This window comes from Mesoplodon mirus, assembly GCF_964341445.2.
Source record: "Mesoplodon mirus genome assembly, chromosome: 5".
Taxonomy (NCBI): Eukaryota; Metazoa; Chordata; class Mammalia; order Artiodactyla; family Ziphiidae; genus Mesoplodon; species Mesoplodon mirus.
Window position 1 is genome coordinate 34302686 of NC_138980.1, and position 271941 is coordinate 34574626.

Consider the following 271941-nt stretch of genomic DNA (forward strand, 5'->3'; position numbering starts at 1 on the left):
AAAGTAAGAACTGAAAGTTCCCCCTCCACCCTGCACGCAGAGGAACCGCGGAACCCTTGGGGCATTTCCTCCGCCTGTATTTCTTCAATACACACTTTTTTGCGTCGCAAAAACTTTACTCTCAAAATGGCATCATGGGTCTCGAACTTGTATTTTGTCTGAACAGTCCACCTCGGATGTCCTTCTGGCTCAGGACAGGTGTGCAAACCCCCTCTACTGTCAGGCAGGATGGTTTTCCTTGTTCAGTCACGTTGGAATTTTCTCACGCATCCCCGGTGGCCGGCATGGGTTGTTTCTGAGTGTTAGCTGCCACAAAACTTGTTCTAATGAACACTCTCATTTTTATTAGATTCCTGAGTGTTAGGGCTGGAATTGGAAGGGGGGGGAGTTCAAACGGATTCAGGGCTTCTGTTTTTTGTTTTTTGTGGGGTTTTTTTGTGGTATGCAGGCCTCTCACTGTTGTGGCCTCTCCTGTTGCAGAGCACAGGCTCCGGACGCGCAGGCTCAGCGGCCATGGCTCACAGGCCCAGCCGCTCCGCGGCATGTGGGATCTTCCCAGACCGTGGCACAAACCCGTGTCCCCTACATCGGCAGGCGGACTCTCAACCACTGCGCCACCAGGGAAGCCCAAGGTGGTTTCTTATTTGCGTATTTGTTTACACTTTTTTCAGTCATGAGTGACTAAGCTTCTTTTTCCTCTGTCTCTCCAGTGGCCATTTGTGTGTCTTCATGTGTGAATGAATTGTTCCTTTCTTTGCCCAGTTTTCTGTTTGGTTGTTTTCTTATTGATTTGTAGGAACTCTTTGTGTATGAAGGACCCAAATCCTTATTCTGTTTCCATGTGGAAAATATTTTCTCCCTAGATGTCCCACCTCATCTAACCTCATCTGTCAGTTTGTTACAACTCAGAAGCATATTTATGGAGTCACATTTGAAGATGTTTGTCCCTTTTTAGCTCTGGCTTTTGTGCCTTTTCCACCCCCAAAGAAGGCAAGGAGGTGGGGGGAGATGGGAGGACAAACTTTTCAGAGTTTCCTCCAATCCTGGGAGCACAGGGAGCTCAGCTGAGTCAACAGATCCCACCCCACACATGCTCCCTGCTGGCTGCACAGGACAAGTAGAGGCCAGGCGGAAAGATTGCAGGAGATGCTGGGCAGAAAAACTGCATCATGTTGATGGGTGACCCCATTGACTTGCCCCTTGTAAGCACCTACCCAGGGACCCTGCCCTCAGATGGTCCTGATCATGGAGCCCTGCTGAGTTCACCGCCAGGTCAGGTGGCTTTGGTCATGTGGCTGCATTCCTCTGGGCCTCAGTTTTACAACACGGGCGCTGTATGGTCACTGCCTCACAGGGCTGACGTGAGATTCAGTGAGATGATACCTGCAGGGAAAGTGCCACTGAGCAGTTCCCGGGGCCCGGAGATGACCCAGTCCAGCCCTGCCCAGGGTCATCCAGCCAAGACTGGGGGTGGGGTTGGGGGTGGGATTTGAACTTGAACCTGTTAGAGAGCAGGGCTGAGGGGCTGGGAGGAGTCCTCACGCTCTGGGTCCTCCCCTGGACACCCACCTGTCTGGCCCCAAACCTGTCCCTAGGAACCAGGAGCCCTGCTGGACCTCGGCTGCCTCACTGCCACCCTCCAGGCCTCCACAGCACCTGCGATGCCCCATGCCTCGTGGCGTGACACTGAGCAAGGAAGCTTGGGCCCCCACCCGGGGACCCTTAATCTGGCACAAGTGACGGGGTAACATAAATGGCAAAAAGATGGACGAATGGTGACAGGAGTTATAAGACAGGCAGGGGGCCTGGCCTGCCCTGTGGGCTGGGGAGGCTTCCTGGAGGAGGTGGCACCCAAGCTGAGGGCCGAAGGATAAGGAGGAGAGAGCCAGGCACAGCAAGAGGAAGGGTGACCCGGGAGGAGGGCACAGCCGGGACAAAGGCCTGGAAACTCACGGGGGGCTGGGGAGGGGCAGGCAAGGGGTCCGAGCTCCAGACAGGGTGGCCAGTACCGGGGTCGGTGCCAGGGCTCTCCAGGGCCCTCAGTGCACACCAGGGAAGAGCTTTGACCCCCCCAGGCCACACCCGGCCCTGGCCCCAGCTGTGCCCTCTTCCTGATCACCCTCCCTCAGCCTTTCAGGCTCAGCTCCCGTGTCCCCAAGGAAACCACGTTGCCCTCCTGGCTTTTCCCAGCACCCTTGAGTAAAACCCACACTCCTTAGCGTGGCAAGGTGCTGGCAGCCAGGACACCCCCCTGTTCCTGGAAGGCACCAGGGAAGAGGTGAAGGAGCTTGGACAGACAGGTGAACCATGTATAGGAGGCTGGCCTGCTTTAGGCGGGGGCCAAAGCCTTAGTTTGCCCATCTGAACAATGGGTGGTTCCCACCGCATGAAGCTCAGGGGAGCTGCGGGGCACTGGGGAGAAGGGTGTCGCCCCAGTGTGCCCTGGGGAGCCAGGAGCACCCCCATATCGCTGCAGGCAGAAGTCAGTGGGGCCACCCTGTGGATGGGCACGTGGGCAGCAGAAATCAGGCCGGGCCTCCCGGTCCCCTGCCCTTCCCCCCTCGCCCCCCCACCCCCACCCCAGAACTGGGCCAAAGAATGCCTGGGGGCCAGTCCAGGGGGAGGTGCCCAGTGTTGACACAGGCTGCCCCGGAATGTGGTGGGACAGGCCCCCAGGGCCCCTGAGTCAGGAGCTGTGGGCACCGGGCCAGGAGGAGGAAGGGCAGCCCTCGACAGGTGGCACCAGCCCCCTGGGGCGGATGGGCACAGGGCAGGGGGAGGGGACAGGTGGGGGGCCCGGGTGGGAGGGGCTCAGTGTGGTCGGACTTGGGCCAGGGCCAGGGGCTCAGCTTGGTCTCAGGGTTTGGTCCAGGGTAGGGGCTCAGAGCAGAATTGGGGCTCAGCTTGGGGCGGCGCTCATTCATTCATTCACGCAGCCCCTCGTGGCCAAGCCCTGGCTCTGTCCCCTGGGGCTGTGTCCCCTGGGGCCTTGGCAGAGCTGGGACATGGGCTTCCTGTGCCCCATTCATCCCTGTCACTGGCCCTGAGACGGCCCTGCTCGGAGGAGGGCACCACTACTAAGGCACTGAGGTCCCAGGCCTCACACCCAGCGCCCATAGGTGGCTGCCTCCTCACTCCCACCCCAGGCAAGCCTTCTGTTACCCCTCAAATGTACCCCGAGCCCACCCAGCTCACCACCCCACGGCCAGCCCCTCTCTCCCCTAACGATCATCCCTCCTCCTCCCCTTTGAACCTGCAGCCTCCAAATGGCACCACTGGGACCACTTCTCTCTCCTTCTCAGATCCCCAAGTGGCTCCATAGTGACCCCACCATGGCGACCCAGCGCCCTTGACCTTCGCTCATCTTCCCTCCAATTGTCTGGGCTCCAGCCTCCTGGGTTCCTGAAGTAACCTGTGCAGTCCCCCCACCCCCAGTGCTCCCTGTTCTTCACCCGCTGATATCATTCATCCTTCTGGTCACATCCAAGTGTTGCTGCCCCAGGGAACCCACCGCAGAGAAGGGCAAGTTTAGAGCCCCTCCTCATGCCCCGGCAATAGGGAGGACGAGGCTGGGGCTCCAGGCACCCACCCTACCCAGCCCTCCTGGCCCTCTGGCTCCCTAGGACAAGCTCAGGTGGAAGGATGGGGTCCCCTCCTATGCCCACGGCTGTGAGCGCCAGGGAAGGCAGGCTTGGGGAGTGGCCAGTGGTGCTGCTTCATCGTCCACTTTATGCCCACCACGGCCAGCACCTCCTCCCGCCTCTGCAGAGAGTAAGGAGCCCCCCACCCTGTATCCAGCGAGAGCCCTTGGCCCCAGACCCGAGCAGCAGGCCCTGCAGAGACCTCTCTCCCAGAAGCCAGGGAGAATGAATGAATGAATGAATGAATGAGCCCCGATGATGTCTGGGGTGGGGGTCATGGTGAGCGTGGACAAATCGGGGCTAGGTCCCTCCACGGGGGTGGCCCACTAAGCCCCCAGCTCCAGAGGCAGTGCCGCCCCCTGCTTCCCTCGAGACCATGAACCTAGGTTTGTATGTGGGGTCTGGCTTGACTGATAAGGGCCCCTCCCTTCCTCCCGGGCTTCAGAAAAGCAGGGAGGGGCTGGGTGGGGGTGGGAGAGTGTTGGGGGTGGGCTTGTTCACAGCCCAGGAGAAGGTACCCACTCTGGAGACAAATAAGCACAATGTCAGCAGGGTGGCCCCCAAGTCCTAAGTCCAACTGCTTTCTCTCCATGGTCAACCGTGGCTTGCACAACTACTGTCTTCTGGAAGTTTCCACCACCATCCCCATGTTCTGTCCCCAGCTGCCCCACTCACTGGTGGGAATCTGTCCTTGGCATGAGTTTGCTCAACCAGGAATGGGGTCCTCCTCCTCCTCTGGGTCCCCAACCCGGGGCAGCACACAGTAGGTTTGGCTTGGGGGGAGGGAAGGCAGCCCCAGGTGGGGAGGCAGGTCCCTGGCTCCAGCCTGCCTGCCCAGCTGGCACCCAAAGGAGAACAAAGGCCGCAGTCGGGGGGGGGCGGGCTGTGGCTGGCCTCGAGGGGCCCCTGGCACCAGCTGCTGGCTGCCTGTCCCCATGCCAGGGCCCCGTAGGGCGCACCCAGGCCTCGGGGCTGGGCAGAGCTTGTGGCCGAGTGGGGCCCCCATGGGCTGCTCCTCCCGGTGACTCAGCCCCAAGCCGGGTCTCCCCAGGGAAGACAACAATGGCCTGTGGGTGCCGGGAGGGACTTCTGGCAGGTGTGAGCCCCAGGGTGGACTGGGCCCCAGGGAGGAGATCTCTGAACCTCATTTTCCTCATCTGTACAATGGGTTTAATCACTCAGGCGTGAGGACCTGACAGCCAAACATATGGATGGAAAGAGCACATTTGGGACTAAAGGGGGAAGCCTTTTAAAATATTAATTAATTAATTAATTAATTTTTGGCTGTGCTAGGAATTTGTTGCTGCGCACGGGCTTTCTCTAATTGCGGGGAGCGGGGGCTACTCTTTGTTGCAGTGCATGGGCTCTAGGCACGTGGGCTTCAGTAGTTGTGGCACGTGGGCTCAGTAGTTGTGGCTCTTGGGGTCTAGAGTGCAGGCTCAGTAGTTGTGGCTCATGGGCTTAGTTGCTCCATGGCATGTGGGATCTTCCTGGCCCAGGGATCGAACCTGTGTCCCCTGCATTGGCAGGCGGATTCTTAACCACTGCACCACCAGGGAAGCCCTGGGTGGGGAAGCCCTGGGTGGGGAAGCCCTGGGGAGGATGCCCTGGGGGGGATGCCCTGGGGGGGAAGCCTTTGATGGCTCTTCTTGCCTTGGAGGATAGGGACTGGACAGGTCACAGTCACCAATGTGCACCAATGTCCAGCACCAAGCCTGGCACACCATCGGTGCTCAGTATTTGCATGGCCTATGAATGGATCATTCCCCTGCTTCAGTGGGTGTGTCAACTCCAGGAACACGGGCCCCATGCGGGTTAGAACCTTAGCATCATCGGAGGAGAGGGTGCTGGCCCGACCTGAGTGAGGCTGGGGTCCTGGAGGGGCCTCAGCCCCAGCCTGGTCCTTGAGAAACCCCTCAGGCTAGGAGGAAGCCAGAGCAGACCATGGACTTGTGCGGTCATGGTTGGTCGGTCCAGGGAAAGGCTGTGGGCTGAGGGGACCCTCACTTCGGAGACCTAGGTCTTAACAGTGGGGAGAGGCCGCAGGATGAAGGCACATGTCCTCAGCACCTACTCTGTGCCCATCAGTACACCCTTCCATTTTCCTGATGGGGAAACTGAGGCCCAGAGAGTGGCAAGAACTTGGCCGAGGTCACAGTGATGCTGGGAGGGATGAGGGATTTGAACCCTGTCCCCAAGACTCTCTCAGTCCCCTCCCCAGACCTGTGGCACATGGCGGCGCTCTGGCCCAGAAGGGGTCAAGGTGAAGGTCAGCCCAGTTCGGATGTAGCAGGAAGAGGCTTTATTAGGAGCCCCCTGAGCTCCCCACCTGCCCCTGGGGTCTTCTCCACCCCCCTCCCCCCAGGACCCCTACTTTTCTTCCTTCCTTTCAGCCCTTCTCCCTGGACCGAGGGCTGCCCTGAACTGTGGGAACTCAGGGCTCCAGATGGGGTGGAAAAGCCTTCCAGGCAGAGGGCACAGCCAGGGCAACGGCCCAGAGATGAGAATGAGCGTGGCAGGTTCTGAAATAGTGAGGAGGAGGAGGCCGCTGAGGCTGGAGCCCAGTGGGCCAGGGGTACCGTGGCCTCTTCCCAGCCTGGAAGGGAGTGTAGCTCTCTCTCTGCGGACACAGGGGGCCATGAAAGATTATGTTATTTTCATTTATACGAATTATTATTTTTATTCTGTAGGGTCTATGGTTCCCAAAAGCTGAAGAGCCCCTGGCTGTGTGTGTGGGGGCCTTGGGATCTAAGTGGACTCTCAGACCACTGAGAGTCAGAAGGCCTGGTCCGGCCTTAGTACAGCCCAAACTCAGGTCCAAATCCCATTTTACAGATGAGTAAACTGAGTCTCAGGCAGGCAAAGGCAACCAGCAAGTCAGAAGCACAGAGCGGGTTACACGCGGGGCTCTCTGACCCTAAAACAGAGCTGGCATCGGTGGCCCTGCAGGTAAGATTAGTCTGATTCGTTCCCGGGGGGTCTGGAACGCTCGAGACACCCAGCACCGGGGTCCAGCATTAGGAACTCAGATACGACCGAGCCTAAACGGCCGTGCGGGCGGCCACGCAAACCTGAGAATAAAACTGCAAGCCCCACCCCTTACCGCTTCTCGCAGCCTCTAGCTCAGAGGGGCGGGGTGGAGGCGGGGCCTAGTTACGAAAGGCCGAGGGCCCCGCCAATCAGGCTTTCGCACTCTCCGATTGGCCCCGGTCGCTCTGCCTTATCTTTCCATCTCACGGCCCTACCCGCTTGCGTCAGGCTGTGCACTGAAACCACGTGCGCCTCCGCGCTGGAAGATAATCCCTGCCCTCGACCCCCGCCGTTGGCCGACGGACCCCCGGCGCGCCCGCTCCAGGCTCCGGACTCCGCGGGACCTCAGCCGCGTTCAGTGGAAGCGTGGGGCGGGCGGCGGCGGCCGGGCGAGCGGGCAAAGGCGGAGGGATCCGCGGACGGCGGCGGGGCGGGGCGCGCGCGGGGCGGGGCCTGGCAGGGGCGGGAGGCGGGGCGCGGCGCGGGGTGGGGGCGGAACATGTCTCCCGCCGCAGGAAGATGAGGCAGCGGCGGCGGCCGCGGGCGTAGCGGGCCGGACCGAGCCCAACGACGCGGCCGGCGGGCACCGCGGGCTCCTCGCACGCCGCCTCCGCCAGCGCCCCGGCCGCGTAGGGCCCGCGGGGCGGACACGCGGGGAGCCGGGCCACGCGCCGCCGCCCACGCGCGCCCTTCGGGGCCGCGACGCCCCTTTGTCCGGGGGGGCCGTTCATGCCGCCGCCCCCCGCGCGCTGCGGGCCGGGCCACGCCGAGCAGGTGAGCGCGCCGGTACCGTCCGCCGCTTGGTGCCCGGCGGGCCGGGCCTCCCCGCGCGGCTCCGGGACGCGGGGACCCGGGGACGCGGGGCGGGGGCGGGCCGGGCGGGGGCGGCGCGGCCGGAGTCATTGTTCTCCAACTTTGCGCGCTGGAGGGGGCCGGCGACGTGGAGGGCGCGCTCGGGCCCGCGCGCCCCCGCCGGCCGGCACTTCGGGAAAGTTTGCGGAGCCGGGCGGGGGCGCGGGGGGCGCCGCGGGGCCGCCCAACTTCGCGGCGGGGCAGCGGCGTGGAGGCCGCGAGTGCCCCTTTTCCCGGGGCCCGGCCGGCGGCGGAGTTTGGAGGGGAGCGAGTGAGGGAGAGGGAGCGTCCTTTTGTCTGCGGGGAAGGTGCGCCGCGCGCCTACGGGCTCGGGCCGGGGGCCACATCTGTTCCGCGCTCCGCGGGCACGGGCGGCGGCTTCGGGGCGAGCAGCACGGTGGCGGCGGCTGCGCCCCGAGCTTCAAAGGGTTCCCGGGCCGCGCCGCCCGCACCGGCTGCGGGGGGTGGGGTGGGGATTGGTTTCCCGGGCCTCCTCCCACCCCTCCCCCCCCAGAGGAAGACGTTTCTGCTTCTCTGCTCCCAGAGTGGCTTCACACATCCTTCGAGTCCCCTTCAAGCCCCCAAAAGTTCTCGTGACACCCCAGAAGTGTTTTAGCTCTCCTAGAGAAGCCTGTTTAGCCCCCCGAGGTCTGCCTTAAAATCGGTTTCAGCCACCCCACAAAAAAGTGCGGTTTCGTGCTCTTCAAAAAAAGTCAGTTTCACACGCTTTCCAAAAAAGAAAAAGCTTCGCGGGGGAGGGGGTGCGCTGGGGCATCCGTTTCACACTCGTCTTCAGTTGGCAAACAAAGCGGGGGTTTCTCCGCTTCTGAGGTCGGGTCTCCCTCGATCTTGGAACCCCTTTTCCCTCGCGACCCCCCCCCCCGCACCTGGGGTCCGAGGAAGAGACGCTGAAGGGACTTAACTGTCTGACTGTGGGACGGAGACCCTTCCTTCCTCTCTTTTCTGGGTGTGGGATGGGGCCCGGCAGGTGGATCCCCCCCATGCTAGAATGGAGCCCCTAGGGACCATGCGGAGTGGGGGGAAACCCTGGTCTTGGGACCCCCCCCTCCCCCCAGGGCAAGGGATGTTTTCAAAGTTGCTTAAGAATAATTCCCGGATACATCGTGACAATAAAACAATCTAGGGTATTTTTTTTTTTTCCCCCAGAATTTGGTTGTTTTTTATGGGGTGGGGGAGGAGGTTAAGTGTAGTGGGAAGCTTTGCGGGTAGGTCCGTGCGCGGGGCGTCCCCCCTGTTTAGTTGTGGAGCAGGAAGGGGGGTTCGCCGTCTTGTGGATTTCTTTTGCTTTGAATTTGGGGGTGATCGGGCCTTCAACGTGCTCTGACAGCTGCTGGAGGGGGTCACCAAATTTCCCTTGGGGCGGGACCGGGTCGCCCCTCCCCCTTCCCGGGGGTGGGGCCAGTGGAAAGCCTGAGAGTGGGTGGAAATGGGAGAGGTGGCGGGGAGAGGGGTGGGTTCTGGCCAAGCTGGGAAGGGACCACTCCACTCCGCATTCAGTTTAAAATTTGCAACTTGATTCCTTGGTGGTCGCAGAGGGAGTTCAGGGAATGTACTTTGCGCTTCTCCCCGCCATTATTCAAACTCCCTGAGGGCTCTGGGGAGGGGTCTCTAGGGGCCCCAGTCCCTGAATTCTGGCTGCCCCACCCCCATGCCTCAGGGTCTGGAAGGGACGCAGCCTGGGAAGACCCAGATCCAGAGCAGTTAGAGGGGCCTTAAAGAGCTCTCCCCCATCTGCTCATCTCGGCCACTGTCACTCATACCTCTTCTCCACCCCTCACCTCTCCTTGCACCCGTTGTGGGCACCCTGCAGGGCTGTCTCTAGGCCTGAGGAGCCCACCCCGGCCCCTGGCCCCCCGTTGCTGCTGGAGAATGAACCAGCCACAGAGGATGGCGCCCGTGGGCACGGACAAGGAGCTCAGTGACCTCCTGGACTTCAGCATGGTGAGCGGCCCTCCCCGTCCCCCCGTCGTCCCCCTGCCGCCCCCCGCATGCCCAGCTGTCCACACTCCTGCGCCCCCCAGACGGTGGGAAAGAAGCTTGTGCCAAAAACACTGCCAGCATCTGGACCTCAAGTTTCTATGGCTTAAAGAGCCCCAGGTGGGGCTAGGGGAATTGGGGCGCCCTAGGATGGATGGGTTGACGCCCCCGCGGCAGGGTGCAGCTTTGGGGCCCTTGTGGGCTTCCAGAGGCACCCGTCGTCACCCAGCTGTTTGCCCAGGCACGGAGTGGGTCCAACCCACCACTTTGCAGTTGGGGAAACTGAGGTCCAGAGCGAGGGAGGGACTGCCCAGGGCCTTCAGCTTTTCCTTGGGGAGGCTCGGCCGTGAGGCCCCAGCTTGGCTCTGGGCATGCAGTGACCTTGCTTTGGCACCTGTAAAACTGTGATCGGGGTTATTCATAAAACTGTGATCGGGGTTATTCATGACATCGTGGGTGCAAAAGACGTGGGGTGCCCAAAGTCTAGGTGTCTTCTGTGGGGACCTTCCCTGAATGAGGAGAGGCCTCAGGCAGTGGACGTGTGATTCCTCAGTTGTTTACTGACACGAGAGTCAGTGCTGTGGGTCTACGGGGTGGGGGGACAGGGGGATGTCCTCACACTTCCCAGGTGGTGTGCTCTATCTGACACAGCCCGTTCCCCAGCCAGGCCAATGGAGGTTCAGAGAGGGTACTGCTTTCCAGAGGTCACACAGCTCAGACGGGCCCAGGGAGGCTGGGAGCTGGACCGTCCCTTGGAGGACTGGGGGCCTTGGTTTGCCCGTCTGTGCAATGGGCCACCTGTGTCGGGGGGAGGGGGGTGGTCTGCGTTTCCTCACAACCCAGGAGCTGTGTGTGGACTCCCCAAATCCTGCCCCCACCCCTCCCCCAGCGAGCACTATTTTGGTTTGAAATGGGTTCAGGGAGGATGCTTTCGGTCTGAATTTAATCCTCTGCCGGTATGAGGCCCAGGCCACTGAGGTCTGTCGAAACAAAAGTCCCCAAACTGAAACGACATCAGCCGCCCTGTGGAAAAACACAGCCCACGGGACGGAGCGGCCGCGGCTCCGGAAGGGCCATGCCGGTATTTTTAAGCCCCGTTTTATTTTTGCGTCTCAGCTGAGGAATCAGGGGTGCTGCTCAGTTGTTTTTTTGTTAAACTGACAAGTCACAGACCAGTGGGCCGGAACAGACTGGCTTGGGGGTCAGGGGAGGGGGTGGCACAGGTTCTGATTTTGCCCCCGCCCCCCCCCCACAGTCTCAACCACTTGCTCACCCCCTCCTGCTGTCCAGGGGGTCCAGACTCCCCCGCCCCCCAGCTCAGACCCATTTCACAGATGAGGAAAGCGAAGCTGAGTGTGCAAGGTGCCCAGTGTGTGTCCTCTGGGAAAACCCAGAACTGGATTTTTGTTCGACCTCCTTGTTCCCACGAGGAGAGAGGCCCTGAGGCAGCCCCCCATTTGCAGGAGGCTCACACCCTTTCCTTCCCACCTGCTCCAGAGACACTGAGTTAATTTGTTTTTTTGAAACAAGTTTTCGACTGGAAAGATTTTGAAGGGAAAGCGCTTCCTTGGGGCAGGTCCGTGTAAAGTAAACGAGGCAACTACCAGTTCAATACCAGGAAAAATGGCTCCTCCTAGCTGTTAAAATTGCACCTCTGCCCCCGCCCTGAGCTTCACCTGTTAGGCTGGTGGCTCTGAGGGTGTGTGGGCCTGAGGTGGTCCCTGGGTCTGACGACAGCCTTGAAGGGCGAGGGGCCAGGGGAGGGTGCTGTGGGCTTGCCTGGTGGCCCGACCGTGCTCCTTTGAGCTCTGCGCGTGCAGAGGCCCCTACATGCCCACGATGCCCATGAGCGTTTGGGTTTCACAACAGCCCACACGGTGTGAGCCCTGTGTCTTCTGCATCCGTTTCACAGAAGGGAATACTGAGGCTCCGAGGGGGGGGTGCGGGAGCCTGGCTGGGCTGATCATAGACCTTCAGTGCCTGCAGGACACAGCCCAGTTCCCTCCCCCCGCCCTTGCCCCCCCCCCCCGTGGCAAGTGCCACGTCAGCGGCCCCTGGCACCCTGGAGGGCGAAACAGAAACAGAATTGAGCACCACCCCCCTCAGGCTCCTGATCCCCAGGCCTGCCCCTCCCCCAGCGCAAGCCTCAGTGTCCCCAGCAGGAAAGGGGCCCCGCCTTGAGGCCAAGGCCCTGGGTGCAGTGAGCACAGCCCCGCCCCCGGAGGGGACAACAGACCCCGTGGGAGCCCGAGTCCTGGGTGTGCTGGGTGCACACGTGCCCCGAGTCTGCACTTGCCCTGCCAGCTCAGCCTGTGGCCTCAGTGTCCCCTTCTGGAGAACAGGGTGTGGGGGCAGGACCCCCTTTCCTGGGTTGCTCCCAGGGCTTGTGATGCTGCCCCGAGTCATGCCCGAAGAACGCACACCCCCATGTCCTGCTTGTCAGCCCTGAGCCGCTCCCCACAGAGCCTTAATGCTGATTGCGGCCACTCTGAATTTCTTGGTCCCCAAAAGAACCTCTGAAACTCAGACCGTTGGGGCAGGGCAGGGCCACGGTTTGTTTCTTCTGCGGCACGAGGGTTTGTTGATGTTGGGTTTTCCCAGTTAATGCTGCTAAGCTGTTTAATCTTGAGGGACTTAACACTGTGGGTTTGGGTGAACGAGTGGGGGGGGCGTGGCGATGCACCCACACTCGGTGCCCGCCCACCCGGGAGAACTGCCCTGTCGTTGGCCGGGAAGGATGCAGCTCTGAGCACGGAGCCTGGCTCGTGGGGGCCCCCCGCTCCCCATCCCGGTGGCGGGGTCTGGCTGTCTTCCCTGCACTCCCACCGCTCGGGGTCAGGGGCCCATGGGGAGGTGGATGCCGGGCTCCTAGGGTGAAGGTCGGGGTCCGCGGCTGGGACACGGGTGGGACACGCGATCCATCTGGGAGTGTAAATGATCTCATTTTTTTAAAGCTGTAACTTGAAGAAAACTTTGTATCACTTCTAAGTGGGTATATTGTATCAAGTGCCTTCGTGTTATTTCATCCCCAGTAAAACAAATATAGAGGTAAACTGGGGAGTTTTCCCTGCCCCCGGCTGTGCTCCGGAGGGGCACCGGGGAGCCTCTTCCGGCCAGGGCCCTCAGGGCGCCTCGGGCCTCCTGGGGGACAGGACCCCAGCAGAGCTGTGGCCCTGGGCTGTGCCCCCCACTCACCCCTCTTTCTCCCCACAGATGTTCCCCCTGCCGGTGGCCAATGGGAAGAGCCGGCCCACCTCCCTGGCCGGGGCCCAGTTTGGAAGCTCAGGTAGGACCCCGCTGGCTGCCTGGGGGCTTCTTGTTTGCTTGAGGAGATCACCACGTGTGAAGGGTGGGCCCATGGAGGGTGAGGGGGGGCGACCGCGGGGTGGGGCTGGCGGCCGGGCACAGCCTCGTGGACTATGCACTAACAGGAGAGGTTTTCGGGGGCAGCGCTCAGGCCCGCCAGGCAGAGTCGGGGTGAGGGGCCCGGGACAGAGGTCCAGGCGCCCATGTGAGCGTGCGGTGGGGGGAGGGTGAGCCTAAGGGAACCCCAGGAAGCGGCTGCCGCTGTGGTTGTGTGACTTGCCTTGGGGCTAAGGGAGGAGCCCCGTGGTCAGCATGGTGTTACCGTCCACCCTGCCCCGAGAGCCTGGCCCCTGGTCCGGGTGTGGGGGACTCTGTGTGACTCACGAGGGCCTGGGTGAGCTGGGCACTTGAGCCTCCAGGGTCTCCTTGGCCCCAGTGGAGGGAACCTGAGGCCCAGGAGGGGTGTGACATGGAAGCCCAGCTTTCTCCAAATCCTGCCCTGCTCCTGGCTGTTCTCATTCAAGTACGTATTAGGTGCTGGTCGTTGACGAGACCCAGTACTAGCGTGATCACTTGGTCTGGTTTGTTCGAGGTCTGGGGTGGGTTCCTGGGATCTGGGACTTTGAACGTTCCAACTGGGGTCATCCCAGGCACACCTGGGTGAGCTGGTCACCCTGCCTGGTACTGAGTGCAGAGGACATGGCCCAGGGAGGACAGATGGCATGGCCTCAAGGAGCATAGAGCAGGGGTCAGGCTGCAGAGTGGTGGGGAGGGCAGTAGGGGCTGTCTCCACCGAGATGTTTGGTTGTTTGAGCGGAGGCCCGGGGGCGCAAAGGCCCTGGGGCAGCACCATGCCCAGTGAGTTGGAGGAACAGTTAGGAGGCCTGTGTGGACGGAGCAGAGTGAGGGAGGGGGAGGGGGAGGGCAGGCTGTGCAGGGCCTTGTGGACTTGGGCTTTTGAGAGGAGCCACGTGCATGGGGGGGAGCCCACTCTGGCTGTCGGGAGGACATGGGGGACCCCTTGGGAAGGCCAAGCTCTGCATGGACTTCAGTATCTTTTTGGGGTCTTGGGATGGGGGCCGTGTCCCCCCACGTTTCTGGGGTCCAAGACAGAAGGGTCTCTCTTCTCCAGATTCCATCAGGGTGACCAGTGGGCTCTGGCTGGAGGAGGAGGGGGTTTAAAGGGTGGTTTGTACTCCCCCCACCCCCCCTGCAAAAGGAAGGGCATCGTGCTGCTGACCCCACTGCCCCACGCTGGCCTTCCTCTCCGCCTGAGGAAGTGGCCTCAGGGCTGGCCAGAGTCCTCCCTGAAGTGTGGAAATCCCCACAGGCCACCCTGCCTCCCCATTCCCAAAACAGCCCTGGGGAGCAGGGGGTGCTGCTGCTCCCCTGCCTCAGGCAGAGGGTCAGGCCCCGGCAGGCTTCCTGGAGGTGGTGGCACAGTTCCTCCCTCATCTTCCCCCAGCTTCTCCCCTGCTCTCTTCTGTTGTCCAGTGTCCACTTGGGGCCAGTAGCCCCCAAGGAAGGGGCCCCTCCAGGACACCCCATGCCTGGCCCAGCCTGAGTGGGATCCCTGTGAATTTTGCAGGTTGATTTTGTGTGGTTTCTGCAGCCGTAGCCCACTCAAGGGCCCTACCTTGGCCACTTCAGGTGGGGAGGGTCTGGCCTTGTCCCACCGCACACCGGGCTGAGTTTTCTTCTTCCCCACGAGGGTTGTGTGGTTAGTCCAGCCCAGGAGGTCTCCAGTTCTGGACACACAGCTGGGGACCCCTTTCCCCAATTCAGTTGAGCAGTTAGTGCTGTCTGGGGCGGGGGAGGGGGTACGGGACCCGGAGCCCTAAGACCTGGGCTTAGGGGTTCCCTCCTTGCTGCCACTTCAGGCACAAGGCAGGCCGTGTCACCTGACACAGGTGGTGTGACTGCAAGCTTCAGTTTCCTAGTCTGTAAAATGGGAGTGTCCCCATCGGCAGAGGGTTCAGCGAGTCCTTGGGCGTGAAAGTGCCTTAAAATGAGGCGTGGGGCCCATCTCGGTGTCTGCCTTGAGGGTGTGCAGGGGGTCGCAGCTCCAGACCCGGGAGCCACAGGAACGGAGACTGGTCCCTTTGGGGGGCTCTCCCAGCTCTGAGCTCATTTCCCTACTCCCTCGTTGGTGGAGTTGGAGACTCCAGGAGAAGGTGGGGGGGTGGAAAGGTTGGTGGTCCAACAGCGGGATAGGGCTTGGGAAGTCACCCCCTTTCTGAGCCTTGGCTTTTTTCACCCGTGAGATGGGTCGCCGCCCTCCGGACGGGCAGTGTCGCTTTAAGGGGACAAGAGTTTCCGAATGCTAGCGGGTCGCGCCAGCCACACTCTCCCCTTCGCCCTCCGTGAGTGTCGTGGCCTAGTGTGTCTCTACTTAAAACTCCTTTGAGTCAACTTGCTTCGTTTAGATTCACTTCAAAAGGGCACTTCGTGTTAGAAGAGGAGCAGCCCAGGCTAGCGGGGACGGGTCTCTGAAGGTCTCGGGAAGAGGAGCTGAGCATGTGGGGTGTGCGGGCTGCTTGCGCCATCTCTGTTTAAAGATTCTGTTTTAAAGACTTGGTGTCAGGGAGGCACCGAGGCCAGAGGATTTCTCCTCGTCATCTAGAGCAGAAGACTGCAGAACGGGGATAATTTTTCCACTCCCTCCCTTTTGGGAAACCCCAAGGCACAGATCTCTCAGTGGCAGCACGTCCTCTGCCACAACCTATAGGGTCTGAGGCCCCACGAGATATGGGGAAATGGCCTGCTGACACCGGAGGAGACATCTTCCCTGTTTTCCTGTCTCGCAGCTTTCCTGGTCTGTGTGACTCTAAAGGTAACGTGCCCTTGGGTACAAACCTAATAGGTAGGCAAGGCGACATCTACCCTGGCTCAGCACAGGTGTGCGGTTACGGCCTCAGAGTAAGTTCCGGGCTAGAACTGCCAGCCGTGGACGTGCGTCCACGGTAAGAATGTCCCTCTGGTATCCCAGTTCTGGCTCTTTCCAACCTCCTCCAAATGTGCCGTTTCAATGGGCATTTACACGTTAATCACGGGCGATTATCTTTCCAAAATCAGATTGGCCAGGTGAGTTATTTTTTGATGAATTTCCGATCACTACCCCCTTTTTTTTCTTGGATTTAGTGAACTTTTTGCTTTGAAATAGTGATATATTCACAGGAAGTTGCCAACAAATGTGCGGGGCGGCCCCGCACACCCCTCCCCAGCTGTCAGTCCTGCAAATTCCTCACATGACACCAAATCGGGAAGCTGACCTTGGTATGATCTACAAGAGTTTATTTGGGTATTGTACTTTATTCACAAGATCTGCGTGCACACATTTGTTTGCGTGTAGTTCTGCTTGGTTTTATCCCGTGTTTGTTTGCGTGTAGTTCTGCTTGGTTTTATCCCGTGTGTAGTGCCATGAAGCCACCACCATGGTCTGTTCAGAACTGTTCTATCGCCCCATGACCTCCCACTTGCTGCCACTCACCACCCACCACCCCTCACCCTGGCGACCCCTGATTTACTCTTTTCCATCTTCCCAACTTTGTCGTGTCGAGAATGTTACATACATGGAATCATACAGCATGGAACCTTCTGAGATTGGCTTTTTCTACTGAGCACAGTTCCTTGGCTACATCAATAGTTTGTTCCTTTTTATTGCTGGCTGGTGAACTTTTTAACAACAGCAACACTTATCAATGACAACTTATGTCGACAATTGTTGAGTGCTGTATGCCAGGCACTGAGCCTGGATTGTTTATTCTGAGTCCTCAGTCCTCACAGGTTGGTGAAATAAGTGCGATTGTCATTCCCATTTTACTTACGATGAAGCTGAAATTCAGAGTTTATTAACCATCTCAGTTAGCCACCCAGTGTTGTCTCCCTATAGTGTCTTGTACTCCTGCACTATGCTGCACTTACTGATTTGTAAGAGCTTTTTATAGAGGAAGGATGTTAGTCTTGTGATCTGCAGCCTTTTCCCTAAGTTTTCATCTATAACCGTTGTTGATGGAGACTTTTTTTTTTTTTTTTTTTGGCGGTACGCGGGCCTCTCACTGCCGTGGCCTCTCCCGCTGCGGAGCACAGGCTCCGGACGCTGGGCTCACGGGCCCAGCCGCTCCGCGGCATGTGGGATCTTCCCGGACCGGGGCACGAACCTGTGTCCCCTGCATCGGCAGGCGGACTCTCAACCACTGCGCCACCAGGGAAGCCCTGATGGAGACTTTTAATTTGTCTCAGTGCTTTACAGGTTTCAGTTTTTTGTTGTCAAGTCTTCTATGTTGTTCTAGCTTTGGTGCCATTTCTGCAAAATCCTTGAGAATTAGATGACATAGTCCATTCTGCATTGCAGATGTGACAGTCATGAATGTGCCTGTTCCTCATTCCATCAAGTTGAGGAATATATGGGAAAAGATGCTGGAGGGCAGAAAAGCATGCCTTTGCAGTTCTTGGCAGAGCAAAAAAGTGAAAAATAAGTGGGAGGTAGAGAACCTCAACAGTGAAGTGATCAAGGTTGAGCTTCTGCAGCAGTTCCTGGCCAAGGGCATACATCCAGCTCACCTGTGGGACTGCTCAGAACACACACCCCTGGGCTCTAGACCCAGAGACACTGATAAAAAGCCTGGGATGGGGCCTGTAAGAGCTTCCAGGCAATTCTGAGGGGCACCTCCAGTTAGAAGCACTTACCTTTAAAGGCCATGCCTTGTAAAAGAGATCATACCGTTCTTATAAAAATTGATCACATACTGTGCACAAAAAAACCCTGTAACATAAAAAAAGTGACCAAAGTATAAACCATATTCTTTGAGAACAATGTGGTAAAACTGGAAATGAAAGACCAAAAAATGTAGGAATAAGTAAAAAGCTTAATGACTTGGAAATAACAAAATTCCTTTTTGTTTACCTTTGGGTTAAAGAGGAAATTAAAACAGGCTAGACAGAAATCAGCAATAATCTAAACACACTGAAACTACAAGGTGCAGCTAAATCTGTATTTAGGGAAGAATCATAGCCTTTGACAGTGTTCAGATACAATGAAAAGAAATGGAGTAAGCATTTAATTTAGGAAGTTCTAGGACGACGGTATAAACTCAAGAAAACCTTTCTTGGTGGTTCGAAATGCCTTAAAGCATTTCCTAAATTGCCATTTACCCATGAATTTTTGTCTCATCTTTTTACGCTCCTGTTACTTTAGTACTACCCGGTGTCAGTTACTGTGGCTTTTTAGAATTACTATTAAATTTTTCTTTTTTTCTTTTATTTATTTGGCTGCGCGGGGTCTTAGTTGCAGCGTGTGGGATCTTCATTGCCACATGTGGGATCTTTAGTTGTGGCATGCAGAATCTTCCGTTGTGGCATGTGGGGTCTTTAGTTGCAGCATGCAGAGTCTTTAGTTGTGGCATGTGGGGTCTTTAGTTGTGGCATGTGGGATATAGTCCCCTCACCAGGGATCAAACACCCCAGGCTCCCTGAATTGGGAGTGTGGAGTCTTAGCCACTGGACCACCAGGGAAGTCCCCTAGTTACTTTAGCTTTGTGGTGTTTTTATAGTCTTCAATTGTTATTTTTCAGGTCCCCCCTCCACCCCATATTCAGATATGCTGATTCTTTTTCATGATCTTTAGAATAACTGTTATGTCTCCTCCCACATCCCTCCAAAACAAACCTACCTGTTGGGATTTTGATGTTACGTTAACTTCATGGGTAAATTTCGGAAGAACTGTTTGTGTTTACAGTACTGCATTTTCATGTTGTAAGAACTTGGTGTCTTCTCCCTTAAGTTTTGACCCTTAATATTAAGTTTTTAAGATAAACTTTGAAAATGAAAGCATAAGGCACTTAGCCATTTTATAGTTTTCTTTCTTTCTTAATTTGCTCACATACTTTTGCAGTGAGGGTTGTTTCTAGGTGTTTTAGGATTTTCCATGCTGTGGTTTGGGGATCTTTTTTACCATATTTTCTACCTGGTTGCCTCCTGACATCCCCTGATTATTTGCATTCTTCCCTTGACTTGGTTTTCCAGGTAAATCATCCTCAGGCCTCTTCCATCCTGGTGTGGAGGCCATGTGCCTTTTCACATCAGCAAGTGTTTCTAGAACCACATTGGGTGTGTGCTGTTTGGCTTCTTGTCAGCAGGACCGGGCCTGATCCTGGCTGTCAATTCAAGATAGATCTCTCTGACTGTCTGTGTTTATCATGTTCAGGGCGTTTCCTTCTGGTCCTATGTTTCCATCCACACAAGTGATTGGCATCACTGTGGTGTGTTGGGTGTCTCAGGACAGCCCCTGGTTTCCTCCTTCCCCACGTCCTGACGCTGTTCATTAATGGTTTTTCTCACCCCGACGCTCCCTGAATTTTGGGTTTGGTCCATATCCTTGTTTAGCTGCCAGACCAGATCTGCCAGCATCCGTTTTGCATTTTGCCTGTGTTCCCATGTCGTGTGGCACTGAGGCTTCTTGTGGCTCCCTGCCATGTTTCTGCACCAGTTTCTCTGGTACAGTCTCCAGCAAGTGGGGGCCCCCCATTCTCTGGGCACTGGGGAGCAGACCGCCACCCTGTTTGCATGTGACACTTTCCCCAACTGCTTTATTTCTGCTGTGGCGATTGGCCTGTTGTGATTTTGTCCACTCCTCTTGTCAATTCTAGCATTTTGTTAGGGGGGAAAAAATATCATCCGTTTCAGGCACATTTAAAAATGGTTCATGTTGCATTCTTTTCTTTTTTTTTTTTTGCGGTACGCGGGCCTCTCACTGTCGTGGCCTCTCCCGTTGTGGAGCACAGGCTCTGGACGTGCAGGCTCAGCGGCCATGGCCCATGGGCCCAGCTGCTCCGTGGCATGTGGGATCCTCCCAGACCGGGGCATGAACCCGTGTCCCCTGCATTGGCAGGTGGACTCTCAACCACTGCACCACCAGGGAAGCCCTCGTGTCTGTATTATTGACTTTTTCCCCAAGGAATCTGCTTCATTGACGAATCGATGTGTATCAATTAACTGCTTTTCTCTTCACTACTTCTATTTAATTTAATTAATTTATATCCATTTTTTTGCTGTGCTGTGTGGCTTGTGGTATCCTAGTTCTCCAACCAGGGATCGAACCCGGGCCCTGGCATTGAAAGCGTGGAGTCCTAACCACTGGACCACCAGGGAATTCCCCACTAGTTCTGTTTTAATTCCTCCCGTTTTTTTAGTTTTTCTTTTCTTTTTTCTCTTTTGACTTTTGAATAGAAGGCCCTTTTGTTTATCACTGTTCTCTTGCTCAGTAATCATGTTGAGGGTTATAAATTTCCCTCCGAGGACCACATTGGCCATATCCCGTTGGTTTCAATAATGCGTATTTTCATTATTTTTTTTAATAGATTCTTGGTAATAATTTTTAAAACACGTTTCTCTTTGAGTCAGGTTCTTCAGAGATTTCCAATTTCCAGGTTGGCCGTGGAGTGTTTATTCCTCGATTGGCTAATTTCTAGGTCACCGATGCAAACGTCACCGTGGCTTGGGCTGTGCTGCTGTTGGGTAGATGCAGGGCGTTTCTACTCTCCTGAAATGGGGGCCGCGTTGATCCTTATTCCTGAGGGCTTGAGGGATACTTGGACACGGAGCTGTGAGGTCTTCATCTCCTGCCCATCACGTTTAGACTTCTAATTTGTTCAGTGTCAAGGACCCAGGGCGGTGGGATGTTCTCTGTGGGTCCAGCCCACTGTTGACAAAAACCCACCCTCTATTCCACGTGAGAGCTTGCGCCTTGAATTCAGACTTTTCTGTGAACGTGATGGCCCCTCCTTTTCACGTGCGTTGCTTGGTATATCTATGTGCATCGGATTGTTTTCCTGAGTCACTCGTTCCAGAACTGTTTTCTGTAGGTGCCGTGTTCTCAGCTTTCAAAAACATTGCGTCTGCATCTGTCTCATACTTTCCATGCTCTTGTATGTTTTCACGTCTGTATACTTCTTCCTTGCAGTTGTGCCTGGTGTCTTTTCTCGGGTTGGGTTTGGAAGGCTGTGCTGCTGGTGGTTCTGATGGTTTTAGGGAATGTGCTGAAGCCTCCCACGTCTGGCTCCTTCTGCCTCAGAACTGACGTCACATCTTGTCCTGCAGGAAAGGGTTCTTCCCCACCCCTCCTGTGTGGTATAAATACGTTGTCCTTATCGTGTTCATTCTGCCACTTACGAGGCTTCAGTCTCCTCACCTGGGAAGTGAGGTTGATGGCGGCCATTTAAGGGTTCAGTGGGATAAACCACAGGAAGTGCCTGGAGCAGCGCGGCACCTGCGGGCTCTGGTGCCTGTTCTTGGGATGGTGTCGAAATTCCACTTAGTTTAACTTAACGCATGGCCCAGATGGGCTCAGCCTCCCTGCACCATCACGTCCTCCAGACTCGCAGGGTCTGTGCTGGGACTCCCCCGCCTTGGGGATGTTCTCCAGGGAGGGGTGCGGCTCTGGATGTGCACCTGGCGCCTGCCTTTTGTGAGGGGCAGTGGGTTGGGGGTGGAATTCCCGGGCCCTCGCCTTCCTTATCTCAGCTCCAGCCCCGTGGGTTGTGTCATCGTGCGCACACAGCCTCCAGGGAGTGCGCGCGTGTTTTTCCGGGTTTTTCTCTAACTCCAGGTTTGGGTGTTTTTCCTGTTCCTCCCAGGATGCCGGCTTCGGTGTCTGGGCTCGTGTTAGGCCCTCGTGTCCGTGGTCTCAGAATCCCCCCTTCCCCGGTGTTTGGGGGCATCTCCAGAACCCACCCTTCTGTTTGATCACCTCTTCTGCATTGTCACTTCTGCCTTGCTGCCTCTGATGCTGCTTTTAAAATCTCTTGTGAATTGGCAGCAAAAACTTACTAGTTTTTCCTGCTTTCGCTCTTCCTCTCTCCCTGAAGCCTTATCTTCCTTCTATTTTACGGCACCCACAAGCTCTGTAGTTTCCTTGACGGCGCATGGTGGTGGTCTTAGATATGCTTCCGTTTCCTGGGATAAATCCTAAATCTGTGAATGTCCATCTTAAGTGTTCCACGTTTGTTTCGCCCTGGGCCTGTTTCTTGCAGGGAGGTCCCAGCTGGGATTCTGAGCTCATATTTGGCTGAGCGGTGGGGTGGGCGAGATCCTCCCATCCTCGCCGTTGGGTAGAGGGGTCCCCCTTGAGGCTGAAGCAGGATGGGGTCTTTCTGCTGTTGCTTTGGTCTCGAATCTGAAATTCACAGGAAGGAGGGGGCAGGGCAGTTTCTGCAGCTGGGGGACCCCGTTCCTCTGAATTACCACGCATCTGTGGGCCACCCACCTGAGGACCAGCTCTGCCCATTGGGGAAGCCTCTGGGGTTGGGGGGTTGCTGCTCCGGGGGTTCAGGAGAGGTTGGGTTGGAGCCAAGCCCTGGTTTGGGGGACCATCTGCTCTTGGAAATAGTGGGCTGTGCCCTCCACTCACTTCCTCTCCAGCCTCAGGTCCGCTTGCTTGGGCGCAGCTCCAGGTCCCCTGTCTCCCCACCCCCAGTTTCAGGGGCAGGAACAGCAAGGGCTGTGAGCCGCTCCGGCACTTTCCTCCAGCCACTTGGAACCTGCTCCCTCTGGCGGGAGCTCCCTGGCGCCCTGGAATTCCTACCAACTTTTGAAACTCTGAAGGCCAGAAACAAGCGTAGCAGCTTGTGAACACGGAGGGGCAAATGAAAAAGGGGGCGCATATAAGCGATGAGAGGGTCTGGGTTTAGGGCACATCGTGCATCTCCCCGCAGCTTTCCTTCAAGTCTGAAGTGATGTAAGAGTGCAGAAGTTGCCCCAAACATCACAGGAAGAGAGGCGAGGACCCCACTGGCCCGTGCAGGGAGGCCCCGGCCCACTTGAGGAAGGACTTTCTCCTGACTCACACCTGTGTTGGTCTTGCCCCTCGTGAGACCCCATGTGCTGGTGAACAGGCCAACATCCCGTTTCTTGGGGATTTTAATTCTAAGGGGAAAAAGCCAGAGGGGGAGCTGATAGTGGCAGGAAGGAAACACTAACGTGAGGACAGGCAGACGGCTGCCCTTAAGGGCTGTTAATTTTTTCTCAGATGTGATCATGGTGCACGGTGGTTATTTTTATTGTTGTTGCTACTTTAGTCTTTACTTGGGGGGGCCACACGTCCAGCACAGCAGCCGCTTAGCCACACAGGGTCATCTAATCGTGCGTTAATTAACATCTCGTCGAGTGGGGAGGTCTTTCCGCCAGTCCCGTAGCAGCTGCTTGTGACTGCAGGAGGATGGCACCGCAGGAGGATGGCACCGCAGGAGGACATTGTGATTGGTTAGATAGTTATCAGAGCAATGAAGAAGCCAAAAACAGATATTTGTCGAGGTTTTTGGGGGGCCAACCCTGTTCAGGCAACGCTGGGGACAGGGGGCCAGCGAGGCGACCTCCCTGACAGGGGATGAAGGATTAGCAGGTGTGGGGACTGCTGGGGCAGAGCTTGGGTCAGGGTTGGGGATCTGCTCAATTGTTGGGCAGGGAGGAGTGAGCTGGGGGCGAAGGGCGGTGAGGGAGGGGTCTGGTCTTTACCCTGAGAGCAGTGGGGAGCCATGGGAGAGGCTAGGAGGAGGGAGGAGAGGCAGGTTTGGCTTCCGGAAGCTCCATCAGGCTGCTCGGGGTGGAGTGTGGGCAGGGGTGGGGGGGACACTGCTGTACGGATGGGGCTTGACCCAGGGGACACAGGGCCGAGCCAGGCTCTGATCCGAGGCCACGGGTGGGGGGCAGTGGGGTGAGGGAAGGGGAGGGGACGGCTCCCGGGATTTAGCCCGGGCACCCGGGGGAGGGGGTGCTGACAGAGCTGGGGCTGCAGGACGAAGCCCCTGACGACCGTGGCTATGCGACAGGTTTGTGGTGGGGATGGAGCAGGGCCATGCCTAGGCCCTGTGACTACGTCTTCCCCACACTCCAGGTACCGAAGTCTGCTAGTCTGGCTACTTTCTACGGAGGGACTGGCTCCTGGAATCTTCTCCGTGCCTGAGTCAGCAGACCTTCCCTGTAAAGGGCCAGACAGTTTGTATCGCAGCTGATCTCTGCGTTGTAACCAGCACCGCCGTATACAGGGAACAAACGTCCGTGGCCATGCGCCAATAAAACTTTACTGACAAAAGCAGGCAAGGGCAAGACTTGGTCCAGTCACAGTTGGCACACCTGCCCTGGAGGAATCAGTCGGGACGGAGGCCACTCCGAGGGGCCCCCCCCCCCATGTCATCCAGCCAAGGGGGCGTCCGGCTGGGGCCCGGGCTGGGCGGGTCCAGCTGTGCCACACTGGTCATCCTGGCGGCAGCAGTTCTGTCACCTGGGGTGACTTGGGATCAGATCTGAAACTCGGAGGGGCGGTCGGCGCCCCTGGGCACACCCAGCCCTCTGCTCGATTGATCGATCTCCCACCTCTTCCTGGGGGCAGGGCCCAGTCTGAGCAGAGAGGTGACCTTTCCGGGGGCTGCCCTGCCACCACTTCACCTCCAGCACTTTAAAAAGAAAAAATTATACTGCATCAGCAACGTCTTATTCTATTAGTACATTTTAATTAGAACGTGAACAAGAGATGTTACGAATATTCATGATCGGTTATTTAAAATGCATAATTAACCAGCGGGGGGTTAATATCTATTAATGGCAGCGGTGGGGGAGGGCCCCTCCCTCGTTCTGTCGTCTGGTCTCCAGCATCTGGGAGGCTGGGGCTGGGTTGGGGGGTTTTACCAGAAAGGGCAGAGCAGGGCCTGGGTTCTTCTGCCCGAAGCTTGTGGGGCCCAAGTTGGAGGGGTCCCTGGGTGTCGGGCCCAGGAGCGCCCATCACCCTGCCAGCCCTCGGGGGGTGGGAAGGCCTTGCTTTGGCCTTGGACCTGGCCTCCTGCTCTTGCTCAAGGGTCCTGGCGACTCTGGGGCCCGTGGTGGATGCCCTGGGGGTGGGGGACCCAGAGTGGAACGAGCTCGTGGGTGGGCACCGGAGAGCGAGGGGATGACAAGTAAGTGGCCGTGGAGGGAAACTGGGGCTCGGGTGCTGGCCCTTCGCCCAGGGTCACCCCCCCTTCACCAGTTGCTCTCGTCGTCAGAGCCCAAGTGGGGACTCAGGACCTTGGGATGCAGACATCCCAAACCTGGTGCCAAATGTTAGATGGATTTGTGGAGACCATGGGAGCTCTTTCTGACCCCCTGCCCGCCAAGGCGGCCTCCAGCTCCTCATTGTAATCACATTGGAAATTTTTGATTAGGAAACAGAATCTAACCGAGGTATATGAATATTTATCAGACTGGGAGATTAATATGCATATTATGCAAATCAGACAGCAATTAAACACCAACTCTCCAGGGGAATGATTAACTCAAAAGGCACCAAAAGAGAAGGATGCAATTTGAAAGAAGTTTCTGGTACAGATGCGCAGAGGAGGGCAGGGTGAAGGATTCTGGCTGGGGTGTTCGGGATGTCCACCACGTGGGGTCGGGGGTGGGGTGGGGCACATCCCCTGGCACAGATGGCAGGGCTGGGCACGGGGTTGACTCAGACTTGTACGTGGATACCCCCAGCCCTGCAAAGTAGGGCGTGTTTGTGACCCCATCTGAAGAGGAGGGAAACTGAGGCACAGCTGGGAGGGGCCCGGGGACTGCTCCCGTTCTGCTTGTCCAGGCCCTGAGCCCCGTGGCCCCTGATGCACGGTGTTGGAGCCCACCCGCCCAGGAAGGGTGCAGGCCTGTGTGCCTGCCTGCTGGGAAGATCCGGGTCCTGGGCTGGGCCCCTGGGCAAGTGTTCAGGGAGATAAGGGCCCTGCCCTGCCCACCCTCCATCCAAGGTCCTTGTCCCCACGGTGGCTAACCCTGCCACACCTGGGCCTCAGGGCCCCGCCTATCTTATGGGATTGGATTTCTCCTTCCCTGCCCGCCAGCCTGGCGGGTAGTTGGGTAGTCGGGTAGTCGATAGTTGGCGGCAGCTGTTGCTTCAACAAAGGGTCGGCCCCGCCTCTTGAATTGGCAGAGATGGGAAGGGGGAGGCTCCCACTCTGGAGATGAGAGATCCTCCCTCATCCCCATTCCCTGACGCCTTCATGAGCCTGGGCCAGAGGGAGGGACTTGGGCCTGGAGAGGGAAGCCCAGAGTGCGAGTGAGGGCTCCGTCCAGGGTGGGCTGGGGGCTGGACGGGAGGGTAGAAGTGTGCCAGCAGCAATGGCAAGTTCGCCAGCAGCTGGTGGTGGAATTGTTTCTTGGGCCGTGGACCCGGAGGTCTGCTTAGTGCCGGCGTGTCCGGGGTGCTTGCCGCTGGCAGTGGTGTCACCATGGGTAGTGCTAGGGTGGGTGCATCTGGACGGGCTTCAGCACCAGGCTGGGTCAGGAGGGGCCTGGAAAGCTTCCCAGGTCGAGTGAGGGCTCCCCGAGGCAATGCGGCTGGTGTGGAGCGGCCGGCTGGTGTGGAGCGGCCGGGGGCCGGGCCCCTAACCCTGCCTTCCTGACCTGCAGGTCTCGAGGACCGGCCCAGTTCGGGCTCGTGGGGCGCCGGCGAGCAGAACAGTTCCTCCTTCGACCCCAGCCGGGTGAGGAGCCCGTGGAGGCCTGAGACCCTGGGGTGGGGGTGGGGGTGGGTGGGTGTGAGGAGAACCCTGGCCTGGCCTGCAGGGGCTCTGTGGCGCGCGGTTGCATCCTGAGCCGGAGGTGTCCCCGAGCCTCCCTCATCCCTGCCCGTGCCCCCCACAGACCTACAGTGATGGCGCCCACTTCAGTGAGTCCCACAGCACCCTCACTTCATCCACATTCCTGGGACCTGGGCTCGGAGGTGAGTGTCCACGTGGTCCCTGCCCCCACCCCCGTGCCCACTCGGTCCTTGAGCACCGGGGCTTCCGGGATGGCCACCCAGAGCAGAGGACACAGGTGGGGACCAGCCAGGTGCCTGCCGGGAAGTGGACTCCGGATTCCCGACAACCTGGGGAGGCCGAGTCTGAGGCCGGCCCCCTCTCCTGCTCTCCCCAGAGCACTGGCATCCTGACCGTGAGAATCAGGATCGGGACCTGGACGAGGGTCCCCTCTCTAGCCCCAGTTTCCCGACCTGCAGGGATGGGGATTCTCACAGAGCTTTCTGTGTAGCCAGTGGTAAGGACTCACCTGGCTCCCCAGGGCCCGAAGGCCCACCCCCATCTTGCAGATGAGCAGACTGAGGCTCAGCGAGAAGGGACCCAGCCTCTGGGACCCTCAGGCCCTGGTTGGATGTCTGAGCACTGGCCCTGCTGAGCCTGGGCCCTCCCTGTTCAGAGGGAGTGTCGGGGTGACTGCAAAGCTGGCATCTCGGGGGGTTGAAAGGGGCCAGGGGGTGGGTCAGCTCCCACCTCAGGGCCTGGGCTGCGCACTCCTGGTGCTCCTGAGACACGAGGTCCTTTGCACATGATAGCCGGGTGAGGTAGGCTCCTTTGGTGCCATCCCCAGCGGTTCCCAGGCCGAGGTGCATGGCGGCGGGGTTGGTGGCTGCTGGGGGAGGTGGGTGAAGTCTGGTTGCCAGGCCCAGCCAACCAGTGGGGCAGCCAAGGCCGGAGGGCCTGGGGTCCAGCCCTTGTGGGCTGGCGCATGGAAGGAGCCGGATGGGCGAGCGTGGCCTGGGCGCAGTCCCAGGCGGGGAGGGGGAGCACTGTGTCGGCGGGAGTCTGTGTGCATCTCCCAGACCGGGAGGTGAGGGCTGGCCGGGTGGCCTCTGCACCTGCTGCGACACCGCTTCCCCCTGCTGTTCCTTCCTCCGCTTCTTCCTGGCACAGGCGGTTGCCACGGCCGGGCCTGGTCAGCAGGGCCCCGAGACCAGCTGTGTCACACACCCACCACATGCCCCAGTGGCTGAGGAGCTCAGAGAGTGCAGCAGGGAGCCCAGGCCAGGCCCAGGGAGACAGTGGGGAGGTGGGTGCAGTTTCGGCCTCCCTGGGCCCTGGTTTTCTTGCCTGTGGACTGGGGCTGGTGATAGCCATGGTGGGGCAGCAGGCGGTGAGTGCCAGGCCCAGGGGGCGAAGGTCACTCTGTTCCCGTGCGGCCCCCAACCTGGTCCAGCTCCTCGATGAGACCTGGTGGTTCTGCTCTTGGTGTCTGTCCTCCTTCTCCCTCTCATACCCTGATGCCCGGGCCCGGTGCATGGCTTGGGTACCTGCTGTATACCCACAGGGCTCGTGGTCCTCGCAGGTCCCCTCCCAGAACCTCTGCTTTCTCTCCTTGCCTCCCTCAGCCTTCCTTTCAGGATGCCCCTGCTTGGTGCCTGCTGTACGCAGGGTCAAACCACAGCAGCCCCACCCTGCAGTGGGGAGCCCAGAGCCCTGGTTGGGCCGGCCAGCTTTGCTTCCCACGGCCACCCTGGGAAGGGAGGGAGGAGTGCACCCTCTGGACTGGGGGCGAGTCCCCTCTGGCCTCCAGGCTGTGGTTTGTTCATCCCTAAATGGGCCCTGTGTCGCCTACCCTGAGCTTGAGCTGGTGGGCGTGGCCTGTGGGGCATCTGCTGTGTTGGTAGGAGCGTGGTTCTTCTCCCTGCCCCCTAAATGGCATTTGCTCCAAGAGTCCACTTGAAATTGTCCTTTTAAAATCAAGGGGAGAGGGAATTCCCTGGTGGTCCAGTGGTTAGGACTCGGCACTTTCACGGCCGAGGGCACAGGTTTGATCCCTGGTCGAGGAACTGAGGTCCCACAAGCTGCGCAGCATGACCAAAAAATAAGTAAAAATATTCAAGAAATAAATGGATAAAGGGGAGAATTCCCGCCCCCCGCACCCAGTTTGAGAATAAACCAAATTAGTCAAGCATTCTGATTCCTTGCTTACGGTAAGGCTGGTTAAGGTCCACCCTCAGTCAGGATAGGTGCCCAGCTGAAGCCAGAAACAAACTGAAATTGTTCAGGTACTGATGGGTCCAGGGACCTGCTTCAGGCCAGGCTGGATCCAGGTGTTTGTGTAGCTGCAGGAGTCTGTTCACACCAGCTGCTCTCTCGGGCAGGCTGTCCCCCCACAGCTCGGTCTTCCCCACCCACACAGAGGAAGGGCTCCTTCGCACTGAGTGGCTTGAATCAGCGTCCCCAGGGATGTCACATGCTTGTTCGTGAGCTGACCCTGTCCAGGAGCCCAGGGCCTGGGTGCTGAAACTTGCAAGATACCAGGGACCTCGACCTGTCCCCTGGGAACCCAGCACCCTGGGGAGTTGACACCTCATGACCTTGAACAGAGGAAACCAAAGCTTGAGAAGGGCGGGGGTGGGGAGCTAAGTCGGTGCTGTCCCGCTTTGGGGATGGGGCACGTGGGGGCCCTGGCGGGTTTGCAGAATCCTCTGCGGGTCATCCGGGGATAGCGTCTGGCTGGAACCCCACTTGTCCCTCGGCCCCTTGCCACTTGATGGGGAGACCAGTGTCCCACCACGGTTTTCAGTGTTGTGCACTTGTGGAGCGCCTGCTGTATGCGGGCATGTGCCGGCCTCTGGGTCAGCTCTGGGTGATCCTCCTTCCTTTTCCCCAGGCAAGGGCGGCGAGCGGGGCGCATACACCCCCTTTGGGAGAGACGCAGGGGTCGGCAGCCTGACTCAGGTGAGGCTGCGTCTGCAGGGTGGGCAGGGGAGGGCGTGGGTCCCATCAGCCCCCAGCGGCCCTTGGAGCCTGGAGAGCCCCTGTCTCCAGACTAGGGGGCAGCGCAGGTGGTTAGGGACGGGGGGTATCCAGTGGGGGCCACAGTCACCTCTTGATTTTTCACCCCAACTTGTATTCCCTAGTTTTAATTTGAAACAAATTCGTCCCAATTGTCTCCTGATCTGTGAAGGCTTAGCCAAGTGCTGGTCACTCTCCAGCAGACGCTGAAACAGGCCCAGGCCCTGGGCCAGGCTGGGTGGGTTGTTGATGGGGAAAGGGGAGGCTGGGGTCCAGCCTGTGGGGCCCTGTGCACAGCTGAAGGGGTTCCAGGAGACACCTGCCCGCCCACCGGCCCCCAAGTGGCAGGGAAACCGAGGCCAGCCAGGCAGACGAGGCCTGACCCTTGCCCATGCCCCCAGCCTTGTGGTCCAGCCTTGGCACAGTCCCCGGCCTGGGCGAGATTGTCACCCGTGGCCACCCCACTGGGATGCTGACGGGCCAGTTGCCTGGCACAGTGGTCCCTTGTGGCCTCCTGTCCTGGTCTCTGCCTGGGTCTCTCTCCCGCCCCACGCCCGAGGGCTTTATTCCCTGCCCCTGCCTGCAGTTCTGGAACCTCAGGGTGCAGCTAGGCCCTGCTGCAGGCAGTGCCGCCTGTGTGCACACTGGGCCTCAGCCAGGTCACAGCCACTGAGTGCCTGTGGGGCCCCAGGTCGTCGGCCAGGGGCAGAACTTGCATGGCCCCATCTGTCCCCATGATGCCCCTGAGCCGTGGAATGTCTGACATGCTCATTTCACAGACAGGAAAGCCGAGGCTTTCCACTGCACCTCGAACCCCACTCACTGTTGCTTTCCTGGGAAGAGAGTCTATTTCAAACTTATGTCTGCGAGATTAAACCGTTTACCTTAAAAAAAAGGTGGGGGGGTATACGTACAAAGTACGTAGATTCCCTTGACACCTGAAGCATAGTTGTGCCCGTTTAGTGCCCAGACAGCGATACATCTTCAGGCTTGAAGGTGTTTCTCTCCCCGTCTTTTTCCTTCATGAAAATGAATCGGTAGGTCTTAGATAAGAGAAACGCCACCGGTGTCAGCAGGGAGGAACCTACGCCCCCAGGTCACTGTCACCCCAGGACCCTGCAATTGGCCTGGGCCCTCACTCTTGCCTTTGTTGTTTTAAACCAGAATGGCCTGGGGGCTGGGCAGGGGACCAGCTGCTAACCCTCCCCCTCCCTCAGGCCAGCTTCCTGCCCAGCGAGCTGGCCCTCAGCAGCCCAGGGCCGCTGTCCCCCTCAGGCATCAAAGGCGGGCCCCACTATTACTCCTACTCTGGTCACCCTCGGCGGAGAGCGGCGGATGGCAGCCTGGGTGAGTGGGGTGGTGGCGGGGCAGTGGGGACGGCGGTCCCCGTGGGTCCTGGCGGTCGTGTCCTGTGAGGTTGGGCAGCGCTGAATTGGCGCGGCGAGGGTCCCACAGTCCTTGGTTGCTTCCCCGGCCATACACACCCTGCGCACCTTGCGGTTCTATCGAAAGACGCTTCGTTTAGCGAGGTTGCTTTGATTCAGTGATGCTAAAGTCACCCACCCAGAAGTACACAGGTGCCAACGCGGGCCCACAGTGAGCGGGACCGGGACCGGGACCCCGGCTTCCCGTCTGGGCCGCACTGGAGCCAGAAGGTCAGCGGCATCTGGCCACCATGGAGGCGCCCAAGCCAGGGTTGGGGCTTAGCAGTTTCGGCGAGGGGGGGAGCTTGCAGGTCTGGGACTCGGCGACCGGGCGGCTGCCAGGAGCTGGGGCTCACGGAGCAGGCACCGGCTCCCATGTCCATGAACCCTGCGACCCGGCTCCCGGCACACACCCGCCCTCTGAGTTCGCCACATGGGCCCGAGGCTGGTTTAAGTCATTCTCTTAGTAGGGGAGCTTGGGGGTCTCTTCTCCGAGCTGCAGGGTGGGGCTGTCTCCCACCCCCTAATGACAGGAGTGTCCAAGCGGGAAGGGCCCCCTGCACCCCTCCCAGTGGTGAGGGCGGGAGCCTGGCCGGGGGTGCTCACTCCTCTTGTCCCAACAGACACGCAGCCCAAGAAAGTCCGGAAGGTGCCTCCGGGTCTCCCGTCCTCGGTGAGTTGTGGGACAAACGGGCCCCACAGGCCGAGCGCCTCTCGTGACCCCCTCCCGAGGGTGGGCTGGTCCTGCGTGGGGTCTGACGAAAGCCCCATGGGCTCAGCTGGACTTCTTCCCTGAGGCCCCAGCCCTGAGGTAGCCAGGAAGTCCTTCCTTGGGTCTAGCCTGGGTCCCTCCTGCTTTAAGAGAAGGTGGTTTCCTCTGGCCGAGGCACCTCAGAACGGGCGTGAACGGGGTCCTGGAAGTGGGAGCAGGCAGGCCTCCTGGCGGCCAGTTAGAGGGTTTCCCGCCCCGTCCGCCCTGCTTGGGGCTGCCCTCTGTCCTCACCCCGATGCCTGGTGGCTGGCGGGCTGCCAGGCCCAACAGATAGTGCCGAGCCGTCAGCGGCTCCCAGCACCGTGCTCCCGAGACTTAATCACGTTGGGAAAAAAGGCAATTTGCTGGCCTCCCCGGCTCGGCCACCACCCTCTCTGCTTGCCTTCTGTGCTGAGCCCTGGAGGCTGATCTGGCCCGTACCAGGCCGCAGGCCCAGAGGCTGTTTTAAGACTCAGCTCGTGATGTCACATCCTGGAACGTCAGAGCTGAGAGGCCCCTGAGCCCACTTTGTCCCACCATCTCTCGGCACTTGCACCCCGCTTTCTGCTCCAGTGCCGGGGCAGACGTGGCCAGTTGACCCCCCAGCACTTTCCTGCAGTGCCCAGCTGATCAGGGTCGGCGCCGATCCTTGAAAGCGTTTGCTGTCTCACTGCTCTGGGGCAGCTGGGGCAGAATATTCACCCGGGGCCCTGCCTCTGAGGCCCCCAGGTCTTGTGTGATCAGGGCTGGGGTTAAGGCAGGTTCCAGTGCTGGGGGTGGCACAGCTGGGCTCTGCTGGATCAATAGGAGTTTACTGGATTAAGGAGGGAAAAGGCAGTCTGGGCTGGGGGTCCAGTCTACAGAGGCCTCAGGCGTAAGGCTGGGACTGTGGGGAGGGCAGCAGGTGGGGGTGAAGGAGGAACAGCAGAGAGAGGTGGTAACATGAGCAAAGCCTCAGACGCGGGGCCGAGGTGCGGTTTTAGAGGGAAGGTTTGGAGAAGCACAGGGAAGTGGGCGGTGGGGTGGACAGTCCTCCAGGTGGAGGGGGAGACCAAGGAGGGGGAGCTGCGGGGCGGGGGCTGGCCGGTCCCCACCCGGCCCGGCCCCTCCTGCCTCACCATGCCCGCTGGCCCAGCACAGGTGTACCCACCCAGCTCAGGTGATGACTACAGCAGGGACACTGCCGCCTACCCACCCACCAAGACCTCCAGCGGCACCTACCCTGCTTCCTTCTACGTGGCAGGTACTTGAGGGCTCGCCTGGGTTGCCTGGGGTGGGGCCCGGGCTCCCTCTGCCCGCCCACCTCACCATTTCCCTTTCCGCAGACGGCAGCCTGCACCCCTCGGCCGAGCTATGGAGCTCCCCAGGCCAGGTGGGCTTCGGGCCCATGCTGGGTGGGGGCTCATCCCCCCTGCCCCTCCCGGCAGGTGGCGGCAGCTCCGTGGGCAGCAGTGGCAGCGGTGGGTTTGGCGGCCTGCACCAGCACGAGCGCATGGTAGGCCCCACGGGGTGGCCGTGGCCGGGGTGGGGGAGGTGTGTGGGCAGTGCTGCATCTGACCCCTCCTACCCTGTCCCCCGCACACAGGGCTACCAGCTGCACGGAGCAGAGGTGAATGGCGGGCTCCCGGCTGTGTCCACCTTTTCCTCGGCCCCCACGGGCGCCTACAGCAGTGTCTCCAGTCACACACCCCCCGTCAGCGGGGCCGACAGCCTCCTGGGTATGGCCCCCTCACCCCACACCCCCTGTGGGCTCAGGATCCAGCCCTGGGTATCATCATTAACCGCATCCCCCTCGCCTGGCTAGGGCTCCCTCAGATGTTTCAAAGTGGCTCCTCGATGCGTAGGTCCCACTGTTCATTTGGGGAAACTGAGGTGCAGCGAGGGGGCTGCTCACCCCGAGCCCCGCAGCCTGCCTGTCCCCAGAGCACTGTGGAAGCACGTGGCGAGGCGTCAGGAGACGCCCGACTGAGACCGGGGCTGCCCAGGGCCAGGCTGCGGCATCCGTGCAAGCAGCTGCATGCAGAAGGGAGCTCCCCGTCAGCCAGGGCGAGTAAGCCCGGCCCAGGTGCTGGGGCTGCTGCATCCCAGAGGCTGGGCCTCACCTCTCTCCACCCACAGGCTCCCGTGGAACCACGGCCGGCAGCTCTGGGGACGCCCTTGGGAAGGCGCTGGCCTCGGTGAGACTTGGCACGTGGTGGGTGGCTGGGTTGGTGACCCAGGAGGCTGACTCCTGACCAGCCACGTGGTGGCCCTTTCTCTCTCCCTGTCCCCGTCACAGATCTACTCCCCAGACCAGTCAAGCAATAACTTCTCATCCAGCCCCTCCACCCCCGTGGGCTCCCCACAGGGCCTGGCAGGTCTGTGCACCATGCTGGGGGAGGGGAATGGGTCTGCTGACTGTAGCCCCGGCTGGGTGGGGAGCTGGACAGACCACATGCCTCAGAGCTCACGTTCCCATGGCTGTCAAGGAGGGCTCCCTAGAGGATGGGGGGCTTCCAAGCCAATGCTCCTAGGTCACAGCAGAGGCAAAGGTCAGGAGGTGCGACACAGCAGGCCACGCGTTGTGAGCGTAAGGGGCACGTGGGATCCAGCGGGGGGGCCTGGGATGCCCAAGAGGCAGAACAGCCGGCCCGAGGCTCCCGCCTGGACTCCAGGGTGTGGGCATGTTGGCATTTATTCACCCCAAAAGCTGTTAGGCACCTACTGGATGCCTCATGTTCAGCTTTGCCAAGGGGGCCGGATCCCCTGTCCCTAAGAGGGTGCACCTGGGGCTCAGCCAGGGGCCGCGGAGAAGTGAGGGCCACGGTCTCCGGAGGGCGCACAGGCCTGCACGGTGCCTGTGGGGCGGGACTGGGAGGGGCCGCCTGCCCCGTGGGTTTTGCAGTTGGAGAAACTGAGGCTCAAAGTCGTGACCTGTCCACTGGGTTCACACCCCAGCCTGGCTGAGATTCAGACCAGGGGTCCTTAGACCGCCCTGTGGGCGTGGGAGCCCCTGTGTGGCCAGTCTGGGCATCACAGCCGCAGACTCCCAGCCCAGCCTTTCTCCTTCCCTGGGCCAGGCTGCGCAGACACCCCACCCTCACACTCCCCCGTCACTCACGTGCATCTGCCCCTTCCAGGGACGTCACAGTGGCCTCGAGCAGGAGCCCCTGGTGCCTTATCGCCCAGCTACGATGGGGGTCTCCACGGCCTGGTGAGTGTCCTGGGGGCCCGGGAGGGTGCACCCTCATGGGAGCGCGGGGAGCAGAGGTGCTCGTGAACACATAGGGACACCCGTTTGGGGTGGGGGGTGACTTCGCATGTCTGCCATGGCCACAAAGCCACATCCTGTAAGGTATCAGGTGTTGTGGAAACAGCAGAACGTGCGACAGGATAGGTGCCCCTTGACCAGGTTAAACTTCTCAGCTAATTTGTTGGGAATAGGGTCCAAAGCTGGTGGGTGGCCAAAGCTGTGGCTGTGGCCCATGGCCCATGTCCCACGACGGGCAGCTAGGCTGTTGGCAGCTGTATGGGGTCCCGGCAGCCCAGGCCCCTCACCCCTGTCCACCCCACAGCAGAGCAAGATGGAGGACCACCTGGACGAGGCCATCCACGTCCTCCGCAGCCATGCTGTGGGCACAGCGGGGGACGTGCACGGACTGCTGCCCGGCCACGGGGCGCTGGCCTCGGGCTTTGCTGGCGCTGTCATGCCACTGGGCGGGCGGCACGCTGGCCTGGTGAGTGCTGGGCGAGGGCAGGCTGGGGGGTCAGCCGGGGCTAGGCCAGCACTGATAACCCCCCTTGTCCACAGGTGGGCAGCAGCCACTCGGAGGACGGCCTCTCCAGCAGCGGCGGCCTCGTGCACAACCACGTGGCCCTCCCCGACCTCTCCCGGCCGCCTGACTCCTACAGCGGTAAGTCCCTGTGACGTCCCCTGCGTAGGGGTGGCTGCACCCCAGGGTGGCCCGTGCCGTGGGCCCGCCAGTGGGCGTCACTACTCCTTGGAGCCACATTCCTCCTCTGGAAAATGGGGACTGAGAGCCACCCGCCAACCTTCCAGGCGGCCTGTGGGCTCTGGACTGTCCACCCCCATCTCCAGTTGAGGAAACTGAGGTCCAGGGTAACTAACTGGGCACTGGTGTGGAGGGTGGGGGGAGATGCCCCCTGCCACATCACCGAAGCCCTACCTGGCCTGGTGCCAGGATCCCACAGGGGTTGGGAGGGGCCCTGCTGCTTCTGGGGTGGGTTGCTACCTCTCTCTCTGTTCACCCGGTCAATTGGGAGAGTCCCAAAAGGCATATGTTGAGCGTCCACTGCACATCTGGCACTTTTCTCGGCACCAGGGAACAAAACAGATCAGGCAGAGAAAGGGGGTGACTTGTGCAGAAACTGGAAGGTGAAGGAAGTGTGTCAGGATGAGTGCTGGGGAGAAAGTTGCGTGGGGGGGGTGGTGTACACGTGCAAAGGCACTGGGGCAGAGCCGTGCCTTGTGTGTTGGAGGAACAGCAAGGAGGTCCGTGTGTCTGGAGCAGAGTGAGCGAGGGGGAGAGAGGGAGGAGGGCAGGGACGGGGGAGGGGACGGGGCAGGTCATGCAGGGCCTTGGGGAGGACTTGGGCTTTTACCCCAGGGAGGTGAGGGCCCTGGAGGGCTGTGGGTAGAAGAGGGGCGGGGCCTTGCTCAGGTGCTCATAGACGCCCTCTGGTGGCTGCTGCTGGAAGGACAGACGGGGGGGGGGCTTGGGTTGGAAGTGGGAAACGGGGCAGAGGGGACTGCTGGTCCAGGAGGAATGGTGTGGGTGGATGCTATGGACTAGCCTGCGAGGGGCCGAAGAGGGGCAGTGGTGGGCGATTTCCAGGTGCTTTGAAGGATTTGCAGATGTGGAGGAGGAGGTACGGTTCCAGTCTGTAGGTGGGGTCTCGGGGTCCTTGGCACACGGTGGAGTTGATGGTGGGGAGCCTGGGCAAGTCCCAGGTGGGGCAAGGTCTCAGGCGGGGGCCAGGGTCCCGGGCAGATTGGGGGGGCGGGCGCTGAGGGGCCTGGAGGAGGGTGCACGACGTTGGATGCTGAGTTGAGGGGCCCCGTCAGGGTAAGTGGGGCAGCGTTAGTGGAGTTCTGGGTTGTTAACTGCCCAGGGAAGGTAGCGAGAGGGGGCGAAGTCACTGGGCACGAGGTTATCCACAGAAGGGGCTAACGGTGGCAGGCTTGCGCTTGCCCACTGGGGTTTGGGGCCCTGGGTGTCAACAGGGACCCATCCCAGGGTCAGTTAATGCTGACCCTGCAACAGCTGGTGAGACCAAGGCCTGGAGAGGATCCAGGACTCCACCCACCCTGCCCCCATCGACCTGGTGAAAAATACGCTGTGCCACATGCTGCGCGCATTTGACAGCAAGGCCCCCCTGAACCCACCACACAACCCTCATGCCCACCTGAGGACCCTGCAGCCCCAGAACCAGCCTGACCCCAGAACCAGCCTGACTCTTGACTCGTGCTTCCTGGGTGTCTAGATTTTGTCACTCCACACCTGGGCAGCGTCTGGGGACATCTTTGGCTGTTACAGGGGCAGGGATGCCGCTCAGCCCCCACAGGGCCCAGGACGCCCCAGCCTGGTGGCAGCAGTGCTGAGGGAGCCCCCGAGCTGGCCTCTTAAGCACTGTCCCCGTCCTGCGGTTCAGCTGCGGGGGAGCCCAGGCCAGTCCCGCGGCCACGTGGCAGTTTCAAGCAGCTGTTTCAAGCAGCTGTGTGTGCTCGGCCGTGGGTCTCTTTATGTGGCATGGGGGTTTTGTGTGTCGTTGTCCTACTGGGTGGCTTTCCCAGCCGACTGCTCGCTCAGCTGCCATGGAAGGACCGGCCCTGGCCTCACGGGACACTAGGTCCCGCCCCACCCTGGGCCCACGCGTGGGCGCTTTACCGAACCTTCCGAGCGTGTCTCCTGGTGGCGGGTGTGATTCTGGGTTGGAGGGTTGCTGGGCACACACGTGCCCGCCTTTTCCAGATAAGGTGGAAAAAGTGTTTTCCAGAGCGGTCACACCCATAAGCGATACTCAGACCCGCAGCATTTTCGCATTTCCTGAAGCGTTGACGCAGATTGCAGGCTCCTGGGGGCCCTCCCTGCTCCCCTCGGGCTTCTTCATCACGTCTGCACTGACTTGTAGCAGTTCTTTGGGATCGTGGGGACCTGCCCTTTACTGGCTTGTACGTGACGGCGTCTTCTGTCCAGTGGCGCAGCCGCTTATTTTCTCGGTGATGAGAAGTTCTCAATTCGATATATTCAAGTTTATCGATTTCTGTTTGTTTTGAGGACAGCTCCTTAGCGTTTTAGGAAACAATTTTCCGCCCCTGAGTGGCCACGACATTTCGGCGCACTTTCTTCTGAAGGCCTTTCAGTCCGTGGGGTCTGGAACGGGTGCCCGCATGTGGCGTGAGGCCGGTGTCCCGCTCTCGGTGGGCTTCTGGGTGGCTTGCCGTTGCGCACGGAGGCCCCTGACTCCGAGCCCGTTGCAGATCTCGGGCGCGGCGCTGCCCCGGGGCCCGGCGACATCAAGCGGGAGGAGCAGGAGGACGGAGAGAACGTGGCGGCCGACACCGCCGAGGACGAGAAGAAGGACCTCAAGGCCCCACGCGCCCGGACCAGGTGCCGCCTCCCCCACCCCCCCGGACGGCTGCGCACGCACACGGGGGCCCCCTCAGGGCGCCGGCTGCGCATGCGCACGGGGCCTTTCAGGGCGCCCGTGCACACGCACGGGGCGCCGGCTCCCGAGGTCGCGGCAGGCCCTTGCCCGGCACCGCCTCACTGTCTCCCTCTGGCCCCTGGCCCCGTAGCCCGGACGAGGACGAGGACGACCTTCTCCCCCCAGAGCAGAAGGCTGAGCGGGAGAAGGAGCGCCGGGTGGCCAATAACGCGCGGGAGCGGCTGCGGGTCCGAGACATCAATGAGGCTTTTAAGGAGCTGGGGCGCATGTGCCAGCTGCACCTCAACAGTGAGAAGCCCCAGACCAAACTGCTCATCCTGCACCAGGCCGTGTCGGTCATCCTGAACCTGGAGCAGCAGGTGCGAGGTCAGTGGGGGCGCCGCTCCCCTCCCCCACTGCTGCCCTCGCTCTCCCCTGCTCCCTTCCTGGAGCCCACCTCCCCTGCGTGACATCCCCCGCTGTGACCTTCCTCCCTCCCCCTGTGACCTTTTCCCTGCAGTGACTTCCCCCTGCTGACTTTCCGCTTCCTACAGTGACCAGTCCCCCTTCAGTGACCGTTTCCCATCTCCCTGCTGTGACTATCCCCCCAGTGACCATCCTCCTCTGCAGTGACCATCTCCCTCCTGACCGTGGGCCCTCTGCCTGGCCAGGCCCCATTGCCGCCTCTAGTGGTTTTTTTTGGCCGTGCTGCGTTGGCAGGCGGGATCCTAGTTCCCCAACCAGGGATTGAACCTGTACCTCCTGCAACAGAAGCAGGGGAAGTCTTAACCACTGGACCGCCAGGGAAGTCCCATCCCATTGTTCTCTCTGAAGTGAGAGGAACAGACACTGGACTCCAGCCCTGTAGCCCTGGGCACTTTGGCACAGAACTGTGTCTTGAGACCCCAAAGACCCCACCTGCCCAGCCCTTCCTTCTGAGGAAGCCCAGAGCCCGGCTGGGAGGGACTCGTGTCCCCTGGCTCCCAGAGACTGTCACTGTCGCTCTTGCTCTGAGCAGACACTTCGTGGGGCGCCTGAGCCCATCGGTCCCCACCTGCAGGTGGGGTTCACCCCCCATCCCCAAGGCTGAGTGAGGGTCAGGGAGGCTGTGTGACTCCCTCCAGCTGATTCCTTAACGCCCCCCACCCCACCCCCGCTGCCCCGTTAACCCTTTCTCTCCTGCAGCGCTGTCGCTTGGACCGGAGCTAGGGCCCTGGTCTGCCGCCCACTGTCCCCTGAGCTCTGGGGTTTCCGCGTCCCCATGGCGGCGTGGGCATCACGCCGCATCCGCCTCTCTGCTCTCTGCCCCCCGTGCTCCCCCACCCTGGCCGCCCACCTCCCTCACTCCCACCGGCTGCCCTCCTTACCTCGCACTTGCGCCGGAGCGCTGAAACGGCAGGGCTGCGACCCGGGCCTTTCCTCCCCCACAGCCCCCGTCGGGACTTGAGGGAAGAAAGGGGCCCCGAGGCCTGACTGTCAGTTTGGTCTGCACGCTTGTCCTGAGCTCCGGCCGCCGCCGCCGCCCGCGGGGGTCGCTCAGGCCCGAGGGCAGGGTGGGCGGGCAGGACGGGCTCCCAGGGAAACAGGCAGACGGAGAGGTTGCTTGTGCAGAGCCCCACGCTCCCAGGGCTTGAGCTGGGGTGTGGACCCCGTGGTCAGCTCTCTGAGCCCCTGTTCCAGATTCGTTGGGGGGACTCAACACTGTGCCCGCTGCCCAGCGGTTACAGCACAAGTGCCAGGCCTCAGGGGCCTGCGGGCAGGGCTCAGAGCGGCCACTCAGGCCCAGCTCTCAGGCAGCCAGGGTCCAACGTGGGGCAGGTGCAGTCCTGTGGCGCCCAGGCATGAGGGGTCTCTAGGCTATGAGCTGGTTTGCTTCTGTGGACTCAGTGTCCTGAGCTCTGGGAGCCCCAGGCCCAGCTCTCCTTCGCCCAGCAAGCAGCTGCTCTGAACGGGGAAGGTCGTCATCCCGGGGGGGGGGGGGGGGCGGAGCATGGGGCCTCCCTGTTTCCTGGCCAGTCCTGGGCACGGCGAGCGGGCGGGGGCAAGGGCTGTGCCCAGCTCCCTGCAGACGCGCGTGTTGGGGTCAAGGCCCCGCCTCCTGCCAGGCACACGGCATGCGCACTCGCAGCCAGCGGGTGCCCTCCCCACGACCCCCGCTCGGGACTAACGGGGCCCCGGTGCTGTGACCCAGCAGTACGGAGGAGGTGCTGTCCCTGGAGGAGAAAGACCTGAGGGACCGGGAGAGGCGCATGGCCAATAACGCGCGGGAGCGGGTGCGCGTGCGGGACATTAACGAGGCCTTCCGGGAGCTGGGGCGCATGTGCCAGCTGCACCTCAAGTCGGACAAGGCGCAGACCAAGCTGCTCATCCTGCAGCAGGCCGTGCAGGTCATCCTGGGCCTGGAGCAGCAGGTGCGAGGTAGGCGCCCGGGCCGGCCCCGCCCCGCCCTCCCGCCCACCGGGGACCTGAGCCGCCGGCGCCCCCCAACGCTCATCCTGCTGTTTAGACCCCCGGCCTGCATGGCCTTCTCGGGGACGGGGACAGGTCGAGAGATGGAGCAGCCGTGCGGCCCCCCCCCCATGTCCTTCCTCCCCTGGGGACCCTCTCCCACAGTGCTCTCCGCCTCCCCCCAGAGCGTAACCTGAACCCCAAAGCGGCCTGCTTGAAGCGCCGAGAAGAGGAGAAGGTGTCCGGCGTGGTCGGAGACGCCCAGATGGTGCTGTCGGCCGCCCACCCTGGCCTGGGCGAGGCCCACAACCCTGCCGGGCACATGTGACAGGAACGCCGCCCAGACGAGTGACCCCACCTTGATCTAACCTGGGACAGTCACGCCAGGCACCTGGTCCCCACCCCACGCAGCCCGTGGTCAGCCTTGAGCCAACACCGCCCTGGGGGCTCCGAAGGCAACACCACCGCCAGGTCTCTGGCCTGATCCTGAAACTGTGTCTCGGCCCTGCTGCCCAGGCCTGGGTGGCAAGGAGCATTGTTTTTGTTTTTGGTATATACACGTTGTCAGACGAGAAAATGAATGCCTTAAGTATAAAACGTGAAGACTCAAACATACCGTTCACAGAAGGGAAATGCTGTGCGGAGCCAGCTTGGTCGGCAGCCACCAACCAGCAACTTGTGCCTACGCCTGAGAGTTTTGTTTTTTTTTTTTAAGGAAAATAAAAGGAACCTTAGTTATGAGAGTTTTTTTTTTTTTTTTTAATTAGAAGAAAATTAGTAAGAATGATGCCTTTGGTTTTTTTTAGCTTTTTTTGCATATGTTTTCTAAGCAACAAATTTTGTATAAAAGTCTCATGTCTTGCTATTTTTGCTGCTGTTTCTAGAAATGAGCATTGCATTTCATGATCAACAAGGTTATTGAAAGTTGTATTAAAAAGACCCCAGGACTTCCCTGGTGGTCCAGTGGTTAAGACTCTGCGCTCCCAATGCAGGGGGCACGGGTTCAGTCCCTAGTCGGGGAGCTAAGATCCCGTGTGCCACGTGGTGTGGCCAAAAAACTTAAAAGACCCCGTGTAAACTTGAGGTTCCCCACCCCCTGCCCCGGGAGCCACTGGACCAGGGGTGGCAGGTGCCGTTCAGTTCGGGTTCTAGTGTGGGGGGCTTTCTCTTGTGGTTTTGCTTCCTGTGAAGTAATGAGTGGGCCCTTGCTTGGTGGGGGCCTCCCCTGCCCGATCTCCCCTCAGGAAGGGGGACACCCTGCTGGGGCACCTCCAAGGAGGCAGGGACGCTCCCCTGTCACACAGGCGAAGTTCCTCCCCGCAAACAGCTCTGGTCCCCCAGGCCCCTGCCTGCGGCCTGCCAGCCCCACATCCCTCCAAGTCCTGGGACCTCTCTCAGATGGGACTTTGTGAGGACCAGCATTCCTTTGGGCCCGGGGCCTGCGTTGCTGAGTATGGTACTGGGGGGCCTCCCTAAACACCCCATCCTTCATTCTCTGAACTCTGGCACAGAAACCCCCTGCTCCCCAAGTGGCCGTCCTGGTGTGGACTGGGGAAGTTACAGGATCCCCCTGCCCAGAAAGGCCCCCAGGCTGTGTGTCTGTCAGGGTTGACGCCCCACTGCAAACCAGGAGGGTGAGCTGCCCTCAGGCCCTAGGCGCCAACTCCCAGGCCTCCCCAAGTAGCCCTCTCTCCTGTGTGTTCAGGGGAACCCACTTGGCTTGGGCTGTCCCAGGTTTAAACAAAGTCCAGGGCAGTTGGTCACCTTACGTGTCACCTGGGCGTGGGGTCAGGCCTGCTGGGGTCTCACCTGCCCTCCCTTTACCCCTTGCAGAGAGGCCTTACGTACCCCCAGGCTGGCTGCGCACACCCCACCCTACCAGCATCCCAGGTGTCTCCCCCAGAACCCCACCCTCACTCCCCGAGTACGGGGGTGGCCTGACTCCTCAAGACTGGAACTCCCCACAGCTGGGGGCCGGGTGCCCCACGGGAAGCTTGAGGGAACCCCAAGGCCAGCACGAGCGGGACATCCCAGCTTGGGGCCGGGGCTACCTCCAGGTCCCTGGGATCCCCTGGGGTCTGCCCCTGAGACCGATCAGGGGACTCTCCTTGGTGACTCCCCTGGTCTGTGGGTCTTGTCTCTCTTTGGGGAACCTGCCTCAGTTTCCCTCTGCCTTGGGCCTAACCCACAGACCCAGATGGGCAGGGGCGGAGGAGCCTCTGCGGCCCCCCGAGGCCCACAAACTTTTGAACTGTGTATTACATATATAATTTAAGTTTTATATATTTTATATATATATAATGAGATTAACCCAGCACGGGGAAAAAGTAGCCTTGGGGGAGGGGAAGAACCACAATTACGGGGAAAATTGTGCTCTGAGTGCCTCAGGATAACTGATTTTTTTAAAAACAACAAAAAAAAGTTTTTTAAGTAGAATAATTTTATATAAGTGTCAACACAGCTGGCTGAATTCTTTGGGATTTTTAATAACGATCCTCTTTAAAGTCGATTTGGAGACCTGTACATAACAGCACTGTAGCAATAAATGTGACATTTTATGACAATACTCTGCTGTCCCTGGATCTTTCAGCTGCTGTGTGCTTACAGATGAAAAGAGGGGTTGGGAAGGTGGTGCCTCCGGTGTCGGTGTCGGTGTAGGCGCTCACTAGGTGGCCTGAGTACATCCCACCAAGGATGGCCCGGGGGGTTGTGGGCTCATCCGCACTGCACATCTCCTGGACAGCTAAAACAGCTCGGCGGGTGGGTGGGCGGGGGGGCTTGGAAACCACAGGAATCTGTTCTCACACATTCTGGAGGCCAGATGTCCCAGGTCCAGGTGTGGTAGGGCCACATTCCCTCCTGACCACCCCCACCCCAGGAGAGTCCTTCCTGCCTCTTCCAGCTTCTGGGGGCCCCAGGTGTGCCTCGGTTTGCAGCCGCATCACCCTGATCTCCACCTCCATCTTCAGGTGGCCTCTCTCTGTGTGTTTTGTGTCCAGGTGTCCCTCCTACACACACACCTGTCATTGCCTTAGGGCCGCAAAATCTCTAGCATGACCTCATCTTAACCAATCACATCTGCAAAAACCTTATTTCCAAATAAGGTCCCGTTCACAGGCTGTAGCAGGGGTGGGGGGCGGTCAAGACTTGAACATGTCCTCTTGGGAGGACACAGTTTAGCCCTCAACTGGGGTTTGATGGGGTGGTGGGGAGCAAGGCCGCAGACACTGGGAAAGGTGGCCACGGTGATTCCTTGTTCTAGAAGCAAAGTTCCTCGGGCAAAGCCAGGGACCTGCACTTGGAATAAGGGCTCCCGGGATGTGGAAGCTGACTGGCTCCTGGCGGAAGGCCACTCCCTGAGTTAGTATGTATGTACGTATGTATTTTAACATCTTTATTGGATCCCAATGCAGGGGGCCCAGGTTCTATCCCTGGTTAGGGAACTAGATCCCACATGCCGCAACTAAGACCTGGCGCGGCCAAATAAATAAATATTAAGAAAAATAATAATAAATATTAAAAAATAAATAATGTAATACACCAAAACCCACTGAATGATGCACATTGAATGGGTGAATTGTATGGTGTGTGGATTATATCTCAATAAAGCTGTCTAAAAATATCTTAAAGGTGCCAAAATTCTTATCCGGGGAGGCGTCACCTCTCTGTCCCAGCAGGGGTCGGCTCCAGGGAAGTTTCTGGAAGGAGCATCTGCTTGACTCAGGTCAGAGAAGTCTGGTGGCAGGGGGTTGGGCACAGGGAAACGGGGGCGGTGGGTGTGTGTGTGGCCTGACAGCGCCAGTGGTGTCGCAGGTGTGTTCCTGAGTCCAAGCCTTTCAAAGCCTGCGGCTCCCCATCTGCTGGATGCCCACCGGGCCCTCCAGGGCTGATGGAGAACCCGCAGAGCCCGGTCCTGGAGCAGCCCTGACACCCGCAGGCCAGGGAGGGAAGGGACATGCCTGACTGAGACAGACGGTGCCAGGCTGCAGCAGGGTGATGGGAGCCACAAAAGAAAGGCCCACGTCCTGGCCTGTGAAGGGCACCCTATTTTGAAAAAGGGCCTTTGCAGATGTAATCGAGTTAAGGATCTCAAGATCACCCTGGTTTAGGGTGACCCCCAAATCAATGAGTGTCCTTATAAGAGGCAGAAGACAAGAGACACAGAGGAGAAACCACGTGACAACAGGCTGGAGGGATGCAGCCACAAGCCAAGGGACGCCGGGGGTGGGGGGCGGTGCGGCGGGGTGGCACGGCCCAGAAGCTGGAAGAGGCAAAAAGGACCCTTGGAGCCTCCAGAGGGACCACAGCCCTGTGACACCTTGATCTCAGACATATGGCCTCCAGAACTGGAAGAGGATAAACCCCTGTTGCTTTAAGCCACCCAGCTTGTGGTCATTTGTCACGCAGCATGGGAAATTAATAGCATCTGTGCCCTTTTTTAAAACGGCAAAACATCCAAATGCAACAGGGACTCTTCATACCTCGCTGGTGGGGACACAAACTGATACAAGGACTTTGGAAAAGACTTTGGTGGTGCACCTGAAACTAACATGTTACACCTCAATTACACCTCAACAATAATAAAAGTGTTTGGTAGTTTCTTCTACAGTTAAACATAAGCCTCCCCTACAAGTCAGCCAGCAGCCAGTCCACCCCAGTCATCCACCCAAGAGACACAAAGACACACATCCACACAAAGACCTGGATGCAACTGCTCACTGCAGATTCCTTTCCCATCGCCAAAACGTGGAAACAACCCAAATGTCCTTCAACAGGTCAGTGGGGAAACACAAGGGTCCACCCACTCCATGGACCACGACTCAGGAGAAGGAATGAACCACTGACAGAAACAATGGCTTGGATGATTCAAAATAGCTACGCTGCGTGGACAAAGCCAGACACAAAAGAGAACACACTCTATGATTCTCGGTAGAAAAGTCTAGAAAATGCAGACTAATTCACAGTAGCGTGGTTGTAGGGGCTGGAGGGGGGAGTGGGTGGGGTCCCAAAGGGGCAGGAGGAAACTTCCAGGGGACATGGGGGAGGTGTTCATTATCTCCACAGTGTGATGGCTTCATGGGTGTGCACATATGTCGAAATACCAAGTTGTATGTTTTAAATACGTGCATTTTTGTAGGTCAAGTATACATCGGTAAAGTTGTAAAAATTGTAAAAGAAAAGAATCCAACAGATGAACGGATAAACACCATGTGGTCCCTCCACACATGGGAGCATCACTCAGCCATGAAAAGGGGTGAAGCACTGACACTCGCTACAACGTGGATGGACCCTGAGAACACGATGCTCAGTGAGAGAAGCCAGACACAGAAGGACACACAGTGTGTGATTCCATTGATGGGAAACGTCCAGAACAAGCAGATGCATAGACAGAGAGTGAATTCCTGGTTGTCAAGGGCTGGGAAGGGGGTGGGGGGTGGGATGACTGCTGATGAGGACAGGGCTTCTATTGGGGTGATGGAATGTTCTGGAATTAGATGGAGGTGGTGGTCACACAACCTTGTGAATGTACTAAAGACCACTGAATTCTACACTTTACAATGGTTAATTGTATGTTATGTGAATTTCACATTGATGAAAACAAGAAAAGTCGTTCCGTTTCCTGAGGGCCAGATAGGGATCCTGCATGGAACCCAGGAGGCCAGGGCAGAGGGCCAGCAGGGTGCGAGGGGGGCCAACCGTTCTTGCTTATCCACCATCTCTTCTGGTCACAGAATCCTGGTATTCTCTTTTGGGGATCCTCCTCCAATTTCAGCCCACATCCTCAAATGAGAGGGGCCAACTCTGCCCTGTTTCCACAGCACGTGAATGAGAACCAGCTTAGGGGCATTTTCTGTGATTATTGGGAAAGAGGTGCCATCTTCCTGCAAGGGTTGCTGGAATGTCAGCCAAGAGTTTCTGGGTGCCTCTGCTCAGAGTTCACCACAGAGTAAGGGCAACACAGAGGAAAGAAGAGCTGAGAGATAGAGAGAAGATTCATAATGATATTGCTAGACTCCTGGATGCAGCTGTGCCTGAAGCCACCTAACATGCCGCAGAACTTCCTTCTGTTCTTTTAAGCCAGTTTTTGTTCTTTGCTTATCACTTGAAACAAAAAGCATTCTGCCTCGTGAGCTGAAGTGCATTAAGCAGAAGGAACAATGAGGCAGAGCTTCAGAAACTGCTGGATCCAGGACCTGCAGCCCCAAGGCCTCTATGCCCACCTCTGCTCATCTTTTCACGCAGGTCTATTCTCTGTCTCATGATTTCTAATCTGTCTCAGATTCTACAATCTCCAGGGTGGCCCCTACATCCCATTTTCTAAGTTTCCATCGAGGACAGAGACTTAATTCAGGTCCTCTCTGATCCCAAGCTCAAAAATCCCAGGGCAACTGGAAAGGCGGAGAAACAATGTCCAACTCAATAGCAACGAGCACCCCTCCTGCCCAGACCGTGGTCTCCAGCCAACCCCCTGGTCGGAGGCCAGGGCTAGGTGAGAACCTGCAGCCCTCTGGGAACCGCAGTCTTGGAGGGTGCCTAGGGGCTGATCCCAGCAGGATGGGCTGGGCTGGGCAGACAAACCCCACGGTGTCCAGTCCGCATCTCCAAGCCTGCATTCGACGCTGGGACCCCGGAGGCGGTGAAAGGAGAAGGCGAGCCCGAGCGAGCCTGGGGCGGCGGAAAGCAGAGGGAGGAGGACCCACCTGTCCTGGGTCCATCAGCTAACATGTGGCATCCTGAATGTTGACAGCGCGAGGAACCAGGCCTCCCTCTGCTGCCGGAATGAGGAATCACTCCCAATCGAAACGTGCAAACAATTTCCCACCGAGCCTCCGAGCAACAGACAACAAAATGCCGGCAAACCGAGGCTCGGGCAAGCGCTGTCATCTGGCCAAGGTCCCACACACAGCGAGTCCAGTGACAACGCCTAATTCCTTCAAAAGGGAGTTCAAATCCCACCCTTCCCCTCTGTGCGACTCCGGGCTTAACCCTTCCCCGTTTGGCCTGTTTCTTTAACTGTAAATAAAGTTCTGGCACGTAATAAGGACACAAACTCACCAGTCAAATGTCGCGGGCCACACTTAGTCGCTGGACGTTGCGCAGCTTGGGGCCACTCTGACCGCCAGAGCGGAGAGGAAAACCCGCGTCCCCACGTCACGTGGTCAGAAAGCCCAGCCTCCCGAGCCCACCCACTCTAGTCTGCGTTCTTCAGACCCTCCCCGGAAGTGAGTGCAAATATTTTCCGAGTCTGCGCGCGCAGCGGCGGCGGTCCCCGGATCTCGCGCGGTCAGCCCGCCTGGGCTGGGCTGGGCTGGGCCGGGCAGGGCGGGGCGGGGCCTCCCTGCGGGCCTGCGCGCAGCGGCTGCCGCGCCTGCGCAGTGCATCCGAGCCGGCGGGGCCAGGGTCACCCTGAGGTGGGACGGCGCCGCTATGTTGGAAAGGTTCGTGGCCCCGCGCTACCGCCAGCTGGCCAGAAACTGGTGAGGATGCGGCTACCGCCCCCGGACCCCTTGTCCTCCCAGGTCCCAAATGGGGAAACTGAGTCACAGAGCGGCGGCACGGTCTGCCCCGCGCGTGGCTGGCCCCCGACCCTGAGGCGCTTTGCCTGGGGGCCGCGATGGTGCCCACCCAGTCCGCGCCCAGCACCCCCGGCTCAGCTCCTGGGGCTGGAAACTGACCCTGTGCGCTCCTGGCTTTGCTTTTGTTTGACGTTGTTGTGAAGCCGAGGGCTGCGCCTGTCCTTGACTGACCCCCGTGGGAGGCGGGTGGGATGGGGGTGACCCCACGTGGCAGCCGGGATTGGGGAGCCCACGACGTGAGGCGCTGAGAAACAGGGGGCCTGTACTCCGCAGTCGTGTCCCTGAGCCCCGGCAGGGAGAGTGATGGGTGGGGGCTGTCCCTGGACAGTGGCGCCGGCAGAGACCTTCTAGTGGACAGTGACAGTGGCGCTTTACAGCTGGAGCGACCGAGGCTCAGGACGAAAGGTCGTCGCTGGCGTCGGGTGGGACCGCCAGCGGCCCCTGCAGCCCCTACCGCGGGCGGCTCGAGCCTCCGGGCACTGTCGGTCCGTCCCCATCTGCGCATGGTCAGAGCAGCGACCCCCTCATCCAGGGTTTCGTTCAGTCGGCAGCAGCACCCACTGAGCACCTGGTGTGTGCTCGCACCTACCACTGAGTCGGGTGCCAGAGACACAGCGATAAACGGAACCTTCCTGGCTGACGCTCTAGGTCGTGGACCAGAAAAAATTAAAGCGATGTGATCCATGGCATGAGGTTGATGTAAAGTAATAAAGGGGGTGGGTGCAGCCCTGTCCCACCCACACTGGCTTCCGGAGGCCAGGAAGCGGGACTCACCCCCAGGAGACACTGTGGAGTTGTGGGGTCTCAGGCTCGGAGCATCCGCGCTCACCAGCTGGGTAATCTGCACTCAGCTCCTCCCCGAGCCCTGGGCGTCTTCCTGTGAGGAGGGGGAGGAGAGGTGGTGAGGGTGTAACGAAATCCCACGAGGGACTGTCAGCAGCATCATCACCTTCGGTGCCCCGTGGAGGTCAGGTGTGTGGCCACCTCCCTCTCTGTGAGCTTCACAGTGCCCCAAGGGGAGTGGCCAGGATGATTGCGGGAGTGGGGGGGGGGCGGGCGGTGGAGGCCTCCCTGAGGGCAGGCTCCTCTGACATCAACACCCCTCAAAGCTGTTGGGCTGTGAGAGGAAAGATTCCCTCTCTGTTCGTGACACCTGCCCCAGAGCCTGTTCCAAAAGCAGCAGTAACCCGGGACCCCATCAAGGCGCAAAGTTGAGTTGTACGGGCCTCTCCCCAGGGAGCAGGGGGTGTCGTTGGTGAGGCAGGTTGGGGAGGGGGTGTTGCTGCTTCCATCTCTCTACCCCAACACCCCAGGCCCATGGGCTATGGTGATCCGGTGAAGTGGGCACCCATGCACAAATTCTGCCCCTGCACAGACCAGCGATGGAGCCTGTGACAGTTCTCTGTCGCTGCATAACAAAGAGCCCACCAAACGCAGCAGCTTTGCAGACATTCATTATCAGTTACTGTGGGTCAGGAATCGGAACACAGCTGAGTCCCCTGCTCAGTGTCTCATCTGAAGGCTTTACTGGAGGATGTGTTTCCAGGTCACACCTGTGGTTGCAGCAGGGGGCCACCCTCAGTCCTCTGACACAGGGGCCCCTCTACAGGGCAGCTCACAAACTAGCAGCTGGCTCCCCGCAGAGAGGTAAGAGCAAATGAGCACGCCCTGACAGAGCCAGTCTCTAAAAGCCCATCTCAGAAGTGACATTCCCTCGCGGTCCAGTGGTTAGGACTCGGCGCCTTCGCTGCCGGGGCCTGGGTTCAATCCCTGGTCGGGTAACTAAGATCCCGCAAGCCGTGTGGCACGGCCAAAGAAAACCAAACCAAAACGAAAGAAGTGACAGCCCATCACCTCTCGTATTTGATTCATCAGAGGCGAGTGACTGGATCCTGCCGACCTCAAGGGGAGGGGCTGTACAGGGGTGTGAACACCAGGAGGTGGGACTATTGGGGCCATCCTGGACCCTGCCCATCACTGGACGCACATGTGGAGTGTGGTGGTCTTGTAGTCCCTGCCTCGGCTCTGCACCCGGTGGGCTGTGTGTCCCGGGGGCGTGGCTTGCCCTCTGTGCCTTGGTCTCATCTGTGAGACAGGGACCCTGATAACTCACACCTCCCTCAGTCCATTGGCTGTCTCAGGGAACTAGCTGCCGCAAACCACGTTAACGTGCCTACCTGCAAAGTTAAGATATCCTTATGCTTTACAAGCTTGGGCTTTTTCTTTTTTTAGTGGAATTCCTCAAATAAAACCTTAAGCAGGGACTTCCCTGGCGGCGCAGTGGTTAAGAGTCTGCCTGCCAGTCGGGTTCGAGCCCTGGTCCAGGAAGATCCCACATGCCACGGAGCAACGAAGCCTGTGCGCCACAACTACTGAGGCTGCGCTCTAGAGCCTGCGAGCCACAACTACTGAGCCCACGTGCCTGGAGCCCGTGCTCCGCAACGAGAGAAGCCACTGCAATGAGAAGTCTGTGCACCGCAACTAGAGAAAGCCCGCATGCAGCAACGAAGACCCAGTGCAGCCAAAAATAAATAAATTTACTAAAAAAACAAAAGAATAAAACCTCATGCATATCCTAATATGAAGGCAGCTGGGAATGGAGTTGACTTAGGGTCACCTGCCTGGTGCCTGCCCTCGGGGTCATCAGCATGATGTGTCCACATGCTGGGCAGGGCCAGGTGCATGGGGGGTGGGGTGTGGGCACCTGATAAACGGCAGCTTGGGATGGGGGGATCCGGCCACGCTACCAGGTGAGGCCTGACCCCCGTTCTTGCAGGTTACCCACAGTGGGCACGTGGGGCACCGTGGGAGCCATGGGGCTGGTGTGGGCCACTGACTGGCGGCTGATTCTGGACTGGGTGCCCTACATCAACGGCAAGTTCAAGAAGGACGATTAATTAAACCCATCCCCCTCGGACCCCTCCGGTAAGTTTCAGCAGCTGTCGGCTGGTGTAGCCCGGGATTCCTGAGCAGCAGAGGAGCAGTGTTCCCCGCAGGTCCAGGGCTGGGCCGGCAGGTGTTGGGGGCTCACCTGGAGAACCCTGCCTGAGGGCGGAGCCCTGCACTAGCCTCCTGCCTGGTGGCGCAGAGCTGCCAGCCAGCAGCCTCGGTTTGTGGGGCTGGGGAGTGGGCGCTGCCCCTTGGGGCTCAGTTCTGGAGGCTGAGCCTGCACCCTGGGTGGGACGGAGGGATGCCCCGTTTTACAGACAGGAAAGTGGAGGCTGGCCTCCCTGGGCGGGCTGCTATGAGCACTGACGAGCCCGGCGCTGTGCTGCCCACCTGACAGCCCAGAGTGCACGTGCATCCCCATTTCACAGACTCCTAAGTGGCACAGCCAGATCTGGTGTTAGAGCCTGTCTGTGGCGTCTGTGCTCTTACTGGGCGCTCAGCATCTGCTGCTCACCCTGCTTCGTTCCCCCTCCAGGTGTCTGGTGGTGCTGCCCCCTTCCATCTGCATCTGGAACGGCCCAGGATCTTGGGATTGACCTCGAGGAAATACACGGCGCGAGTTAGGTTTCCTGCGTTGGTGGAAATAGCTTTGGTGTGTGAACACACACGGCATTAAACCTCACTCTGAAACCTGCTGGCCTGCACGTGCTCATGCTGGGGCTTGGTTGGTTATGTTGACTGCAGGCCCAGGGGCCCAGATGACCCGGGGAGGCTTTCAACTCCAAAACTGCAAATCTGCAGTTTCCCAGTGGCTGGCAGACATGGTTTGATTACTTCAGATGTTTAGTGGATAATACCTGCACGGGGTTTTTATCGATCGCTGCCTTAACAAGTTATCCTTGACCTAATGGCTCAAGACAAACATTATCTCTCAGTGAGAATTTGGGAGTGATCTGTCTGGGGGGTTCTTGGCTGAGGGTCCCTCATCAGGTTGCAGTAGAGGCATCGGCTGCATGATGAAGGGTGGCACCGGGGTGGGGTGGGGAGTCAGGGCTTCCAGGAGGCCCCCTCACTTGGCTCCTCCCCACATGGGCCTCCCAGACGCTGCTTTTGAGCCTCTCTACTACACAGCAGCCCGAGAGCAGGCAGGGAAGAGCCTCTGTGCTTTTTATGACCTACTCAGGACTCTCAGGCCATCCCCTGCTCCACACCTTATTCGGGAGGAGCATCAGAACCTGTAGACGTGTTAAACCATCACCAGGGATACAAAAATGAGCGGGTACACGAGGATATACTGCATACAGGCAGTTCCCTCCAACTCCTGCCAAGTTCTGGAAAATTCTAGAAACGTTCTATTTGTGAAGAAGAGCTGTTTTATTAGTCTGTCTGGGCTGCCACAACAAAGCACAGGCCAGGCAGCTTAAGCTACACAATGAACGTCTCACAGTTCTGGAGGCTGGAAGTCTGAGCTCAGTTCTGGCAGGGTTGGTTCCTGGCGAGGGCCCGCCTCCTGGCCTGCAGACAGCCCCCTTCTCACTGCATCCTCACGTGGCCTCTCCTTGACGTGAGCAAGTGAGCTCTCCAGGGACTCTTAGGACATGCTAATTCTAGGGGACCAGGGCCACACCCTTCTGACCTCATTTAACCTTAATTGTTTCTGGGAGGCCATCTCCACATGCAGCCACACTGGGGGTTAGGGTGTCAGCATATACATTTCAGGGAGACGCTTTCAGTCCACAGCAGCTTTGTATATTTTAACACAAGTAGTGGCATGTTTTACACACTTTTCTGCACAAACATTTTCCACCTATGGCTTATTTCCTGGAAGCCATGCCACTTTGGAAAGCACAAAGCATCATGAAAAAGTCTACAAATAAGGGATTTCCCTGGTGGTCCAGTGGTTAAGAATCCACCTTCCAGTGCAGGGGTTGCAGGTTCGATCTTAGTTCAGGGAACTAAGATCCCACATGCTGTGGGACAACTAAGCCTGTGTGCCCCAACCAGAAGCCTGCAACGAAAGATCCTGCGTGCCACAACTAAGACCCAAAGCAGCCAAATAAATAAAAATTTTTTTTAATAAATATTTTTTAAAAGTCTGCAAACAAATGCTGTAGAGGGTGTGGAGAAAAGGGAACCCTCCTACACTGTTGGTGGGAATGTAAACTGGAGCAGCCACTATGGAGAACAGTTTGGAGGTTCCTTTAAAAACTAAAAATAGAATTACCATATGATACAGTGATTCCACTCTTAGGCATATATCTGGAAAAGATGAAAACACTAATTCAAAAAGATACATGGAAGGCTTCCCTGGTGGTGCAGTGGTTGAGAGTCCGCCTGCTGATGCAGGGGACGCGGGTTCGTGCCCCAGTCCGGGAGGATCCCACATGCCGCGGAGCGGCTGGGCCCGTGAGCCATGGCTGCTGGGCCTGCGCGTCCGGACCCTGTGCTCCGCAACGGTAGAGGCCACAACAGTGAGAGGCCCGCATACCACAAAAAAAAAAAAAAGAATCTGCCTGCCAATGCAGGGGACACAGGTTTGAGCCCTGGTCCGGGAAGATCCCACCTGTCGCAAAGCAACTAAGCCTGTGCGCCACGACTACTGAGCCTGCGCTCTAGAGCCCGCGAGCCACAACTACTGAAGCCCGTGTGCCTAGAGCCCGTGCTCCGCAACAAGAGAAGCCACCACAGTGAGAAGCCCGTGCACCGCGACACAGAGTAGCCCCCACTTCCCACAACTAGAGAAAGCCTGCGCACAGCAACAAAGACCCAATGCAGCCAAAAATAAATAAATACATTTATTAAAAGAAAAAAAAAAGATACATGGACCCCAATGTTCATAGCAACACTAGTTACAACAGCCAAGACATGGAAGCAGCCTAAGTGTCCACGGACAGAGGAATGGATAGTGTGGTACATATACACAATGGACTATTGCTCAGCCATAAAAAAAGGATGAAGTATTGCCATCTGCAGCCACATGGATGGATCTAGAGATGATCATACTAAGTGAAGTAAGCCAAAAAAAGACAAACATCATATGATATCACTTATATGTGGAATCTAAAAAGATGATACAAATGAACTTACTTACAAAACAAATAGGCTCACAGAAAATAAATTTATGGTTACCAAAGGGGAAAGGGGGGAAGGGAGGGATAAATTAGGAGTTTGGGATTAACATACACACACTGCTATAAATGAAATAGATAAACAAGAACATACTCTATAGCACAGGGAACTATAGTCAATATCTTATAATAAACCATAATGAAAAAATATGAAAAAATATACATACATGTGTATAACTGAATCACTTTGCTGTACACCTGAAACTAACACGTTATAAATCTACAACTCAATTAAATAAAAAAACCCACAGCATCCTCAGTTTTTAAACGGCTGCCTGGTACCAACATTTACTAACCAGTCTATTAGCAAAGGACATTCATTTCCTGTCATTTGCCATTATAACAGTATCTGTGGAGTGATGTTATTTCAGACATAAATGGATGCCACTTAAATACCTATAAGTGATGGATTCTGAGATAAGTTACTCAATTTTAAAAAAATTTCTAACTCATGCAGATGTGGACAGTCCCACAGCCCCCCATCAAAGCCTGAAACAAAAGGAAATGTGAGCCCCTATACAAGAGTTTTTATGTATTTTTGTAATGGCTAATGGTTTTAATGAAAATATCTGAGTTTGCTTCTGTGAAAGCCAAAAAAGTAAAATTCTAATAACTTCAGGTTCGGATTAAGTACAGTATTTAGGCTTAAACTTCTGTGAGTTTTCATACAACTCCTTTTCAACATTTCAATACTTTTTCAACCACTTCAGTGTTCAGGGAGGGGAAAGTTAACCATCAAAAACCACATAAAGGACTTCCCTGGTGGCGCAGTGGTTAAGAATCCACTTGCCAATGCAGGGGACACGGGTTCAAGCCCTGGTCCGGTACGATCCCACATGCTGCAGAGCAACTAAGCCCGTGCGCCACAACTACCGAGGCTGTGCTCTAGAGCCCACGAGCCACAACTACTGAAGCCTGTGTGTCTAGAGCCCGTGCTCTGCAACAAGAGAAGCCACCGCAATGAGAAGCCCATGCACTGCAACAAAGAGTAGCCCCCGCTCGCCGCAACTAGAGAAAGCCCGCACGAAGCAACAAAGACCCAACGCAGCCAAAAATATATAAATAAACTTATTAAAAAAAAACTACATAAAAACATATTGTATAAAGGGGGACTTCCCTGGCAGTCCAGTGGTTAAGACTCTGTGCTTCCAATGCAGGGGGTGTGGGTTCCCCTGGTCGGGGAACTAAGATCCCACATGCTGCGCTGAGTGGCCAAAAAATAAATTAAAATTAAATTAAATTTAAAAATAACTAAATAAAATAAAAATACCTTCCTATAATGTCTTGTACTAAGTTGGTGTTCAGTAAATATTGCCTTAAAAAATGTATAAAGGGCGTATCTTCCTCATTTTGTCTCACTTTAAAATGGCACAGTACTGTTCAATCTGTATTTAAATTTTTTACATTTTATATACAAATAGCTCCTACAATTCAATAACAAAAAAAAACAATCCAATCGAAAAATGGGCAGAAGACCTAAATAGATATTTCTCCAAAGATGGCCAATAGGCACACAAAAAGATGCTTAACATCGCTAATTATTAGAGAAATGAAAATCAAAACCACAGTGAGTTACCACCTCACACCAGTCAGAATGGCCATCATTAAAAAGTCTACAAATAATAAATGCTGGAGAGGGTGTGGAGAAAAGGGAACCCTCCTACACTGTTGGTGGGAATGTAAATTGGTGCAGCCACTATGGAGAACAGTATGGAGGTTCCTTAGAAAACTAAAAATAGGGACCTTCCTGGCAGTCCAGTGGTTAGCACTCCGTGCTTTTACTGCTGAGGGCCCCGGTTCAATCCCTGGTCGGGGACCTAAAATCCCACAAGCCACATGGTGTGGCCAAACAAAAACAAAAAATAGAATTGTCATATGATCCAGCAATCCCACTCCTGGGCATATACCAGACAAAACTATAATTTGAAAAGTTACAGGCACCCCAATGTTCATAGCAGCATTATGTACAATTGCCAAGACATGGAAGCAACATAAATGTCCATCGACAGATGAATGGATAAAGAAGTTGTGGTACATATACAATGGAATACTACTCAGCCATCAAAAAGAATAATGCCATTTGCAGCCAACAGGGATGCAACTAGAGATTGTCATACCAAGTAAGTCAGAAAGAGAAAAGACAAATACTATATGATACCACTTATATGTGGAATCTAAAATACAACACAAATGAACATATCTACAAAACAAAAACAGACACAGAGGAAAAAACTTGTGATTGCCAAGGGTGGGGAGGGATCGAGTGGGAGTTTGGGATTAGCAGATACAAACTATTATATATAGGATGGATAAATAGCAAGTTCCTACTATATAGCACAGGGAAATACATTCAATATCCTGTGATAAACCATAATGGAAAAGAATATGAAAAATATATATATGTATGACTGAATCACTTTGCTGTATAGCGGAAATTAAACACAACATTGTAAATCAACTATACTTCAATAAAATTTAAAAATTTTTTGACATTTTGTTCATCATGGATTTTTTGCATTCATTTCGGATTGTTAAAATATTGCATTAACTGCCATTAATCTTGAAGTTTTTGGCGCCCACTAAATTTTCTGCCCAAGGTAAGTGCCATGAATGCCTCATATTAGCTTGCAGGAATGCTTGGCTGGGGACATCTGTGGTTGTCACGACTCAGGGGGGTCTCCTGGCATGAGTGGGCGGGGCCAGGGATGCTGCTCCACACCCTGCAGTGCCCAGGATGACCCCACAGAGAATGCACTGGCCCCAATGGCAGCAGTTGCAGGGCAAAGAGACCCTGCCTCCGAAAGTCTTTTCAAGGTCCTCACATGGCACCTCCTGGTTTAATTTCTATCTTTCACCTTGTGGAGACGGGCAGAAGGCATCTGCTTGGGGACTGGGCCAGCAGGCCTGGGCAAAGAGTTTATTTCAAAGAGCAGCGCCCAGCCCAACGGGAGAGGAGCTGGGCAGCCCCCATCCCTCCCATCCAGGCCTCCTGGCCTCTCGTCTCTGCATCTGCCGCCAGCACCCTGGGTCACGGCCACCCTCCCGGCCAGGCCTCTGGACCAGTCCCTTGAGGATAGTCCTTGGCTCGGGCCAAGTAACACCCAGAGACCCACTGTCTATGCTCTGGGGTCAGCCTGGGCCTGTGGGGGTCAGATTCCCTGAGAAGCAAGTGAGACCAGCGGGGCTGGTTTTTGAGGTGGAGGCGTTGCATTTCCATCATCCAACCATGAGGTCAAATCCAACATCACGTGTCCATGGGTACACGACTGTCAAAACCCAGAAAATAACAAAGGAGGATGTGGAGAAATCAGAGCCTTTGTTCACTGCTAGTGGGAATGGGAAATGGAGCAGCCACAGTGGACAACAGTCTGGCAGTTCCTCAAAAAATTAAACATAGGGAAACAGGCACATGAAAAGATGCTCAGCATCACTAATCATCAGAAAAATGCCAATCAAAATCACAATAAGGTATCACCTCACACCTGTCAGAATGACTATTATCTAAAAGTCTACAAATAAAAAATGTTAGTGAGAATGTTGTGGAGAAAAGGGAATCCTACACTGTTGGTGGGACTGTAAATTGGTGCAGCCACTATGGAGAACAATAAGGACGTTTCTGCAAAAACTAAAAACAGAAGTACCATATGACCCAGGAATTCCACTCCTGGGTATATATTCAAAAGAAACAAAAACACTAATTCAAAAAGATACATGCACCCCAGTGTTCAGAGCAGCACTATTTACAATAGCAAAGACACGGAAACAACCTAAGTGTCCAGCAACAGATGAATGGATAAAGATGTGGTACATATATATAATAGAATATTACTCACCTATAAAAAAGGAAATTTTGCCATTTGCATCAACATGGATGGATCTGGAAGGTATTACACTCAGTGAAATAAGTCAGACAAAGATAAATACTTTATGATACTGGTCATCTATGGAATCTAAAAAATACAGCAAACTAGTGAATAAAACAAAAAAGAAGCAGACTCACAGATACAGAGAACAAACTAGTGGTTACCAGTGGAGGGAGAGAGGGGCAACATAGGGGTTGGGGGTGGGAGGTACAAACAGTTGGGTGTAAGACTGGCTCAGGGATGTACTGTAGGACATGAGCAATATTGCCAATATTTAGTAATAACTGTAAATGGAAAGCACACTTTGAAAACTGTATAAAAGTTACAAAAAATATATTAATGTTTTGCCCTTCTCAAAAAATGAACAAAAACAAAACAAAAAATTAAAATGTAGGATCGCCACGTGATCCAGTAATTCCAGCTCTGGGTGTGCACCCAAGAGAAGTAAAAGCAGGGCTGGGGTCTCCTGTCACAGGAAGGCTGAGAACTTTTTCCTTTAAGCGTCTTCACGTGGTTTCACTGATTACAATGCACGCGTCTATCTTTGCAACTTTGATTTTTAAATTAAAACGAAGTCGCACACGCTGGGAGAAAACACAACAGCGACCAGCACTGCCCTCTGTGGAAGGCCAGGTCCGGGAGCCCTGGGTTTGGGCCTGACCTGCACACAGGCATACAGTGCCCCGAACCAGCTTTGTAACGAGGTGACCGTTCGCCGATCAGGGTGCCTCCCGGCCACTATGCCCTTTGTCTGTGGGAGAGCAGCCCAGCTACCCCTTGGGGAACCCAGGAGGGAAAGGGACGTTAAGGAATTGAGAAGTTGCACTTACCCGGGGACTTAATATAAATAAACAAGTGACACCTGCGGGCCATGGTCTTCGGTGTCCCGCCCAAGCCCCGCCTCCAACTAGAGCAGGGACCTGGGGGGCCCCAAGGCTGCGAAGACACCTGCAGGGAGCTCCAGGTGCGCGGCCCAGGCCTGTTGCCCTCGGGGGAGCCCAGGGCCTTCCCACCCGCAGCCTCCCCCTCCCCCAGGGACCCGACGCCAGGACAGGCCCGTCGGGAGGCCCGAACCGCTCCTGGCACTGCCCACAGCTCCGGCCACTCACTCAGCAGTCTTTTCTTAAGTACTTGCCCTGGGCCGGCCAGGCTCTGCCCTGGGGGAGCAGGGCAGGCAGGAGAGGGCCTGGGGGAGGGGGAGGGGACACAAGGGGGAGCGGGAGATTCCCAAGTAAGGGCCTGAAGCCCCAGGAGACAGAAAGCGGCTGGACTAAGGAGGCAGGAAGAGGAGGCCGGATTCTGATATGTCATTAAAGCGTCGGGTGGGCCTTGGGGTGTGGAGGTGGGTGGTCACCGACAATGACCCTAAACGCGGATGCCAGTGACGAGACCAGGGAGGCGGCCGGGATGGCGGTCCGGCACTGGACGGGCATCCCGGGACACAGACGGAGCCTCGGAGGAGACGCGGGAGAGAGACCAAGGCTGACAGCTCAGCTGCAAGCAGGGACCACGAGCCACTTGCGGGCGGGCCAGGGCGCAGGCGCGGAGCGGACGAGCCGCGCGCCGCCGCAGGCCCCACCTTCAGGCCGCGCGCTGATTGGCGCCGCCGCCGAGGGGCGGGGCCGGAGGCCACGGGCGGGGCGGGACCTGTGCGGCGCCTGCGCAGCACGGGGCCCCGCGCGCGGGCGGGTGGGCGGAGCGGGCCCCCCGAGCGGGGGCTGGCGAGCGCGGGGAGGGGGCCGAAAGGGCGGCAAAGCCGGCGCGCGCCCGGCTGGGGGCGGAGGGCGGAGGCCCACGGGCCGGAACAGCCGCGGCAAGTGGCGGCGGCAGCGGCGGAGGCAGCTGAGGCGGCGGCGGCGAGCGGGGGTCCGGGCGGCAGCGGCGGCGGCGGGCCGAGGAGCCGGGCGCGATGGAGCGGAAGAGGTGGGAGTGCCCGGCGCTCCCGCAGGGCTGGGAGAGGGAAGAAGTGCCCAGAAGGTCGGGGCTGTCGGCCGGCCACAGGGATGTCTTTTACTATAGGTGAATGAACGTGCCGGCCGGGCAGGGCCCCAGCGGGCGCCTCCCAGCGGCCTCTGCGGCGGCCTGGGCGCCCCGACCCGGGCCGCGGACTGGGCCCCGCGCGTGCGTTGTGCGTGCATGCGTGCGTGCGTGCCGGCGCGCGGCGGGCGCTTGGCCCAGTGCGCGTGCGTGCCCGGCGGGCCCGGTCCCAGTGCGCGTGCGTGCCCGGCGAAGCCTTCGCTCAGCGTGCTTGCGCTCCCCCCTCAGCCGCATGGTCCTGGGACCGGCCCCGGGCTGGCGGCGGCCTTTGTTCCGCGGCCGCGGCGAAGCGGCCGGCTGGGCAAGGGGCACCCCGGCGCGGGCCAGACGCCGCTGGGAGGCGGGGGTGGGGGCTGGGCTGTCCCTTTGGTCCTCGTGGGGCGCTCTTGGGGCCGCGCGCAGCCTCGGTCGGGTGGGGATCCCGGGTTTCAGGGAGCAGGGTTTGCTCTGGGGGACCAGGGCGGGCTGCCTAGGGATGCAGGTTCCTAGGCCCTTAACAGGATGGCCTGGTCCTGGAGCTGCGTGTCTTTTAAGAGCCGCCCTTCCCCCATCCTTGGGCACCGTGGGTAGTGGCCTCTCCAGTCGCCAGACCGGGGACGCGGCCTTTGTGAGCTTCCCTCACCCAGACTGGGGGGAGGGCTGCCCTTGGCCTGAGAGAGGTGGCAGGGACCCCCCCACCCCCAGTGAAACAGAGTCAGTAGGCGGCTGGAAGCCCAGCCCCAGACCGTCAACCACCTGCTGTTTGCCTTTTCCTTCCTTTTTTTTTTTCTCCTGATTGGTGGAAGATGCTTTTGTTTCTGAGCCAGGCTTGATGGCTTCCTCCCCTTTGCTTTAGGACCCTGACAAAAGAAAGGCAGGCGGGACACCTGCCACGTGTTGAATGCCTGCCAGGTGTTGGGGTGGGGGTGCAGCAGGTCCTGGGCCTTTGCTGTCCCCGTTTTGGGAGGAGTGAAGGAAATGAGCAGGGTAAGGATGGCAGCTCATCCAGGACAAGCTCAGGTTCTAGTGTTCAAAGAGTGCTGGTGGCCCTCCAGTGTGTACTGTAATTGGCTGCCCCTCCCGTAATGTCAAGCGTGAAATAGTGGGGTTACGATCATCATCTTTTAGGGAAACGTGTGTATTCCCCCTCACTGCGGCTGTCTGTGACGTCACTCCCTCGCTGGCTATTTAGAAAAGCTTCCTTCTGGGTGCGTAAAGAGGCCTCTCACCACCTCCCCTCATTTAATTCTGAGCCCACTTGTGTTCTCACTTCTTCCTTTTAGGTCTGAAGACTGAGGCAGGTCTCTGTTCCTCTAGTCCTTTGTTAATTTAACAGACGCCTCTGCAGCACATGCTGGGTGTCTGTCCTGGCCATTCACATGGGAGTGAGACCTGGGCCCTCCCCTCCTGGGTGACAGCTGGTACCCCAGCCATCATCCCTTTGCTTTCATAGTTAACAGGTGATGACATATGCAGAGAGATGTGGGGATCTGTGAGGGGCAGATGATGGGAGTGCCTGGTCGAGCTGGGGGCGGGTCAGTGAGGGGTTGTCTGGGGAGGCAGCACAGAGGTGAGCCCTGGCAGTGGAGCCAGGAGGAGGGTCCAGGCAGCACCAGCAGCCTGTGAGGAGGCTCAGGAGCTGAACCAGGGCCAGCGTGGCTAGAGGGCCGCAGCCCGTCATTGCCTCACCTCTTGTCCCCACCTGCCTGGGAACCTCTCCGGGCTTCCGTCAAGTGGGACCCCGCTCCATGGCCCCACCCCCGAGCATAGGGGTCTGGTGGTAGGGAAGGGCTCCAAACTGGGGCTGGACAGGTGGAATTTCAGGTTTCCCACGGCTCCAATGAGAGGTGAGGGCCTGAGACAGGATGCGGGGTGCGTGGTCCAGTGCCACTCCCAGGTCTCTGGTGTGGGTGACCTACCCTGTCCCAGCAGGTCGGAGATCTGGGGGGGATGTGATATGTTTTCTGGAATGTGGGCCCTTGGCCTTCTCACCACCTGATGCCGAGCCAGGTGACTAGGCAGGGAGCACAGATGGATTTCCCTGTTTTTTTTTTTTTTTTTTAAATATTTATTTATTTGGCTGCGCCAGGTCTCAGTTGCGGCACATGGAATCTTCGTTGCCGCTTGCGGGATCTGTAGTTGTGGCATGTGGGATCTTTTAGTTGTGGGATAAGTATCTAGTTCCCTGACCAGGGATTGAACCTGCACCCCCTGCATTGGGAGCGCGGAGTCTTAACCGCTGGACCACCAGGGAAGTCCCTTCCTGGTTCCTTAATGCAGAGGGAAAGCAGATCTCCGGTGCTGTTGAGTCGGACAGACCTGTCCTTGGATCTTAGCCCTGCCCCTAGGGATGTGGAACCTTGGTTTGCTAGTCCAGAGAGTGGGAGAGAGCCAGTGTGTTCTTTGCAGGAGAGGTGGAGCGACCTCACAGACCGTTCTGTAGGACTCACCCACACACCCCTCCAGCTTGGCGACCTGGCCCTGAGGACTGGGAGATGGGGGTGGAGCATCTGGTTACAGCCGAGCATTTTCTTTGGAAAAATCATCTCCCTGCCTGACATTTACAATCCAGGCAAGAAGTTGAGGACTTGGAAGTTAGCGTCATTCTTTGGGGTGTGTGGAATAGAGGGGACTTTCCAGAGCTTTTTTTTTTTTTTTTTATTGGCTGCACCATTGCAGCATGCAGGATCCTAGTTCCCTGACAAGGGATAGAACTCACGCCTCCTGCCTTGGGAGTGTGGAGGCTTAAACCACTGGACCACCAGGGAAGTCCCAGAGCTCTTTTTTTTTTTTTTTTTTTTAAATAAATAAATTTATTTATTTTATTTATTTTTCGCTGGATTGGGTCTTTGTTGCTGCACGCGGGCTTTCTTTAGTTGCGTCGAGTGGGGCTACTCTTTGTTGCTGTGTGTGGGCTTCTCATTGCGTTGGCTTTTCTTCTTGTGGAGCATGGGCTCTAGGTGCGTGGGCTTCAGTAGTTATGGCACGCGGGCCCAGTAGCTGTGGCTCGTGGGCTCTACAGCACAGGCTCTGTGTAGTTGTGGCACATGGGCTTAGTTGCTCCGCGGCATGTGGGGTCTTCCCGGACCAGGGCTCGAGCTGCTTGGTAGGTGGATTCTTAATTGCTGCGCCACCAGGGAAGACCCCAGAGGTCATTTTAAAGGTGCAAATACTCAGGAAAGCAGGAGGTGCTCGGCAGGTTGACCCCCCTTCCTTGGGCAGCGGGCTCAGCGTAGCCAGAACCAGCTTCATCTTGCTGTTTGGGCCTCACTGGGCATCTCAGGTTACAAGCCTCCTTATAGGCCTGGGGTCAACACCCACTCATCACCCCTGTACAGCCCTGCATCCGGCCCAGGCCCTGGGCTCTGCGCTTGGTGCTGGCTCCATCCCCATGATGGCCCCAATGCTTCAGGGTCCCACCGACTCAGCCCAGGGCTGCTCTCTGCCCGGCTTCTGGCTACCTGTCTACCCACCGGGTAGGCCTGTTTCCGGAGAAAGACCGCAGTGCTCATTTTTGTTCTACACCTGTGGTTTTACTACAGAAGTTTTTTTCTTTCATTGGATAAAACAGCTCAGACATTTTTCTGTCCCAATACAGATCTGCAAAACCTGTTTTTAAAATTGAGATATAGTTCACATTCCATACGATTCAGTCTTTAAAAGTGTCCAATTCAGCAGTTTTCATGCACCTATCACCACTCTCTAGTTCCGGAACGTTCTCGTAACCCCAAAATGAGCCCTGTGTCATTAGCTCCCCAGCTCCTCGTAGCCCCCATCCACTCTCTGTCTTGCGTTCACTTTTGTGACAGCTTTATCGAGGTAGGAGTCACATGCAATACTGTTCACCCGTGTTAAAGCGTACAATTCACAGGTAGCTGCAGCCACCACCACGATCAAAGTTAGAGCCTTTTCCTCCCCTCAGAAAAGCCCTAGACCTTTAACTATCTCTGCCCTTAGCCCTGCTCCCCAGCCCCTAATCTACAGTTCTGCGTTTCTGTTTCCCTGTCCTCATGCATTTTTTAAAGCAGAACAGCAGCAGGTGGGGTGACTGGAGGCCAAGAAGTGCTGGCGAGTGCTTGTCAGGGTCCTGGCCCTCTTTGTGGCCATAGTTGGAGCCAGAGTCGGGACTCAGGGTCCTTTCCGCTGCTCCAGGCACGTGGACTCTGTTCACGTCAGCCAGCACAGAGCATAATGGAAAAATGGATCTTCCAGAAGAGTCCACGGGAGTCTCAGAACCCAAGGTGGTGGGGCTGGCCCTGACCCAGGTGAGGCCCTGGTGGGGCTGGAACGGGTTCCACTCTTCCCACTTTTGCCACTTGTCCTCAGTGCCCAGGGACACCTGGAGGGGGCGGACGTGTGCTGGCTTGAATTCAGGCTCAGCCTAGAGGCTCTCAGGGGAGGTCAGCAAAGTGCAGGCTCTCGTTAGCCTCAGATGGAGAGTGACAGGGACGTCCTAGACGGGTGCCAGGCCTGCTGGAGGCTTCATGTGTGCCATTCACTGGTTTCTAGTACATTCAGGGCTGTGCAACCATCACCACTAATTCCAGAACATTCTATAACCCCAGAGAGAAGCCCCAGTCCCTGACAGCCAGGAACCCACTCTCTGTGTCTGTGGATTTGCCTGTTCTGGATGTTTCCCATCAATGGAATCACACACTGTGTGTGCTTCTGTGTCTGGCTTCTCTCACTGAGCATGATGTTCTCAAGGTCCATCCATGTGGTAGCAAGTGTCAGGGCTTCTTTCCTTTTCATGGCTGAGTGATGCTCCCATGTGTGGAGGGACATCTGGGCTGTTTTCACTCTGCCCAGTGAGTCATGCTGCTGTGAGTAATTAGGTGTAAGTTATTATGTCGACATGTGTTTTGATTTCTCTTGGATACTTAGGGGTAGAATTGCTGTTTAACCATTAGAGGAACTACCAGACTGTTTCCCAAAGTGGCTGCAGGAGTCCCCGTGCCCAGGGACGTGTCATTATTAATGCTCACTGGGTCCCGTTCTGGTCACCTGTAGCATGAACTCTTGAGTCTGCACTGCAGCTAGAGGTTGGCGTTAGCTTTTTCTAGAAAGGCGAGTCCCCTGCGCTGGTCCATGGGGTGAGCAGGATGGCAGAGCTTCACAGCCAGGTTTCAGGCTTTCCCAGCAGGTCCTGCCTGGACAGCTCTTTGGTGTCCTGGCCCCAAAACTGAGGTTTTACAGCCCAGCCCCACCCCAGGACAGGTCCATAATGCTGTAATGGACCTGCTGTCCTTGGGTCTTTTCTCGAGAACATGGCCAGATTCTGCTTCTGGAATGTTCCAGAAACTCCAGCCAGGCTCCCAGGGCTGGACCCCATCCTTCCGAAGGTCGGGGCGTCCATCCCTGCTCTCGGCCTCGGCATCTGCTGCGCTGGGGAGAGGGTGGACCGGCCTGGCCTGGGCCCCCCCGGCCCCCCCCCTCCACTGACCGCGCTGTGTCCGCAGCCCGAGCGGGAAGAAGTTCCGGAGCAAGCCCCAGCTGGCGCGCTACCTGGGCGGCTCCATGGACCTGAGTACCTTCGACTTCCGCACGGGCAAGATGCTGATGGGCAAGATGAACAAGAGCCGGCAGCGGGTGCGCTATGACTCCCCGAGCCAGGTCAAGGTGAGCCCACACCGACCACTGCTGGGTAGGGCTCACCCACCGTCCTGGAGTTAGAGACCTAGCTACTCACTGGGGGAAGCTCAGCAGCTGTGGGAAAGAAGACAGGAAACCGCCCATCATCTGTCCCCAGGAGAGGCTCGGGCACGGGGCCTGGGAGGCGGCTCAGCTCTGGTCCACACTTGGGTGCCTGGTGACCAGTGTGTCTGTGGGTCTCTGATGGACGCGTGTTCAGGGGACTTTGTTCCCTGCCCCAGCTGCAAAACAGAGGTGGCCAGGGCGCCCCCAGGCCCATGCTCTGCGGAGAACGAGGCGCGGGAGGTGAGAGGGGCGGGAGGTGAGGGGCGGGGGTGGGTGGCTGTGAGAGAGGGCAGGTGTGTGTCCAGAGCCCCCGCTGCGGCCACACTGAGGGCAGCGAAGCGGCTGGGCCTGGGCTTGGCATTGCCTCTGGATCCGTGGGTGCCACGGGGTGTGCTGGTGACCGGGGCCTGTTCCCCGAAGCCCCTTGCGGGGCACGGCTTTCTCGCTGACGGGGAAAGCCCGCTGAGGACCCTGCCCGACCCTGCAGGGCAAGCCCGACCTGAACACGGCCCTCCCGGTCAGGCAGACGGCGTCCATCTTCAAGCAGCCAGTGACCAAGATCACCAACCACCCCAGCAACAAGGTGAAGAGCGACCCCCAGAAGGCCGTGGAGCAGCCCCGGCAGGTGAGCTCCGGCGCTTGGTCTACTCTTCAGAGCTGAGTCCGCGGGCCCAGGGCCCCAGCGCCGCGGTCAGGAGCCGTCACCCCGGGGCACAGTCCTGTGGGCACCAGTGCCCAACACGCGTATGCGGGGCCTCCTCGGGCCGGCCGCTGTCTTGAACAGATTGATAAGATCCCACAAATGCAGTTTAGTGATCTGTTTTCCAAAAACTGAGCCTTAGCCGTGTTTTCACGCATCTTTACAAACGCCTGGTAGATAGCGGGGTGTGGAGGTGCTAGGCCAGAGCAGGGGGCCGTGGCCGTCAGAGGGGGAGACGCTCAGGGACCCTGCAGGGCATGGGCCCCGCCATGGGCAGCCACCCTGGGTGCTGTGCCATTTGGGTTGGAGCCCTCTAGGTAACAGGTCAGAAACCTGTGGGGCTGCCTGTCGCCCCCCTCCCCAGAGTCTGGAGGTGCGGTCGAGGGTGTGAGCTTGTTACCCGTCCGGGGGCTCCTGGGTCCCCTGTCTGCACCAGGCAGTGCCCATGGACAGCGCTTGCTCGGGCTGTGGCAGGGGTTGGCTGGGGCTGTTGCCCTCGGCCCGGGGTAGAGGTTGGACCTCCCAACCCCCAACTCCAGGGTGAAGGGGAGCCACAGACGGTCCGATGGCACAGCTGACGTCCTGGGTCTTCGTCCTGCCGGAAACGGGGCTTGGGTTTCTCTGCCCTGCGAGGACCCTGGGGTGCGAGCAGCCCCAGCAAGTGTGGGGGTCAGAGGTCACACTGAGACACCCATCCTGGCCGCCTAGGGTCGCCTGCTCTGGGAGCAGGTGGCCTAGCCATCCCGTTGGCCTGACGTCTATCTGTGTGGCGGCAGCTCTTCTGGGAGAAGAAGCTGAGCGGCCTGAATGCCTTTGACATCGCGGAGGAGCTCGTGAAGACCATGGACCTCCCCAAGGGCTTGCAAGGTGACCCCCTGCGGGGGGCAGCGGGGAGATGGAGGAGGGATGAGGCCCGTGCTCCCCCAGCCTGGGGCCAGCCCGGCTGCACCTGACGCTGGGGCCGCGTCTGGTCACGGGGTCCTGAAAACACTCGGGGGTCTGATTTCCCTGCCGTGCCATAAAAGCATCCCTGCTGTCCCTGAGAGGGTAGTTGTCTGCCTGTATGTCGTGGGAGTGACTGCCCCCTTCCAGTGTCCAGGTGTGACATGGAAATGGCCGGGGAGGGCTCGATTCAGACAGGGAGACGCCTGGGGGGCAGGGCTCCTGGTCCTGCGACGGCTCCCCTGAGCGGGGCTGCCCGTGGGCTGTGAGGCCCTGGCACACGCAGGACCGGGCAGGGCTGGCTGTAAAGGGAGGTTCAGGATGAAATCGGGGCTGAGGGGGCAAGGCTGGTGCCCGCAGCGACCACCCTCCCTTGCCCGGCAGGCGTGGGTCCCGGCTGCACAGATGAGACGCTGCTCTCGGCCATCGCCAGCGCCCTGCACACCAGCACCATGCCCATCACCGGGCAGCTCTCAGCTGCCGTGGAAAAGAACCCCGGGGTGTGGCTCAACACAGCCCAGCCACTCTGCAAGGCCTTCATGGTGACCGACGAGGACATCAGGTAGCTCCCCCCGCCAGTGTCCAGGTGTGATGTGGAAGTGGCCGGGGGAGGGCTCGGTTCAGACAGGCGGGCGCCTGGGGGGTGGGGCAGCCTGTGGGGGCGGGAGAGGACGGGGCTCTTGGCCCTGCGATGGCTCCCCTGAGCAGGGATGCACGTGGGCTGTGAGGCCCTGGGTCAGAGGGCGCTGGCACATGCAGGACCGGGTAGGGTGGGCTGAGGGGAAGCTGGATGCGTCCCGGGCCCTGAATGCTGGGCCTGTGCTTGGCCAGGACCCCGTGGGTGGTGTCCAGGTGCGGGTAGAGCTGTCAGGGAGGGCCTCCTGGAAGGTGGTTGGAAGTGGGTCCTGGTCAGGAAACATCTAGAGGTGCTGAGAGGGTAGAACATGCTTCGTGTTCAGCTTTGAAACATCAGTTCACAGCTGAGGTTGGGAGAAGGCGGGGGGGGGGGGGTTGCTTAGGAACCCACAAGAGGGTCTAGAAGGCAGAGCAACTGCACCTGGAGCGCTGTGGGGGGCAGTCTCGGGACTGCAGGTAAAAGCCAGGTGGGTGCGAGAGGGCAGCTCTGTGCCCCGAGAGAGGCGAGGACACGGCGGTGAGACCACATACATGTGTACACACATATGCACACACAGGTACACACGTGTACATACAAATGCATGCACTGCACATGCATGTACACGTACACAAACATATACACGTGTGCATGTTCACATATGTGTATGCACAGGGCTCATCCCTAGGAAAAGGGCAGGAAAAGAGCACGACTGTCTGAAAAGTCCAGGCAGATCTTTAAAGCACAACTTGCAGAAATAGAAAGTGAGGTAGGAACCGCAGGTGTCAGGTCCAGCAGTGGCCGTGGCTGTGGTCCTGCCGGGAGGAGGGACTCGTGGCCGGTGGAGGGGAGCGACAGGCACAGAGTCAGGTCCACGTGCTGAGGGGGGCACCGTAGAGGCGGCAGGGAGGGGACGGGGGTCCCTGGCCTGGGCCGGCAGCCACCCTCTCAGCAGCGCTGATTTGGGGAGGGCCTGCGGGCTGTGCTGGGGATGGGGGTGTCTGTCTGGACAGGGCGCTCGCAGCACCCCCATCTCCCCAGAGATGGACATGCCCTGGCCAGCAGGTCTTCCTGTGTCCCCAGGAGGCAGGAGGAACTGGTGCAGCAGGTCCGCAAGCGGCTGGAGGAGGCGCTGATGGCCGACATGCTGGCGCACGTGGAGGAGCTGGCCCGGGACGGCGAGGCGCCGCTGGACAGGGCGGGCACCGACGGGGATGAGGATGACGGGGACCAGGAGGAGGGGCCCGACCAGGACCAGGAGATGGAGCACGTGTAGAGCGGGCACTAGCCGGGTCCCAGGCCCCAGCTCGCGTGAGCAGCGACCACGGGTGAGGGGTGGTCCGGGTCCCTGGGACCTGCCTTGTGCCAGTGGCAGCAGTGCTGGGCCGGGCGCCTCCCGAGAGCACCTGTCTTAAAGGAGGACGGCCTGCCAGGCACGGATGGCGCCCTCTCTGTCCCTGCACGGGCCCCACCCGCCTGCCCTCCTACACGGGGCCACCTGCAGACTCGGCTCTCACCCTGCCCAGGCGTGTCCCCTCCCCTGGGCCACGGGGACATGGCTGAAGCATGGCCTCTTGCCCGATGGACCCCCCCCACGTCTGCCCCTCCTCGGGGTCATATGGCTCCGCACTGAACTCAGGCCAGCCTGGTCTCCGTGGCTGCTGCCCTGGACCTCTCGCACAGGACAGCTGCCACTGGGCCGCCTGCGAGGCTCCCCGCGGGGCTGGAGAAACATTTGTGGAACAGTCTCCCCTCCTGACCTGCACACGTGAGGGACGGTATCCCGGACCGCCCGTCAGCCCTTCCAGAAGGGGATGCAGCATGGCTCCCCGGGGCCCACCTGGCGGGCACAGTGCTCCCAAGAGCAAATGGCACAACCCGGACATTTTCCTTCAGTAAAACTCATGGTAGAGGCGAGGCCGATGTCCACGTAGCTGCTTAACCTGCTGTCTGTTGCACACAGACAGGAACTCAGGCCTCAGCGCCTGAAGACCTCGCTGTCTGCAGCCCGGCCCAGCCTGATGGTCAGCGCCGCGGACAGAGAACTAACTGCTCACGGCCGGACTCGGCCCAGGCTCCAGGCCAGCGCCGCCATCGGCTGACCTCCAGGCCTCGGTCTCGCCTCATAGAACAGGGACAGTGGCACTGATCTGGCAGGTGTGGGGCCTCCCACCACCGGGGGCCTCTGCATCCCTATCCCAGGCACATTTCCTGGCCGGGCCTGGGCAGTGGCCTCCGTGGAGCATGGGGTTTGGAGGCAGTCAGAGTCGTGCTGTCCCTCCCTGCAGCGAGTGCCCCGGGCCAGGGGAGCTTCTGCTACCCTGAGTGGACCCCGGGCCAGGCCCCTTCCCTCAGCCCCAGGAATGCCCTTGGGGTGGCCCCCAGCCCCTCCATCAGCCTGGAGACACAAACCCGGGGCCGCTACGGCCCCAGGGCCCACCAGCCCTGCCACACGCGCGGCCGTGACTGTCGGGGGGGGGGGCGGGGCCTGGGTCGCTGCCTCATCGGGCCAGACACCCTGGGGTGCTGTGGCCTGCCCGGCGGGGCAACAGTGGCAGTGGGAGTCCCTCGGGGGTGGGACTCGCTGCCCACTCCCTCCAAGGACTCTGGCCCAGGAGGTTGGGCTGACTGCATCCTTCCTAGTCCAGTCAAAGCACAAAGCCCTGAGGACCGCGGCCGCTGCACTGTGGTGGCAGCAGTGACACTGCCGGGGTCCAGGCCATCACGGGCCCCAGGACCGCCCCTCCACAGGCCGCGGGCCCGAGGGAGGCTCCTGTGGGCGGTGTTGAATAAAGTGTGTTGGGCGAACGTGGTCTGGGGCCTTGGTTTATCAGAATCCCAGGTTTTGTGTCGCAGCACTGGGAGCCTGCCTGTCCTGAAGTTCATCCTCCTGCCCTGGGTTGGGGGATGGGAGGGGATGGCAGACCCCTGGCCTCTCCCAGACAGGTGGGCTTCCCATGGCCCCAAGTGGGGCCTCCTGACACTCAGGCCCCAGCAGTGTTGGCGTGAGCTGGGTGTGGAGGTTTCCAGAAAGCTGGCACACTTGGGTGCCTTCTGCACAGTCCCCGCAGCTCCCTCGGAGGCCCCTGCCCAATCTGCGGGTGGGGGCGGGGCTGATGCCAGGTGCACCCACGTCCTTCCTGGGAGAGAAGAGGACCTGTCAGTGGGGTCCACGCCGGGAGTTCAGCAGGGGCTCCTCGCAGCCCAGCGCAGGGGCAGGGGCGAGGGTGCAGCTGAGCTGACCCTGCAGGCCTGGGCCAGTGCTGACAGGTGGCTGGGGAGGGCGGTGCTGGGACATCAGCCACACCGGCCCCCTTTTCAGCTGCCCCACCACCCCTGGTCAGGTGGTCATTGCTGGCTTTTCTCCCGACCCAAAGCCAGGGCGCGGGAGCTGGGAGAACCCTGGCCCCTCACCTGCCCAGGCACCCCAGATTGTTTTTTTGCGGGCAGCAGAGGGTCTGCCTTGCCCAGGGCGAGCAGGGTCCCTCCCCAGCTGCCTGGACACCCTCCTCACCCTTACTGTGTGGGTCCCACAGGTGTGGGCAGGGCGGGTCCTTCCGGAGGCTCCAGGGCAGCATCAGTTCCCGCCTTCAACTTCTAGAGGCGCCGCATCCCTGGCTCGCGGCCCCTCCTGCATCCTCACAGCCGGCAGCGCAGCATCTCCCCTCTCTCCCTGCCTCTGACCCTCCCGCCTCCCTCTTACAAGGACCCTGTGATGACACTGGGTCCCTCGGGGAATCCAGGGTCCTCCTCATCTCAGGGGCCTTAACTTAATCCCTCCTGCAAAGTCTCTGTCCCGTGAGGTGACACGTCCACAGGTCCCAGGGTGACTTTGGGGTACATTAGCCTCGACAAGTTTTCCTGTCTTGTCGAGGCCGCCCCTGGCCACATGGCCTCAGCTTCCACCATCTCTTCTTTCATCCCCAGCTCATTCCAGCCTCTTGGGCTTTGTCCCCCACTGTCCCCTCAAGGGGAATGAACAGCTGCTACAGAAGCCCTAGAACTGGCCAAGCTCAGGATGCATCAGGGTTTGCAGAGCAAGGGAGCTGGAGGTGACCAGAGGCAACGATCCCTGGTGACAAGTTGGGAGTTTCCCAGTCAGAGAAGAGGCAGCAAGACCGGCTGGAGCAGAGGGGCCAGCTCGGATTTCTGGAACAGTCCACTGGGGCCCCCCGCCAGCCACGTGGCTGGAAAGTTCAAACTGGTGACAACAAATTACATGTTGCGCTCCTCAGCTGTCCTGGCCACATGGGGCTGGGGGCCATGACTGCACAGAGCAACAGGTAACATGTCCATCCACACCATCTAGAACACGGGTTCTGAGCCTTGGCGGGGGGCGGGGTGGGCGACACCTGTAAGATCAGGTCTTGTCAAAAATTGACCACACATGGGCTTCCCTGGTGGCGCAGTGGTTGAGAGTCCGCCTGCCGATGCAGGGGACACGGGTTCGTGCCCTGGTCCGGGAAGATCCCACATGCCACGGAGCAGCTGGGCCCGTAAGCTATGGCCGCTGAGCCTGCGCATCCGGGGCCTGTGCTCCACAACGGGAGAGGCCACAACAGTGAGAGGCCCACGTACCACAAAACAAAAACAAAAACAAAAACCCACACAGGGCTTCCCTGGTGGCGCAGTAGTTAAGAATTCGCCTGCCAATGAATGCAGGGGACACGGGTGCTGTCAGGCCCATGACTTCTTGTTGAAACCGTTTGGGAAAAGAAATTGTTTCCCCCGGGACTTGGAACTGAGAGAGTACGAGCCGCTGGGCAAACGGATCTGCTCAGAAGAGTAAGGCCGCTCAGCACAGAGGAACCCGGGCCGCGAGGGGGGCCTCCCCAGGACCCTGTCCTCGCCCACACTTTGCACTTTGAGCCAGTGGATTCCCTCTTCTGCTTAAGTCAGTTGGAACAGACATTTGTCACCTGCAGCCCAGTCTGTCCTTGACCACGTCCCTGCCGACCCCACCTGAGATGCGCCACAGCCGAGGCCAGACTCGGTGGAAAACACCGCCCCCTGGGAGCCTCCAAGGACCGTCCTGGGGTCCCACCTGCTCGGATGGGGGTGTGTGGTCCTGCTCACGAAGGCATCATGACTGGCCTTCCCGGGGCTGAGCTGCACTCCAGGTTGGGGGGAGGGGGGAGCTGGCAAGGAATGGGATGTCACTGCTGCCTGGGGCTGGCCCAGTGCCCACATGAGAGGGCATCTCCTTATGGGATGGGGCAGCCAGGGTCAGGACAGGAGAGTGCCGTGAGGCAGGGTCGGGGGCAGCACCCCACTCGTTCCAGGCTCTGTCCAGGAAGTTTCCACAGGTACCAGGACATTCCAGCAATTTCACTTCTAGGTCCTCACACCCAGATCGCCTGCCCACTGGGGCTCTCAGCTGGCCTGCTCACCTCCAACCTCAGGTGGCACCTCACGCATGAACCCGATGGCCTGTGTGCTGTCTACACTGCAGCAGCCAGGCCAACCACCCATCCAATCATCTGTCCACCCATCCAACTTACGATGAGGACACGACTGAACAAAGCAGAGAAATCTCTGCCCTAGTGGAGCTGCCACTCCAGTGGGAGAGAGACAGGAACCATGATTTTAAAAATAAGTAAAACATGAAACACCTGCTGGTGATGAGTGCTTGGGAGAAAAATAAAACCAGGAAGGGCGATCAGGAATGTGTGGCAGGGTTGCAACTTAATAGGGTAGTCAGGGGAGGCGTCAAAGAGAAGGCAACATCAGAGCAAAGGCCTGGAGGTGAAAGAGGGAGCCTTGAGAACATCCGGGGGAAGAGAGGTGCAGGCAGAGGGCCCAGGGGCAGCACCATGCCTGGCACGTTGGATGAACAGTGAGGCCCATGGCCATTACAACTTCTGTTTTTACCGAGAGCCATGGGGAACCATGGGAGGGTCGGGGCGATCCGCCTGCTCAGAACAGGCCACCAGCAAGGGCAGGTGTGGGGTAATCCGCCTGGCAGAGTCCTCCTAAGAGGATAAGGGCCCTCATTTTCCTGGGATCACACAGAATTAGCCTCGGGGACCCTGCCCTGCCCGACCCGTCCAGCTCTCGAGGAGCCTGGAGGGCAAGAGGGCCCTGGTCCAGCCCCCCAAGCAGTGTGGTCCTGGCACTGTGTGTGTCCTCCAGCTTCCTTCAATCTGGTAGGCACCAGTGGGGGTGGATGGACAGGAGAATGAGTAGGCCCAGGTCCCTCGGCTCAAGTGACTGGCCAATGAAGATAACCCGTGACCCTGGCAGAAAGGAATGAGAAGTCCCTTCCTTCTGGCTGGGCTTGCTGAACTGGATAGGGGGTGTCAGCTAGAAGCCCTGGAGCCACCCCTGCCCGAGGGAACTACCCACTGGAGTTAAAAGGACCCAGAGACGGAGAGCCACATAGCTAAATACTGAAGCACCTGGATCCAGCCGTGCCTGAAGTCAGACCGTACCCCTGGACATTTCAGTTCCTGAAGCTCACAGACTCTCGTCTGCTCGGGATGACTTGATTCAGGTGTGAGTCCAGTGCACCCCAGAGCGGCTTGGCTAGGAAACCCTCCCCCTCGAGGATGGAGGTTGGGGCCTCTTGGGCAACGCTAGGAATTCCAGGAATGAGGGTGAGCAGCTCAGTGAGGCCGGGAGGGGGAAGATGGATGGACCTGCAGACGCCCAGCAATCATTGAGGGTGGAGGCTGGGCCACGGGACCACTGGGTCTGAAGTGCCCACCTCCCCACTGCCTGCCCCTGACATGCGACAACACCCAGAGGCATCTGGAGCCTGCCAACAATTGCCCCAAGAAGTCTTTATTGGCCCCCAGGGCCCTGACTCAGCCTCAATGTAGGGGCCACCCACTAACCCCAGTGAGGGGGGTAGTCTCCTCTGTTCTCGGAGAAGTCTGTTTTTCCAGAAAATAAAAAGTCCAGGGGGGCTTCCCTGGTGGCGCAGTGGTTGAGAGTCCGCCTGCTGATGCAGGGGACACGGGTTCGTGCCCCGGTCCGGGAAGATCCTACATGCCGCAGAGCGGCTGGGCCCGTGAGCCATGGCCGCTGAGCCTGCGCGTCCGGAGCCTGTGCTCCGCAACGGGAGAGGCCACAACAGTGAGGCCCGCGTACCGCAAAAAAAAAAAAAAAAAAAAAAAAGTCCAGGGGGTGGGCTCGGGGAGCATCTCCAGGTCACTGGAGGGTCAGGGTGCTCTGGTCCCTCCCCCTAGAACTTCTGGTTCTTGCTCAGCCGGTTGTGGCGCCAGATGTTGTGTTTCCGCAGCAGCCGCCAGTACTCCCGGGTCTCGGGGTCCAGCTCCTCCAGATTCTTGGGGGGACCCACGTTCATCTGGAACAGCCTGACGGGGAGTGGGCGGAGTCGGGGTTGCAGAGCAGCCCCCTTCCCCGCGACTCCCCCACCCCAGACCCCCTGACCTCAGGGCAGTCCCTCCCCACCCTGAGGACATGGAACAAGGGGGTGCCGGGTTGTGGAACAAGGGAGCGCCCCCATCCCAAGGGTGCTGGGATCTGAGGTGGGCGCACGCCAAACCTTCTGCCTCCTGGCCTTTGTCCGTGCCGCCTGCCCACCTGTAAGGCCTCCCCACCCACTCACTCAACCTTTCTAAACCTTCCCCAGCTCGAAGGATTGGCAGGTGGCAACGGCTTCTGCATCCTGCCAGTGCTCTCAGGGCCAAGAGCAAAATTCCCCCTGCAGCCCCCTGAAAGCTGGGCTCCATCAAGTTCCTGCCCTGTCTCCCCCTACTCTCCACCTTGCCTCCCGGGGTCCACTAATAAACCAGGTGCAGTTCTGCCTGGGGACTTTGCACTGGCTGTTCCCGCCCACCTCTAAAGCTCTGTCCACCCACTCAGGTCGACTCACACACCACCTCCCAGATCCTCAGATTTGGTTAGCCAGGCCCTCCGTACCCAGTCTTGGCCCACTCACCACTCAGGGTACTCGGAATCCGGCTTCAGGACCACATCCTGGCCCTCCTTGTAGATGTTGACACCCATGGCGTGCGTGGTGAGCCGGATGGGGTCTGTACACACCTCTGGGTCCTTCAGGGCCTCACCGACCACAGCGCCCTTGCCCCCCTTAATGACTACGGTGGGGGAGAATCATTTCAGCCCAGCTCCACCCTCGGGAGGCCAGCCGTCCCTTTCCGCCCTGGCTGGACCCTGTCTGCTGCATTCAAAATGATTTTAACTGGGACACGGATACTGCATTAAATGACACTGATATTCAGAGTAACCAAGTCATTCCTCTTTCCCATTTTCATTCCTTCTGTTTATCTCACGAAAAAAGAGCCTCCGCTGGCTGCTCTGCCTTTAAAACCTCACGTCTGCCAAATCCCTCCTTTCAACAAAGGAGATTGGGCAAGGCTGTAACCAGAGAAAATTTAAATAACCTTGTTTTGGTTTTAATACTTAGATGGGTCCCAATTTCTGGTGATAACCTGCCAAAGGTGACTGATTTGGAGGCAGAAACGTCATAGGGACCCAAGTCCATGACCTACTCCTACCCCCGCCCCCACATAAAACAAACAAACAAACAAAAAACCCTTGGGCCTGCGCGCTGAGTCCAATGGCGCCCTAGGTACCTCAAACTGCGCCTGCGCATACAGCTTAGCCTCTACGCTTGCGCGCTGACTCTAGGACGTGCCTCCCCAACCAGCGCTTGCGCACTACCAACTCCCCAATGTCCCTACCATTCCCAACTTGGTCCCTCCTAACCCAGCTCACCCGGTCTCTTGGCATAATCTCGTACATGGAGTCTTACAGAAGCGGCGGGATCCGGGAACTCCCAAACCCGCCAGCCGGCCGAGCTCCACATAGCACCGAAGAGGCGCCTGGCCGCCATGACGTGTCCCGGCCGCCTGCACGTGCACGTTTCCGGAGGACGTCTGCGGCCGAGGGGTGCTTGGGAGTTGTAGGCTCCTAGAGATTTATGGGAAATGTAGTATTCCGGCCGTAAGCATACGTTAATTGTGATTTCTTTAAACTTTTGTAGCTATCCCCAGGTGCTGCACGAGGCGACTTCCAAAGGATGTCCGACTTCTTGCCCTTCAGTTACTTATCACTTACTTTAAGTATCACAACTTATACATCCTTGATTCTAGTCAATGAGCAATTACTGAAAACCTAGAACTAATAAAAGTTAACACTATTATTAGGCTCATTATTTTCTAAACCTATTGCTAAATCTGTAACTAGCTCGATTTCGTTTAATTAGGAGGTAGGTACTATTATTATCCTTACAATCGAGGAAGCCTGAAGTTTAGGGAGGTAAAGTTAAGCCAGGCGAGCCATTCGGCCGCCCTACTGAGTGCCACACCGGAAGTCTGTTTATAATATGGTCCCCGCGTCGCTTCCGGTGTCCCTGGAGTCGAAAGAGTCCGCCTCTCACGCTCCTTTAGTATTTTCCAGTCCCATTTCTTCCCATCTGCCATTCCTTGGAATAATGAACAAAGCCGTAGCAGTCAAGCAGTGGCTTTAAACCGCACTTTGCGGTTCAGGAAACAGGCTCAGAAGCCAGTCCGAGCTTTCACTGTGCGTAAATGAAGGTTCGGGATTCGAACTCACTGTCCCAACATCTAGCGCCCCCGCGCGGCCAGGCTGGCTGAGAGAACTACATTTCCCAGCAAGCCCCGCGGGCGTGCGCATGCCCAGTGGTCCAGGAACGCTGTGCGGACAGATCTGCCAGCGCCCAGTCCGGGAACTGGTGAGCGGCGGCGACGGGCAGGACCGGACGAGCCAGGGAGCGGGGTCCTAGGGGCCTCGCGGGTTGAGGCCATCTCGTTTTGGGAAGTGAGTGTGCCGGCGGAGCAGAGCGAGGTCTGGAGCCAGCGCCTGAGGTCACGGGTCTGAAGTCTTGAGTCGGGTCTGCTAGAGGACTGGGGTCTTAACTCAGCTTTAGGCTCGAGTTGCGTCTTCAGGCTGGGTCTGAGTTCCAGGTCTGAGTCTGGGGTCGATCCTGAGGTTGGCATTGGAGGTTTTGAGATGAGAGTCCGCTTTCTGGCATCTTGGAACTCTAGAATTAAGTCTGAAATTATGGGTCTAAGGTCTTGGACTGAGGTCTTGAGTCCTGGGTCTCGGCGACCTACACCGGTCGGGTCTATATAGTCAGAGTATGTCTGCAGCCTCCACATCCCCGGGGAGGAAGACTTGGAAGAACCAGGGCCGGGGTGAACAGGGTCCACGGATGGGGAGTGGTCTGGAGCAACGGGTACAGGGGAATCCCCCGGGGTTTGGAGCCTGGGAAGCCACAGCCTTACAGTTGCTCATTCTGCACCTCAGTTTCCTTGTCTGTAAAATGAGGATCATAGCAGAACCTTCCTTGCGGGGTATGATGGGGATTAAATTATGTGTCCTGTATGAATACATACCAGGTGAGAGCCTGGTACCAAATTGGCAACCAGGAAATCTCATCTTTGATTCTCTCTTTCAGATGCTGGCCTGAGCCCAGGGTCCAGGCATGGAATTCCTGACAACCTCCCAACCCCCTCCAGGACCTCCAGCCATGGACTTGGAGGAGCCCAGGGACACACTTTCACCCTCTCAGGACCTCACCCCTGATTGCCAGTGGGACCCAGCACCAGGAGGCCCCGGCAGCCTGAGTCAGATGGAACTTGACGGGCTAAATATTCAGGACCTGCTGCAACAGTTTGAAGCTCTGCCAGGTGATCTGGTGGGCCTGTCCCCAGACGGACCCCCATGCCCCTTGCACATTGCCACTGGCCACGGCCTGGCCTCTCAGGACATCACTGATGCCCATGGACTCTTGTCCGCCGAGGCTGGCCGGGAAGACTTGCTGAGCCTCTTGCAGCAAGACGAACGCCCTCCTTCCCAGTCAGGTCCCCAGGAACCTCCAGACCCTGCTCCTCGCCTCTTGCAGCCCCCTGATGACCCAGAGGGGGATATGGGCCCCCAGGAGTGGGCAGAAGGAGCCTCTGTCGAGCAGGACGAGGGCAGGAGCTCAAGCAGCTCCCCAGAACCCTGGCTGGAGACAGTACCTCTAGTCACTTCTGAAGAGCCACCTGCCAGTGCCCAGGTAGAGCCCGCCCCGCCCCCCCAGACCGCTCCACTGCTGGGAGCCAAGCAGGAGGACTCAGGCCTACCCCTCTTCTGTCTTCTTCCAGAGCCCCGAGACCCTGGCTTCCTACCCTGCCCTCCAGGAGGGTGAGTGTTCCGCCCACACTGGCCCCAGGGACTTCGGGGTTTCAGAACAGCCCGACTCAAGCTCCCAAAACCTGGCACAAAGTTGCTTCTAGAGAGGTTCTGAGGTTGGTTTTGAATAGATTCCAGACAACTGAAAGAAGAGAGACAGTCCTGAGAATGTTCTAGAATGAATAGGGAGCGTTAGGGCAGACTTGGCAAATTGTAGCACTTGACTTGATTCTAGAGCAAGGGTTGGTAAATTACCATCCATGGACTTTCTGGTATGTTTTGTGAGCTAAGACAGCTTCTGCATTTTTATTTATTTATTTAATTTTATTTTTTTTGGCCACGCCACGCAGCATGTGGGATCTTAGTTCCCCGACCAGGGATTGAACCTGCACCCCCTTGCAGTGGAAGCGTGAGTCCTAACCACTGGACCACCAGGGAAGTCCCATGCATTTTTTTTTTTTTTTTTTTTTTTTGCTGTACGCGGGCCTCTCACTGTTGTGGCCTCTCCCGTTGCGGAGCACAGGCTCCGGATGCGCAGGCTCAGTGGCCATGGCTCACGGGCCTAGCCGCCCCACAGCATGTGGGATCTTCCTGGACCGGGGCACGAACCCGCGTCCCCTGCGTCGGCAAGCGGACTCTCGACCACTGCGCCACCAGGGAAGCCCATGCATTTTTATTTTTATTTTATTATTATTTTTTAATTTATTTTTGGTTGTGTTGGGTGTTCATTGCTGCTCATGGGCTTTCTCTAGTTGCGGCGAGCAGGGGCTGCTCTTCGTTGCGGTGCGCAGGCTTCTCATTGCGGTGGCTTCTCTTGTTGCAGAGCACAGGCTCTAGGTGCACAGGCTTCAGTAGTTGTGGCACGCGGGCTCAGTAGTTGTGGCTTGCGGGCTCTAGAGCCAGGCTCAGTAGTTGTGGTGCATGCGCTTAGTTGCTCCATGGCATGTGGGATCTTCCCAGACCAGGGCTCGAACCCGTGTCCCCTGCATTGCCAGGCAGATTCTTAACCACTGGGCCACCAGGGAAGCCCCCATACATTTTTAAATGGTTGAAAAAACTTGAAAGAACATTTTTTGACAGGTGAAAATGATAGGCAATTCAAATTTCAGCATCCACAAATAAAGTTTTATCGGGACAGACTCATGACCATTCATTAGCATGTTGTCTGTGGCAGTTTTCATGTTACAACAGCCAGACTGAGTAGTTACAATGGAGACCATCTGGCCCACAAAATAAAAAATATTTACTCTTTGGGCCTTTGCAGAAAAGCTTGCCAATCTGCTCTCAAGGCATGAGAAGTACCTGTTCTGGCCACCTGGAATGTTCTAGAACATTCTCCCCCACACTATCTGAGGCTCTAGATCAAAGAACAAGTTCTGTGGTTGTGGGAAAGGAAGCTGGTTTGAACTTGTAGTTCCAAGAAGGTTCTAGAGTCATGGGTGGAGCTGTGATTCACCTAGAGAGTTCCAGAACCTAGCATTTTGCCTGTGGTTCTAGATTAAAGTGACCTCAGCTGATGAGGGTGTTCTGGAATGATGAACAGAGCTGTCAGGTTCTACTCAGACTGGGGAGTTCTAGAACCATGGAGTGAATAGAATTTATCTCTGGTTCTAGACCTTTAGGAGCTGTACTAGAACTGGGCAGAACTGTCCAATTCTAGAAAGTTCTACAGCTATACAACAGAAATAGAATTTGAGCCACATGTCACTTGAAATTTTTTAGTTATCCACATTAAAAAAGCAAACACTAAAAATTAACTTTAATAACATTTAAATTAAGCTCATATATTTAAAATGTTATTTAAACATACAGTCAACATTTTATAATTTTACATTTTTTTTATGAGAGCTTCTAAATCCGGCGTGCATTTTACACTTACAGCACGTCTAAGTCCAGACCAGCCACATTTCAAGTGCACAATACCCGCATGTGCCTGGTGGCTACCATATTGGATGGTGCAGTTCTAGAACCCAGAGCAGAGTTATCTGTTGTTCTGGAATGCTTAGATCATGAAGGACAGTGGGCAGAACTGGCTATCCTTTAAGTTCACGGGAATGTGGTTTCATTCCCTGTGGCCTGTGTTTCTCCAAAAAGCAATAGCTATTGGTTAGAATATTCTAGAATCACTGGCGCTGCTGTCTGGCTCTAGGTTGCTCAGGGAATTCTAGAGCCACGGGGGCAAAGCTTTTTGTGGTTCTGAGCTGGGTTGGGGGGATTCTAGAACCACGAGCAGAGTTGTTCGTTTCTGGATTGTTCAGATAATTCTTAGAATTGCCCAGTGCATCTGCAGTTGTGAGTTATTGAGGGGATTCTAGAACCACAGGAGGAGTTTCCCAATGCTATCTTGATCAAGACGTTCTGGAATCACATAGTGGAAAAGTGTGATTCTGGAGCAGTGTAGGTTTCTAAAATCCCAGGCAGAATTCTGTGGTTTGAGACGTGTCAGGGAGTTCTAGAATCACAGATCAGGAACCACCTGGGTTTCTGGACAGTATGAGAGTCTGAGGTATATGGACAGTTTCCTCTTTCTACTCTGTTTGGGCAGTTCTATGACCATGGAGTAGAGTTGTCTGTGGTCCTGGGCCGATAGAGAATTCTAGAGCAGTGGGCAGAGCTGACTGGCTGTAGATTGATTGGGATTCATCCAGCAGAGTTGACTATGGTTCTGTAATGTCAAGGGTTTTAGAAATAGGAGTGGGACTGTCTGGTTCTAGCCTGATTCCTGGAATTCTAGCAACACAGGGCGGTGCTATCTATGGGCACTAGAGCTGTTTCTGGCCGTGGTTCTGGATGCAGAGCCTGCTTCTGAAACCGCGTCCTCTGCCTGGGAGTCCTTGAGCTGTGGACGGAGCTGGCTCTAGACTGACGGAGGGCTCTACATCCATGAGGGCCGAGCCACTGATCTGTGGCTCCGGCTGATGGGGTGGCTCTGGGACCGTGGGCAGACGTGTGTGGCTCCAAGTGCCAAGCCGTGGGGCAGAACTCTCTGTGCTTCCAGACCATTCAGGGCTCTGGGCAGAGCCCGCAGGGGTAGGCGAGCCTGGCAGAGGTTCTAGGGGGCTGACCCGTCTCTGCTGTCACCCTCAGCGTCCGGCCCCTGTGACCACGAAGACCTCCTAGATGGTGTCATATTCGGGGCCAAATACCTGGGCTCCACCCAGCTGGTGTCCGAGCGAAACCCGCCCCCCAGCACGCGCATGGCGCAGGCCCAGGAGGCCATGGATCGCGTCAAGGTGAAGCCAGGGGCCGGCAGGTGGGTGGGGGGCAGGTGGGCTGCAGGCCGGGTCCCCCGAGACCCTCTGAGCCTGGCGGGTCAGAGTCTGGGTCTTTGGGGGCCTCCACGTCCCACCCCGCCCCCCGCAGGCCCCCGATGGGGAGACCCAGCCGATGACAGAGGTAGACCTCTTCGTCTCCACCAAGAGGGTCAAGGTTCTGACGGCTGACTCCCAGGTACGGGGCCCAGGCCTGGCCTCTGGGGCGTGGGCGCCTCTGCTGAGGGTGAGGCCGAGTGAGGCCCCCGCAGCCCACCCAGCCCAGTCTCCCCGCCCCCTCCAGGAGGCCCTGATGGACCATGCCCTGCAGACCATCTCCTACATCGCCGACATCGGCAGCGTCCTGGTGCTCATGGCCCGGCGGCGGCTGGCCCGGCGGCCGGCACCCCAGCCCCACAGCCGCCGGCTCTACAAGATGATCTGCCACGTTTTCCACTCAGAGGACGTGAGCAGCGGGCTCCGGGTGTCCTGAGGGCGAGGGGGACCTCACAGCGGCCCCTGCTCTCCACCAAAGCCCCACCTGGTCGCACTGTCACCCCAGCGTCCTTCCGTCCTCACCCTCCTGAAGGCCCTGAGCCATATGTTCCAGGCCTTCCTGTAAGAGCCTGAGACTGGCAGCCATCTCCCCAAACCCTCCCTGCCCCAGGCCTGTCTCCCTTCCCCTCCCCCTAGATGCTTGGCCAGCGGCTGGCAGGCCAGTCCCACTTGGGGGTGGATGGGCTGGTAGTAGGGATGTCAGTGGCTGGGGGAGGACCTGAAGGAGGTGGGTGGGACCCCCAGAGAGGTGCTGCCCACCCCACAGGCCCAGCTCATCGCCCAGGCCATCGGCCAGGCCTTTGCCGTGGCCTACAGCCAGTTCCTGCGGGAAAGCGGGATCAACCCCAGCCAGGTGGGCTCCCAGCAGAGCCAGGGGGCCACGGGCCCCGGCCACCTCCACAACGGGGACCTCGACCACTTCTCCAACAGTGAGAACTGCAGGGAGGTGAGCAAGCAGGTCCCCCCATCCCGGCCCACCAAATGGCCCTGAAGCCCTCCCGCGCCCCCCACCCACCTCCTCCAAGCAGCCCTGAAGCGCCACCTGTGACCCCCCAGGTGTGCATCGAGAAACGCCGGGGTGAGGGTCTGGGCGTAGCCCTGGTGGAGTCGGGCTGGGGTTCCTTGTTGCCCACGGCCGTCATCGCCAACCTGCTGCACGGGGGCCCCGCCGAGCGCTCAGGGGCCCTCAGCATCGGAGACCGCATCACTGCCATCAACGGGACCAGCCTGGTGGGGCTGCCCCTGGCCGCCTGCCAGGCTGCCGTCCGCGTGAGTCCTCTGGGGTGGCCGGGGCAGAGGGCCTGCGAGGGCCCCCCAGATGGCAGGCCCCCCCTCCCCACGTGGCCAGGGAGGTGAGCCCGAGGCCAGGTCTCTGTGTCTCAGTCCAGAACGGGCAAGTAGAGCTTCAAGTCCTACCCGCTCCCGTGCACTCTGGGAAACCGAGGCTCAGAGAGGGTAAGTCCAGGGACACCGCTCTGGTGCGGGAGCAGGATTGGAACACAAGGCCTGTCCTCTCTGCCATGAGGCAGCAAGTGTATTCTTGAGCTGCCCGGACTGGGAGACTGAGGTTCAGAGATGGGGAGGGGCCTGGCCAGGCCAGAAGGGCAAGTCTGACACGGTTCACGCAGTGTGTTACTGAGTGCTTGTAACCGAGCCTTGCGGGCACTGCTAGAACCTTGCTTTTGACCATGAGGAAACTGAGGCCCAGGGAGGTGAGAGGTGGCACAGCTCTGACTCCAAGGCCGCCAGCTCTGGTCTGCATTCTTAACCACTTCTCAAGGGGCCTTGTAGAATCTATAGGTTCCATTTTATGAGTGGGTAAACAGGCCCAGGAGGGGCTGCAGCCCAACAGGAAGTCTGGCAGCCCCCCCCGGAGGCCCAGCCAGGCCAACAGCCCCCATCCTGCACAGGAAGTGAAGTCTCAGACGCTGGTGACCCTCAGCATCGTCCACTGCCCGCCGGTCACCACGGCCATCATCCGCCGGCCCCACGTCCGCGAGCAGCTGGGCTTCTGCGTGGAGGACGGCATAGTGAGTCCCCAGTCCAGGGACCCGGTGGGGGGTGGGCGGCCCCAGGCGTGGCCCCCTGAGCAGCGTGGCCCTTCCTGTCCCCCCAGATCTGCAGCCTCCTCCGGGGTGGCATTGCCGAGCGCGGGGGCGTCCGCGTGGGGCACCGCATCATTGAGATCAATGGGCAGAGTGTGGTGGCCACGCCCCACGCCCGCATCATTGAGCTGCTCACGGAGGCCCACATTGAGGTGCGCTGCGCGGGGGTGGTGGGCGGGGCCTGAGTGGGAGGAGGCCACCTCCAGCTGCCGCCTCCTCTCCGCCCCTAGGTCCACATCAAGACGATGCCTGCTGCCACCTACCGCCTGCTCACAGGCCAGGAGCAGCCGGTGTACCTGTGACCGGCCACCTTCCCCCAACCACTGTGCCTTAGCCCCGGCCGGCCCTGGAACTCTGTCCGCGGACCCTCCTCGCCTGGCCAGGGCCCCAAAAGTTTCTTGGTTCTACATTATTTTCTTATGTAAAAAATTAAAAGCTTATTGAATGGGCAAAGTCTCAGATCTGGGTCTGTGGGGTTGAGGGAGGAAAGACAGCACCCTACTCTGGCCCCTTGTCCCTGGAAGTCACTAGAAGCCAGTGCTGTGAAAATACTCCATTTATTAAAGATCGGGCAGAGGGAGGCAGGTTTCCAGGTTCTGTGTGGGAAGCTGAGTCTCAGCTCCAGGGAGAAAAAGGGAGGACAGGCCAGCTGGCCACCTGGGAGGGGTCACAGGTCAGTGGCTGGTCCCCAGTCAGAGCCATCTTCGTCAGAGGACTCCACATCTCGGGCTCGTGTAAACTTTTTCCTCAGAGCATCCCGCTCATATGTCCTGCGGATCAGAAAATAGAACAGAGGCTGTGGGTGGGGTGGACTTACCTACCATTATCTGAGTTGACTCTGGGCTAGGCACAGTGGGTGCAGTCAGAGATGAGCAAGACTGACAAACTCCTACACATCCTTCAAAGCCCACTCCAAATTCCCCTCCTTCAGGGAGCCCTCCCAATCCTCCCAGGAAGAGGATTCCTACTCCCATGGCCCTAACTACATGGGGCTTGGAGTGGCTCTGTCTGGCTCTGTCTCAGTAGGCTCCCAACACCACAAAGGCATAGCTTGGTTCTAGGCCTCTTCTCCACCCGACACCCTGAGACCCAGGGGGAGGGTTGAGGCCCCCCAACGTGGAGTACAGGAGCCCTTACCGCATGCTGTCCTGTCGCCATTGACCCTGTGGGTGGTGGCCATCCACCTTGCAGAGGGAGAAAGGAGGTTAACACTTATCCCCCAAGTATGATAAGCTGGGATGAGTAACCACCCCATCCCACCTCCCCACCTTTGCCCCCGGCAGTGCTACCCACAGGCTTTCTCCTTGCCCCCACAGAAGTCTGGAGCTCATCCCCAATTTTAAATGAGAAAACAGCCTGGGACAGGGGAAGGCCTTGGCTGTGATCTCCCAGCCTGTCAGCAAAGGGGGAGTGGGGTTTCCCATCTGTGACTTTCCTCAGAGGGCTGTTGTCAGGAGTTCATAAATGAGTTCGTATATGTCAAGTGCTTAGAGGAGAGCCTACCCCATAATCAGGATGCCATGGACAGTTGAGCAGGTCGGGTACTGCACAACCCCACGGAGCACCATTCAACCAGAGACATCATAGATTTGTGCAGTTTTACATTTCTCTAGAGAGGGTCTGGAGGAATTTGTCAAATTCACAGAAAGGCACCTTGGAGGCTGTGGCAGCCGCACAGAGAATAAGTGCTAAGTCAATATTTGTTAAACACCCGACTCCCGTGGGCCGGGACTTGGACTAAGTGTATTCTGTTTAAACAACAAGCTTGTGGGAATTCCCTGGTGGTCCAGTGGTTAGGACTCTGAGCTTCCACCGCAGGGGGCCCAGGTTTGATCCCCGGTCAGGGAACTAAGATCCCACAAGCTGCGTGGCCAAACAACAACAACAACAAAATAGCGTTAACCTCCTTTCTCCCTCTGCAAGATGGATGGCCGCCACCCACAAGGTCAAGCTCATGACGTCAAGACTTTACCATCAATCCCTGTATCTCAGATAAGGAAACTCATGCAGAGGTTGAATATTTGCTTTAAGTGACTCAGTGGTTCAAATACCCTAGATCCAGGTCCCAGCTACTGATCTGGTCGGGGGAGTATCTGTTCCTCGACATCCTGGCAGAAAATAGACTCCCCAGGTGTCTCAGCCCCGTCCCGAGACCCTTGCTGGGGCCAGCCTGGTGCTCAGCTCACCTGGGTCCCCCGGTGACCCGAGGATCTCCCGTGATCGTGCAGGATCCGAGGCTCATCCTCCAGCACGGGCTCCGAGGATCGGGCCAGGGCTGGCGCCAGGGGCCCCTCGTCCACGTCCATGTGGGGCCCACCCTCGCCATCCGTGTAGCCCTCGCCGTCCGTGTAGACGCCGCCCTCGCCGTCTGTCTCATAGTCGCTGTTGAGCCGGCTGTCACAGCTCAGATCCGCGGAGCTGTCAGCCAGGCTGCGATGAGGGAGGTCCAGGTTGTCCTCTGAGGAGCTGTCCAGCTGCGGGTGCACATGGCCTGGCTGAGCCGAGCCCCGGCCCTCCCTGATCTTAGAGAAAACCCCAGACCCGGGACACCACCTTTCAAACTCCAGTCCTCAACCTCAAAGTGAGCCTTAACCCTTGACCCCAAGGTGAGTCCTGAACATTGACCTTGGTCCAGACTGAGCCGCCACATCTGAGCTGAGCCCCAACCCTGACTCCAGCGTCAGGAGAAGACCCCAATCCCATCTCACCCCAGGAACCAGGTCCAGACCCTAGCCTCAGGTCAAATCTGGGCCTTGGCCATGGCCCCTAACCCAGCCCTAACTGCGACTGATCCCAAACCCTCGCAGGTACCTGGTCCTCGGCCGTCCAGATGGGCCGCGTCTGCTGTTCACGGATGATAGCCTTGAGCTCTTGGTACCAGGAGTCGCTTGTGCCCTGCAGGGGGATGGTGGCTGCGGGCAGGGGGGAGGGGCATCAGCATGGCTGGGAGACTCAGGCCAGGACCCACCGCCCACCCCAGACCCTCAGCTCCCGCCCCACCTGTGAAGAGGTGGTCACTGTGCTTCCTCAGCTTCTGGGCCTGAGCATAGAGGCGGCGGGAGCTGCGGCGCGAGGTGGGGGCCAGCCATTGGCGCAGTGCCTTGAGGGCTGTCCGGCTCTCGGGGACACAGAAGACCACGATTGGGTAGTACTGCACGTAGTTAAGGCGCTCAATGGCTGAGGGTGTCACGTCCAGGAGTGCGTGTTTGTCCTGGGCCGGGCCAATGTTGGGGGCCGTCAGGGAGGGAGACAGAGAGACAGTGGAGGGAAAAACACCCAGAGACAGAGTATCAGAGACAGGTGAAGAATCAGAGAGACAGAGATGAAGAGTCTGAGGTCAGAGTGGACCTCAGCCTCTCACATCTGCAGGCCAGCATGTTGGGGTGGGGCTTGGTGATAGACCAGGCCACCGTGTCTTGAGCACCAGAGCCCCAGTTTGAGTCTCTGCCTCTTCCCAGGACCTGCTGCTGTGTGACTCTGGGCAGGCTCTGTCTCCCTCAAGTCCCCCACATCACAAAGCCTCCAAGAGGGGGAAAACCACACTTGCGGGGTGTGGGGCCAGAACAGGTTGGAGTCCTGGGCCTCGGTTTCCCCATCCGTGAAATGGGACCCACAGCAGAGCCTTGCTTACTTTCTCTGCAATCACCCGCACGGTGTCCAGCTTGATGATCTTGGAGGGGCTGTCGGTCCTTGACATGCTCTCTGTGGAGGGGAGAGGCGACTGGCAGCTTCGGGAGGGCAGTCCACTGGCCCTTCAAATTCATGTCTCCCTGCCCCTCCCCTGCTCAAGAACCCACCATGGCTCCCCATGGCCCTTGAGAGAAATCCTAACGCCAGCAGCAGCAGCTCCTGCTGGCCCCACTCCTGACACCACACTGGGTCCCCTCCTGACCACGACCCGCACCTCCTCCTCCTGAACAGGAGTGGCTGTTACTGGCAGATGGGGAAACTGAGCCAGGGACATACGGTCACCAGCTCAGAGTCACTGAGCCAACGACTGGCATGATGGGGAGACAGATGCAGTCTGTGCTCCACACACTCACTTTCCCAGGCTCGATCCCGACTCTGGACCTTTGCTTGGGCTGTGACCCGAAAAAAAGCTACTCTCCCATCCCGTATCTGTCCTCTAGGACATGAGATGGAGTACTGGTTCCTCTAGAAAGCCCTCCTAGATAGCATGGCAGCTGAGGGAGAAGGCACGCTGGGGCCTAAAAGGAGGGGGACGCATACTTGCCTTTTTTCTCTTTGTTGTGGTAAAATGTGTGTAACATAACACATACCACCTTAACCATTTTTAAGTGCACAGATCAGTAGCATTAAGTGCATTCACACTGTGGTGCAACCATCCCCACCATCATCTCCAGAACTTTCTCATCTTCCCAAACTGAAACTGTCCCCATGAAACACTGACTCCTCATCCCCCTCCCCCAGCCCCTGGCCCCCACCATCTACTTCCTGTCTCTGTGGATGTGACTCCTCCAGGGACCTCCTGTGAGTGGAATCAGACAGTGTTTGTCTTTTTGTATCTGACTTATTTCACTGAGCATGATGTCTTCAGTGTTCATCCATGCTGTAGTGAGTGTCAGAACTTCCTTCCTTTTTTAAGGCTGAGTAATATTCCATGGTGTGCATGGAGCACGTTTTATTTATCCATCACCTGTCGATGGACACTTGGGTTGTGTCCATCTTTTGGCTGCTGTGAATCATGATGAATCTTCATGTACAAGTATCTGTTCAAGTTGCAGCTTTCAGCTCTTTTCACATGTCACAAAAAAATTGTTTTAACTTCTTTTTAACCATTTAAAATATATCAATACCATTCTTGGGCTTCCCTGGTGGTGCAGTGGTTAAGAATCTGCCTGCCAATGCAGGAGACACAGGTTCGAGCCCTGGTCCAGGAAGATCCCACATGCCACGGAGCAACTAAGCCCGTGTGCCATAACTACTGAAGCCCGTGTGCCACAACTACTAAAGCCCGTGCGCCTAGAGCCCATGCTCCACAACAAGGGAAGCCACTGGACTGAGAAGCCCACGCACCTCAACAGAGTAGCCCCCACTCGCCGCAACTAGAGAAAAGCCCACGTGCAGCAACGAAGACCCAATGCAGCCAAAAATAAATAAATAAATAAAAGAGCCACACCTATTTCAAAAATAAAATAAAATTAAAAAATATATCAATGCCATTCTTTTCTTTAAAATTTATTTATTGTTGGCTGCCATTGGGTCTTCATTGTGGCACGCGGGCTTTCTCTAGTTGCAGTGAGCGGGGGCTACTCTCCGTTGCGGTGCATGTGCTTCTCACATTGTGGTGGCTTCTCTTGTTGTGGAGCACAGGCTCTAGGTGCACGGGCTCAGTAGTTGTGGCTCGCGGGCACTGGAGCTCAGGCTCAGTAGTTGTGGCGCATGGGCTTAGTTGCTCTGCGGCATGTGGGACTTCCCAGACCAGGGCTCGAAACCATGTTCCCTGCATTGGCAGGAGGATTCTTAACCACTGCACCACCAGGGAAGTCTCTGAAAACCATTCTTAATTAGCAGGCTGAATAAAAACAGCCATATTTGGCCCAGGAGCTGTAATTTGTTGATTCTCTACTCTAGCTTAATTGTTCCTAGGTTGTTCATTTTTGGTCTCCTCGGGAGACCCTGTGTATTCATTCGATGCTGTGTCTATAGCTCAATAGACAAATTTCTTGAACAAACAGACAACTGGCAATTGTCCAACTGGCTCCATTGGCAATGGCTGCTTGGTGAACTGTGTTAAAGAAGGATTCTGAGGCTCTATCCAGGTAAAGGATGGCAAGATTGTTTGAGGGTGTCTGGCCCAGGGGTTGGAGGGGGTGCTGGCGGCTGGTCTGCCTCACGTTTGGCATGGTTGTTCTAACTCTTTCCCCCAAACAGCATCATTAGCAGCCCCCTTATCAAGCTGCCTCAACCTAGGAAAGGGTTATGAAATGATTCACCAATGAGGTTGCTATGGGACCTGGTTTCTCACCTGCAATTTCAAACTCATCAGGCATCTCAGCAGTCAACTTCTGCATAGCAATGTCAGCCACGGGTCCCAGGATCACCACCGGGCGCTTGAAACTGGCTGTGGGGCAGAGAATCAATGACAAGAATCAGGATCCCATGCGGGGCAAAGTCTGCTAGCTTCTTGTGCAACTGCCTCTCCACTTTCTCCATAGTAGATCTAGCCAGGCCCATAGCTGCCCAGCTAAAGACTACAACTCCCAGTCTCCCTTGAAGCTAAGGATGGCCATGTGACTACATCCTGGCCAATGGGATGCAAGCAGAATGATGTGTGAAATCTGGGTTGTATCCTTCAAGGGAAGGTGTGAGACCTCTTGGCCTTCTTATACTGAGACTGTTACTTAAAAAGGAAACTTCTTGTTTATACAGTTTGGGGTCTGTCAGAGCAGCTGAACCCAGCTAACTCAGTGATTGGCAACCACCATTACAACCCTCAGGCCACATCCAATCCACTGCCTGTTTTTGTAAATAAAGTTTTATTGGCACAAAGCCACATCCAGCATGTCCCCTCTCTCCTGCCTTCCTGCAGAGTTGAGTCATTTGGACAGAAACCATCTAGCCTGTAAAGCCTAAAATACTGTCTGGCCCTTTGCAGGAAGAGCTTGTTTGACCCCTGGCCTCACCAATACTCCCTTCTACCAGTGAGGAAGTGGGTGCAGAAGGCATCTTGGCCAGAGAAAAGTGAGTAAGCAGACCGCTCTTTACACCTGACCCTTCTCTCTTTTTCTCCTCTCCTTCCAGGCCTCTCTCTTGCTCTTAAAAACTCGATACGTTCAGATTTCTAAACTTTCGTTGGCTGGGGGTAGAAATTAAGTAGCCTTTTTTTTTTTTTTTTTTTTTTTTTGCGGTACTCGGGCCTCTCACTATTGCGGCCTCTCCCGTTGCGGAGCACAGGCTCCGCTGCCATGGCTCACCATGGCTCACGGGCCCAGCCGCTCCGCGGCATGCGGAATCCTCCCAGACCGGGGCATGAACCCGTGTCCCCTGCATCGGCAGGCAAACTCTCAACCACTGCGCCACCAGGGAAACCCAAGTACATAGCCTTTTATGTTTGAGCCTTTTTCTTCTGGACGACGGAGCAGCAGCTGGAAAGCAGCTCAGCCCTTTCCTGTCCTGGGTCACCTGCTATTCCCACCCTCCCGCCGTTTTCTTTAAAAAGCCTCAGCACCTGGTTTTAATCCTTCTGCCCTGAGGCTGTGGGCAAGAGCTTAATCTCTTCCCTTCCTGAAATCTGAATGAGGTGTATTTTTATCCCTGGTTCTCAGGTAGGGAAAGGATCTATGTGCTGGTTTTGTGCGTGTGTATTTTCATCCTAAAGTAACCAAAAGGGGATATTTTGGGTGGAAGGACAGAAGTAAGGATTGTGGCTTCTGAACACTCTTACTTGAGGCCCCCCCCGGCCCCTCCCACCCTGGCCCACCTTCTCGCAGCACCACGCGTTCATATGGCGGGTAATGACCCTGTCTGGTCAGAGCTGACAGATCCTCACGGCTCCGATGGGTGGTCTTCTTGGCTCCCCGACGAAGACCCCGCAGCCGCCAGAACTCGGCCCGTGTGCTGGAGCCCGCTGAGGCTCCAGGCCCGACCCCCACGGCCCGCTGGGCAGCCTCCAGACTGGCCAGCTGCTCCGCCCTGGAGAGAAGAGAGGAGATGAGTGAGCACTGGGATCCAGGATCACAGGCCCAAAGATGTCCAAGGCCTAATCCCGGGACCTGTGAATATGTCACCTCTCACGGCAAAGGGGACTTTGCAGGTGGGGTTAAGGCCCCTGAGATGCGGATGACCCTGGATTCCCCGGGGGTCCTAGTGTCATCACAGGGTCCTTATAAGAGGGAGGCGAGAGGGTCAGAGGCAGAGAGAGACGGGAGATGCTGCGCTGCTGGCTGTGAGGATGCAGAAGGGGACGCAAGCCAGGGATGCGGCACCTCTAGAAGCTGGAAAAGGCAGGAACGGATGTTCCCCTGGAGCCTCCAGAAGGACCAGCCCTGCCCACACCTGATTTAGCCCCATCACACTCATTTCTGAGCTCCAGAACATGAGAGGATAAAAGTGTGTTGTTCAAAGCCCCTAGGTTTGTGGTAATTTGTTACAGCACCTGCAGGAAACTCATACAAGCACTGACTGGTCAGCCCTGAGCCTTCTGCATGGCTCCCCGGAGTGAATCACCAAGGATGCTAAGTAGTAATGCTGTGCCCTGTTCCAGTGGGCAGTCCGCACCTGCTCTGGTTGGGGATGATGCCCCGCTCTTTCTCCCGGAGGTCACGCCCCATGCGCACCGCCAGCCAGTGGCCTCCGCGGGCATGGCTCTGCCCAGGGCCGGGGTACAGCGTGTCCAGCACGTGGAAGACGTCTCCGCGGGTGAAGCCCAGGCCAGACGGCGGGCTGGGCTCCATCTCAAAGTGCATGCGGATGTAGAAGGAGTCGCCCACACAGGACTGCACCATCTTCCGGAAGACTGTGGACAGGGAGGCTCCGTGAGCTAGCAGGGCCACAGCCCAGACCCGACCCCTCCCCAGGGCCTGGCCGTGGATCCCAGCTGCACTCTCACATACACACACGGTCTCACACACTCACTGTCCTGCTTCCTCTGCGTCACCAGCTCCACCTCCTCGCCCGGGGGCAGCTCCAGCAGGAACTGCACAGCCTCCTCCCGGGTCAGGTTCTGGAAGGGAGTACCATTCACCTGCCGGGAAGTGGGTGCAGGGGTGGGACCAGGGCACAAGATCCCAGCTCTTCCTCCAGACAAAGCCCTCCACCCAACTCCTTCCAGAGCTGCTGTCAAGAGCCCCAGAGATTGGGGGACGGCTTTCCGAAAGGGGCACTGCCCTGTGGCAGCCTGGGCATCTCACACACACACACACACACACACACACACACACACACACACACACGTGAAGGTCTGGCCCAGAAACCAGGATACAGGGAATGCAATCAGTACAGGCATAACCGAGGCTCTGTAGGTTGTCAACATCAAGACATGGGAACGGTGGGTCACAGCTGTGACAGGACCAGGACACCGGTGAGAATTTTGTGATACTTGAAAGAGTCAAGACAGACATGCGGTCGTGACAGGGACACAATATACAGACCCGGACGGCAGGTCACAGACACTGATTATCATGGAGGTAAAGACACACCACGAAGGCGCGACCTGGATAGGGCCACGACCCGGACACGGCAGACTGGAGGTGGCACAGAAAGGGACTGTGGATGGACGCAGGGATCAAGGGTGCGGCCCAGGCAACATGGTCACGGTCAACTCAGTGACACAAACAAGGAGACTGACATCGATAACGAGGCAGTGACCTGGGAAAGGTCATGAGCTGGACATCGATGTCATGACATTGACAAGGATGTGACATGCACAAGGTCATGACCCAATCATCAAGGTCATGCCCCAGGCTGGGAAACCTTAAAATGTTTGAATGTCTCTGGGGGTCTTGCCAGTCCCCAGGGGGTCCCCGGGGGAGGACACACAAGCAGTAACAGACTCGGGTACCACCCAGCAGGCCCACCACCAGCCTCCCCCGCTTACCTGCAGAATCTCATCTCCCTCCTGGATGCCCTGCCCGTCTGCCGGGCTGCCCGCCTGCACCCCGGACACGAAGATGCCCACGTCATTGCCTCCGGCCAGCCGCAGCCCAATGTTTGCGCCCTTGAGGAAGCGGACCACCCGCGAGGCGGGGCTGTACCTGAGCAGTGAAGCAGTGACAGACGGCGTCAGGCCCGTGGATGGTAGAGCCCCACCCCCATGCTGGTGCGAGAAGGCAGGTGACGGGAACCAGGAGGCAGCCGGGGTGTGCGGGTCCTCAGCTGTGGGGCTCTGTTCTGGGGCACATACCCGTGGTCTTCCACGCTCTGACCGCTAGGCACGCTGTGCATGTCACAGCTCCTTTGCCTCGGGGAGTCTGAAAGGGAACAGCCAGTTTTCCCCAAGCACACTGACTGGTCCAGCCGCCAAACCTTTGCTGGGGGGTGTCCCTGCCCCTTGGAATGCAGCCCCCAGCCCCCCACTTCTTCCCAGGGAACTGTCCCTGGCCTCTTAGGTCCATGTCAGCCTTCCCCGCTCTGCTCGGTACAGCCTCATTGGCTGCGATCAGAAAAATCAGAGGAGGGGTGCTCAGAGTCACCACCCTCTGCTCACCTGGTTCTGACGCAGTCCTAGAATCCACTGAACTTTCCTGCCGAAGCTGGGGGCTCTCCCTGGTGGGGAACAGATTTGGGGTGAGGTGGGGGTGGGGGGATGTTGAGTAGCAATTTTTAGAAGAATTTTAATTTATCGGCACTCAGGTTCTAATCCTGGTCCTGCCCCTCTGCAGCTGTATGACCTCCGGCCCTCTGCTTCCCCTCTCTGAGCCCCAGTTTCCTCCTCCGAGCCCTGGGATGGCTGAGTCGAGTCAAGGCCTCAAAATGAGGTGAGCCTGTGACAAACAGTCATGTTTATTGTTTTAATATTAGTGAAAAGTTATAGAAGGTGCTCTTGACCCAATGTCTGTGTCCCCCCAAATTCATATGCTGAAGTCCTAACCCCCAGTAGGATGGTCTTAGGAGGCGGGCCTTTGGAGGTGACCAGGTTTAAATGAGTTCATGAGGGTGGGGGCCCCATGATGGGATTAGTGTCCTTATAAAAGACACCAGAGATCACCCTCTCCACCGTGGGAACACACAGCAGGAAGGTGGCTGTCCATGGGCCAGGAAGAAGCCTTCACCAGGAACCGGCCATGCCAGCACCCTGGCCATGGACTTCCGGCCTCCTGCCTATGGTATTTTGTTAACAGCCTGAGCAGACTAACACAGAGTTAAACCACAGGACGGAAAGAAAGTTCCCTGCAAAATCAACCCACTGTTAGCACAGAAGAGTTACTTTCCAGATCTTTCAGATGCTTTCAAAGAAACGGTGAGGAAATATATACTTCTGAAAGAAAATCAAGATCAAGCCATATGTTAGCATTTCCGACATACAGCCTGTGAACACCCCGTGCTGAGTGACTGGGGGTGGGGAAAGACACTTGAGAATGATGTACCCGCAGCCCAGGTCTCACAGGGCAGGTTCAAAGAGTACAGGGTCTGCATCGGAGAAACACATCAAGCTACTTGGAGCCATCTGTCCACAGATCCTTCTGTGTGCCCATGGAATCCCTGGGAAGATCACACAAGAGTCCCCCAAACCCTTTGAGATGCTGCCCTGTGTCATTCTGCAATCCGGTTCATTCACCATACACAATGCCAAGTGCATTTTCCCAAGGCCTTTTCAATATACTCTTGGAGACATCCTGTTTCATGGCTGTCTAATATTCCCAAGCAAGGATTATATTTTAACAATCGTAATAAAGAGCATTCACTATGGGCCAAGCACACACACACCATCTCCTTGTGTCACCGCTAGTTAGTGCCCTAATTAGTGTGGAGTAAGATCTGGGGCCTTGGCGTGGGCCCTCCTCTGGCCTCTAAAATGGACCGCAATGACCCCCACCTCCTGGTCCTCCCGCCAACAGCCATGCGAGGGAGCTTAGAAGGGGATCATCCACTCCCAAAAGCCCACAGCCCTAGACCATGTCTTGACTGTAACCTCATGAGACCATGAACCAGAACCACCCAGCTAAGCCATCCCCAATTCCTGACTCTCAGCAACAGTGAGGTAATACCTGTTTACCATTGTTTCAAGCGGCCAGGTTTGGGGGTCATTTGTTATACGGCTGTAGATAACAGACACAACCCCCTACTTCACAGGAGACTGCATGCTTAAATGAGGTGCCTGTTACCTAATCCCCAAGTGTTGTGCAGTCATGTTTTTTAAGGCACTTAATTGTGTACCCTCAAAATTCATCTGCTGTGGTCCTAACCCCCAGGATCTCAGATTGGGACCAGGATCATCATGATGTGATTAGTGAACTTGAGGTCATACTGGGGTGGGGGGGGTGGCTAATCCAGTTTGACTGGTGTCCTTATAAAAAGGGGACATCTGGACACAGAGACACATACACGGGGGAAGATGACATGAAGACACACAGCGGGGAGACGGCCACCTGGAAGCCAAGGAATTCCGGAGGCTACCAGAAGCTAGGAGAAAGGCCTGGAACAGATTTTCCCCTAAGAGCCTTGAGAGGCAGCGTGGCCCTGACAGCGTGACTTGGGTCTTCAGTCTCCAGGACTTTGAGACCATAAATTTCTGTGGTTCTAAGTTGACCAGTTTGTGGCACTTTGTTACTGCAGCCCCAGGAGGCTAACAAAATAACTGCCACTCTGTCCCTTTTATAAACATCATCATAACGAATAAGCATCCTCTAATCCCTGCACACAGCTGTGGCTATTTCGTCCCCAAGAGAACTCTCTAAAAGCCTTGCTCAGTGACAGGGCTTATGCATTTTGAAGTCTTCTAGGGCTTCTTGTAAAATTCTGTTGTCCCTTCTGCTTTAAGTCCGCCTATATCTGGTTCTCCCAGGACCAAGAACCCTGAGCCACAATAAGGAGGCAAGAAGGACTGTGTGTGAAAGGAGAGGCCTCTTCCAGGCAGGCAGCCATGACTGCACCCTCAAGGCTACCCCATGTTGGAAAAGATAGGCCCACGTTCCCATCCCACTTGGCCATTCTAGCCGATGAGGTTACATACATGGGGGAGCTGGTTCGGCTGGCGTCTGGACTCCGCTGCCCATGCTGGGGTGGCGGTGGTACATGGGATGGTGGCGCCTGAGACAGTTCTGACCCGAGGTCTGAGATGTCTGTGGGGGAAAGCGTGTCTCAGCCACGGGCACGCCTTCCAGGCTACCATTTCACAGAGGGGCACATCAGGCCCCTCTAAGCAAAGGGGCCCAGACCAGAGTCAGGCTCAGCTGAGGGCCTCCAGCCCTAACTTGCTGTGTGGACTTGGGCAAGTTTCTGTCCCTCTCTGAGCCTCTCAGGGCCAGGCTTCCCAACTCCTGCTTGGCCCTGCCTGGCACAGCCTGCCTCCCTGGCCCTCCATTTGAACCTCCCAGGGCCGGCCTCTTGGCCCCTCACCCTCCAGAAGGGAGCTGTCGCTGTCACTGACGGCCGGAGGGATATTCACCAGGAACTGGCCTCGGTCCCTGAGCACCAGCAGAGTCAGTTTCCCTTCCGACTTCTCGATCAGTTGCCGTGTGTCACTCAGTGACAGATTCTCACTGGACACCCCGTTGATCTAAAAGGGATCAGGAAGGAGGAAGCAAGTTCATGAGAGATAGGGGATACTAGAAACAGATACCTTGGTGAGGGGGACTAGAAACACACAACCCTCAGGGGTTACTAAAAACAGACATTCTCAACAGAAAATGATAGAATTGCATTCCTGCTGTGACAGGAGACTATGCCAATAACTGACCTCGAGAAGAATTCTAGAAACAGACAATTTTCTAAGAGGGGTGGGGGGGCGCTAGGGAAAAATTAAAAATGGATTGACTCTCATTTCCCCAGAGGGGGAAATTTCTCAGGAGACACTGGGAACAGATATTAAAAACAACTCTAATTGGGGGAGAGGGAGTAAATACGTAGATGCTAGAAACAGACAATCTCTGGGAGGTACTGGAAACAGACATCTAGAAGTGGATTAGAAACATACAATTCCTAGGAGGGGTTTAGTGTCATCTCCGCTCACCAGGAATCCATTGCTAACATTTTCTCTTGGGAATGTCTGTTTTCAGTAACCCTTCTAGCCCCCAGCCCCACCTCCAAGCTCTGTTTCAAGTGTCAGCCCCAAACTACTAGAAACAGACAATTCTTCAGGGTCACTAGAAACAGATAACTCTGAGGAAACTCTAGAAACAATCAACCAGAAATGATTTGGATATCAAACACTAGGAATCCCTAGAAACAGATTTTCAGGGGAGGAGTCTAGAAGGAAACCAAGCTCTTAAGGCAGAGCTGCTCCTCAAAGCCTGGTCTCTGGACCATTAGCATCCAGGCACCAAAGGCAGGCCCATGAATCAGTGCTGTAGCCAGCAGGGCATGTGATTCTGGGGATACTAGAAACAGACAACCCAAAGGGGGTGCTAGAAACCGACATTTGGCAATGGATTTGCAGCAGATGGGGGAAGGGGGGAAAATCCTGCATAGCCATCTCCAACCTTTGTGAAACAGGCCACAGTGCAGGAGGCAAGTGGTTCAGAACCAGCTTTGCTGACTGTGTCATATGCCTCGGTAACACTGTTACCCTCTGGCCCCAGTCTCCCTGCCCCCTGACAGGAAGCCTGGACTCACCTGTAGGATGAGGTCTCCTTCCTGGAGGCTGCTGTTCCGGGCAGCCAGGCCCGATTCTGTGATGTGCTTGATGAAGATCTGACTGCCCAGTTTGACCCCAAAATCTGTGGGGGGAAGAGGAGGGAAACTGAGGCCGGGCCTGGGTTCTGGGCTGCCAGGGGCTCTCAGACCTCAGCCTTCTCACCTGCCCTCAACCATCCCACCTTCCAGGCTGCTGTCGTGCAGGGAGGGGGCAGGCTTCAGCCTGCTGCCCCATTCCAGCGGGCACTCTCCCCCCTGCAGGTGCCTGTCGGTGGGTGACAAAGTAGACCTGGTCCCCTGTAGTTGGGGGAGGTGGAACACACAAGCACCCGGTGATGCTGAGCGCTGGGAAGAGAGAAAGCTGGGCCACTTCCCTGGTGGCACAGTGGTTAAGAATCCACCTGCCAATGCAGGGAACACAGGTTCGAACCCTGGTCCGTGAAGATCCCACATGCCGCGGGGCAACTAAGCCCGTGTGCCACACTACTGAAGCCCACGTGCCTAGAGCCTTTGCTCTGCAACAAGAGAAGCCACCGCAATGAGACGCCCGCGCACCGCACTGAAGAGTAGCCCCCGCTTACCACAACTAGAGAAAGTCCGCATGCAGCAACGAAGACCCAACGCAGCCAAAAATAAATAAATTCTCAAAATAAATAAATAAATAAATAAATAAATAGTATTAAAAGAATAAAAGAGAGAGAGTAAGCCAGGTGGTGGAGAGAGTGGCCGCGGAGGGGCAGTTTGGGGACAGGTGGTTGGGGGATGGCCTCTCTCAGGGGGTGATGTCTGAGCTGGGTCTTGGATGAAGCAAGGGAGCAAACCCTGCAGGGGTCTTGGGAAGGTCATTTCAGGTGGTGGGAACAGCCCGTGCAAAGGCCCTGGGGCAGGGATTCTGATATCATTGCACAGCCGTCAGCAGCAGGCACCTGAGAAGGAGCAGAGCCCAGGTTGTCCCTCCCCAACACCCTGATGACATCACCAAAGCGACTTAGGGGTCACAACCCCAATACTCAGTGACATCACGATGAGCATTTCCAGGATTATTAAAATTACAACGTGGGGTAGATATCCCAGAGTCATTTGTCACATCATGACCAGAATTCCAAGGTCACAATACTGCCATTGACTCAAGACAGGAATGAGAGATCACGTCCCTACTAGTCTATACCTACTAATCCCTCGACAGTCTACTGATGTCATGATGTGTGAGTTTCCTGTTGCTGTACCAAACTGCCACAAACGTAATGGCTATAATACAACACAAATTTATCGAATAGTCTGAAATGGGCCTCATGGGGCTAAAATCCAGGTGTGGGCAGGGCTGATCCTTCCGGAGGCTCCAGGGCAGCATTGGTTCCGCCTTTTCCAGCCCCTAGAGGCGCCGCATCCCTGGCTCGCGGCCCCTCCTGCATCCTCACAGCCAGCAGCGCAGCATCTCCCATCTCTCTCTGCCTCTGACCCTCCCGCCTCCCTCTTATAAGGACCCTGTGATGACACTAGGAGCCCCTGGGGAATCCAGGGTCATCCCCATCTCAGGGGCCTTAACTTAACCCTACCTGCAAAGTCCCCTCTGCCCTATGAGGTGACACGTCCACAGGTCCTGGGACCAGGATGTGGGTATCTTTGGAGGCCGTTATTCTGCTGACCACACACCATATGTGATCAGATTTTGGAGCAGCAGTGCTGCCTGTTTCCGGGGATGCCAAGCCCCACTGCCGACAACGTGGCCCCCATGCTCACCGTCGCTTTCTCTCCTCCGCACCAGCACAGACTTCAAGGGCCGCATGTGCACGTCCTGCCGCGGCAGCCGCTTGAAGCCAGACACTAGGGCTAGCCCGTTGGCCTCGGAGCCGCCACCCGGGCTCCTGCGCCCATGGCTGCTGGCCTGGCTCCGGCGACCTGTCCTTGGCCGGCGGGAGCGCTCGTCCCAGGAGTGGCCAGAGCCACTGGACGTGTCACCCTCGTAGCCCTGGCCGTGGTCAGCCTCGTCCAGCCGCCGCGGCCCATCTTCCTCATCCGAGTCCTGGTGTCCCAGGCCAGAGGTGGTCTTGGTGGCGGGCAGCTGGACTTTCCGGGGACGCTTGACTGTCTGTTAGGGCAGGCAGAGATGGTCGGGGTGGCAGGGGACAGCTCAAGTCTTTGCCCCATCCCATGGCGGACCCTGGGGAACCCTGGGGGACTCTGGTCCCTTTGGGCCTTAACATCCAAGCTGTGAATGGCAACAAGATTCCACTTGCTTGGGGAAGCTTATACTCACACTGCCCATGGGCAGCAGGACCAGGAGAAGTGGGGTTCAGCCAGGGGCAGAAGTGCCACCTGAGCCAGGGGCTGCCTCTCCCACTGAGCCCCCACTCACAATGTTGGCCACTTTTGTGCAGGTCTTGAGTATCTGAATGGCGAAGGTGGAGGTGACACTCTCCATGGAGACCCCGTTCACCATGACGATGTGGTCCCCTGTCCTGAAGGAGGAGGCCAGGTCTCAGGGAGGAGACATCACCCACGAGCCCCTCTCCCCTGGCAGGTACCCCCATGTGTACAAAGCCTGGTTTTGATTCACTGGTGTCCCCAGACTCATGAAGACATTTATCCTTCTGGGCCTCAGTTTCCTCATCTGTAAAATGGGGCTGATTGCAGAACCCACATAATAGTGAAATGAAATCATAGAACATAAGCTGCAATTACACCTGGTGTCCCTGTACCCCCTCACTTCTTTCTCTCGGGCCCCCTCTTCCTGCTTTTCTCCCCTTCTCTCCCTGTCCGTTTCATACTCTCTCTCTCTGAAGGTGGTCGCTGATTCTGAGCTGAGCCATATCACCCGTCAGCCTCTTGGGTCCCAGAACCATTTTCCCAGCATAACTCCCAGGAGCCTCCTACCCCCAAGGGCTTAGGACACTGGGTCTCTCTCCCTCCAGCCAAAAAGAGGTTTCCAGGATATTTGCTCCGGGAGCATCCTGGGGCCACTATGGCCCCCAGAACTCATCAGAGGACCAGTGCCTTGAGGAGAGTGGGGGCTGGTCACTGTCTGTCCTTCTGCCAGCCCCAAGCCCTGTACTGACAGAGCTGGAAGGCACCAGGCGCTTTCCAGCCTCCTGGTTTTGGCCCACACAATTCCCTCCTCTTGATGTGTCCCCCACCCCCACTCCCTCTGGAACCCAGCTGCCTTGACACTTACTGTAGCCGGCCCTCAGCTGGTCCTCCGGGCACCACATCGGACACAACCACTGATCCACCGGGCCTGTCTCGGCCACCAGATATTGCAATGCCGAAGCCTCGGCGGGGGTCCTGAGGGGGGATGAGAGACAGAACGTGATTTTGCTTCTCACTGGGACAAAGCCTGTCCTGCAGGAACCAACCCACCATTCCCGTCAGCACCCACACAGAGGGAGGGAGGCCCCACCTTGCTGATCGTGGTTGTGTGCTGTTCCCAGATGGTCAGCTCTTCCATGTCCAGCACCTGGTGGGAGGTGACAGGGAAGGTGGACATGAGGTCTATCAGAGCAATCAGGGCTCCCCATACCTGGGTGGGTGTGGAGCCTGGCTCTGACACTCCCATGGCCCAAGTCTGTGAGTTACTTGCTACCTCTCTTGAGATCTCAGTTTTCTCATCTGCAAAATGGACTTAAATCAGTGGTTCTCAAGCCAGAACCATTCTACCCCCTCTCCCAGAGGGCACTGGGTGGTACCTGGGGACATCTGTGGTTGTCATGACTGGGGGGTGCTCCTGGCATCGAGGGGGTGGGGGCCAGGGGTGCTGCTCAAACCCCTATGCAGTGCACAGCCAGACCCCACCACAAACAATGATCCATCTCCAAATGTTAATAGTGCCATACTGTCGTGGGAGCAGAGGAAATGTTAGTCCTTGTCACTGTCCCTCTGGAAGGTCTGGCTCAGTCCCTGTGGTGGTGGTGGGGCCTGCAGACACAAGGGTCTCACTCTGCTCCAGACACTCAGGGCTCCTCGATGTTCCTCCCTCACACCAAGCCCGATCCTGCCCCAGGACCTTTGCACGAGCCATCTCCTATGCCTGGATCTCTCTTCCCCCAGATCTGCACCTGGCTGGCTCCCTCACCTCCTTCTCCCAACCACCCTTCTGGAACTGGAACGCTTGCCATCCCACAACAGACCAGCTTATCCTCCTTTCCCTGATTCCTCGTTCACAGAACTTGTGATCCCTTGACACTCTCTAGATTTTTTAAATCTGGTCACTGCCCTTCTCCCTCTAGAATATTGGCTTCAGAGGTCAGAGATTTTTATCTGCCTCATTCAAAGTTGAGCCTGAGTGCCTGGATCATAGGAGAAATTCTAACTATCTAAGGAATGAATGAAGGAATGAAGTACTTCTTTTGCGCTAAGCACTTCACAGGTAAGATCTCATTTAATCTGCTCACTAAGGGGCATTCTATTATCCCCCGTCACAGAAGAGGAAAGCCAGGCACAGAGAGGGGAAGTCACTTGCCAAGACAACAGAGCAGTTGGAGGGTGGGGCTGGAGGGTGGGGCTGCAGGGCGTGGATTCTGTTATTTTCAAGCCCAGGGTATAGATGAGATCACAGGCTCTGGGAGTAGAGGTCACTCAGCCGGGAGATGCTGGCAGAAGGGGGGGATGTGAAGCCCTCCGGGAAGCCAGCCCCCACCCATCCCTTACCTTCTGCAGGGCTGTCCCACTACCCTGGGGGCCTTGTAGAAATGACGCTTCCTCCCCAGCCTGGTTGCGCAGCTCAGCACTGTAAGGGCGGGGGATTCCCTGTGAGCCCTCCGTTGGTGTGATGTGTTCTGGTGCCTTTTCTTAGAGGTTCCTGGGAGAGCAGCATTCCAGGCTCCCCCCAACCCCGAGGTAGGAAGGGGGCAGAGAAGAGGGAAACAAAGCCAAGAGCAGGGCCTTACGGACACTCCTGGGAGCCAGGTCTGCTCCCTCAACTGAGCCTCAAATCCTGCAGTCTGCCCTTTGCTGGCTGTGGTGGTGCCTCTCCCAGCCTCATCTTCCCCATCTGTGAAATGGGTACCTCCCTCACCCCCGCCGCCCCATCTTTCAGCACTGAGGTGTGGGAAGCGGGCATGGAGTCATGCACGAATAGCAGAAGGAGCCTCTAGGAGAGAGGACAGTGTTGTTGTGAGAAGTAATAATAATGACCTTCTTCCTCTGCATAATATCACTAAGCAACACTATTCCGTGCGCTGCCAGAGAGCGCATTACACGTACCCATTCATTTACTCCTGAGTGACCTCAGAAAGTGGCACTTCTCCTATTCCTGCCTTCCTGCCTTCCAGGGGAAGAAAAGGAAGCCCATAGATGTTCGGTGACTTGCTGGAGCTCACACAGCGCTCCGCAAACCTTGGCAGCCCATCCCATACCTTTAATCTTAACCACCAGGCTACAGTATCCTTCTGCTTTTTTTTTTTCTTTCTGAACTTATTTTTCAGAACAGAATCTTTTCACTTGCTTTGATTTTATGCTTAGTGTCATTAAACAGCCTCCCAGAATTTTGATTTCCTGGCCTTATTTTAAGAAACAGCCCACAGGGAGTCAGGGCCCCTAAGGGGGCAGGCACAGGTGGCTGGGGCTTGTCCCAGCTTGTGTAGGTTTGCCTCCAGGGATACTGAAGGACTCTCCGTGACCCATGGGGTCATGCCTAACGCCACATCCCACCTCAACTTAGTTCACCTCCAAACATTTCCCTGGCAGTCCCCTGTGCCTGGTTACCCTCCCAGGATGCACACAGCTGCCCCGGACACTCAGGTCTCAGCTCAAACGCAACCTCCCCAGGGGACCCTACTAGACTAGCCAATCTTCCCTGGCACCCTACCACCCCTCCCTACTTAATTTATGAGGTTTTATTCATGACATCCAAAACCATCTTAAATTATCCTGTTTAATCATCAATTAGTGAGTTTCTGGTCTTTCCTCTTGGGATGTGAAAGCTGGGCGGGGCTGTCTCTCTGGGTACATTGGTGACGGGCCCTCCAATCAGTTCCTTTCCAGGCTTTTGCACATGCTGCGCTCCCTGGCAAACTCTTATTCATCCTTCACAGCCCCAGTGCCACTGTCTCTTCCTCCAGGAAATGAGTCCTCAAGGCCCCCCGCCCTCCACCCACACACATTTTACGTCTCTGATTACTGGGGCCTGGGTTGTCCCAGTCCACCTGTCTCCCCTACATCCTTCTAGTCAGGGAGATTCCTAGTGGGCAGGGCTGGGGGCCCTGGGACCCCAGCATTGTCCCCACAAGACCAGGCATGCGGGAGTTTGAGGAACGCGTGAATGGTGGAATAAAAGGCTGATTCCGCCAGGAACTCAACCAGGTACGTCCTGAGTTCCTAGCCTCCTCAGCCCCGCCCCCGTCAAGGTGCGCTCCGAGGGGGCGGGGCCCGGGCCTTCGTCCTCGCCCCCTGTCATGCGCGGGACAGAAACACCGGAGAGGAGACGTCTCCAGAGGGACAGGTCTTACCAAGTCACACCGCCCCGGACACTTGGCTACCAGGCTGCTGTCCGCCCTCCCCCTCCCCACTCCAATCTCTGGGAACAACGCGGGGGTGGGGAGGGGGAGGGGAAGGGGGGTCACAAATACTCGAGCTGGGGACTGGATTCTGGGAGCGGTTCCTTGCTGCTGGGAAGGAGGCGGCGGGAACCAGAACTGCCCGGCCCTAGAGCCTCGGGCCGTCCGGCCTGGGGCGAGCCAAGTAAACAGCCTAGGCCAGTTTACCCCTCTGGGGCCCGCCCGACCTGAGACCCAGTGGGGTGGGTGTGACAAAGTCGATTCAAGCTTCAGCCCTGGAGAGTGAAGTCCCCCCAGACAGAGCCACAGGGATTCCCTCTCGCAACCCCGGTCGGCTTGCTCGGTGCAAAACGGGGCTCTCGACGCCCATGTCTACCAGGTCGCCCAAGTGAACGGCTCTGTATACAGTAGGCACCCAATAAATGGGGATCCCCTCGTCCGCAGCCTCGCCGCATTCGCCAAAGCCTCTCCCGCCCACAAATGAAGTCCCTGCCCACGGTTCCGCCCTTAGTGCTCAAGCCTAACTCCGCTGATCTCCCGGGAAACCGGGCACCTACTACGTGCCAGGCGCTTTACAACACACTTTTGTCCTGGAATCCTTCCTACGCCCTTCTATAAAGTGACCATCGTCCGCTTTATAGATGAGGTTCGGAGACGCATGGATTCACCGGCCCAAAGTTACGCAGAAAAAATGGGATTTGAACCCAGGTCTACCTGCGAAGGCAGACCCAGGACAGAGGAAGCCCCGGAGGCCGCTTTGGAGGCCAGTGGGCGCGGACGCCTCTGCCCGTGCAGCCTCGGGCTAGCCACCACATTCCTCTGCGCCTCAGTTTCCCCATCTGTTACCTAGGCAGAGGGTGATCTGGGGTCCTGGATCCAGGTCCCAGCCCTGACCCCAGCTCGGTCCCCTCCCCCTCCCGCCCTCGGCGGGGTACTCGCCTGGAATCTCACCGCCATAGTCCACCCGGGGGCCGTCCAGTGCCTCTGCCCCAGGGGGGCCTAGAAACAATTGGCCCCCACCCTGGCGTGAGGGAGGAGGCTGGAGGGTCGCCAAGAAGCAGGTGCCCGGCTCTCGCCCTCCTCCAGCCCGCTCCGCCGCCGCGGCTGCACCTGCACCTCTTCCTCCTCCTTGGCCCCTACCGGCCCCGCCCCCGCCCCGACACGCCTTCGGGACGCCGCCGAGGCAGCCTTCGTCCCCCCTTCCCCTCCCAACACAGGATCCAGGCCCAGGGATGGGAATTCCAGGCCCGGTTTTCCACCCAGCTGAGCACTAGCCAGCGGCAGGGCTGGAGACCAGCCAGGCAAGGCTGCAAGGAAGACCCGGCAGGGATTACAGCCGCGTTCGGAACGGAGCCTGCGCTTCGGAAAGTTTAACATCCGCGAAAAACTCTACATGTTGAAATTCAGTAGGGAGACCTCTTGGATTAGGAGCTAGTCAAGGGTCAGAGATCTCAGGAGCATAGGGCTTGTCTTTCTCGGGTCACCCCCATCTTCGGGAGGTTTATCCTATTTTAGAGAGAGAAAACGGAGGCCCAGGGAGGCCAGGGGCATGGACTCTCTGAAGGTGCACAGCGGCCGCCTCTGGGCCTGCCCCGAATCCAGTGGTACCCGCCTGTCTTCACACCTGGCACCTGGCTGGGTCCCCCGCTGGGGAGGGCGGGGCGGCGAGGGCGGAGGAAATTCTTTAGGCTCCTCTGAGTTAAGGTCAGGCTTCCTTCTCCTCACCCAGCCTCACCCTCAGGAGCCCGGTCTAGGAACTACAGGAGGAGAGCAAGAAACACTCTGCCTGGGGGTGAGGGAGGGAGGAAGTCACCTGGATGGGTGGAGCCACCATCGGCCCCACCCACACATTCCTTTGTGCTTAAAAAAAATAGACCCTGAGGCCCAGCTATTCCTGTGCCCCATCTCAGGCCAAGGTTGAAGGGGCAAATGTGGGCATAGACACCCCTTCCCAGCCTCATCCAGTCAAGACTGGGCAGAGAGGAACACCAGACTGTGGTAAGGGGGAGGCAGAGGGGAAAATGGGGGATCAGGGAAGTGTTCCTGGAGGAGGGGGTATTGCCACTAGGGTTTTTAGGGTTGGATAAGAGTTTGCCAAGTGTACAAGGCAGAGAATATAATCAAAATCTTTGAGGCCCCCAAAGTTGATTTCTCACCACTCCCCACTGCAGTTATCCCCCAAAACTTAGTCTGGAGACCCCAGTTAGCCAGAATCAACACCTCAAGGGTCCCCAAAGGCCCCCAAGGCAATAAACATTTGCAGAAGCCCCCTTCTAAGGACCTGCTTGGAACCTCATGGCTAAAGGGGAAAGCTCAGCCTTTCCCGACATGACCTTGGGTCACCGGCAGGTGGCACACAGCATGATTTTAGGTAGGAGAAAGTCAAATATTTTCTAAATAGATGTGTATTTGCTTTAATGACTCAGGACAAAACATAAATAAGTTCCCCACTGCCACGTGCATGCAGGGGTTCGTGGCTGCGATTACTGGGGAGGACTGGGCAGGAGTTACTGATTGGATGTAGGTCTGGCAAAATCAGACAAATAAGCTGGCTCATGTTTATTGAGTGTTTGCTTTGCTCCAGCCACTGTTACACAGATATCCACGTGACCATTTTGCAGCTGAGAAAACTGAGGCCAGATGGGTCGAGTGGCAAGCCCAATTAGAAGAGCTGGATTTGGCCCTGGATTTGGCTCTGTTTGACCCCACACCGCTCAGTCTATACCAGTGCTTCTCACTGTAGGGTAATTTGCCCCCCATCCCCCAGCCTGACACCCCAGGGAACGGTTGGGCCCCAAAAGCCAATAGTGCTGAGATAGAGAAACCCCACTTTAAACCCCTCTAAGAAGGGGGGCAACCACCACATGATACATGGTCTTCCTTCAGCCACCTCACATATTCATGCCCTGCTCAAGAACACTCACTGGGACCTCCCTGGTGGCGCAGTGGTTAAGAATCCTCCTGCTAATGCAGGGGACATGGGTTTGATCCCTGGACCAGGAAGATCCCACATGCCTCCGAGCAACTAAGCCCGAGTGCCACAACTACTGAGCTTGCACTCTAGAGCCAGGGAGCCACAACTACTGAAGCCTGCGTGCTTCAACTACTGAAGCCTGCACGCCTAGAGCGCGTGCTCCACAGCAAGAGAAGCCCCCGCTCACCGTAACTAGAGAAAGCCCGCGGGCAGCAGCGAAGACCCAACGCAGCCAAAAATAAATAAATAAATAAATTTCAAAAAAAGAACACTCAGTGTCTTCCTAGTACCCGTCGGATGACGCTGTGCTCAAATGCAGGGCTTTGGAGAAGGGTGCATCCAGTGCTGCCTCACAGGCCAGAGGCGGTGTCATTCATGCATTGATTTTCCCACCTATTCAGTCATTCACTCAACAAAAATATTGCAAGCCCCTGCTGTGCGCCAAGTACAGAAAGTAGAAGTGATGGGGGACGGAATTCCCGTCTGAAATTGCAGTGCCAACTACAACCAGGAGGGGGCAGCGTGCGCATGGCCGGAAGGTGTGGGGGAAGGGAAGATTCAGAGAAACCTGTGGGATGATCCTCCTCTGCCCCCTCTGAGCGCCTACAGGGAAACTGAGGCCCAAAGAGGGTAGGGAATGGGTTGAGGTCTCCCAGTGGGTCGTGGCCGCCAGGAGGGGTGGGAGCCTGGGGGGTTCGTTCACGCTGGGAGCTTGGGGTCTCCCTGGCGTAGGCTGCTTTGTGGGGCTGCAGGAGGCTGAGGTCTTATCTGTGGCCTAACAGGTCTGACCAGAGCCCAAGAATGAAGCAGCTCTGCAGCCTGGCTGGGAGCTGGCTCATTCACTCGAGGTTTACTGATCGCCCACTGTGTATACCCAGCACTGACGCAGACCCAGTCCCTGCCCTAAAGGAAGCCAAGGGTCCTCAGGGGAGACAGACAATAATCAGATCATCACGTAACAGAAATAACAAGTCCGACCTAGACTTCTGAGAGCATAGGTACAGAGGCACAACCTGGGCTGGGGGCTCTGGGAGGGCTTCTCTGAGGAGGTGGTACTGAGATTAATAGGAGTGACCGAAGTGAGAGGTATCTGGGCAGAAGTAACAGATAGACCTGAAGGAGGTGAGGGAGGAGCCATGGGAGAGCTGGTGCAAAGGTCCTGGGGCAGGACCATGCCTGGCATGTAGAAGGCCCGTGTGGATGGAGCAGAGCTAGTGAGGGGCAGAGAGGGAGGAGGGGAGGGCCGGGAGGGGACGGGGCAGGTCGTGCAGGTCCCTGTGGTATGCGGGGAGGATCTGGGTTTTTACCTCCAGGGAAGTGGGACCCTGGAGGGCTGTGGGCAGAGGAGGGGCGGGGCCTGACTCGGTGCTCACAGGCGCCCTCTGGTGGCCACTTCCGAGAGGACAGACTGGGGGCCGTAGGCGGGAGCTGGGGGAGCAGTGACTCCAAACCCAGAGGCCCTGAAAAAAAAAGGTTTTAAATAAACATTTTATTTTGAGGACTTCCCTGACGGTCCAGTGTTTAGGACTCTGAGCTTCCACTGCAGGGGGCGCGGGTTCAATCCCTGGTCGGGGAACTTAGATCCCACAAGCCACACAGCGTGGCCAAAAAACAAAAGAAACATTTTATTTTGGACTAGTTTTAAATTGACAGAAAAGTTGTAGATATAATTCAGAGAGTCCGCCTATGCTCCTTATCCAGTTTCTCTCAACATTAACATTTTACATGACCGCCACGGTATATTTGCCAAAACTAAGAAGCCACATCCTCATCACTATTAACTAAACTCCACGCTGTATTCAGGCTTTACTAGTGTGAATCTGCACCAGGAGCGCATCCAGTATCCCACGGTGTGTTCATGTCTGTGGGATCACGTCTTCTCGGGCTCCGCTCCCCTCGTTCCGTGACATTTTCCGTCTGGAGGAGACGGGTCAGGGATTTTGTACGATGCCCCTCATTTGGGGTTTGTCTGATGCTTTCCTCATGCCTGGACTGGAGTTATGGGTTCAGCCAGAGGGCGCAAGAGGAAGGGCAGTTTCTGGGTGGGGTGGGCTTGCTGATGAGCACAGCACTGAGGAATGGCCCAGCGGTTGGCACCATGCGGGTCCCGGGGCACCTTAGGGCGAGTACTTTGATGTTGGAGGGAGGGGAAGGCGAGGAGGGGTGAAGACCCTTCTGGGGGGTGGCTGGAGGGGGCTCACAGAGGGTGTCACACCCCCCCACCCCCTAGGTGGGAGGAAGCCCTAGAAGGAAGCTCCACGGCAGGGGGCAGAGCAGTGCCTGGCGAGAATCCCAGCCCCTCTGCTTCCTGCCTCAGTTTCCTCATCTGTATAATGGGACTCTGAGCGCTATGATCGGGAAGGTTCACAAATTAAAGCAGCTGGCATGTAGCAGGTGCACAGAAAGGTTTGCCTGGGTGCTCTTGAAGTTCCTCCACTCAGGCCAGAAGGAGGGAGACAAGCCCCCACTGGGAAAAAATGAAAGGGAGTTATGGTGTTCTCCAGAGCTGGATGGGGACCGCCTGCAAAACTGTCTATTTCAAGCTTCCATCATTGTGTGCAATGGCTGGGGGAAGAACCCAGGCCCCTGACACTTTCCTCACCATCCCTGGTTTCAGTCTGGCCTCTGCACCTGTACCCACACCAGCTCCCCCCACCACACCCCATGAAAGGTCCCCTGAGACCCCACCCCTCATGTTGCTGACCCTTATCTGCCTTGAGGCTGAGCCTGCCACAGCCGGAATCTGTCCTGCTAAAGCACACAGCACTGGTCTTTCTATTCTGTTCAGAATCTTAGGTGGTTCCCCATGAGCTATTCATTCATTTATGGAGCGCCTACTGCATACCAGGCACTGTTCTGGGAGCCTAGGACACTGCAGAGGTAGAGCTCACAGACCAGCACGGAGAGCAGATATTCAGCAAATAAGTCGGGACTTCCCTGGTGGTCCAGTGGTTAAGACTCCGCGCTTCCACTGCAGGGGGCGTGGGTTCCATTCCTGGTCAGGGAACTAAGATCCCCAAACCAAAAAGTAAACAAACAGTCTCAGCAATGAGCGTGCAGTTAACAATCTGTGGCTTTAGCTCAAGAATATTCCATAGCTCCCTAGCATTCGGTCAAGGATATTTATTGAGCATCTGATCAATGCCAGGCTCTGGGTACCCTCTCTAGTTATCTGTGCGTCTTATGGTCTTTGAACTATTTTACAAGTCTGTAAATTATAAGAAACTGGTGGTATCTCAAAGGATTCTTGTCCATAGAAATACAAATGAATTTTGTCCCGTGGAGACCACTGATTATTACCCTGTGGCTATTGACCAGCTTTACAACTATTTGTAAATTCATTTCAGCATTGATTGCCTGTGTGTGTGTTCTTTCTCAATATTCTGTCCTTTTTAAAATTTTTATTTATTTATTTATTTATTTTTGGCTGAGTTGGGCCCTCGTTGCTGAGCGTGAGCTTTCTATAGTTGCGGCGAGGGGGGTGAGGGCTTCTCATTGCGGTGGCTTCTCTTGCTGCAGAGCATGGGCTCTAGGCGCGCGGGCTTCAGTAGCTGTGGCACGTGGGCTTAGTAGTTGTGGTGCATGGGCTTAGTTGCTCCGCGGCATGTGGGATCTTCCCGGGCCAGGGACAAGGGCTCGAACCCATGTCCCCTGCATTGGCAGGCGGATTCTTAACTGCTGCGCCACCAGGGAAGTCCCAATGTTCTCTCCTTTAAACAATCTGTAAAATCTTGCTGGTTCTCATATTAATTAATGAGTTAAGTAAACTCATAAAGCACTTGTTTGTTTTATATTAGTATAGAGTCATGCTTTACATTTTTGATAAAAAAAAAGATCCCTTAACTCCATTACACCGAAAGCCTTCACTCTAGCATCCAAGGCTCCTCCGTGAGGAGATTCCCAACTACTCCGTCTTACCTGTTACCATCTTCAAGTCCCAGGGCATTCTTCCCACTTTTTTTCCTAATCATCCTGAACTCTGTCTTTCGTAGTCAGCAAATGCTGTTGGTTCTCCCCAAATCTGTCCAGAATCCGCCCACTTCTCCTCACTTCTGAGCCCGCACCTGGTCCACCGCATCCTCTCCCACCTGGACCAGCTCAGTCCCCTCCATCCAGGTCCCTGGTTACGCCCTCATCGCCCACAGTCTGTCCTCCACGCAGCAGCCACCAGAGGGCGCCTGTGAGCACCTGAGTCAGGCCCAGGCCCCTCTGCCCACAGCCCTCCAGCCTGCACGACCTGCCCCATCCCCTCCCTGCCCTCCCCTCTTCCCTCTCTCCCCCTCACTCACTCTGCTCCAGACACACAGGCCTCTTAGCGGTTCCTCCAGCTCGCCAGGCATGGTACTACCCCAGGGCCTTTGCACAGACTGTGTGCTCTGCCTGCAATGCCCCTCCACCAACTACTCACTTCTTTCAAGTCTTTGTTCAAATGTCCCCTTCTCAATGAATTCTCCCCTAATCTTTCTACTTAAGACTGTAAAACATCCCCCTGCCTGTTTTACTCCTATCCCTGTATGTCTTTCACTTTTTTTTTTTTTTCCTGTAAGACTGACCATCCTCTAACCCAGGATACAATTTAGGATACAATTTATTTCCTTATTGTGTCTCTTGTTTCTTGCCTGTCTTCCTCCACCAAAACACAAGCCCCACAAGAGCAGGGATCTTTGTTTCTCTTGATCACCCCTGAATCCTCAAGCCCCAGAACAGCACTCGGCACACAGTAGGTGCTCCATAAATGCAGGTTCATTCCCTGGGCACCCCCGCCCCCCCAGTCATGTTCCCCGCTAACCTCAGCCCATTCCAAAGGGTGTCAGGCTCCTCCCTGAGCAAACACAGCTCCCCTGGCGCCAGGCCAGACCCGAGGTGGAAGAACAGGAACCCAAACCCCCGCAGTGGACTTTCCCCAGAACTGGGGCCACACAGAAGCCCTGAGCCGGGGAGGCAGGACTCTTACAGATGCTGAAACTGGGGTATAGGCTGGGGGCATAGGCAGCCCCCAGACCTCCCCACTCTCTGCAATTTGACTCCTATCAGATTGACAGCCCTGCTTTACTCTGCAGCCCAGGGCAAGTGGTTGCCCCTCTCTGAGCCCGGGTTCAACCTCCACAAAACAGGAAGGCGATGGGACATTACCATTGGCTTGGCATGAGTTCTGATTTGGGGTGGGACAGTTTACCTTGATCCCTGCATGACTGGGAATCTATTACTTGCTCTATCATATGCTGTTCTCAGCAGCCCTGAAACATGGTGACTCTATTATACCCAGTTTACAGAGTAGAAAACTGAAGCCAGCTCTGTTTGACTCCATGGGTTTTTCTCTCCAAACCCAGGCAGGGTGGGATCCGACAGTCGAGATGTCCCCCCTCCCAACCCCACAGAACCCAGATCTTAAGCAGCTCTGCTTCCCGGGAGTGACCCCAAATGCCAGGCCAGCTCTATACCCTGCAACTGGGACACTCATGCCTCCCGAGCCCCAGAGGGCCCTCTTGGGCCCAGACAAAGAGCCTTGAGGCCTTGAGGTGCAATCAGACACTTGGCTGGCTAGGAAGTTCTCTTTGTCCTGCACTTTTTGGGAGCAAATGACCCAGAAAAAGCTCTTGCCACTGGATCCCTGTCTTCTCCTGGGTCTAAGCTTCCTTTGCCCGGAGACCATCCTGGCTCCTTGCCCACAGTCAGCTCTGCAGACTGTTGTGACAACCATCCATCCGCCCCTTCCTGCACTTCTCCACTGGGAGATTTCACCCAGAGAAGAAATCAAGATAAGCAAGATAAGCCTCCCAAGAACCCCCCGTTCCCCTCGCTCCAGCACCGGGAGAGGGGAGAGAGATGAGATGCAATTGTCTGAAAACTTGGGGGCCTCTTAAGAAGTACCAGGAGGCCCAGATACCAAGCAGGTGCCAGGCTGCCTCACCTGCCATCTCCCCGCCAGCCTCCCCTCCTCAGTTTGGGGGATCAGAGGCCAGTCTGTGCCCCCTCAGCCCCCCTGCAACAGCCGGGGCCAACAATGACCCTCTGAAGTCTGTGGCTATGGCATCCTTGGCAGGCTGCCAGGGGCAGTAACTGCCGGCCAGATAATCCCTTAGAAACTATGTCAAATGCCCACACAGCAGTGTCAGTTTCCTGCTTTCCGGGGAGCCTGGTGGTGGGGGGAGGTGACAGGGGGCCCAGGACCCCACAGTGGGGAGCCCAGTCTGGGCAGTGCCTTCGGGATGGTGGGCAGATCGGGGTGGGGGACTCACCTGTCTAGGAGGCTGGGTGGCCTCTGGGCAGGCGACAGGAGCTAGGGCCTGGACTTCCGCCTGGCATCAGGGGCGGGGAGGGGACCCGAGGCTTGAGCTCTGGTCTCCCCACCTGTTTGCCCAACTTTGCCTCCCTGTGGTGGCCACAGGCTAGCCGGTCCCGCCAGCAGGGAGACAGGCGCAGGCGAACCAGCGAGAGTGAGAGAGACCTGGTTGGGTGTGTGGCTCTGTTGCAAGGTGCTCTCACGTGGGAGCAGCTGACCTTAACCCCTGCCGGCCCAGAGGCCAGGGACGCCCAGTCCCGCCCTGCTTGCACTGGCCACTGCTGAGCCCTTGGCATCAGCAAGGGACTGGCTCATGTGGCAGGTCCTTGGGAGACATTTGTGGAAAAATTCAAGGATGAATGAATGAATGGCGCATTCCTGCCCACACCCCCCATCCCCTCACTGCTCCCCTTGCCTTCCAGCTGGCACAGCGTCCCACCACTTGTGGCGGGGCTGCTTCTTCCCTCCCCACAGATCTGAGCTCAAATTCTGCTTCTGTGCCACCAAGTGACCAGCCGGATTCCTATACTGAGAATTTTCTATCACTTCCCAGCTGGGCAGCTTTGGGCAAGTCACCAGCCCCCCAGTTTCCTTATCTAAAAACATGGAAACAACGGGGACGTCCCTGGCGGTCCGGTGGTTAAGACTCCATGCTTCCAGTGTTGGGGTCACAGGTTTGACACCTGGTTGGGGAACTAAGATTCCACATGCCGCACAGTGTGGCCAAAAAAATATATGAAAATAATAATAATAATAAAATGAAAACTAAAATAAAATTTAAAAATAGGAACAACATTGGCGTCTGCTCCTAGGGTTGTTTCCTACAGTAAAGTGAATGAATGTCCATCCATAAAGTGCTGAGAACTCTGCTGGGCACACAGTAGAGTTGCACCTTCCAGCTGCGACCCACAGGTGGCTGGTCTGAATGAATGACATACAGGTAAAATACACATTGGATTTGGAAGAGCAGCTGTGCAGAAAAGCATGTAAAATAGCTCATTGGTTTTACCTATCGATTCCCTGTAGAAATGATAATAGTTTTGAATGTATTGTGTTCAATGAAATATAGTATTAAAAGTTATCTCACCTGCTTCTGTTTTTTTAATTTTTTAAAATGTGGTTGCTAGAAAATTTTAAATGACATTTAAAAAGTTGAACTGAGGGGCTTCCCTGGTGGCGCAGTGGTTGAGAGTCCGCCTGCCAATGCAGGGAACGCGGGTTCATGCCCCTGTCCGGGAGGATCCCACATGCCGCGGAGCGGCTGGGCCCGTGAGCCATGGCTGCTGGGCGTGCGCGTCCGGAGCCTGTGCTCCGCAACGGGAGAGGCCACAACAGTGATAGGCCCGCGTAATGCAAAAAAAAAAAAAAAAAGTTAAACTGAAATGGGCTTGTCTTGTAGTTCTATCAGAAAACACTGGAATAGGAGCTTAATACGTATTAGCTGTGGAGCCTTTTGCAATCACATTCTGTTGCCACTGTATCACATCTGTATCAGTTTCAAAGTATTTATTAGCAGCTGAAACGCCTTGTGTCTTGTTTGCTTGTTTGTTTGTCTTCTAGATGTCTCTCTCTCTCTCTCTTTTTTTTTGGCCGCGCCATGCAGCTTGTGGGACTTTAGTTCCCAACCAGGGATCGGGCCCTCGGTGGTGAGAACGTGGAGTCCTAACCACGGGACCACCAGGGAATTCCCTAGATGTCTCTTCACTGAGGTCGGGGATTTGGTCCTGCTTATTCGTATATCCCCCTGGCCTAGAACAGTGCCTGGTATACAGTAGGTGCTCAATAAATATTTGTGGAATGAATGAATGGAATATGGGGAGGGGGTGGAAGACTCATAAAGTCCCTCTTACCTGCAGGACCCAGTGCTGACAGAAATAGCCACGAGGGGGCGCCCCAAACCAGGCAACCAGCCCCAGCTGGGCAGCCTCAGTTTTCCATCCTGCAAAATGGGAATATCGAGCAGGCACTTGGGGGGATGAAGCAAGAGGAGCAAAAGCTGCTGCCCCATGGAATCCCGCCCCCTCCTCTCCATTCCCAGTTGTCTGAGCCAGTGGTTCTCAAACTCTATCAGGCATCCGAATTGCCTTGGGAGGCTCATTGAAAGACAGACTGTGGGTCCCCGCCCCCAGAGTTTCTGATGCAGGAGGGCTGGGCTGGGGCCTGAGAACCTACATTTCTAACAAGCTCCTGGTTGATGCTGATGGGGGCAGGTCCAGGAACCTCGCTTTTTTTTTTTTTTTTTTTCAGTTTCTGCTTTATAACAAATTGAATCAGTTATACATATACATCTGTTCCCATATCCCTTCCCTCTTGCGTCTCCCTCCCTCCCACCTTCCCTAGAGGCACCTCGCTTTGAGGATCACTGATGTAGATCTTCTCTGGAGACAGATTCAAAATGAATCAGGAGTTCTATCCATGGCGCGTGTCCAGAGAACTTCTGGAGCCTTTTTAAAAAATGGTAGCAAAATACACATAACATAAAATTTACCGTCTTAACCGTTTTTAAGTGCACAGCTCAGTGGCATTAAGCACATTCTCATTGTCGTGCATCCATCCTCTCCACCCATCTCCAGAACTTTCTCATCTTCCCAAACTGAAGCTCCGTCCCCAGGAAACACTGACTCCCCAGCCCCTCCCCCACCCCGTGGTCCCCACCGTCTACCTCCTGTCTCTATGGATTTGAGTCCTCTAGGGACCTCCTGTGAGTGGGATCAGACAGTACTTGTCCTTCTGTGTCTGGATTCGCTCACTGAGCATCACGTCCTCCAGGTTCACATACGTTGCAGTGTGTGTCAGAATTCCCTTCTTTTTAAGGCGGGATCGCATCCCATTGTATGAATGGACCACATTGTGTTTATCCATCATCTGTTGATTCCCTGGAGCTGTTTGACTCCTCCTCTCTGGGTAGGCTCAATTCTAACAGGACACAGCTAACCTAGGGGATCCCTCTACCTCATCCTGGGTCCTGTTCTCTGTGTCTTCCTTTTTCTTGATTTGTCTCCTTGTTTTGATGGAGAACATTTCAGGAGCATCTTTCTAAGCCCTGGGTCGGACCGAGGCCTGATCCATCTTGCTGATTCCCCCTTATCCCATCACTAAGCACCCCTAAGCTCAGCCTCTTCGGCCTCCCGCTGACCTCGCCAGCACCCTGCCAATGAAGAGGGATCACGTGTCTGGAGTCGGACAGGCCTGGGTGAAAACAGCCCAGCTTCACCCACACCAGCTGAGCGTCTGGACTCCCCCACCTGCCTCCCAGCAGAAATCATTAATAATGAATAAAACTACTAATAACAACGTTTATTACTCCCCAAACCATGACCTCAGAATGAATGACTGCCTAACCATATCGTTGGTGAGTTCACCATTAGACTTAGATAATATTATTATTCTTAAAACAATAAGTAAAGGGGATGCTTCACAGCACCGTCCTTTGTGTGATTCCAAATACGTGGCTTCAGCTCTCTGCGCTCCTGTTTTCTCATGTGTAAAATGGGGATGATAATAGTTCCCAACCAGTTGATCAATATTATCAAATACTTATTGTCTTCCAGGTGTAATGTTCTGTGTTAGGTATTGGGAATATGGTAGTAGTTTAAAAAAAGGAAACAAAAAGCAGGTCCCTAAGTTATGGAGATATTGCATATAAAGGCTTTAGCACTAAGCTTGGCATTTAAGGATATTATTGTTACATATTACTAATTTTTACTACGTTATATACCATAAATAACATTTTTACGTTACATATTAACATTACTTATTATAATACCATATTACTGTTTGTTAATAGTCACGTTAATGTATCATGACAATATCACATATAATTTGTATATTGTGCATAATGATAAAAATTTGTTTCTTATTATTACGTAACTATTATTTATATCAAACATAAGCATATGTAATATAAATTTTATTTTTAATGTGATGATAATTTTTAACTGTAATTATTATTTATGCTCGTTACGTATAATAACGCTCTTACGTACTACAGTAATATTGACAGGAATGGAGCTGCCCTTCCACTCCTGGGCACGTGAGGGCGCTCGCGGCGCTCCTGGGGCCCGGGACGCACGCAGGCCCCACCCCCGAGCCCCGATTGGCGGTGCGCGCGGTGCGCGATGGCGCACCGCCTGGTCCCGCCCCGGGCCCGCCCCTCATTCCCTGGGCCCGGCCCCTTCCCTCGGCTCTCCAGCCGGTGGCGGTTGTTGTTCAGCGGCGGCGGCGGCCGCAGCTTGGGTCGCAGCCTCCGGCCGCCCGCCCGCCCACCGGCAGGTCCGCGCGCGGCCATGGAGCTGGAGGTGCCGGACGAAGCGGAGAGCGCCGAGGCGGGGGCCGTGACCTCGGAGGCGGCCTGGGCGGCAGAGAGCAGTGCAGCAGCAGGTAACGGTTCCGGACCTTCCTCCTTCTCTCCCCGCTCCCCGAATGGACCCGCCTGCCCCCCCTGCTGGGGCCCAGTGGACCCGCCCGAGCGCCGGAGGGGCGTCGGGACCCGCAGCGGGGAGGCCGGAACGTTCCACTCGGGGGCGCTCGCGGGGGGGATGGAACGCCCCACTCCGGGGCCGGGGGACACGCCGCGGGGCCCGAGACGCCCCGCCCTGGGGGTTGGGGTGGCGCCGCCCATTCCCGGGGTTCTTGGGGGAGCCGCCTGTCTGGAAGCGGGGGTTGGCGTAGGGCCCCATCTGGGAGGCTGTGGGTGGAGCAGACCCCGTTGGAGGCATGCGGGGAAGATGGGTCCTCACCTCTGGGAGGGGTGCGACCCCTATTTAGGACGCGCGGTAGGTGGGTGCACTGCCTCCTGCTGAGGGCGCTTGGGGACGACGTCCCACCCAGTCTTGGTGTCAGGGGGCTTCTCTGCATGTGGGATAGTGGAGTACCCCCGTTCCGATGTGAGGCCCTGCCTCCAAGGGGTGACGCTGTCCCACATGTCCCCCCCCCCCCTCCCCCGACCTCTGGACCCACTGCTCGGGGCCACCCACTTTGCTGGTATCAGCTTCCAGGCCTCACCCGTTCCCCTGCAAGCCGTCACCCTGTGGGCACATCTTACTGGTCGTTAAGGGAAGGGGCTGCTGTGGCGGAAGTGGAGGGTCTCGGAGGCCAGCTGGGTCAGCCTCCTGACTACCTCATTTTTGTGGAATTCACCAGACCTGGTTTCTAGTCCATTGGCCATTCCTTCCCTTTCTGGGTCTCAGTTTACCTCCTGTAACCGGAGGTAGGTAGGGGGATGACATCTCCAGGCACCTTCAGTGCCAGGGCTTGGCAAGCAGGTGGGGGAGGAGAAGGCCCCCTGCAGCCTTTTCCCTGGATGTTGGGGGGCTGCCGTAGCTCTGTAGGGGCACTGCTTTCCTGAGCCCCTCTCCTTGGCATGCCTCCCTGGCCCTCTAGCAGAGCAGGTTTGGGGAAGGAGGCAGCCTCGCCCAGCCCTGTGGGCCCGCGGTCTGCCTTTCCCTGGGGCGGTGTGCAGAGCCCAGCCACTGCCTGGTTCCTTCTTGGTCAAGGTTGCAGGCTCCCAAATAGGAAGTTTCTGGATCCGCAGAGTTCTCTGTTCCAGGCAGCCCTCTCTGGCGAGTCCCGTGTAGACACCCACAGGGGCATCCATCCTCCTTCTCCCCCGGGCCTCCCGAAACTTCCTTGGCAGGCAGGGAGATGCTGTGCTGCCTGGGAGTTGGGAGAAATGTCTGGAGAAAGAGCCAGAGCGAGCGAGCTCCCCCGGGCTCCAGAGGACTCCCACCGTTTCCTTTCCTGCTGCCATCTGGAGCTGCTTGGTGGGTTACCCTGGTTCAGCTCCAACCATCCGGCCCTCTGGCTCCCGTTCTTTGCTGGCGGCGATGCCCTGTCTGGCCAGCCCCAAACATGGCAGAGGGACCCGGCTGAAGTCCTTTCTCAGCCCCCTGACCTCCGCCAGCAGCCCTCTGCCCTGTGCTGGGCAGAGACACAATAGCCTAGGATGCAGTGCCCACAGGAAAGCCACACAGCATATATTTGTCTTATCAGGGGCTAGGTGATCTGATGGGGGCAGATAAAGTCCCAGGCCCCGGCTGTGGTTGGGTCTGAGCACAGGAACCTGGCCCATAAGGGGCCGTCCCCGCTCCTGTCCCCAAACCCGCTGAAATCTGGTTCCCACAGCTGATCACTTACTTCACTCACTTTAGGGTTAATAGCTGTCTCTCCTCCGCCGAACCCGTTTCTCTTAAGTTTGGAGAACAACTGTCCATGCCCTTCCTGCTGCTCGAACAGATGCGTAAACACACAGATGGGTCTGCTTGCTCACCAGGGGGTTCGTACGATGCCAGAGTCTTGATGCCTCCGCGCTAGTTTGGGGCTGGAAAGTTCTTTGTTGTGGGCGCCGTCCTGTGCTCTGTGGGGTCCAGCGGCATCCCTGCCCCCACCCACTTGATGCCAGGAGCCCCCCCAGTCCTGGCAACCACAGATGTCCCTGGACATCGCCCAGTGTCCCCTGAAGAAACAGTCACCCGGGGTGAGGGCTGCCGTACTTCACCCATCATTCTGTAACTTGCTTGCTTTTTATCCATAATACATTTTTTCCCCCCACATTGGTATCAATTCTTTTCTTCAGAGGGAGAGAATATGGTGCTGTGATTGAGAAGGTGGAAACCCCGTATCCTGCCTGGGTTCCACTCAATTTCTGTGTGACCTCACAGGGCACATGCCTTGATATCTCTGAGCCTCAGTGTCCCCATCTGTAAAATGGGGTCACACTGCCAGCTTTACTTGAGTTAGTGCATCAGCAGGTGGAGGGCGCTTGGTGAACTTTAGTGACAGCCCACCCCCTTTAGGCATGAGCTTCCTGCTGAGGGACGATCCAGTGGTTTCTGGAGCCCCCTTTTGCTGTCACAAGCGATGCTGCAGTAAACATCTTTGAACATGGGCCTGTAGCCGTGGTGCTTTCAGTTCTAGTGGTTGGAGTCCGCGCCTTGGAATGGCTGGGTCAGGCACAACCAGATTGATGCCCGCTGGCTTTCTGGAAAGGTCCGGCAGGAGCCAAGAGAGACTGTCTCCTCGGAGTGTTGCCAGCTCCGGATGTTATCGGCCTCCGTCATTTTGGCCAATCTGATGGGAGGTGAAATGTATTGGTGGTGTTTTAGAATCCGCTTACTTTAAACTCCTGGGCTCCCGAGGCCTGGACCACGGAAGGCCCAATGGTGTTCTCTGCTGGCTTTTGGGGACTCTGTGGAGTGCCTGGTTCTGTGGAGGATCTCAGGAAGGCTGGGCTCTTGGGCACATTCACGGGGACCCTGTGGGTGTCCACGAGCTGCCTGTGGGCTTTGGCCTGCGCTGTGGTCTCTGAGCAGTTTCCCTCCTGTCCTTCCTGCTTCCGTGATGTCTCAGAATAGTCAGCTGCGTTCCCCGCTGACCCCTGGCCCCTCCCACGTCTAACCTGGTGGCAAATTATGTCGGCTTTGTCTTCAAAGTGGACCGAAAATCCACCCATTTGCCCCCCGCTCCTCTGCCACCACCTGGTTCAGTCCCATCATCCATGGCTGGCCTGGCCCCATGTCTCTTCCTGTGCTCCCTCCCGCTCACTCCAGAAGGCTCCCACTAAAAGCTGACTCAGGCCCCACCCTTCCTCTGCCCACAGCCCTCCAGGGTCCCACCTCCCTGGGGGTTAAAGCCCAAGTCCTCCCCGCGGCCCACAAGGTCCTGCACGACCTGCCCCCTCGCTCACTCTGCTCCAGACACACGGGCCTCCTGGCCGTTCCTCCAGCTTGCCAGGCCTGGTGCTGCCCCACTGTGCTCTCTGTCTGGGATGCTCATCCTCCATATCCCTGTCATTTGCTTCCTTAGTTCTTTCAAGTTTTTGCTCTACTGTGTCCTCTCAACGAGGCTTCCCGTGACATTTGAGGGAGGCCTGAAGGAGGCGCAGGAAGCCAGCAGGGCTCAAGCAAAAGGCCTCATGTGCTCAAAAAGCAGCATCGAGCCAGCATGGCTGAGGGTGGGGCCTCATCACCAGGGGCCTCCTCTGTAGCTGTGGGCAGATTGTAACCGCGGGCAGCAGTGTCCCTCGTCTGCTCGTTGCGAGTCAACAATGGCCTTTGGAGGCAGAAGGCTCCCAGTTCTAATCCCGCCCTGGCCACTTTCTAGTGAGGCCATGTCCGGCGCTTGGGCCGGCAGCCTGGTCCTCTCTGTGGAGAGGCCTTGGGAGCCGGACCGCCTTTGCCAGCCAGGGGGTCCTCTGCTTCGGTGTCTCCATCTGTGAAATGGGCGTGATGACTGTGCCTTTCTCGTGGAGCTGGATCAGGTCGATTGGCTTGTAGAGCCCTGGAAGGGTGCTGCCCTGGCCGGCCCCACATGGGTGCCAGCTCAAGGGACCGCTTCCCCCAGAGCCTGGGTGGGCGGGGCCGCTGTCTGACTTGGCTCACGGGGATGTGCGGTCACCTCTTGCTTTGCCCTTGGGCAGGGCCTGTTGGACATTATGGAGCACCTGCTGTGGGGGCAGGGGTCCGGCACCTGGGCTCCCTCACCTTCAGATTGGTGGGGGTCAGGATGCAATGGCAAGCTAGTAAACAGGTGAGGCCAGTGGTTGCAGACTGGGGCCCCGGGTCCATCCTGCCCGCCGGTTTTTGTCTGTCACGTCTTCCTGACGCTTCGCCACGCCCTGTCATTCGCCTGTGGTCCATGGGGCTGTCTAGCTACAGTGACAGAGCTTAGAGTTGAGACAGAGACCCGTGGCCTGCAAAGTTGGAGACACTCACTGGCTGGTCCTCTACGGAGAACGCTTGCCGACCCCTGAGTCAGACCACGCCAGCCCATGGGAAGCTGCCAGGGCAGTGAAACGGGTGCCGTGGCCCCAGGGGGTGACCATGGCCTGCAGCTGCCAGGTGGTCAGGGGAGCAGGTGACCCAAGCAGCCGCGGTTGAGCATTCAGGCAGAGGGATCAGCAGGGCAAAGGCCCTGAGGCAGGAATGAGCATGACTTGTTCCTCAGAAGGGAAGGGGTGGGGGGCCTGGCCCTGCTCGCGTTCTGGTCTGAGTCCAGTCAGTGGTGCTGGTGGGTTTAAGCAGGGCAGAGAGTCACGTTTTACAGAGTGAGAGCCCTCTGCCTGCCTGGTGGGGAGGGGCTGCGGGGGTGGGCATCCAGGTGAGTGGGGCTGGGGGCCTGGACGGTGGTCTTGTGGTGGGGGAGGGAGGGTAGGGAGGCCTGCACCCTGGAGTTGGTGGGGGGAGGGCGGTTGGTGAGGGCCCAAGGAGGAGCAGGTGTGGGGGTCCAGGCCCTGGCAGGCTTGTGCTGATGGGTAAGGAGCAGGTCTGGGGGGCTGCTCAGGGCTCCCAAGGCTGGTGGATTCCCACGGGATCCTGGGCAGGGCGGCCTGGGGCTTGACCGGGCTGAGCCCTGCCTGGGCTGAGGACAGTGTGCCTGCCTCCGCCTCTCAGAATGAGGGCAGGGGTCCCAAGGATTCGGCGGGGCATGGAGAGGTGAGCCCCGCACCCCCGGCGGTGCTCGTTAAGTGACAGACGTGTGGCCCAGGCATTTACCAGCCTGGTGACCAGGCCCCGGGCCCTCCTGTTCCTGCTGCCCCCACTGAGCCGCGTGGCACCACGCGTGACAGGGCAGGTCGGGATCCCGCTGGGGATTTCCTGGCTGCTGCCAGCTGGACAGCGGGGACTGCGCACGTGGGGGGATTACTGACCCGGGGATTAGCCTCGGGGCCCCTGTACTAGGTGCCACCAGGCCCCATGGAGGTGTTAGGGGTCCAGCCTGAGGGGCCCCAAGTGCCTGAGCCAGTGGGAAGGCATTTGGAGACCTGGCCTCTGGCTCTGACCGAGGAAAGGGACCCCAGCATCTGCCCCAGTTGCTCTTCTCTCTCGATCATGCGCGTGTCATGCACACATATGGGCCGTTATCCAGGGGCCACAGGGTTGCCGTTGAAGGTTTGGGGCTGTGGGGTGCAGGTCAGGTGTTCGTGAGCAGATGCCACTGAAGACTGCTCGGGCCGGGTGCTGGGGAGGCCCCAACGAGACGGGCACGGTCCTTGTGTGCATGCCGGGGGTGCGGGTGGGGTGTGTGCAAACAGTAAGTGACGAAAGGAGAGAGAGGTGTAACATGGCAGGGAAGCGAGTGCCCAGTGCCTCGGGGAAGAGCAGAGCGGAGAAGGGGAGAGAAAAACGGGCGTGGGGGGAGCGATGGAGGCCAGGTACTCAGGAGGGGAGACGGGCGACATCTGAGCAGAGATCTACAGGAAGAAGGGGATGTGCACTGAGGGGGTGTGGGGAGAGGCTCCCAGGCAGAGGGCACAGCCCGTGCAAAGGCCCTAGGGCAGGACCGTGCCTGGGTTGTTGCAGGAACAGTAAGGAGGCCCATGTGGATGGAGCAGAGTGAGTGAGGGAGAGAGAGGGAGGAGGGGAGGGCGGGGAGGGGACGGGGGGGGGGACGGGGCAGGTCAGGCAGGACCTTGTGGGCCACGGGGAGGACTTGGGCTTTTACCCCGAGGGAGGAGGGGTCCCTGGAGGGCTGCGGGCAGAGGAGGGGTGGGGCCTGACTCAGGTGCTCACGGGCTACTTCTGGCCACTGTGGGGGAAAGACTGTGGGGAGGGAGGGTGGGAGCCGGGGACCACGGTGGAGGGGACTGTGCTGGTCCAGGTGGTGATGCTGGGACTTGCGCTCAGGTGGAGGCAGGAGGAAGGAGTGATGCGGAGTAGATTTTAGAAACTGAGTTGACCGAACTTACTGAAGGGTTGAGTGTGGCGGGGGAGGGGAGAGGAGTAGAGGGTGACTCCCAGGTTGGGGTCTGAGCCCCTGGAAGGGCAGGCTGCCTCAGCTGAGATAGGGGATGGTCCGGCGCAGTGTGGGTATGAGACATGGAGACGTGGGGGGCAGAGGACCGAGTCTGGAGCCCAGGGGGTGGTTGGGCGGACGGCCATGGGGCGAGGAGGTGGGGACGAGGCAGAGAAAGGGCCTCCTCATGCAGAGCGATGACTGGGCAGCTGATGTGTTCGTGGGGGGACGCGTCTTAGAGCCCCTGGCAGGACATGGCCTTTACAGCGTGTGACGAGGGGAGGTGACAAGGGGGCGGGCGCAGGTGGAGAAGAGGCAGGATGCAGGGTCCCAGCAGCCACGGGAAGCTCACTGGTGAAGCGGCATCCAGGCACGCCTTCCTCTCGGGGATCCCATGAGGATTAGATGAGCCAGCGCATGCGAACTGTCCAGGACGGGACCCAGCTTGTGGGGAATGGAGGCCCCGTCTCTGCAAGCCAGGTTGGACGTGGAGAAAGCATGGGTCTTTACTGGGGTTTCTGCGGGACGGGAGGGACGGGCAGCATTGGCACCCTGAGCCAGCTTGGGATTGGCTCGTTCGATGGCGGCGGCTGTGGGCTGGCGTGGGCTCAGGCTGGGGGCGGTTGAGGCGGTGCCCCTGGGCTTGCGTGTGAGCAGGATGAGGAGTGCTGAGGGTGTTGCCCGTAGTGGCTTGGTTGGCACAGCAGAGATGTGCTCACAGGCAGGTGGTTTGTGATCTAGGGGTTGGCTGACTCCAGGAGGGACAGTCCCCAGGTCTGCAAGGCCCCTAAGATGTCAGAGCATCATAAGATGCACGTGATGAACCCAAGGTGAACCGTTCCGAGTTCCCTCCAGCAAGGGTGAGAGTGCCGTGCCTCACCCATTTCTTCCATCCTTGGCACAAAGGGAGGTCTGGGCATAGTTGCAGCTTGTATTTATCATAACGTGAATCAGAAGGAAACGTGAATCAGAGGGAAACGTGAATCAGAGGGAAATGTCTTCACGTATTTTTTCCTTTTTAATGTTTCATCTTTGTTTTATTAAAAATGTATCCCAGCAAAGGGAGCAGAGACTTGCCCAGTGGCACTGGGCAGTGGCACTGGACTGCCTCACCTTGGCAGCATCCTGCACTTTGTCAGAGCTGGAAAATGGAGCATCGGCCACCAGGGAGTCCTTGGTGCCTTTGCCCCCACAAGCATTCATGTCTCCACTCTGTCTTGTCTTGATTCCACACTCACAGACCCCTTTTCACCACTCACCCCATTCCTGCATTTAATCCTTAAGTAGCTTTTCCCCATCTTCTCTTAAGATGATTATCAATGCCAGGCAGGTGTTTTTGTTTTCATGTGGTCCCATTTATCAGCCTCTCTCTCTTTTTTTTAGATAGTATCTTCTATTTATTTATTTATTTATTTATTTATTTTCGGCTGTGTTGGGTCTTCGTTGCTACGTGCGGGCTTTCTCTAGTTGTAGCGAGCGGGGCCTACTCTTCATTGTGGTGCGCAGGCTTCTCATTGTAGTGGCATCTCGTTGTAGAGCACAGGCTCTAGGCACGTGGGCTTCAGTAGTTGTGGCTCTTGGGCTCTAGAGCACAGGCTCAGTAGTTATGGCACACGGGCTTAGCTGCTCCGTGGCATGTGGGATCTTCCTGGACCAGGGCTCGAACCTGGGTCCCCTGCATCGGCAGGTGGATTCTTAACCACTGCACCACCAGGGAAGTCCCCATCAGTCTTTTTTTTATGGTTTCCCAGTTTGGTGTCATGATGGAAATGTGTCCTCTGTTCCAAGGTTACAGTTAAATTCTTCTAATACTTCTATAATTTTACTTATTTTTTTCTTTACATTTTTTTTCTTTACATTTAAATTCTTGTTATATTTGGCATTTATCCTGGCATAAGATGTACAAGGGTTTAATTGAGCCAAGTCTTCCCGGGTGGCTCAGGGTCAGCCCAGCCCCACTTCCTGGATAATCTGCTTTCCTCACGGATTTCAGATGCCACCTTGATTACAGACCAGATGCTTGCGTGTAGCTGGTCTATTTCTGGGCTTTCTGTTTGGTTCCCCTCGTCTGCCTCTGTCTTCGTGCAAAAGGCGTGCCTTCAGCTACAAATAATAACATGCTTACTGGAAAAAAGCAGCAGCCCAGACCTGCAGTCAGTGGAATGTGAGCATTTATTTGTCTTGACCCTCCGTTTCTACGGAGGTAATGCCTGTTATTCCAGATGTTTACCTGTCTCCGTATATATTAGTATTTTGTTAACGTTTTATTTTGAAACCTTTGGAGCCTGTGGAAAGTTGCAGGGACACTCTGGCGACACCCACACGCCCTCTGCCAAGGGAGGGAGGACACGTGGGGCCAGGCTCCGCCTCTGTCACCCCATCATCACAACTGATCCCCATGCAGCAGCCTCGTGTGATGTACGTTTCTGTTTAAAGACGGCTTGTCTGATACCAGTTGTTGATTCATTCACGACGGGGCTGTAACCCTTGCCTGAAAGAAGCTCATCTAACACACGTACTGTCCCCATGAGCATGTCACTGCCCTCCTGCACTTGGGACACCGACCATCAAGCACTTCAGCTCTACGCTGGGGGGCCGTTTTAGATGCAGAATCACTCACCAAAAACACAAAAATGCAGAAAACATGGCACTAAAGAGACCACGGAAAGTACACTTGTCTGTGGTCTGAGAGCTGAACCGAGCAAGCAGGGCGTCACCTGGCTCGGGCTCGCTGGGCACGTGTGTGGGGCACCGGAGACCTCGCTGCCCTGCGTGTGCCTGAGAACGAGCGTGGCAGCCCCCCGCGTGTGGGTTACAGATAAATTCCAGCCGGTAGGTGGACTTGCAGACGTGGAATCTGTAAGTAAGGAGGACGGAGGACGGGCTGTACGTCCGATAAACAAAGACGCTCTCTGAGCTGAGTGCAGGGGTCACGTGGAGGAAATGGAGCATCGGCGCGGCCCGCAGTCGGGGTTCACAGTTTTGTGAATTAACCCAAACCTTCCCGTATGGTAACTTTTTTTACCTCTCCCGGATTCAGTCCAGGATCACACACGGCATTTGGAGACGTGGGGTCGGCGGGGCCCTCCAAGGGCCCAAGACTGGACAAGCCTCCTTCCTGGGCTGACAGTCCCTCTGTGACCCTGACCCAGCCGCCTGAACCCTTCCAGCTGCGGAGCCACTGAGAATGTGCCTGGTGACCCCCGGAGCCACCCTCCTTGCCTCGTTCCTCCTCCGCCCTGTACAGTCCGTCCTCTGCCTGCTCCTCCAGGAAGCCCACCCGATTTCCATGACCCAGTCCGCCCCCCTTAGACCTTCCATGTGGTGATTGTCTGCTGACCTGAGGGCCGTCTCTGCCCAGAGCCTCGGGCCCTGAACTTTGGTGGCAGGCCGGTGCTCAGCCCAGACCGGTGTTAGGCTGTGTCTGTGGCATGAGTGGTGAAAGTTCTGGAACCTTCTTTCTCTTAGGGCCTGTGAGTTCTGGATTGACACCTTGCCCCCCACCCCTACCCCTGGCCCTGTCCTTTGCAAGGTTTCCTGTTTACCACTGTGGAAGCACTTGCTCTGTGCAGTGAAATGGGGGGGTGCAGCATGGGCTGCTGGTCAGGGCTTGGCCCCCAGCTGCACCCTCCCCTCCAGCCACAACAGACCCTTTCTTTGCTGTTCCTGGAAAGTGTCCTGTCACCACAGGGCCTTTGCATGTGCCCCCCCCGCCCCCCGCCGCCCCAGAATTCAGCTTTCTCGTGATTTTTCTTTTCCCTCCTTTGGAAAGCTGCCGTGTGTTTCTGGCCCGAAATACAGGCCTGGCCCCACCCTCATACCCACCCCAGGCACCTCTCTTGCCAGCCCCTTGGGAGGCACTTGCTGTGCACACCTGCCCTGGTCACACACCTCCTACTGTTGTGCTTGTAAAATGCAAGCAGACCTCAAAAACACTGCAGGTTTGGTTCCAGACCCCTGAAATAAAGCAAATACCGCAGTAAAAAGCAAGTCACGTGAATTTTTGGTTTCCCAGCAGATATAAAAGTTATCTTTGGGAATTTCCTGGTGGCCCAGTGGTTAGGACTCTGCGCTTCCAGTGCCGGGGGCACAAGTTTGACCCCTGGTTGGGAAACGAAGATCCCACAAGCCGCCTGCGGCCAGAAAAAAAAAAAGTTATCTTTACACTATACTGTAGTATTGTTAAGTGTACAGTGGCATTATGTCTAAAAACAATGCACATACCTTAATTTAAAAATACTTTATTGCTAAAAAAATGCTAATGGTCAACCTGAGCCTTCAGAAAGTAGTAATCTTGTTTTTGATAGTAACATAAAATATCACTGACCACAGATCAGCATAACAATATAATAATAGAGACAAAGTTTGAAATGTTGTGAGAAATAACACAGTGTGACTCAGAGACACGCAGGGAGCAAATGCTGTTGGGAAAATGGCGCCGATAGGCTTCCACAAACCTTCATTTTTTCAAAAACTCAGTATCTGCTCAGTGCAGCAAAGCAAGGTCGGCCTGCAGACCTCATTTTGCACTTAGACTTTTTTCTAAACACTTTCTTGGGTAACAGCTTTGTTGAGATATAATTCACATGCCACATGGTTTTACCTATTTAAAGTGTGCAACTCAGTGGTTTTTGCTATATTCACAGAGTTATGTGACCATCACCACAATCGACTTTAGAACATTCTCATCACCCCAAAAGGAAGCCCCGTCCCCATGAGCAGTCACCCCCCTCCCCCTCCCCAGCCCCTGACAACCACGAATCCACTGTCTGTGTCTGTGGATCTGCCTGTTCTGGACATTTCATGTAAATGGAATCACACACTGTGTGTCCTTCTGCGTCTGGCTTCTCTCACTGAGCGTCGGGGTCCGTCCACGTTGTAGCGAGTGTCAGGGCTTCACCCCTTTTCATGGCTGAGTGATGCTCCCGTGTGTGGAGGGACACGTGTGTTTATCCATCATTCGTCAATGGACATTTGGGGTGTTTGCACCTTTTGGCTGCTGTGACTCGTGCTGCTGAGAACATTCACGTACAGCCTTTGTGTGGACACGTGTCCTCATTTCTTGGGTGGACACCCAGCCGTGGTGATGCTGCGTCAGATGGAAACTCCGTTTAACCTTCTGGGGAGCTGCCACTCCGTTCCCACGGCGGCCGCGCCACTTCCCCTCCCCCATCCTCACCAGGGGGTGGGGGACTCACCGTGGTCTTGGTGTGCATTTCCCTGACGGTTAGTGATGGTGAGCATCTGTTCGTGTGCGTGTTGGGCATTTGTGTGTCCTCTTTGGAGAAACGTCTGTTCAAGTCCTTTGCTCGTTTTCCAGTTGGGTTAGTTTTCCTTTCATTACTGAATTGTAGGCGTTCTTTCTGTGTTCTAGACACGGGCCCCTCTTCCGATAGATGATCCACAGTATTCACTCCCATTCTGTGGGTTGTCTTTTCATCTTCTTAGTGGTGTCAGTTTTTTTTTTTTTTTCGCGGTATGCGGGCCTCTCACTGTTGTGGCCTCTCCCGCTGCGGAGCACAGGCTCCGGACGCGCAGGCCCAGCAGGCATAGCTCACGGGCCCAGCCGCTCCGCGGCACATGGGATCCTCCCGGACCGGGGCACGAACGCGTGTCCCCTGCATCGGCAGGTGGACTCTCAACCACTGCGCCACCAGTGAAGCCCAGTGGTGTCGGTTTTGACCAGCTTCCGTTTCTCTTTTTCTTCAGCTGCTGTGCCTTGGTTGTTGTAGTGAAGAAATCCCTACCTGACTCAAGGTCATGAGGATTTACCTGTTTTCTTCTAAGGGTTTTATGGTCTCAGCTCTTGCATTCGTGTAGGTTTGTGATGCGTTTTGAGTTAGTTGTGTTGCTGTGGGCAGGACCCCAGTGTTTCCCCCGTCCAGTTGTCTGGGCGCCCTTGTGGCCTGGCCTCTGGTCATAACGGGGGCCAAGACAGACCCTGGCCCTGCCTCCAAGGAAGCCCCCAGTCTGGGAAGCGCTGGAGATGGACCCTAATCGCCAGCCACACGTGGGTCCAGTGGTGACAGTGGTGTCAGGGCCTGTCCCCTCCCTGCCCTCACCTCTTGTCACTGACTCTGCTCTGGCATCACAGCCTCTTGCCGATCGCCCCCCGCCCCTCGCCACCCCCTCCAGCTCTGCAGGCATGGTCCTGCCCCAGGACCTTTGCACTGGCTCTTCCCACTGCCTGGGAGGCTGTGCTGGCTCTCAGCTGGCTCTTTCCTGTCTCCTTTCCTGGATGCAGTCATTGCTCAGGCTGAAGCCTGCCATCTGGAATCAAGTCCATCTGTCCCCTCTCTATCCTGGGTGACCTCAGGTGAGTGACCTGGTCTCTCTGAGCCTCAACTTCCACATCTGTCACGTGGAGGTAATCATAATACTTGCCTTACGGGTCCGTTGGGCAGATTAAACAAATTAACAGCCCTGGCCTCATGGTACAGACTTGGTTAGCGTTAACTGTTTGTCCCTGCTGCCCTGGCTGGTCCCTGGAGTGACTGGAGGGTTGGAGCTGGTGGCTCACACAAAGCAGCCTGTGCCCTAGGGCTGCTGCCCCCTGTGTGCCCTCTGAGCCAAGCCCTGGCACCCTGGCCCCAGACCTTGTCATGACTCCTGGGGCCATCACCAGGGAGAAGGGGGTGGGTGCCGGTGCCCACGGTCCTGCCAAGTGCCACGCACCTGCTCCCTGGGCTATAGATGTGCAGGAGGGTGTGATTGCTGCCCGCACGGGGCTCATGGCTACTAAGGGAGCAGCCACTGGAGGAACAAAACTATAAAAAAGAAGGTTTAAACCAAGCAGACTTATAAGTGGCAGAGAGTGGGGTTGGGAGCCAGCTGCAGCCGGTGGTCAGGGAAGGTCTCTCTGAGGGGATGGCGTTTGATCCAGGCCTGAATGGTGAGCTAGGGAAGAGCGTTCAGGCAGAGGAGAAACACGTGCAAAGGCCCTGGGGCAGGACTGTGCCTGGAGTGTGTGAGGAGCAGTGAGGGGGCCACATAGGGGGAACACAGTGAGGGGAGGGGGGAGGAGGAGGAGGTGCGGGCCGGGAGGGCCCTCCATCTGGACAGCTCTCCCATCTCCATCCACTCTTCCTGTTTGTGCCTCAGGGACCATGTTGAGACCCAGGTAGCATCGGTTAGTTACTGCCGTGTAACAAATTACCCCAGAACTTCGTGGCTTAAAATAGTAATAAACATTTATCATCTCACACTTTCTGTGGGTCAGGAATCTTAGGGTGGCTTAGCCCCAAACCTCGCGGCTCCATCTCTCACGAGGTTGCAGTGAGGCTGTGGGCCACGCTGGAGGAGCTGCCCCCAGGATGGGTCCCTGCTGTGGTTGTGGGATCAGGCAGTTTGTTTGGCCTTGGGGCCTCTGTTTTCTCATCTGTAAAATGGGGCGCTTGTAGCCCTTGTCTCACTGGGTGGAGCTGGGCAGTCAGCTCCACCATACCTGGCTCAGAGGGGCCTCAAAGTGCAGGAGCCCCTGTGACACCCCCAGGGCCCAGCCGGCTGTCAGGGGCCTGGCTCCTGGTCTGGCCTATAGGGTCTGGGGGCCCCTGGGAAATGGGGCCCAGAACTGGACTGTGAGAGCAGCACCCCCCAACTGGCAGTACCACCCTGTGAGCAACCAGGGGGCCTCCGGCCATGGCCCTGCCTCCCTCAGTGCCCTCGGTCTGCTGGAATCCAGTGCGGTGTGTGCCGCCCAGCCCAGGCTGCTGGAGAATAAAAATACATCTGGGAGGCAAACTGGGCCAAGAAACTCAGTCCTGAGATAGCGTGTGACCCTCCGCCAGGCACCTTCAGGGTTGGGGGAGCACTGTCCCCACCGCACTCTGGCCACTGTCCTCCGACCTGGCTCCCGTCTGCCGGCCCCTTCCCGAACACTGACGCTGGTGACCTGGCTTCCCCTGGGGAGCCCCTGTCCAACCCACAGGCAGGGCGCCTTGGCCCTGGGTGAGTGGAACCAGGCCTGGCTGCATCAGAGCCTTCCTGCTCTGGGACTTCATGTGGGGCAAGAGGATGGAGGAGCTGGTCCACCCCACACCCAGGTGCCTGCTGGGGGGGGCAGCAGCAGAGCTGAGATGGGGAGACTGAGTCCTCGGGGCCCCCAGCCCGGCGAGGCTTGAAGCCCATTGCCCAGCCTCCTTGGTCTTGGTGGGTTGCAAGCTTTCTCTGTGAGGGGTTGGGTGGTCTCTGTGGGAGCTGATGCTGCCATGATTGTGAATGAGTGGGTGGGGCCGTATGCCAATAAAACTTTATTTATAACAATTGCAGTGGGGGTTGAGTCCACAGGGCAGTTTGCTGGCCCTTGACTTACATTAACAAATATTCCTCCCCCCACACATCTTTTTTCTCCAAGCAGCGTGAATTGGGTTTCTGTCTCGACTCAAAACACCCAAATACCCCTTCTCTGAGCCCAGTTTCCCCCACTGAATAGGAGAGACGAGTAGGGCATCGCTCAGGACAGGCTGGGCCAGAAGCACCACGGGCCATGGCCGTTCTGGGCCTTCAGCCCTTTGTCTGATGTCAGCTTGAGGGAACGTGTCTGAGACTCGTGAGGGCTGCGTCCCCACTGCTCTTCTCTGAGGCTCTTGGTGGTGCTTGTCCTCAGCCTCCTCCATGCAGCCGTCCAGGGTTTCTCGCTCAGCCGATACTCACTGAGGTCCACTCCATGCCCAGCCCTGGGCTGGTGCGGGGGCACTGAGGGGGCTGGAGAGGGAAGCCTGCCCCTTGGAGCTCTCAGTGGAGTCAGGAGAGCGCCAAAGGTGGGGTCGCAGTGTGTCGTGCCGGAGGGAGAGACCCAGACCTCCAGGAGAGGGTAGAGCTGGGACTGCCGAGGTCCCAGGACGGGCATGGGGAAGGCGAGCTCCACCCGGGTGTGAACCGGATGCGGCTTTCCTCACCCCAGCACCCAAATCCGCAGAGGAGGAGGTGCGGTGGTAGTGTGGGCCCGGCGGAAGGCTGCGCACGTCCAGGCACGTCTGTGCCCTGGGGCAGAGCGAAAGTCGGTCATCCAGCGTGAGGTGAGCCTGCGCTCCGTGCCAGGCCGGTGCCAGCCCTGGCAGTGACTCTGTCCTTGAGCCCAGTGGAGGCGGGGACAGGTGACCAGATGGCCGCAGGGCCCCAGGCCAGGTGCAGGACACGGTTGGCAGCATGGCTCCACCCGGAGGGTCAGGGAAAGCCCCAGAAAGGGTTTGGGAGGAAGCTTCTGGTTGCTCTGCGGACGGGCCGGCCCAGCTTGGCCTGGTGGCCTGAGCACCTCCGAGAGTTGCCCTCCGGGGCTCAGTGAGTCTACAGGGACCCAGGTGCACATGGGGCCCTGGGGACCCCCTGGAGCTTCACTTAGCTCACACTTTGCACGGGAGACATTAATCCCCACCCACCCCAGAACAGAAAGACTTTCTCCTTGATTTCCTTCTAAAGTTTTTTTATCTTTTGCTTTTTAAGTCTTTCTCTGTCCAGGGTTGATTTCTGTGTATGGTGTGAGGCAGGGGTCCCCAGCAACTGGTTGTCTGGGTGTCAGGTAGACGTTCCCCAACAGACCTGCAGCACCCTGTCACATACTGTCTGGCGGGAGGCTGCTCTCGGCTCCCCTGGTGCCTGCCCTGCCCAGGGCTCAGGCTGCCCAGCTGGCTCCCCGCAACTGTCGAGTCTGCTGAGAAAGGGAGGTGGCCATGGCTCTGGAGGGCAACCACAACTCCCTCCCCAGACAGAGGACTCTGGAAAGGAACCCAGGCACGCGGGGATGTTATTCCAAGGGCGAGGGTTGTGTGGCTCCCTGGAGATGTCGGTGTGAAGGGACACAAGGCCAGGAACCAGATGGGAGGGTGTGAAGTGGTCCATGTTCGCTGAGGGGGAGCTCAGACCTCGCGTGACTGCACACCTGGGTCAGCAGGGGAGCGTGTGGTGCCAGCCGTCCTGTGCTGCTTCCACCGTGTCCTGCCTGCGCCCCCATGACCGTCCCCACCAGACTCGCTGAATGAACATGCGTGATGAATGGAAGAAAGTGGGGGAGGGTGACAATGGGAAAACTAACAAGGTGCATTTGGGGACGGCTTTCTATGTGCCTCAGACTCCTCTCCACACCCTGGGAGCTCAGCACTGTTCTTACCTGTTTGGCAGGTGGGTAAACTGAGGCTCGGGAGGTTGGGACTTGCCCCTGAACTGCCAGGCTAGGAGGGGAGCTCCCCGTGTCACCTCGCGAGCTGGCGCTGTCCTTCCTCTAAGGACAGGGAGCTGGGGGGCGAGGCTGCCAGTCTGGCTCTGAGCTCCCTAGGAGCCAGAGTGAAGAGGGAAATGGGACTGGCAACTGCTTCATGGTGAGAAAAGAGGCCTTATTTCCTGGTGCCAGGACCTCATGTGTCTTGACGGCTTGAGTTGATGAGATACCTTTGCTAAGAGGGGGCCCCTGCCCCCAGTTTTCCCCCTGCCCCCAGCCCCGCGCTGTTGGGTAAATGGACCCAGAGCTGTGTGGCAGCACAGCTGGCTCTCCGAAGGCCTGGCCTCCTGGGAGTGTGTTTGCACACAGTGCACTTGTCCGGGCCTCTGCATCTCTCCTCCAGCTGCTGGATGGGCAGCCGGGGGTGGGGAAGGGGCTTGCCCCAGAGCCTGGTCGATCTCAGAGGCCGAGAACCCCACCCAGGCCCTGGGGCTTGCTGGCCACGCAGCCTTGGTCAAGCTGTGTGGCTCCAACCCCTGGTTCTCCTGTAAACGGCACCAGAGCCTTCCTCCCCCTCAGGCCTGCGATGTGGCTCTCAGTGCAGCGAATGGTGACATTGCAGCCTTTGAACTCGCTGGACCTCTGGGCCTCTGCCTCCCTGGTTATGAAGTGGGTCCAACGGTGATTACCTCCCAGGGGGTGTCGAGAGGGTTGGAGACTCAGCTAGTGGGGCGCCAGCCCAGCGCAGGGGGTGCTGTGTGTGTGCCATAGCCTTTTATTACGGGGCACCTCAAACAGAATGAAAGGCAGACAGGATAGTACGAGTAAGTATATTTTTATCATGAAATATTTTAAACACCCAGAGAATAGTACAATGAACCCCCATGTACAGGCTCTGCCCCCCCGAACCACACATCTTTATATTTGCTCCAGGTCTCCCCTGGCACTGCTGATGTCAGGCCGGGTCATTCCCTGGGGGTATCCTGGGAGGTGTGGGGTGTGAAGCAGCATCCCTGCCACCACCTACTGGATGCCAGGAGCCCCCCAGTGGTGACCACAGATGTCCCCAGACGTTGTGCAGTGTCCCATGGGAGCAGGCCACCATGGGTGAGAACCACCTTTAGGGCACTCCCCTCACCAGGACGCCTGGGTGGCCTCTGCTGGGTCTCCTCTGACCCTGCACGGAAACTGCTTGCTGACCCCTGACTTAAGGGATAAACAAAAAAAGGTTTGTTTAACCTGCATAGTAACACATTGTTGTCTTTTATTTTATTGTTTGCTTTTCTGGGTGTTTAAACTCTCTTCTTATTAAACATTAGGCAAGGAACCAGTTTCCTCTGGAGTATTTTATCTGTAAAACAGGACCCTATACCTGATGGGTGCTCACTGAGTTTGTTACGAGTGAATGAATGAAGGAATGAGTGAACAGACAGAGTATCATCTGGGAAGTCGCTTACTGGGGAAAAGTTTTCATTCCTCACCTGGTTCCATTCACCGTTCCGGGGTGCAATGTGATAAATGCAAAATCATAAGAGAAAACATATGCAAGAGGAAGGAAATAGCTTGTATTAATCCCCACACATTTTTTGGAGACCTGCCATCTGTTCTGAAGTTCCAGACCATGGCCCGAGTCCTCCCGCGGTGAGGCCCCACTCGCTACACCGCAGCCCCAGCTGGTTGGTGGCTGTGGACTCGGAGCCACCTGGCTGTGACAGGGAATCAGACCTCGGGTGTGGATTCCTCCAGTGGGCCCAACCAAGCCCCACTGTGGGCCAGGCGGTGCTTCCCAGTGTCCGTGTCTTCATCCATTCATTTGCTGACTCAGCGAGCACCTGCTGTGCACTGAGCGCTGCTCTAGGCATCAGCTGCCACCTCCACAGGCCATCTCCCACGTGTCCCCAGCCCTGCATGTCCAGCCACTTCCAGGATTTCCCTCCCGGGCCCCTGTCTCAGTGATAGGGGTCCCAGCCCCACTTACTCCCATAACGGGGTCTCCTCATCCTGGCCGTCCCCCTCTGAGATTGCTCCCCCATCCGTCCATCCCCTTCTCTCCATCCCAGCCTCCCCTGCCCCAGCTCCATTGGACCTGTAGTTACTATGCTCCTATTGTGTGCCAGCAGGCGGGCTAGGTCTGGGGAAGCGGCTGTGAACGAGACAGTCTGGTCTCTGCTCTCCCAGGAAGGAGCAAGGCGATCAAGAAGTTAGCTTCAGACAGTGATGTGTATCATGAAATAAATGGGCGCGGTAGAGGGTGCAAGGGGCTGGGGGTGGGAAGGGGCCGGCGTGGTTGGGGAAGGTCTCTAGGAGGAGACATTCACGCTGAGACCCGAGCACGGAGGACAGGAGCCAGCCACGAGGAGGTGTAGGGATAGCGCGTCCCAGGCAGAGGGCACAGCAAGTGCAAAGGCCCTGAGGTAGGCACGTGCCTCCTCCAACGTGTGATGAGCAATGCCTGTTACGCCGTGCCTCGGGCCTGGCACGCTGGTGCTCAGTAGTGTCCACTACTGCCCCTATGATCACTCACATTCTTTGGGCAGAATCTGCTCAAAAATGTGTTTCTCCAAAGTTCAAAAACACCTGACATCAAAGGTGAAAATTCACCTTTAATCCAGAGGAAAAAGATTTTATTAAGAAAATCTTCAACCGTACTGAAAAGTTGAAAGAATTGGACAGTGGACACTGACTGATTACCGCTTGGATCTTACAATTAACATTTTGCTGTATTTACGTCATCCCTCCATCCTCCTGCCCATCTCTCATCCATCCTTCTCTCCATCTAATTTTACGGATGCATTTCAAAGTTGCAGACATCAGCACACTCCACCTGAAACACATATGTGTATCATTAACTAGAGTTTGATATTTTTCAACATGTTCTTTGGGATATTAACTACTCTGATCAGTTATTAACTCTAGACTTCTTAGCCTTCCCTGTCATTAACGCTGGCAGTAAAAGTCTGAGGTAATATAAAAATATGAAAGTTCTTTATTTCTGTCACTGTGTGGTGTTGACCCCAGATTCACATCTATTCAGTGTCACACCAGGTGTGACCCTGGTGAAGGAAGGATTAGCAGCTGCCCTGTTAATGTCTGTTAATCAGAGAGGTCGTCTACATTTGACAGATTAAAATTAACCCAAGTGTGAAACCATGGATAGGCAGACATATAAGAGCAGATGGTGGGTGCAAAGGGCAGAAACTCCCAGAGCCCACTTCTTCCTGACGTGTCTGCAATATGACCTCAGGTGAGGCGCTGGTATCTGTCTGGCCACCTTGCTCCGCTCCATTTAATTCAATGACTGGTCAGTTGGTTCTCTTAGATTGTCTAAAATTTGGTCTTTTTTCTTTTCAATATTCGTTCCTTTCCTTTTTTCTTACTGCATTGGCCAGTGCCCCCCCTGGAGTGGTAACCCTCACAGCTGCACTCCTTGTCTTGTGGTTGATATTAATATGTTTACTGTGTTTGCTTTGTCGTTCTTTGTTTTGTTTTGTTTTTGTTTTGGCCACACTGCTCGGCATGCGGGATCTTAGTTCCCCGACCAGGGATCGAACCTGTGCCCCCTGCAGTGGAAGTGCAGAGTCCTAACCACTGGACTGCCAGGGAATTCTCCTACTTGTTTATTGTTTTTTTTAAAGAAATTTATTTATTTATTTATGGCTGCATTGGGTCTTCATTGCTGTGTGCAGGCTTTTCTCTAGTTGTGGCAAGCGGGGGCTACTCTTCATTGTGGTGTGTGGGCTTCTCATCGCGGTGGCTTTTCTTGTTGCAGAGCACGGGCTCTAGGCTCATGGGCTTCAGTAGTTGTGGTGTGTGGGCTCAGTAGTTGTGGCTCACGGGCTCTAGAGTGTAGGCTCAGTAGTTGTGGCACATGGGCTTAGTTGCTTCGCGGCATGTGGGATCTTCTCGGACCAGGGCTTGAACCCGTGTCCCCTGCGTTGGCAGGTGGATTCTTAATCACTGCGCCACCAGGGAAGCCCGGCAGGCGGATTCTTAACCACTGCGCCACCAGGGAAGCCCACCCTACTTATTTTTAAGTAAAGGTTGTTCCTGCCTCAGGACCCACCCCTGCTTTTTTTTTTTCCCCTTTCCTGTAGTTTCTTAATAGTTTTTTGGACATGACTTATTCTGAGGTGTGATCGTAAGGTTTTTCACCTTTGACTTGGGATAACTTCCTAAATTTCTCCAAACCCGTGCGTCCCCTTGGTGGTAATGGTGGTAATGAAGTGTGGTCATTAAATCAGGTGGTGTCTGGCTCAGGTACTCACCGGCGTCCTCTGGCCACCATGGGGGGAACAGACCATGAAGGGCAAGAACGTGGATCCAGGCAAGTGAGGATGTTGGCCTTGTCTATGTGGATCTGCTCGCTTTTCAAGAAACCCAGGTTTATCTCCAAAACATTGTGATTTTGAAAGTTGACTCAACTCACAGCAACGCAGTACGTCCAGAAAGAAAGCCCAGGTAGGGGGTTTCTGATGGTGTAACCGAGGGATATACTCGCCGAGCACGGGGCTGTGGAGTCAGGCGTGCCTGGGTTCACACCTCTTGTCTGTTGCTTTCCCATGGGGACCATCGCCTCGGGTCCCCATGCAGACTGGGGAGGCCAGTACCCATGTCACCCGGTCAGTGTGGGGTTAGGGACGAGTGGCGGGGCGGGGCGGGTGGTCTGTGGGACAGGGCCCGCATAGCGGCAGGGCGTGATGCTGGCTGTCACTGCCGTGGTAAACGTCTCGTCCTAGGGCTTTCAACCACAGGGACTAGGGCAGACGGTCTCACCTGGGCGACCCTGTCCCCTGGGACCCTGTCGGCTGTCGGCGTCACAACTGGGCGGCCCCTGGCGTCCAGTGGGGGCGCAGGGATGCAGCTCCACATCCCACAATGCCCAGGACGGCTCCACAGAGAGCGACCCGGGCCTCGTGTCCGCAATGCTGGGGGGCGGGCTGGGTCAGCAAGTGGGCTTTGGGGGTGCCCAGAGCCCCCCACACTGTCCGCAGCGGGGAGAGGAAAGGCTGAGGCCGGGCTGCACAGATTGTCACAGCTGACACGACGGTGGGTTCTCCACAAGGTGAGAGCAGGAGGTGGGGGTCCGCGGCAGTGACTTCTGTCTGGTTTGACTGCAGTTGTGTGCGCGCGGAATCAGGAGCAAAACCTCGGGCCTGATCTTGCGTGTCTTCGCTTCACTTCTCCAGTAGCTGATTCTTACTCTGTTTTATGGATGTCTGGCCCCAGGATGGGTTGGAAACAGAAGGAAAAACTGGTCCTTCCCCACAGGAGGTTGGGGGGGGCGGCGGCCTGGAGGGTTGGCTGCCCTTTGTGAGCTCAGACACCTCCATCTGGTTGCACAACTCTGTGTCAGAGGTGGGGAGACTGAGGCCTGCATACTCTTGCTTTGCAGCATCACTGCTAGAGGGGCAGGGTCTGGAGAAGGCTCTGGTGCCGCACAGCACTGGGTGGTGTTTCTGCAACTAAAGGGATTCATTCCTTAAAAAAAAAATTTTTTTTGAGATAGAGTTCACATACCATAAAATTCACCCTTTTGAAATACACAGTTCAGTTGTCTTTATTATGTTCACTTTGTTGTGCCACCACCACCAAAATCTAATTCCAGAATGTTCCATCCCCCCAAAAAGAAACCAGTCCCCATGAGCAGTCAGTCCCCATCCCTTCCCCCCAGCCCCTGACAGCCAGGAACCCACGCTCTGTCTCTGTGGATCTGCCTGTCCTGGACGTTTCCCATCAGTGGAATCACCCACTGTGTGTCCTGCGTCTGTCTTCTCTCGCTGACCATCGTGTTCTCAGGGTCCATCCACGTTGCAGCGAGTATCAGTGCTTCATGCCTTTTTAGGGATGAGTGATCTGTCGTGTGGCACGTTTAATGCTTTTGTGAGCGTGAAGAATGCAAGCTGCTCTCTCCTTTATCCCTCTCCCAGAGGAGTCCCTGGAACCGGATCCTTATATTCCTCTCGGAAGTGCTCTTGGTGTGGAGGTGTGGTACCTGCGTCAGTCAGCTACTGCTGTGTAACAGCCACCTCGGAGCTGCGTGGCTGCAAACTGCACACGCTTGCCTGTGCTTCTGCCATCTGGGTCGGGTTCGGCGGGCGGCACGAAGTCTAGGAGGTTCCTGCGCTCACAGGCCTCGGGGGAGGGGGCTGCCTGCCCCCCCCAGGGGGGTCTCCCCCAGGGCCCCAGCAGGGACCCCGAGGGTGGAACCAGAAGCTGCCCGCCTTCCTCACGTCACACGGTCCCTTCCGTCGAATTCTGTAGCTCGGGGTGAGTCACACGGCTGTTGGCCACAGAGCCGGCAGTCCTTATGGGTTACAAGCAGATTTCCTGGTGTGGCTTGTGGGTGGTCCGGCCTCACCGGGGGCCCCAGCTTCCTGCCATGCCCATGGGATGCCCGGCTTCCCTGCGGCCTCCCTGCAGGATTCTGCTGCTGTGGCCAGACCTTTCCAGCTAATAGGGGAAGTGAGTGAGCGCTGGCCCTGGCACCGCTTCCTGCTTTCTCGGGGTTGCAGGCCTGACGGCCTTGTGCTTTCTTGTTTGCTGAGTCACGGGGAGCCAGCCCTCTCCTGGGCACCAGGTGGGCAGTGCTCGGGGCACAGCCCCTGCAGTGACCCCACAGGCCTCATGCCCCCTGCCGCCTCTTTCTAGCGGGACCTCTCCCCCTCAGCACTCAGAGAGCTCTGCAGGTGCCTGTTGGCAGGTGACAAAGCAGACCTGGCCCCCTGTAGTTGGGGGAAGATGCAACACACAAGCACCAGGTGGTGCCAAGTGGTGGGAAGAGAGAAAGCCGAGAGGTGGGGAGAGCGGCCTCAGAGGGGCAGTTTGGGGCGAGGTGGTCGGGGGATGGATTTTCTGAGGGGCTGCTGTCTGAGCCAGGTCTTGGATGAAGCCAGGGCGCAAACCCTGCAGGAGTCTTGGGAAGGTCATTTCAGGTGGTGGGAACAGCCCGTGCAAAGACCCTGGGACAGGACCAGGCCTGGCACGTTGGAGGCACAGCAAGGAGGCCTGTGTGTCTGGAGCAGAGTCAGGGAGGGGGAGAAGGAGGGAGGGGGGAAGGCAGGGAGGGGATGGGGCAGGTTGTGCAGGTCCCTGTGGGCCACAGGGAAGACTTGGGCTTTTACCTCCAGGGAGGTGGGAGCCCTGGAGGGCTGTGGGCAGAGGAGGGGTGGGGCCTGACTCAGGTGCTCACAGGTGCCCCCTGGTGGCTGCTGTGGGGAGGGCAGACTGGAGGGAGGGTGGGAGCTGGAGACCAGAGGGGAGGGGACTGAGCTGGTCCAGGTGGGAGAGGATGGGGGCTGAGAGGAGCCGGGGACAGTGGTGGACTCTGGGTAGACGTCAAGGTAGAAAAAACCTAGTGGTTTTGCTGAAGGACAGATGTTAAGGCCCCTCCCCGGGTCCTTGGGGAGCTTTCTTTGCCTCATTTTCCACATCAAATGTAGAGAAGCGGTCCTGTGTGTACTGAGGAGGGGGTGGGGTGGGTCCCTCGTCAGCAGGCTTCAGGGGTGTCTGCGGGGAGCCCGGCCCGAGGCACAGCTGTGCCCCCAGACTCCCCCAGGTCTCAGCTCTGCAGCGCCTCACACTCTCCTCCTCTCCCTGGCTATTTTTAAAACTTAATTTCCTTGAAAACGGGGTGGCTCATTCAAAAGATAATTGGTCACATCTTGGGCTGGGAGGAGTTCGACATCTTGGCGTGGTCCCTGCCGCCCCTGGCCCGGCTGGTGGAAGCGGGTACAGGAACCGCGTGGCCCCCAGCAACAGGGCCACCTGGTCACGGGGGCGACGGACAGACGAGGTTCCAAAAGGGAATTGCAGAGAGTGAGTGAGAGCATGTGGATGGCGGGACCCGGGGAGGCCATGAGGAGGCCCCTCCGAGGGGACGTCGGGGAGAGTGTCCGGGCAGAGGGCGCGGCACCGTCCCCGGTGTGCCATCAATTCCCTGTCCTCCCCTCGCTCTGTCTCTGCCACCCCTGCCCTGTGAGCTGGGCCAGCGTGGAGCCTGCCTGCTGCCCCTCCTGGCCTCACACCTGGGGGTATTCCGGGTGGGGTGGGTCTCCCCCTTCACCAGCCAGGAGAAGCAGGGGGGCCTGGGGTGAGATCCAGGCACAAAGCGGGGAGACCCTGAGGTCAGTCCCTCAAGTGTCCCCAGGCAGGGCGGACCCGGCTGGGACTTTGCATCTGATGCTGGTGTTGGCCAGGCCGCTCCCACAGGCCTAAGACTGCAGAGGCCTCGGTGGTGGGCTGGGGCTTGGGGGGGAATCGGGACCACCGTGTTGGACCAGCTGGACCCCGGGATGAGGGGCCGGGAGCTGCAGAGGACTCGGGTGGGCACAGGGGTTGGGCTGTGGGCTCAGGTGCCCCAGGTGGGCCGAGAAGAGGCTGCCTGGGGCCCCCAGACAAAGTCTGGAATGTTCTGCGCAGTCCACTGCCACTTCCTGCCTTGTTCCCTCTTCCTTCCCCCACACCCCAGACACAAAACCATGCATTGTTCTGCTGTTGGACAGCCAATGAAAATATTATGTTGGCTTTCCAGCACCTTCCGCCACCCCCCAGGCCTCAGGAGGGGCTGAGCCCAGGTTCGTCCCTGTGGCCGGGGAGCCCAGGCTGGGAGGCCTGCGTGTTGCCGGCGGGCATGGCTGATGTGACCCACATGTGGCTGGCGTTTCCCGTTCTGGTGGTGGTATGCGCCTTCCAGGGCCTGTGGGCTTTGTCCTCTGGGGGTGGGGGGGTCCCTTCTGTGGGCCGTGCTGCCACGAAGCGCCCAGCTGGCTGCCCACCTGGCCTCAGTTTCCTGTCTTCTGGGGGTTGCGCACAGAGATGGGTGCTCAGGGGAGTCCCTACCCTGTCCAGCCTGGCTGCACCCATGGCCGTGTCATCTTGGGTTTATGTTCTTTATTGAGAGATAATTCATAGATACCATAAAATTCCCTATTAAGTGTACAATTCAGTGTTTCTTGCACAGTGTTGTGCAGCTGTTACCACTGATTCCAGATCATTCTCATCCTCCCAGAGGAAGCCGAATGCCCGTTCACTGTCAGTCCCCGCCCCCCAGCCCTGGCCCGAACCGGGTGGATAGAGTGGGTGTTCTGACCCCTGACCTGGGCCTGCTGCTCCCTGGCTGCCCTTGCTCCCCCCGCCCCCCACCATGGGCGTCTCTCCTCCCCCACCCCTACCTTCCCCAGACGGCCTTGTCTACCCTTGGGGCTTGAACCCCCTCTTCCCCCGGACAGCTGCCTACAGCCCTGTCTCCAGCCTGGGCCTCCCCGAGCTCCTGACTCAGGGTCCAGCTGCCCCTTGACGTCTTCACGCAGGGGGTTCACGGGGCTCTCGCACTCAGCATGGCCACCCTGCACCCGACCACCCCCCAAACCTGCTCCTGCTGGTCCCCCATCTTGGTCGAGGCAGCTCTCTCCTTCTGTGAGTCGCTCCAAGATCCTGAGTCATTCCCGACTCCTCACTTTTCTTCACTCCGCCCCCAGTGCGCACAGCCTGTCTATCCTGACTTTAGAGCTAACCAGAATCCGCCCACTTCTCACTCACCCCTCCACGGCAGCCACCCTGGCCCACCCCATCATCTCCCACCTGGACCAGTGCGGTCCCCTCCCCACTGGTCCCCGGCTCTGTCCTCCTACGGCCACCAGAGGGCACCTGAGTCACGTCCGGTGTGTTTCCCACCCCTGGTCCTGCAGGACTCCCACCTCCCTGGGGTAAAAGCCCAAGTCCTCCCTTGCTGATCTGACCCCCCACCTGTCACCCCAAGTCATCCTGCTGGCACTCACTGCACTGTCCAGGCCCTTCTCTGCTCCCCCTGGGCTGTGAGCCCTTGAAGGCGGGGGCTGGGACTGTCCTGGTCACCACTTACCTCCCCTCTCCAAGCTGACACCTGGTAGATACCGGTGTCTGAATTTCCTGTTGCAGCTGTGACAAATCACCACAAACTTGATCTAAAACCACACAGACTGATTCTCTCACAGTCCTGGAGGTCAGGAGTCTAACTCGGGCCTCACAGGGCTAAATCCAGGTGTGGGCAGCGCTGGTCCTTCTGGAGGCTCCAGAGCAGCATTGGTTCCCACCTTTTCCAGCTTCTAGAGGCGCCGCATCCCTGGCTCGCGGCCCCTCCTGCATCCTCACAGCCAGCAGCACAGCATCTCCCGTCTCTCTCTACCTCTGACCCTCCCGCCTCCCTCTTATAAGGACCCTGTGATGATGCTGGGCCCCTCCGGGGAATCTAGGGTCATCCCCGTCTCAGGGGCCTTAACCCCACCTTTAAAGCCCATGCTGGGATCAGAATGTGGACATCCTTGGGGCGATGGATATCTGCTGATCACACTCACTGAACAGATAATCCTCAGAAGCCTGCTTTCTGGGTGAGGACACTGAGGTTAGAGGGGTCAGTGGTTGGCCTGAGGCCTACCCACGTGAGCCTCCTGGGCCCCCCGGACCCCAGCTGGGAGCCGTGTGGGTGGGAGCCAGGCAGCGTCCTTGGCTGGCCCGGCTGCCTCGGGAACCGCGCCATCACTCCAGCCTGGGCCCCAGCCGCCAACCGTTGTTGCTCCGTCCCTGCAACGACCACCTGCCCTCGCCCAGGGCCCTCCTGGCGGTGGGCTGTGCCGTTTCTCCTCTCCCGCCCCCGCCCCCCCCACCCCCCCCGTCTGCGCGGCCACGTCGGGGTGGTCGCTCCCCCAGCTTCTCCCGCCTTGGGGCCCTGCGTCCAGCCCGCCTGCATCACGTCCCCAGGCCCGTCGCCCATGTTGGGTCCTCACGGCCTTGCCAGGGGCGCAGGGTGCGTGTATGGGGGCGCCCCCGTGTCCAGACTGAAGTCTCCCTTCTCTCCCTCAGGTTTGGCCCCGAAGAAGACGACCCCGGTGGAGGTGAGTGTCCCATGGGCCCCACCCTGGCCTGCCTCCCGAAGGTGGACCGGAAGTGCCTGGCCCAGCCCGCATCCTGCTCTGTGGCCTCGGGCATCTCCCTGCAGCTCTCTGGGCCCCAGGTGCTGGCCAAGCAAATAAGCAGCTGTCGTCAGACAGTGAAAACCTGTCTGTCCCGCCAACGTCTTGAGTTTCAGGGAGGGGTGGGGTGGGCGAGGAGGGCCCCGAGGATCCTACCCTGGCCTGTCCAGGGAGCGGGGAGGTGGAAGGGGCCTGGAGAGGGTGGTGCCACCGCCCGCCAGCCGCACCTCCAGGACGGCGCCCCAGCAGCCCCACACACCTGTCCAGGTTCCTCCAGTCCTGTCCACTCGCGTGAGCCCCGGGCACCCAGTCCCTGGTCAGTTTCCGGTCACTCCTGGAGGCCGCCTGCGAGGGGCGTCTGTGAGCCCTGTTTCCAAGGAGCCGTGGACAGCGGGTTAGAGGCAGCCCAGGTGCACAGGAGCCCCCACCCCCGGGTGTCTGCCTTCCCTCCCAGCCAGCCTCCTCTCCCAGGACGCGGCTGGGCACTCAGGTCTTTCTTAGGCGAGCTTTGTCCACCTGCTGGGGTCCCGGAGGGCGTCCAGGCCGCAGGCAGTGGGGAGCCAGAGATGGGTGCGGAGCAGGGCTGGCAACTAACTTTCCCCGAGTGGAGCCCGGCCCCTGGTGGCCAGCGTGCAGAACAAGGCTGGTCTGAGCCCTTCAAGTGGCGGCAGGTGCTTCTTAAATGTCTGTGACTTGTGGAGCCCAGCCCTGAGCTGGCACCTGTGTCCTTCAAGGCCCCACTGCCCCATCCACCATCCTCCCCCTGTGATGTCACACATGGGGGCCAGCGGCTTCCACACAACTTTGCTGGGATGCCACATGTGTCCCCTGGAGCTGGCAGGAGCCAGCCTGCTCCCGGGCCAGTGGGACTTCTTCCCTCAGGGAGGAGATGCTGTTTGCAGTCATTCCAGCCCAGAGGGTCTCACCTGGCCATGTCTTGGGGGGCGTCTGTGGTTGTCACAACCACAGGCAGCGAGTGGGGGGGGCCGGGGATGCTGCACCACACCCCACAGCACCCAGGACACCCCCTTCACAGAGTGACCAGCCCCAAGTCAGCAGTGCCAGGTGGGGGGAGACCCTGAAATTGGGGCTCTTCTCCCCCCGCCTGCAGAGGGCCGGGGCTGCTGACCTTCCTCCTTTCTAGAGGAGCCAGCGGTTCTGGTCTGGGGGTGGCCCCCCAGGGCATGGAGCCTGAGTGCCTTGCAGCCCGCCCCCAGCGGCCCCTGCCCTGGGCTCCAGCTGGGCACGGCACGAAGCCCCTTTCTCGGCAGGGTTTCCAGAGCACTCTGGCCCCTGCAGCAGTGCCTCCTTGCCAGTTTTGAACACTTCCTGCTTCCTCTTCTCCAGGCCCCACTGATGACTGGACAGCCGGGCCCTGGCCACGGGAAGAAGCTGGGTCATCGGGGTGTGGACGCATCCGGCGAAACCACCTACAAGAAGGTTCCTGCTCTGCCCTCTGCCGGCGGGGGTGGGACGAGGGGTCCTCGTGGGTGCACCGGGCCCTGAAGGTCGGGTGTGGGCAGTGGCTGTAGGTGGCTGGAGACAGTTGCTCTCGGTTGCCGGCAGCTGCTCTGAGGCTGCAGCACCTGCCGGGCTCCTTGAGTCACCTGTGGCCTTGGGCGTGACCTTGAGCAAGAGGAAATCACAGCTCCCTCCCTTCCCTCTGAAAGGGGGGCTGAGGAGAGGAGCGGTCGGGCCGGGGATGTGAGAGGCAGCCCTGGACCCCGCTGCCTCTGGTCCCCCCCTCCCCCGGCCTTGCTGCGCCTCCTAAAATACCAGCTTTGCTGGGAGCCAGTGCGTGCAGCCTATGAGTCACCCTTCTGAAGTGTTCAGTTAGGTGGTTTCTAGAGTATTCAGCCATCGCCAAGGTCATCTTTAAAACATTTCTCTTGGGCCTCCCTGGTGGCACAGTGGTTGAGAGTCCGCCTGCCGATGCAGGGGATACGGGTTCGTGCCCCGGTCTGGGGGGATCCCATATGCCGCGGAGCGGCTGGGCCCGTGGGCCATGGCCGCTGGGCCTGCGCGTCCGGAGCCTGTGCTCCGCAACGGGAGAGGCCACAACAGTGAGAGGCCCGCATACCGCAAAAAAAAAAAAAAACAAACAAAAAAAAAACATTTCTCTTAACCTCCAAGAGAGCCCTCGCACCCCTTAGCCTCCTCCACCCCCTCCCCAGCCCCTGACAATGAGGAACCCACTCTCTGTCCCTGTGGATTTGCCTGTTCTGGACGTTTCCCATCAATGGAATCACACATTGTGTATCCTGTGTCTGGCTTCTCTCACTGAGCATCGTGTTCTCAGGGTCCATCCACGTGGTAGCGAGCGTCAGTGCTTCACCCCTTTTCATGGCCGAGTGATGCTCGCATGTGTGGAGGGAAGCATTTTGTGTGTCCAGCATCTGTCGATGGACACTTGGGTTGTTTCCACTTTTCGGCTGTTGTGAGTAGTGCTGCTGTGAAGGTTTGTGTACAGGTTTTTGTGTGGACTGTGCTTCTCTCTCTGGGCACACCTAGGAGTGGAACCGCTGAGTCCCCTGAGAGCCGTATGTAACCCAGTGGAGGAGCTGCCAGACTCTATCCACAGCGGCTGCCCTTTTTTCCATTCTCAGCAGCCGAGCACAGGGATTCCACTCTCCGGGCCTCCGTGGTGCTTGTTGTCTGTCTCTCTGGTTCTGTCCCTCCCAGCACGTGGGAAGCGGGTCTCACTGTGTCCAGATTTGCATCTTCCTGGTGGCTGGTGGTGTTCAGCGCCTTCTCCTGTGCTTGTTAACTGTCTGCACATCTCTGGAGAACTGTGTTCAGTCAGTAGCATCTTGAGGGAGTGGCTCGCAGGGGGCTTTAGGAGGAGAGGCGGGTGCCGGGGAAGGGCTTGCTCCTGCAGTGGGGGTGCTGGGGACCAGAGTCAGTGACTTGGGGGCTGAGGTGTCTTTCCTCAGTGGTGGGCGCGTTGCTTAGGGCTCACAGTGACAGTAACATGAACGGCGGTGCTGACAGACGGACAGGCAGCTGGTGCTTCTCCAGTGTGGGCGGGCATGAAGGTGGCCCCGGGAGGGCTGGTGCTGTCACCTCCATCCCCGACCGGGGTGGGGACCGAGGAATAGAGAGGCAGAGCCCCTCGAAGGTGGACAGATGGAACCCTGGTATCGGAAGTGCAGCCTGGGCACTGCTGTGTATTGTGCCCTCCCCCCAAAGGAAACGCTGGCAAAATCCCCCAAAGACCCTTGCTGTGTTGGGGCAGTTTTGAGATGTGGGAACCTTCTAGAAGCTGGATAGAAAACAGGCCTTGGGGCCGTGCCAGGTGGTGGTGGCATCTCAGCCAGGCCACTTCCTTGCTGTGTGGCTGTGCAGCCTGAGCGGCAGGCCAGATGCCGCCCCCCCCCGCCCCATCCCAAGGGGGCCTCCCATCTTGCCTCTCACCGTGGCGGCCGAGGGCTGGGCCAGGGACCGGCCCCGGGGGTCTTGATGTGGCTGGGTTTCTCCGCAGACCACGTCTTCCACCCTGAAGGGGGCCATCCAGCTGGGCATTGGCTACACCGTGGGCAACCTGAGCTCCAAGCCGGAGCGCGACGTGCTCATGCAGGACTTCTACGTGGTGGAGAGCATTTTCTTCCCCAGGTACCCAGCCCGCCCTGCGGGGGCAGCTCCCGTGCCTTCAGCAGCTTGCCCTGCTCGCAGACAGCAGTGATAGGAAATAGTCTTCCTGTTCTCTCAGCTCCTTTCTCTGCCAAAAATAGCACTGGCCCCTCCTGGGGTCTCCTGGCTTTAAGGTCCAACCCTGTGTCAGGATGTTAGTTTGCTGCTGAATCACAGGGACGCAATATAATGGTGACATTTAAAAATAGGGAAAGACAGAAGTTCGTTGTTTCTCATATGTGTGTGTGTGTGTGCCTGTGTGCGCGCTCACGCGCGACACACTCACACACACTGATAGTCTAGGGCTTGTCAGGTGGCTCCATGATGTTGGGGGGCCCGGATTCCTTCTGGTTTCTCCAGCATCTTCAATATGCCGCTTTACTTACCAGTGGCCCCCAGGGGCTGCCTAGGCTCCTGCCATCACACCTGCATTCCAACAGCAGGAAGGAGGAGAGGGAGAGCACATGCCCCCGCCCTTTAAGGGCATGACCAAGAAAGGACCCACATCATTTCTCCTCCACTCACAGGGGATTGGCTGAGCACAGCCCCCTGACCACACCTGGCTGTGGGAGAGGCTGGCAGTGGTCTTATTCTGGGCAGCCACGTGTACACCCAATGCTGTGGGCTCTGTTGCTGATGAAGGGAGGGTGGTTGTTGGGGGACAGCCCGAGGCTGGCCACGGCCCTTTGTCCCATCAGGAGCCCCGTGTTGCTTTTTGGATTGGCTCTTCGGGGACCTTGGGGCCAAGCCTGGGCCTGGGCAGGCAGGCGGGCCGTCAGCGGGTGAGGGGAGAGCACACGAGTCACCGACCCTCACGGACCGCCCCCCTGCTTCCTCTGCAGTGAAGGCAGCAACCTCACCCCCGCCCATCACTTCCAGGACTTCAGGTTCAAGACCTACGCACCCGTCGCCTTCCGCTACTTCCGGGAACTCTTTGGGATCCGGCCGGATGACTACTTGGTGAGTGTGTCCTCGGCTGCTGCTGCGTCCCCATTCCCCCGGCTCCAGCCCAGGCTCGCCGGCTCAGATCACCACCTGTTTGTTGCCTCTTGGTCTCTGTGGGGCAGGAACGTGGGTGTAGTGTCGCCGGGCTCCCTGCTCAGTTTGTAGTCAGGGTGGGCCGGACTCGGTCCTCGCTGGCTGTTGGCTGGGCCGTCTGTTCCTTCAAGACGTTACAGTCTCCTGTGCGCTCATCCTGGAGGGACTGTCGCATCACTGGCCATGCTTGTGCTCCTGGCCACCAGCCTGGACTCTGTCCTCCCGGCTCCACTGTGGTTTTAGTCTCTCAAGTTAGAAAAACCAAAACCTAGGCCAGACCCTCTGACCTCGCATCCATGTCAGGACTCCTGAAGGTCATGTCCAGATGGGGCTTCACAGCAGCAGCGTCTGGGTCATCGGCCAGAGTCTCCACTTCAGAAGGTCTGGCTGGTCTGTTCCAGGCCCGCCTGGTCACACGTTGTGACTTTGCACGTGGAGGCCTCGGCGTCTGCGAAGACGCCCACGTCTGACCTCCCAGCACCTGCCGTCTCCAGGGAGGCCTGATCCGTGCGTTTGGGGGGCCTTGACTGTGTTCCGATTGCTCCCATTCGGGTCTTAATCTGTGGGAAAGCTGTGCCCTCAGCCGGGGCCACGTCCTTCTGGAGGCCCAGCGTTTGCTCCGGCCGGGGACACACGTGACCTGGGGCTCCCCAGCTCTGCCTGGTCAGCGCCCAGAAGTCACCGAGACCCACGCGACCTCTCCCATCCCAGCCCTGGGAAGAGCTTCCCTCATCTGCGAGCTCCGCGGCGCGAGGAGGAGCATTTTGTGTGCAGCCTGGTGGTTCTACAGCAGAAAGGACGCCGGTTACCCAGACTCTGTGTTATCATGTTACTGGGAGGGGAAACCTACGGCCTTGTTCACAGTTGGGGAGAAATGGCCTCGGTGTCCATTAGCAGGGAGTGGACAGTGGAACTGCCACGTCCACAGAGGTGGGCCATGGAGATGGCTGGGGCCTGATCTCGAACTTGATAAGCAAAGTGCAGGGACCTCAGACGTCTGAGGTCACCCGGCCCCACCTTGGCGACCTTCAACTTCATTCTCCCTGCTCTTCCCAGAGGGGGAGTGTTCTCGTTTCCCCCTAACCTCCACTCCCACCAACACCGCCAGGGACAGGCAGGCAGCAGCCCTGCGACTGCCAACATAGGCCACGGAGGAAGCGTGAGCCTGTGATGGCAGCAGGAGGGCGGAGATGGCCCTGGTGTTCTGGGCCACGGGGCCCCTGGCGGGCTGGAAACTCGCTGGAAGGTTCAGACCTGAGGCGTGTCCATCCTGGGCCCGAGGGGGTGGGGGTGCTGCAGACAGGGCCTCGGGGAGCCTGCTGGGGTCAGCCATCGGGGAGCGAGCCGGGAAATGCAGCAAGGAAATGGGTGCTGTGCGGAGGGAAAGCGGAGCCCCTCAGCCTGCGGGCCGGGTCGCTCCAAGCTGCAGGATTGAAGCCCACGTGGCAGGGCAGGGATGAACCAGGCGCCCGGACTGTCCCCAGCCTCCCTCGCCGGCTCTGCCACCCCCGGGGTTCCCCTCTCCTCCACGGTCACGGCCTTGGCCCCTGGCTACCGCCCCCTGCCCCAGCTACGGGCACCAGGCCCAAGTTTTTTTGTGCATAGTCATTCTCACCCCTTGTGAGACCCCTACGCTCTCCTGGGGTTAAATGTCATTTAATCTCAGCTCAGGACATCAGGGCATGGGGGTGGGGTGGGGTGGCGGGCTGTTTCCTGAATCGGGGGTCGTCTGCCCATGACCTCGTCCTGATGGTGGGTTACCTGGCTCAGGAGCCCCTGCTTGTCACACGCCTGCCCCTCGGCAGCAGCGCCCAGTGAGGCCCAAGACCCACGGCCCTGACCAAGCTGCTCCCCAGGGCAGCTGCTGTCAGCCATCTGGTTCCAGAACTTTCTCCGCCCGTAGATTTATCCTGTACAGAACTGGACATGTCCCTTCTGCTGGGATTTCCACTCGACGTCCCTGCTTTCCTGCAGGGCGCTTCGCTGTAGTCTGTGCCCCAAGGTGCCCGGCAGTGGCTGCAGGCCCATGCCTGGCAGAGCTCAAGGAGGACGGGGCACCTGGGTAGGGCCTCTGTGCTGTGGATGTTTGTGGCTAGTGGCTACAGGCGGAGCGTAGCCCCTCGCCCCCGTCCGAGCCTTCCCTGAGCTGCTCTTGCTCCCACGGCCAGCCCTGCTGGGGGTCCTTCCAACCCTGCTGTCAGATGCATCGGAATTTGGCCACTCCTCACCCTCCACTGATGCCCCTGGCCAGCCCCCGCCACGCCCACCTGGGCACCCCGTCAGGCTCGCACCCCCAAAGTCCAGAGGCGCCTCTTAAGGCACAGATCACACCATGTCACTCCCTAGCTGTCCCCACACTCGGAATAAAGGTCGGCCTCCTTGGTTCCCTTCCCAGCCGAACTCCGCTGCACCATCCCCTTGGCCACGCGCCCCCCACCCCGGCCTCCTTCCTATGCTGTCCTCCACCAGCTGCATGCGCTCAGGGCCTTTGCATGGGCTCGGTCACGTTCTTTTGCTCGATGTTGGCTCCTCAGGGGACACACCCTTCCTGGCCACCTGACCACCGTAGCTGCCTCCAGCACATCTGCCTTTCAACTGCGGGATGTTTCTCTGTGCCCTTTGTCACCATCTGACACACTGTTTTACTTTATTTATCTGTCTGGCTTCAACTAGAATGTCAGCTCCAGGGCTTCCCTGGTGGCACAGTGGTTAAGAGAACCCACCTGCCAATGCAGGGGACGTGGGTTAGAGCCCTGGGCCAGGAAGATCCCACATGCCGCAGAGCAACTAAGCCCGTGCGCCACAACTACTGAGCCTGTGCTCTAGAGCCTGTGAGCCACAAGTACTGAAGCCCACGCGCCACAACTACTGAGCCTGCGAGCTAGAGCCCCTGCTCCGCAACAAGAGAAGCCACCGTGATGAGAAGCCTGTGCACCACAGTGAAGAGCAGCCCCTGCTCACCACAACTAGAGAAAGCCCGCACACAGCAACGAAGACCCAACACAGCCAAAACTAAAAATAAAATAAATTAAAAAAAAAAAAAGAATGTCAGCTCCAGGAGCCAAGGATTCAGACTGCTTTGTTTACTGCTGTGTCCCTGGTGCCAAGGCTGGGCTTCAGAATCCCTGGCGGGAGGACTGACTGTCCCCCCACCACTCCAGGAAAGATGCCTGAAGTGTTACTGCCTCACTCGGGGTGGCCCCCGCCTGGGCCCCTGAGTGACAGCGAAGAACACAGCCCCAGCTGACCCACAGCAGACGCAGTGTGAGTGCTGTCTGGGGGCTGCTTGTTAGTCGGCATATCCTGACTGTGCTGACTGCCGTATGAGCTGGCTTCTGCCTCCATCACACTGAGTAAGGGCAATAAAACTGCCGGCTCCTACCTCTCAAGGCTGAGGTCAGGCACCAGCAGACCAGGGGGTACGTGGAAATATGCTTGGGTGTCAGGTAGTACTGAGAAAGTGGCAGTTGGCTTTTGGTCAAGGGACTGAGGAAGGCCCCTCTCCTCCCTTGGACCTGAGCCTGCCTCCGCTGGTGCTCCTGCAAGTCAGTAATACGTGAGAAACAGGAGCACTGGGAACAGCATGTATCAGTCAGCACGGAGCAGATTATGCTGGGTAAGAAACAGACCGCTGCATCCGTGTGGCCTAAAATGACAGTGGTGTGTTTCTTGCTCACACTCTGTGTCCACCCTTGGTTGGCTAGGGGCTGTGCTCATCACTGGCACGCCCAGGCTGACGAAGTAGCTCCCACCCTAAACGTCTGGCCTCCGTGGCAGAGGGAGAGTTCTGGAGGGCTCACAGCAGCATTTAAATCTTCCATCCTGGGGATGACCCACCACTTGTGCTCACAGTTCACTGGCCAGTGCTCGTCAGACAGCCTCACCCCACCCCAGGGAAGCCAGGCAGTCCTGCTCCGTGCCTGGAAGGGGTGATGGCGGGTGGGATCCAGGGTTGGCTGTCAGTGGGCTCTGAGGAGCCCTGGAATGTGGGCTCCAGCTTGTGAGCACCCCCACACCTAGTGCTTGTGGACACAGGGTAGCCCTTGGCTCAGGGGCCTGGACATCCAGGGGCAGCTGTGGCGTCAGGTGTAGTTGGATCTAGGAGCTGGGCTGAGGGCAGTGGGGTCCTGTGTCTGTCTCCCTGCTTTTCTCTGTGGATAGGAAAGGGGGCCCATCCTCCACGCTGTGTATACCAGCGGTACTCAATTAGGATTTGGGGGGTGCAAGGGACAGAAAACCTGACCCAGACAGCCTCAACCCCAAAAAGTACTTCATTGACTCAGCTGAAAAGGCCTGCAGGCCTTGGTTTTCATTCATTTGCTTAACAATCGAGCATCTACCCTGCGCCAGGCACTGAAGTATGTGCTGGGGATCCCTTTTGTTATGTGAACAAATCATGTAGATATCCCTGTCTCCCTAGAATTTACCATCTAATGGTGCGGAGGGGATGCGCGGGGACGATGGGCAGTGATCGAGGAGGTGGAACGTGGGTGTCAGGGACTAGGAGGTGGGGAAGAGAGATGGTAGGGGCCAGGGTGTGGGGGGGCGGCTGCTCACCAGGCACGCAGCTTCTGTTTTTGCCGTTCCCAGTGCTGGGCTTCCACCACCAAGGTCACCACGTGGTCCAGTGCGGCTGCGGGGTTCCAGGTGGGAAGGAGAGAGGGGTGCAGACAGGAGGTGCGCCAGCTCCTGCCACCCGTTTAGAGAGCCTCTCCCAAGTCCCACACGGCAGCCTGTGTTTACGGCTCACGGGCCAGAGCTGACTGTCGTAGCTGCAGGGAGGCTGGGAGGCGAGTCGCGGCCAGGTGTCTGTCCCTCACAGGAGAGGGAACACACTCTAGTGGGTCAGCACTGAGGCTTCAGGCTTAGCCCGGGCTCAAATCCTTGCTGTGTGGCCTTGGGCGAGACCGTCCCCCTCTCCAAGCCTCAGTGGCCTCGTCTGTAAAATGGAGCTGACGGTGACCAGTTTCGGGGTTGCCTGCCAGCCCCTGGGCCCTCAGGGGGTGGGGGTTGGTGAGCACCCCGCCCACTCGCTGCCCCCCTTTTCAGTACTCGTTGTGCAATGAGCCGCTCATCGAGCTGTCCAACCCCGGTGCCAGTGGCTCCCTGTTCTACGTCACCAGCGACGATGAGTTCATCATCAAGACGGTGATGCACAAGGAGGCCGAGTTCCTGCAGAAGCTGCTGCCCGGCTACTACATGGTGGGAGTGCCGTGCCCCTGCAGCCCCTGCAGCCCCTGCAGCCCCAGCGCCCCCGACCTCACGCCCTCCTCCTCCCTCTGCCCAAGGAGCCGTGGGCACTAGTCCCCCCACTCCGGCACTACCCCCCTGAGCACTGGCACCTCCCTCCCCCCACACACCCCGGCACCACCCACCCTGGGCACCATCCCCTCCAGGCAGGCCTCGACATGCCGTCCTGGGTCACTGAGCCTCACCCGCAGGACCCCCTCACATGGCGAGCAGGAACAGCCATCTGGGCCCTGTTGGCCATCCCCCCAGCCCACTGCCCTGAGTCATGGGTCCTAGAAATCATGGCTTCGCGCCTCGTGTCTCAACAGCCGGTGACTCAGAGAGGCGCTGGGGAGGTGGGCCTGGCTGCCAGCTGGCATTTGGGCCGCTGGGCGGGGGTGGGAGCAGGAGCCTCAGACTTGCTGGCCCGCAGTAGCGGGTGTCCTGATACACACACAACTGGGGGTGGGGGCAGAGGCCCCGGGCAGCTCTGCACAGGTCGTGACCCATCTCTCCCTGTGGGGTGCACCACCCACCCCAGCCGTGTATGATCTTGGGTGAGACCCCCAGCTCCCCTAGCTCAGGGGGTCAGCAAACTTCTTCCGTAAAGAGCCAGATAGTAAACATTTTCAGCTTTGTGAGTGACAGCCTCTGTCTCCACGGCTCAGCTCTGCTGTTGCAGCGAGAAAGCTGCCACAGACAAGGCGAGAACAAGTAGCTGTGGCCGAGTGCCAGTAAAACCTTTTCTGGACACTGATGTGAGCATTTTACGTAATTTTCACATGTCACAGGACACTGTTTTTCTTTTAGTTTTTTAACAATGTAAAACCATTCTTAGCTCCCGGCTGTACAAAGACAAGTGGCCTGGATTTGGCCCTCGGGCCAGAGTTTGCTGACCCCTGCCCTGGATATGCCTGGAGGCCATGCCCGCCATCCCCGCAGTTTGGGCTGGGGAGATGGGACACCTGGGTCTGACCTGGTGGGAAGCCAGGCCCAGACACCTCAGGAGCATCCCCTGGGGCCCTTTATGGAAAGGCTGTCTCTCGCTGGGCCTGGCTCTGTAGAAACAGATCCTCCTGGCTCTTCCAGGTGGGGTGATGGGGAACTCACCTGGCTGGCTGTACAGTCAGGGTGCTGGGGGCGCGGAGAGAGGGACGAGCCTGGGAGAGGTGGTCAGGGAGGGCTTCCTGAGGAGGTGGCCTCTGGCCTGAGACCTGTGGGGCAGACAGGGTGCCGCGCAGGGTGCGGGCACAGCTCCCGGCGTCATCTCCACTGACCCTCTCCCCCCCAGAACCTCAACCAGAACCCACGGACGCTGCTGCCCAAGTTCTACGGGCTGTACTGTGTGCAGTCGGGCGGGAAGAACATCCGCGTGGTGGTGATGAACAACGTGCTGCCGCGCGTGGTCAAGATGCACCTCAAGTTCGACCTCAAGGGCTCCACGTACAAGCGGCGGGCCAGCAAGAAGGAGAAGGAAAAGAGCATCCCCACCTACAAAGACCTGGACTTCATCCAGGACATGCCTGAGGGGCTCATGCTCGATGCCGACACCTTCTCCGCGCTCGTCAAGACGCTGCAGCGCGACTGCCTGGTGAGGAGGGGCCGGGCCGGGGCCGTGATTATGGGGCCTCCGTCTCTGAGCCCCAGTTTTCCCACCTGTAAAGCAGGGACTCAGTGTGAGCCTGAGATACACGTTCCCTCCCTGCCCCAGCCCCACCTCAGGCTGCGTTTCTGCTGCCGAAACAAAGCCCCAGGAGCAGCCTGGTGTTTTCAGGGAGGGCCCTCACCTTAGAGTGCGCCTCAGATCAGGCTCGGGCGGGCTCCGAGCTGCCCTCCTCCACGGGCAGGTGCTTCTTAGGAAAAAAGAACGCCCGCCAGGCTCTTCGCAGGCCTTGCAACGGCAGTCCACCCGCGCCCCCCTCGGCCTCAGAGGCGAGGATACGGAGGCCTGGCGGGGCTCAGGCCAGGCCTGGGTCCTCCAGGGTCCTCTCTGCACCCCGGCTTCCAGACCCCTTTGGAAGCTCGACACAGACTCCCCAGAAAACCACCAGACACCTCAGGGCCCCATGGCTTCCAAGAGCCCACCCCCCAGGGCCCGGGTGTCCATGTCCTGGGCTGCACCTCGGGGCCTGCAGCAGGAGTGATGGCCAGTGAACCGGGCTCCTGAGCCAGGGCTGGGGTGGCCTGGCCTCGAGTCAGAAGCTGCGCCCCAGGCCCACCGCCGGGGTCCCCAGTGGGATGAGGACGGGGCCTCCCACCGGGCTGTGGGGACTGAGTGGGCACAGACCCAGATGGGGGCGGGGTGGGGGTTGGGGGGCAGCTGGCACCTCCCCCTGACCCCCGGCCCCGCAGGTGCTGGAGAGCTTCAAGATCATGGACTACAGCCTGCTTCTGGGCGTGCACAACATCGACCAGCAGCAGCGTGAGCGGCAGGCCGAGGGCGCCCGGAGCACCGCTGATGAGAAGCGGCCGCTGGGCCAGAAGGCACTCTACTCCACGGCCATGGAGTCCATCCAGGGCGGGGCTGCGCGCGGGGAGGCCATCGAGACGGACGACACGTAGGTGGCGGGGCTCGGGGGCTTCCCGCTCTCGTCTCTATCCTGGCCCCCTTGCCAGGCGAGAAGCGGGCGGGGGGAGTTGTGAGGAAGGTGCGAGGGATACGACCGAGTCCAGGGTCTGGCCTGTTCCTGGTCTGTCAAGTGGACAGCAGCGCCCACCCGTCCCCCAGCCCCCCGCGCCCCGAGGGGTGGACGGCGGACACGCAGCTGCGGCCAGGTGTTCTGACCAGGGCATCCAGATCAGTCACTCAGTAGGCGGAGATTGTTGGCCATGCCTGTGGGAAGGACAGATCCCCTTCCCTCCCGCTGGACCCCAGGGTGGGTTAAAGCGCCACCGTAGGCAGCAAAGCTGGAAAGGTGTTGAAAGACAGCCCCGGAGAAGGCTGTGGATGAGGGACCCTCTCATAGCAAGATACCAAACCCAGGACCCACCGGGGGCAGGGCTGAGAACGGTCCTTCCCTGGCAATGCCACGCGGCAGTGAGGAGTGACCGAGTCCAGAGAGGAGTGCATCCCCCAACCTCACCCACCTGGCCAACCTGGTCCTGCCCTGGGGGCTTGGGCGCAGTCGCAGACATACTCACAGGGTATCCCTGCCGCCCACCCTGTGCTTCTCACATTCAGGGTCGGGTCACTTTCTCTGGGGCATCCTGGGCACTGTGGTGGGTGAAGCAGCATCCCTCCCTCCAGTCGTGACAACCACACATGTCCCCAGACAGCATCACTGTCCCCTGGGGACAGAGTCGCCCCAGATAGAAACCGCTGCTGTGGACAGGTGTCACAATTGTCCCCTCATCACCAGGCACTGACCATGCTGGAAACCGGCGGCACCCTTCACTTCCGGACCCTGTTCAGTCCTTGGGGGGTAGGGGGCCCTGGAGGAGGAGGGTGGCATCCCCTTGTCTTCAGTTGGGAAAAGGAGGCTCAGAGGTGGGGGTAGCCGTCAGGGTGCAACAGCCAGCTGGGGGACGGGCCGAGGCTTGACCCCGGCCTGGCCACCACACTGGGCCGCCAGCTGAAGGGCCCTGACTGGGCTGAGGCTGGGGGGACACGAGCTGGCCCGGAGCTCAGCCGTCTGGCGTTCGTAGGGTTGGTGCCAGGCCAGGCGAGATGGCAGGGCGTGCAGGTGAGCTTGGGTGTGGAGTGTGGCTGGCAGAGCCTCTGGGGCCCTAATGACTGCAAGACAGCTGCTGCATTGTACAACCTCACTAAGTGCGCCGGGCAGGCTCGGCCTGGGGCTGCATGAGGCCATTAACTCCCCAGGTTGCACCTGGAAGCCTGGTCCTGCCCAGGAGCCTGCGCGTGCACGTGCGGGCATGTGTGCGTGTGCCTGCGCGTGTGTGCAAGTCCCACGTGTGCACGTGTGGGTGTGCGCACATCTGGGTCTCATGGCCGGGACCCCTCTGCACCCTGTGGCCTCCAGCTTTGACTCGGTGAGCTGGCCGGGAGAGCTGCTCGACCCCTCACCAGGGTGGGGTTCCCAGGTGCCTGGACCCCCTCTGAGGGTCCAGCCAGGCTGCCACCTACAGGGAGCGTGTGGATCCTCAAGCCCCAGGCCCCGTCAGTCCTGCCTGCATCTCCCTCCATCTCTGTTCCCGCAAGTCCCAGACCAGGCCCAGGGCCCCAGGCTCGGGGCTCCAGGCCACCTCCAGCCTGTGCCCCTGACAGGCTGGCCTGCCCCTGGGCCAGCTCTGCAGGTGCTGATACTCTCGACCCCTTTCCCCAGGATGGGCGGGATCCCCGCTGTGAACGGCCGCGGGGAGCGGCTTCTGCTACACATTGGTATCATCGACATCCTGCAGTCCTACAGGTGGGTGCCCGCCCCCCGTCCTGTGGTCCTCCAGGTGGGAGCCTGCGCCCCCTCCAGCCTGCGGTCCTACGGGTGGGTGCCTGCCCCCGCCCTGTCTCCCCACTCCCCAGTGAGAGCCCAGTCAGGGCCCGGTCAGGGCCAGTGCAGGGCTGGGTGGTGGGTGAAGTGTCACCAGCTGACTGACTGTGGGCCCTGCCGTGTGCCAAGTGCTGAGCTGAACAGAGCAAGATGGAAACACCCTGTGGCTGGGAAGCGCAACATCACTGGAAGGTTCCTACACTTCCAGAAATAAATGCTCACAGCCGGTGCCATGTGCTGTGTGGTCTCGAGTGTGGACACGAGCGTGGTATAGCCGAAGGAACAGACGCCCTTGGGTGATGGGCAGCTCCGTTACCCGTGCCTTGTGCTTTGCACGCTTACAGCAGTGAGCATCTCTTGTTAGTTTTTTATCGAAGGAGTTACACACACACATCACACACAGTCCAGGCATGACAGGCAGGTTGTGGCCGTGGCGGTCCCCCTTTCCTGTCCACACCCCACCCCGTGCCGGGAACTCCATTTGGCGTTGGGTGACTTCTCTGCCTGCTGGTCACCTCTTGCCCATCAGACTGCTGACGTTTGCAGCCTGTTTCCTCTCCTGAGGGCTGACCCCATCCCCTGCAGGCGTCTCCCTCCCGTTTGGAGCAGGAGCAGGCAGCTTTCCGAGTAGCAAGCCAGGGTTTCTGCAGAGGCCCTGGGTGGGGCGAGGGGAGCTCACCCTGGGGCGGAGGTGTGTGCCAAAGGAGGGGCTCCTTCCCCCTGCAGCCTAGAGGTGTCCAGGAAGGCTGCCTGGAGGAGGCAACATTCTTCCCAGCCCCAGTGTTGGGCGGGGCCTAGCCAGGGGTCACGGCACAGGGCGCTCACTCCAGCAGCGAGGGGCTGGGCTCAGCCTGGCCCGTGGGAGAGAAGAAGGGTGGGCTCTGTCCCCCACGGGGGGCTATGTACCACGGCCTTTCCACTGCTGCCCCCAGAGAATGTGGTGGGAGCAGCCAGCAGGTGGGGGGGGGGCGGTCAAGGGGGCAGGAAAGGGGAGGTGGCCTCTGACTGATGCAACAGGTGGCCTCGTTCCTCTAGACCAGGGCTCCTCTACCCCCTTGATGCCAGGAACACTCCCACCCGTGCCAACCACAAACGTCCCTAGACGTCACCAGTGTCCTCTGGGACGGGCTTGCCCAGAAGAGAACCCCTGGACATGAAGGTTTGGCTGACGTTCTGGGCGTTTTCTTCTCTGCAGGTTCATCAAGAAGCTGGAACACACCTGGAAGGCTCTCGTCCACGATGGGGTGAGCATCGTTTGTTCATTCATTCCGTTCATCCGTCCACAGACGCACTGACCGTCTCCCTGGGCCAGGCACAGGTGCTAAAGAGCTGAGAGATGCGTCCCCCTTTCTGGAGCCACAGTCATGGGCCAAGGGGTCAGGGCCGGGATGAGGAAGCAAGGCAGCTGCAGGATCCTCAGCGAGGGGTCTGAGCCACCCTTGAGGGGTACAGGAAGGCTTCCTGGAGTGGGTCGGGGGGCCCCAAGCTGAGTGGGAAGGATTCCCAAGGACAGGCTGATCCGGAAAGTCAGGGGCCGGCCAGGCAGAGAGCATTCTGGAAACGTGTGTTGTGGAGGGCATCTTGAGCCCCAGCTGCACCCCGGGGGCAATACTGCACAACTCTGACCCCTGTTGCCCCATGGGGGTGGGGCCTGCTTAGATGGACCGGCTCAGTTACTTGAGAAAAGCTTGAAATTCATGTTTTCCTGTGAGCGCAGCCAACCCGTGAACACTTGCAATGAATTACTTCAGAATGTAAAAGACTGTGAGGACCAACAGTTGGGGCTAAACAGAGCCTGCCTGTGGGCCCGAGGCCGCACGCGCACCCCTGGTCCAGCTGTGGACCCTCAGGCGGAGGCCTCTCCTCCCATGGGCCCCCCTGCCCCCTGCAGGCCAGTTCTCACTCAAGTGCTAAGGGCTGTGTGTGTGCCTGCAGTCTGTAAAATCCAGGGTCCTAACAAGCCCGCCCACCACTCAGAGAGGGTTTGGAGGGTCTGGGGGAGCTTCCGGAATAAGCGCTGAGAAGGTCCAGGTTGCAGCTGGGCGGCCGCAACCCCCGTCAGAGGATTTGGGTCTACTCCCCAGGAGCCTCAAATGTCGATGGAAGTAACCATCCAGGTGTGAGCATCCTGGGGCCAGTAGGATGGCCCTCAGTGTTGGGGGCCAGTAGGATGGCCCTCAGTGTTGGGGGCCAGGTTCTTCCTGTGTGTTGCTGCACACTCCCAGGCGTTGTCCTAGGCCCCGGGCCCCAGCCGGAGGGTGGGACCCCCTTCCTCTCAGGGCGGAGAGACTCTTCTGTTAGCTCAGCTCATCTCAGCTCACCCGCTCCATCGGCCAGAACGTGGTCACGTGGTCATGTGGCCACGCCTCCGCGCAGGCAAGGATAGAGTGCAGCGTTCATTGTGGGAGGCCACGTGTCCAGGGGGAGGACACCGGGTGGTGTCTGGGGACATCTGTGGTGGTCACACTGGGGGGCTCCTGGCATCGAGTGGGTGGGGACCGGGGATGCTGCTCCACACCCCACAGTGCGCAGGACAGCCCCCAGAGAACGACCGGCCTGCCTGTCAGCAGTGCTGGGGAGACTGTGCCATCGCAGGCGAGGAGACTGGATCCCAGGGACAGCAAGGGTGTCTGTCTAGGGGCCCAGCCCATATCACACCCCTACCGTGTGCTGGGCTCCCTGCCTCACGGACATCTCGTCCCTACATCCAGGCGAGTCTGGCAGCCTCCGGTCTCCCCGTGGCACAGATGAGGAGCAGTGCCTGGCCAGGGCCACCCCGACCTGAGTGCAGGACGCCGGGCCTGCCTGCCCCGAGGACACCAGCCTCCCTCAGTTGCAGGGACAGGCCGGCAACCCAGCTTGTGGAGCAGGCTCGGGCCGGGCTCTCCCCGACCCTTGCTTCAGAGATTCTTTCCGGTTTCTTGATTTTGATAGTTACCTGTTTACCTCTTTGAAACATGGTTCAAAAAGTTAAAATTACAGATGCGGTTATTAGGAAACCGCCTCCCTGCTTCCCTGTCCCTACCTGCTCCTTGGGTCCCCTCCCCACAGAGGCTACGTCCCGCCCCCGCCATGTGAGCCCCCGTGGGGCCACAGCGCTCACCCCTGCCTGCCCTCGGGCCCCTGCTTCCCTTCCCAGGACACCATCTCTGTCCACCGACCCAGCTTCTACGCCGAGCGCTTCTTCAAGTTCATGAGCAGCACGGTCTTCCGGAAGAACTCCTGTGAGTGCCCAGGCCCTCTGGGTGGGGGCGAGGAGGGAGGAGGGCGGAAGGTCTAGGGCAGGGTAAGCCTGGAGCGCTGGTCCTGTGTTCGGCCAGCCTTGGGCCTCAGGCGGGGACTTGGTCCAGGGAACAGGGCAGCTGGGGTGGCCCCTGCAGGATACGGCACAGGGCCTGGCGCCCGCCCAGTCCCAGTCCTCATCCTTCCCGCGCAACCTCGAGCAAGGGACGCCCCCTCTGCACCTCAGTTTCCCCATCTGTACAGAGCCAGGAGGGGGAGGTGTGTTCACGCACGCGATCAGTGGGGGAGCACCGTTGCCAAGGAAACGGGACCTTGCCACACGGAAGCGGCCGGTCATCAGCCAAACTGGGCATCGTCGGGGAGGGCACAGGGCAAGCGTGGTGGCCCCGGCCCACGGTGGCCTCTGGAGGCCCCATGTCCGTGCTGGGCCTCCGGAGTCACAGACCCTGGTGCACCCCAGGCCGGACCCCACATGGGGCCTGAAGGGGTCTTTCTCCCTACGTGTCTGTCATCGGCCCCCGCAACCCCTCCCCCACTGCCAAAAGGCAGGGTGCTTGTTCACTCTGGTCGCTCCACGTCCCCAGCGTCCAGCTCGGGGCCTGGCACACAGTAGGTGCTCAGTAAGTGTCTGTGGGCGTGGGGATGGTCTTGGTATGCGCCTTACTGTCCAGGCCTTGCGCTCCATGGGGGCTCCACGCAGGCAGCGGGAAGGGGCAGGCCCAGTGTCTGGCTCTCAGCTGGGGGGGCTGCTTTCCCTGCCTGGGCCAGACATGTGCGGCCCGCGAGCCAGCGCCAGTCACCTGCAGCTGGCTCTCGGCACAGCTCCACATTCTGTGACATCTAGTTGTACGCTGAGGTTGACTGTGGAGGGAATGTTTACACCATGGAAGTCGGCAAATACCACAAACCCAGCATCTGTCCCCAGAGAGCCGGTTGTTAACCTTTACCAGCACATCTCTTCCTGGAACCTTCTCAGGGCGCTGTTCCCGCTGTGGTCCAGGGAGTGCCGGCCTCCAGGGACTGGATGGCTGTGCCTAAGGCAAACCGAGCACCTACTGTATGCGGGAGTTAAGCTGGCCATGATGGGGGCAGAGGTCACAGGGCCCGCTGGGAGAGGGTGGTGACAGGTCCTGACAGGGCGCAGAGGGCGTCTCGGGGTTTACCCGCCTCCCCTGACCCTGATGTTGCAGACGAGGACTTGGGGGCCCCGAGAGCTGAGCTGTGTTCCCCAGGCTGTGCAGCCTACATGGGAGCCAGACCCTTGGTGCCGAGCCCCACTGTCCCAGGCCCTTGACTTCCATGTCAGCGGCCGGGCCGTGGCCGGGTGGGCTGGGACACAGGGTGAGGCCCCAGAGTGCTTGGTAAACGTTGGCAGCTGCTGGTCTGCTGCTGTTTCTGGGGGCCAGGGTGGGAGTGCTGGGTCCCTCGGGGCTCGTCCCATTTCTCTTGACGGGCAGGACAGGTACCTGGGGCTCCCAGCACCTCCCGAGGCAAGCCGGGTGGAAAGCAGGGCAGGCTTTCTCCTCCGCAGGGAGGCGGGGCGGGAGGGGGGCAACCAGGCTTTTGTACAACAGAGGCACCGGGGGCTGCAGGGCCCCGCCTCGGTGCTGCCACCCAAGCACCAGCAGCCCTCCCTCTGCAGCCCTCAAGTCCTCGCCGTCCAAGAAGGGCCGCGGTGCCTTGCTGGCCGTCAAGCCCCTGGGGCCCACCGCCGCCTTCTCGGCCAGCCAGATCCCCAGCGAGCGGGAGGATGCGCAGTACGACCTGCGGGGGGCCCGCAGCTACCCCACGCTGGAGGACGAAGGTGAGCGGGCAGGCCGGGAGATAAGGGGGCCCCTGGGGCAAGGCGTCGTCCCTGGGGGGCTGAGAAGGGAGGGGCTCAGGGAGCAACAGCAGCAGTCCAACAGGAGAAAGGGGCCCCTGCAGCTGGGCCCAGCCTGGATGGGAAGGGTGGGTGACTGTAACCCAGCTGGGAAGTGGGGAGCAGCTGGGACGGGGCCCCCGGAAGAGCCACAGCGAAGGTCGAGCATAGAATTTGGCTCCCTGCCCATCCCCCCCCAACCCACGCCCCAGAGGTGACAGGCTCCCTTCACATCAGAGGTGCACAGAGACCTGGAGGGATGAAGTGCTTGATGGGGTTGGGCCTGATGTTCTGGAAGGTCCCTCCTGTCCCCTGGGTCAGAGATTCCAGGCAGGAGGGGCTGGTGGAAGATCATCAAGGAAGGGAGAAGCTGCCTGTGCAAGAGGCCCTGGGGTGGGACCTGGCCTAGCCTGTTGTGTGGGAGGCACGGCGATGAACCTGTGTGTCTGGAGCAGAGGGGGAGGGGGGAGAGGGCAGGTGAGGCCTGTGGAGCAGGACCCCCTGGGGGCCGAAGGGAGGGGTTCGGATTTTAGTTTGAGAGCAGTGGGAAGCTACTGGAAGGCCTTATGCCAGGGGGAAACTGGAGCACATCTGCCCGCTTAAAGCCGGCAGGGATGACAGTGTGGGGTGGCAGGTGGGAGTGGGGGGCATGGGTGGTGGAGGGTGAGCCGAGTTGTAGGTGGAGCCCAGAGGCCTCCCAGGCCCCCGCAAGTGCCCACCCGCTCCTCGCCACAGGCCGGCCAGACCTCCTGCCCTGCACACCGCCTTCTTTTGAGGAGGCCACCACCGCCTCCATCGCCACGACCCTGTCCTCCACGTCCCTCTCCATCCCGGAGCGGTCCCCCTCGGAGACATCAGAGCAGCCGCGGTACAGGTGAGCAGACCAGCTGTGTCCCTCCGCGGGGGGCTGTGCGTGGGCGGGGCCTCGCCCCACTTCTCCCACCTGCTTGTGGTCTCTCTGCAGGCGGCGCACGCAGTCCTCCGGACAGGATGGCCGGTGAGCTGAGACCCCAGCCCTCTCCCTCTCCCCCGCCCGCCTGCCCCAGTCCCTCCTCCGCTTTCCCCACCCAGAGCCCTTCGTCTCTGACCACTCCTTTCTGGGCACAGATTCAAGTCAGGCTCTAGAACCGCATAGAATATCTCAGGTCATTTTGTGTCTGTCTCCCACCTGGGTGCCCAGAGGACCCTGCTCCCACACCTGCCTGTTGGTTCTTCTTTCTCTTTTTATTAATATTTTTATTCTAAGAGATACAAAAAGGAAAATAGTTAAGATGTTTCCCCCTGCCCCATGCCTGCTCCCCTCTCTGGGAGCAACCCCCCGGACGGATTTTTTGTCTCTTTCCGGAGATCTTTGTGAATATACAAGCAGACACACATTTGGGCTTGTCTCTCCTCGCATTTTGACCAGCGTGCACTCTGGGCGGCACACTGCCCCTTACTCTGTCACCTACCAGCAGAAGGTCACCTGTCTGAGCAGGTGGAGCATGTGCTGGTTGCCATCCCTCTAATGGGCCATGGACACTTGGGTTGTTCCCAGTTGTTTGATCTTGTAACAGGACTGCAGTGAAGAGGGCATTTCTTTAATTAGTTTTTTTGGGATAATTCCTGCCAGTTGAAAAAAAAGTCATGGTACAAAACATGTTTGGTGCAAAGTGCATCCCCCTCTGTCCAGCTACCTGCTTTGATGTCAGCCACCATTTTGCTCCCTGGTGTTGCCACCCAGAGATTCTGCATGCCTGGATGCTGGAATGTTCTCACCCACCTACACCACGGGCCTCAGCCTGGAACCCCAGAACTACCTCACCCCCTAGTCCAGGCCCCAGGCAGGTGCCTAGCTGCCCCCAGGGGGTGGGCAGGATCCAGGCCACCATTCACTCATTATGCCTCTGCTGGTGCCTGAGTCACAGGATAGCCCCAGGTGGACTCTTGCAGCCCTCAGGCAGTCATGACAGCCAGAGGGACCAGGTGCGAGCTGGGCTGGCTCAGGGCCCTGGTCTGATGGTGCGCGGAGACAGCACCTCGTGGAGGCTTCCAGCTTGTTACCGGGACTGGAAATTGGCACCGGCCTGGAGCTCGGCTGGTGCTCCTGGTTGGGGGGCTGGTGAGGAGGGAAACTGAGGCGCGGCTTCCCATTGCCTCCAGGACCCAGGAGGAGGCGCATGCGGAGGAGGACCTGCAGCAGATCACGGTGCAGGTGGAGCCCGCATGCAGCGTGGAAATCGTGGTCCCCAAAGAGGAGGATGCGGGGTGAGTGGCCCCCGAGTCCCTGTGGTCCCGTTACCTGGTTCCTGCTTTCCAGTTCTGCTCTGGCCCCATTGGTCGAGCGTGGTCACGTGGCCAGCTGGCCGCGGGGCAGGCTGGGAAAAGTAGTCCGCAAGCTGGGGGCGGGAATGGGGCTTCCGGGGCGTGGGGCATGGGGAGGGGGAAGGGGGCGCGTGATGCCGGGAGCAGTGGGGGTCTTGCACTCGGGGAAGGGTCGCCTCCTCCAGGGCTCAGAGCGGCCCTGTCATCTGAGGTCACTTTCCCTCCCACCCTTCCTCTCTTCGCCCTCTTAGCTTTGAAGGGCCTTGCAAGACAGCAACTTACAAGCTTTTCAAAGAACCAGTTCGGGAGTTAGTTACCTTTTCCCCTGTTGTGTTTTGTTTTTATCTCATTTACTGTAACTCGCCAGTAATGACTTCTTTCTAGCTGCTTCTGGTTTGTTTTCTCACTTGTTTCTTTCTTCCAGTGCTTAAATTCCTTTTTTTCTTTAATAATGAGGTCCTTAAGGCTATGTAGTTTCCTCTGAGTACTGCTTTTGCTGTGTCCCATGGGTTTTGACGTGAAGCAGTTCTTTTATACTGACTCACATGTGCATGGTTAGTGATTTTTTTCTTATTTTCTCTTTGAATTAAGGTAGTGGCTTTCAACCACTTGAGGGTGATTTTGCCCTCAGGGGAGAGTGGGCAGTGTCTGGGAACATTTTTGGTGGTCACGACCGGGGGGTGCTCTTGGCATCATGGTGGGAGCCAGGGACGCTGCTCCACACCCCATAGCGCCCAGGATGGCCCCCAGCAGAGAATGACCTGCCCGATGTCAGCAGTGCTGAGGGGGAGACCCTGGACTAAGGCTTTTTAGGGGTGTCTCTCAAGTGTTTAAGATTTTTTGTTTACCTTTTGGGTACTTACTTCTAACTTTATTAGGTTTAGCGCTGAAGAAAATGGCCTAAAAAAGTCTACGCTTTGGGGAATTCCCCGGTGGTTAAGACTCTGCGCTTCCACTGTAGGGGGCAGGGGTTCGATCCCTGGTCCGGGAACTGAGATCCCGCATGCCGCTCAATGCAGCCAAAAAATCTACGCTATTTTTTGTGGGGGGAGTGCTGGGTTGGGTCTTCGTTGCTGAGCGCAGGCTTTCTCTAGTTGCGGGGAGTGGGGGCTACTTTTCGTTGTGGTGCGCGGGCTTCTTATTGCGGTGGCTTCTCTTTGTTGTGGAGCAAGGGCTCCAGGTGTGCAGGCTTCAGTAGTTGTGGCAGGTGGGCTCAGTAGTTGTGGCTCTCGGGCTGTAGAGAGCAGGCTCAGTAGTTGTGGCGCTTGGGCTTAGTTGCTTCACGGCATGTGGGATCTTCCTGGACTAGGGCTCGAACCCGTGTCCCCTGCATTGGCAGGCAGATTCTTCACCACTACACCACCAGGGAAGTCCCCAAAATTCACTTTTTAAGTGTCCGTGGACACTTGGGAGAAAAGTGTCTTCTCTGTGAAAGGATGGAAAGTTCTTTACAAGCCTTTTCTGTCCAGTGTCTTGATCGGTGTCATCGGTTCCTTTATGTCTTTACTTGCCTCTTGTCTATTTGGGCTGTTTAATTATATAATTGCCTTATCCAGTTCTTCTTGCCTTTCCCATAATTTTTGCTTTATATACTTTTTAGAATTTCTGTTCTATTTCTAGAGACTTGACTTAGCACTCCCAGCACACATTCCCAGGTGCACTTTGCTATTATTTCACACACATGCACCAGTTCCTGCCACTGTCAGCTTTTTTGCCATTAACTGAGGTGTCACGGTGGGAAATGTCATTCAGTCTTTGCCCCACGAAACAAGTTGCCCTCAAACGTGACTGAAGAACCAGTTCTGCACGGTTACAGGTGCTCCTTCCTCTCAGAACTCGTCATTTCATCCAGGAGGTGAAATTTAGTCACCAGTCAGTCACATGGCCGCCAGCCGAGGCCTCGGGCATGTTCCTCACCTTCACTCTGAGCCTCAGTTTCCTCATCTGTAACACAGGACAGCAGCAGCATCCCCCCTTCCCGAGTGGAAGTTCGGTGGGTTCATTCACGCAAGGCCCTCAGACAGGCCTGGCACCTAGTAAGTGCTCAGAAAAGAAGAGCAAGAGGTTCTGGTCCCTCGGGGGTAGGTGCCATGTGTCCCCACTTTAGAGACGAGGAAACTGAGGCTCCGAGAAAGAACGTGGTCCTCATGGCTGCCCAGCAAGTGAGTGGTGAGGCGGGGATCTACCCACGGGCGTGAACCTGAGCAAATAGAGGGAAAAGGGCCTGCCTGCTCAGGGGTGGGCACATCGTTCCCTGGGCCACAGCCGTGCTTGGGGGTGTTTTGTTTGTTTTGTGTGGGAACTAGAACATGTCAGACAGGATGCATCCCTGCAGTAGGACTCCCTGCATCGTGGTCTCTGTGATGAAGGATGGTGCGGAGCAGGGAGGGTCCTGGGGTGTGGGCTGGAGAAGGCGCGGGCAGTCCAGAGCACCCCCAGCCAGGACTCCCGTGTCTTCCCCGTGTCCCCAGGGAGGGGTCGTCCCCGGCCTGTGCCTCTGCTGCCTCTGCCGCCGTCGAAGTGGAAACCGCCAGCCAGGCCTCCGAGCCCGCCAGCCAGGCCTCAGACGAGGAGGACGCGCCCGCCACAGACATCTACTTTGTAAGTCCTCCCGGGATCCCTCCCGTCGCCGGACCCTCCACCACCTGTGCTCACACGTGCACACACACGCACGTGCCTGTACAAACCCACGTGTGCTTACACCCACATGCGTTCACACACGTGCACACTGCTCCCTCACAGGCTCGTGCTGACACATCACACATTCAAGGCGCCTGTGCACACCTGCACGTGCACTCCCACTCAGGCACACAGGCACACGTGTGTGCTCACCTTTCAACACTCAGGGCCACGTGCCCGGCCAGCATGCTCACGCTCAGGTGTTGGGGAGCACCCCCATCCCTCACCATCCAGCCCAGGCCCTCCTGCCCAGGCCTCATGACCACATCTGGCCACGAGCCAAGGCCCTGTCTTCAGCGGTGCCCCGGGAAACATCTGGAGTCCTCATGCTCGGCCCCGCTGGCCTGAGGGGAGGCCCAGGCCCTGGGTCCCAGGGCAGCCTGGGCTGGCCGTGGTGGGCTGGCATGATGCGCACCTTCTCTCTCTGGGTGGTGGGTGCGGAGGGTGGGCTCTGTGCTCAGGGAGGCCAGGGCCCCGCCGAGAGGGGCAGGTGGGCTCCACACTGCCGACTTCACAGGATGAGGACGCACAGCTGCTCCTGGACGAGGTGGCATCCATCAGAGTAGGAAGGGGCCCTGCCCCAGGGACCCGGGACCTCTCTCCAGAGCTGGGGGTCTCCTTCCCCACACACCTCCCATGGGCGGGCAGGGAGCTGAACCAGGAGCCTGGGTGAAGTGGGTGCCCGGGGGCCAGGGAGCCCCCGACAGTGGGTCCTGGAGCCATCTCCCTTGGGTGGCCCTGCTCAGGGATCACATGGTCCCAGTTACAACAGAGAGGGCCAGACACGCGCCCAGCCGCCCATCCTCTTCCCGGACATTCATTCTCACCTCTGACCCCCGACCCTGCCCCAGGAAAGTGAGCCAGGGCCTGCCCCCCGCCCGGCGCTGGGCCTTGGGGCCTGTTTGGGTGAGCTTGGCCCTCCCGCTGGCATCGCTGCTTTGTAACTAACACCGACCTCCCTGCTCTCGGTCCCCGAGCCAGTGCTGCCGGGGCACGGCCCTGCCTGGCCTGGAGGGTACCAAGTGCACCCTGTGTGTCCCCCCACCTGCCGTCAGCTCCCGCCAGGGCTGGTTGCTTCCCGCTCTCTGGATCTGTGTGGGAGGTGGCCCCTGGGGCCGTGTCCTGTCGTGTGCGTCAGAGTCCTGAAACCCCCGAGTGGGCAGCTGGGCCCCACGCAGCAGAGAAGGAAGCCGGTGGGACCCCCGCCCGCACCTCCTGCTTGGCCATCGGCTCACCTGCCCCTCCCGGTGCCCTCCCTGCCTGACCGCCTGCCAGATCCCTGTGGCCTCATCCTGTCACTTCATCCTGTCCTCTGTTTGCTTCCTCCCCCGCCCACCCGGCCCGCCCAGTTCACCGATGGGAGGTACTGGATTTACTCTCCCCGGCATCGCCGACTGCGGGCCGTGACGCTGAGCTCCTCAGGGACTGTAAGTGACCATGGCAGGCCTCCAGGGAGCCCAGCCCCGCCCCGCGCCGTGGGCAGCAGGGAGCCACAGGTCCTGGCTGTTCCTCTTCCTCTGAGAAGGGACTTGGGGAAAATGTCACTGTGGCTGAGGTCGGCCGCGCTGGCCCGTGTGGGGCTCTGTGCTGCAGGCATCCCATGGGGACGTTGCTTGCTCCCCTCCAAGGTGGGCATCACTGGGCCTGCGGGCACACGTCTGGGGCTCCGGAGGCCTGCCTGGCTGTGGCAGGGTCTGCATCTGACCACCATCCCCTGGCCGCCCTTGCCCTTTGTCCCAACCCTCCCGGGTCAGGGACGTGCCGGGTGCACTGCTCCAACTTGTTCAGACCTCGCTGCTGACGGCTCCCACGGGGTGTCTGTCCCCTGCAGGGGGTGGCGTCATGAGTCACCAGACGGACTGCAAAGCCAAGCTCTTAATTGCAGGAGAAAGGAGCTGGTGTCTCCATACCCATTTCACAGATGGAGACACCGAGTCCCTGGCTCTCCAGGGAGCCCATGAGAGTGCAGGGTAGACACGGTCTGGATCCCAAGCTTCAGGCACCTGTGTGTCTAATAAACGCTTATCCACCCAGCGTGCCTGGGATGCTGTGGGGATATTGTGTAGCGGTGGCATCGTTGGTGCTTGTTATTGTCACTGTGAGCAATAGATGGGGGTCCAGAGAGGCCAAGTAACCTCCCAGAGGCACACAGCGCTCAAACGGGCAGGACAAGGCAAAGGCCTAAAGCGAGACTTTGTGTTCTCAAGATGAGGCCCCTCGGAGACCACACTCCAGCCCCGTCAGCAGCCCCTCTGAGCATCACTGGGTGTCGGGCGCTGCCGGGCGAGCCTGAAAAAGGGAGACTGCTTCCACAGCCCTCCCGCCACACTCGGTCCAGCCGGGGACGCCACTCCCCAGAGATGGTCCCAGAGTCGGGGACACGTGGCCCGCACGGGCCATGGGGTGGGGCGCTGTGGCAGAAGCTGCCTGGAGGGGGGTTGACCCGGACTTTGAGAAATGCGTGGGGAGTGGGGAGGCGGAAGAGGAAGGGCGGTCTTGGCTGGAGCACCGAAGAGGCAGGAGCCTGGAGGCCGACGGGAGGAGAGGGAGCGGCAAGAGGAAGGCCGGACCCCGAGGCCCGCCGTGCGGGGCAGGCGTGCCCTTGGCCCAACTTCCGTGGGTCACCCAGGGCCGGCTCCTCACGGGGTTCCCTGCAGGACCCCTGTGTCGTCCCCACTCTGAGCCCAGCAGGGCAGCCACCCCAGTGTCAGCACCTGCTGTGGCCCCAGACAGGCCCGGCCCCGCCCCCCGGGCTCCCAGGTGAGCAGGGGGCCAGGCGGGTTATTGCTTTGTGACCCCCTGAAGGAATGAGCGGGGCCCGAGCTGGAGTCTTGCCCTGCTGCCCCAGACGCTTTGTGCGAACCCCTCCGTAGGTGGCACGGTTCTCGTGGGTGCGCGGCCTGGGCCCACACGAGTACCGGGACGGCCTGTGAGCTGCGGGGATGGTGGGGTGGAGAGGCGGCCAGCGGGCCCCGAGGGCAGCAGGGCAGAGGCTGGTTGCTGGTGGTGCCCCAACCCCGCCGAGGAGGGGTGAGTCTTGGGGTGCCATGGTGGGCTTAGGGGCCGTGGGATGGCCAGGGGGATGCGGCCAGGAGAGGTGTGTGCTCTGGCGATGGGGGCGGTGGCGGGTGGAGGTCACAGGCTGTCGGGGACGTTGAAGGAAGAGAGAGGAGAAGGCGGCTGGGGGAGCCCCAAGAATGTTCTGGTGGTGAGAGCAGACCTGGGAGGGACGAGGGGGGCCGGAGGAATGTATGTCCTCCCCGCAGTGGGACCCGGACTGGGACCCCTCCCCAGACACAGCTGGAGGAAGACCAGCCTGCGGCCCCTTGGCGGCCAGTCCCCGCTCTGCCTGTCCCCAGGCCGGGACTTGGGCTCTGGTGCGCCCCCTCCCCAGGAAGTTGAGCCCGGGCTCTTGGAGCGGGGCAGGGAAGCCTCTGCTGCTTGCTCTCTGGGTGGCGCCTGTCTGGGTCTCTCCTGAGCAAACCTGAGTGTGCCAGTGCTGAAAGGCTTCCCGGGTCAGGAAATGGGCTCCCCCCGAGTCCCCACCACTCAGAACCCCCAGCAGAGGGTCTCCAGGGCGCTGCCGGGCTAGGCCGGAGGTCAGGGTGCCATGGGGGGCGGTAGACAGCAGAGCAAACCAATCCCCGCCCGCCCTCCCTGCCTCCCGCTGTGCCGGTCCTGCCTTGACTCTGCTCACTGCTTCCTGCTGCCCCCGCACCGCGCTCTGGCCACTCAGCCCCAGAGGCCCAGCCCCCGGCCCCGCCGAGCCCGAGGGCCATCTGGGTTGGGGCAGGTCACCATCAAGGAGAGGGCAGCGGGGGCTGAGCCGCCCACCCGTGCTGCCTTGGGGGCCCCCTCTTTTATTTCTGTTTCTTCCTTCCTTCCTGTCGCCTCTGTCGCACCTCCTCGCACCCTGCTCTTCTTCTGCGCCCTTCCCGCACGTGCCGCCCGCCTGCCCTCCAGCCCACCGATGAGAGGAGCTGGGTGTACTCCCCGCTTCACTATAGCACGCAGGCCCACCCCGCCTCCGACGGCGAGAGCGACACAGTAAGTGCGCCACGGCTGGCCAGCCGGGCCCACTGGGGGCTCAGGCCTGTGGCCTTGGCCAAGGAGGGCCTGAGAGCCTGGCCTCCAGGCACCCCGGGACTGACAGGGAAACTGAGGCCCAGGGCGGGAGGGGCAGCCGGGCTCTACCGTGCGGGGGCCTGTGTCCAGCCCTCATGGCTCCTAGGGTCCCTGGCCCTCGGCATCAGCTGTGGGGCCCGACCCGGCCAGGGGAGGCCCGGCGGGTGTGGGTCCAGCCCCGGCCCACCATGGCCTTACCCGCCCCCTGCCTCTTCAGTAATTCCTATGCAGGCACTGACGGAGCCGAGTGTCCGCTGCTGCCCCGGCTGCTCCCTGGAGGTGCTGCCCACCTGCTCAGCCCAGAGCTCGGGAGACGCCTGCCTGGCCGCCGGCCCTCACCCTCGCCCTCCCCTCGACGGCGCCAACGCTCGGGCTGCAGCGATCGCAGTCCGGGCGGCTCACCTGGCGCCGGCTCCCCGTCAGCCCCTATGCCTGATACTGTGAACCCTCCTGAGTTTCCCGTCATGTATTTATTTGGGGCCCTTATTCTTTGCACAGACATGGCAGCACACGTGTGTGTTTTTTTAGAAAAAGAAAAAGGCCAAAAAAAAAAAAAACCACCACACAATGGAAAAGAAAAAACTCCATTCCACTGCACTTCTGGTTCTTTGCTGTGCTTGCATGTGTCTTGCTGAGGGAACCAGGCCCTAGGCTCTGGGGACCTGCACCCCAGTGGAATCCATTCCAAGTCCTGGCTGGGATGGACGGGCACCTGGGACGGAAGGGCCGCCGGGTCCCCAGGGCGCCTCTGGAGGCCTCCCACCACGCCTGCCAGGCGCTCTTGGCTCAGGGTTTTGGGCCAAGAGCCGGACACCGTCCTTGAGGGTGGCCGGGCGGTGGCTGGGGGCGCTCTCCACCCTGTCACCCCTGCCATCTCTCAGAATGTTTCCCACCTCCCCGGTGACCTTGAGCGGGAATCACCCGGCGTGATTAGAACCTCCATGTGGACGCATGGCCGCCCCCTCTCAGTGGAGCTCAGGGCCCTGGGCTTACCTCTCCTCCAGAAGACGGGCCAAGCTGGGAGGAGGCGGCCGGGCCCTCAGCCCGCGGGACTTCCTGAGAGCCGTGTCCTGGAGCAGAGGCCCACAGTCAGGTGCCCGGCCTAGAGGACCAGACCCCCTTGAGTAAGAGGACTGAGGTGGGCGTCCTCTCTCTTTTTAATGGTGGGGGCACCTGTGCCGATTGAAGGACAGGAGAAGAAATTCTCGGTGAAAAACAAATTTTTTTTTTGGATGGTCATCTTCAGCAGGGCAACCACTGCTGGGCCCAGAGCCCCACAGGGCGGCCGCCAGGGGCCCCTGCTGTGTCCACAGCAGGCTGCTGGAGCTGGCAGCTTTGCAGGGTCTCTCCCGCCTCTGGAGAGGGACACATCAGGGATGGTTTCCCCTGGCCCGCCCTGCCCTGCGTGGGAGGAGCTGGGAGCTAGCATGGAGTGGAAGTTGCACCTTCTGGGAAAATTTCTCCCCACCTTTGCCTCCCTGGTGGAGCCTGAGACAGCTGGAGAACCCACCGACCCAGGAATTTGATTTTTTGAGTCCATTGCAAACTGCATACACTGCTGTCCTCGTGCTCGGCGGGCCCCTGCTCGCCTCCCCGGCACAGCCCGCTTCATGCGCCTGGCTGTAACCTGGTGTCTAGCTGCGCCTCTCCTCCCTGGAGAACTGGGCTGTGCCCTGGGGGCTCTCCCCACGCAGGGCCGCCAGGGACACTGCAGCACGAAGCAGCTCTGGGAAGAGAACCTGTCCGAACAAGCCTGCGGGTGTCCTGGACTAGAAGCAAAGCAGCGTCCTCCCTTCCTGTCCACGGAAGGTGTGTCCAGACTCCAGAACGTCCTCGCCTAGACTTCACACGGGCGCCCTCGGCAGTGCCTGCCCCGTCCTGCCCGGGGGGAGGCAGGCTGAGTGGGCAGAGGTCTGAAGGGGACGAACAGGGACTGCTGAGTTGCCCAAAAGCCAACCGGAGTCTCCGCCCAGGCCCTCAGAGGCCGCACACAGAGACACTGTGTCCCGTGGGGACCACCAGAGCATCAGGCCCTACGTCCAGGACGCCCTTAGCCACCTGGAGCTGCAGGAGCTGGGCCCCTCAGGCTTTCCCGAGTGAACCATGGAACAAATGCATCAGTCGGATGCTGACTTGGAGAAATTTGCAAACCTTCTGGTGATCAAGACGTTTTCATTTTTGTGCTAAGTCGTGAACACCCCTTTGAAGACCCCCTTTGTGTTAGTTGCATTTTTTGTCCCTTTTTCAGAGAACTCTCACACGGATGCAAAGTGGTCTGCGGACTGGGCCGACGGGAGGCATGTGCTTATGGTCAGGGCAAGGGTGGGAAGGCAGGACCTTATTTATCACGTGTAGTGAACTCGCGGCCTTCCCCAGACCCCCAGCAAGGAGGGCCCTGGACCCACCCAGCTGTCGCCCCACCCCGCCCCAGGATGGAAGTCTGTCGACTCCTTTGTGGCGATGTCCTGGTTCTGTCGCAGCTCGTCCCTGACGGCTGCTGTCACTGCGAACGTGGGCACGAATGTACAAATGAAAGGCGTGTTCTGAGACTGACAAGGTGGAACCTCCAGTGTGTCCCCTGCTGGCCTCTGGCCTCTGCCTCCTCTCACCCTCTCCCTCCACCACCTGGCTCAGTGCAATACTCCCGTCCCACTGGGGCCCCCTGCCATGGTACTGTCGCCACAGCCCCTCGGTCCCCACCCCGGGACAAGCACCCTTGGCCACCTTCTCTGGTGGTTCAGTTGCATCGCCTGTCCCTATCCCAACCCCGTTTTTATGGCCGAACTGATTTCCAAACACAACAAAACTGCAAACCTTGTGTGTCTTAATTCTCACCGGGGGTTCCGTGTGCTCAGCCCCCATGGTCTGGTGTGTGACAATCTGGGGCACAGCCTCCTCGGGCACAGGACGCCATCCCGCTCAAACCCAGAGCCGTGGGCGCCTCTGTAACCGCAGCCACTGCTGGCCCCGTAACACTCATATGCAGCCCCGGGACCCCACCCCCCAGCCCCGCCGTCCCCCCCCCTTTTTACTTGGAAGAGATCTCTAATAAATCGGGTAATAAGCATTAGCCGCCTCTTTGTCTCTCTGTGCGATCCGATGGTCCGAGTGGGAGTTTAAGGACTGACTTTGAAGGAGAGCACAAAGAAACCTTAGTAAGAATCAAAATAATTAAATAACAGCAACGGACCCGAATGCCTTAATAGTAGTGAGTTCCAGTTCAGCTCGGAAAAACTTAAAAGCTCACATCAGTGCAACCCAGCTGGAAGGAACATACACTCCCCGGAGTTTGTATTTGTTCTGCCAGAGTCTCAAAGATTGAGTAATGCATGGACCCCTTTTAAGGGGAAAATATTTCTCCTGGACTCCCAATTTGAGAAACACTGCATTGAAAATAAGATCCTGTCTGTAAGCAAGCCCTTGGAAAACCCAGTTTTAATCCCAGACGCGGACGGCTCGGCTTGTTTATACACAAGACTAGGCGATCGAGAATGTGCTCACCTTACATTCAGAGATGAGTATCCATCCAGATACGCTCAAGGATGCATCTGCATCGGGAAAATCACCAGGACAACCCACATCCCGTGACAGGCAGTCGTCAAGGGTTCCCTTTGCGCCACCACCGCCACCTCGGCACCAAGCAGAGCATACAAAGCTAGCATCTAGGGTGGTGTGAGGAAGTTGTATTATAGGATAAACATTTAAAGTATTAAGTGCCATTCTCTGGGGTGGGCTGGGAGAGCTCAGAGCAGGACTCCAGGGTCCTTCAGATCTCCGGGCCTCCATTCTTGCCCCTTTGTGGTCTTGCCCCTGCCTGCCTGAAGGGACCCCACCTAACGACCCCTTTCATCCCTCCCTGCTCAAAGCCCTCTTACGGTTCGCCAGCACCCAGAGGACACAGCTGGACCACCAAGTTCAAATCCCAGCTCTGCACTGCCTCATTGAGGGCGGGAGTGTTACAGTGACTTTCACTCTGAGCCTCAGTTTCCCCCCCTATAAAATGGGTTAATGGGGAACTTAAGGAGTTATCCAAGTTATGTTTTGTTTTTTTACCTTAACCCCTGAAACACATAGGTATTATTGGCGGTGGTGAAGCATGATGGTGACTCTCACTGAGGGTCAGCCCAGCATCTAAGGCTTTTCAGTCTCCGTCCCAGCTCCCACCCCTCGCCTCCTTGGGCAGCCTGAACTCTCACCTACGGTTAGGCTTCCCCGCCTCCACGGGCCGCGAGACCTCGCCCCCGGGACACGCCTCCCTTGGCTACGCCCCTAGACCCCGCCTTCTCTTGATCCCGCCTCCTAGGCCCCGCCCACGCCGACTCCAGTTCCTCTCTGGACCGGCTTCTTGGTCCCGCCTCCCCAGGCTCCGCCCCGTCGCCGTTCCTGGTTCGTCCTTGCTCCGCCCACTGCTCCTCTGGCTCCCTAAGGCTCGAGGACCCACCTGGGCCTGCCCCCAGTACTGCCTGAAGAACGAATCCCCAGCCCTAGCGACAACAGTCCGGCAGGAGTTCATTACGCAGGCCACGTTTGAGGACGGTGGGGAGGTTATGAGAGGGTCGGAATCCCCGCGGGATGAGCCGCGAGATGGGTTCCTATCTCCCTGCTCAGGCGTGGGTGGGGCAGCCAGGCACGCGCCGCGATCGAGGAAGGCCCCCGGCGCAGGTCCCGGATATTTGTGTCCGCGCCGTCGCCACCTTCCCAGCCGATGGGTAGGGGTACACGCTCGCGCTCGCGGTCGGCTGGTCGCAGGGGCCGAAGGCAGCGGAGGCGGAGTGGGAGTCGGAGTCGGAGTCGGAGCCGAAGTTGGAGCGGGAGCCATGGGCGGCGAAACCGACGTCGCCGGGACGACGAGGGGCGGCGCAGGCGGAGGAGCCGGGAGCGCAGGTAGGGTCGCTGTGTGAGCCGCGCTGGGGGTCTGGCTCCAGCCCTCGAGGAGCTGGGAGACCCCCGAGTTAGTCAGGGAGGGCTTCCTGAAGAAGGGGACGTCTGAGCACGTCGGGGTTAACCAGGCAGCGAAAGGAAAGCGAGAGGCGTTCCAGGCAGGGCGCCTGGTGGTTGGAAGTACAGCAGGAGGCGCCGTGAGCGAGGCGGAGGGGAGTCGATGAGGTCGGAGAGGAAGCGGGAGACCAGATCGTGCGGTCTTGTGTACCGTGGTGAAGGGTTTGACTGTTATTTGGAGGGGAGTAGGGAGCTGTGGAGGATTTTGAACCAGGGAGCGATGTGGTCTGGATTACTTTGCAGGACTCCTGCTGGTTTTCGCGTGGAGAAGGGACTGAGAGTGTCGGCAGGAGTGACACCAGGGAGGAGGAAGATAGTGCAGCTGTGCAGGCAACAGATGATGATGGCCTTCAGGAGAGGGAGGCTGTGGGGAGGTACAGTGGGAAAATGGGGAGATTTGAGAGGGATTTCCGAAGTAGAGGTGACAGCACTTGCCAATGGAGGTGGGGTGTGAGAGGGAAGAACTGTTGATGGCAGGTGGCAGGACTCAACTGACTCCTGAGACTTGGTGCTCAGCCTCCCCTCAGCCCGCAGCCCTTTTCTTCTGGAGATGGGTCACCTGGCCAGACTTGGCTTGAGTCTCCTCCAGCACAAAGAACCAGCACCGTGACAGGGACTGACTCTCAGACCTGCGTCTTAGTGCTGGCTCAGCCCATAACTGGCTGTGACACTCAGGCCAGTACCTGCCCCACTGTCCCCCAGATTTCCTCATCTGTACCCTCAGGATCTCCACGGGGCTTCTCCAGGCATGCGCTGTCTCCCATCCCTCCAACCTGTTCTCCACACCATAGCTGGAGTGACTGTTGTCAGACATAGCTGATCACCCTCTAGGTTTGAGAAGGTGGCTTTTCCTTTTGAGTCTCATAAGATCATTGCCACCTAGGAATTCCAGGAAGATATAAGCAGAGGAAATAGTAAAGAGATGGTTTAAACCAGGGCTTGGCAAACTACAGCCTGTGGACCAAGCATAGTTTTTACATGCTTGAACGGTGAGGAGGAAAAAAAAATCAAAAGAATAGTATTTCATGACACGTGAAAATTATTTGGGTTGGCCGAAAAGTTCATTCGGGTTTTTCCATAAGATGTTACAGAAAAACCCAAACAAACTTTTTGGCCAACCCAATATATGAAATTCAAGTTTTGGTGTCCAGAAATAAAATTTTATTGAACAAATTTATGTCTGTTTGTTCATGTACTGTCCGTGGCTGCTTTTGCACTATGACAGCAGAGTTGAGTAGTTGTGCCATAGACGCTCTGGCTCTTAACAGAAAAAGTTTGCTAACTCTGGTTTCAGCTCCTGGCCTTGATGTTTTAGCATTGGTTCATGTGTAGTTGTAAATCTTGTTATTATCATCTAGTGGTTTCTAAGATTTTAGTTATTCACAAGAATCAGCCACCCTAGATATGTAATTAGAGTCAATGTCATTTATGAAGATTTGATCAGATTTACAGCCTGTATTTACGTACTTGAAAATCAAATAATTGATTTTCATGGTGTAGATTCTTTGACGTGAGCTTAGTAAGTGAAGCATTTGACAAACTAAAGACAGATGTAGTTGCTCAGAGGCCCGCAACATTAAAGAATCTATCCCCAGGATTCGTACGTTGCCTTCCGTGCTCGCAGTGCCCTTCCAAGGCTCTGTATTCCCTACAGTGTTACTCCATTTCACTCCTGCCCGTCCTATAGGACCAGTTAAACACCATCTTCTCCTGTAAGCCCTCCCTGGACACCTTGGACAGCGCTTATAGCTCCTGCACCATCTGGCCCCAAGCCCCGCCTCCCTGCCCTCCCCTCCTCCCTCTCTCCCCCTCACTCACTCTGCTCCAGACGCACAGGCCTGCCTGCTGCTTCTTGAATATGCCAAGTAAATTCCTGCCCCAGCGCCTTTGCTCTTATTGTGCCCTCTCCCTGGATCACTGTTTCCCCAGATCTCCGCCTAGCTCCCTCCCCCACTTCCTCCGGCGTTACTTCCTCAGAGAGATCCTCTCTGACCTCTCCACACCCTGATGCTGCATCACTATCTTGGTAGCTCATGGTACCATCTAGTGTCACACTGTGTTTGTTGATGTGCAGGCAGGGGCCACCAATGTTTTGGTCACTGCCGTGTCCCCAGAACCTAGAACAGCTCCTGGCACCCAGCAGGCGCCCAGTAAAGGGCGGTGGGATAGATGGCTGGCCAGCAGGCAGCGAGCGGAGCTTTGCGGGTCCCCTCCGCAGGTTGGATTTGGATGAGGAGCGGTGGCAGCAGCGGCGAGGCAGGCAGAGCCGGAGCCCCCCGCCAGCCCCCCGGCGCTCCCAGGACCGCTCCTCTCAGTCCGACTCGGGTGACGAGCGGCAGCAGCGGCGGGGCCGATGGGCCCGCCAGTGGCAGCAGCGGACACACTGCTGGTCCCCCAGCTCCTCCGCGTCCAGCTCCGCGTCCCCGGACCCCTCCCAGAGCCCTCGGGCGGCGGCGGCATCCCTGAGCCAGCGCCAGGGCCTGCAGGAGCGGCTGCGCCTGCGCGCGGAGCGGAAGCAGCAGGAGGAGTTGATGAAGGCCTTCGAGACGCCCGAGGAGAAGCGGGCGCGGCGGCTGGCCAAGAAGGAGGCCAAGGAGAGGAAGAAGCGGGAGAAGATGGGCTGGGGCGAGGAGTACATGGGCTACACCAACACCGACAACCCCTTCGGGGACAACAACCTGCTGGGCACCTTCATCTGGAACAAGGTGAGCCCGAGGTGGCCACCGGCCACGCCCTTACTTCTGCTTGTGTTGCTCGCCAGCTCTTGCTGTCCTCCTGCTGGTTTTTGCTTCATGAGCTGTTTACAGCTTATTTTCAGAGACGTTGTTTAGCATTCCCAGCACACGTGCCCAGGTCATACCTGGCCATCGAGAGTGTATTTTTACCCACACATGCGCACACACTGACTCCGCCAGCTTTGCCTACGCTGTCTCGTGCGCTGTACAGTCTCAGGCACTCTGCCCACAGAGCCAGCCTAACCTCAAGGCAGGTTCTCGGCGTCACATGCCCGGGGGGGATTTCACCTCAGAGCTGTCGCCTCATCCTTGAGATGAAAACTACACACCAGGACTTCTCCTGCGGTCCAGTGGTTAAGACTCTGTGCTTCCACTGCAGGGGGCACGGGTTTGACCTCTGGTCTGGGAACTAAGATCCTGCATTCTGTGCAGTGCGGCCAAAATAGATAAATAAAAAACTAAAAAAACCACAAAACTAAAAAAAAAAAAAAAAACCTCCCACAAAACTACACACCAATCCCTTACCCACCAGCCGGGGCCTTGGGCACTTGGATTAAAGCAACACAATTTCCCTCGCAGTCCTGGAGGCCAGAAGTACAAAGTCAGGGTGTCACCAGAGCCACGTTCCCTCTGGAGGGTCTAGGGGAGAATCTTTTCTTGCCTCTTCCAGCTTCTGGTGGTTGCCCGCCACCCTTGGCTTATAGCTGCATCACTCCAGTCTCTGCCTCTGTCGTCACGTGGCTGTCTTCTCTCCATGTCTGTGTCTTCACGTAGTGTTCTCCTCTCTGTGTCTCTGAGTCCAAAGTTTCTTTGTCTTATAAGGACACACCAATCACTGGACTAAGGCCCAGCCTAGTCTGGCACGACATCAACTAATCACGTCCGCAGAGACCCTGTTTCCAAATAAGGTCATGTTCATGGGTTCCCGGGTTGGGACGTGGACATATCTATGTGGAGGACAAGTTCGACACGACACAGCTGTGGGGAGGGTGAGAGCCGGTGGACACAGGCGGAAGCCACCGTATCTACCACTGTCTACATACACTGTGAGCTCATGGCACCTCAGGGCCTTTGCACTCACCGTTCCTCTGCCTGCAGCACTCCCGAGCCCTCCCCATGGCTGTTTCTTCCTCAACCTTCAGATCTCCACTGATGTGTCCCTCTTCTGAGAGGCCTTCCTGGCCCCCTTGGTCCCCCAGGTTCCCTGCGTCCTTTGTCAAGGCACTGCTTCTCCCTTCCTAGTGCTTTACTAACAGACGTGAATCATGCGCCTGTCGGGTGCTGGGTACCGTGTGGGCCCTGCACATACGTCAGTGAGTGACAGAGAGAGATGCCTGTCCCTGTGCGGCCAGCAGTCTCGGGAGGCTGGCTGTAAATAAGTCATTTAGCTGAGTCCGCAGAGGAGGGAACGAAGGCAGGCAGGGGTGGGCGAGGAGGCTGCAGTTTAAACACACGGGTCCAGAGAGGTCTCGCTGCAAAGGTGACATCTAAACCACATGTCCCACTTTATGGCATGTAATTCCCGTGGACTGTGAGCTCCACGGGGCAGGCTTTGTCCCAGGCGCTGGCACGCAGTTGGCCCTCGGTAAATGTCGAATGGGTGAGTGGACCTCGGGGCGTCTGAGAAGCCCCGGCCCAGCCTCTGAGACCTCTGTAGTCGGGGGAGGGCGCTAGACGGCCCAACTGTATGAGTGGTGTCACGCATCTTGTCCCGGTGTCCTCGGGGCGCTGGGCTGGCGGAGTGGGCAGGCGTGGTGTGGGCCGCGAACGTGCCTCTCCGGGCCGGGCGTTGGTCGAGGGCTCTGTGTCTGAGTGCAGGCTCTCTCCGTCCAGGCCCTCTGCGGCTGTTCTGTGTGGCTGTAGAGATGAAGTGTGGTCATTGTCACTGTGTGGCAGTGGCCCCAGGCCGGGCCACCCCGTGTCACCCTGGAGGCGCGTTTTTCTGTGCACAGGGGCTCCTGGAACGACCCTCGGAGCCGGTGGAGGTGACAGGAGGCACGGGTCTTGGCACGTGCCACCCACAACAGTTATGAGATGACTTGGGAGGGTTGGGGGTTCTCCGGGAGCCTGTGCCCGGGCCCCTCCGTCAGGTGAGGGCACAGACAGGGAGAAGCCACTCTCCATGCTCAGGGTGCCCCGAGGGGTCCGTGAGCGGGGACCCCGGCGAGTGTGCTTTCAGAGTCCCCCTCTTGCTCAGCCGCTGGTTCCGCCCCTCCGCATGGCCGCTGGTGGTCTGAGCTGCTGAGAGCCGGACACCACCCAGCCAGTGCAGCCAGGCTTGTGTGTAAAACAAGAGTCAGCAGCCCCAAGTAAGACTGTCCCGTGTGTGACATGGTCGAGTTCTGCAGGGGCGGAGCTGCCTCTCCCCATATCTCAGCACACGGCTCGGGGCAGAGGGCGCCCCACGATGCTGGAGTGTACTGAACCGATTCTGCAGGCGAACGGGGGGCCGCATCTTCCGCTGGAAGTCGGGGTGTGGCCGCGGGCAGGTCACTTCTCCCTCAGCCTCGTGCTCCTCATGGGCAGAGCGGGTGCTTCGGTCTGGTGGATGCCCGCCTCATAGAGCAGCAGGTGGTCCTGGGGCGGGCGGCAGGAGGAAGCATCGCTGCTCAGCGGGCATGTCGTTGGCCCTTCCAGGCCCTGGAGAAGAAGGGGATCGGCCACCTGGAGGAGAAGGAGCTGAAGGAGCGGAACAAGAGGATCCAGGAGGACAACCGGCTGGAGCTGCAGAAGGTGGGGTGCCCCGGGCCACCCTCCTTCCCTCCTGAGGGCTCCCAGGGTGGCTCACCCTGGCTTATGTCAAGGGAGACCTGACTGGTTTACGTGGAGAGTACAGGGGACATTGGCTTCAGACACGGCTGGATCCAGGGGCTCGGGCAGGGATTCCAGAGAGCTGTTTCCCTCCGGCTCGGCTCTGCTGGCCTCTGGGGTTTATTCTAAGACGCTCCCTGCTGGGTGGCCAAACTGGCCCTGGCTGCTGAAGGCTGCCGTGTCTCTAGCAAAAGGAGGGCTCCGTCTGCCACAGGGTGTGGTCCAGCGTTTCAGGCATCCCCGGACCGATTCCTGTGTCCGGGGCCAGCCCGCCGGGGCCAGGCCATGGGTGTGGTCCCACCCGCCCCTAGGGAGTCCCCCAGCCCGACAGGATGAAGGCAGGCCCACGAGACCCCCATCGTCCACTGTGCGCCCACAGGTGAAGCAGCTGCGGCTGGAACGGGAGCGGGAGAAGGCCATGCGGGAGCAGGAGCTGGAGCTGCTGCAGCGCGAGAAGGAGGCGGAGCACTTCAAGACGTGGGAGGAGCAGGAGGACCACTTCCACCTGCAGCAGGCCAAGCTGCGGTACGCGCCCCGCTCACGCCGCCCCTGGGCCCTCAGCTTCCCACCACCTTCTCCTCCCCAGGGTCCCTTCTGACCCTCTTTCGGGCGCTGCGCTGCTTTCCGTCGCTTCCTTCATCGCGCCTGTCTCCCCAGGGACCGGGTGCCAAGGGGACGCACGAACGTGCTGCTGAGTGGAGGGTGCTAGGTGCCCTGCCATCCCCAGATCGCGGGGGGCTTCACTCAGCAGCCTCGTCTAGAGTCAAGAAAAGTGAGGCTCCTGAGGTGTCGAGAGTTGCCCGAGCTCACACAGGGTGTGTGAGCTCCAGGCCCAGCCCCCTTCTCACCTTGCTGCCCACCAGCCGCGCCAGCCCCCAGGGGCTCAGATCTGCCTGGTCACAGGGCTCCCTGGGGTTGGACCGGGGTCAGCCTCTGATGCGTGTTCCCACACGCAACACTGAGGCTCCAGATCTTTCACCCCGGCTGGGCCTCTCTGACCCTCTGTCCCCGCCCACCCGCTGCTCTTCAGACCCCCTCGCGCCCGTCTCTGCCCCTCTCAGGGCCTGTGCCTTGCGGCTGACCTGTCTTGCTCCTCCGCCTGACACCTCCTCTTCCAGGAAGCCTTCCCTGACCACCACCCACAGCAGGCCGGGCTCCTCCCCTGGCTCCGGTCAACCCCCAAGGGCGAGGTCTTTAGGAGGGTGGACACAGCCCCGGCTCTGACACTGCCCCCTGCTCCCCGGCAGCTCCAAGATCCGCATCCGGGACGGGCGGGCCAAGCCCATCGATCTGCTGGCCAAGTACATCAGCGCCGAGGACGACGACCTGGCTGTGGAGATGCACGAGCCCTACACCTTCCTCAACGGCCTCACGGTGGCCGACATGGAAGACCTGCTGGAGGACATCCAGGTACGGCCCTGCCGCGCGCCCGGCACCGCTGCTGCCACTCCAGCCCCGGGCGTGCCTTCACCCACCGTCTGCGCCTCCGCCTCCAGGTGTACATGGAGCTCGAGCAGGGCAAGAACGCGGACTTCTGGCGGGACATGACCATCATCACGGAGGATGAGATCGCCAAGCTCCGCAAGCTGGAGGCCTCAGGCAAGGGGCCAGGTAATGCGGGCCGGGCCGCCGGAGGCACGCCGGGCTGTGCCCTCGGGGAGGCACCTCTGGGTCTGGTGGGAGCCGCTGTGGGCCTGTTGGCTCCACAGAAGAGGCCTCGGCTTTCTCTCTGGGGTCTCCCTGCCAGGGCCTGTCTGCGAGCCACCAGGGGGCAGCACTGGGCAGCGGGGGCAGCGGGTACTGAGCGAGGCGCTCTCCCGCCCGCCTGAGGGCTCACCCAAGCAGCGCCAGTGGCTTCCTTTAAACAGCTGCTTAGCGCTGGGCTCCCCTGGGAGCGGCGTCCACGGGTTTTCTGTTTGGGTTTCAAGTTTTCGCCGGAGGCTCCGTCCGTTTGAGTGAGAACAGGACCTGACTGTGCTTGGCAGGAACCCGTGCAGCGTGGTGTGCTTCTTTAATCACCTTTTCTTTTCCTCAGAATGATTGCCTGCATATAATTGCAAGGGAGACAAGCTCTAAAGCAGGGTCTTTCCCCCCAGCACGGCTGACATTTGGGCCCAGACCGTTCTCTGTGGGGCCGTCCTGGGCCCTGTGGGGTGTGGAGCAGCCTCCCTGCCCCACCCACTCGGTGGCAGGAGCCCCTGGTCGTGACAACCACAGATGTCCCCTGACATGGCCCAGTGTCCCCTGGCGGGAGGCAGATTCAACTCCAGTTGAGAGCCACTGTTCTAAAAGCTCGTTGGCAACCACTGCAGTTCCACCCCTCCCGCCCCCTTGAAGCCACCGGCTTTAACGACATCTAGCTCCTGGGGGCCTTGAGCCTGTGTCACTAAGCTCTCAGCTCCATGTTAGTGCCAACCCATGGTGGCTGAGGACGAATGCCCTCCCTTCCCTGAGCCTGCGTAAGTGCTGTTCTCTGCTCAGTTGCGGTGCTTGGGGAGGTTTCCTTCCTCTTAGGAAAAGGAGGAGCATCCTTTATCTTTGTACGTGGAGTTTTATTTCTCCCGACCCTTTTAGCGGGGCACATCCTGTAGTAACTTCCAGAGAAAGGAAAGGACTCTTTGCTATCAGAAATGGGTGTCCAGGGGAATTCCCTGGAAGTCCAGTGGTTAGGACTCTGTGTTTTCACTGCCGAGGGCCCAGGTTCAATTCCTGGTCGGGGAACTAAGATCCCGCAAGCCACGCGGCACGGCCAAAAAAATCCAAAAACAACAACGACGACAAAAAATAAATGCATGTCCAGAAACATCTGCTTTGATGGCAGTGGTGCTGGTTGGGAGGGTGCTGCAGGGCCCTTGGACAGAACGACAGTTACAGGTGTGGCTCTGGGTGCACACCTGGGCTGCCCCCACCTGGGGCCGATCGGTGACCTCCCCAGGGCTTGGTTGTTCCTTGCATCGCAGGGGGTTGAGAAAACACCTCCGGGAGGATTGCGTGAGGAGTGAGTACATGGTCGTCAAGCATTCAAACCAGTGCCCGCTCTTATGATGCCAACGCCTCAGCGCAAGGACCGTGGGTGGGGGATTCTGCACCACCGACCCCACCTTCCCCAGGTGGTCAGACACCTGGGAGGCTCCCATCAGGCCCCCTGCCCCGTCCCTGGGCCCCTTCTCCCCACTCCCTCTTCCACAGTGGGTGGGTTGTCCGCTGCCACCCTCCTGCAGCTTCCTGCACCCGCCCCAGAGGAGGAGCCCCTTTCTGGGACCCCACATCTCTCTTTCCTGTGGTTTGTGCCCTCGCATCCTCCAGTAACTTGTAGAGAGAGGCAGGAAGTTGTTGGCGTCCCACGTGTCAGGAAATGTCTTCTCTCCCCTTGGCTGGTGGCCTCGGGGCAGGAGCCCTGCCCCATGGCTGCGGAAAAGTGTGAAAGGACGTTGTGCTGGGTCCCTCCCGTTTCCCGGGCTCCCTGCGTGCCTCGCCCACGGTCTCTCCTGTGGCACTGCCCTTCCCTCTCCCCCTCCCTGCCACATCAGTCACCCCTCTGTCCCCTCTCCCTTCTCGCGTGTTACGGTCAGGGTCCCAGGTGTCCTCAGAGAGTGTGTGTGTTTGTCTTCTTTTGGCCTCATTTCCGCCACCACTCCCGGAGCCCCTCAGAGGCGGCCTTCATCCTTTTAAATTAAGTTGGCCCTTCCCTTTCCTTTTTCCCTTTTTTTTCTTTTTCTTTTTTTCTCCCCCTCTCCTTTTCTTCTCTTTGCAGCTGGGAAATCCTAACTGTACAATAGAGTGCACAGTAGGAAGTGGGTCCCCGGACACCACTGTGGCCTCTCCAGTGCCCCGCCCCCCTTACAATCCCCGTGGGTCCTCCCAGGGAGCATCTCTGAGGAGAAGCCTTCCCCCCACCCAAACGGTGCCACCCCCTCTCCTGAAATGGTGTCCCAGAGGTCACTCAGCCGGCACCCTCCAGCCAGGCCTGTTGGTGGACCCTTGGGTGGCATCCAAACCCAGGACCTGGCTTCCTTTAAGCAGTGGCTCAGCACCCATGGCTTCTGTGGGAGCGGCGCCCACTGGGGCTGTCTGTTTGGGTTGTAAGTTAGCACCGGTGGCTCCGTCTGTCTGAGCGAGCAGAGGCCTGGCTTCTGTTTGAGGTCAGTGCAGGATGCGGCTCTGCTTGGCTGGGTGTGAAGGGTGTCGCCAAATTGGGTTTTGGTCCCGTGATGTGTCTGCACCTGCTACAGACCGAGGCCGGGCTGCCGGCCCTATGGGTCTGCCGCTGAGCCAGGGCTGCTTGGGAGCCCAGGTGCTGATTCCAGGGTCCCAGGTGGTTGGCTGGAGGGGACTCGGGTTCTTCTTGACCCTGTCTGATCAGCTGGGCTTGGAGAAGCCGGCTTTGGAGCAGGGAACACGAGCCGGTCACCTGCCCCCACGTTCACCCAGCAGCTGCATACGGAGCTCCCTGCCCTTGGAAAGCCGAGAATCAGGCATCCAGGCCAAGGGAGCAGTCTGGTGGTCGGCGAAGGCTTCCCAGTAGAAGGGAGCTCTCGTTGAGGGCTGAGGATGGCTGGGGTCTAGGAGGCGGACTGGATGGGGAAGAACTTATTGCTGGTGGGAAGCACCCACTGCATGTGCAGGGGCCTTGGGGCAGGGCAGGGGTCAGAAGGGCACAGCGTGCTGTCTGATGAGCCACAAACAAGGAAGCCAGCCAGTGTGAGGGAGAGCCGGGGTCAGGCAGCATTGGCCTCACCCTCAGGGGCCTCTCAGTCTAGAGGATTAGGACCTGGGACCAGCCCCATGCCAAGCAGCCCTCACCCCACTGCAGGTGAGCGGCGAGAGGGGGTCAACGCCTCGGTCAGTTCCGACGTGCAGTCGGTCTTCAAGGGGAAGACGTACAGCCAGCTGCAGGTCATCTTCCAGGGCATCGAGGGCAAGATACGGGCCGGGGGCCCCAACCTAGACATGGGCTACTGGGAGAGTCTGCTGCAGCAGCTGCGTGCCCACATGGCCCGTGCCAGGTGAGCTGGCGGGGCTTCCCTGGGAGCCACAAGCTGGGGCCCCAGCTGGAAGGCCTCCGCCCAGCCCCCAGCAGCCTGCCCGCCTTCCTTCCGGCCTCTACTTAGCACCTGGTCTTTGTTTTCCCCGGGTCAGTGGACATCACAGGAAGCCCTCAAGGCTGCTGTCCCCCACCTTCCACAGGCCCCACACCCACTGTGTATGAATTCTCCTCATGCTTGGCGCTGTCATGTAAACACGGCTCCTATCTGCCGCTAAGTGCAGTCACTTCTAAATTTATCCTCTTCCTCGCCTGTCCCCCATCCATTTCCAGCCCAGCTTGGCCCTTAGGTCACGCCTGCATGTAAACACCCCAGTACAGGGACCTGCCCCCTCCCGGTGTCCGCCTGTGCCGTGGCCACTTGCTGCCCTCAAACTCCGGGCCCTTGCAGCAAAATGGGGGGGGTCATGAGAAGTCCATGGGGGGGGCCTTCCCCCTTGGAGAGTCAGGGTGACCACCCGGCCTGCGTTCCAGGCTCCGCGAGCGGCACCAGGACGTGCTGCGGCAGAAGCTGTACAAGCTGAAGCAGGAGCAGGGAGTGGAGAGCGAGCCCCTGTTCCCCATCCTCAAGCAGGAGCCGCAGTCTCCGGGCCACAGGTAGGCCTGCCTCTGGACGTCCCCTGCCGGGCGGTGGGACTGAAAGCCCCGCCCACTGCCCGCCCCACTGCCCGCCCCGCTCAGTCCAGCCCTCTCTCGCAGCCTGGAGCCTGAGGACCAGGCCCCCACCCCACCCGGGCCCTCGGAGGGCGGCGCTGCTGAGCCCGAGGCGGAAGCGGCAGCACCGGCAGAGGGCGAGGCGGACGGGGAGGCGGTGCTCATGGAGGAGGATCTGATCCAACAGAGCCTGGATGACTACGACGCCGGCAAGTACAGCCCGCGGCTGCTCACGGCCCACGAGCTGCCGCTGGACGCCCACGTGCTGGAGCCGGACGAGGACCTGCAGCGCCTGCACCTATCCAGGCAGCAGCTCCAGGTCACAGGTGCGGGGTGGGGCCAGCAGGGGGCGGAGCCTCCCCTTGGTGAAGGGGGCGTTGGTGGTGAACCCGCTCCGATCCTCTAATCCTCCGACGCTGCCTGCTCTCTTGAGAGTGTCCGTTCATTCACCTGCTCGCTCGTTTGTTCGTTCTGGGCGTGACTGGCTGGCTGGTCCCAAGGACACAGTGGTGGTGGTCTTTACTTCCCGTGCCCAGCTCTGCTCTGAGCTCCTTACACTGCCCGCTTGCCAGGGCCTTGGCCTTCCTGGGCAGCCATCGTCCCGGAAGAGTGGAGAAACGGCCTCGGAAAGGCCCCGGTCCGGGGTCCCACTGCAGGCTTCTGACCACCAGGCTCTTCGGCCAACCTGGCAGGGGACACGTGGTGTTTGGTGCCCACCTGGGAGGGCGGGGGGCACCCGGCAGGCGGGCCCGGGTCGGGGCATGTGACCGGGAAAGGGAGGCTGTGGTGCCGGGGTCCCGGTTAACACACCCCGCCCGCCCCGCCCGCAGGCGACGCCACCGAGAGCGCGGAGGACATCTTCTTCCGGCGCGCCAAGGAGGGCATGGGCCAGGACGAGGCGCAGTTCAGCGTGGAGATGCCGCTGACGGGCAAGGCCTACCTGTGGGCGGACAAGTACCGGCCGCGCAAGCCGCGCTTCTTCAACCGCGTGCACACGGGCTTCGAGTGGAACAAGTACAACCAGACACACTACGACTTCGACAACCCGCCGCCCAAGATCGTGCAGGGCTACAAGTTCAACATCTTCTACCCCGACCTCATCGACAAGCGCTCCACGCCCGAGTACTTCCTGGAGGCGTGCGCCGACAACAAGGATTTCGCCACGCTCCGCTTCCACGCCGGGCCGCCTTACGAGGACATCGCCTTCAAGATCGTCAACCGCGAGTGGGAGTACTCGCACCGCCACGGCTTCCGCTGCCAGTTCGCCAACGGCATCTTCCAGCTCTGGTTCCACTTCAAGCGCTACCGCTACCGCCGGTGACCAGCGGGCCCCCTCCCGGACCCCTGCAAACTGACCAGGGGTGTGGGAAGCCAGCAGCCTCCCCCAGCTGGGCCTCCTCCTCGCGGGGCCTCACTTCCTGGTGTGAACAGGGGTCGCTGCGGAGCCTGCCTCAGAGAGCTGAGGGGACCCACCACCAGGCGGGCCTGGGGCACTGACGCACAGGAGGGGCTGCTGATGGGATTTTCAGAGCCCAGGGAACCAAGCAAGCGTCTCCAGACCTCAGTCCTTGGATTGACGCTGAGCCCCACCCAAGAAACAGGCCCTGCATCGCCGGGGCTCTGGAGGGCTTGCAGGGCGTTGCTCAGCCCCTGGACATGGCCAGCGGCTGCAGGACCCAGGCTCCAGGCCCTTGAGTGCATGTTCCCGGATAGGCCATCCGGGGACGTCTGTGGTCCCCCAGTTCGCCCCTGGTGCTGGCTGGGGTCAACCTCCGCCCGGTGGGCACAGAGGACACGTCGCCGCCCACCATCGGGTCTGGGAATATCCTTCCACAGCCACCGAGCACAGGAGCCCCCAGGGTGCGGCTGTGGCGCCCCATCGGGGCTCTGGACCTCCGCCTCCCTCAAGGCTGCGCTCCTAGAGCCACTTCCCAGCCACCACAGGGCCGCCCTCCTTGTCCCCGAGTCTCGGACACGGGCAGTCAAGGGCCTGGCAGGTACAATCACTCACCCAGTCACAGACTGTCAACGGTGCCCCAGGCAGGCCCACCCCAGAAACAGATGGCTTTTAGCGTTTTCTTACGGAGACATTTCCAACCTCAAGTGGTCAGAAGCCTGAAGGGCCACTGCCAGCTCCTCAGACAGCCTCACCCAAACACCCTATTTCATCTAGAAACATTTCCATTTCAGGCTGTTTTCTCTAAAACGAATTTTTTAGGTGGGAGTGGGGGGCGGGGGGAATCTTGTTTATTTTCATTTAATTGGTCTACATGTGAGATTGCATGTTTCTTTTCAATAAACATTTTATTTTGGAATAAGTTTAGGTTTTCAGAAATGCTGCAGAGATAGTCTAGTGTTCCCACACCCCACACTCAGCTGTCCCCATGGTTAATGCCTTACGTAACCACAGCACATCTGTCACAACTAAGGCACTAAACAGCTAAGAAGACCTTTTGAAAACAACCACCACACCTAAAAATAGTCATAACAGTTCCTTAGGGAGCCCCTCGTAGTCTGAGGGCTTCCTCCCTCTTTGCCGCCCACCCCCGGCCTCAGCTCCCAGAAGGAGGGTGTACCCCTGAATGCTCCAGGAGGTGCTCAGCTGCTCACCTAGGCCAGGGGATGATGCTCAGCAGTGTCTGGGGACATCTGTGCTGGTCATGATCTGGGGGGCTCCTGGCATCGTGGGGTGAGGGCCAGGGATGCTGTTCCACACCTCACAGGGCCCACGATGGCCCCCCACAGAGAGTAATATGCCCCTATGTCCCCAGCGCTGAGACTGACACTCCCCAAGCCACTGGTCATCTACCAACCCCGACTTAACAATGTCCCAGGAGCCTCTGGCTCAGCTCTGGCCTCCACTGCCCTGCCCCACCCCACACAAGCTCATACATCAGTAAACATGTTCTAGACAGCAGGGTTTGGGGACTCGGCAGGGAAGTGCATCAGGTCAAGGGGCGCCCAATCCTCACTGCAGACCCTGTCCCACCCAGCCAGCCTGGTCCTGGGTGAAGACTACCCTTTAGGGCAGCACGCAGACCACATCCATCCCCTTTGGAACCCTCCACAGGCATTAGTAATCAATTGCTGATTGCCAGAGCAATCTTAGAATCCTCTGGGCAGCCGCTACCAATTAATCCCTGGCCTGCTCCACTGTCATCGAGTGTGGGACAGGCCCCGGGGAGGGTTGAGTTGGGGGCAGAGCCAGGAGGCACGTTCGTGCCTAGCAGGGTGCTTGGTCACCAGATGGGTCGGGCCTTGTTCTGTTCTCAGATCACGGGCTCTGTGTGGCTGCAATGGCCTGGCCTTTAGCCGGTGTTTTGTGGACCTCATGCCAGCCCTACATGACAGCACTTGTGTCCATTTGGGGAAACAGGCTCACAGAGGCACATGTTTTCAAGCCTAGAAAGCAGCAGTCAGGGTTAGAACCCGGGTTTCTCCAACCTCCCATTCCCAGCCTCAGTTTCCCCACCTGCCCCCCGAGGAGTCCTCCCAGCCCCAGCATCCTGGTTCCTCCTCATGCCCCTCCTGCAGTCCGGGCAGGGAGTCTACCCCAAGGGAGGTGGCGGCTCTGAGCAGGGGGAACAAGGTGGCTGTGACCCCGACTCACTGGGCACGTGTTTAGCCAGGAGCCCCCAGTCCGGAGGGAGGAGAGCTGGGCTCAGACGCCCTCCAGGCAAGGAGTCAGGGCAGGGCAGGGGAGGCACTGAGTCTGGGGGGCCCCAGAAGGGACACTGAAGGCTCCCTGGAGGAGGGGAGGGATGCAGGTGCTGGGCCTGGGAGGACGGGGCTGCCGGGCAGAGAAGGAGGGTGGGGCCTGCCTTGCAGAGGAAAAGGCAACAGGTGCGCCCAGGGTAGGACTGAATGCAAGTCCAGCTGCTGGACTCTTTCCCAGGGCACTGGGGAGCCATAGAGGGTGAGTGAACTGGGCAGGGCACAAGTTGCGTGTCAGGGAGACCCCTCAGGCAGACTGGAGGCACATCACCCCACCCAGCTGCCCCATGACACAGCCCCGGCCCAGCATCCACCCAGTGTCCCTCAGATTGTCCCCAGCCCCCACCCCAGCCTCTTCCTGCCCTGGGCTGTGAGTGATGCTAATAATAGATGCTCTCTGCCTGGCTCCCACCGGAAACCACAGCCATGGAGCGGGGAGCACGTCCTGAACCTGGTCTCTGTTCCCACCATCTGGAGCCCCCAGGCCATCTCAACCCCTCCCATGCCTCCCTTGTGCCCTTTGAGCAGGGCCGGGGGCGGGATGGGGGTGGAAACGGAGGCCAGGAGACCCCCAGCCACCAGCCCAGGAGGTGGGGGAAGCCCAGTACTCATATTCAGATCCCACCCACACGTGGCCTTTGACACGTCCTATCTGCCCTCCAGGCCTCAGTCACCCCATCTATAAAATGAGCATTCTTACCCCCTGCCTTGCAGAGTCGTGGTGAGACCCAGGCTAATTGCAAGTCAAGTGCGCTTCTCTGACCCCTGCCCTGGCTATTTCCCAGAAGGAGTGCTGTCCTTCTTATCTCGGGCCAGAGGAAGTGAGACCGGAACAGTCCCCTTTCATCTCACCCTCCACCTCATCTGAAGCCCCAGCCCCACATCCTCTTCCCACCAAGTCTGCCCTCCTTACAGTTCCCCAAAGCCTCATGTTCTCTCTTGCCTCCAAAGTTTTGCACGTGTAATTTCTGCCACGTCTCTTGGACCTGTGGAGCTCCTACGTATTCCATAAAGCCCCAGTTCTCAGTCCCTTCTCCCCTACCCCCACCCCAGCATGCCTTCCCGGCTCACCTCCTGGGCTCCTACCTAAGCCCTGTCACTTCCTTGGGCCCAGCCCTGAGCACAGGAGAGTGGGACTGTCTGTATCCAGCTTTCTCTCTCTCCAGCCTGGGGGATCTTTGAGGGCAGGTCAGGTTTAGTCTACCTGTTCTACCACATGGGCTGCCACACGGAGTTGCTCTTAAGGAGGGGTTGGGGGAGGCAAGACTGCCTGGAACAACTAGGCTTTACAGAGGAGAGGGCCTCGGAGCCAGGGCTCTGCCAGATGCATAGGAGTTGGGGAGACTCCTTGTCAAGGAAGAGAAGTTACAGTTAAGTGGGATGGAACAGAGGAGGTGCCATCTGGAGGGATGCAGAGGCCGGAAGGATAGTGGGTAGACCCAATGGAGGGGAGAGCAGGGCCAGGGCAGGAGTCCATCTTTCTCACTCAGAGCCTGTACTCTGTGCCCCTCCCAGGCCCCCGAGGAGTGGGGTGTGGTGAGGTCAAGTCCAAGCCAGAGAGTCCCGGCTCACTCCAGGCCTTAACTGAGGGCCAAGGAGGCCCAAGGCCACCCCTCCATGCCCAAGCCCTGCCCTCCACACATCTTCGAAGGCTGGACTAGGCCCGTGGACCCCCTTCACCCACCTGAGGCCCAAGGACTGTGGGCAGGAAGGACCTTTAAGGAGCTTCTCACTTTCCTGTATCACAGTCCAGCCTCCATGCCTTTGCTCTAGCTGTACCCAGGTGGTCACCTGCTGCTTTCATGGCTTTGGGCGGATCAGACCCTGGCCCACAGCCCTGAGTGAGTCTGGGGGCTTTCAAGGAAGCCGATCCTTCCTGGGGAGTCATTCCCCAGCCCTCCTTCCAGCCCCCTGATCATCCTCAGTCACTCCTGCAGTTTCGGGCTCTGGGCATCCTTCCCCACCCTGCACTGGGGGGGCGGAGGGAAAGCACACCTCCCCACCCCGACCGCAGGCGGCTCTGCAGGGGGCTTTGCCTCCTCTGGCCCCAATGCCAGCCTGTGTCCTCACAGGACCCTCCCCCTAGAATGCCACCACCCACAGCCCTCCCAGATCGTCTGCTCGAGAAGCCTGTCTCAGCAGGCTGCCCACGAAGCTCCTGGGTAGAGAGTGTGGTCGCCTCTCCCCTCTAAACGTCCCTGCACCTCTACCCCCAGCCCGGGCAGGGGCCTCAGACAGCCCCTACATTGATGAGGGTCCCGAAAGCCACCGGGTTCACCAGCTCTGAGCCCTGGGTCCCTGGGTCGGGGTCTGGGCGCCCTGGGGAGAGGGGCCCGCCGGGCCTGCTCCCGCCCCGCCCCCTCTCAGCCTCGGGTGCTGCCCGGACGGTGAATAGCACTGGGCCTGGCGGCCGGAGCGCCGGGAGGGGACCTGGCTGGGGCGGGCTTGGGGGAAGGGAGCGGGCGGAGTCTCCCGAGAGGGTGCCGGCCACCCCGGCCACCTCCCCTGCCCCTACGGCCCTGGGGTCCCATGGGCGCCCCCTCCCCCAGGAGGCCTCGCGGTCTCCCCGCGGGGCTGAGGGGGCGCCCACTGACCCTCATCAGCCAGGCCCGGGCGGGAGGGGCGTGGCCAGCGCGGGACGGGAGGGGCTGATGGGAGACAGACCGAAAGACAGAGAGATTGAGCCAGACCCTAGCAGAGACGGGCGCCGGCCGCAGAACGGAGCCCCAGCCCCGGGCTATTTTTAGCCCCCGCCGAACCCCCTCCAGGCCGGGAGGGCACCTCGCCGCCCCTCCCGCGGCCCGGGACCCCGCGCCGCGCCACCCTCCATCTGTGTCCCGCCGCGACGTGGCAGTGCCGGGGTCCTCGGCGTGGTCCTCCCGCCGTGACTCAGTTTCCCCAGGGGCCCCGGAAGCCGCCCTGCTTCCGCTTCCGCACGCCCCCCTCCAGCCCGGCACCTGCAGGTCCGCCGGGACACGACTGCGCTGGCTGGCTACCCCTGCACGCCCCATCGACCGTCGCCTGCTGAGGACAATTGGCCATCAGGTTAGGGGCGGGGCATGAGAGTGGGCAGGTGTGCCTTGGGTGTATCCTGCGGTGACCGGCCCTGCTGTGGGTGTTTCACCGTGGGCGGTGACAATTGCCAGGTGCTGGGTGTTCTGGGGCATTGGTGAGCTTGAGTCCCGTGCCTGGAGTGTTACCGGCCCTGGGCACCTGCGTGTGCCTCTGTGGCCAGTGTGGCGGAGGATGTGCTTTGTGTGTGGGTTTCCCAGGATCTGTGCCCCGCCAGCCGGGGAGGGAGCCAGGGTGCTGGGTGTGGCTGTGAGTGTGAGCACACGTCTGGTTGGTTGTGTGTCTGTGTGCACACTCGAAGTTGGGCCCATCATTAACCACTGGCCGCCTGGCTTGGGTCCTGTCCCTTCATCACCCATCTGTCCCCTGCTGGTGCTGGGGGACACCCACTGGACAGATAAGGAAACTGAGGCTCACAGGGAGGGACCGTGTGAGTCCGGGCCAAGGCTCAGCTCCAACCCTGGCAGGATGACTGTGATGCCTCTGGGGTGGGGGCCTGGCTGCTGTCACGAACAGGAAAAGTTCCCGGAAATTGAGTCTTGTGGTGGGGGAAGGCAGGGGTGGGCCTGGGGACTGACAGCGGCCCTGCATATATGCAGTTGTGTCTGTGTGGGCGTCTGTGGCTGCACAAGGGCGTGGAGGGGGTCCACACCCTCAGGCGTGCAGGTCTGCATCAGGTAAGGGCAGGAACTGATGCAGAGATTGGCCTGGTCCCTGCACTTTCATGCCAGAGGACATCGTCGTTGGTCACCTGGGCAGCATTAAAGGACTTAGGCAACATGGAAGTGGGCCAAGGTCACACAGAGCATCAGGGCTCCCACCTGGCTGCCCCATGCACGCAGCCAGGAGGTGAGCTGTGAGCACAGCCAGGAAGCAGGAAGGGTGCGCCAGGCCGGGTGGGGATGGGGGGGCACAGCGGAGGCAAAGTCTCGGTGGCAGGAGCAGGTCAGGCCTGGGAAGACCAGCCAGAATGCCAGCAGGCGAGTCGGTGTCCTTGTTATCCCCATTTCACAGAGGGGGAAACTGAGACTCAGCAAAGTCGAGCCCCCAGCTGGGCAGTGGCAGATTGCGGGCTCCAGTCCGAGTTTGTCTGAGGTCACCGTCACCCTTGGGGGAGGCTGGGTGGGTCCATGGCGTGAGGACAGGCAGGCCGGGCAGGCCAGGTGGTGGCGTGTCAAGAGGAAGAGGGACTTGTTGAAAGATGGATGGATCCCAGGAGCGGGAGGAGAAGAATGGGGCAGAGGTGATGAGGGACCATCAGGCAGAGGAGGGGCCTGGCCCTTGGGAACCAAAGACCACATTCCATCGGGGCCACCATGGTGGGCGGAGGGAGGACCAGCCTGGTGCCCGAGCCCAACCCAGCACACAGGCCTCTGGGACAGCGGTGGATGGACCCCTCCCAGCCCCACCGAAGGAGGCTGAGGGAGCACTGAAAGTCCATCCTCCAGAGAGGAGCCAGGACCCGAGAGAGAGATTTCTGGAACCCAGGACCCAACCAAATTCCCATCAAAGTTCTGGAACCTCAGCCCCTTGAAATTCTAGATTCTTGGGACCTTCAGCTTCCAGAACTGGGAACTTGTTAGAATTCCAGAACCCTGGACCTTCAAAGTCCAAACCTCCCCACTCTCGGGCCATGGAATCCTGGGTTTGCCCAGCAAATCTGGGGTCCATGTTTCTCTTTTTTTTTTTTTTTTGTGGTACACGAGCCTCTCACTGTTGTGGCCTCTCCCGTTGCGGACCACAGGCTCTGGACGCGCAGGCTCAGCGGCCATGGCTCATGGGCCCAGCTGCTCCGCGGAATGTGGGATCTTCCCAGACCGGGGACGAACCCACGTCCCCTGCATTGGCAGGCGGACTCTCAACCACTGCGCCACCAGGGAAGCCCCCCATGTTTCTTTTGAGGCACAGAGAGGGCGAGCAGTTCCCCCAAGGGCCACACAGTGGTGCTTACGGCCCTCGGGCTGGGAAGAGCACGGTCCCCTGCAGGGTGGGGGCCCTGCCAGCCCTCCCGGCCAATGTGGGAGGGGAAGGGAGGCCTTGCCAGGTGCCCCTCTGGCCCGCTTGCCTGGGGAACTTGAGCTGGCCGCTCTCACCTGAACCCCTCGGGGGGACTGGAAACTGCCGGCTGCGGCCAGAGGGAGTGGTGCCAGTTTCCAGCCTCCCCCAGGCCAAAGGCCCTGGGCCACAGGTTTGTTCCCAGACATGGGAGACGAGGCAGACACGGGGTGTGTGTCCCCAGGTGCATAAGCTCCCGCGCGAGGGTGGGGAACCAGGGGACCATGAAACCCGGGAGGAGCTGGCAGTCACTCAGGGCTGAGGCAGGGGCAGCGACCACAGGCACAGCCAGAGTCCCCAGGAATGTTTAGAAACAGCGCATACCAGCTCTCAAGGGAGGGAGGGAGCAAGCGCCCCGCCCCAGGGGGAATCCAAGTGCAGGCCAAATCTGAGACGGCAAAGAGCACACCCCTGCCCGGGAGTGGAGGGCTCAGATGGCCGAGCACCGTGGAAAGCCCCCACCCCTCTGGGGTTCAGGTTTCCATCTCCAGGCCCCGCCCCCATCGAAGTGGCGGTGGCCCTGGCTCTCAGCCTGGGAGGGAAGCTCTGTGGAGCTGGCCATCAGGAGCTGGATAATTTATGAAGCTCTATAAGGAGTTGCTGAGCTGAATTAATGAGATGGGGAGTGAGGGGGTAGCAGAGCACGCTCACTGCTGAGGCCAGGTCACAGGCACGGGCCCGGGGCCAGCACGAATGGAGTGCCTACATGGGCTTAGCCCTGGGCACAGACGAAATCGTTCTCATCATCCGCCCCATTTTATAGGAAGGGAGACTGAGACTCAGAGTGGGGACTTAACTCCCCTCAAGGTCCGTGAGAGGGTTCGTGGCAAAGTCAGGATTCGAATCCAATCTGACCAACTTTTTAGAAAAATTCTATCCCTTTTGTTTGTTTGTTTGGTTGGTTGGTGTGTTTTTTGTTTATCTTGTTTGGCTGAGCTGCACAGCTTGCAGGATCTTAGTTCCCTGACCAGGGATCAAAGCCATGCCCTTGGCAGTGAAAGCTCGGAGTCTTAACCACTGGGCCGCCAGGGAATTCCCTGGAAAAATTCTATCTGTTTTTCATCAAGGAAAATTCCAATGATGGTGACACTCCACACCCACCTCCCACCAGTCTCCATCTGACTGGCAGGGCTTTGACTCAGTTACACACATTTGTATGTAACGAGGCCTGAGTTTAAATCTCAGATCCACCCCGGCTAGGCTGTGTGACTTTGGATTAGTTATTTAACCTCTCTGTGCCTCAGGTTCCCTGCCTTTGCAAAATGGGGATCATAAGACGACCTTTCTGAGCTTTAACTGCTTTAACTGGGCCATCTGTGCCTCCCATGGTCCTGCCTCCCCACCTTTGCCCACTCTGATCCTGCACCCAGTGCCCCCTCCCTGCCAGCACAAGGATGGCTCCTGGTGTGCGCCCAGGGTGGGGTGCCGGTCCCCTGGGTGACCTTATGCCCTCCCTGCTGTGTCCTTTTAGGGAATAGTTGCGGCATGCGGACGTCTTAGTTGCAGCATGCAGACTTCTTAGTTGTGGCACGCGGACTCTTAGTTGCGGCATGTAACTCTTTAGTTGCAGCATGCATGTGGGATCTAGTTCCCCGACCAGGGATTGAACCCAGGCCCCCTGCATTGGGAGCATGGAGTCTTACCCACTGGACTACCAGGGAAGCCCCTGGAAGCTGGCTTTTGAATGGTCTCATTTTATTTCTACTCGACGTCCCCATATCTGGCTGATTCGTCCACACCCGAGGCAGTCAGACCCACATGTCTGTCCAATTTTCTCCCCCAGCCCCACACAGGGTAGTTTATAGCCCATTACCCTCCTTATTGTTTATAGCCCATCCCTGGGGATCCTGTTGCTCCAAATGACCTGAGTTTTGCTCCCAGATGGAACTGGATTTCTGGGTTTATTTCTTATTCAACGAAAATGGGGGGAAAAAAGAATCTACACGATTCCAACGTGTGAGGAAGGCTCTCCCTAAAACACCAATGGGGCCGGGCCTCCCCCACAATTTCACGAGAAATTGTGACCCACAAGGCTGACCTTGGAGCCCGCTCGAGAACCAGCGACCTCTGGCCACCAGCCAGCCGCCCTCCCCACACTGGATGTGTCCTGTTTTACAATAGTTGAAATCTGTTCTGGATTCTGTGGTCCACCAAGGGCTCAGATGGATGACCAGCAGGGAAGTGGAAGTTTAGAGAAAAGAAATCATTTGCCTGGGGTCACACACTGGGTACCAGGGCTGGAGTTCAAACGGGGGCTTCTCAGCCCTTCTCTGAGACCTGGCAAATGCTAACTGGTATCTTTCAGGGTTCCCAGAGGAGACAGAACTGATCCTCACCCTTGAGGGTCACTGAGCCTGGGCAGGACAGGGCTGGAGCTAGTCATAGTAGTAATAGTAATACTTACTGAGTGGGGAGTGAGATAGGTCAGGAAAGGCTTCCTATAGGAGGGGATATTTGAGCTGGGGCATTGAAGGTTGTGTAGGAGTTCACCAGGGCTGCTCAGACTAAAATGCAGAATGAATCACCAGCAAATCTTCTCTTCCGCCACTTCCCTCCCCAGGTGTGCCTGAGCCAGTGCCAGTCCACCCCACCTGCAGCCTTGGCCTGATGGGGTGGTGACCCTCCCCACTCCGCTCTGGCACCATGTGGCCCAATGGCAGTTCTCTGGGGCCCTGTTTGCGGCCAACAAACATCACTCTGGAGGAACGGCGCCTGATCGCCTCCCCCTGGTTCGCGGCCTCCTTCTGCCTGGTGGGCCTGGCCTCCAACCTGCTGGCGTTGAGCGTGCTGGTGAGTGCGCGGCAGGGCAGCTCCCATGCGCGATCCTCCTTCCTGACCTTCCTCTGTGGCCTGGTCATCACTGACTTCATGGGGCTGCTGGTCACTGGCGTAATTGTGGTGTCCCAGCATGCCGCCCTCTTTGACTGGCAGGCTGTGGACCCCGGTTGCAGCCTCTGCCACTTCATGGGCGTCATCATGGTCTTTTTTGGCCTGTGCCCGCTGCTGCTGGGGGCCGCCATGGCCTCGGAGCGCTACCTGGGCATCACCCGGCCCTTCTCACGGCCCACAACCGCCTCGCAGCGCCGGGCCTGGACCACGGTGGGGCTGGTGTGGGCCGCCGCGCTGGCGCTGGGCCTGCTGCCCCTGCTGGGTGTGGGTCGCTACACCGTGCAGTACCCGGGCTCCTGGTGTTTCCTCACGCTCGGCGCCGAGCCAGGGGACGTGGCCTTCGGTTTGCTCTTCACCCTCCTTGGCAGCCTCTCCGTGGGGCTATCCTTCCTGCTCAACACGATCAGCGTGGCCACCCTGTGCCACGTCTACCACGGGCAGGAGGCCGCCCAGCAGCGCCCACGGGACTGCGAGGTCGAGATGATGGCTCAGCTCACGGGCATCATGGTGGTGGCCAGCATCTGCTGGATGCCGCTGCTGGTGAGTGGCGGCGGGGGCAGGGGCTGCCGGGGTCTCCCACCCACCCTTGGTGACTGGGCCTCGGTTCCTCCCAAATGAATCCATAACCCTCAGGTTCTCGTCCGCCCAAGAAAATGTGGGCATGACCCCAGTGTTCAAGGGTCCTTCCTTGAGGAACCCATGAGCGAGGCACAGATAATCCCAAACTGGGGGCAGGACTGGGGCAGAGGCAGTGTCCTGGGACTGAGATGCCCAGGGAAGGGCTACCAGGCTCTCCCTGGGATATCAGGGAAGGCTTTCTGGAAGAGGGACATTGGAGCTGGGTTTTGAAGGATGAAGAGGAGTTTACTTGCCAGAGAAAAGCAGGGAGGACATTCCAGGTACAATTACTGAATCATTTCTACTTTGTGCCTAGTTCTGGGCTGGACCCTAGCCTTGCACAGATCTTCCCTGAGTCAGGGGAGCTTGCTGAAGCCCTTCCACTGATTGATGTAATTGGCCGCTTGGAGGGGTTATTTTTCCATTTCTGACTGGATGGGGACAAGTCTGGAGACTGGAATCAGATACTTGGTTTCCAGCCCACATCCAACAAGGACTTATCATGTGACTCTGGCTATGGGTTTCCCTCCTCCAGCCTCAATCTCCTCCTATTATGGGGATGACTAAAAAGGTGCCAGCCTCTCAGAGTGACTGTCAGGATGATGACATGAACTCATTTATTCGTTTGTTCCTTCAACAAACATTTACTGAGTGATGAGTGTGTTGCTGGCTCTGGTCTAGGCACTGCACAGGGAACAAAACTGACAAAACTGCCTGACTTCCTGGAACTCTTCCCTGGGGAAGACAGAAAATAAACATAGTATATAAATAAGTGAAGTGGTAGATATTAGGAAGTGATAAGGGCTAAAACAAAAGCTAAACCTGTGGGATAGGAAGATTACAAATTTGGTTTGCTTTGTTTTGCTAAGAATGTTTTTACGTGTGTCAATGGTGGGAGAAAAAAAAGAAAGGAACATATTTTTTTGTGTGATACGTGAAGCTGCAAGGCACTGATGGGTCCCAGGGGAGTGGCAGTTACAGGATGATGCTTCCGGCTGAGAAATGTACTTCTGTTCTGTACCTGGGGTGTCCCTCCCAGGCCTGGTCTCATAGAGCTGAGGCCATTTCTTTTTTTTTTTTTTTTGAATTTTATTTTATTTATTTTATACAGCAGGTTCTTATTAGTTATCTATTTTATACATATTAATGTATATATGTCAACCCCAATCTCCCAATTCATCCCACCACCACCGCCCAACCCTGCCAATTTCCCCCCTTGGTGTCCATACGTTTATTCTCTACATCTGTGTCGAGCTGAGGCCATTTCTATATTCACTTGTAATTATTATCATTATTATTTATCGAGCAGCATCTAGAGGGTGCCTGTGAGCACCTGAGTCAGGTCCCCCCTCTGCCCACAGCCCTCCAGGGCTCCCACCTCCCGCAGGGTAAAAATCCAAGTCTTCCCTGCCCTCTCCTCCTCCCTCTCTCCCCCTCGCTCACTCTGCTCCAGACACATAGACCTCGTGGCTGTTCCTCCAACATGCCAGGCCCGGTCCTGCCCCAGGACCTTTGCACTGGGCTGTACCCTCTGCCTGGAATGCTTCCCCCCACCCCAGATCTCCACATGGATCACTCCCTCACTCCTCCATGTCTTTCCTCAAATGTCACCTTCACCAAGAGGTCCCTGACAAGGATCTGTCTCAGCCTCTTCTTTCTCCCTGCCCTCCAGCCTTGACTCTCGAAATACCCAGGATGAGCCCTGCCCTGCTCTGAACCATTGGAACTGAAGCTTTGCAGGATAAATAGAAGTTGAACTGTTAGGTAAAAACCAGGAAGTCATCCTAGGTAGAATCATTGAATCATTAAACGATTCCTGGTCCCCTTTGGCAACAAAGTTTTTCCTAAAAGACCATATAGTAAACCCTTTAAACACAGTCTCTGTGACAACGACGCAGCTCTGCTGCTGTGGCATGAAAGCTACATGGAAACAAATGGGCGTGGCTGTGCACCAATAGGACTTCATTTACGGACTCTGAAATTTGAATTTCATGTCATTGTCACGTCACAAAATATGCTTTCTAGGCCACTACCCTAGTGGCCCAGTGGTTAAGACTCCGTGCTTCCACTGCAGGGGGTGTGGGTTCAATCCCTAGTTGAGCATGCTGCGTGGCATGGCCAAAAAATAAATTTTTTTTAAATTAAAAAACCCCCAAAATATGCTATTTTTTTCTCTCACCATTGACACATATAAAAACATTCTTAGCAAAACAACAAAACAAACCAAAAAGGCAAAAATAAAGCAAACAAAGCAAAACAAAAACAGGTGGCAGGCCAGATTTGGCCCATGAGCCAACTCCTGCTCTAAAACCTCCCATAACTCCCTATTGTCCCAGAAGAAAGGGCCACAGACACTTCCTTCAAACTCACCTGGGAAACTCCTATTCACCATCTGGTTACCTCTCCCAAGCCCGGTCAGGCTCCTACTCTGGGCTCCAGCAGTGCCTGCATCACTGCTAGGTCACCCCCACTCCCACCGCCAAGCTGCAACCACCTGGTCACATGTCCTAATGGGGTTGTGAGCCTGTGAGCCTGTGCAAGTGGGACCTGGGTCTGTCTTGGCCACTGCAGTGTCCCCAGAATTGCCCAGCACACTGTAGGTGCTCAGGAAACAATTTTTTTTTTTTTAATTTTATTTTATTTTATTTTTTTGCTTTATAACAAATTTAATCAGTTATACATATACATATGTTTCCATATCCCCTCCCTTTTGCGTCTCCCTCCCACCCTCCCTATCCCACCCCTCCAGGCAGTCACAAAGTATCGAGCTGATCTCCCTGTGCTATGCGGCTGCTTCCCACCATCTATCTACCTCACGTATGGTAGTGTATATATGTCCATGCCGCTCTTTCACTTTGTCACAGCTTACCCTTCCCCCTCCCCATATCCTCAAGTCCATTCTCTAGTAGGTCTGTGTCTTTATTCCTGTCTTACCCCTAGGTTCTTCATGACATTTTGTTTTCTTAAATTCCATATATATGTGTCAGCATACAGTATTTGTCTTTCTCTTTCTGACTTACTTCACTCTGTATGACAGACTCTAGGTCTATCCACCTCATTACAAATAGCTCAGTTTCATTTCTTTTTATGGCTGAGTAATATTCCATTGTATATATGTGCCACATCTTCTTTATCCATTCATCCGATGATGGACACTTAGGTTGTTTCCATCTCCGGGCTATTGTAAATAGGGCCGCTATGAACATTTTGGTACATGTCTCTTTTTGAATTATGGTTTCCTCAGGGTATATGCCCAGTAGTGGGATTGCTGGGTCATATGGTAGTTCTATTTGTAGTTTTTTAAGGAACCTCCATACCGTTCTCCATAGCGGCTGTACCAATTCACATTCCCACCAGCAGTGCAAGAGTGTTCCCTTTTTTCCACACCCTCTCCAGCATTTATTGAGGAAACAATTTTAAAATAATAATTTATGGGGAATTTCCTAGCGATCCAGTGGTTAGTACACTGCACTTTCACTGCTGAGGGCACAGGTTCAATCCCTGGTCAGGGAACTAAGATCCCACAAGCTGTATGGCACAGCCAAAAAGAAAAGAAAAAATTTATTTTAATATAATACATGTAACACAATATGAATATAATTATATTAAATACAGTATAAATTTGATTGTAATTATGAACTATAATAATTATAATTAATTATATTATATTAGAATTAATACTTAATAATTATATCAATCGTTATATAATTGTTAAATACTGTATAACATATAGCTATAATTACATATTATTACTTAATATTTAACAATTATATCAATCATTATATAATATATAGTTATATGTTATATAATTGTTAAATACTGTATAACATATAGCTATAATTACATATTATTAATTAATACTTAATAATTATATCAATCATTATGTAATATATAGTCACATCCTTATAATTATGTTATATATTATATAATTACATATATAACTTTAAATATTATATAATATATATAACATAACTATATATAATAGTTATAATTTTTTTAACATCTTTATTGGAGTATAATTGCTTTACAATGGTGTGTTAGTTTCTGCTTTATAACAAAGTGAATCAGTTATACATATACGTATATCCCCATATCTCTTCCCTTTTGCATCTCCCTCTCTCCCACCCTCCCTATCCCACCCCTCTAGGTGGTCACAAAGCACCGAGCTGATCTCCCTGTGCTATGTGGCTGCTTCCCACTAGCTATCTATTTTATGTTTGGTTGTGTATATATGTCCATGTCACTCTCTCACTTTGTCACAGCTTACCCTTCCCCCTCCCTATATCCTCAAGTCCATTCTCTAGTAGGTCTGGGTCTTTATTCCCGTCTTGCACCAAGGTTCTTCATGACCTTTTTTTTTTTTTAGATTCCTTATATATGTGTTAGTATTAACAATATATTAATTATTAGGTAACTAATTATATTCTATGATAATCTGTAAATACCTTATTACATTATATATTGTATAATATTAAATATAAAATTCAATATTTAATAAAATATATTAAAGTGATTTAATATAAGAATTTAACATAAAAATTATTTAACATAAAATTATTTGTCATAAAATTTTATAACTATAAATTTTAATATAATATAAACTGACTTAAAATAAAATAAACAACATAAAAATTAATTATTTAATATACAATTTTATACCATAATTTGATATTATATTATAACATTTGTATAAAATATAAATGTTTGACAGAATAATAAAACTGGCAGTCACAGTGATTCCACCTGCTCACACCTGCAAGTCCTCTTGTCCACCACGTTTAATTGTGCCCAGGAGAGGAGCAGGAAAAGTGTGCTATTTTTCAGCCACATCAGCTGAAGCTCAGAGAGGTCAGGCAGCTCTCCCGAGGTCACACAGCAACTCGGGGACAGAATCGGCACGGGATCTCGGCGGATGGCAGGTGGCCTGGGCAGGTGCTGGTGGAGGGCAGGGCTGGTGGCTGGCCTGGCCCCCGGCTGACCGCTCTGGCCACACACACACACACCCCTCCCCCCGCAGGTCTTTATCGCCCAGACGGTGCTGCGGAGCCCGCCTGCCATGAGCCCGACTGGGCAGCTGTCCCGAGCCACCGAACAGCAGCTGCTTATCTACCTGCGTGTGGCCACGTGGAACCAGATCCTCGACCCCTGGGTGTACATCCTGTTTCGCCGGGCGGTGATCCGGCGCCTCCACCCTCGCCTCAGTACCCGGCCCAGGTCGCTCTCCTTGCAACCCCAGCTCACCCGCAGGTCCACGATGCAGTAGGGCCAGGGCTGGACGTTGGGGGCAGCTCTGGAAGGACAGAGCACCCTGCCAGCAGGTGCCCCATCTAACCTTCGTCCTCCCTGTCAGTCTCATCTGCCTGTTCTGAAGTCCAGGAGCCAGGAGGGCAGGATGGACAGTTTAAGCGGCAGGATTGTGTGCCGTCTTCCATCATCCCTGGGGACCCTCCAACTCTTCCCTGACTCCCCTTTCCAAAGCCCCTCCCCTCTCTCCGCCCCCTCCCCACTCAGAGGCCCCTCCCAATCCCAGGAAGGGTGTGGGCAATGCTGGGATGGTGTCTGGAGGAAAGCAGACTTGTAAGCCTCCCCTTGCAGAAATCCTCCAGAAATGGGGGACTCTGACCCCCTCTGACCCCTGAATATGACCTCCTTACTGGGGTACAGTTGATTCCCTTTGACAGCCCAATTTGAGAAGGCTGTGTCTAGAAAAGGTTGAATGAGAACGGGCAAGAGACTCCCTCTCTTGCCAAAATATAATCTCTTTTGGCTCTGAAATCGTCAATTATTGAAGTTTCTTGTATCAATAGTCCTATCCAACCATGTGGCAGCCGAGCAGGACTGGGGGGCTGCGGAATCCCCAAGAGGTTGGGCTGGCTTCCAGCTCCTCTCCCCACTTCCTTTATTGAGTCTTCCCTAAGCACTTTACAGCTTGGATCTCCTGGAAGCCTCCCTACAGCCCCTAGGAGAGGGTCCTGGGATTAAACCCATTTTGCAGGTGAGGAAAAGAGAGGGCAAGACACACGGAGACCATGGGGTACACGCCTGCTTCCTCCACGGCAGACGGGGTGCACTCCCTCATAAGCTTGTGGTTTAGCCATCTATTCACTCAGCCCTTCAGACTCCCCATGCCTCGAACAAGCAGCTCCTGGTCCATAGTAGGTGCTCAATAAAGGCAGACGGAATGGCCGAACGACTGAGTTTGTCTAGAGCACCGTGTGTCTGCAGGTCCTGAGCACCTGCACGCTTAGCACTTAACAACATGCCTGGCACATCGTAGCCACGTAAGAAGCATCTAGTGTTGTCATGTCAGCCCCCCAGACCCTCACGCCTGCCCCTTCCTCTGCTCTCCCCCAAACACCCCCCAAAAATGACACACCGGGCTGCAGGGGTGGGAGGTGACTTTATTCCCCATGAGCCTTCAAGGTACATGAGGAGGAAACTGCCTCCTGCCCCAACTTCCCCCCACCCCCACCCCGCCTCCCCTCTACAGACCTGGGATCTGCTTACAGCTCCCAGAGCCAGGCCCAGGTGAAACCAAAGCCCCTGTGTCCACCCTCCCTCACCCTCCCCACCCCGCCTGTGGGGGAATGAGGTCACCTGCTGCTTCTGGGGGACCCAGGCTGGGAGGGGCAGGAGAGGGGATGGGGGCCACAAGTATGTCACCCCCAAGCTATAGCCCCCCATGGTAGGGGAGGGGCTCTGACGCCCGCGGAGCTGGCCCTGGCTCCCTGAGCACGGGGGAGGGGGCAGGCCCCTGAGCTGAGGGTTCAGGGGGCTGGGAATGCAGGAGGGCCGCCCTGGTGGCAGAACTAGGGATGACAGATTTGGTGGGTGGGGTGGACTTCTGGGGTCTCAGCTGGGGCTTGGGGGGAAGGGCTGGTTTCTGCGGGGCGGAGGGGGACCACGGCTGTGGGAACAGGGCAAAAGTGGACGGGCTTCGGCCTGGGCCAGTATCGGCCTGGGCTCCTTGAACCAGATCATGGGGCTGAGGGTGAGAGACCCTCCTAGGACCTGGAGGTGGGGCTCTGGGTGGTGGGCCTGGGTGTTGGGGTTGGGCTGGGGGAGTGGGATCGGTCTGGGTTCTGGGGTCAAGGCCAGGGGTCTGTGGGCGGAGCCCATTTCTAGAGCAGAGCTGTATTCTTGAGCTGGTCTGGCTTTTGGAGCTGGATTGGGTTTCAGAAACAGATCCGGTTCTGGAACTAAGGTAGATTCCAGAGCTGGGCTGGGTTCTTGAACTGGTCTGGGTTTCAGAGCTGTGGTGAGTCTTAGATCTGAACTGAGTTCTAGAGCTGAACTGGGTTCTGGAGCTGAGCTGGGCTCCAGAGCTGGGCTGAATTCTTGCACTGGTCTGGGTCTCAGAGCTGGGCTGGGTCTCAGAGTTGAGCTGGGTTCCAGAACTGGTCTGGGTTCTGGAGCTGGTTTCAGTTCCAGAAATGAGGTGGACTCCAGAGAGGGGCTGCATTATTGCACTGGGCTGGGTCTCAGAGATGAGCTGGGTTCCAGAACTGGTCTGCGTTCTGGAGCTGGGTTGGGTTCCAGAGCTGGGCTGTATTCTTGAACTGGTCTGGGTCCCAGAGCTGGGCTGGGCTCTAGAGATGAGCTGAGTTCCAGAGCTGGCCTGTCTCCCAAAGTCTGGCTCAATACCAGAGCTGCCTGGGGGTGTGGTCTGGAGTTGGTTTCTAGAGCTTGGCAGGGTTTCTGAGATGAGCTGGGTCCCAGAGGTGTTTTGAGTTCCCAGGCAGGGCTGGGTCCTGGAGCTGGGCCTGCTCTCAGAGCTTGACAGAGCTGTGGAGCTTAAGTCTGTTGCTGCATTGGTCTGGGTCCCAGGACCAGACTTTAGCTGGATTCTGGAACTCAAATGGGTCTCAGCAATTGACTGTGTTTTAGAGCTGGAGGGGGTTTCAGAGCCAGCCTGTGCTCTAGAACTGAGCTGAGTTCTGGAGCTGGGTGGGGTGCCTGAGCTGGACTGAACTCTGGAAATTGGCCAAGCCTTGAAGTCTGTCTGGGTCCCAGAGCTGGATGATGTTCTAGAGCTGCTCTGTGTTCTGCAGTGAGGGTGGGGCTGGGCATCAAGTGGAGCTCTGGAGGCGGGCCTTGCCCCAGAGATGGATGGGGGTCCAGAGCTTGTCTGAATTCTGGAGACAGGCCTGCTTGTTGCACTAGTCTGGGGTATAGAGCTGGGCTCAGTCTCTGAGCTGGACTCATCATTGGAGCTGGACTGGGCCCCAGTATGTGGGTGGGGTCTGGACCTGGACTGCTCTGCAGCATGCACCTGGGTTCCTGAACTGGTCTGGGCATGAGAATAGGGTAGGGTTTGGGAACTGTCTTTGAATCCTGAGCTGACGTGGCTTCTGGAACTGGGCTGCTTCTCGAGTCTCACCTGGGTTCCAGAACTAACTGGCGTTTCTGAGCTAGACCAGGTATCCAGGTACAGCTGGGTCATGGAGCTGTCTTGCGTTCCAGAGTTGGGTCGAGTTTTGAAGCAGGGCTGGGTCATAAAGCTGGCCTGGCTTTCAGAACTAGGATTGATTTCAGAGCTGAGGTGGCTCTTAAAACTTGTCTGGGTTCCCAAATTTGACTTTATATCAGAGCTCAGCTTAGCCTCAGAGCTGTCCTGGGTTCTAGAGGAGAGCTGGGTTCTGGAGCTGGGTTGCATCTCAGAACTGGCTTGGATTCTAGTGATGAACTGGGCCTCAGAGCTGGCCTGGGTTCCAGAGCAGGGCTTGGTCTCAAAACTGGTATGGGTTCTAGAGGTGAACTTGGTCTCAGAGCTGGCCTTGGCTCTAGAGGGGAGCTTGGTCTCCGAGCTGAGCTGGGTTCTAGGGCAGGGCTGGGTCTCAGATCTGGGCTTCGTCTCCAAGCTGAGCTGGGTTCTAGAGCAGGGCTGGGTCTCAGATCTGGGCTGGGTCTCTGAGCTGAGCTGGTTTCTAGAGCAGGGCTGGGTCTCAGGGCTGCGCTTGGTCTCAAAACCGGTTTGGGTTCTAGAGGTGAATTTGGTCTCAGATCTGGGCTTGGTCTCTGAGCTGGGCTGGGTTCTAGAGCATGGCCGAGTCTCAGGGCTTGGCTCAGTCTCAAAACTGGTGTGGGTTCTGGAGGTGATACTAGTCTCAGATCTGGGCTTGGTCTCCGAGCTGAGCTGGGCTCTAGAGCATGGCCGAGTCTCAGGCCTGGGCTCGGTCTCAAAACTGGTGTGGGTTCTAGAGGTGATACCAGTCTCAGATCTGGACTTGGTCTCCGAGCTGAGCTGGGTTCTAGAGTGTGGCCAAGTCTCAGGGCTGGGCTCGGTCTCAAAACTGGTGTGGGTTCTAGAGGTGATACCAGCCTCAGATCTGGGCTTGGTCTCCGAGCTGAGCTGGGTTCTAGAGTGTGGCCAAGTCTCAGGGCTGGGCTCGGTCTCAAAACTGGTGTGGGTTCTAGAGGTGATACCAGCCTCAGATCTGGGCTTGGTCTCCGAGCTGAGCTGGGTTCTAGAGCATGGCCGAGTCTCAGGCCTGGGCTCGGTCTCAAAACTGGTGTGGGTTCTAGAGGTGATACCAGTCTCAGATCTGGGCTTGGTCTCTGAGCTGAGCTGGGTTCTAGAGCAGGGCTGGGTCTCAGGGCTCGGCTTGGTCTTAAAACTGGTATTGATTCTAGAGCAGGACTGGGTCTCAGATCTGAGTTTGGTCTCTGAGCTGGGCTGGGTTCTAGAGCAGGGCTGGGTCTCAGATCTGGGCTTCTGGACTCCAGAGCAGGGTTGGGCTTGGGGAACTGGCCGGGAGGGCTGGGACAGGGGGCTGGGCTCTGGGCTGGGGCTGCGCTCGGCCCCGGGGCAGACTAGCCACAGGCCTCCCTGGCCTCGCCGATGGCGGCCCACACCTCCACCACAAACTCGTCCGGGAAGGCGAACTCGCCCAAAACGGAGTCTAAATGGCGTGCAAACTCCTGGACACTCACTGTCTTCTTGGATGTCTCCACCATGGTTGACGCTGCAGGCCGAGCCAAGGGGAAGTGGGTGAGGGCGCTCCCTGGGGGGATGCCAGCTTCCCCTGGGACCCTTGCCTCCTCCCCATGGGCTGTCCTCCCCCCAGGGTCCACCCGGCTTACCCTGGCCCCTTACCCAGCTCTGGGTCCCGAATGCCCATGTAGCTCTCCAGCAGGTCATCCACCCTCCGAGATGCCTCCTCCTCAAATTCACTAGGCTGGGGTCGTAGGGAGCAAAGCAGAGGGTCAGAAGCCTGGGATTGCTCCGGCCCAGCCCCCTCCCCAGTCCCCCACCCCTTAGGTGACAGCAGACTGGGACCACCCATTAGTCAATGCTTCTGGTCCCACCATTACTGCCCTGACTGACAAGGGCCCACTTTGCAGGTAGGGAAACTGAGGCTAGGCAAAGGAGAGGGTCTTACCCAAGGTCATGCTGAGTCAGCGATAGAACTCTAGGTGTAAGAGACCCTGATGTCCACCCTTCTCCCCTCCACTCACCACTTCCTCCACAGTGGCGGCCCCCCCAGACCGAAGCCGCAGGGTCTCCCTCCCGCTGCTGACTTTTGCCTCCATGGGGCATTTGCTGCTCCGGCTCCTCTGGCCAATCATATCTGGAGGGGACAGAGTGGGGGAGGTGCATGTGTTCTGGGCAGATCCATATCTTCCTAAACACTCAGAAGCCACCAGCTGAGCCTTTCTAGAACCTTCCTACCCTTCAAAGTCCTCCTTATGTCCATGGGTGAATCCTCAGGGACCATGCTTGAGAATCCTTTCTTCCCTCAAATTTCCCGCCTCCTCTCAAAATGACTTTCTCTAGAAGAGACTGCTTAAGGTTCTCCTTGTGCCCTGAGGATCAATCTAGAAAGCTCCTTGCTCTAGAATTGGCCCTTCCTAACCTGCTCATGGCTCTCAGAGTTCACTGTCCTGCTCCAGGGCAGATCTAGGACCCCATCCTGTCTCACTCTCCTGGGACCTCCCTCCAGATGGGCCAGGGCACCTTTAGAACCTCTTGTTCTGGGACAGGGTGACTCAAAGGGCCAGTCCATGATGAGATAAGAAGACTGTGCCAGAATGGAAATTAGCATCCTGCTTCCTTCCTTGAGAAAGTCTACCTATGGAAAACAATTGTCTGCTGAACTAAACAACGTGATCTACATTCTAGATCAAGGTTCTCAACCCAGCTGGCACGGGGGGCGGGGGGTGGAGGAGTGTGATTTTGCCCCCCCCACCCGTGACATTGACAATACCTAGAGACACTTTTGATTGTTACAACTCAGGGGAGACACTGGCACCTGTTAGGTCGAACCTGACAGTGCCCAAGACTGCCCCACAACAATCATCCAGCCCCAAATGTCAATAGTGCTGAGGTTAAGAATCCTTCTTCGACGAGGACCTCCTTATCTCATCCATGGACCAGTCACAGACTTCTCTTTGAAAAGCTCCATTCTAGAGCTCCCTTTGAGAGTCACTCTCAAGAACTCACCAGAGCCTCATAGCAGTACTTTAAAAGCTCCCAGACCAGCTACAAAATAGATCCAGATACCTCCTCATCCTTTCCCAATCTTCCCAAGCCTCCCCCAACCCCCATGCCCAGACCAACTCTATAACAATCTAAAAATGACCCTCCTGTTCCTCATACAGTGCCAGAAGCTCCCTGTCCTGTCACCAGAGGCATCTAGAACCTTCCATCCTGTCCCATCCCCCCACCCTTTGCCACCCGGTGCATCCAGAGCACCAATTTCTGGAAGAGCTTCCCTGCCCCCCCCACCAGCCTGCCCCCTGGGCCCCAGGTGGCCCTCACCGAAGGCTCTCTTGGGCTGAACCAGGCGCAGGGTGAAAGGCTGCGACTTGGGCAGCTCCCGGAGCATCTTGGCCACCTCGTAGTGGCGGCAGCCAACGATTGAGTGGTCGTTGATGGCCTCAATGCTGTCGCCCACGCACACTGCCTCGATCCGGTTGATGATGCTGCCTTCCTTGATCCTCTGCAGGGACCCAGAGTCACTCACAGGGCCACCCCAGCGGCCCCTCTCAGGTCCTGCTCACACCAGAGAGGGGCAGAGAGGGGCACCCGGGAAGCCACCCGCCCCCACGGGCACCTTGATGAAGGCATAGCCAGCCCCGTTGTCAGTGATGGTCAGTCCCAGGGCGTCCTCGGTCTTAGTGACCTCCACCTCTTTGGTCTCGCCGCGCACGTGGGCAAAGATAAAGTCCTCCAACCCTATCTGGCCGCCTAGGAGTTTCTGCATGTCCACTTTGTGGCTGTTTAGGGTGCAGAATAAGATCTGTCCCGAGGGGAGGGGGAGCCCAAAATTAATGACAGACCTCATCCCCCACCGTCTGCGCAGAACAACCGGGGGTTGGGCTCAGGGGCCTGATAGGGAAACCGAGGCGCAAAGAGGCACGAAACTGACCCCAGTCATCCCCTACCAGGATCGCAGTCACGTGTAATGGCGGAGTATGGGATCCTCTCAGAATGGGGTGGGAAGCGAGGAGACTGGGACCCCCAGAATGGGGAGCAGGGTGAGAAGGAGACTTCGGGCAGGAGGACGCCCCTCTCCCACCCCCCCAGACTTCCCCTTTTAACCCTTCGGTGCCCTGTCACCCCCGATCTTTTAAAACTGTTCTAAATCTGCTGGCGCCCCCTCGGGGCTGCGAGGCGCCCCTACAACCCAGCCCCTGACCCCCCGCGGCCTCTGACTTCTCACCTGAAAGGGGGCTGCCTGGAAACACAGCCCCGCAGCCGCGCCCAGGAAACATAGGCGCTTCCCTGAGAGCTGGGGTCCACTCCTAGCTGGGTCAGCCCAGTGTTTTCCTGGACGAACTAGGCATCCATTAACCCTAAGACGTGCTCATGTTTTGCGCTGGGGGTCCACCGGGTATGGGCACCCCAGGATCTGAGAGGTGCGTCTCTGAGATCCGGAGATCGGGTCCCCTCCATCCGAAGATGGGCGTTCTGGGGCCCCAGTCCCGGCGTCCAGGGTCCACCCCTACCCCCGGTCAGTCGGTGGGCCTCGGGTGCGGGGAGTCCGGGGGCCTCACCTCGGTGGGCGCGATCCCGAAGGCCTCGGCGATCTTGGCGTAAAGCTCGCGGACGTTGGTGAAGCCCTCGATCTTGCCCGTGGGGCTGCCGTGAGCCAGCTGCGTGCGGAAGACGAGGCGCGGGCGGGTTCGGGGCGCGGCCGAGGTGGGGGACGCAGCCGGGGGCTCGGCGGGCGAGGGAGGGGGCGCGGGCAGGCGTGGGGCCTCGGCCCCCCGGGCCTCGCGGGCCGCTGTGGTCTCCATGGCAGGAGGAGCTCGGCCACTGGGGCCACGGCCACAGCCGCCGGATCCGCCGCTTCCTGCAGCCTCCCCTCCCCCGGCCCAAGGAGCGACAGCCGAGCCGCCCGGGTAAGGGGATCCGGGAACCCGAGCCTCCCGGGAAGGCGACACCGCGGAATGCGGGGACGGCGGCGGTGGCCGTGGGGGGGGGGGCGGGCCCCAGGTGTGCCGGCCTTGCCAGGGCCAGCTGTGAGCTCTCCGGGGAGCGGGAAAAATAAGGATCACAAATAAGGATGGGGCAGCCGCGGGTGCCCGGGCGCTTGCTCTCTGCTGGGCGCACTCATTTAATCCTTGCGACAACCATAGGAAGTGGGGAGGACGCTTACGCTGGTATAAACTGAGCCACATCGTGTCCATCCTCTGCCCACAGCCCTCCAGGGCTCCCACCTCCCTCAGGGTAAAAACTCAAGTCCTCCCCTCCGCGCACAAGGCCCTGCACAACCTGCCCCGTCCCCTCCCTGCCCTCCCCACCTCCCTCTCTCCCCCTTGCTCACTCTGCTCCAGACACACGGGCCTTCTTGCTGTTCATTCAACACACCAGGCACTATCCTGCCCCAGGGCCTTTGGACAGGCTGTGCCCCTACACTTGGAACATCTCCCAGATCTCCAAGTGGTTCACTCCCTCACCTCCTTCGGCTCTTGGCTCAGCTGTCACCTCCTATCACCACCTCCCAGTCTCTCTTTCTGGCTTTTTTCCTCCCTAGCACTGAGCATGACCTGACATAGCAGATAGTTTATTTATTCATCTTGTGTTTCCTCTGTCTCCTCAACTGGAATGTCAGTTTCAGGAGGGCAGGAGTTCTGGTCTCTTTTATCCCCTGCTGTATCCTGGCACACGGTGGGCACCAGGAGGCGCCTCTCAGAATCCCCTGGGAACACAGCATCCAGGCATCACCAACAGGAACGTTGGTTGGCTCAATAAACAGCAGTGGAATGCCATATAGCAGCTCCAAAGAGAGGCCTTTTGCCTTGGATGAATCTCAGAAACCAGGCATTGATGAAAACAGGCAAGTCGCAGAAGGCTTTGGACGATGTAAGAAAATTTATGTAAAGTTTAAAAACGTGCAAAATGGGATACACACTATAGCACAGATGAACCTTGGAAACATGACGCTCATTGAAAGAAGCCAGATTACAAAGGCCACGTAGCGTGTGATGCCGTTTAGATGAAGTGTCCAGAACAGGCAAATCCATGGAGACAGAAAGTGGATTCGTGGTTGCCTGGGGCTGGGGGAGGGGAGGATGGGGAGTGATGGCTAACGGGAGGGGGGTTTGTTTTGGGGGTGATGAAAATGTTCTGGAATTAAGTTGGGCTGGTGGTTGCACAACTTTGTGATTAAACTAGAAACCACAGAGTCGTCTACTTTCGAACCTTTAGAAAACGAACCCCCCCAAAATCCATCAAAATGGTACTCTTGTGGGAAGACGTCCTTTTGTGCTAAAAGTAGGTAAAGACCTGCCCAGGAATGGTAAACGCCAAATTTGGGATGAGGGTACGGAGCCAGGGAGGGGGTGAGACGAGGGAGCACACACTTGGACGTGGGGGTGTGACAGTATCGTTTTTCGAGTCTCCTGGGACAACCGAAACAAAGTACCACCAAGTGGCTGGCTTATGAACAACAGAAATATACTCTCTCACAGTTCTGGAGGCTAGAAATCAGCAAGACCAAGCTCCTCTGACACCCTGGGTGGCATCCTTCCTGCCCCTCCTGGCTTCTGTTGGTGGCTGGTCATCCTTGGCATTCCTGGGAGGTGTGCTTTGCTTGTGTCTGCCTCCGTTGTCACATGGCTGTCTCCTCTCTGCGTCTGTGTCCAAATCTTTATCTTCTTATAAGGACATCAGTCATATTGGATTAGAGGCTGCCCCACTCCAAGATGACCTCATCTTAACTGCAGTGACCTATTGCCAAATACGGTCACATTTTGAGGTTCTGGGGGTTAGGGCTTCAAGATTTTCTTTGGAGGGGACAAAATTCAACCAGTAACATCAGTGCTTGTTAAATTACTCCCCAGAATTTTGAAGCTGCCCCAAACATTCCATTAAAGGCTGAAGTCTCTGAGAGGGTTCCCCAATAAGTTAAGCATAGAATTGCCATCTGACCCAGCAAGTCTGCTTCTCAGGATCTACCCAGAAGTGAGGGCAGGTGTTCAGACAAAAACCTGTACGTCCATGTTCTCAGCAGTACGATTCACAACAGCCAAAAGGTGGGAACAACCCAAATGGCCATCAACAGATGCTGGATAAACACAACGTGGCCCATCCACGCAATGGAATGTTATTCAGCCAGAAAAAGGGGTGAAGTGCTGACATACACTACAATGTGGATGGACCTTGAGAACACTATGCTCAGTGAGAGAATCCAGACACAAAAGGACATGCAGCATGTGATTCCATTTATATGAAATGTCCAGAACAGGTAGATCCAGAGACAGAAAGTGGATTCGTGGGACTTCCCTAGTGGTCTAGTGGTTAAGGCTCCGGGATGCCAATGCAGGGAGCATGGGTTCCAACCCTGGTCGGAGAACTAAGATCCCACATGCCACGTGGTGTGGCCAAAAAAAAAAAGAAAAAAAGCAAGTGGATTCCTGGTTGCCAGGGGCTGGGGAGAGTAGGCTTCGGGCCCCAACAGAAGGTCCTGGCCTGTTTCCCTCCAAAAGACACACACACGCACAAGCTTGAAATTCAAATTCCATTTTTATTTAAAAAGTCCAATTGAGCAGTGGCAAAGGGGCCCCCTCCACGGGGGTCCCTCAGCTAGATGAGGGTGGGGTGGTCAGTACCAACCCCCGCATTCTGGGGTGCAGGAATGTGAGGGCGACGGTAGAGGGCCCCGCCCGGAGTGTGAGAGTGTGTCCCTGCAGCGTGCCTGGCCGTGTGGACACTTAGGGTGACACCTGCCAGGCAGGAGTCCCAGTGTGTCAGGTGTGAATTTTCTCTGCCCTGTGTCCAGGGACTGGTTCTGGAGAGGTGGTGTAGGGTGTGTAACTCTCCCCACACTGGGCGTATGAGCAGCTGTGGGTCTCCTCCTGTCCCGGGTCACGCTGTCCACGCGTGGTGTTCCCACGTCCGTGTAGTGTGATGTGCCCTGTGGGTCGAGCAGGCCTCGCTGGGCCCTGGGGCCATGGGGTTCTATGTGTGCTGTGTGTGGTGGGCGATTTTTCTGGGTTGGGGTGCTGGGGAGACTGAAAGCTAGAGGGATGCTGTAGAAATTTAATTTCAGGGGGGCTGGAGCCCCCAAGGTGCAGGATTGGGCCTGGCCCCAAAGGATGGACCCGCACCCCTCCTCCATGGGGTGGGGGTGGGGGAGGGGCCGTGACCAGGGCTTGGTCTTCTCTGGATCATGGGGTGGCAGACACCCTCATAGGTGCTCACTGTGACAGAAGGGAGAAGATCTGTGAGGGGGGACCCCCATCATCTCTCAGCCCCACCCCCTTCCTGGGTACCCTAGAGGCCATCCTCCTCTGCTCCTTCAGATGCCAGGGTGGGGGGCCTGGAGTTGACTCCACCACCTATCCTGGGCGGCTGGGAGCCACCCAGAAAAACCCACCCCGAAGCTTTGGGGAAGCTCGGGTCCCCTGGGCCAAGGGAGTGCTGGATGATTCCCCAGAGTCATAATAGAGTACCAGGCCGAATCAGCGCCCCCAGGGGCTACGCCATTAGCCACCTGCATCAAACCAGCCCCACCTAGTAGATCCCGCGTGGGCTGTGCCCTCCGAAAAAGAGCCGGCAGCCAGATCCCACTGGGCAGCACCCACAGACCCCAGAAACCCCGCTGGAGGCCTAAAGCTAGTCTATTTCTCCGGCTCCAGCCAGCGAAGGTCTAGCCTGAGGCAGCCCCTACGCAAAGCAGCCCCAGCTGGGCTGAACGGGCCTGGGGGCAGACCAGCTGGGGCACACACCTGGCGACCTGGGCCAGGATCTCCTTGATGCGCACGATGAGCTTCTCGTGCTGCGCGGGGTCGCGCTCGATGGCACCGTGCAGCCGCGCCATGTAGAAGTCCAGGGTGCTGAGCGTGGGCGTCTCGCCTGTGCCTGGGGGGGGGGGGACCCGTCAGACGAGCCCAGCGGAGGAGTCACCGCGGTGGGGTCTCCACCGAAGCAGAGATCAGAGGGTGGGGGTCTGTAAGCGCGGGGTCCTGGGGAGAGGGTCAGGGGCGCACTTCAGTGGGGCCGGGCGGGCGCGGTCAGGGTGTCTGGACCCGGGGAAATCAAGGTCAGCTGTGGCAGGGATCAGACGAAGCAAGTTGGAGAGGGCGGGGTCGTGATGGGGGGGATGCGGGGGCTAGTGGGGGAGGGGAAGTTGGCCTAGGTCAGCTGAGGAAAGAACGCGGAAGACTGGCATGAGGGGAGGGGTCAGAGGCGGGGCGCGAGGGCCAGCGTGGGCGGGGCTGGCGCAGCAAGGTCGGGCAGCGGGGCGGGAGGGGATCGGGTAGTCGAGAGCGGGGTCCGCAGGGGCGCGGCAGAGGAGAGGGAGGTGAGGGTTTGTGAAGAGACTGGTGAGGGCGTAAGGGGTAGGGCTCGCGGAGCCGGGCCAGAGGGGGCGGGACTGGCAGTAGCCTGGGCGGAGCCCGAGGTAGTCGAGGGCGGAGTTAGCGGGGCGGAACTCGCGGGGGTGGGAGGGGGCGGGACTAGGTTGGTTGGGGGCGGGGTCTCCGCACCCGGCACCGGCAGCGAGGCGAAGCTGGCGGTGAGCGCCTGGCGCACCGCGTGGAGTTGCTGCTGCAGCGCCAGTGTCCGCCGCTCCTCCAGCGCCAGCTCTTGCTCCAGGCGCTCGCGTGCGCTGCTCATGCTCTGCGTGTGCCTCTGCAGCACCGCGTTCTGCTCCTCGAAGGCCACGTTCATCTTCCGCAGGCGCCGCAGCTCCGCCTCCCGCGCTGTAGGCGGGGAGCCGGGTCAGATCCTGGCGCTTCCCTGCCTTCCCTCAGCCGCGCTTTGCCCCTCGCTGTGCCCCACGCCAGGCCTTCCGTCACTGCTCTGCCTCCGGCCCCACACCTCAGCTCTCTGGTCTACGGGGGCAGGAGAGGACGGCACCCACTGCCTACCCCCTTGGCGCCCTCTGGGCCGAACACTTGCTCCAAGAACCTGTGGTCAGCGCTCACCTTTGTTTTGGTCCAAGAACTCTTCCGTGAAGATGGGGACGTCGAAAGTGGAGAAGCCGTCACAGTCTCCACCCTGGGACGACAGGACAAGGTGGCAATATTTTGGGGAGGGGGTGGGAGGGCAGCCACACCCCCTCTGGGACATCCCCTAAGCTTGGGAGGGTCTCCTCAGGCCACCTGGGTCAGAGTCCATTTTACAGCCTTCCCATTGTGTGGCTGTCCAGCCTCTGCTTGCACACATCTGGACTGGGCGCTCACTTCATCCCAGGAGCGATAGTCCTCACTCACCCAGAGGTCTAAATGCTTCCCAGACCTTTCTTGCCCAGGTGTCCTCCTTGGAGGAGGGAAGCTTACCTTGTGTCCATTCAAAAGGGTATTCATGAGCCCGGAGCTGGAGTCCTCTGGTGGGGGAGGGAGGAGGGCAGGGTGAGCCTCCCAGGTCTCCTCGGACCCCACGCTTTGCTCTGCACGTGCTGTTCCCCCTGCCTGGAACACCATCATTCCCCTCCCCTAGTCAGCCCTACTCATCCTGGGTCAAGATCCCCACCTGGCCCCCTCCCCCCGCCCCTGCATCTGTGTGTGCCCAATCTCAGTGCTGACCAGCCCTATTCACTCACAACTGTCTGGTTATGTGTGTCTTGTTCCCACGGGACCATGAGAGCCCTTTGGAGGGGGTAGGTTGGCCTGCCTGGGTCACCCATCTCAGAGCAGGCACTCAGCTGCCTGGGGGCTGGGGCCCTCCGCACCTTTCTTGACCTTCTTCTCCTGGATCTTCTCCGTGCACATCTTGTAGGCTTCCGACTGCTGGTACGCCCTCAGCTCCCTCATGTACTGCTGCTTCTCCCGCTCTGCCTCGTCCAGGTACCGCTGGCGGGGGCAGCATGAGAAGGCTCGGCCCAGCCCAGGGGCAGCGTAGCCCTCGCAGGCCAAGACCCCATCTCCATCACTCAGCTCACTGTGCTGCGCCTTCCCACAGCGCCCTACTGCCCTCCAGACAAAACCCCACCCTTCAGGCTGCTGCTCAGGCCACCTCCCAACTCCCTGACCTCAGCGACCTCACCCCAATTCCAGCCTTTATAAACCACTCCCTGGTGTCTGAGTGTCTGCAGGCTCCCACCTCCAGGCTGGACTGCCCTCCCGAACGCATTTTGCTTGTTGAAATCCCAGGGTAGAGGGTGCAAGCTGGTGCTAACGTTTCCTTGATGTTTTTGCAATTTTTAAATTAATTACCAGAACTTAAAAGCCATAAGGTTTCTAACAGAAACCCAGCCCCCACCCCTACTTCTTTAGTCTAACGTTTATTACGTTTTATGTCTATTCCAGCCTACTGCTACTCTCCCCTCCCTTCAACAAGCTGGAGAGAGCTAATGGGTGGTCAATTCTCCAGGTCCTGGAGTCCAGGAGGAACGAAGGACCCTCCCCACCTGTTCCTTTGGGGTAAGTGGCTGCAGGGGGGTATCTGAGTGGGTGAGGGAAGGTCAGTGGTCCCGAGCTGTCCCCACCTGCTTCTCCGCCGGCTGCAGCTTGCTCCACTCGGCGCCCAGCATCTTGGTGATCTCAGGAAAGGGCAGGTCCGGGTGGCGCGTCCGGATCTGCTCGCGCCGCTCGTTCAGGAAGCGCACGTAGCCGGTGACAGGTGCCTTGGGCCCATTCGGCAGGATTTTCTTCCGCTTCTTGCCTTTGGGCCAGCCGCGCTTCTTCACCGGCTGCAGAACCCAGCCGCGCCGTTGGGAGGGGCCTGGAGGGCTGGGGCCGGGCCCAGAGGGGAAGGGGCGGGGCCCTGAAAGACTTGGGCGGGGCCTAACTACGAGGTAGGACCCAGAAGGCCTGGAAGTATGGCCTGGTCAGGGTTCAGGGTTGGGAGAGTGGGGTTAAGAGACCCCTGGCCAGGGGTGAAGGGATCAGAGAAGTACTGGGGACAGAGGATCAGCCCAGGGATGGGGCTGGCTTGTGTTGTGGGCGTGGCCTCGTTGTGGCCGTGGCTTCCGTACTGGCTTCGATCCCTGGGCAGTGGGCGGGGCCTGGACTTAGAGTGGCAGTGGAGCTCTTGGGGCGTGGTATCTGGCACAGGGCGGGGCCTCAGCATCTGGAGGGAAATCTGGACTGTGGGCGGAGCCACAGGGAATTCAAATTGAGTTCGGGGCGGAGCTTCAAGACTAAGGGCCGCCGCCACCACAGTGCAGGGACTCTCACCTCCTCCTCATGGGACCCCTTCTCTCCGGCCCTCGGGCCCTCGCCGCGCTCTTGCTTGACAGCCACCACGAAGCCCCCATGCTGTCCTGGAGCCTTACCGCTCGCCGGCCTGGAGCCATGGGAAGCCAGGGTCACCCCCACTCCCCAACACCGACGGCGGAGTTGGCAGCGAGGGGCCCGAGTCCTCCCTCAGAGGAGGGCTCTGACAGGGTCAGGATCCGGGGGTTGAGGCAGAAGCACTAGGGGGGGCCACAGAGGGCGTGGGAGAGACTAGAGCCACGGGACGTCAGGGCCACCCACTCCCCCACGACGCTAGCGCTGGCAGCTAGGGGCCTGAGTTCTGGAAGCAGGGGTCAGAGGAGGTCAGGATCCAGGGTTCGGGCAAGAGCACTAGGGGAGGCTAGCAGGGGACCCCTGAGAGGAACTGGAGCCCGGAGGTTTGGGGGAGAAGCCCGTGGGGGCCCGAGGGGGAGGGCCTGCCCCAAGTCGGGGAAGTCAAGACCCTGGGGGGCGGGGGTCGAGGAGCTCCAACGGGACGAGGTGGGGGCTAGGCTGCAGCTCCGAGTGGGCTGGGGGGAGGGGATGTCGCACTCACGCGGCGGCCGCGCCGGGCTGCTTGGGACCGTGGGACATAGCCACTCCCGGCCGCACCTGGAACGTAGACGCGTGGCCGAGTGAAGGCCGCCCAAGCCGGTGACGGCGGGGCCGGGCTGGGGAGCCCCGGAAAGCCGGGTCCGGGGCGCCTGGGGGGGCCGGAACCGGGGGCGGGGAGGCCCTCGAGGGCGGGCGCCCCAAGGATCCTTTGTTGGGCAATCGCCCCCCCAGGAGGCCCGGGTCCGCACCCACCCCGGCCCGGGAGGGGCCCCGCTCCGGCCCCTGGACCCCCGCGCCCCTGCCCCCTCGCAGGGCCCCGAGTTCCGCGGCTGTTTTCACCTCCAAAGAAACTTTCCCGGACCTCTCGGCTGCTACGACGCTCCAACCAACCGCGCCGAGCCCGCCCCTGCCACCCACCCCTGCCGTCCGCCCCGCCCTGGCCCGTCCCCGGCATGCTAATGACGGTTCGGCGAGCGGTCGGATTGGGTATGCCCTTCCCCTGGGGCGTGACCATGCTGATGAGGGTCGGCGCGCCCGTTGGTGATTGGCTGGGACGGCCGCGGAGCCGCGTGGGAGGTAAGTAGGGAACGCTGCGGGCGGGTGCGTCAAGTTCGGCTGCGCTCGGCGGCCCTCGGGACCAATCAGGATGCTTTGAAGCATCGCAAGGAGGAGCTTCTTAAAGGGCCAGTAGGCGCGGAGCGGACTCCTCCTCCCCCTCTGAAGGCGAGACTCCCCCGCCCCTGCAGGATCCGGGGACCTGTGACTCCGAGTTGAGCCCCGCCCTAGTTGCCCTGGGACGGCGGCAGGTTGCTAGGGGAGGGATTAAGATCTTTCGGAGCAGCCCCTTACCCCACGGCAAGGTGGGGACCTGTTCTTAGCAAACCTGGCGGGGAAATTTCCCGTTTATTGACAGAACTTGTAGCCCCCGGCGCCCCCGCCGTGCCCCGCCCTGCTCTGAGCCGGGGGCCTTTGGATGCAGGGGCTACTCTCCTTCCTGTGAAGGGGCCTCTGCTTTCTCTCCTGTGCAATGGGGATTTTGCACGGTGTTCAGGACCAGGAGGTTGGGATGCTGCGAGGATGAGACCGGGAGCTGGGCCGGAAGCATTTAAGAAAAGGTGGTGTGAACAGGAAAATTGCAAGGACCTCGTGAAGATGGAGGGCCAGGAGACTCTGCCCTGGGATCTTGGGGGCCCCCAGGCAGCAGCCTGATCTTCTTACAGCCTGGACTGGGGTTGCCTCTGACCCCAGGATGCTAGTTGTGGTTACTGGGTGCTCATGATGGCCCATTAGAACCTAAACAATCTGCCGACATCACCTTCCGGCTCTCACCTCCCTGCACTTTCCTCCTCACTCAGCACCGGCTACCTCGATGTTCCTCAGATACCTACATTTCATTCATTCCCACCTCTGGGCCTTTGCACTCGCTCTTTCTTCCACCTGGAGTGCCCTTCCCCCAGATTAAATGGCCCCCTTTTCAGTGAGACTTTCCCAGGCTTGTACCCCATCTCGTCTTATCTTTTCTCCATATGTTCGTTTGCTCCCTGTGAGCTGCCTGTTTGCTCATTGCTATATTCCCAGCACCCAGAACAGTGCCCACAGGCGCTCTCCATACATATATGTTGAATAAACAAATAAATGAATCATGTAAATTTCTAATAGGCAGGTGCAGCAGCTTTGGCAAACAGTCTGGCAGTTCCTCAAAAGGTTAAAAAAACAAACCATGGAGTTACCATGCGATCCATCCATTGCACTCCTAGGGATATACCCAAGAGAATTAAAAAACATACGTCCACAAAGACACTTGTACATGAATGTTCACAGCAGCAAGATTCACACTAGTGCAAAAGTGGAAACAGGGACTTCGCTGGTGGCGCAGTGGTTAAGACCCTGTGCTCCCAATGCTGGGGGCCAGGGTTCGATCCCTGGTCAGGGAACTAGATCCCACATGCATGCCACAACTAAGGAGCTGGCGAGCCACAACTAAGGAGCATGCCTGCTGCAACCAAGACCTAGCACAACCAAATAAATAAAATTAAAAAAAAATTTTTTTTAAGCGGAAACAACCCAAATGTCTATCAGTTGATGAACAGATAAATGCTGTGGTCCATCCATCCGATAGAATATCATTGGCCATAAAAAGGAATAAATTGCTGATTCATGCTACAACAAGGATAAGCCTTGAAAACATTAGGCTCAATGAAAGATGCCATCACAAAAGCCCACACAGTGTATGATTCCATTTATGTGAATTGTCCAGAACCAGCAACGCCAGAGAGACAGGAAGTGGATTAGTGGTTGCCTGGGGCTAGAGAATCACTGGGGAGGGGCAATGGAGAGTAATTGCTAATGGGCACGGGGTTTCTTTTGGGGGTGCTCAAAATGTTCCAAAATTAGACTGTGGTGATGGTTGCATAACTCTTTAAATATACTAAAACCCACGCAACTGTACACTTTAAATGGGTGCATTATCTGGTGTGTGAATTAAATCACAATGAACCTGTATTTCGAAGAGCCAGCCCAGGGCTGAGGAAGATGAGCAATTCCCCGGAATCTTGACAGACCCAGATTCCACACCCTGCTCCGTTGCTTCATCCGATGTGGCACTTCCCACTCTCGCTTGCCTCTCTGCTGGGTTAGAAACTATCAATATCTAGGTGAGAATTCCAAGCTAGAAGACAGGGGAAGACCCGCCCTCTGAGCCCCGCCTCTTTGGCTTGATTGACAAGGCTGGTGTTGGCATAGAAACTGTCCTTCCACTCCCAAGGTACCACACAAGGAGTTCAGGGGTCTTCCTGTGTATCAAAAAGAAATGAAAGGTTTGGAGCTTGATTTTTAAAATTTTTATTGGAGTAGAGGTGATTTACAATGTTGTATTAGTTTCAGGTGTACAGCAAAGTGAATCTGTTATACATATACATATAGGCACTCTTTTTTAGATTCTTTCCCCATATAGGCCATTACAGAGGATTGAGTAGAGTTCCCTGTGCTATACAGTAGGCCCTTATTAGTTATCTGTTTTATAAATAGTAGTGTGTATGTCAATCCCAACATTCCAATTTATTGAGGTTGATTTTTTTAAATTTATTTTATTTATTTTTTGCTGCATTGGGTCTTTGTTGCTGCACGGGCTTTCTCTAGTTGCGGCGAGCAGGGGCTACTCTTCGTTGCAGTGTGCGGGCTTCTCATTGCGGTGGCTTCTCTTCAGTAGTTGTGGCACACAGGCTCAGTAGCTGTGGCGCACGGGCTTAGTTGCTCCGCAGCATGTGAGATCTTCCCGAACCAGGGCTTGAACCCGTGTCCCCTGCATTGGCAGGCGGATTCTTAACCACTGCGCCACCAGGGAAGTCCCTATTGAGGTTGATTTTGAAAGAAGTTTGGAGCTCTTTGGCATCAAGACAAATTCCTTGCTATGTGGGTATTTTCTAGAGAAAACAAAAGTGTCTTGAGTCCAAACTGAATTGCATTCAGTCCAATGCATGCAATCCAGACACACACACCACCCCCCAACAAGCAACATGTAAGAAGTAGCATTTCTGCTGTTTGACTTTACATCCTTCATACGTTTATCTAAAAGCAGATCCTTTTGCCCCCAAATTATAAATAGGTTTTTCTTAGCAAGAATGTTCTCTCAAGTCCTAGCTCTCAGTAAAACCAGGAACTCTAGCTGTCTAATGTCATATAATTTCATGCTAGTTTCTTTGCATTCATTTCTATGCTCCATTTGGAAATTTTTATAGTATGAAATCAGGAAGAGTATCCCGATTTGTGGTCCTAGAAATATGAGATCTGTTAAGGATGGCTTAAATGTCTTTGTTTACAAAATTAATTTTATTATGCAAATAATGTGCAAATTCATTTCATTTGTACAAAATTAAAGTAGTGTATGAAGGCCACCATACCTCCACCATACTCTCCATTATCAGCTTGTTACATTTCTTAGCAAAACTTCTCCTAGACACACACACACACACACACACACACACACACGCACTCTATGAGTCTCCTAGGGCTACAGTTCTGGGAGCCAGAAGTCCAAGATCAAGGGCTTGGTCAGGACTGGTTCCTTTTGAGGCCATGAGTCTGTCCCATGCTCTGTGTGCTCTCCCAGCTTCCGGGGTTCCCTGGCAATCTGCGGCGTTCCTTGACTTGTAGAAGCATCACGGCATCTCTGCCTTCATGCGCACATGATGTTCCCTGTGCGTATGTGTCTGTGTCCAAATTTCCCCTTTTTCTAAGGTCACCGGTCATGTAGTACTACGGCCCACTCTGCTCCAGCTGTGACTCATCATTACATCATCTGCAGTGACTCTATCTCCAAATAAGGTCACATTCTGAGGTCCTGGGGGTTAGGACTTTCACCTAGGAATGTTGGGGGGACACAGTGCAAAACACAACACGTGCAGGACTTCCCTGGCGGTCCAGTGGTTAAGACTCCACGCTGCCAATGCAGGGGGCCCGGGTTCGATCCCTGGTCAGGGAACTAGATCCCACGTGCCCCAACCAAAGATCCCGTGTGTGGCAACGAAGATCCCGTGTGCCACAACTAAGACCCTGCACAGCCAAATAAATAAATTAATTAAAAAAACAAAAACACACAACACGTGTGCATGCGCACACACACACACACAAACACACACACGAGTGTGAATGTATCCCTATAAGGAATGTGAGCTCACATCTTGCTTTTTGGGATCACATGGCCATCATGCTGTGAACGTCCCCTGCAAACTGTGAGTCCAGGGCTTCCCTGGTGGCGCAGTGGTTGAGAGTCCGCCTGCCGATGCAGGGGACACAGGTTCATGCCCCAGTCCGGGAAGATCCCACATGCCGCGGAGCGGCTGGGCCCGTGAGCCATAGCCGCTGAGCCTGCACGTCCAGAGCCTGTGTTCCACAACCGGAGAGGCCACAACAGTGAGAGGCCCGCGTACCACAAAAAAAAAACAAAAAAAAAACCTGTGAGCCCATAGCCTTTCTCCCAGTGGTTTTATATGTGAGGTCCAGAGCAGTGCCTCGTTCCCTCTGGCGCTGCGTAACATTCCACAGCAGTACCGCATCACCGCCTGTTTAATGAGCCCTGGCTGACGCAGGTTCTGGTCCTTCTCGATATGACTGTATTGCAGCCCCTGCTTCAAACGTTCCCAACCTGCTGTCTGATGCCCCTGGTCGGCTTTTCCAGGGTAGGTAGGAAGACATGAAATTACTGGGGTGTGGTGCCTCCCGTTTATTTTTATTTTTTTGGCCACGCCATGCTCATGTGGGACCTTAGTTCCCCGACCAGGACCATGGGTCGACCCTGTGCCTCTTGAATTGGGAGCATGGAGTCTTAACCACTGGACCGCCAGGGAAGTCCCCCATTTACTTTTTTTTTTTTTTTTAAGATTTTTTTGATGTGGACCATTTTTAAAGTCTTTATTGAATTTGTTACAATATTGCTTCTGTTTTATGTTTTGGTTTTTTGGCCTGAGGCATGTAGGATCTCAGCTCCCCAACCAGGGATTGAACCTGCTCCCCCTGCATTGGAAGTCAGAGTCTTAACCACTGGACCACCAGGGAAGTCCCCTGTTGATGTTTTTGATGCTTATTTGCCAACATAGAGTGGTTCAACTTCTCTCCACCCCCAGGAAGGATCAGGGTGTTGTCGGTGCTCCCAGGATATCCCAGCCCTGCTCAGGCTTTTTTACAGAGTGAATTTAATACAGGGGATTGCTTTCATTGGCATCGAAGGGCCGAGAAGGCAAAAGGGAAACACAGAGGTATCAGCTGCCGGAACGAAGGGGTGTGGAGACAGGGGTCTCAGACCTCTGAGGAGGGGGCACCCCCACTGCTGCTGGACCCTCAGGAGCTCAGGGAGGTGACGCTGAGCCCCAGCTGGGCAATTTATCAAAACTCTCTGCACCTCAGTTTGCTCCCTCTGTGAAGTAGGATAATAACCATGTCTGCCTTTATGAGGTCGTTGGAAGGATATAATGAGTTCAATTCACTGTAATGAGTTTAATTCAGGGCACAGTGCTCAGAAAGACCAGAGAAGGCCCTGCCTAGGGGTAGGGATGACGACAGGAAGGAGAGATAAATGCCCAGCCCTCAGGGTAGGACGGAAGGACAGACAAGCATTGGCTAGTCTTGTCCAGGGAGACTGAAGCCCCTGTTACAGAGAATTTTCTACTGCAGTGGTTCCCACCTGGGGGCAGTTCGCCCCCTCCCCTGCCCCTGCCCGATATCTAGAGACAACTTTGGTTGTCACGACTGGGGCCGGGGGTGGGTGGGGACCAGAGATGCTGCAAGGCCCAGGCCAGCCCTCACCACAGAGAACAATCCAGTGCCAACTGTCAATACTGGCCAGCTTGAGAAACCCTGTTCTAGGGCCCAAGGAGTTCTTTACCTGTCTGATCTCCCTAAGGCCTCCCAAGAACTCTATTCAGAGTTGCTACTCTCACCTCCATTTCACAGAAAGGGAAACTGAGGCCCGGTGGCTTGCATGAAACTGCCTGGGTTTGGTCTTGGCTGTGGGCTCTGCACAGCCACCCAGGGATCTAAGGAAATTTCTTCTGAGCCTCCGTCCGAACCCTCCCTCTCCGAGTGCCCCCCCACCCCCCATTATGACCTGGGTCAGAAGAAGATCAAAGCAAGCACCTCTCCTGAGGTCACCGGGACATCTGATCTCCAGCTGGGAGGAGGGGAGACGCGGTTCTGGCGCGTCTGAGGACGCTGGGGATGCTCTGGGGGCATCAAAGGATGTCCAGATTCTCCTGACCACAAGCCTGTCCGTCCTTCTGTCCTTCCCTGAGGGCTGGGCATTTATCTCTCCTTCCCGTCATTCCTTCCCCTAGGCAATGGCCTTCTCTGACCTTCCCAGCAAGTCTGCCCCCACCTCTTATTCCGGTCATGTATGCCCTCCACTGGTGTCCCCGCCACGCAGCTGAGGCCTGCTTTGGAATAAACCGCCCTCACCCTCACCCCCACAGACTTTTTACCTGACCCTCCCCGCTTCTAAAAACTCTACTGTGGCTCCAGTGACCTGGGGGTAACGTCCCAACTCCTCCTCTGCCACTCAATCACCCTTTTTGGTCTGATTCTTCCAGCCCCAGCACTGACCACGGGGGGATCGGAGGGTGTGGCTCCGCCCCCCCGACCTTAAGACTAGGGGCTTCAGAAGCTTTGGGGGTCCAGCATTGCTCAGCCTGAGACCAGATCCACTGAATGAATGAGTTCATGAATGAATGAATGAGTTCATGAATGAATGAATGATGATGCTCCGGAGGCAGCTCCCTGGCTCCCCCAGGGTCAGAATCAGCTTGGTTCCTGCCTTCCCCACAGAGTCAGGGCCAGGAAATACTAGCTGGCTCTAACAGCGTAAGGACCCAGAGATCAGAGATGTGCTGATGCCTCTGCCAAACATCCCCTCATTCCCCTGCTGCATCTGCCCCAAGGGGCTGCGGGGATGACGTCTTGTGTTCCTGACCCACACAGGAGGCGGATAAGAGGGAAAACTGAGCCACCTTTCCCTCCAGGTGGGCTCTCTCCTGCCAGTGAATAAATAACTCAAAGATATTGGAAGTCACAGGGAGCTCAGTTGGAAACTTGAATCCGCCTCTTGTTAGCTGCTTGCCCTCTGGCAAGGGACGTCTGCTGAGCCTCAGTTTCCTCATCTGTAAAATGGGTGTGGGGACTTTCCTGGTGGCACAGGGGTTAAGAATCCACCTGCCAATGCAGGGGACACAGGTTCATGCCTTGGTCTGGGAAGATCCCACATGCCGCGGAGCAACTAAGCCCATGCGCCACAACTACTGAGCCTGTGCTCTAGAGCCTGCGAGCTGCAACTACTGAGCCCACGTGCCACAACTACTGAAGCCCGTGCTCCACAACAAGAGAAGCCACCACAATGAGAAGCCCGTGCACTGCAACGAAGAGTAGCCCCTGCTCGCCGCAACTAGAGAAAGCCCGCGCGCAGCAACAAAGACCCAGTGCAGCCAAAAATAAATACGTTTATATATATTAAAAAAAAGAACAGAAGCAATATTGTAACAAGTTCAATAAAGACTTAAAAAAATGGGTGTGAAGTTTTGAGGGATGAAAGGAGAGGAGGAATGCAAATAAAAAGCTTAGCCTAGTTTTTTTTTTTTAAATATTTATTTGGCTGCACTGAGTCTTAGTTGTGGCATGCAGGATCTTTTTTTAGTTGCAGCATGCGAACTCTTAGTTGCAGCATGTGGGATCTAGTTCCCCGACCAGGGATTGAACCTGGGCTCCCTGCACTGGGAACTACATAGAGTCTCAGCCACTGTACTACCAGGGGAGTCCCTAGGCTAGTAATTTTAAAAGTCGTCTTCCATTTCCTTCGGAGAAATCGAAGGGGAGCATGCCCAGCAGGGAGGAAAGACTTGTGGTTCTTATCTCTCCTAATCCATTTATCGAAGATCTGGGTCTACCCCTTATCTCCTTTCTTCCCCTGCCAGGCTATCTCTCTTGGAGCCACTATTCCCCATCCACACCAGTTTTTCAGGCTCCTTTTCATGAAAGAATTGTGGGTGGTCTGCGTCAGTGTGGGCGTCTGGGCCAGGCACCCCTTGGGCTGCCTGGGCTTCAAGTTTATAAGTGGGTTCCCCTCTGTTTCCCAATTTCTGTCTGCATTTCTGATTCTCTGCCTGTATGTCCGCCATTCAATCGTTTGACAGATGTTTCTTGAGTTCCTACTATGTGCCAGGCATCGCTGAGGACAACGCAGTGACTAAGACGGAACCGGTTCCTGCCTTCACAGGGATCATGGTCCAGTGGGTGAGAGTTACAATTGGGGCGGGGAGAGGAGGAGGTGTCAGCGTTGTGATGGGGGCAGCCCAGGACACTGTGGAACCCGGAGTAATAACCGAGGTGGGAGGAGAGGGTGCTGGAAAGCCTTTCTAGCTGAGAATATTGAGAGAACGCTTAAAGGACTTCCCTGCTGGTCCAGTGGTTAAGACTCCCCGCTTCCACTGCAGGGGGCGCGGGTTCCATCCCTCGCCAGGGGATTAAGATCCCACCTGCCGCGCGGTGAGGCCAAAAAAAAAAAAAGATAACGCTTATATCCTTTTATACATACATTATACCCATTCTAGAGCTCAGGAGACTGAGGCCCCACGAAATGGACTCGTCCCAGCCGGAAGAGCTGGGGGCGGGGGGCTGGGTCTGGATCCCGTGACTCTGGCTCCAGAGTGCAGGTTTTAAACCACTGCTGGTGGAGGCCCGGAGGCGGGGGGAGCTGCACCCTACGCTTGGAGGAACTTGAAACTGCATGCGTAGTGACCCAATCGTGGGAGGGCTGTTGGAAGGAGGATGGGGAGGGGTCCAGAGCACAGGCCTCAGAGTCGCATGCACTTGACTCACTGTGCGCCCCAGAGCACCTGCGTCCCCTCTCTGGGCGGGTTTGTCGCCTGTGAAATCGGAGATTTGCCCCGCCTCCTGCTCTGCTGGGATGAGAAAATCCACGTGGGGCGCTCGGCACAGTCAGCGCTCATTAAATGCCAGCTGGTGTTAAAATTCTGATTATCCCCATTATTATCGTTAATAACTAAATAATTAGAACTAATGCGTCCTCCCTGCATCCGATTGGGTCTCTCCGCGTCGGGAAATCACCGGACGCCAAGAGAGGTGAGGTCGGACTCAGACCTCTCTGCCACCCACCCACGCCCCGAACCCACCCCGTTTGCCCCGGCCTACAGCAGGCAGGCCTCGTAAATTTGCAGGCAGGCTGAGATGGCGCGGGCCTGGAGACGGGGGTGTGATTAGGGTGCCCTTGGCGTCGCCCCCCACCTCCGTGGGAGGGTCCGCAAACCACTGTGAACCCGTCGGGCGCTAGGACCCAGCAGCCCCGTCGGTGCCGGGCGTCGAGGCCGGGCTAACCCCGAGACCACGCCTCTCTTCGTGATGATTGGCTTTCCGTCCCGGTCCGCGGCCCCGATTGGCGGGCGCGGACGCCGCTCCCGGGATTCCCCGCCCCTCCCGAGCTAGTCTCGGGTCCACCGGCTTTGTCGCCGCAAAAGCGTTCGGCGGGGCGGGCGGGGTGGAGGAGGGCAGAGAAGCAGGGAGAGTAGGGCCCGGGCAGCCCGGGCCGGGGGTCCTGTCTGCCGGCGCCGGACGGTCGGGCCGATCCCGGAGCGCCGCCATGGGCCCGGGGCCCCCGGCGGCCGGAGCGGGGGCGCCCCCGCGGCCGCTGTCCCTGGTCGCGCGGCTGAGCTACGCCGTGGGCCACTTCCTCAACGACCTCTGCGCGTCCATGTGGTTCACCTACCTGCTGCTCTACCTGCACTCGGTGCGCGCCTACAGCTCGCGCGGCGCCGGCCTGCTGCTGCTGCTGGGTCAGGTGGCCGACGGGCTGTGCACGCCCCTCGTGGGCTTCGAGGCTGACCGCGCCGCAGGCCGCTGCGCCCGCTTCGGCCCGCGCAAGGCCTGGCACCTGGTCGGTAAGCCTCGGCCCGGGCTCCCCCATCCGACTGCCTGCCTCAGGGCCCGAACCTCCCCCCTCTGTCCCACTGCTCCGTCCTCTCTGATTGCCCAACCCATGAGCCTTCCCATCTGTCTGCTAAACTGCCCAGTACCCCTTCTGTTTGTCTGTCGCATGGCTGCCATCTGACCCGCGGAGCCTCCTCCGTCTGACTGTTCGTGTGATCGTCCAGTGTCACTTCTCTTTGTCTAATCCTCCGGGGCGCCCTGAACCCTCTCTGGGTTGGGTCTACTGCCAGTGCCTCCTCTGTCAGTCTGTCTTGTCTGGCCTGACTTCATCTGTATCAGGGTGCCCACCCAGGACAACTCTTGAGTCAGGCTGCCTAGAGTCCCCTCTGTCTGTCTGTTCCCGCAGTGCACTTTGTGCATCCATCCCCTCGCTCATCTCGGGCAACCTGGCACTTGGTGGCTTTGGGGAGCTGTCCTGGGAACTGGGTTGGGGACCGGGTAAGCCAGAAGGCTCGGGGTTCTGTAACTTGTCCGGCTGATGGGATGGGGGTCTGCAGAGCAGGTAATGGGGTCACCCTCTGTTTGTTATGAGGGAGTTACCTGGACTAGAGGGCTGTTGGTGAGGGGAGGAGGTGGGTCCCACAGGGGCCGGGGCACCCTGCCCGGTGCACACCCATGATAAGGCCCGACTCCTGGCATCCCTTCTCTGCCCGCCTGGACCCTGGGCCCTGAGATTAGCCCTGGCCACTTTGCCTGCTGTTCTTTCGCTGGCAGAAGTACCCGCTGCATCCTGGCTCTTGGGGCATGCCGGGCATTTCAGGAGGCAGAACCAGGAATCCTGCCCGCTTCTGGGAATTCTGGGCTGCAGCTTTCCAGAAACCAGGAGGGCCGGCTGGTATCTCCTTGCCCTTGGGAACAATGACTGAGGAGGCAGTGATTTGCCTTGGCCCTCATGAGGGACATTTTTCCAAGGTACAACAGATCTCCAAGTTGCCTGCAAGTGGCTGGCATTGCTGTGGCCGTGGCTTAGGGGCTGGATTTCAGTTTCTTAGACACTGAGGATGCCCAGGCTGTTTTTGGGTCACATTAGGCTAGCAGCCCGGGTGCGGGGGTGCGGGGGGAGCAGGGAGAGGCACGTGACTCAGACCCTAGACAGAGGTATCCCTCTACGGGCGCGGTTGGGATTGCTTACAGAGCTGAGCCCAAAGTCTCAAATGCAATTTTGTTCGTAATAGTTGGGTAGACCCGTTGACACACAAAAAAGGTAGTTCTTGGGTCAGAGAGATGTAAGGGCTGTTTTCTCTGGGGCAGACAGGTGAGCCCCCTCTAAGGAGATGGAGTCAGCCACAGGTAGGTTTGCCTGGCAGTGGATGCTGCATGTGCAAAGGCCCTGAGGTGGGACCTCGTAACAGCCTGTCTTCCCGTTTTGTAGGTGGGGGTGCTGAGGTTCAGCGACGGTCCCACCTGACCCCAGAGGGAGATGCTGAGTCTCCTTGCAGAGGGGAGTTTAGGGTAGTGGAGGCACCTTTGTCAGTACACTAAAGGCTTTGTGTTTATGCCTTCGGCTTATGATGGGTGCCCCAATCAGATACCAGGGCCTCCACCTGTGCCCTCTCCCTGCATGTGCAGAGATCCAGGAAGATATGTGGAGAGAAGAAGCCAGGGCGGCCCCTTGTGATGCCTGATAAGGTGACTTGAGTGAAGGTCACCTCAGCCACAGTGCTCACTTCTCTTTTTTACCCGAGTCTGTGGGTGGTGGGGACAGACTCATTCTTTCCCTTAACAAGCCCTCGGGGCTCCCCGTCTAGCGCAGAGAGGACCCAGAAAGCCAGACATGGGCACTCCTGTCGGGTCCAGGCTGGGGCAGGTGGGTAGACTGGGCTTCATAGGAAGAAGCAGAGCTCTGGAGGAGGGGACATTAGCTTTGGGGATTTGAAGGACGAATAGGAGTGTGTGTATGTAGGGGAGCATTCCAAGTAGTTGAAACAGCTTTTGCAAAGGTGTGACATCTCATGGCTTTGAAGTTGCTGAGACAGGAAGTGGCTCAAAGAAGTAGGAACTCCCAATTTCACATATTAACTCTTAATTCTCATGCCAATTTTGTGAGGTATTTTTATTAGCTTCCTTTCCTGGAAACAGAGGCCCAGAGAGGCAGTCACTCGCCCAAAGTCCCCTAGCCAGGCAGCCTGGCCCTGACAATGGTTAACGTGGCCTGGGCAGCAGCAGGGTAGAGTCCGTCCGGCTAGGGCAGCACATTCTTCTGACCAGAGTCTACAGTTCCTGTCTGGCCCCGGGGTGGCCTCCAGGCCACCAGGAATCTGCCTGGGGTGCCTCTTCCAGGCACCAGTTCCAGAGAAATACCAAGCGTTGTTTTGGTTTCATTTCCCAGTCCCTGGACTGTTGGGGCGGGCCCTGGGTCTGGGGGATGAGGTCACCTCCGGGGGCCTGGTGGGGAGGAAGGAAGTCTGGCTCCAGGCACTCTGGGATGGGAGGAGAAGGGTGGAGGGCTGGAGGGAAGGAGCATGGCTCAGAGTCCAGCAGGCTGGCCTCGCAGTTCTGCAGCTCACTCAGCGGGCCTCAGTTTCCTCATCAGGAAATGGGGTTAATAATAATATTCACCTCTTTGGGCTGTTTTAAATAGAGGCCACTATTATTATTATTCACTCATTCAAAAGATCTTGATGTGCCAGACTCTGTATTGGGTGCCAGGGACACAGAAGTGACTTGGAGAGACCTGTTACCCACCCCCCAGACAGAGAGACAAAAGAATTCCTGTGTGTGCAAAGGGGTATGAAGGAGAGAAAGCGGGGTTCAGACAGAGGGTGTCAGGGTGGGGAGGGGACTGCTGGTGACTAGGCTGGTCAGGGGGGCTTCTTTGAGGAGGTGGCATTTTAGTTGAGTCCTGGAGGGATGAAGAAGAGTGCGCCTTGCTAAGATGTCATAGGAAAAGCATTCCAGGCAGAGGGGACAGCCTGTGCAAAGGCCCTGGGGCAGGAGGAACAGGGAGGAGGCCCGGGTGGCTGGAGCAGAGTGAGCGAGGGGGAGAGAGGGAGGAGGGGACGGGGCAGGGCGGGTGGTGCAGGCCCCTTTGGGACCTCGGGGAGAACTTGTGCTTGTTCTGAGGTATGAGTGTTTTCCAGGGAGAGGCCCCCTTGTGGGCTGACAGGGACACTAGGACTCCAGAGGGCAGGATGTGGCCCAGCCCCGCCCAGCGTCAACTGGGCCCCCTGACTCCTGGCAGCCCCACGGGATGCCTGGTAGGAGCTGGGAGGAAAAGGCCCCCTCCGTGGGCGAGGTGGGAAGGGGAAGTGACGGGGGTAAGTGGCGCATCTGTGGTGGGCAGTTCCCCAGGGGACCTCCACAGCGCCCTTTCAACCTGCTGCGTGGCCTCAGGCTCGGCTTGTTTCCCCGGCTGTCACCAAGGGGGCAAACTTGGCGAGCCCTGAGCCGGCATGGCAAGGCCCCATTCTTGCCCCCTATCACCTGGCCCTGCCCCTGCATGGTTACAGCATGTGGCCGGCTGTGCATCAGTTCCCCCATCACACACAAGGGGCATAGGGCCTGGACTGGGAGGCCCAGCCCCTCTGTCCTGTTTGGCTGTGTGTCCTCAGGGGGGCCCCAGATCTCTGGGCCTTAGTTCCCCATCTGTCACAGGGCCTGTAAGCCTGGGGAGCCCTGGGCTGCTGACACCCACTCACTGTGTGACTTTGTTGTGTGTGTGTTTGTGGAGGGGGTCTCTAACCTTTTCCACGTCTCGGTTTTGTCCCCACCCGCTCACCTGGGGAGCCCTGGGCCAGTGTGGGAAGGCCCTGCAATGTGCCCTCCCCGCTCTGCTCGTCCACAGGCACCATCTGCGTCCTGCTGTCCTTCCCCTTCATCTTCAGCCCCTGCCTGGGCTGCAAGGCCACCACGCCTGAGTGGGTTGCCCTCCTCTACTACGGGCCTTTCATCGTGATCTTCCAGTTCGGCTGGGCTGCTACACAGATCGCCCACCTCAGCCTCATCCCGGAGCTCGTCACCAACGACCATGAGAAGGTGGAGCTCACGGCTCTCAGGTGCCACCTTCGGGGCAGGGCGGGCAGGCGTGCAAAGAGCAGGCACGGCCGGGGGCCCAGGGCCACCCTCCATGTCTGGGCTCTGCTTGGCTGTGTGGCCCCCAGCGTGGGCATCTGTAAATTAGTGTATTATTCGGCCGTTGCTGTGTAACAAATGAGCACCAAGTTAGCAACTTCAAACAGCACACATTGGCCACCTCCTGGTTTCTGTGGGTCAGGAGTCTGGCTTAGCTTAGCTGGGTTCTCAGCGTTAGTCTTGAGGCTGCAATCAAGGTGTCGGCTAGGGCTGGGGCGTCATCTGAGGCTTGGGGTCCCTCTGCCCTGCTCATGTCATTGTTGGCAGTGTTTGTCTTCTTATAGATTTAGAAGTCTTGGGGGTTGGGACTTCCCTGGCAGTCCAGTGGTTAAGACTCTGAGCTTCCACTGCAGGGGGTGTGGATTCGATCCCTGGTCGGGGAACTAAGATCCTGCATGCTGCATGGCACGGCCAAAAAAAGAAGTCGTAGGGGCTTGCTGCTTCTTTGAGGCCAGCACGAGTCTCTCATCTCAGGGATGGTGTAAGCCCACTTTCTGAGGGTCGCCTGATTAGGTCAGGCCCACTCAGGATAATCTCCCTTACTTACATCCACAAAATCCCTTTACCTTTGCCACAGACAGTTACCTAACACGGGCTTGACAACCCATCACATTCACACATCCCGTTCCCCAAGGGGAGGGGGGTGGGGGGGCAGGCCATGGGTATGTCTGAACCATCTTAGAATCCCGCCTCCCACACGTGGGTACAGCTGGCGCCCAGCGCATCCGTTGACTTGCTTGAGGTGCTGAAGGAGGTGATTGTGCATGTGACGGTAGCAGGAGCACTTATGGAATGCTTGCTGTGGGCTGGGCACAGTTCCGAGCCCATCACGCAGAAGATCTTGAATTCTCACAAGCCTGAGAGGTTGTCATGTGCCCAGGGACAGGGTTGGAGCAGAGTGGGGCCTGTGCAGTGGGAACAGGGATCAGGAGATGACAGTTCTCTGCAGGAGGAACGTCATGCATGAAGGTGGCCGTGCGGGCATAAGCGCTCGTCATGAGGGCCCTGCCCGTCTGAGCCCAGTTCCTCATTATGGCCAAGAGCTGCGGGCAGGGGTTGCTCAATGCCTGGGGCCCCCGAGGGCCCCAGCTGAGGGGGACAGGCTGGGCCCGGTAGAGGCCAAGCTCTGGGCGCTTTCTACCCGCAAGTACTTTACCGCCTGCCTCGTGTCGTCTTCGCCTTGACCTCTGCGGGTGTTCTTGTTCTCACTTTCAGAAAGGAAAATGGACTCCTGGTGAGATCCAGAGGCTCCTTGCCCCGGCCGAGGTCCTAGGCCTTTAGACCATGGAGCCCTTGCCCAGCTGAAGCCCAGGATTTCTGGGTATCTTGGGTTCTTGGGTTCTCAGGCTTCTGGGTTGCAGGCCTGACTCGGCCCTGCTTTGCTAAGTCTCTACATTCAGGCCCCAGGCAGACGGGACCTCATGGAGGGGTCTTGGGCCAGAGAAATCAGATACGTGCAGGCTGGGGAAACTGAGGCCAGCAGAGGCTTTCCTGGGCTACCCAGTGTGTTGGTGGCTGAAATCACCTGGCCGGGGGTTCCCCAGATGCCACAAGCAGCTCTGACTGTACACCTGCCTGGGGAGGAAGTGGTCGCCTGGCTCCCGGGCTGCCCTGCTGAGGCTTCGCCTGTGCCCCGGCAGGTACGCCTTCACCGTGGTGGCCAGCATCACCGTCTATGGGGCTGCCTGGCTTCTGCTCCACCTGCAGGGCTCTCCCCACATGGGGTCCACCCAGGATGTCTATGACCAGCTGGGGGTCCAAGATGTGCCGGTGTTCCGGGTGAGCTGGGGCCCGGGGTGGGCCAAGGCTGGCTGCTGCCCGGGTTGGACAACCCCAAGGCCCAGAACTCAGGGCTTGGGCCGAGTCGCTGCTGACCCCTCTCCTGCCCGGTCCCCAGAACCTCTCGCTGTTGGTGGTGGGCGTTGGAGCTGTCTTCTCACTGCTGTTCCACCTGGGCACCAGGGAGGGGCGCCGGCGGCAGGTGGAGGAGCCAGATGAACACAGCCCCCTGTTGGCCCCTGCAACTGCCCGGCCCTTGCTGCTCTGGAAACACTGGCTTCGGGAGCCAGCCTTTTATCAGGTACGTCATAGGGGCAGAGGGTGTTGGAGTTGATGCCCCTCTCCCACCAGGCCCTTACTCTGTGCGGCTGCAGGCAGGGATGGCAGACGTTGGAGCAAACGTAGCCCCTTCTCCAGTCACACCCAGGGCAGACATTACTAATCAGTCACTGCTCTCTTCTGCACCTGACCAGCTAGGCAGTCACTACTAATGGATCAGGTGCCAGCTGCAGGGTTACTCGCGTGGGCCCCCAGTGCTCCCCGCTTATGGGAGTGGAGGAGGGCCCCCTCTGACCCGTCCCTCTGTTTACAGGTGGGCTTGCTGTACATGAGCACAAGGCTCATTGTGAACCTGTCCCAGACATACATGGCCATGTACCTCACCTACTCCCTCAACCTGCCTAAGGTGAGCCGGCCGGGTGGTGGGGGTGCAGGGCCCCGAGCCTGATGAGCCACTCCTGACACGCCTGTGCCCGCTCTGCCCCGACAGAAGTTCATCGCCACCATCCCGTTGGTGATGTACCTCAGCGGCTTCCTCTCCTCCTTCCTTCTGAAGCCCGTCAACAAGTGCATCGGGAGGAATGTGAGTGGGCCAGGCAGAGGGCAGGGTGCCTTGCGGAACCTGGGCGACTCCAGACCATGGCCCAGCGTGGGAGCCAGAGGGTGGCCGGCGTGACTGAGGAACTGAATGCTTCATTTTGTTTCCTTTTAATTGAGTTGCGTTGAGACCCAAGTAGCCGCCCACCTCTAGTGGCAGCCGTAACAGACAGCACAGCCCTAGAACATCTGCTCTATGGTGCTTGGAGCACCTCTGAGGCTCAGAATCTCAGAATCCTCTGAGGGCAGAGCTGGGGGCTCCTTAGGGATAACCCAACTCAAACCCCGCTTTGCTGGGGGCCGGACTGAAGATCAGAAAGGGCAAGTGCCAGGCTCAGGGCTGCCCGGCGAGGCAGGCCTGACGCCAGGCCGGGCTCTCTGCAGATGACCTACTTTGTGGGCCTCCTGGTGATCCTGGCCTTCGCAGCCTGGGTGGCACTGGCAGATGAGCTGGGTGTGGCTGTGTATGTGGTGGCTGTGCTGCTAGGCATGGGCTGTGCCACCATCCTCGTCACCTCGCTGGCCATGACGGCTGACCTCATTGGCCCCCACACGGTAGGGCTGCTGAGCCGGTCTGGGTTGGGGTTGGGGACCAGGGCCGAGGCCTGGGATGCTGACCCCCTGCCCGTGTCCCCCCAGCACAGCGGAGCCTTCGTGTATGGCGCCATGAGCTTCTCGGACAAGGTGGCCAATGGGCTGGCAGTCATGGCCATCCAGAGCCTGCACCCCTGCTCGTGAGTACCCCCGTCCATTCGTTCTCGCGTTTAATGAGCTGTGCTGAGGCCATGCTGTGCCCCAGGCGCTGCCCCACGTCTGCTAATGAGAACAGAAGACCCCGCCCTTGTGGCCTCACAGCCAGGGAGACCGGGTTATTCCCCACCTCGAGCGCCCATTTATTTACTGAGCCGACAGTCTGTCCTGGGCCAGGTGCTGAGGACACACAGATGGATCGGGGGGATGTGAGCGGACAGGGCAGAGGGAGAGCCTGGAATCCCTGTAATTCAGACCCTCAGAACCTAGGGTTCCAGCCCCAGATGGTTCTAGACCTGAGTTTGCACCCTGTAGAAGCCCAGGATTTGGGAATGAAAGCTGGCCTAGTCCTCTGTCCTCGTGGAGCTGGGGACAACACGAGCCACATGAATGATCTCATGAATAAATGTGTACAAAGGGTGTGAAGGACACCGCTTGGGGAGGCCTGACTGGGGCAAGAAGTCAGGAAGGGCTGCCTTGAGGTGACATGGGACCCGAGACCTGGAGGACGTCAGGGAGTTCTAGGCATATGGGGAGGAAGAGCCTTGTGCAAAGGCCCCGGGGCAGGGCTGGGCCTGGCATGGTGGAAGGACAGCAACGAGGCCCTTGGGGCTGGAGTAGAGTGAGCGAGGTGGGGAGAGGGAGGAGGGGAGGTTAGGGAGGGGATGGGTCGTGCAGGGCCTTGTGGGCCACAAGGAGGACTTGGGTTTTCGCCCCAAGGGAGGTGGGACCCTGGAGGGCTGTGAGCAGAGGGGGTGGGGCCTGACTCAGGTGCTCACTGGCGCCCTCTGGTGGCTACTTCGGGGAGGACAGACAGGGAAGGGAGGGCGGGAACAGGGAGGGGACTAGGATGGTGGGGGGCAGGTGGTGACGGGGCTGGATCCTGAGGGAGGAGAAATGGGCAGTCCGGGGTAGACTTGGAAGGCAGAGCTGACCTTACTGACTGAAGTATCAGCTGTTGGAGGGGAGGAGGGGGTTGAGGGCAACCACCTGGTCCTGGTCTGAGTGCGGGGAAAGATGGGGTGCCCCGGCTGAGATGGGAGGAGCAGGAGGTCCAGGATGGGGCTGGAAGGTACGGACAGGCGGACAGGCGCCTGCTCACCCTCTTCTGCCCTTCCCTCGCCCCCAGCTCAGAGCTCTGCTGCAAAGCCTGCGTGGCCTTCTACCACTGGGTGATGGTGGCCGTGACGGGCGGCGTGGGCGTGGCCGCCACCCTGGCTCTGTGCTGTCTCCTGGTCTGGCCCGTCCGCCTTCGGAGCTGTGAGTTGCAGGCCCCGCCACCCCACAAAAGCCCCAAACCAGCCATGGGTGTGTAGGTCTGGGCCAGGACAGGCCCCGCTCTCCCTAACCCCACTTCCACCCCCTTCTCTCTTGCAGGGGACCCTGGAGCCCAACCCTGACACTGCCCCATGGTCCCTTACCCTCTGTAAATTAACCGCGACTGTGAACGCTCGCTGCCCAACGGGGCCTGCAGTGGCCCCTTTGCTGCTCTGATCCCACTCCTGCGTCTGTTCCATCCCTGCCTGGCTGCGGGGTCGGGTGGGGCTTGGTGGGCGCGGTCAGGATGGGCAGGATACCAGCAGCTTATCCCCGCTAGGGCGGGGACACCGAGCTAGGCCCTCTGGTATTCAGGGGCTGGTGGGGTCCTTGTGGGTCTGGGGTACCCCAATCCCAACTCTAACCCACCCCCAGCTGTCTGGATGATTCGGGGTACCCTGTGTCATGTGGGGGCCGGATGTGAGGCTCCTGGGCGCAGGGCCTGCCCCAAGCTCAGCCCCGGCCAGCCTAGGGTTTCCCGGGTGCTGCTCCCGGGTGCCGCCAGGCCCTGGAGGACAGAGCCATTGCTGAGCCTGCCAGGAGCCCCAGCCTCGGGGTTAGGGGGCTGGGCCCAGACCCTGGCCGTGGCGATGGTGAGGCTCAGCATGCCGGGCCGGGGGCCCGAGTGCGGCTCCCTGTGCCCAGGCCACTGCTGACAGTGAATAAAGAGCCGCCTGGGGCCAGGACTGTGCCTTGGCCTGGGGCCTGGGGTAGGGGGAGCCGAGGGCAGGAGAGGTCGTCTGTCTGACTCTGCCCTGGAGCTTGGTCACCAGGGTCCTGGTTCAGAGCTCCCTTCATCTGGCTGCCTGACCTCCCCAGGCCCCGGCCCCAGAGGTGGACAGACGCCTTGCGGGTGGGGAGAGGCACCGGGTCCCTGAAGAGCCACACCGGGCAGCATGAGATCTTTATCAGTGACTGGGCGTGTAGACCGGCGGGGCTGCTGGTTGGTGGAGGGGCAGCAGGGTTCCAGGTCCCACTGCCGGTAGTTCTGGGTGGTGTAGCGCGGGCGCTGGGGCGCCGACAGGTATGGCACGTAGCCAGACACCCACCACAGCGGCTCGACCCCGAATTGGTGCCTGTGGATCACTGGGGGGCCAGGACCTGGGTCACTGGCTGGCCCCGCCTCCTGGCCCCGGGCGTCTCACCGCCAGCCCCTGGGTCGCCTGCCCCTGGCCCAGGCTCACCGTACTCCTCGTCCTGGATGGGTTTGTTTTTCCACAGCACACTCCCGTACTGCGCGCGGGGGCCCCTGTACTGCGCGGGGATGATGGGGTCATACGAGGCGGTCTCCCAGAGACGCTGGGTGTAGGCTGCGGGGTAGGGGTCAGAGGTCATCTCTGCACCTGTGGGCCTCACCCTCCCCTCCCTCACCCTCCCCTCAAGGCGAGCCTGGTGTCCGGGCGGGTGGGGCTGGGGGCCTGCGGGGGCTGGGCACTCACCCAAGGGCATGCTGCGCTCCCAGGGGCTGTGGCATCCGTGCCTGCTGGCGTAAGCCTCGAAGTGCGGGCTATCCAGAGCCCGAGGGAGCGTGTTCCAGGCTTCTCGGGAGTCCGAGTTTGTCAGGCCCGTGTACCACAGCTGGCCGGCCGCGTCGCGTCCCAGCGCATTGCCTGCTTGATGGCCAGCGTCTGGCGGAGCCCCTCCTGGGACAGGTAGTCATCGCTGAGGGCGGGGGTGGGAGGAGAGAGACTGAGCTTTCAGCCCCCCTGCCCTCCCCGGGCCTCTTCATCCCCATCGCCAGCACTGAGGGTGCAGAATGCAGAAGCCTGGCCCAACGTGCAGGGGGCCTTGTCTGTCCTTCAGTACTGGACACCCTCCCACCCAGGCTGGCAGAGGGTGGGAGGCTGACCCCTTGTAGCCCCTCCTCTCTGCCACATCTTCCCCAACCCCCAGGACCTCCTAAACATTTCATCTTTTCTTGCCTCTACTAAGTCCTTTGCCCGGCCTCCCAGACCTGCAGGCCCTTTCCTCCAGGAAGCCCCCCTGGCCTGGAGGTGCACCAGGAGGATGTGGTCTCAGCTGTGTCTGAGTGAGTGGCGCAGGTTTCACTGTCATTGGTCTGGCCTGGGAGCCGTGGGTTGGGGACACTGGGAAAGTGTGTGGGGAGCCCAGGCTCCCAGGGAGACCTTCGGGGAACCCTTGTGCCATCACCACCCGCCCAGCCATCGGGGCCAGCGGGGAGTGAAGGCAAGCTCACATTTAAAGGAGAAACTATTGCAGCTACACAGGAGTGCCTGTTCTGGGGGCCTCTGTTGCCAGAGCCCATTCCAGGCTGAGAGCATCAGGAGGGCTCCCCTGAGGAGGTGGCAGTGATGTGAGGAGGAACCCACTTGTGCAAAGGCCCTGGGGCAGCAGGGATGGTGTAAGGAACAGAGGCTGGCAGAGCAAAGAGGGAAGTGGAAATATGCTAACGATGGCAAAAATCAAACCCCAACGAGATACCATCAAAACTAAAGCTATCCTTCGGGAACACCCTCGCAGCACCACTGCCCAAGAGACAGACATGGGCATGTGCTTTGACCTGGCGAGCTCGCTCCAGGGAGATGCCCCAGGGAAGGAGCCTGTGGTCCCAAGATGGTCCAAGCAGGGCTGCTGATAAAACGTTCTCCCCTGTGCCTGCTTGGAGTTCCCATTCCACACGGAAAACCAGAAACCCACATGTTTCATAAGAGGTGGGCTCAGCCTGGTCAGTTCCAGGAAGTGGCCGCAGGCTGGTTTGCCACTTACAGGGAGGGGAGTTTAGGGACCGTCTGGCAGGCCCCACTCTTTTGAACTACAAAATGAACCAAAACTACAAAATGCACCTGGCTTGTAAAAAGGAATTAAAACAGTCAACACACAATGAAAAGCGAGTCTCTGTGTCAATTACACCTCAAAAAAACTAATAAAAGAACATCGCGTTATGGCTGAAAAACATTTTTTTTCTCATAATAAATGAATGCCTTTTTGATCTAGAATCAAGAAATCTAATGGCACTTAAATAAATAAAACTATTGGAAAAAGCAGTGAGTCTCCCTGACCTAGCTGCCAGTCCCCTCGACCGGGGCTGCCACTCTTACTGGTTTCTGCTTCATTCCAGAAGCAGTGTGTATGCACGAGCTATTCCATCCCATCACACACCTGTGGGAACCTGCTTCTATCGTGGTGGCACAGCTTTTTTTTTTTTTTACTTAATTTTCTTGGAAATGCAGCAGCACCAAGGGCACTGACTTGCCTTTTCTGTAAAGCAGCATGGTAACCCATTATAGTTTATTAACGCTTATTAATGGATCCTCTAATGGGTTGAACGTGTCCCCCCAGTTCACGTCCACCCGGAATCTCAGAACATGACCTTACTTGGAAATAGGGTCTTAGCAGATGTAACTCAAGACAGGGTCATGCCGGGTCAGGGAGGCCCTAATGCAACCCTAATGCAGAGCCCTGGTGAGGCCAGGGTATCTGCACGGTCAAGGGAGAAGGTCACGAGACAAGGGACGCCACGGACTACCAGCACCCCCAGAAGCCAGGAGGGACACGGGGCAGATGCTCCCTCACGGCCTCAGAAGGCCCCAGCCCTGCTGACACCTTGGTCTTGGGGCTCCTGGCCCCCAGAGCTGGGAGAGGTAAATTCTGTGCTCGAGGCCGCCCCCTTGTGGGGTTGTTCCAGCAGCGCAGGGCTCCCGGGAGCCTATCTGCTCTGCTGGCTGGCTGTGTGTGTGTCCTGCATGCGTGAACCATCACGTGTGACCTGTGTGTACTCCTGCCAGGTCCCAAGCCTGGTGCAGGTAGGTGGGGAGGGTGCAGGGAGCAGGTGCAGCACCCACGTGCCTTTATGGAGAATGAATGACGCTGGTGGGAAGCAAACCCAAAGAAGGCAGTGCAGGGGCAGGACGTGCTCACCTGTAGAGAGATGCCGGGCGGTTCACTTCCAGGGTCCCCCGGGGGACGTAGGGCCGGGCAGCCTCCTGCCTCAGGGTCTGCATGTCTGCCTTGGGGTGCCCGGGGGCTCCTGCCTCCAAGGCCTGCGGGGCCATTGCTGACAGCGACAAAGGCAACCCGGTGTCCTGGCAACAGCTGGGTCTGCTGGCCACCATCCAGGCCACTGCCTCTCCCCCAGCTGAGGGGCCGAGCCGGGAGAGCAGAGGCTGGAGGAGGCCGGCGCTCATCTGGGTAGGGCCGGCCTGGGGCTCAGCCCTCCCACTTCTTCTCTGCCCCCGCAACACAGCCGCATGGGGGCCTCCGAACCCAATGAAGCTTCTAAATTTCCTTTCCACCACCTCAACCCTACCCTTCCAGGTGCTCAGGCCAGCAGCCCTGCAGCTCCCAGGTCCTCCCTTCTCACCCCACCCCCGTCCAGTCCTTCATCTGTTTCCAAAATACATCCAGCGCGAGAATCTGCACACGCGTGTTCACAGCGGCATGATCCACAACAGCCAAAGAGCGGAAGCAACCCAAATGCCCACCAACCGCAGAACAGAAGCCAAAACAGGGTCCTTCCACACACTGGAATGTTAGCCATGAAAAGGGGTGACGCGCCAACACAACCTTGAGAACACGGAGCTCAGTGAGAGAAGCCAGACACAAAAGTGACTGATTCCATTGATGGGAAACGTTCAGAACAGGCAAATCCGCAGACACAGAGGGTGGATTCGTGGTTGTCAGGGGCTGGAAGGGGGATGGGGCTTCTTTTGGGGGTGATGGAAGGTTCTGGAATTAGATGGTGGTGGCCAGCATAACATAGTAAATATACCAAAAACCACAGGATTGTACACCTTAAAATGTTACACACATTTTACTACACGTTAAAAAATTCACAAGAAATCCAGAACCTGCCTGCCTTTCACCATTTCCACCTGCTTGTGGCCGCAGTCCTGTCATTGCCTGCCCGGGCAGGGCGTCCTCCCTGGTCTCTGCGCCCCTGCCCACCTGTTTCCAGGTCTCCACACCAAGGGGAAGGGTCTCCCTTCCCCTCTCTGCCCACAGCCCTCCAGGATCCTACCCTCCCTCCTGGGGTAAAAGCCCAAGTCCTCCCCAAGGCCCTGCACGACCTGCCCCATCCCCTCCCTGCCCTCCCCTCCTCCCTCTTGCTCCCTCTGCTCCAGACACAGGGGCCTCCTGGCTGTTCCTCCAGCTCACCAGGCACAGTCCTGTCCCAGGGCCTTTGCACAGGTCCACAGCGTGGAGCACCAGCTCTGCCCGGGTGTGTCCGTGCCCCCTCAGGCCCCTGCTGACACATCAGCCCTAGGCTCAAGCTGCCCTCTCCCAAGGCCCACGCCACCCTTCACACCGTGACGGCCACATGCACTTACACTCTGTCGTCCACTCCCTGACACACAGAAGCTCCTCAAGGGCAGGTCTGGGCTCTGGCCTCCCTTGTCCCTGGCTGCCCAGGACGGGGATCTTCCCCGGGCTTGCGGGGAGGGCCTGGGGTGCGCCACCAGTTGTGGGCAGCTGCTCACTGCAGAGGGCCTCACCTCTCTTTCCTTCTCAAGACCCCTGGGGCCCCCGGGCCCACAGGCCCACCCAGTGTCACAACCCCTCTGGTCCAGGCTGCTTTCCTCCCTGGGGCCTCCTGCCCCCCCCCTTCTCCGCTCCTTCCTGGAAGCCGCTTTGTCTCCCCTGCCTCACCCTTGGCTGTCGCTGTCACTAATTCCCTTCTCCTCTGCCAGTCGAGGAGCAATGGAAACGAATCCTGCCGCACCACACCTGGCCCTCCCCACGCACAGGGTGCTGGGCCGGCAGTGTCCCCACTGGCCCTGGAAGCCCATCTGTCAGGCAGAGGTGCCACCCCCTCTACCCCGGGCCAGGCCTCACTATGTGCTCAGACCACCACCCCCGGGCCCACCCTCCACTTCCCAACAGAACCAGCCTGGCTGCAAGGACTGGCCTGGATCACGGGGCCATGAATTCAGGGACCCCGGCACGCCCTGCTGACCGCCTCTGAGTGGCCCCCGCAGCCTCTCCCCCAGAGCCAGCCACTCCCCACCGGTTTGTGACATTCAGGCCGCTCTGGGGTCCCAGTGTGTGCAGACTCCAGATGGATCGAGACAGGCAGCCCCAGCTGGGCACGACCCACGGGGTTTAATGACGGCGATGCTGAATTCCAGGAGGAGCGAGGTTCACCTGCGCCAGGCGCCTGCACCCAGCCCTGCCACAGCGCAGGCTGACGACGCGGGTTTCATCGTTTTGTGCCCGTCTGCGCTCCCAGGCTCGGGGCCTACAAGCAGAGCCAGGGAAGGGTGCGGTAGACAGCGGACTGCTCTCTTATTTAAAAAAAAAACAATAAAACTCAAACAAAAATAAGATCTGGACCCATCGGAATACACACGTCTATGTACACTGTCCCTGCTCGTCCCCGCCCGTCCCCAGCAAGCAGCTGGGATGGGCTGGGAGGCGGGGCCCACCCTTCCCCAAGTTCACGCAGGCTCAGCTGCCTGCCCCTCCGAAGGAGAAGACCTTAAGAGCTGTGACCTCTGTCTCCCCCGGGGTTGGGGTGGGCCACTGCTCTCCCTCAGCAAGCCTTAACATTTTGGGGACTGAGTTACAGAAACACAGAAACAAATCCAAAGGAAAGTCACAGATACACATATACACATGCACACGTATGGCTGGCTGAGCGGAGCACAAGGCCCTCACAACCGGAGGAGCGGGGGCTCCAGCAGAGCCGGGGTGACCGGTGGGGCTCTGCAGGGCCCTCCCTGGCCACGCTGGACCCCTGCCCCGCCCAGGCCACGTCCATCAATGTCCTCCGATCTGTGAAGGGGAGAAAGAGGGAGAGGAGGAGAGGCAGGGTGGCTGCTCAGGCCCCTGGCCACACACCAGCCCCACCTCCCTCCTCCGTCTTCTCCAGGTGCAGCCGAGAACAGAGCAGAGGAGGACAATGAGGTGGGCCCAGGGTCCGGGGGAGCTCACGAAGCTTCCGGGGGAACCCTCAGGTGCCCCCTCCCCCAGCTGAAGGCGCAGATGGACAGGACCCACTAGGGTGGCCTGGAGGAGGAGGGGCTGGGGAGGAGGGCTGGGCACCCACGGGACCTGACCCGCAGGGTCAATTCTGCCCTCAGGTTACCCTGACTGGCCGCCCAGCAAGCTGCAAGAACCACAGTCGGCTGTGACCCCATGAGCGACAAGGACAGTTGGGGCGAGCCATGATGGCGAACAGGTCCCACATCAGTCTCCCGCAGACAACAAGTCCGCCTCAAGGTGACCTCCTTTGGCGTGTGGCCTGCTCCCAACGCCGTGCCCCTGAAAGAGCCACCGGTCGGCTGCTGGGGCAGGGAGAGCAGGGGTGGCTGCAAAGAAACCTCTCGAGTGGGGACGTCATTTCGATCCACGGGCCAACCCGAGCCGCCATCCTGCCGAGCCCTCCCCTGGCCAACCAGCCTGGTGTCCAGCCGTCTGTCCCATAGCAGGTGTGGGCAGCAGTGAGCACGAGCTTCCGGGCAGAGCATGAAGCCCCAGCGAGGCGGTGACGGGCATGGACGGAAGGAGGCGGCGTCCAGGAGGCGTCCATCCCGCTCCGAGCACAGCCGTCCAAGCCGGGGCCACCCAGGGTGGAGGGATCCGGAGGCCCCACTCCTGCTGGTGCCCGAGCCCGGCCCCGCCCCAAACAGCGGCTGACAGGGTGCACAATCAGGCTTTAATAGAACCTTCAGGGTCTCTCCAGGCCCGGCTCCCGCCCCACCCTGGCTGCCTGTCTTCCTCTGGGGCCCGTGTTCGAGGGAGGGGAGGATCCATGCACGCTGAGAGGTGGCGCTCTGCGACCAGGATGGCACGGCCACGGGTTTACCGGATCCTGGTGAAGAGGTTAAGGACGGACACGGATTCCTGCAGGGCACACAGGAGCGACGCTGAGCCCTCGGTCCGGTGACCTCCCACGGGGTCAGCTGCGGGGCTGGGCCGCTGGGCTGGGCGCCGGCCGCTTGGGCACATGAAGGCAGTTCTGCCTGGAGGGACCCCGAGGCTCCGGGCCTGAGGAGGGGCCTGTGCGGGCACCTTGCGTGGCGAGCGCCCCAGGATGTGCAGGGACACCAGGCGATGCAGGAGGAGAGAGTGGGTGTGGGGATCCCAGGGAGGGCACAGCTGACGGGGTGACTGGGGCCGGCTAAGCAGCGGGGATGGGGGAGGAGGCCCCAGGACAGGCTGAGGGCACACACGTGGGGGAACATCTGGCGCTGATACCGACCCACTTTACCTTTGTCGAACGGGTTTTGCTAAAGACATTCCAGAACCTCAGGGTTTCATCTCCAGCACCAGTGACTATGGCCTCTCCGTCAGGGGACATGGCCTGCGGGAGAAGAGAGGCCCCCCCGTTGTCCTTGTGGCTGACAGGCAAAGCCGTGAGAACACAAAGGGCGCCACGCCCCGCTCTGTGCAATTGGGCAAAGGATTTACTGGTTTAAGCACAAAACCTTTTTCTAGAAAAAAACAAAATATTGAAGAGTGAGTGGATGTGGGGAGGGGCTCCTTTCTCCAGACACGTGCAAGTGGTTATTTGGTGAAACATCTAGAGATGATCTGAGGGGTTGGATGTGGGTTATTCGTGGCATCTTCTATTTTTATGTGGAAACAAATACCTGGAGATTATAAAGGCAGGCAGAGCTGCCCCTGCTCACAGGGCAGGGGCGTTGGTGAAACAGACTCAGAGTGATGATGCTGCACCCTGCCGTTCAGTCCCAGAGCCCGAAGCTGGACCAGATGGAGGAACCGGGCCCGGCTGGGGAGACTCACCAGGTAGAGGACCCGGTAGGAGTGCCCGGTCAGCTTGGCCACCTGTGTCAGGGATGGGTATTTCCAGACGAGGATCTGGTTCTGCGAGTAGCCGTGCGTGCTCACCTAGGGGACAGAGAGAACGCTGTTAGAGCTTGGGGGTCCCCCCTCCAGTGGCCCCAGGGCACAGACCCCCCCAGACACACCCACTGAGGCACAAGGACACCAAGGCCCGCCCGCAGGGTGCAGAGCCCACAGGTGTCAGCCCTCAGTCCCTGCACCCTGGTCAATGACTGGCTCCAGACAGGGAACCACACTGCACATGAGAGCCCTCGGGCCTCTCCTGCGGTCACTGGGCACAGGTACCGGGTCAGCTTCTGCCAGACCTGGACGGCCGGGGCCTGGCCTCCTGCGCCCTGCACTCACCAGCTCATTGGCGTGCTTGGACCAGGCGAGGTTGCACACCTGGGAGCCGGTGTCGATGCACTGCAGCGGCTGCCCCGTGAGAGTGTTCCAGAAGCGGATGCAGCGGTCGGCTGTGCCGCCGCCGGATGCCAGCAGCCCGTGCTGGTGCGGGGACCAGGCGATGGCCTTCACGGCCGCCAGGTGCTCTGTGTACTGCTGCACGGGGCTCAGGCTTGAGTGGTTCCAGACCAGCAGCTGTGGGGACAGGGCCGTGAGGCCCGGGCAGCTTGGCCCCCAAGGGAAGGCAGGGCCCATCTTGGCCTCCCTTGGGGTGCACCCGTCATCTCTGCTCCACGGCAGGGGGGCCGGTGGGGAGGAAGGGAGGGCAGGGGCTGGGCCTACCTTGTTGTCGTTTCCCCCTGAGGCGAGCAGCTGGTGGTCCGTGGACCACTTGAGCCCACACACCTCCTGCCGGTGGCCCTGCAGCCGCCGCTCTGACTGCAAGGGCGGCGTGCGGATGTCCCTCTGCAGGATCATGCGGTCCCGGCTCCCGGACGAGAGCTGGTCAGCGTTCCAGGCCAGCGCCCCTGCGGCCGGGCAGAGGGTGGGATGAGCACGTGGCCCGGCCCCTCGGGACCCACCCACCCCTGGGCCCTGAGCGGCTCCTCACCGACGCGCGCCGTGTGGCCTTCCAGCATGGACAGCTTCTTCCCTGCGGCTGCATCCCAGATCTGCACGAAGCCCTTGTGTGTGCCGACGGCCACCAGGTTCCCCTGGGACGACAACACGGGCGAGAGCAGGCATCAGGCCCCTGTGTGGGGACCCTTTGCTTGGGGGGCTGGGGAGCTCCCCTCACCTCCCCACGGCAGAGCCTTGGGCCCACTTCTTTCAAGGTCTCTAACGCATGCTCCTTCACACACCCCTCCTAGGAACTTTCTGAGCAGACGGTCGTACAGAGAGTGGGACTGTTAAAATCCACACAATGTGCCCCAAGATCCGCACGCTTCAACGTGTGGAGCGAGCCTGCCCCAGAGTCTCTGTCACTCCAACCATCTCTACCAGGCTGGGGACAGCTGCGGGCACAGGTGTCACTGGGGCTTGGACAAATGACCACAAGGCCAGATTCTGCCTCCTCTGGGTCTCCAAGGCCCCCAACACTGCGGAGGGCCCCTCCAGTGAGGTCCGGTCGACGTCCCTTGGGCCAACCCTGCCCAGCAGGGTGATGGGGCTAGTGTACTAACCCTCTCTGACCAGCCGACGGAGGTCACCGAGTCCCCTTCCACGGAGAGGTCACAGAGCCGGGTCACCTGGCGGAAGGGGGAGCAGTTGGTGCCCGCTGCTCCTTCAAGGCCCAGGCTGTCCGTTCATCCGTCTGTCCACCCGTTCATTCATGCATTCACACCTCAGGCCTGGGGGCACTAGCGTCAGTGCTGGGACCCAGGAGAAGGCGGCTGGGGGGCTTGGGAAGCCACAAGCCAGGAGGGGACACACCTAAGCACAGGGATGCTGACTGCACAGAACCCGGAGGGACGTGGGCATCACGCCCGGGGCCCTGCAGCAGGTGTCGGCCACAGGTTGCCGGGTCGGGTGGGGTGGGGTGGGGTGTGTCTGTGTGTGTGTGTGTGTGTGTCCCTCAAACACCCCACCTGCAGGGTCTTTGTGCGTGTGTGTGTGTGTATGTCTGTCCCTCAAACACCCCACCTGCAGGGTCTTTGTGCCCTGCAAACCCTGAGCCCACGTGTGTCCAGCAGCCACTCCGAGGCATTTACTGCTGGGTGGGGGACACTGCACTCAGCCGGGCCCGGACACCGCGCCTCTTCTGCCGGCACAGGTGGAGGCTGGAGCTCAGGCCGGGGAGCAAGGACCCCTGACTCTCGGAAGCCAGCCCAGGGCAGGGATGGGCGAGGGCCTCCGCTCACCCCTGCTGACCGACCCTAGGAGAGTCTGCACGCTGAGGACACAGGCCTGGGAGGAGTGGGTGGCCGCGAGCTGCCCAGGCTCTGGAGGCCCCCGGCAACACTCCCACCCTTCACACAGGCCCCGGCCCAGCTCCGCTACCGTAGGAAGCCGGTCTGCCGCCCCCCAGCCCGTGCACATGCGCACAGGCTCAGCGGCACCCACCTGGCTGGTGCAGGCGCTCCACAGGTACACACAGGTCCCCAGCCCCACGCTGAGTACATTGAGGGATGACCAGTCCACCAGGTTCAGGTAGAAGTCGTCCTGCAGCTCGGGCGCGTCCAGGACCTTGAAGGGGATCTTGGAGATCTTGCGGGTGGGTTTCCGTGGTGACCGCAGTAACTTCTGACTGCAGGCAGAGACCGAGGCAGAGATTTGGCAACAATTGCACAGAACTGCAGAGACGCCATCTCCTCCCGGTGGCCCTGGGAGGCTGCATCATTTCCCGCTTGTCCCGCCTCTGTCACTCTGTGATCCCAAACCCATGGGTGACCCCACGGCCACCGACCCCTCCACCACTGGATGTTCAGCCGCCCTGAGCTCCGACAGCCCCGTCTTCCCCTCTGCCCGGCACCACCTGCAGGACCCCTCTCGGGCTTCCAGCACCTGGTCTTGGCCCGCAAGTCCCCAACAAGGGGGGTCCTCTGGGCCACCCTGTACCTTGTACACAGCTCTAGAACTGATGGCAGCTCCCGGGCCCTGCCGGCCGCCCCCCAGCCCCACCCCCGGCCAGTGCAGGTCTGGACTCACCTTTTGTTGCTGACGGGAGACAGGGAGTAGGGAGACACGTCATTGCCATCGTCGGGGCTGGAGCGCTTGGTGCTGAGGGAATACTGGGGGCAGGGGAAACCCACTGAGTGGATGCTGCATCCCGGGAGCCCTGGTGCCCTGTGCCCGAGTCCAGGGTGCGCCGAAACTGGGAGGGGCTCTGACTAGAGATGCGCGTCCCGGGCAAACCAAGCCTCGCACCCAAGGTGTCCTCCTGCAAGGCTGCTGGCATCAGCCTCTCTCTCCAGCCCCTCAGCCCCGAGTCTCCTGAGGGAACCAAGCCAGGCCTTCTGGCGCTGCCCCGGGGCCCAAACGGGGAGGTGGGCTGCGGGGCGGCTCAGGCTGTGGCCCCGCCCCTCCGCCCTGCACGTGGCACCGGTCCTAGGTCCCTCCAACCCGCAGGCGCGCAGAAGGGCGACAGGCCTGGTGCGAGGCACGGGGTTAAGCGGGCCCCTGTGCTTCTTGTAATCCAGCCCCCCGGCAGGGCTGAGATGGGAGAAGACGCCCGCGGAGGCTGAGACCGGAGGCCGGGGGCAGCCAGCGGGGCTCACCGTGAAGAGGCCCTTCCTCTCAGGCGTGGAGGGCTGCAGCCTGCGGTCCTCCGTCTGTGGGTCCTGCACCTTCTCGATGCCGGCACCGAGCAGTTCGTTCTTCAGCAGAGCTGAGTAGGCCAGGCCGTCTGTGGGCACCAAGCTCCGTGAGGCCGGGCTGGGGGGTGGGGCAGGGGGGCGGGGGTCGAGGGGCCTGAGTCCTGACCTTTGCCGTTGTCCGAGGTGGCGTCCTTGGCTTTCCGGTTTTGGCTGGGAGATTTCTCATTTTCCTGCGGGACAGGGAGGGCAAGGGGGTAGGGCTGAGTGGGAAGGACCCGGCCCGTGCCCCAAGGCTGCGCGGTCAGGGTCCCTCTCCCGACCCCCCTCACATTGATCCTGTGGAAATTCACGCTCCAGTTGGCGCCGGCTCTCGAGGGGATGAAGCGGTCCCCGTGCTTGCTGGGGGAGGACACGGGGGAGTTGGCGGGTGTCAGGGTTCGCCGCATCTCTGCAACCTGGAAAGATGGCAGGGCGGGCTGGGTGCCTCAGAGCTCCCAGAGCGCCCCAAGGCCAGGCCTCTCCTTCCCGACTGAGGCCCCGCCCACTGTGCCTCCTCATCCTTGGCCTCTGGCCGCTGAACGAGGGTTTGATCTTGGTAGTGACCCACGTGCTGGAGCCTGCTAGCGGCACCATGTCTGGGGCTCAGTTCGTCCGCCGGGTTCCATGGGTGGGAAGAGGCCGGGGAGCGAAAGCCCGACCATGGACACCGCCACGTGCTGAGATCCGTTTCTCGGCGGTCACCAAAGGACAGGAGTGGACAGCACAGAACAAAGAGCATCTGTCCCCCGACACTGAGAGCCTGTCATCCTGCCAGACCCGTTCCCCACACACAAGGCTATTCCCCCATCAGACCACGACCCAGCCCCAGAACCAGGCAGTGGGAATGTCCCAGGAATGTCCCTTTTTCTACAAGGGATCTGCTGTAGGTTGAACCGCGTCCCCCAAAAGGATATGCTGAAGTCCCAAAAGGATATGCTGATACTTGGGATGTGACCTTAATTGGAAATGGGGGTTTTGTGTCATCAAGTTGAGACGAGGTCATGCTGGAGCAGGGTGGCCCTAAATCTAAGGCCTGGTGTTCTCAGAAGAGACAGAGACACCGGTACACAGAGTGAGGGGGGACGTGAAGATGAGGTAGAGATTGGAGGGTGGGTCTGTAAGCCTAGGACTGCCGGCAACACCAGAGCTGGAAGAGGCAGGAAGGACCCCGCCCTGGACGGCCCAGCGCAGAGCTGAGAGCGCTGAGAACTGGCGGGCGCAGCCTGCAACGTGTCGGGAGCCCAGGACAGAGAAACACAACATGGCGGAGGGGGTGGGGACGCAGGAAAGAGCAAAACAGGGCCCTCCCGTGCCACCATCGCTCCTCTGCCCTGGGTGCCCACGAGGATGAGGGGTCTGTGGCCCCGGCAGTGGAGGGCAGCACAGGGAGGTGCTGGGGGAATCTCACACCTGGCGTGGCCGTGCCGCCGAGGGGGAGGACGTGTTTGTCGCCTGTCAGCATCTCTGTTCTCCAAGGGCCAAAGCCCAGCAGCTGCCCGCCCCCCCATCCCCCAACTCTCCCCGGCTGCAGCGGGCCAGGACAGTGCCGGCGGGGCAGCCCTGGGTACTCACGCACGGCATCGTGTTCTCATTCTGGATGACGATCTGCCGGAGGAGGCGCCGCTCGTAGTCCTGGTCCATGGCGGGCCGTCAGCCTGGGCGGGAAGGGCGGGAGAGGTCAGCGCCGGCGGGCAGCGGTCCCCGCCGCGGCCTGGCGAGCACAGGGCACTCCTCAGGGACAGCCAAGTCCCCTGCCAGGTGGGGGCCCTTCCCTCCCAGGAGCCCAGCGGGACGTGACAGGGACAAACGGGCTCCTCTCTGGTTGTTCTGCAGGAACCTTCCACCGGGCCCGCACGCCTTTGTCCTGGTTTTGGCCGCTCGCCCGCTTACCCCAGGCCCCCCCATCCCACACAGGCACCCATCTCGTCGCCTTCCTTCTCCAGACGATCGAGGTCGTGAGCTGCCCCTGGGACCTCATCCTCGTCCCTTAGCCCTCGGGCTCCGTGAGGGAGGCGGGGCGGCCCGTCAGTCGGGGTCCGCGGAGCTGACCGGGCGCCAGGCCTGCCGGGGCGGAAATGGCGGCTTCCAGCAGACACAGGCCCCCGCCCAGCTCCCACCAGCTCCCCCGACCGCCTGGGGAGGCCTCTGAGGAAGAGGAGCAAGAGTGCCGCAGCGAGGGGGTGCCGAGCATTCCAGGGAGGGAAGAGCAGGCCTGAGGCAGGAGGGCTGTGCGCCTTCCAGGACAGGGTGGAGGCCAGCAGACGCCTCAGAGGGCAGGGCGCCCTTCCCGGGGGATGGCAGGCCAGAGTCCAGGGATGCCTGAGGACCCGGGGCGGGGGGCGGCGGCGCCAAGGGGGTCCCCCCGAGCACAGCCTCCCGCCCCGCGCCTGCTCTGCCCCCACCCCCCCGCCTCGCGCCATCACGGTCACCCTACGCTTCTGGCTGCAGCCCGAGGGCTGGACGCGGGCAGTGCTGGCTAGTTCCGGCCCCCGAGCCTCCAGGCCGGCGCCGCTCTGACAACAGACCAAGTATGAAGAATTGGAAAAGTGAAGGCTGGCCAGAAATTAAGTTTACGAATACAAATGCCTAGGTGTAGCACCCTCCACACTTGCCTTTAAAAAAAATTATGGTAAAATACACGTAACATAAAATTCACCATCTTCACCATTTTTAGGTGCACAGCTCAGCAGCATTCAGTCCATTCACGCTGCTGGGCAACCATCCCCACCATCCACCTCTAGAACTTACTCGTCTTCCCAAACTGAAACCCTGTCCCCATGAAACATTCCCTCCCCATCCCCTTGCCCCTGTGAGCTCCTCAAGAAATCAAATACACACAGCCACATGACCCAGCAACTCCACTTTGAGATATACACCCCGGAGAAAGGAAACAGACCCACACAGAAGCTACTGTTCAAATGCTCTTACCAGTACTATTTACAAAAGCTAATAAGAGAAACAACCCAAGTGTTACCCACAGTGAACAGATAAACAAGGCGTGCTCCATCCCCACCCTGGAGCATTACTCAGCCCTAAAAAGGAAGGGGGTTCTGACACCTGCTACCACAGGGATGCACCTTGAGGGCATGATGCTCAGTGAGAGAAGCCAGACACAAAAGGCCACGTACTGTGATTCCACTCATGAGAAGTCCCAGAGCTGTCAAGTCCATACAGACAGAAAGTAAACTAGAGAGAACATTTGCCCTTAAAAAAAAAAAAAGATACCTGAGGAGAGTCCAGCGCTCGCGTCTCTCTGTGTGACCAGGAGACTACGAGACACTCAGGCCGATCTGCTGAAGTGCTACTTTCGTGCCCCCAAATGGCCTCTCCGAGCTCCTGGGCCTAACCCTGGGCTGAAGCACCGCATGAGCCTGTCAGGTCCTTGTCCCTCACCGGGATTATGCGATGCACAGGGCTGCCTTGGTGTGACTTCAGCCCAAGGCCAGATGCTCGGCCGAAGCGGAGCCAGTTGGGTTAGACCCCACGGGACAGTAACGCAGCCACTGGTCACCTTAGCGTGCCTATCTTACTCCGTGTTCCCTCCACGCGGCCCCGTGAACTGGATTCCTGCACCCCCTTGCAAAGATGAGGCTGTTGAAGCTGGGCAAGGGGTCAGGTGGGGGAAGAGACAGGGCTCCTGCCTGGATGCCCACCCGCTCCCGTGCCCATGGCCCTCCCTCCACTAAGCCTGGGGCCCTTCTGAGCCCGTGCTGGCCCAGAGCCACCCATGCCCTGTCGTCGACAGACAGCGGGCTTTCTGCTTCGGTGAGAAGTGGGGTTGCAACACCTCCGCCCCCTCCTCATTTCAGGTAAACCTTTGGGAGCAGGCACCCCCTTGTTGGCCAACGGCTTCCTGCCCCAGCAGGGGTCCCTAGACACATTTTGTCCATTCTGGCCCCAGAACATAGTTTCTGAAATGACGGACGGCTTTCTCTGTCTCTGGCCTTGACCTCCCCCTCCCCACGCGCCCACCCAGGGACCCCCACAAGCCCTCACCACACCCAAACGCTCCTGGGCAGCAGGGCCATAGCGGGACACAAAGGTGCCCATCTGAGCATCTGGCCTGGGGGGGAGACACCCATTCAGGGGACCGTTTCCCAAGGGCAGACCCGGCCGTCTCACTGACCACAGTGCCAGGCCAAGTGCAAGCCAAAACCAAGCCCCAGCAGGGCCGGCGTCCACGCCGACTGAGTGGCCCGTGAACGGGCTTCGAGTGGGGCCGGACACCAGGAAGAGCCGTGACGGCCCTGTTCTAGCAGCTCCAGAGTTGGGGCAGTTGGCTGTCCCTGCTCTGCAGACATGGAAATAAGGCTCAGAGAGCCTGGCTAACTTCCTGGCCCGACGTGTGTGGTCAACCGCGGCGGCCCTGACCAGGGCCTCGTGTGCCGCCCGCCGGGCAGTGAGCCCTCGGGAGAGCAGGTGCAGGCGCACTCGGCCGTGCGCTCGGCGGCACCACCTCCAGGGCCCCCACTGCTAGGCTACAGCTCGGGGCCAGCGGGGCCCAGGGGAACGAGGGGCCTCATCATCAGCCGTCTGAGCCTCTCGGTCCCCATGAGCTCACTTCGGACAGAAACCACGGGCCCTCCGTTCACAGACCAAAGCCACCATGCCAATGCCTCCGGTGGCTCCCTGCGTGGTCAGACGCCAGGGCCCAGACAACAGCTCGGATGCCGCCCGTACGCCAGAACCTAAGCAGACCCCAAAGCACCGCGGTCATCTCGGAGCACACGGGGCGGGAGACTGGTTTCCTGGGATGTGCAAAGAAGCTGCTCCTAAGACGCCACGTGTCCTTGCACCGGGGGTGCGCTGAATCCGAGTCCAGCGAGTACGCCCATCGTGGCGCGCCCCCCTCCATCTGCCGGCGACGTCCCAACGGGACAGTCTGCAGAAGCCCGTTCAGCTGGCGGACGTCTCACTGCTGACAGATGTGTCTGTTGAGGGTCAGAGAGGTTCCTAGTCCCCAGCCTCTGGGTATGTTTCTTTATATGGCAGAACGGGCTTTGCAGATGGGGTTAAGGCCCCTGGGATGGGGATGTCCCGGGGGGCCCAGCGGAGGCGGAGGGTCAGAGGCAGAGAGAGACGGGAGATGCTGCACTGCTGGATACGACAGAGATACGAGAGTAGAGGACGGGGCCGCCAGCCAGGGAGGCGGCGCCTCTAGAAGCTGGAAAAGGCGGGAACAGATGCTTCCCTGGAGCCTCCGGAAGGACTAGCCCTGCCCAGGCCTGGATTTTAGCCCAGTGAGGCCCGAGCCAGTCTCCTGACTTCCAGGACTGTGTGAATAAATTTCTGTTGTTTTAAGTCACTGAGTTTGTAGTTATTTGTTACAACAACTGCAGGACACGCACACACTAGGGCCAGGCGGAGGAAGGTAGAGCACCGAGACCACCTTTGCTGATCTTTAGGGAGTGGTGGCTGCCGAGAGGGTGTCCTCAACGTGGGCCCTTAGAGGCCTGCTCTCTGTCCCAGCCCGTGCGGCTCACGCGTCTGTCGGAGAGTCTTCATTCACCCCACCAATCCCATGTTTTCTGAGCACCCCCAGGCCTGGGGCGGGTGCTGGGCTGGAGCAGGCAGCGAGGACACACCGTGCTGAGCTCCCTGCCCAGCGGGGCGGCGAGCCAGAGACAAGTCACCAGGGGAAGAGGAGCCATGCCAGTGGCAGCGCACCCCAGCGGCCAGCTGTCTACGGAGGGGGCAAGGCGGACGCAAGGTCCCGATTGGGCGGTGGGTGAGTGTGTGGGGCCGTCAGGTGCCAGCATCCAGCCCAGGATGGTGTCTCCGAGACCCGACCCCTCACAGAGGGACTCGCGGAGGCGCGGGCACGGGTGCAGGGGCTCCGGGACTAACGCCTTCTCAAGCTCTGCCCCACCATGGACGCTGCTCTCTTTTCTAAAGTGACAAGCTGGTGCCCTCAGGGGCACTCGCCCCGCACAACCAGGCTGTCTCGGTGAGGAGGTAGACAGACGCCAAGGGCCTCAACCAAGATCTCTGGAGGAGAGCGGTAACTCACAGCATTGGTCGGCCGCAGTCACACCCAAACCACATGAGGCTGGCGACAAAACCGGGCTGAGCCCCCACTCCAGTCCATTCTCAGAGCTGAGGGCCTGCGGCTCCGCCAGGCTGCAAGCGGCCTATTCTAGAGAGTGGAGGTGGCATCCGAGACAGTCCTCGGTCCCAGGACCTCAGAGATGCCCGCCCACCTCCTCTAAGACTGCTGCTTGCCGCACTGCAGAAGACCAGAAGAGCCCGAAGCCCTGAGAGGAAAGGCTGATAAATTCACGTGTGGAGAAATGAAAAGTGTCTGCAAGCAAATACACCACAAACACAGTTTTCTAAAAAAAGAACGACACAACCAGGAAAAGTACCTGCCACCCTCAGGACAGACCAAAGCGGCACAGGATACAAACGGTTCCCGGAAAAAGAAGCTCGGCTGCACGCGCGGCCAGAGGGCTGCGAACCCAGCCCAGAGCCCGCTCCCTCCTCTCCCCCTGCAACTCCAAGATCAGATGACGCACCCTCGCACCCACTCTTGGCAGGAGCCGGAATTTGGCAACTGCTTTCAGAATCTAAAAACACACATCCTCTCTGACTTCTAAGAATTTACCCTTAGAAACTCTGGCGCACGTGCGCAAAACCCTGTGTACGGAGATTTCTCCGCAGGCTGCTTAGGAAAGCAGGGGACAAGAGAAGTCTACAGACCAGACTTCTACCTGGAGGGTGTGGCCCATCTCCCCACAGGAGGCACTGCGGTAAAAGGGGGGCGGGTCTTTGGGATCCAGTGCATGTGACAACATGCTGTGCAGAACAAGCTATTTCTGGAAGGTTTGGGAAGGTCGGCTGGGGAAGAGGAACTAGAGGACGGGGTCAGGAGTGGAAGGAAGCCCTGGTCCTCCTGCCTTGTCACTCTGTGCTTCTTGGATTCTGCATCATGAAAACTCGCCGGCCATTCAAAGAAACGGGCGGCCGGGGAGAGCAAGAACCATGCACGCCCCGGCTCGAGACCAGAAGAGTCTGGGCAGCAAGGGCATGGCTGGCTGTGCAGGGGAACGCTCTGCTACCTTTGCTGTGTGTCTGCAAAGTTTCCTAGTAAAAGGCAGAGAGAGAGTATTAACTTTTCTGTTGAAAAGAAGTCCTGAGCACAGAGGATCTGCAAGGCGGCTGAGAAAGCCTCCCCCAGGCTGCAGGGGGTTTAGAGCTGCCTTGGGGGACAGAGCAGGGAAGGAAGCGATGAGAGCTTCCTCATCCTTGCTCAGAGGGGCCAGAATCCTGGCCCTAGAGACGCTCTGCCCGGGAGCCGGCACCTGCAGGCTGGTGTCCCCGGTCTGTGAGGTTGCTGGCTGCCACTGGCCCCTCTGCACTGTCACTGGGAGGCTCACCCACCCGCCAAGCCAGCCCTTAAGGTGGGTCTCCTCTTTACCCCTCATGGCCCCCAGAATGAAGAGCCAGGCGGCCCACACCTTCTCTCATGGCTTCAGAGTAGCCTTCAGTCTCCGAGCCTCAGCCTAGTCCTCTGGGATATGGGCATGATCCTGGTCACCTGAAGGGACAGGATGAAGTCCCTACAAGGCTAGGAGTAGGGTCTGCACGTGTCACAGACCGCCTGATCCCTCAGGGCTGCCCACCTGTGCGCTCACATTCACCCCCGGCCCCGGTCCTCTCCGAGAGTGAGGTCGACTCATGCTGGATGAAGAGGTCCCAGGGACAGAGCAGGGCCCTTGCTTTCAAGCTGGCTGCTCAACAGCTGGCTGCCCCTCCTGAGGAGGCCTTCCCTGCGGCTCCTCTCTACCCCTGACCTTGCTCGGCCCTACAGCGTGCCAGGGTTCCAGGCACCAGGTACTCAGCAGGAGGTTCCCTGTCAGTACAACCTAGGGGTCCTCACCAGGGTGGTTCTGCCCCCAGGGGACACCAGGCCAGGTCTGGGGATGTCTGTGGTTGTCACGACTGTGGGTGCCCGGGATGCTGCTCTACATCCCAGCGCCTGGGATGCGCCCCACCCCGTCCCCGGAGAATGACCTGACCCCTGTGTCCGCAGTGCTCTGGGAGGGCCCTGTAGGGCCAGGCCAGGGAGGCTCCCTGGTGAGTGAGATGATGGGGCATGGGCTGGCCCTGGGGTTAGCAAGGGCCAAGTGGCCTGAAGATAAGCCAGTGCCCCAGCCCCGCGAGCCCTCCTTCCAGCTGGAGCCGGAGGCGGCTGGAGTCCCACATGAGGAACAATACCAAGAGCAAGCTTTCACCACAGGTCACTGCCAGCGTCCAGGTGCGGGCAGGAACCGGCCCTCCCTCCCCAGCCCACAGAGGAGGAAAGGAGGTCAGACAGGGGCATGTGGGGCAGGACCCATGACAGTGCAGCCCCTCTGACTGTCACTGTCCAGGCCTCCCTGGGGGGCGTGCAGTGTGGTGCGGAGGGCAGCATCCTGGGCACACCCTCCACTAGTTCACGCCAGGCCTGGAGGGGCCCAGCCAGCACTGCTTCCAGAAGTGCTCAAACTGCAAGTCCCTCAAGGCCTTGCTTATCTTTAAAACCAGTCCTGCTGTTTTCCTGCTGTGAGGCTCGGAGGCCAAGGAGATACCGTGTGACGTGGTTCATGACTCAGTGCTCGAGGCTGAGCACGGTCTGCGTGTGGCATGTGGCTGCCTGACTGCCTGCCTGCCTGACTGCCTGCCTGCCTGCCTGCCCGCCCGCCCGCCCGCACGCCCACTCAGTGCTGACATCTGGGCCGTACTGGGCGCTGCGGGGTGTGGAGCAGCCTCCCTGGCCCCCACCTGCTCAATGTCAGGGGAGACTCCATCCGCGTTGTGTGGATCACAGATGTTCCCATACATAGCCAAGTCCCCTTGCGGGGGCGGGGTGCAGGATCACCCCGAGTGAGGGTAACTCTGGCCTCTGGGGGGGCTGGTCACACCAGCTCCCCACACGGGGCACAGGGAAGGGAGGGGAAGAAAGCATGCCAGCAGGAGCCTGGGGACACTGCCCTGCCAGGTCCAGTGTGGGCACCGCGTCCCAGGCGAACGGGGCACTGCTCCTGGCCCTGTGGGGAGACCATGAGAACACAGATGAGGACAGTGAGGGCAGTGCCACGAAGCCCACCTGTGCCTCTCCAGCAGCCAGCACAGCGCCAGGCAGTCCAGCTGCTTGACTCAACTTGGTCCCCAGGTGCCATCCTATCTCCATTCCACAAAAGAGGGGCTCGGGCGGCTGGGGCTCGGCCCAGCTCCATCCCGCCCGCCCCCACGTGCCCACGGCTGCTCAGGCTCTGCAGTGAGAGGCTCCCCAGGCCCAGCACCAGCAGTCCAGCCGTCTAAAGCCCCAAGGCCCACTCAGGACTGCTCATCACGGCCACGTGTGCATCTCCGCTGGCCTGCCCCAGCAGAAGCCATCCAATTAAGGATCATGGTGACAAACGGCTGGGACTCCCTGAGAACCGTCATCTTGGGGCACAGACTTTCAACGGGCCCAACACCTCGGGGAAGCGCCCTCCTTCCCGGAAGCGTGCAGGCGGAAGAACCTGGAGACCGGGGCTGGCTCTGGTGCCCGTCCCCAGCTTCCTGACTACCAGCCCCCAAGAAAGGCGGGGGGCTGGTCGTCTTCTTCCAGCCGGTCTCTGAGGGGTTGGGGGAGAAGTCCCACATGAGAGACCCAACCAGAAGATGGGGGTCGTCCACTCTTCCGCTCCAGTCAGAGTCTGGCCTTGCCTCTTCCTCCTGGGCCCAGGCAGGCCAGCCCGGCGGCCCCCTCCCCGCACGATCGTCAACCAGTCCCAGCAGGGTGGACGAGAAAGGGCGGGCTGCAGACAAGGACAGACCTGCTCTGAGTCCCGGCTTCACCCCTTACTGGCTGCACGGCTTTGGGCAAGCAACTTCTCCTCTCTGAACCTCAGTCTCTTCATCTCAAAGCTGGGGATAATGGGATAATACCGCACGCGTTGCGGTGACCTGGGCGCAGCTTCTGTGAAGCAGCAGGTAGAGGGCCTGATCCAAAGGAGACGCTAGGAAATGGGGGCTGGTCTCACGGGCTCAGTGACAGGCGCACAACAGGTCCCAGACGCCCCTGCTTCCCGCTCCACCGTGTGGTGATGTGGGCTGTGCGGCACGGGAGGTACCCTGGTGGCCACAGCTGCGGGCCAGGTGACCAGGCAGGGCCCCACCTTCTCCCATGCTGCCCCCGAAGGGGAAAAGGACTGGCCTCCCCTTGCAGGAGGGAGGACCGTCCTGAGGACGTGAGAGGAGCAGGGCTGTGGGCTGGAGGGCTGGCTGTGGTTGTACAAGGCTAGGACCTGGGCTCCCGTGAAGGGAGTGGTCTACCTCTGCAGAGGGAACACAACGATCTAGCGGCCCCTTATGTCTAAGGACAGCAAAGGACAAGGCTGGGAACGGCCAGAGTCAGAAAGGACTGTGCCCGGCACTGGACGGGGGACAGCGTGCCTTCCCGAGTGGCTAAAGGGAATCAGTAGGAGAGGGGGGCCTGGTGGCGGGGCCCTGAGGAGCATCTTCCTTTCATTCGTTTGCTCATTCATTCATTCACTCAGTTGAGGCTACTGCCCTTCTGTGTGCAGGCAGGTGCAGGAGCTGCAAAGCAGGGAGCCAGAGTTACGGCCCACCCCGGGCTCACAGCCTCAAGGAGAGGAGAATCCTGTCAACACCTCTCTTCTCCGTGACAACACCCCCAAGAGCACACTGCTGGCAGCAGGGCACCTCCACCCCATGTGAGATGGCTGCTCGAAACCTCAGAAATGATGCCTGAAGCACAGTTTCTCATCCCCCCACCTCTCAGCACACAAAGCACCCACTCCCGTCTGACTTGGTGAAACGTTCAGACCGTAAAGGTGTCTGGGTCTGCAGCAACCCAGAGGATGCAAACCCCACGCAAAGAACAACTTGGGGGCCACAAAACTGTGATTTATGTCGGAGGCCTGACTCTTGGGACTCCACCCAAGGCTGGATGTCCCATCAGGACCCCAGAACCCTTACGCATCTCTACATCCACTTGCACACCTGCAGGGACAGGGATCTCACCCCCTCACAGGCAGCCTTGAGCAACAGAAAGTGCTTCCTCAATCTGTCTCACTACAGTTCCCACCCATGGGTGCCAGGGGGCGGTGGCAGAAGGAAATGCCTACTGTGTTTAGGGCAGCCCTGGCACTGCTGACACTCAGGTGGGTCCTCCTCTGCGGTGGGCAGTCCTGGGCATTGTGGGGGGTTGAGCAGCTTCCCTGGCCCCGCCCACTGGATGTCCCACCCCCAGGTTTGACAACAGCCTAAACCAGTGGAGACCCTCTGGTTTAGGGAACTCCTTAGGGGGAATAGTTGCTTCCCCCCCACCCCGGCTTGAAAGACTAGCACTGACCTCTCAGCTTCTCAGCCCTTCTGTAAGTGCAGAGAGACAGACAGACAGACATGCCCCAGCCCTCATCTTTCCCTCCCCCTCCCCCCACCATCCTTCCACCCCTCCACCCAGCAGCCCCTCCTCACTGTGGGACCCAGTGCAAATACAGCCTGACCCCCTTCCTGCGGTGGCTGTCATGCCTGGTAGGGATGAGACCCTCCCTGATGGTCACAATGCAATGGTTCCTGGGCCCATTCTGATCTGGGGAAGGGCATGGGGGGGTCTGGAAAGAATGGTTTGGGGAGGCTGGGGTGTAAGGAGCACACTGGGGGCAGGAAGAGGAAAAGGTGACAAGGCCATAATGGCAGGCTCATGGGCTGTGCCCTGGGTGGCTGGTGGCAGGGAGGTGGGGAAGGGACCGGTGGAGGGGCTGCATGAGATGTGCGTCTGCAGGCTGGCAGTGGCGCGCTGGGCAGAGCGGGGGGGGGGGGCGCAGGGAGACGGGGCCTGCTTGCCCAGGTGAGAATGCAGATGGTCCTGGAAAGATGGGGGGGACGGAAAGGAGGGGCCCAGGTGAGGCTGAGGGAAGTAAGAGAGGGGGAAGGGCAGGTCTGTGGGAAGAGCAACCTTTTCTGGACGCACCGCAGGACACCCAGAAGGGGATGGACTGGCTGCTGGCCGCGTGGGCCTGCAGTCAGGACAGCAAATGAGGACAGGAAGCTAAGGGCGAGGGGCGGGCCACCAAGGAGCACATGCAGAGGCATCTGAGTCCCGATTAAACAGCAGGGCCACCCCACGAGAAACTGTGCCCGGCTGCTCCTAGCAGCTCTATTTGCAATACACAGAAGGTGTCAACGGCCCAAGGGCTCCCCAACTGGTGGACAGACAAACACAATATGGACCATTCATACGACGGAATACTATCCAGCCACAAAAAAGGGAGGACACGCTGCAACGTGAACGAACCTTAAAGATGCGATGCTCAGTGAGAAAAGCCAAACATGAAAGGCCACATACTGTGTGATTCCATTTATATGAAACGCCCAGAACAGGCAAAGCCAGAGAAACAGAGTGGTTAGTGGTTGCCAGGGGCTGAGGAGGGGATGGGGAGTGACTGCTGATGGAGACGCTCTAAATTAGATGGTGGTGATGGATGCACAACCTTGTAAATACACTGAAAACCACTCAACTGTACAACTTAAACGAGTGAACTGTGAAATACAATAATTATATCTGAGGAAAGCTGTTACCAACAAAAATCAATAAGATGATAAAAGGAGAGTGAGTGAAGGACGAAGCGGGAGGCACAGGAAGTCAGGCGAGTGGGTTCCACTCGCAGTAGTCAGATGACTAAAGGAAGCAAGGCCGGGAGGGTGCACAGCACGTTCTCTCCTTCCATTCACACCTGAGGACACTGAGGCAGGAGAGAGTAGTCACTTGCCAAGAACACAGGACATGCCGGTCAGGCGACCAACGTCCCGTCGAGACTGTCAGTGCCACGTTCGGGGGGCTCCAGTGGCGCGCCTGTCCCCTGGCTTAAGCACTCCCTGCCTGCACCGGGCAGGCTCCGAAGCAGCCAAAGCCTGGGGTAGGCCAGTGGGGAGTGGGCAGGGCCGTGATCAGTGGAGCCGACGAGAAAGAAGCCACTGGGGCCTGTGAGGGAGCAGAAGTCAGACCACAGGGAGTTCTTGGGGCAGAAAAGGGGGAGCCAAATACTCCCTTCCCAGTTCTGCCAACCCCCAGGACCGGCCAGGACCCCCGCACCCACTCAAGCCAGCATTCTACAGCCCCAGCCTCGCCGGGCCCTGTGCAGGATCTGGGGATGGAGTCCCTGTACTCACAGGCCTCCTGGTCAGGGCTCTAGTCCAAGGTCTCTCCCCCTTGGCACATCCTCTGTGGGGGACCGTCCTGGGCGCTGCGGGGTGTGGAGCAGCACCCCTGGCCCACACCCCCTCGATGTCAGGAGCGGCCCAGTCATGACAACCACAGATGTCTCCAGACATCACCAGTATCCCCAGTTGAGAACCTCTGCTCTAGAAGAGAAGGATTACAAGGGTGCTGCAAGTTGGTTGCTTTCTTAAAGACCAAGTTCCTTGATGCTATCTGGAAGTCCCCAGGATCGACCCTCCAGACTGAATGACTTTGGATCCTCATCGGTCTCAGTAACACTGAGCGCAAGGTCCCACAACCAACCCCACTCTGGGCCTCCCCAAACCCAGAAGCCCTGGGTACACAAAACCTGCCCCAGTCAGAGGCCCCAAAATCTATGAATGGCAGGAGACAGAGGACCTGGTGTGAAAATCGATGCAGACCCGCTTCTGAAGACTCATCAGGCTCTGAGGTCCTCCCTGCCCAGCCCCAGACAGCACCAGCCAGGGCACAGATTCTGAGATCATCCTGGGAAATGGTCACGGTGGCATGCTGGCCAGCACAGTCATGTGAGACGTGGCCCCCCGGCCACAGAAAAGCAACTGTCCTTTGAACCAAGAGCTGTCCAAGGACCAGAGCCCCAGAGTTTGGAGGGGGAGGAGCCTGCATCCTTAACACAACCCTCCTGGAGCAATCCAACCTCACTCACTATGCAAAACACAGCTGGGCGGTCACCACACCTGCTTCCACTCTCAGGTTCAGAAGAAAAGCCGGCTCAGCGTGGCCGAAACAGAAGGGGCCCTCGACATCAACAATCACGACGGCCCACGAGACCTTCTGCCCATAAATGGGCCAGGGGGACAACGTGTACCCGCCGGCTGCATGAGGTCTGGGTGGACGGTTTTTCTTTAGGTAAACTGTCCTTGTTCCAAGTATGCTAAGAAGTGGTGGGGACCGGGTTGCGGGGGGGCGAGGAGAGTGGGGTGCAGCCTCACCAGCTAGAGGCATGAGGTCATCGCTTAGTGGACTGGCGGTGGGGGGATCTAGTTCCCAGTCTGAGAGGCACCTTGAACCAAGGGATGACTTGAGGGGAAAGAGAACAGGGAAAAACCAAACGGGTTTAGGCTGGACAGCTGCACAACCGTGGGACTCGGGCTTTGAATTGGGGCAGGTCTGGACAGTGCAGGACCAATGGGAGGTGGGGGTCAGTTTTTAGCAGGGGAAAACGGCTGTGACGGCATGACTGTGCCACACTTGCGGGATCCGGGGTGGCCGGGCTGGTGCTTGTTGGAAGACCCAGAATGGTCCCGGATTGGAGGGCAGTTGGGCACCACCAGGTGGTGTCACATTTTGGGGAGGTCAGTGGTGAGATGGGAGCGCTGGATTCTGGGTGGGTCATGGCCAGAATGGGTCAAGCCGTAAGGGTGCGGGGAGCAGAAACCAGACGGGCTGGGAGCCAGTGGGGCACTTATGTATTCAAAACTCGTCGCCTAACTGCTTCCGTGTGCCAGGAGCAGAGAGGGGCGCGGTGAGCACAATGGGGAGCCCACACGGGCACGGTCTCCGCACCTCAGCCTGGCTGTTCCAGGCTCCACGAACCTCAGATTGTATTTTATCCGGGCGGGGGGCGGGGGCTGGTCCGAGACTGGGGGAGTTGTGACAGCTCGGGGGGTGGGGGGAGTTTCAATTTGGGCAGGCCCCAGCTGTATGGTGTGAACTTGGGAGACCCGGGGTTGACAGGCCAATGATGAAGAGCACAGATTAGGGCGTGGGTCTGCCGTTCTGGGGGACGGAGTCGGGAGTCCCCCAGTTTGGGGCGGGGAGCGGTCAGAGCTCAACCTGCTAATTACAAAAGTATAGGGACGTTGACCGCGCGGGGAGGTGGCGGCCTGCAGGTGGCTCGGCTTGCGGAGGTCACGCAGGGCCTGGCGCAGGGGGAGGTTCAGACGTGGGGGTTAGGACGGGAGATGGGATGCTGAGGTCACCCGGGCCTAGCTCGGCTTGCGGGGCGGCGCGCCGGCGTCCGGCCGGCTCCCGAGGGGTGGGGGGGCCCTGAGCTTGGGGGCGGCGGGCCGGGTCGCCGGCTCAGTTTCGGGGGCCGGGCAGGACCGCGCCTCTGCCAGGCCCACCCGACTCGGGGGTCGTGCTCGGGTCCAGGGGGCGGGTCCCCAGACCTCGGCCGCCTCACCTGGCTCGCTCCCGTCGCCGCTGGTTCCGCCGGCCCCGCCTCTCCCGGCGCCGCGCCGCGCCCGCCTCCGCTGAGCGCAGC

The 271941-nt window shown here is 58.5% G+C and overlaps 14 protein-coding genes across 53 annotated transcripts in view; 8 read left to right on the top strand and 6 right to left on the bottom strand.

Annotated features, from left to right (window-relative positions):
• Nucleotides 1-7161: 7161 nt before the first annotated feature.
• TCF3 (transcription factor 3) lies at nt 7162-44813 on the top strand. 14 transcript variants are annotated; one of them, XM_082620371.1, is made up of 19 exons: nt 7162-7445; nt 9355-9485; nt 12735-12807; nt 26256-26329; nt 26490-26568; nt 29259-29326; nt 30601-30730; nt 31431-31480; nt 32699-32801; nt 32884-33053; nt 33144-33276; nt 33677-33735; nt 33837-33915; nt 34678-34751; nt 35113-35274; nt 35349-35451; nt 38040-38169; nt 38358-38593; nt 40840-44813. In XM_082620371.1, the coding sequence occupies exons 2-19, from the start codon at nt 9414-9416 to the stop codon at nt 40980-40982; spliced, it is 1938 nt and encodes a 645-aa protein (XP_082476497.1). In that variant the 5' UTR covers nt 7162-7445; nt 9355-9413; the 3' UTR covers nt 40983-44813. The 14 variants fall into 14 exon arrangements, with proteins under 14 accessions (XP_082476497.1, XP_082476498.1, XP_082476501.1 ...); XM_082620372.1 differs by having other exon boundaries at nt 35116-35274; XM_082620375.1 differs by lacking the exon at nt 38358-38593 and adding an exon at nt 40398-40624 and having other exon boundaries at nt 7323-7445.
• Nucleotides 44814-48016: 3203 nt separating this feature from the next.
• UQCR11 (ubiquinol-cytochrome c reductase, complex III subunit XI) lies at nt 48017-51810 on the top strand. Its single transcript, XM_082620384.1, has 3 exons — nt 48017-48132; nt 51008-51156; nt 51656-51810. The coding sequence occupies exons 1-2, from the start codon at nt 48083-48085 to the stop codon at nt 51126-51128; spliced, it is 171 nt and encodes a 56-aa protein (XP_082476510.1). The 5' UTR covers nt 48017-48082; the 3' UTR covers nt 51129-51156; nt 51656-51810.
• Nucleotides 51811-59843: 8033 nt separating this feature from the next.
• Nucleotides 59844-69996, top strand: MBD3 (methyl-CpG binding domain protein 3). 4 transcript variants are annotated; one of them, XM_082621545.1, is made up of 6 exons: nt 59844-60130; nt 65587-65746; nt 66351-66449; nt 67301-67391; nt 67851-68028; nt 69145-69996. In XM_082621545.1, exons 1-6 carry the CDS (start codon nt 60021-60023, stop codon nt 69353-69355), a joined length of 849 nt encoding a protein of 282 aa, XP_082477671.1. In that variant the 5' UTR covers nt 59844-60020; the 3' UTR covers nt 69356-69996. The 4 variants fall into 4 exon arrangements, with proteins under 4 accessions (XP_082477671.1, XP_082477669.1, XP_082477672.1 ...); XM_082621543.1 differs by having other exon boundaries at nt 59849-60130; nt 66312-66449; XM_082621546.1 differs by having other exon boundaries at nt 59852-60034; nt 66312-66449.
• Nucleotides 69997-74846: 4850 nt separating this feature from the next.
• Nucleotides 74847-76946, bottom strand: MRPL54 (mitochondrial ribosomal protein L54). The gene is made up of 3 exons (XM_082621547.1): nt 76783-76946; nt 75986-76142; nt 74847-75398 (listed from the first exon to the last, which is right to left on the bottom strand). The coding sequence occupies exons 1-3, from the start codon at nt 76898-76900 to the stop codon at nt 75266-75268; spliced, it is 408 nt and encodes a 135-aa protein (XP_082477673.1). The 5' UTR covers nt 76901-76946; the 3' UTR covers nt 74847-75265.
• A 782-nt stretch (nt 76947-77728) lies between these two features.
• On the top strand, nt 77729-85072 carry APBA3 (amyloid beta precursor protein binding family A member 3). 6 transcript variants are annotated; one of them, XM_082622449.1, is made up of 11 exons: nt 77729-77874; nt 78488-79090; nt 79179-79218; nt 82294-82439; nt 82570-82656; nt 82762-82923; nt 83281-83460; nt 83571-83783; nt 84425-84544; nt 84631-84771; nt 84850-85072. In XM_082622449.1, exons 2-11 carry the CDS (start codon nt 78515-78517, stop codon nt 84919-84921), a joined length of 1737 nt encoding a protein of 578 aa, XP_082478575.1. In that variant the 5' UTR covers nt 77729-77874; nt 78488-78514; the 3' UTR covers nt 84922-85072. The 6 variants fall into 6 exon arrangements, 5 of the variants coding, with proteins under 5 accessions (XP_082478575.1, XP_082478579.1, XP_082478578.1 ...); XM_082622450.1 differs by having other exon boundaries at nt 77730-77874; nt 78549-79090; XM_082622451.1 differs by having other exon boundaries at nt 77730-77847; nt 78549-79090.
• An 88-nt stretch (nt 85073-85160) lies between these two features.
• TJP3 (tight junction protein 3) lies at nt 85161-114734 on the bottom strand. 4 transcript variants are annotated; one of them, XM_082623694.1, is made up of 22 exons: nt 106306-106480; nt 103520-103598; nt 102273-102329; nt 102048-102157; nt 101232-101334; nt 100616-100964; nt 98855-98958; nt 97640-97799; nt 97254-97362; nt 94788-94846; nt 94485-94551; nt 94179-94335; nt 93218-93326; nt 92861-93098; nt 92064-92275; nt 90609-90704; nt 88251-88321; nt 87620-87830; nt 87431-87531; nt 86806-87093; nt 85757-85803; nt 85161-85389 (listed from the first exon to the last, which is right to left on the bottom strand). In XM_082623694.1, the coding sequence occupies exons 3-22, from the start codon at nt 102318-102320 to the stop codon at nt 85287-85289; spliced, it is 2742 nt and encodes a 913-aa protein (XP_082479820.1). In that variant the 5' UTR covers nt 102321-102329; nt 103520-103598; nt 106306-106480; the 3' UTR covers nt 85161-85286. The 4 variants fall into 4 exon arrangements, with proteins under 4 accessions (XP_082479820.1, XP_082479821.1, XP_082479819.1 ...); XM_082623695.1 differs by lacking the exons at nt 103520-103598; nt 106306-106480 and adding an exon at nt 114580-114734; XM_082623693.1 differs by lacking the exon at nt 103520-103598.
• A 3960-nt stretch (nt 114735-118694) lies between these two features.
• On the top strand, nt 118695-178074 carry PIP5K1C (phosphatidylinositol-4-phosphate 5-kinase type 1 gamma). Of its 6 annotated transcripts, XM_082623902.1 has the most exons (19): nt 118695-119003; nt 146344-146375; nt 147801-147893; nt 149935-150065; nt 150926-151043; nt 156171-156323; nt 157642-157941; nt 158703-158908; nt 160634-160717; nt 161991-162039; nt 163935-164019; nt 165681-165842; nt 166635-166773; nt 166864-166896; nt 168042-168146; nt 170675-170804; nt 172232-172309; nt 174846-174929; nt 175225-178074. In XM_082623902.1, the coding sequence occupies exons 1-19, from the start codon at nt 118742-118744 to the stop codon at nt 175225-175227; spliced, it is 2247 nt and encodes a 748-aa protein (XP_082480028.1). In that variant the 5' UTR covers nt 118695-118741; the 3' UTR covers nt 175228-178074. The 6 variants fall into 6 exon arrangements, with proteins under 6 accessions (XP_082480028.1, XP_082480024.1, XP_082480023.1 ...); XM_082623898.1 differs by lacking the exon at nt 174846-174929 and having other exon boundaries at nt 118696-119003; XM_082623897.1 differs by lacking the exon at nt 172232-172309 and having other exon boundaries at nt 118696-119003.
• A 1587-nt stretch (nt 178075-179661) lies between these two features.
• CACTIN (cactin, spliceosome C complex subunit) lies at nt 179662-193531 on the top strand. Its single transcript, XM_082621548.1, has 10 exons — nt 179662-179891; nt 182224-182710; nt 185378-185473; nt 185931-186076; nt 186799-186961; nt 187048-187162; nt 190365-190557; nt 191070-191192; nt 191295-191575; nt 192080-193531. Exons 1-10 carry the CDS (start codon nt 179713-179715, stop codon nt 192568-192570), a joined length of 2274 nt encoding a protein of 757 aa, XP_082477674.1. The 5' UTR covers nt 179662-179712; the 3' UTR covers nt 192571-193531.
• Nucleotides 193532-197454: 3923 nt separating this feature from the next.
• On the top strand, nt 197455-209379 carry TBXA2R (thromboxane A2 receptor). 4 transcript variants are annotated; one of them, XR_014294113.1, is made up of 4 exons: nt 197455-198008; nt 202651-203519; nt 208309-208516; nt 208615-208646. XR_014294113.1 is itself a non-coding variant. In XM_082621684.1 (4 exons), exons 2-4 carry the CDS (start codon nt 202734-202736, stop codon nt 208655-208657), a joined length of 924 nt encoding a protein of 307 aa, XP_082477810.1. In that variant the 5' UTR covers nt 197455-198008; nt 202651-202733; the 3' UTR covers nt 208658-208788. The 4 variants fall into 4 exon arrangements, 3 of the variants coding, with proteins under 3 accessions (XP_082477810.1, XP_082477811.1, XP_082477809.1); XM_082621684.1 differs by having other exon boundaries at nt 208422-208516; nt 208615-208788; XM_082621685.1 differs by lacking the exon at nt 208615-208646 and having other exon boundaries at nt 208309-208555.
• Nucleotides 209380-210094: 715 nt separating this feature from the next.
• Nucleotides 210095-216938, bottom strand: GIPC3 (GIPC PDZ domain containing family member 3). 3 transcript variants are annotated; one of them, XM_082623431.1, is made up of 6 exons: nt 216597-216938; nt 215654-215839; nt 215359-215539; nt 214056-214168; nt 213681-213775; nt 210095-213562 (listed from the first exon to the last, which is right to left on the bottom strand). In XM_082623431.1, exons 1-6 carry the CDS (start codon nt 216837-216839, stop codon nt 210268-210270), a joined length of 4113 nt encoding a protein of 1370 aa, XP_082479557.1. In that variant the 5' UTR covers nt 216840-216938; the 3' UTR covers nt 210095-210267. The 3 variants fall into 3 exon arrangements, with proteins under 3 accessions (XP_082479557.1, XP_082479558.1, XP_082479559.1); XM_082623433.1 differs by having other exon boundaries at nt 213268-213562; nt 213694-213775; XM_082623432.1 differs by lacking the exon at nt 215654-215839.
• Nucleotides 216939-219551: 2613 nt separating this feature from the next.
• Nucleotides 219552-225166, bottom strand: HMG20B (high mobility group 20B). Of its 3 annotated transcripts, none has more exons than XM_082623566.1 (10): nt 225102-225166; nt 224764-224819; nt 224169-224277; nt 223478-223681; nt 222722-222842; nt 222330-222376; nt 221976-222048; nt 221581-221750; nt 220776-220908; nt 219552-220247 (listed from the first exon to the last, which is right to left on the bottom strand). In XM_082623566.1, the coding sequence occupies exons 2-10, from the start codon at nt 224799-224801 to the stop codon at nt 220093-220095; spliced, it is 1050 nt and encodes a 349-aa protein (XP_082479692.1). In that variant the 5' UTR covers nt 224802-224819; nt 225102-225166; the 3' UTR covers nt 219552-220092. The 3 variants fall into 3 exon arrangements, with proteins under 3 accessions (XP_082479692.1, XP_082479694.1, XP_082479693.1); XM_082623568.1 differs by having other exon boundaries at nt 221535-221750; XM_082623567.1 differs by lacking the exon at nt 225102-225166 and having other exon boundaries at nt 224764-225093.
• Nucleotides 225167-234787: 9621 nt separating this feature from the next.
• On the top strand, nt 234788-244219 carry MFSD12 (major facilitator superfamily domain containing 12). 2 transcript variants are annotated; one of them, XM_082621337.1, is made up of 10 exons: nt 234788-235195; nt 239029-239239; nt 240956-241094; nt 241213-241395; nt 241687-241779; nt 241864-241956; nt 242355-242525; nt 242610-242704; nt 243850-243980; nt 244098-244219. In XM_082621337.1, exons 1-10 carry the CDS (start codon nt 234898-234900, stop codon nt 244118-244120), a joined length of 1437 nt encoding a protein of 478 aa, XP_082477463.1. In that variant the 5' UTR covers nt 234788-234897; the 3' UTR covers nt 244121-244219. The 2 variants fall into 2 exon arrangements, with proteins under 2 accessions (XP_082477463.1, XP_082477462.1); XM_082621336.1 differs by lacking the exon at nt 244098-244219 and having other exon boundaries at nt 243850-244051.
• Nucleotides 244220-244353: 134 nt separating this feature from the next.
• TEKTIP1 (tektin bundle interacting protein 1) lies at nt 244354-249939 on the bottom strand. The gene is given in 6 exon segments (XM_082621338.1): nt 244354-244974; nt 244977-245162; nt 245165-245347; nt 245477-245633; nt 245639-245699; nt 247917-249939. Coding segments are annotated over 6 exon segments (882 nt in total). The 5' UTR covers nt 248183-249939; the 3' UTR covers nt 244354-244945.
• Nucleotides 249940-250078: 139 nt separating this feature from the next.
• The window catches only part of FZR1 (fizzy and cell division cycle 20 related 1), a 28041-nt gene continuing 6178 nt past the window's right edge, over nt 250079-271941 (bottom strand). The window contains exons 1-14 of one of the 3 annotated variants that reach the window (XM_082621333.1): nt 271861-271941; nt 258053-258135; nt 256771-256896; nt 256608-256671; nt 256403-256530; nt 255834-255916; nt 255249-255432; nt 254369-254434; nt 253798-253900; nt 253530-253714; nt 253149-253382; nt 252744-252848; nt 252199-252300; nt 250079-251840 (exon numbers count right to left, since the gene is read on the bottom strand). The exon at nt 271861-271941 is cut by the window's right edge and continues 108 nt beyond it. In XM_082621333.1, coding sequence (XP_082477459.1) covers nt 251799-251840; nt 252199-252300; nt 252744-252848; nt 253149-253382; nt 253530-253714; nt 253798-253900; nt 254369-254434; nt 255249-255432; nt 255834-255916; nt 256403-256530; nt 256608-256671; nt 256771-256896; nt 258053-258121 — 1491 coding nt within the window. In that variant the 5' untranslated portion in view covers nt 258122-258135; nt 271861-271941 and the 3' untranslated portion in view covers nt 250079-251798. The remainder of the gene's footprint in view (nt 251841-252198; nt 252301-252743; nt 252849-253148; nt 253383-253529; nt 253715-253797; nt 253901-254368; nt 254435-255248; nt 255433-255833; nt 255917-256402; nt 256531-256607; nt 256672-256770; nt 256897-258052; nt 258136-271860) is intronic. The other 2 variants (XM_082621335.1, XM_082621334.1) reach the window with 2 other exon arrangements.

Bases quoted from the DNA above. Each gene is read 5' to 3' on its own strand.
- TCF3 (XM_082620371.1), top strand. From the start codon at position 9,414: ATGAACCAGCCACAGAGGATGGCGCCCGTGGGCACGGACAAGGAGCTC. The intron at 30,731-31,430 runs GTGAGTGGGGTG...TTGTCCCAACAG, and splicing joins AGCGGCGGATGGCAGCCTGG to ACACGCAGCCCAAGAAAGTC. The intron at 38,170-38,357 runs GTGCCGCCTCCC...CTGGCCCCGTAG, and splicing joins GCCCCACGCGCCCGGACCAG to CCCGGACGAGGACGAGGACG.
- UQCR11 (XM_082620384.1), top strand. From the start codon at position 48,083: ATGTTGGAAAGGTTCGTGGCCCCGCGCTACCGCCAGCTGGCCAGAAAC. The intron at 48,133-51,007 runs GTGAGGATGCGG...CCGTTCTTGCAG, and splicing joins CGCCAGCTGGCCAGAAACTG to GTTACCCACAGTGGGCACGT.
- MBD3 (XM_082621543.1), top strand. From the start codon at position 60,021: ATGGAGCGGAAGAGGTGGGAGTGCCCGGCGCTCCCGCAGGGCTGGGAG. The intron at 66,450-67,300 runs GTGAGCTCCGGC...GTGTGGCGGCAG, and splicing joins CCGTGGAGCAGCCCCGGCAG to CTCTTCTGGGAGAAGAAGCT. The intron at 68,029-69,144 runs GTAGCTCCCCCC...CCTGGCCAGCAG, and splicing joins GTGACCGACGAGGACATCAG to GTCTTCCTGTGTCCCCAGGA.
- MRPL54 (XM_082621547.1), bottom strand. From the start codon at position 76,900: ATGGCGGCCAGGCGCCTCTTCGGTGCTATGTGGAGCTCGGCCGGCTGG. The intron at 76,143-76,782 runs GTGAGCTGGGTT...CCCCCACCGTAG, and splicing joins AGATTATGCCAAGAGACCGG to TCATTAAGGGGGGCAAGGGC. The intron at 75,399-75,985 runs GTGAGTGGGCCA...ACTCCCCGTCAG, and splicing joins GATTCCGAGTACCCTGAGTG to GCTGTTCCAGATGAACGTGG.
- APBA3 (XM_082622449.1), top strand. From the start codon at position 78,515: ATGGAATTCCTGACAACCTCCCAACCCCCTCCAGGACCTCCAGCCATG. The intron at 79,091-79,178 runs GTAGAGCCCGCC...GTCTTCTTCCAG, and splicing joins AGCCACCTGCCAGTGCCCAG to AGCCCCGAGACCCTGGCTTC. The intron at 79,219-82,293 runs GTGAGTGTTCCG...TGTCACCCTCAG, and splicing joins CTACCCTGCCCTCCAGGAGG to CGTCCGGCCCCTGTGACCAC.
- TJP3 (XM_082623693.1), bottom strand. The intron at 97,363-97,639 runs GTGAGGGGCCAA...TTTCCCCCACAG, and splicing joins CGACAGCTCCCTTCTGGAGG to ACATCTCAGACCTCGGGTCA. The intron at 87,831-88,250 runs GTAAGCAAGGCT...GGCCCGGCCCAG, and splicing joins TGCGGGTGATTGCAGAGAAA to GACAAACACGCACTCCTGGA.
- PIP5K1C (XM_082623902.1), top strand. From the start codon at position 118,742: ATGGCGCACCGCCTGGTCCCGCCCCGGGCCCGCCCCTCATTCCCTGGG. The intron at 151,044-156,170 runs GTGAGTGTGTCC...CCCCCTTTTCAG, and splicing joins TCCGGCCGGATGACTACTTG to TACTCGTTGTGCAATGAGCC. The intron at 157,942-158,702 runs GTGAGGAGGGGC...CCGGCCCCGCAG, and splicing joins CGCTGCAGCGCGACTGCCTG to GTGCTGGAGAGCTTCAAGAT.
- CACTIN (XM_082621548.1), top strand. From the start codon at position 179,713: ATGGGTAGGGGTACACGCTCGCGCTCGCGGTCGGCTGGTCGCAGGGGC. The intron at 182,711-185,377 runs GTGAGCCCGAGG...TGGCCCTTCCAG, and splicing joins GCACCTTCATCTGGAACAAG to GCCCTGGAGAAGAAGGGGAT. The intron at 191,193-191,294 runs GTAGGCCTGCCT...CCTCTCTCGCAG, and splicing joins CCGCAGTCTCCGGGCCACAG to CCTGGAGCCTGAGGACCAGG.
- TBXA2R (XM_082621683.1), top strand. From the start codon at position 202,734: ATGTGGCCCAATGGCAGTTCTCTGGGGCCCTGTTTGCGGCCAACAAAC. The intron at 203,520-208,614 runs GTGAGTGGCGGC...CTCCCCCCGCAG, and splicing joins TCTGCTGGATGCCGCTGCTG to GTCTTTATCGCCCAGACGGT.
- GIPC3 (XM_082623431.1), bottom strand. From the start codon at position 216,839: ATGGAGACCACAGCGGCCCGCGAGGCCCGGGGGGCCGAGGCCCCACGC. The intron at 215,840-216,596 runs GTGAGGCCCCCG...CCCTCGGGACAG, and splicing joins TCGGGATCGCGCCCACCGAG to ATCTTATTCTGCACCCTAAA. The intron at 214,169-215,358 runs GTGAGGGCCACC...TGTCCCCTCCAG, and splicing joins TCAGCCCAAGAGAGCCTTCG to ATATGATTGGCCAGAGGAGC.
- HMG20B (XM_082623566.1), bottom strand. From the start codon at position 224,801: ATGTCCCACGGTCCCAAGCAGCCCGGCGCGGCCGCCGC. The intron at 223,682-224,168 runs GTGAGAGTCCCT...TGGGTTCTGCAG, and splicing joins AGGGGTCCCATGAGGAGGAG to CCGGTGAAGAAGCGCGGCTG. The intron at 222,377-222,721 runs GTGCGGAGGGCC...CTCCCCCACCAG, and splicing joins GGAGAAGAAGGTCAAGAAAG to AGGACTCCAGCTCCGGGCTC.
- MFSD12 (XM_082621336.1), top strand. From the start codon at position 234,898: ATGGGCCCGGGGCCCCCGGCGGCCGGAGCGGGGGCGCCCCCGCGGCCG. The intron at 241,396-241,686 runs GTACGTCATAGG...CTCTGTTTACAG, and splicing joins GGGAGCCAGCCTTTTATCAG to GTGGGCTTGCTGTACATGAG. The intron at 241,957-242,354 runs GTGAGTGGGCCA...GGCTCTCTGCAG, and splicing joins ACAAGTGCATCGGGAGGAAT to ATGACCTACTTTGTGGGCCT.